General features: G+C 42.6%; 5 protein-coding genes, 5 long non-coding RNA genes, 1 other non-coding gene and 4 pseudogenes across 101 annotated transcripts, besides 14 other annotated features; 7 read left to right on the top strand and 8 right to left on the bottom strand.

Moving 5' to 3' along the window:
* The first annotated feature begins 9,640 nt into the window (after positions 1-9,640).
* Positions 9,641-12,191, top strand: LOC112268423 (uncharacterized). The gene is made up of 2 exons (XR_002959416.2): positions 9,641-10,563; positions 11,247-12,191. It is a non-coding gene; the product is annotated as an uncharacterized LOC112268423 (long non-coding RNA).
* On the bottom strand, positions 12,143-28,269 carry RABL2A (RAB, member of RAS oncogene family like 2A). Of its 62 annotated transcripts, XM_047443047.1 has the most exons (11): positions 28,135-28,269; positions 27,673-27,920; positions 26,822-26,985; positions 22,591-22,620; positions 21,303-21,382; positions 20,405-20,484; positions 14,530-14,641; positions 14,085-14,182; positions 13,671-13,754; positions 13,390-13,504; positions 12,143-12,345 (listed from the first exon to the last, which is right to left on the bottom strand). In XM_047443047.1, exons 3-10 carry the CDS (start codon positions 26,926-26,928, stop codon positions 13,406-13,408), a joined length of 690 nt encoding a protein of 229 aa, XP_047299003.1. In that variant the 5' UTR covers positions 26,929-26,985; positions 27,673-27,920; positions 28,135-28,269; the 3' UTR covers positions 12,143-12,345; positions 13,390-13,405. The 62 variants fall into 62 exon arrangements, 58 of the variants coding, with proteins under 58 accessions (XP_047299003.1, XP_016858694.1, XP_016858704.1 ...); XM_017003205.2 differs by having other exon boundaries at positions 14,055-14,182; positions 26,822-27,920; XM_017003215.2 differs by having other exon boundaries at positions 26,822-27,920.
* Positions 28,200-28,509: a silencer, noted in NCBI's record as "silent region_11885". NCBI's record gives its function as "represses an Ori minimal core promoter by ATAC-STARR-seq in GM12878 lymphoblastoid cells {active_cell/tissue: GM12878}" and the evidence as "EXISTENCE:reporter gene assay evidence [ECO:0000049][PMID:35858748]".
* RPL23AP7 (ribosomal protein L23a pseudogene 7) lies at positions 28,397-44,296 on the top strand (annotated as a pseudogene). Of its 5 annotated transcripts, none has more exons than NR_024528.1 (4): positions 28,397-28,654; positions 28,964-29,057; positions 29,806-29,926; positions 43,288-44,296. The product of NR_024528.1 is annotated as a ribosomal protein L23a pseudogene 7, transcript variant 1 (transcript). The 5 variants fall into 5 exon arrangements; NR_024530.1 differs by lacking the exons at positions 28,964-29,057; positions 43,288-44,296 and adding exons at positions 33,374-33,422; positions 33,519-33,809 and having other exon boundaries at positions 28,397-28,705; NR_000029.3 differs by lacking the exon at positions 28,964-29,057 and having other exon boundaries at positions 28,397-28,497.
* Positions 44,297-44,302: 6 nt separating this feature from the next.
* On the bottom strand, positions 44,303-54,715 carry LOC124907874 (uncharacterized). The gene is made up of 3 exons (XM_047446749.1): positions 54,255-54,715; positions 46,094-46,100; positions 44,303-45,473 (listed from the first exon to the last, which is right to left on the bottom strand). The coding sequence occupies exons 1-3, from the start codon at positions 54,262-54,264 to the stop codon at positions 44,303-44,305; spliced, it is 1,188 nt and encodes a 395-aa protein (XP_047302705.1). The 5' UTR covers positions 54,265-54,715.
* Positions 51,585-51,794: a silencer, noted in NCBI's record as "silent region_11884". NCBI's record gives its function as "represses an Ori minimal core promoter by ATAC-STARR-seq in GM12878 lymphoblastoid cells {active_cell/tissue: GM12878}" and the evidence as "EXISTENCE:reporter gene assay evidence [ECO:0000049][PMID:35858748]".
* Positions 51,818-56,507, top strand: DDX11L2 (DEAD/H-box helicase 11 like 2 (pseudogene); annotated as a pseudogene). Of its 2 annotated transcripts, none has more exons than NR_024004.2 (3): positions 51,818-51,940; positions 54,106-54,323; positions 54,691-56,507. The product of NR_024004.2 is annotated as a DEAD/H-box helicase 11 like 2 (pseudogene), transcript variant 1 (transcript). The 2 variants fall into 2 exon arrangements; NR_024005.3 differs by lacking the exon at positions 51,818-51,940 and having other exon boundaries at positions 53,959-54,323; positions 54,709-54,817; positions 55,321-56,507.
* On the bottom strand, positions 56,498-71,882 carry WASH2P (WASP family homolog 2, pseudogene; annotated as a pseudogene). The gene is made up of 11 exons (NR_024077.2): positions 71,607-71,882; positions 66,832-66,985; positions 60,374-60,472; positions 60,020-60,166; positions 59,706-59,842; positions 59,332-59,467; positions 58,957-59,154; positions 58,706-58,864; positions 57,897-58,049; positions 57,069-57,137; positions 56,498-56,928 (listed from the first exon to the last, which is right to left on the bottom strand). The product of NR_024077.2 is annotated as a WASP family homolog 2, pseudogene (transcript).
* Positions 57,621-58,605: an enhancer, noted in NCBI's record as "H3K4me1 hESC enhancer chr2:114354507-114355491 (GRCh37/hg19 assembly coordinates)". NCBI's record gives its function as "activates a minimal SCP1, AML or CMV promoter by ChIP-STARR-seq in naive H9 embryonic stem cells {active_cell/tissue: H9 hESC(naive)}" and the evidence as "EXISTENCE:reporter gene assay evidence [ECO:0000049][PMID:30033119]".
* Positions 62,604-63,461: an enhancer, noted in NCBI's record as "H3K27ac-H3K4me1 hESC enhancer chr2:114349651-114350508 (GRCh37/hg19 assembly coordinates)". NCBI's record gives its function as "activates a minimal SCP1, AML or CMV promoter by ChIP-STARR-seq in naive H9 embryonic stem cells {active_cell/tissue: H9 hESC(naive)}" and the evidence as "EXISTENCE:reporter gene assay evidence [ECO:0000049][PMID:30033119]".
* Positions 71,307-72,138: an enhancer, noted in NCBI's record as "H3K27ac hESC enhancer chr2:114340974-114341805 (GRCh37/hg19 assembly coordinates)". NCBI's record gives its function as "activates a minimal SCP1, AML or CMV promoter by ChIP-STARR-seq in naive H9 embryonic stem cells {active_cell/tissue: H9 hESC(naive)}" and the evidence as "EXISTENCE:reporter gene assay evidence [ECO:0000049][PMID:30033119]".
* LOC124907875 (uncharacterized) lies at positions 71,489-77,343 on the top strand. Of its 2 annotated transcripts, XR_007087204.1 has the most exons (3): positions 71,505-72,740; positions 73,050-73,167; positions 76,238-77,343. It is a non-coding gene; the product is annotated as an uncharacterized LOC124907875 (long non-coding RNA). The 2 variants fall into 2 exon arrangements; XR_007087203.1 differs by lacking the exon at positions 76,238-77,343 and having other exon boundaries at positions 71,489-72,740; positions 73,050-75,538.
* Positions 71,531-71,715: a silencer, noted in NCBI's record as "fragment chr2:114341397-114341581 (GRCh37/hg19 assembly coordinates)". NCBI's record gives its function as "represses an EF-1alpha promoter that drives an FKBP-Casp9 reporter gene in an ReSE screen in phorbol 12-myristate 13-acetate-treated (for megakaryocytic differentiation) K562 erythroleukemia cells {active_cell/tissue: K562(+PMA)}" and the evidence as "EXISTENCE:reporter gene assay evidence [ECO:0000049][PMID:32094911]".
* Positions 71,726-71,905: a silencer, noted in NCBI's record as "silent region_11883". NCBI's record gives its function as "represses an Ori minimal core promoter by ATAC-STARR-seq in GM12878 lymphoblastoid cells {active_cell/tissue: GM12878}" and the evidence as "EXISTENCE:reporter gene assay evidence [ECO:0000049][PMID:35858748]".
* MIR1302-3 (microRNA 1302-3) lies at positions 72,439-72,576 on the top strand. Its single transcript, NR_031632.1, has one exon. It is a non-coding gene; the product is annotated as a microRNA 1302-3 (primary transcript).
* On the bottom strand, positions 76,683-78,153 carry FAM138B (family with sequence similarity 138 member B). Its single transcript, NR_026821.1, has 3 exons — positions 77,793-78,153; positions 77,349-77,553; positions 76,683-77,246 (listed from the first exon to the last, which is right to left on the bottom strand). It is a non-coding gene; the product is annotated as a family with sequence similarity 138 member B (long non-coding RNA).
* Positions 78,138-78,638: an enhancer, noted in NCBI's record as "H3K4me1 hESC enhancer chr2:114334474-114334974 (GRCh37/hg19 assembly coordinates)". NCBI's record gives its function as "activates a minimal SCP1, AML or CMV promoter by ChIP-STARR-seq in primed H9 embryonic stem cells {active_cell/tissue: H9 hESC(primed)}" and the evidence as "EXISTENCE:reporter gene assay evidence [ECO:0000049][PMID:30033119]".
* Positions 84,471-85,010: an enhancer, noted in NCBI's record as "OCT4-NANOG hESC enhancer chr2:114328102-114328641 (GRCh37/hg19 assembly coordinates)". NCBI's record gives its function as "activates a minimal SCP1, AML or CMV promoter by ChIP-STARR-seq in primed H9 embryonic stem cells {active_cell/tissue: H9 hESC(primed)}" and the evidence as "EXISTENCE:reporter gene assay evidence [ECO:0000049][PMID:30033119]".
* On the bottom strand, positions 86,597-116,021 carry PGM5P4 (phosphoglucomutase 5 pseudogene 4; annotated as a pseudogene). Of its 2 annotated transcripts, none has more exons than NR_146438.1 (4): positions 116,005-116,021; positions 98,955-99,044; positions 92,237-92,399; positions 86,597-86,895 (listed from the first exon to the last, which is right to left on the bottom strand). The product of NR_146438.1 is annotated as a phosphoglucomutase 5 pseudogene 4, transcript variant 2 (transcript). The 2 variants fall into 2 exon arrangements; NR_146439.1 differs by lacking the exon at positions 116,005-116,021 and adding an exon at positions 113,857-114,064.
* Positions 112,845-126,888, top strand: PGM5P4-AS1 (PGM5P4 antisense RNA 1). Of its 3 annotated transcripts, NR_121185.1 has the most exons (4): positions 112,845-112,988; positions 119,536-119,728; positions 120,819-120,975; positions 126,433-126,888. It is a non-coding gene; the product is annotated as a PGM5P4 antisense RNA 1 (long non-coding RNA). The 3 variants fall into 3 exon arrangements; NR_121186.1 differs by lacking the exon at positions 120,819-120,975; NR_121187.1 differs by lacking the exons at positions 119,536-119,728; positions 120,819-120,975; positions 126,433-126,888 and adding an exon at positions 115,066-115,506.
* Positions 113,027-115,506, top strand: LOC124908046 (EZH inhibitory protein-like). The gene is made up of 3 exons (XM_047446881.1): positions 113,027-113,108; positions 113,231-114,385; positions 115,066-115,506. The coding sequence occupies exons 1-2, from the start codon at positions 113,027-113,029 to the stop codon at positions 114,091-114,093; spliced, it is 945 nt and encodes a 314-aa protein (XP_047302837.1). The 3' UTR covers positions 114,094-114,385; positions 115,066-115,506.
* A 13,352-nt stretch (positions 126,889-140,240) lies between the features above and the next one.
* LINC01961 (long intergenic non-protein coding RNA 1961) lies at positions 140,241-143,411 on the bottom strand. Of its 4 annotated transcripts, NR_187134.1 has the most exons (4): positions 142,941-143,411; positions 141,987-142,097; positions 141,720-141,788; positions 140,241-140,551 (listed from the first exon to the last, which is right to left on the bottom strand). It is a non-coding gene; the product is annotated as a long intergenic non-protein coding RNA 1961 (long non-coding RNA). The 4 variants fall into 4 exon arrangements; NR_187131.1 differs by having other exon boundaries at positions 141,987-143,411; NR_187133.1 differs by lacking the exon at positions 141,720-141,788.
* Positions 143,412-154,384: 10,973 nt separating this feature from the next.
* FOXD4L1 (forkhead box D4 like 1) lies at positions 154,385-156,870 on the bottom strand. The gene has a single exon (NM_012184.5). It carries the CDS (start codon positions 156,276-156,278, stop codon positions 155,052-155,054), a length of 1,227 nt encoding a protein of 408 aa, NP_036316.1. The 5' UTR covers positions 156,279-156,870; the 3' UTR covers positions 154,385-155,051.
* Positions 154,584-155,119: an enhancer, noted in NCBI's record as "H3K27ac-H3K4me1 hESC enhancer chr2:114257993-114258528 (GRCh37/hg19 assembly coordinates)". NCBI's record gives its function as "activates a minimal SCP1, AML or CMV promoter by ChIP-STARR-seq in naive H9 embryonic stem cells {active_cell/tissue: H9 hESC(naive)}" and the evidence as "EXISTENCE:reporter gene assay evidence [ECO:0000049][PMID:30033119]".
* Positions 155,120-155,657: an enhancer, noted in NCBI's record as "H3K27ac-H3K4me1 hESC enhancer chr2:114257455-114257992 (GRCh37/hg19 assembly coordinates)". NCBI's record gives its function as "activates a minimal SCP1, AML or CMV promoter by ChIP-STARR-seq in naive H9 embryonic stem cells {active_cell/tissue: H9 hESC(naive)}" and the evidence as "EXISTENCE:reporter gene assay evidence [ECO:0000049][PMID:30033119]".
* A 2,460-nt stretch (positions 156,871-159,330) lies between the features above and the next one.
* On the bottom strand, positions 159,331-217,844 carry ZNG1B (Zn regulated GTPase metalloprotein activator 1B). 14 transcript variants are annotated; one of them, NR_138474.1, is made up of 17 exons: positions 217,513-217,844; positions 216,418-216,515; positions 214,098-214,184; positions 211,672-211,768; positions 210,480-210,571; positions 202,337-202,396; positions 200,757-200,794; positions 194,816-194,862; positions 193,041-193,127; positions 190,362-190,406; positions 188,969-189,052; positions 184,446-184,502; positions 173,307-173,358; positions 161,710-161,778; positions 161,541-161,606; positions 160,286-160,415; positions 159,331-159,898 (listed from the first exon to the last, which is right to left on the bottom strand). NR_138474.1 is itself a non-coding variant. In NM_001330340.1 (17 exons), exons 8-17 carry the CDS (start codon positions 198,347-198,349, stop codon positions 159,792-159,794), a joined length of 684 nt encoding a protein of 227 aa, NP_001317269.1. In that variant the 5' UTR covers positions 198,350-198,470; positions 200,757-200,794; positions 202,337-202,396; positions 210,480-210,571; positions 211,672-211,768; positions 214,098-214,184; positions 216,418-216,515; positions 217,513-217,844; the 3' UTR covers positions 159,331-159,791. The 14 variants fall into 14 exon arrangements, 9 of the variants coding, with proteins under 9 accessions (NP_001317269.1, NP_001317268.1, NP_001317271.1 ...); NM_001330340.1 differs by lacking the exon at positions 188,969-189,052 and adding an exon at positions 198,326-198,470; NR_138473.1 differs by lacking the exon at positions 216,418-216,515.
* Positions 217,748-217,797: an enhancer, noted in NCBI's record as "active region_16421". NCBI's record gives its function as "activates an Ori minimal core promoter by ATAC-STARR-seq in GM12878 lymphoblastoid cells {active_cell/tissue: GM12878}" and the evidence as "EXISTENCE:reporter gene assay evidence [ECO:0000049][PMID:35858748]".
* Positions 217,888-217,937: an enhancer, noted in NCBI's record as "active region_16420". NCBI's record gives its function as "activates an Ori minimal core promoter by ATAC-STARR-seq in GM12878 lymphoblastoid cells {active_cell/tissue: GM12878}" and the evidence as "EXISTENCE:reporter gene assay evidence [ECO:0000049][PMID:35858748]".
* Positions 217,958-218,017: an enhancer, noted in NCBI's record as "active region_16419". NCBI's record gives its function as "activates an Ori minimal core promoter by ATAC-STARR-seq in GM12878 lymphoblastoid cells {active_cell/tissue: GM12878}" and the evidence as "EXISTENCE:reporter gene assay evidence [ECO:0000049][PMID:35858748]".

Genomic DNA, 227,992 nt, shown 5'->3' with positions numbered 1-227,992 from the left:
AGATTTTTGCTTAACCCAAGGTCACAAAAATGTTCTTTTATGTTTTATTCTAGAAATGTTAGAATTTTAGGTTTTTCACTTAGGTTTATGATCCATTTTGAGTTAATTTTTGTATTTCGCATGAACTTGGATTGAATTTTTTTTTTTTTTTTTCCTGAGACATAGTTTCACTCTTGTTGCCCAGGCTGGAGTGCAGTGGCATGATCTCAGCTCACTGCAACCTCTGCCTCCCGGGTTCAAGTGATTCTCCTACCTCAACCTCCTGAGTAGCTGTGATTACAGGCACTCACCACCACGCGTGGCTAATTTTTTTGTATTTTTAGTAGAGATGGGGTTTCACCATGTTGGTCAGGCTGGTCTTGAAATCCTGACCTCAGGTGATCTGCCCATCTCAGCCTCCCAGAGTGCTGGGGATTATAGGCATGAGCCATCGTGCCCGGCTGAAAATTCTTTGGTATATGATGTCCAATTGCTCCAGCACTATATGTTGAAAAGATTTTCCTTTTTCCATTGAAATGCCTTTGTACCTCTGAAGAAAATCAGTCGTTCATATATGTCTGGTTCTGCTTTTGAGCTATTTTGTTCCTTTCATGTATTTGTTTATCTTGACACCAGTACCACACCATCTTACTGCAAATGGGTTTATAATAAGTCTGGAAATCAGGTAGTATACATCTTCCAACATCTGTGTTTTCTTAAAGCTGTTTTGGCGGGTTTAGGTCCTTTATATTTTTCCATATGAGTTTTAGCATCAGTCTGTTGATTTCTACAATAAAAATTCTGGCCGGGCTCGGCGGCTCATGCCAGTAATCCCAGCACTTTGGGAGGCCGAGGTGGGTGGATCATGAGGTCAGGAGATCGAGACCATCCTGGCTAACAAGGTGAAACCCCATCTCTACTAAAAATACAAAAATTAGCCGGACATGGTGGTGCACGCCTGTAATCACAGCTACTCAGGAGGCTGAGGCAGGAGAACGGCGTGAACCCGGGAGGCAGGGCTTGCAGTGAGCCGAGATTGTGCCACTGCACTCCAGCCTGGACAACAGAGCGAGATTCCGTCTCAAAAAAAAAAAAAAAATTCTGCTGAGATTCAGAAATCCCATTACTGGGTATACATCTAAAGGAATATAGATTTCAACAGGAAATCAGTACGTTAAAGAAATATTTGCATTCCTTTGTTCATTGCAGCACTGTTAACAATAGCCAAGATATGGTATCAACCTAAGCATCCATCAACAAGATGAATGGATCAAGAAAATGTGATATATATACACAGAGGAATACTACATAGCCATCAAAAGGAGATTTTATTATTTGTGAAAATGTGGATGAACTGGAGGACATTAGGTGAAATAAGCCAGATACGGAAAGATACATGCTGCATGATGTCACTTATATGTGGAATGTAGTAAAGTCTAAGTCATAGAAACAGAGTAAAATGGTGGTTTCCAGAGGCTGGGGGGTGGGAAGATTGGGAGACTTTGGTCAAAGGACACAAAATTTCAGTTATTCAGGAGCAGTAAGTTCAAGACATGTATTACACATCATGGTGACTATAGTTAATAACAATGTATTGTACACATAAAAATTGCCAAGAGAGTGGATTTTAAGTGTTTTTACTATAAAGAAAATGAAATGATAATTATGTGAGATAATGTTAAATAGCTTGATTTAGCCATTCCACAATGGATACATATATCAAAACATCATGTTGTATATCAGAAATATATACAATTTTTGCTTGCCAATTGAAAGAATTAACTTAAAAGAATCTGCTGATGTTTTCATTGGATTGTGTTGAATTTGCAGGTCAATTTGGGAAGACATGACACCCTAACAATACTGCGTCCTCTGAGTCATGAGCTCAGTGTATCTATTCATTTATTTCGTGTACTGTGTCCTCTGAGTCATGAGCTCAGGGTATCTATTCATTTATTTAGGGTACTGCGTCCTCTGAGTCATGAGCTCAGGGTATCTATTCATTTATTTAGGGTACTGCGTCCTCTGAGTCATGAGCTCAGGGTATCTATTCATTTATTTAGGGTACTGCGTCCTCTGAGTCATGAGCTCAGTGTATCTATTCATTTATTTAGGGTACTGCGTCCTCTGAGTCATGAGCTCAGGGTATCTATTCATTTATTTAGGGTACTGCGTCCTCTGAGTCATGAGCTCAGGGTATCTATTCATTTATTTAGGGTACTGCGTCCTCTGAGTCATGAGCTCAGTGTATCCATTTATTTAGGGTACTGCGTCCTCTGAGTCATGAGCTCAGGGTATCTATTCATTTATTTAGGGTACTGCGTCCTCTGAGTCATGAGCTCAGGGTATCTATTCATTTATTTAGGGTACTGCGTCCTCTGAGTCATGAGCTCAGGGTATCTATTCATTTATTTAGGGTACTGCGTCCTCTGAGTCATGAGCTCAGTGTATCCATTTATTTAGGGTACTGCGTCCTCTGAGTCATGAGCTCAGGGTATCTATTCATTTATTTAGGGTACTGCGTCCTCTGAGTCATGAGCTCAGGGTATCTATTCATTTATTTAGGGTACTGCGTCCTCTGAGTCATGAGCTCAGGGTATCTATTCATTTATTTAGGGTACTGCGTCCTCTGAGTCATGAGCTCAGGGTATCTATTCATTTATTTAGGGTACTATGTCCTCTGAGTCATGAGCTCAGGGTATCTATTCATTTGTTTAGGGTACTGTGTCCTCTGAGTCATGAGCTCAGTGTTTCCATTTATTTAGGTTACTGTGTTCTCTGAGTCATGAGCTCAGTGTGTCTATTCATTTATTTAGGGTACTGCGTCCTCTGAGTCATGAGCTCAGGGTATCTATTCATTTATTTAGGGTACTGTGTCCTCTGAGTCATGAGCTCAGGGTATCTATTCATTTATTTAGGGTACTGTGTCCTCTGAGTCATGAGCTCAGTGTATCCATTTATTTAGGGTACTGTGTCCTCTGAGTCATGAGCTCAGTGTGTCTATTCATTTATTTAGGGTACTGCGTCCTCTGAGTCATGAGCTCAGGGTATCTATTCATTTATTTAGGGTACTGTGTCCTCTGAGTCATGAGCTCAGGGTATCTATTCATTTATTTAGGGTACTGTGTCCTCTGAGTCATGAGCTCAGGGTATCTATTCATTTATTTAGGGTACTGCGTCCTCTGAGTCATGAGCTCAGGGTATCTATTCGTTTATTTAGGGTACTGCGTCCTCTGAATCATGAGCTCAGTGTATCTATTCGTTTATTTAGGGTACTGTGTCCTCTGAGTCATGAGCTCAGGGTATCCATTCATTTATTTAGGGTACTGTGTCCTCTGAGTCATGAGCTCAGGGTATCTATTCATTTATTTAGGGTACTGTGTCCTCTGAGTCATGAGCTCAGTGTATCCATTTATTTAGGTTACTGTGTCCTCTGAGTCATGAGCTCAGTGTGTCTATTCATTTATTTAGGGTACTACGTCCTCTGAGTCATGAGCTCAGGGTATCTATTCATTTATTTAGGGTACTGCGTCCTCTGAGTCATGAGCTCAGTGTATCTATTCATTTATTTAGGGTACTGCGTCCTCTGAGTCATGAGCTCAGGGTATCTATTCATTTATTTAGGGTACTGCGTCCTCTGAGTCATGAGCTCAGGGTATCTATTCATTTATTTAGGGTACTGCGTCCTCTGAGTCATGAGCTCAGGGTATGTATTCATTTATTTAGGGTACTGCGTCCTCTGAGTCATGAGCTCAGGGTATCTATTCATTTATTTAGGGTACTGCGTCCTCTGAGTCATGAGCTCAGGGTATGTATTCATTTATTTAGGGTACTGCGTCCTCTGAGTCATGAGCTCAGGGTATCTATTCATTTATTTAGGGTACTGCGTCCTCTGAGTCATGAGCTCAGGCTATCTATTCGTTTATTTAGGGTACTGCGTCCTCTGAGTCATGAGCTCAGGGTATCTATTCATTTATTTAGGGTACTGTGTCCTCTGAGTCATGAGCTCAGGGTATCTATTCATTTATTTAGGGTACTGTGTCCTCTGAGTCATGAGCTCAGTGTATCCATTTATTTAGGGTACTGTGTCCTCTGAGTCATGAGCTCAGTGTGTCTATTCATTTATTTAGGGTACTGCGTCCTCTGAGTCATGAGCTCAGTGTATCTATTCATTTATTTAGGGTACTGCGTCCTCTGAGTCATGAGCTCAGGGTATCTATTCATTTATTTAGGGTACTGCGTCCTCTGAGTCATGAGCTCAGGGTATCTATTCATTTATTTAGGGTACTGCGTCCTCTGAGTCATGAGCTCAGTGTATCTATTCATTTATTTAGGGTACTGCGTCCTCTGAGTCATGAGCTCAGGGTATCTATTCATTTATTTAGGGTACTGCGTCCTCTGAGTCATGAGCTCAGGGTATCTATTCATTTATTTAGGGTACTGCGTCCTCTGAGTCATGAGCTCAGGGTATCTATTCATTTATTTAGGGTACTGTGTCCTCTGAGTCATGAGCTCAGGGTATCTATTCATTTATTTAGAGTACTGCGTCCTCTGAGTCATGAGCTCAGGGTATCTATTCATTTATTTAGGGTACTGTGTCCTCTGAGTCATGAGCTCAGGGTATCCATTCATTTATTTAGGGTACTGTGTCCTCTGTGCCATGAGCTCAGTGTATCTATTCATTTATTTAGGGTACTGCGTCCTCTGAGTCATGAGCTCAGTGTATCCATTTATTTAGGGTACTGCGTCCTCTGAGTCATGAGCTCAGTGTATCTATTCATTTATTTAGGGTACTGTGTCCTCTGAGTCATGAGCTCAGGGTATCTATTCATTTATTTAGGGTACTGTGTCCTCTGAGTCATGAGCTCAGGGTATCTATTCATTTATTTAGGGTACTGTGTCCTCTGAGTCATGAGCTCAGGGTATCTATTCATTTATTTAGGGCTGCTTCAATTTCTCTCAGCAATGTTTTGTAATTTTGAGTGTGCAGGTTTTTCACATATTTTGTCAGAATTATTTCTCAATATTTCGTATTCTGATATTCAATTGTTGACTGCCAGTATACAGAAATACAATTGATTTTTGTGTGGTTCCCATGTATCTTGAAACCATGCCAAGTTCATTTATTAATTCTGGTGCTCTGTAGCTGCCACTGGATTTCAACATAGACAATCAAGTCTTCTGTGAATAAAGACAGTGTTATTTCTTTCTTTATTTTTGAGATGGAGTCTCGCTCTGTCTTCCAGGCTGGCGTGCAGTGGCACAATCTTGGCTCACTGCAACTTCTGCCTCCCAGGTTCAAGTGATTCTCCTACCTCAGTCTCACGAGTAGTTGGGACTACAGGCATGTGCCAGAACGCCTGGCTAATTTTTGTATTTTTAGTAGAGATTGGGTTTCACCATGTTGGCCAGGCTGGTCTTGAACTCCTGACCTCGGGTGAACCACCCAACTCGGCCTCCCAAAGTGCTGGGGTTACAGGTGTGAGCCTCCACGCCCAACCTTATTTATGTTTTTCTATCTGAAAGCCCTTGTTTTTCTTGCCTTATTTCACAGTACAATGCTGAATGGAAGTGGTGAGAGTGGACATTCTTGTTCCTGAGCTTAAGCATGAAAAGCTTCAGTCTGTTGCCATTAAGTGTGATGTTAACTGTGGGTTTTTCACAAATACCATTTATTAGGCTGAGGATATTTTATTCTCTAAGAAAAATATAGAGGTTTATATTTTTGCTAAGAGGTTTATATTTTTATTTTTTACACAGTAATGAGTGTTGAATTTTGCCAGCTTTTCCTACATTTATTGAGATGATCATGTAATTTTTCTGTTTTTACTTAGTTAATCTGGTGTATTAAATAAACTATTTTAGAACAACTTTAGATTTATAGTAGTCACAGATTGTTACAGATTTAATCCTCTAGTTTGAGACTATTTCTCAGTCTTTCTTTGCTCTTATATGACCTTGACAAATTTGAGGGATAGTTAGGTATTTTGTAGAATATCCCTCCATTTGAATTTGTGTAATATTTTTCTCATGATTATATTGGGATTATGAATTTTGGGAAAAAGTCTCATAGAGACAAATTATCCTCATCACATCCTATCAGGAGTCTACAACATACATATGACAACAGTGATGACATTAACCTTGATCCGTTGGTCAGGGCAGTGTTTTCTGGGTTTCATCACTGTTCGCTTTCTATAAGTGCTTCTTTAGAAGTGAGCCACTCAGTCCAGCCCATTCTCTGTAGTGATGGTGGTTGGGGGTGTTGGCTCCACCCCCTGCAGATGGCAGGAGTTACACATAGTATTTTTAATTTTTCTGTATGAAAGATTTGTCTCTTATTATTCATCTATTCATTATATTAGTGTAGATCCCTAATGTATATTTATTTTATACAGTGGACTATAAACCAATATGACATTATATAATTTGTTGCTCACATTTTTCCAGCTTTGCCCATTGGGAGCCCTTTCATATTGGCTCTTGAGTCCCTTTGACATGCCTTCATCATTTTTTAAATTAAAAAATTATTACTAATTTATTTTTATTTTATGGAGATAGGTTCTTTCTATGTTACAGCCCAGGCTGGTGTGGTCTTGAACTCCCGGCCTCAAGCAATCCTCCTACCTCTGCCTTCCAAAGTGCTGGGATTACAGGTGTGAGCCATTGCACCCGTGGCTTCATTCCCGGCTTCATTTAATTTGTTGAGCACATCCTTCCTTTCTGATATAATAGGTGCTACAGGCTCATTTTGCATTTCCCCTGCTTCAACCCTGGAATCCACCATTTCTCTAAAGTAATCTGGTTTTTTCACTGGAAAGTGTTTTTTTAGAAACTAAGATCTGGACACTGGGTGTGCTTGTCAATACTGAGATGTATTACTTCTAAGCCCTCAAAGCTGGATGAGACAGTTAGGTAATATATGTTGTATACTAACCCATGTACACACATGTATCTATTATTGTTTTTGTATCTATCCATTTTATATATATATAAAGCTAAATGAGAGTTCACGATAATACTTTCACCTCTTATCCAGTACCGCAAGATTTAGTTTATCCTTTTCTTGCTTCCAATACTTTTTTTTTTTTTGAGACAGAATCTTGCACTGTGGCTCAGGCTAGAGTGCAGTGGCGTGTGATCTCAGCTCACTGCAACCTCCCCCTCGTGGGTTCAAGCGATTCTCCTGCTTCAGCCTCCCGAGTAGCTGGGACTATAGGCGCCCACGACCACGCCTGGCTAATTTTTTGTATTTTTAGTAGAGACGGGGTTTCACCATGTTGGCCAGGCTGGTCTCGAACTCCTGACCTCGGGATCCGCCCACCTTGACTTCCCAAAGTGCTGGGATTACAGGCGTGAGCCACCGTGCCCAGGCCCATTAATTTTTTTTTTTTTTTGAGACGGAGTCTCACTCTGTCGCCCGAGCTGGAGTGCAGTGGTGCGATCTCAGCTCACTGCAAGCTCCGCCTCCCGGGTTCATGCCATTCTCCTGTCTCAGCCTCCCGAGTAGCTGGGACTACAGGTGGCCGCCACCATGCCCGGCTAATTTTTTTTGTATTTTTTAGTAGAGATAGGGTTTCACTGTGTTAGCCAGGATGGTCTCGATCTCCTGACCTCGTGATCCGCCCGCCTCGGCCTCCCAAAGTGCTGGGATTACAGGCGTGAGCCACCGCGCCCGGCCCCATTAAATAATTTTTAAATGTTTAACTGACATTGCACTCCTGGGATAAACTCCACTTTAGTCATGTGTATTATCCTTTTAATATGCTGCTGGACTTCTCTTATTTATTTATGTATTTATTTTATTTAGAGGCAGGGTCTCATTCTGTCATCCCAGCTGGAGTGTAGTGGTGCAATCATAGGTCACTGCAGCCTTGAACTCTTGGGCTTAAGCGATCCTTTCATCTCAGCCTCCCTAGTAACTGGGACTACAGTCATGTGCCGCCACACCCAGCTAATTTTAATGTTTTTAGTAAAGACGGGGTTTTGCCATGTCGGCCATGCTGGTCTTGAATTCCTGGCCTCAAGTGATCTGCCCTCCTTGGCCTCCCGAAGTGCTGAGATTACAGGCGTGAGCCACTGCACCCACCCACAATTAATTTTAAAGTATTCTCGTTACTTGAAAATCTGTACCCTTAGCTTCCTGGCCCCCACCAAATTCCTTCCCAACTTCACCGGCAACCCCCCCACCCTAAACAACCACTATCTGTTATTTTTGTCTGTAATCTTTCTGTTCAGTAATCTTTCTGTCTCTGTAGATTTGCCTGTTCTGGACATTTCATATTAATGAAATCGCACAACCTGCGGTGCTTTATACGTGGCGTCTTTCATTCAACATACTTTTTTTTCAGTTTCATCCATGTTGTAGCACATATTAGCACTTCATTTCTTTGTATTTTTGAGTAATATTTCATCGTGTGGATATACCACATTTTATGGATATTTGGATTATTTCCAGCTTTTTGGTTATTATGGATAGTGCTGCTATAACCACTCATATACAAGCTTTTCTGTGAGCACATGTTCTCATTTCTCTTGAGTGTATACCTAGGAGTAGATTTGCAGGATCATATGGTTAACTCGATATTTCACCATTCCAGGACTGCCAAACTGTTTTCCAAAGTGCCTGCACTATTTTACTTCCTCCTCAGCAGTGTATAAGGGTTCCGATTTCTCCACAGCCTCATTAACACTTGCTATTATCTTTTTCATTACCAGTAAGTGGCATCTCATTCTGGTTTTGATTTGCATTTCTCTCATGACTAATGATGTTGAGCATCTTTTCATGTACTTATCGGCCATTTGTATATTTTCTTTGGAGAAATGTGCATTTGCTTCATGTATTTTTAAAAACCATTTTATCGATATACATATTTAAGGTATACCACTTGATGAGTTTGAAATAAGTATATACCCATAAAAACGTCACCACAATGAATGCCATAAACATATTCATCACTTCAAAAAGTTTGCTCCCTCTCTCTTCATTTCTAATTCTCATGTTTTGTGATAAGGACACTTAACATAAGATCTATTTCCAGTAAATCTTTAAGTATGTAATACAGTGTTGTTAACTATAGTCACTATGCTGTACAGGAGGTCTCTAGGACTCATCCCTCCGGCATAGCTGAAGCTTTGCACCCAATGAGCAATGCCTGCTTGTTTCCTCCTCCCCCTAGCCCTTGGCAACCACCATTCTACTCTCTGCTTCTCAGTTTGAATATTTTAGATTCCTTATGTAAGTGAGATCATGTAGTATCTGTCCTACTGTGTCCGGCTTCTTTAACTTAGTATATTTGCTGCAAATGGAAGGATTTCCTTTTTATTTTATTTTATTTTATTTTATTTTGAGACTGAGTCTCGCTCTGTTGCCCAGGCTGGAGTGCAGTGGCGTGATCTAGGCTCACTGCAAGCTCTGCCTTCTGGGTTCACGCCATTCTCCTGCCTCAGCCTCCCAAGTAGCTGGGACTACAGGTGCCCGCCACCATGCCTGGCTAGTTTTTTTTTTTTTTTTTTTTTGTATTTTTAGTAGAGATGGGGTTTCACCGTAGCCAGGATGGTCTCGATCTCCTGACCTTGTGATCCGCTGGCCTCGGCCTCCCAAAGTGCTGGGATTACAGGCGTGAGCCACTGCGCCAGGCCAGGATTTCCTTTTTTAAAAAGGCTGAATGATGTTCCATTGTACGTATATGCCACATTTTCTTTATGTATTCATCCGTGGTTGAAAAAAAAAATTTTTTTAAGCATCTCTTTCAATCTTTGCAGATTGGCTTTGTGCTGGGGCATTCCTTCAACACCTAACCAGGATATTAACAACTCTGTCTTAGCCTTCACTTCTTGATAACCCTGGACCTAGAGATCTTCCAAAGGAAAAAGCTTAGGGTCTTCTCAGATCTTTCCTGAATGCGTGACCTGCCCTGGGTATGTGCATGACATTTGAAATCCCCAATAAACACAAGTATTTTTTGAATGTCCTGATTTCCCAAAGAAACTCTCCCAGATTTTCCTCCCAGGCTTTATGTAATATATTGTATGTCTGAACCACAACTTTTTGTCCCAGGGAGCTGTGGGTTTTTTGGTCATCTCAGAATGTTTTTAAGCAATGCCTGCCACTTTTCTACCTTGAGTGGATTCAGACTTGGGCAAAACAGACAAATGCCTCATTTTAGTCTCTCAGATCGTTTCTGACCGGTTAGAATAGACAAACAAAGTCATTTGTGAATAAGGTCTGCCTTGCTCCCTCTGGAACCTGGGACCTGGGTCCTAAATTGGGAAAATGGACTACTATCTTCAAGATCACCATCAAGCTGATGAAGGGGTGGGGCAAGGGCAAGTGAAAATGCCACACCACTTTTCTGTCACTTTGAAGTTGCCCTTTCCTCATTTCAGGGCTTTCCTGATTGATATAAGTCTTTTACTGTTTTCCAGAGTTCTGGTAAAGTTTCTGCTGCTTTTTCTCCATGTTTCTGTAGAGGGACAGGAGTTTGGAGCTGTCTACTCTGCCATTTTCCTGATGTCACTCCACTTCTGAGTCTTTCCTATCTTTGTGGATAGCAGAGATGTCGATCTCGGATATGATACCCTGTAAGGATGGGGTCCTTCATGATGTGATATACAACTTAATATTCATTATATGGTTTTATGTCCCCAACATGTCTAGTAACCAAGGAGTGGACATAGGAGCGCCCCGCTCGCTAGCACTCTCAGTGACACACTTGGGGAATCTGTGTTTGTGTCTACAGCTTTAGGCTCTGTGAGCTGAAGTCTTGGACTCTGTGAGTGGCAGTGTGGGGAGTGGGGGAGGCATTTCCACCAAGTGATACAGTAAGAGTTTCACTAAACACAAAGCTATGGCTGCTTCCTAGACAGTCCATGCGCTTGTAACTGGCAAGCAGAGTTAGCATTCTGGAAAGAGGTGATTGCCTGTAATCGTCATTAGGAAGAAAGGATGTTGCCAGATAATAATAGGAAGGAGCACTGTATTTGGTACTCAGATGATTCATGCTGTCTCTTGGTACTTGCATGTTTAGATATAACTATGTAAGTGTTAACAACCACCGCCTCATAAAGGCATAGTAAGCAGGGGCTCATACCCCATTAGGCAAGAGGAGCAGGATCAACCCCCCAGGCAAACAACCTAGACCAGCAAAAGTGCTAGCCAGAGAATGAGAGGTGACAAGTATCAGTCTCTGCATGGGGTCCAACTACAATAGCAGGGGCTATGGTTTGTCCTTTCCCATTGACCCTTCTCTTGTACATTCCCCCAGGACTGGTGACCAGTTAGAAACATGGAGCAGCTCTACCTGGATGGAATGAACTTTAAGAAGCAGGTGGATCTGAGCAATGTACACATGGGTGGCTTGTGGATGTTGCTGGCACCCTGCCTAAACATTCATCCTCCAATTGCTTTGAGTTGGAAGCGCACAGTTACCCTTTTCCCCAGAGAACTGACCTTACTGAAACAGAAGGCCCCCTTCCACCTCACACCCTTGGCTGAAGGGCACAAAAGGCCCCTGGTCTTGAGGTAGGACTAACTCTGGAGGGCAATTTGCCCTCCAGAGCTTCCCTGGGACGGGGTGGGGTGGTGAAGCCGGCCTCCAGCTGAGACCACAACCTTGCTGAGCTTCTTGTCTCCTGCCCCCCTCACTCTTCTGAGAATGACCCTAATTAAGTCATTTGAACCACGGCCTTCTCAGGGTCAGCTTCTAAGGAACCTGATACAGAATAGTCCCATAAAACCAACACGATGGTGAACTTTATAGTCTGCAAATTCTATCTCAGTAAGGCTGTTGTATTTTTTTTAAAGTACTTAGTAGTTATTTACAGTAACTACATTTTTTTAAGTTCTACCTCATCAGGGTATACGTTCCTGGGAACCCCTGGTCAGGTCAAACATCTTACGTTGAACATCTAAGTATTGCTGATTTCAAGGGGAAATGTACTTGTTCTTGAGCTCCCAAATTAATAGGTAATTGAATTCTTTTGAAAACACTAAATTCCACTGAAATGGCCTCCAATATAGTGAATTGAGAGTAAACATGGGCTACCCTGCAACAGGTCAAGGCAGCTACCCTTCATTGATAAGGGTGATGATTTGCAGATTCTTTTGTCTTTTTGCTCAGTACACACTTCAGAGCCACAAAGCACATACATTTACTCAATGTTTATGTCATTCAGCCTTTACTGTAAAAAAGGAAACAATAAAAACAAAACCCTATTAATAAACACAATGCAAACAATGCCCGAGATTATCATAAAAACATACTAGCAAGCCACAAGTACCAGAGAGGGGTGAACAGGCATATCTGCTAGCTCTCCTCTTGCAGTCCTCAGCCTCCCACAGGAGGCACAAGGTCCAAACTATTCCTAAAAAAAAAGGACAGCCTCTTTATGCTGAAATAGGAACTTTAAAGGAAGCTCTTCTTGTAGTCCAAATGGACGTACCTTGTGGTATGGCTGTAAGGACTCGATTTTACCGCTTGTGTATTCCTAACTATAGCTAGGCCTGTCACCTGCTGTTCCTGTGATCTCAGCTTTACCTAGAAGAGCTCCTGAAACAGAGTGGGTACACGGAAATCTGGAATGAATAGCTATCTGCTCAAAAACGATTGTTTAAAAACAGATGATTGGGGCCGGGCGCGGTGGCTCATGCCTGTAATCCCAGCACTTTGGGAGGCCGAGGCGGGCGGATCACGAGGTGAGGAGATCGAGACCATCCTGGGCAACATGGTGAAACCCCGTCTCTACTAAAAATACAAAAATTAGCTGGGCGTGGTGATGCCAGCCACTCGGGAGGCTGAGGCAGGAGAATCGTTTGAACCAGGGAGTCAGAGGTTGCAGCGAGCCGAGACTGCGCCACTGCACTCCAGCCTGGCGACAGAGCGAGACTCCGTCTCAGGACGAACAAAGAAACAAACAAACCAGATGACTGGGAGATTGAAGAGGAAAAAAGATGGGAGAAAACGTAGGGAAAGGATGGGGCCTCACAGACTCAGCTGTGGGTGGGGGGGTAATCATTACCTCAGGAGAAGCCCAAGGAATTGTCCCCGAGGTGAGCTTTGGAAAGAAAACAAAAACAAAAACACCAAAAAACACCTAAATTTCCTGTATTAAAGTGACACATAATCATGTTTTCTGATTCTCTTCACTGTCTGCCTGGGGGGAGGGGGTGGGGAAGGTGTTAATGATGCTGATCCCTAATTCTGCTTCAAGGAGATCTGGTGGGGAATTCTTCCACCAGTCCAGAGTTTGCTGGTGCTGACCTCATCCCTGTATCACGGGCCTTGAATGTGGGAGGCTAATAGGATGGGTGGGTTGCAGGAGGTAGAAGAGGGGATGGCCTAGAGAGTTTCTCCATTCAGAGCTGGAGAGTTGTTGAAGGGAAGGGTATTTTAAAAGGGCTCCACCCACCCCTAGCCCCAGCCCCTCAGCTGTGGGGAGAGGCCACCTCCTCTGATGGGGTCTCGATGCTGCTGCTCTGTTCCTGGTCTGGCACGTCCTCCTCTTCCTGCTCCAAGCTGAAGTTCTGTGAACAAGGTCGCAGGTGAGGCCTGGCCCTGCATTTGCTCAACCGCAGCTCTGATACATTTAGTGGGGCAAACTTAGGCAAGAGTCACTCTACTGGGTTGTAGTCCCTATCCCTGAAGAGGAGCCGTTTCTTCCATCCCACCCGAAATGTGGACCTGACCTACCTCGAGCTCCTGAAAAATCTCATCCATGAAGTCCTGGGAGTTCTGTTTGTAAGACACAGCTAATCGAATTGCATCATTGAAGAGCTGGGGGTGAGGTAGAGATGGTGGATGAGAGTGCCTTGGACTCTGCCCAGTCCACCCCACTGGCCCCACTGTGAGACTACACAATACTCCATTCCTAAAATCAGCAACCTTACCCCTCCATTTGCCTCTCCCCGTCACCCTGACCTATGTATGGTCAATGGACTTCTGCCTCATCAAGTCCAGGCCCATCAGCTCCTCCCCTCCCTGCCACCCAGGCCCATGCACTGTCCCAGTTCTCTCCATCACACCTGCAGTAAGCCCTTCTCTTCACAGCTTCCCTTTACCACCTAGCGCCCTGACCTTGCTAGCTACCTCTGCAGTCAACCACACCTTCACAACATTGGTACCATCAGCAGCCGAGACGAAATACAGGGGCAGGGAGAACTTCTTGGCAAAATTGAAGCTTTTTTGGGTCACGTTTATGTCTGCTGTAGAGAGAAGGTAGGACATTGGTCTGTCAAGGGAAGGGAAGAAGGTTTGGAGGGGGGGCCACTGGAGGCCTTCATTCCAGAAAGTGGGATAGGCAGGGATGATTGGGAAACATGTCCTAGAAAGAGCTCAGTTAATAGGGATCTGTGTCTTGGAAAGAGGGCAGGTCGGCTTAGCTGGCTTCTTTATAAGGTGGGAAGAATGCAAGCAACCAACCAAGGGTTGTATCTTATCGTGGGAGGGAGGACCAATCACTGAAGGTTGCCTGCCCGGGGAATGGAGGAGGAAATGTATGAGGGCAGGTCCCCAGTGAATTGCTAACACCCAGGTGCAGGGATGGCCCCACCATCAATTTTATTGGCCACCACGATGCATGGGATCTCTGGCCTGAACTCCCGAAGCTCTGTATACCAGGTGCTCAGGTTCCTATAGGTGACTTTCCTCTGTATATCAAACACCTGCAAAGGGCAGAGGAAGAAAGATAGCTCAGGTATGTCAATGTTTCTGCACCCCATCTCCAGGTGACTCACACACCCAAGCAGGTAAGCATGAGCACATGGTGCTGTTTGTGGGAACGCTCTGAATTGCAGCCTCTCTGACCGCAGAGGCTGCCGTTTCTCAGGGAAGCCCCCTGGAGCCTCCAGATGCGAAAATGTTTTTAAAAATCTTATTCTTGGCCCAGTGCAGTGGCTCACACCTGTAATCCCAGCACTTTGGGAGGTTGAGGCGGGTCAATCACCTGAGGTCAGGAGTTTGAGACCAGCCTGGCCAACATGGTGAAATTCCGTCTCTACTAAAAATGCAAAAAATTAGCTGGGCGTGGTGGCGCATGCCGGTAATCTCAGCTACTTGGGAGGCTGAGGCAGGAGAATTGCTTGAACTAGGGAGACAGAGGTTGCAGTGAGCCCAGATCATGCCATTGCACTCCAGCCTGGGCAACAAGAGCAAAACTCTGTCTGAAATAAACAAATAAATAACGTATTCCTTTTTTGTTATCTTGTCATCTAATCTTATTCACCTATTTTAACAATCATAAATGGAATCAATTTGCCAATTGATGCAGTCTGTTAGAAATTGTAAAAACTTTTGTGTTTTTTAGTCCTCTTGTATTTATTGCTTAAACTGTTTTAAAGTTCCTCTGTAGTAACTGTAAATGTTTCTAGAGTTTTACTTTAGTTACTATTTACTTTTATTTATTTACTTTTTAGAGACAGGGTTTCACTGTCACCCAGGCTAGAATGCAGTGGCTCAATCACAGCTCACTGTAACCTCAAAACTCCTGGGCTCAAGGAATCCTCCTACCTCAGCCTCCCAAGTAGCACGCACGCATTAATTTTTATTTTTTTATTATTTTTTTTTTTGTAGAGGCAGGCTCTCCCTATGTTACCCAGGCTCATCTCAAACTCTTGGCCTGAAGGGATCCTCCCACCTGGGCCTCTAAAGGTGCTGGGGTTACAGGTGTTAGCCATCACAACTGCCCGATTTTTTTTTTTTTTTAGACGGAGTCTCACTCTGTTACCCAGGCTGGAGTGTGGTGGCATAATCTCAGCTCACTGCAACCTTTGCCTTCTGTGTTCAAGTGATTCTCTTGTCTCAGCCTCCTCAGTAGCTGGGACTACAGGTGTGCGCCACCATGCCTGGCTAATTTTTTTATTTTTAGTAGAGACAGGGTTTTGCCGTGTTGGCCAGGCTGGTCTCGAACTCTTGATCTCAAGGGATCTCCATATATGGAGTCTTGCTCTGTTGCCCAGGCTGGAGTGCAGTGGCGCTATCTTGGCTCACTGCCACTGCAACCTCCACTTCCTAGGTTCAAGCGATTCTCTTGTCTCAGCCTCCGGAGTAGCTGGGATTACAGGTGCGCACCACCATGCCTGGCTAATTTTTGTAGTTTTAGTAGAGACAGGGTTTCATCATGTTGGCCAGGCTGGTCTCAAACTCTTGACCTGCAGTAATCTGCCTGCCTAGGCCTCCCAAAGTACTGGGATTACAGGCATGAGCTACTGCACCTGGCTGATTTACTTTTAAGCTTTTGTTTACTTCTTTGTTCTTTCTGCTTTTTGTTTTTTGAGATAGGGTCTTACTCTGTCAGCCAGGCTGGAGTGCAGTGGCAGAATCTTGGCTTACTGCTCCTCCACCCCCTGGGCTCCAGTGATCCTCCTACCTCAGCCTCCTGAGTAGCTGGAACTACAGGCACATGCCACCATGCCTGGCTAATTTTGTTTATTTTTTGTAGAGATGATAAGCTCTCATTATATTAACGAGGCTGGTCTTGGACTCCCGGGCTCAAGTGATCCTCCTGCCTCGGCCTCCCAAATTTCTGGGATTACAGGCATAAGCCACTGTGCCCGGCCTCTTTAAATTTTTTTAAAGTAATTTTTATGTTTTATTATTTGCAGTTCATAATTGTATTACTTTATAATTTGTTTTTACCTATTTTATTTTTATTTATTTATTTATTTTGAGATGGAGTCTTGCTCTGTTGCCCAGGCTAGAGTGCAGTGGCGGTATCTTGGCTCACTGCCACTGCAACCTCCACCTCCTGGGTTCAAACGATTCTCCTGTCTTCAAACGATTCTCCTGTCTCAGCCTCCTGAGTAGCTGGATTACAGGTGCGCGCCACCACGCCTGGCTAATTTTTGTATTTCTAGTAGAGACGGGGTTTCAACATGTTGGTCAGGCTGGTCTCGAACTCCTGACCTCAGGTGATCTGCCCACCTAGGCCTCCCAAAGTACTGGGATTAAAGGCATGAGTCACCGCGCCCAGCCTGTTTCTACCTATTTTAAAATATCAGCAAGAAGGATGAGCACTGCAAACCAGCTCTAAGGGCAGAACTCTGAAAGACAACTGAGCTGCTGCTACAGTGAGCCTTCATGCCCTTCACAGGAGCTCCTCCAAAGTGTCTAGCCCAAACTGCCCTAGTACAACAGTCAGTGGATTAAAGTTACAGACAACCACCACCCTGTAACTGCTGGCACAGCTGACCTCACTTCTAAATCACCCAGCTATTTGTGCAAGCAACATGGTTCAAGCTCAGGGCTAGGGGCTCGCCCTGTGTGGTGGCGGGAGGGTCAGCAACTGTCACATCTCAAGAGGTGGCAGGAAGTCTATGTAGATTCTCTTTCACAGGCAAATTTCAATGAATCACCAGGTTGTCTTGAATTCCCGATGAAGTCTCCTTATAAAGGATGTCTGTAACTAAACTTCTGGAATCTGCCTCACACCAGGCTCAGATGACTTTTGTCCAGATCTGGTTTCCTGAGCATCTGTTCCTTGTTTTGAGAGCTGAGGAGGAACTGGCTAGAATGAGGAGCATCCCCATCTCAAGGTTTCAAGGTGGAGGGTCGAGCCCTGGTTCCGTCTCTGACCCTCAGCTCCCCGTGTGGTCAGAAGGCAAGTGCTTTCTACTTGCCAGGGCCCGTGCAGCAGACTGGGGCTGGTGGCAGGCACCTGCAGACACAGGCATGGTGGCAGGAGAGACACCCCAGGCCTTCAGAAGAGGGTCTGAGGGGAGCCCACGGAGATGCAGCAGATGCAGGAAGCAGTCACTCCAAGAGAAAAAGAGAGGTGAGCTCAAAATACCAAATGCCACTGTAGGCCTGAAACCAAACTGGCTAGGACCAAGCTCCTCTGCTCTTGAGGGTCAGACTTCTGCACTACACTGCCCCCATTTTCCTTGCCCCATTATCCTCTTGTTTAGTACCTTAACAGTTATCAGAGTTAAAGCTTTTGGAATTTTTCAAGGGATTTTGTTCTTAACGGGCAGTCGGGGGAATTAGGTGACGAGTTCCTTCCTTTACCATCTGCAAAGGGTCAGAAGGGAAGAATCCTCACTGTCCTCACCACTGGTATCTGTACTGTGCCTACCAGTCAGTCAGTTCCTGGGGGCAGCACGTGTGTCTTTCCACCTGGGCATTCCCAGCATCCTGCACACGTGCATCACAGACAGTCCATGTTGTGGAAGGGATCAGTGGTGCAGGAGCACACACGGAAGAGCTAAGCTAATGACAAACATCAGAGGAGGCTGCACGGAGGTGGTGGCATTGAAGCAGGGCCTGAAAAATGAGCAGAGTTTCAAATAAAGGGGTGTGAGCTGGGGAGAGGCTGAGGGAAGAGCATGAAGGAAGGTGTGCAGAGGAGCAGGTGACAATGAGCAGAACAGAGCAGCTCCTTCTGCATCCCCTCTGCTATTGCTTCTTACAGATGAGATGACACCTACTCAGCCATGCATCTCTCTCAGTGCCAAGGTAAGGCCGTGCGTATTTACAGACAATCACTAAGTGGGAGGTAGGGCTAGAAAGGTGGGTGTCTAAATGCTATGGGGTGCCATGGCAGACTTTATTTTTTTATTTTTTTATTTTTTTTGAGACAGAGTCTCGCTCTGTTGCCCAGGCTGGAGTGCAGTGGCGCGATCTCGGCTCACTGCAAGCTCCGCCTCCTGGGTTCACGCCATTCTCCTGCCTCAGCCTCCCGAGTAGCTGGGACTACAGGCGCCCGCTACCACGCCCGGCTAATTTTTTTGTATTTTTAGTAGAGACGGGGTTTCACTGTGTTAGCCAGGATGGTCTCGATCTCCTGACCTCGTGATCCGCCCGCCTCGGCCACCCAAAGTGCTGGGATTACAGGCGTGAGCCACCGCACCCGGCCCATGGCAGACTTTATTAATGTATGCCAACAATGGTGGCAACCTGTCCATCCCATGTGTTCTTTTAACCATATGATTCTGGTTCCCCACTGAGAGATGCCATCTGTTTCTTCCCTCTGTGACTATGGACAGAGAGATGCCACATATTCCAGGGCTAGGCCATAAAAGGAAATATAAGTCCCACCGGGTTCTCTTTGGATACTTGATCTTGGGATCTTGGCTGATACTCTGTGAGCAAACCCAAATCAGCCCAACTGACAAACTGTGAAGAAACACGGGGAGTAGAACCTGCTGGTGGTCCAGCCAAGTACCAGTGTGTGTGTGGGGAGATGCCCCAGGCAGTTCCAGCCTGGAACCCAGCCTTGGAGTCTTCTTAGCTGAGACTTCAGACATGGATTCCCGATCCATCAGAAAATGGTTGTTTTGTACCGCCAAGTTTTGGGGTTTTGTGTTAAAGCAAGACCTTGAATGCTATTCCAAGAAGTTTTAGTGACCGAGGTTTTCACTTGGTGACAATTGCTAGGGTTAATAATTCAGAAGACTAGTCTATTACTTTCTGCATTGTTGATGGCTGATATTCATGAAAATGTGGGTTTTTTTTAGATGGAGTTTTGCTCTTGTTGCCCAGGCTGGAGTGCAATGGTGTGATCTCGGCTCACTGCAACCTCTGCCTCCTGGGTTCAAATGATTCTCCTGCCTCAGCCTCCCAAGTAGCTGGGATTACAGGCACCCGCCACCATGCCCGGCTAATTTTTTGTATTTTTAGTAGAGACGGGATTTCACCATGTTGGCCACGCTGGTCTCAAACTGCTGACCTCAGGTGATCCACCCATCTTGGCCTCCCAAAGTGCTGGGATTACAGGCATGAGCCACCGTGCCCAGCCATGAAAATGTTTTTTAAGTGACCCAAAAGAAAAACATGCTCCTTTTCAGCATTTAAAAGTGGTGGCCTGAGAACGCAGCCAGGGAATTCACGGGTAGGAACTTCTATAGGACACAGGTTTACAGAGCTCCTTTCTCCTTTCTCAGCCGTTTCCTCGGCTGCATTTTTCTGTTGGAGCGACTGCTTCACCACACCCGGGTCACCAGGGTGGAGCCGTGAGGACTGCGTCCCGGGCAACACAATGGGAGGCTCGGGGGGAGGCGAGGGGCTGGCCTGAGAGAGAAGGTTCTCTGGGACCCGCAGCATCTACTCAGTCCCAGCATGTGCCCCCTAGGGAAAGGCAGCAGGCAACAGTGGAGGGAGGCCTTGGGAGCTTGTCTGACAGGTTAGGTCCATCAGAGGGACTGTGGCCCTGTTTCAGGCATGTTTGCCTCTTGGATGCTACACCTGATGTTGAAGCCCTGAGCTTGCTGTTCCACCTTTTCTCCACCCATCCCCGCCTACAGAGAGCTCACCTGGCACCTTCTCACTAAGAAGCTCTGGGGAGCAGGTGTGGTTTGAAACATCCCCGGGTGACCCTAAGCCCCCCTCCCACAACACCCAGACTTGGTTACAAGGGCCCAGGGCTGCTAGGCCCCTCACCCCTCAGGCCAGACTTGCCCAGTGCCTTTGTCCACCTCCCCACCGTCTCGTACCATGATGCAGGCATGGGCCTTGTGGTAGTAGGAGGCATGCATGCTCTGGAACCGCTCCTGGCCTGCCGTGTCCCAAAAGTCTGCAATGTGAACACAGACAGACCTACATGCCTGGTGCATTTCTGTGCAAGTCACTAAGATACAACACACATGCGGCACAAACCACAGCACATGTGTGAGTGTACATGGGGAGCACAGGGAGAAACAGAGACTATACAGCCCCACACGTGTGTCTTCAAGACACAGTGCACCTGAGTGTGATGTGAGAGGTGTGTCTTCACCTGTGTGTATGGGAAGACAGTGGGTCAGGGGCCAGGAGGAAGGACAACACACTGGAAGCCCAAGGAGGGAGAAGACAGTTCCCCGTTTCCCACGTGACACGCAGGGTCCTCTAAGTTCCAAACTATTCCAACTTCTCACGTGCGATGACCACAGACGGTAGACAGAGTCAGGCAGGCTGTGTGCCCGGCCAAGGAGAAGATTATGACCCGATGGAAGGTCGCAGCCCGATGTGGGAGATAATGTTCTGACCACATTTATTTTTTCAAACTGGCTGAGTAAGAACCCCTGAAGCTAGGAAAACTACTGCCTCGTCGAAGGCCTCTTATGTTCTTCTTCCCTGAGGTGGGTACAGCCCCCTGACTTCTCCTTTCCTGAACCCTGTCCTGCACAGGTGCTGGCCTGGACGCCAGGTCAGAGGGCTGGGACTTGGCCCCTGCGTGCCCCCTTCCACCCTCCTGGCTCCTGGCTCTCTGGGTTCTCTCTAGCACCCCTTGTCCCTGCCTGGGGTCTCATTTTCTCCCTCTGGACTCTCTCCTTATGAACCTTGCCTCACCTCCCCTCGTCTCCCATTTCCTCTTTCCTGAGGGTCAGCATGTCTTGGCCCTGTGCCACTTACCCACAAGGATGGTCTTGCCATCTACCGTGGCTGTGTGCTTGTACAGGGTCAGGGCGTACGTGGACAGCTGCTGTGGCTGACTGCACTCAGGTTAAGGAGCAAAATCAATAAAAGGGGAGGTAAGGAAGGAGTGGGGAGCAGGGGTGTTTGGTTTGATGAAATGGATCCTCTCCCTCCTCTTCTCTTTGGAGTTATTGAGATTTTAAATCAAATGAATGTTGCAGACAGAGGATCAGCTTCACATACCACTGGTACAAGCTCCATGGAAGGGTGAGGGGTGGGAGGAGATGAGAGTGTGTCCTGGCCATCGAAGTCTGAGGTAAAACACAGAACAGGATTTTACAGACAAGTGTCATAAAAGGCATCATGCAGTTGGAAAATGCAAAAGTGGATACCCCAACTCAATCATGGATGGAGCTTTCGCAGGCTAGAAAGGAAACCCTAACCCTAGGTAGCAACATGACCATTCCAGGGACAGAAGCTCCCACAAGCCATACAGTTGACAAGCTGTCAATCAATTTGGAGTCTGTCTATGTGTGAAACCCTGAGAAAAAGGGTTAAACTCTGGGGATTAACACCTTCCGAGGCTGCAAGAAGCTGGACAGTGTAAAAAGCAGAGCCAAATGACGCAGGTGGGCTGGGTGTGCAGGAGCACTTGGTACAAGGTGGAGTAACACATACTCAGATCTTAAGGCAACTGAGCCTTGGGGTGCCGAGCCTAGGACAGGCAGCAGCAGGCTCCAGGGGCTCCTCTCACCTGTGGTTCTCAGTGGATCCACTTGGGAAGCTGTTTAAAAATCTCCCAGTTGCGGGGAGGAACTCACTCCAAACCTATGTAATATAACAATTCATGGGAGAAAGGTGGGGCTGGCAGCTCCTATTTTACAAAGTTCATTCATATCAGAGATTTTTTTCAATAGTAGGGGGCCCAAGCTTTGAGGTTAGAGAGGTTAAATGACTTGGCCAGTATCAGAAGCTACTGAGGAGGAGGAGGTGGGGTTTGAATCCAGGCATTAGATCCAAACCATTTGCTGTTTGCCATTCTACTGCCCTCTTAATATAAAACAATCCAAATATGAGTAAGGTCCAAAATATACAGCACTGATTGTGCAATGCCATGTGGGTCAATCGGCAAGAAACAAGTGCAGAACAAAACCTGTGCGTTCACTTACCCAATCCTCCTTCCTGTTCCTGGGCTGCTGGTACAAAGGGGTGGGCAGTGGGACACTGATACATGAGCGTGGGAAGACCCACAGGAACAAGGAGTACTTCAAACCTTGAAGGATACAAGCCATCCATGAGAAATCTCTCCATGAGTCTGTAAGCAGAACAGGCAAGGTGGTCAGATGGCGTCTCCATCTCTCCCTTGTCCCAGACTTTTTCACCCTAAGGCTGACAACCTGGAAGCCACCTGTGGCTTCCCTTCCCCCTTTCACTCCACAGCCACACAGCTTCCGGGTCAAGTCTGGAAATTGGGTATCAGCATTACCAACCCGTCATAACAAAACAGCTCATGTCACTATGAGTACACACACCAGCCCACGTGAAGCTCTCAAATCTGTTATTTCCACCAGAGCACAGTTCTGCACATGCAATTACCCTTGTGTTATGCAAAGGGAAACAGAGGCCAGGCCAAAGCTGCGCCTTCCGTTCAAAAGCCATTTCCCGGTCGGGCGCGGTGGCTCACGCCTGTAATCCCAGCACTTTGGGAGGCCGAGAGCAGCCTGGCCAACATGGTGAAGCCCTTGTCTCCACTAAAGATACAAAAAATTAGCCAGGTGTGGCGACACACGCCTGTAATCCCAGCTACTCAGGAGGCTGAGACAGGAGAATCTGCTTAATCTATTGGTTATTGAGAGGACCATCTATTCTGAATGTGGTCAGTTATCCTGTGAAAAAATTAGGCAGACTTGGTCACTCCTCTCTGCAAAACCATCCAGTGGTCCCCCATTTCTTTCAGTTCAAACTCTCCCATTTCTTTTCTCTCCCTCTGTTCTAGCCACTGGCCATTTCCTCCTTTTGTTGTTGAAATGCTCCTGCCAGATATCTGCAAGGCTTACTCCTTGCTTTTTTCAAGTCTTTGACCCAATGTTACCTTTACAACTAGGCCTTCCCTGACCACTCTCTTGACATTGCAACCTTTTTTCCCTCACGTTTTGAAGGGTCACTGCTTGCCTGTCAGTGTAATACACTCTAACCATGATTTTATACTTCTGATATTTAAACTGCAGCTTGAATTGTAAAAGGAGGATAGATTTTATTTATAACTATAAAGAAACAGCACCCTTACTATAAAGAAAACACATCATCTTCTTAGATCACGTAGAAAATTACACAAAGAAATTACCGTGGCCAGAGGTTAAGATGGTCAATGAAAAAGACTCAAGCTCAGAACACTGTCTTGAGAGGGCACATGCTCAGAAAGTGCAGGAGGAAGAGGAGAGATCCATAAACTTGCCTCATCCAAGCAGAAGCAGTGAAAGAATAAAAACACAGGCACAGAGGGATTTTCTTAAGGAAAAGTTGCCTCTGGAAGACAGGATGAAGGAGGGAAAAAGAGGCCCCAGAGACTCATTCCCTCCCAACGTTCTGCAGCTTAGCAGAGAACCAGCTCGGCAGGCCTGAGCTCAAAAACAGAGCAGGCCTACCTCCGGAGGCTCTAGGAAGCTGCCTCTGTCACTGTCACATACACAGATGTTCCCTGTCTTCTTTTCCCAAAAATATTTAGAGTAGGCACTGGTCACTGGTGGCCTAAGCACAACTCCCTCAGGATAATGAGAGCTTGGGACCCAGGGAGTCACATGGTGTGACCTTTCTGCTTGTAAGTTTCCCCCATCACTCTAGTCTGTACTCACACCATGTGGCCTTAGTTTTGGGTGGGGGGGGTGTGCCTTTGCCCTCTTTGCACAACGATGATAGGCAATCATTAACGGTAATGGAAGACCCTAAAGGCCAAGTTAGACAGCTATCAAAGAAAAAAGACAACACATCTGGACCTAACTACTCTTAAAGATGGAATCAGAAAGCCACGTCTTGTTGGCTGGGTGCGGTGGCTCACACCTGTAATCCCAGCGCTTTGGGAGGCCAAGGCAGACAGATCACTTGAGGTTAGGAATTCCAGACCAACCTGGCCAACATGGCAAAACCTCTGCTAAAAATACAAAAAAATTAGCTAGGCATGGTGGCGCATGCCTGTAATCCCAGCTACTCAGGAGGCTGAGGCATGAGAATTGCTTGAACCTGGGAGGCGGAGGTTGCAGTGAGCCGAGATTGCCCCACTGTACTCCAGCCTGGGTGACAGAGCAAGACTCTGTCTCAAAAAAAAACCAAAAAAACAAAAAAACACCATGTCTTGTTATTAAGCAGTATGATCACCTGGGGTCAAAAGAAATCTGGTCGGGTGCAGTGGCTCACACCTGTAATGGCAGCTCAGGAAGGTGGCATGTGCAGGAGCAAAGGAAAAGCCTTCCACAGGAGGCAGTGCCCAGGTCTGAGGTCACCTGTTCACAGGGGGTAGGGGAGCTGTCATCAGAGCCCACCAACAGAGCCCTGAGTGGAATCAAGAAGCATGAACATGCTGCATGAGAAAAAAAAAAAAAGGCACCTTAAAGAAAGCCTGGTGACTGGGGCTGCTACCGTGGTAAATTTCTGAACTCTGCAAGAAGGCCGCACTGCCACAACATTGCTATCTAGAAATGAGGCCGTGTACAACTGACGCCCTTCAGATATGATGAACACAAGTGTTAACTTTTTTTTTTGAGACAGGGTCTTGCTCTGTCACTAGGCTAGAGTGCAGTGGCACAATCATAGCTCACCACAGCCTGATGTGTCAACCTCTTAATGGGTGTTTTAGCCCAACCGAGTTTAGATTCATAGGTTAGAGATACTGAAAATTGGCAGTAGTTCTTGAGTCCAATCAAAACTGAACCACAGTGTTCTCATGCACTCACCTTCCCTCAGATGCACTGTTTCCATCATGGTCTTTGTATCTGGGACAACCTTTTGCCTGAGATACTGCTAGTGGATGAAGACTGGCTTGTTTTCTAATTGTTGTGTCTGTGGAGGCCAATGTTATGGTAATCTTTGACGTCAAGTTAACTACTTGGATTCTTATTTTTTGTTACTGTTTGAAATGAGGCATATAAAGAGACTAGCATTGAACTTGGGAGCTGGGTATACCAAGATACATTCTCCGAAAGCTCTGTTTGTTATTAAAGTGGCAATTTGCTCTACACCTGCCTGCCATTTCTATTCTTTGTTGTTTTAAACTTGAGTGGGGATAAAGGGGGTATTATTTATTGGGTAACCTTCCCAAACTACAACACCTACCCTCACTTTTACTGTACAGGCGTGCTGTTGAGGATGGTCAAAGTAACTATAAAATACTAAACCAGAGGCCGGGCGCGGTGGCTCATGCCTATAATCCCAGCACTTTCGGAGGCTGAGGTGGGCGGATCACGAGGTCAGGAGATCAAGACCATCCTGGCTAACAAGGTGAAGCCCCGTCTCTACTAAAAATACAAAAATAAAATTAGCTGGGTGTGGTGGCGGGCGCCTGTAGTCCTAGCTACTCGCAAGGCTGTGGCAGGAGAATGGTGTGAACCCGGGAGGCGGAGCTTGCAGTGAGCCGAGATCACGTCACTGCACTCCAGCCTGGGGGACAGAGCGAGACTCCGTCTCAAAAAAAAAAAAAAAATTCTAAACCAGAGCTGCAGTGTGTGATTGTGTGGTGGGGAAGAGAGAGAGAGAGAGAGACAGAGAATTCAAATTCATGGAGATGGCCTAAAAACCAGCAAAGCCCCCAGAGAATTATTCACAGCTACCTGAGTCAAAGGACTTGACTATAAAAATGAAGGTAGAAACCAAGGTGGGCCTGGAGTACTTGGGAGATAAACGTGACCACTTCTCTGGGCAGGGGCAAGTGTACCGTCATGCTATGAAGGCGGAAATGGACATGTGCCCTCAGCAGTCCTAGGCGTGAGAACTAGGACGTCTCATGGAGACAAGCTGGCAGCACGGCAGAGCCTCCCTTCACCTCTCCAGGTGGCATGTAGGCACCGAAATTCATTACAAGAAGAAGCCAGTCTTCACAATGATTATAGTCAATCGTCAGTTCTACCCAGTTTTCTCTATTTCAGAGAGTCCCTCCAAGAAAGCATCTTTACCACCTTTACCCAATCTGTCACGGTGGCATAGTCACTTTTGTCTTTCCATTCCCACTCCCCGCCCTTGCCATCCCTCAGCCCACAAACCACATACAATGTCCTCAGTTGCTCCACACGTTCTCTCAGGGCTCAGAGGAAACATTCAAATTCCTCAGTCCTTATGACCTGCCCCCTCCACCCGACACACACAACGGGTCATGTGATTCCCCTCGTTCCCCCATGAACATCTGGGCTCCAGCCAAGACTGCTCCTTCACCAGCCCCAAGAAGCCATGCTCCTCTGCCTCTGGAGGACTTTTTAAATGACCTGGACCCTCTCTGGGGCTGGTATTTATTCCCTAATCTCCCAACATACTTGGATTTGCCCACTGCGCTGTCTCCCAGGCAGATGATCTTCACGTTGTCATCAGCATCATACTTCCCTTGGTCCAACTCACTCGGTTTGGTTTTGTCTTCTGCCATTGGCTCCTAGCTGTAGAGAGGGGTCCAGCCCAAGGGAGGGGAGGGTATTGTCACTGTCTGGGAAGATCAACAAGAGGCTGTTGTCAGAGATAAGTCCCCTCAACCAAATCTCCAGCTGTACCTCCATCCAGACTGCTTCCCTCAGTGCCAGACTGAGATATGGTATGCAATTGGCTACTAGACTTGGAGTAGCAGAGGATGACACACAGGCATCAGTAATATGTTATACACAAATAGTTAAGTCCTGCGCACCCCAAATGCTGCTCCTCACGTTACCCATTTGCACAAGACATTCACCAGGCATCCAGTGCCAAAGGCTGTGTGCAACATTATGTCTAGCTCTGTTTTACTCTCCTCACACCTAAATATGACTTTGCAGACATTCCTGAGAATGTAACCACAGTCCAGACTCTTAGCTAGGGGGGCACATAGAAATGATATGATGATGAGATAGCAGCAATAGGTGAGCCTTACTGGGCATTCACCATGAGCAGACCTTGCACAGGGTTCAGAGGATGGAAGACACAATGATAGCAGAGTCTACTGTGGTGAGAGCTACGACAGAAGTATGCACACGGGTCAGGGGTAGAAAATACCAACAGGGCCCCCGAGTTTTCCTGACTGTGCCACCACACAGCTACTGCTTCTGCACAGCCAGGGACTTCGCCTTGTTTATCCAGGGAGACAATTCCTGGGAAGTGGCAGATGCCTGGAAAGCATGATGAGGGGTCTGCCCCCTTTCACCTGTACCCTGTAGAGAGAGCGACAGAAAGCCAAATCCAGCTTCATGGCTCCATGCTTGAAGACGTTCTTTCTTTTGTTTAGAGATAGGGTCTCACTCTGTCGCCCAGGCTGGAGTGCAGTGGCGCGATCACGGCTCACTGCAGCCTCCAACTCCTGGACTCAAGCGATCCTCCCTCCTCGGCATCCCTGGACTATAGGCGTGAGCCACCGCTTACGGGCGAAGACTTGCTTGTCGATGTCCTCGCCATCTAAGTGGGTATGCTATCTTTCGATAAATGTTTTTGGCCACCAACCATGTCCAGGCATCGCCAGGCTGCCCGTCCCGCCCCCCACAACAGCCTCGCGAAGCCACCTTTCCGTGCTTCCCCCGACCCGGACGCCCTCTCGCCCACACCGCTAGGGAGGCCTCGGAGGGGCTGTCCCCGCGTGCTAAGCCAGCCACCGGGGCGGATTTGCCCTCACGTGCGGTTCCGAGTGAGGGCTGGAGAGACCAGGGACGCTGCGGGTCGGCCCCTCGGGCCCTGCCGCCAGTCTGGACTCTGCGCGCTCTCGAACCACCCCGCCGGCCCAGCTCGCACCGCAGCGCACTCCACTTCCGGCTCGCCCCGCGTCCTCGCAGCTGCTACGCAACCGCGCAAGGACCCCGAGGGAGGCTGCCCGGCCGAAGGCCTGAAGGACCCCGCCGGGGCGCTGGCTGCCCAGCGCGGCGCCTGGCGGGAGGGCCGCAGGGAGTGCGCATGCGGCCGAGTGCGGGACTGGGGCTCCTGGCTGTGGGTGTGGTACTGAGGCTTCAGCGGGTGCCGCCCGCCTAGAGGGAGTGGAGCGGTGAGCACGTCAGGGGTGGGGGGCGCAGGTCAAGCTTTCACCAGTTTTTAATTCTTTGATGGGGTAAATTTGAGCAATTTTCTCGACTTGTCGACATTCGTTATTAACTGAGCAGGAATCAGGAGAGGAACCCGGTCCTCTCCACACAGCCCAGCAGGTACGCCGCCCATGTGCCTGTGGAGAAGAGAGGTTCCTGTGGGGCAGACAGGTGTGGACCAAGTAGCTGTGAAATTTCTTCTGAAGAAAACACACAAGGAGGAAGCGAGTGAGCTCAGTGGAGGAGGGGCGCTACCCCAGGGGACGTCCCCATGCATGGGCTTGTGAACCTCGAATATGTGAGACGGTCTCAGTCAATTTAGAAAGTTTATTTTGCCAAGGTTGAGGACGCACGCCCGTGACACAGCCTCAGGAGGTCTTGACATGTGCCAAAGGTGGTCGGGACACAGCTTGCTTTTATACATTTTAGGGAGACAGGAGACATCAATATATGTAAGATGAACGTTGGTTCCCTCGGGAAAGGCGGGACAACTCGAAGCAGGGAGGGGGCTTCCAGGTCACAGGTAGGTGAGAGACAAACTGTTGTATTCTTTCGGGTTTCTGAATAGCCTCCGCAAAGGAGGCTATCACATATTAACCTATCTCAGTGAGCAGAGGGGTGACTTTGAATAGATGGGGAGGCAGGTTTGCCCTAAGCAGTTCCCAGCTTTTTTCCCTTTAGCTTAGTGATTTTGGGGCCCCCAGATTCATTTTCCTTTCACAGGCTAGACAGCTTTAGGAACTGAAAGGTTCACGAGGCTGTAACGAAGAGTCGAGTTGCTCCAGGTGAGCCTGGGCCACAACAGCAGGCAGGACCTGGGCGCCCACGAGGGGCTCCTGGGAGGGTTCGGGAAAGGGATGTGTGAACCCTATCTGAGATGGTTTCAGGTAATTTAGAAAGACGTGCACCCGTGACACAGCCTCAGGAGGTCTTGACGACATGTGCCCAAGGTGGTCAGGGCACAGCTTGGTTTTAGGGAGACATGAGACATCAATCAATATATGTAAGAAGTACGTTGCTTCCATCCAGAAAGGTGGGGACAACTGGAAGCAGGGAGGGGGCTTCCAAGGTCACAGGTAGGTGAGAGACAAAGGTTGCATTGTTTTGAGTTTCTGATTAGCCTCTCCAAAGCAGGGAATCAGATATGCACCTATCTTAGTGAGGAGATAGGTGACTTGGAATAGAAAGGGAGGCAGGTTTGCCCTGAGCAGTTCCCAGCTTGACTTTTCCTTTAGCTTAGTAATTTTGGGTCCCCAAAATTTTCCTTTCAGAGAGCCTACGACTAGATTTGCATCTTTACGTCCTGCGCGGAGGCTGCTACACACATGCAGAAGTCATGCTGGTGGCCTGGACATTGAAGGGAGAGAAGTGGATTTGGGAGACATTTAGGAGGTAAGATTGCTAGGACCTTGGTGATAGCTTGGACATGGAGGGTGGAGGAGGAGGGGTGTCTAGCATAATGCTCTTAGGTTACCACCTGGGATATTAGGGAGAGTGAGCAGGCTGTTTTTTGTTTGTTAGGCAGAACTTGGTTTTGCGGTGCAGTAGGGTGCCTGGAGCCGAAAGCCTGACTTCCTCACACAGGCCAGACCCCACATGTGACTGCCAGGCCACTTTGAGGCTGAGAGAGATGGTTTTGTCTGGCCTCTGTCCTGCACATGTTTACGGATGACCTCTGTGTTGGCAGATTTGGGGGTCCGCCAGATAGGATCCTGTGAAGAGACCTCAAAGGTCTTTAGTCCAATCTATAAAACATTTTTATGTTGATTATATCATTTCCACAATCAAAGATGAAGAATATATACAGAGGTGTATTTAGTGAATAAGGTTGATGGTGCACCTGCGCTAGGCAGTGTTTTAGTTCGTTGAGACACCAAGGAGTTGAGACAATCCTTTCTTTACCTCAGAGTTTTGTGTGTGTAAGTCCTGCTGTTGAGAGGTGTGTGTGTTAAAATGTCTGATTTGGGCAGGTGAGATCTGGGCCCTCTGTAAGGTTAGGTAACAGGAGGTTGGTGTCCAGCAAATATTCAGTGCCCCATCAACATCCCAGTTCTTGTCCACCAATCTTCCAATTCTAGGACTGATGCGGAGGCCCTCAGAGCGACTTCAGAGGAGAAGTAGTATGCTCTGTGGCTATCTTGTTTTGGAGTGTAATTTGTAAATCCTCTGCAAACAAAACGTTGGAAACAAGTAGTGTTTTGGCTTGAGTTTCCTGTAAACGGCTTACAGTCGTTGGGTTAGGGTTGGGTTAGGGTGATGGTGAGGGTGGGGGGTGAGGGTTAGGGGTTAGGGTTAGGGTAGGGTCAGAGTTAGGGTCAGGGTCAGAGTCATGGTTAGGGGTTAGGGTTAGGGTCAAGGTCAGGGGTTAGGGTTAGGGGTTAGGGTTTAGGGTTAGGGGTTGGGGTTAGGGGTTAGGGGTTAGGGTTAGGGGTTAGGGGTTAGGGTTAGGGTTAGGATTAGGGGTTATGGTTAGGGTTATGGTACTGTAAATAATTTCACATTATTACTAATAATAAATTATTATTTGTATTACACTATTACATAATGTAAAGGCTATTAAGACATGTTTGTCTTCAAAGAATGGCCTTGGTTTCTGTGGGCAGTGTCCTCATGGAAAGGTAATGAGTTCCTGCTAAATCATGGACAAAACGGGCTTCCAGGAGCTACAGGCTGCAGCAGCAGCTTCTCCTCTACGTCCTTCACTGCCTCATACTGTTGTTGACTTTGAAAGCTTTTTTCAGTCTAGTTTTATCAACAGCTAGTATTTTCATGAGGTTCTACTACATACCATGTTCCAGAAAGCTAAATGCCTTTTGTTTGTTATTATTCACTAAATACAAATCACAACTCTCTCCTCATTACTCACACAACAAAATTTAGCTGAGGGAGACTGAGTGACTGTCCCAGGGTCACACAGCTACTAAGAGCAGAGTCGTGTTTAGATTCATGTGGGAATACTGAACACAGACATGAACCAGTGGAAACATCCTACGTTCCAAAAGCCTACTCAAGCCATTTGTTCTTATTTTAAGGAAAATCTTTATGCTAATTTTAAACTCCAAATACTTATGAATGGCAGAGATCTACAGATTTGATTCTGATGTAAGAAATGATGGTCACCAGCTGGTTACTGCTACCACCCCACAACCCCGAGCATACTGGACGAATGTCTAAGCCTTGTGGTTAGTGGGGACAATGCTGGTGGAGTCTGAAGTTGTCATGCAGTGACTCATGCAAGCTTAGGCAGATTTGGTGATATACGACACAGAGATGCAAAGAAATGTTGTAGCTGACACACACCGGCTGGCTCTGGGAGATGCAGAAGGAGCACGTCACCCAAAATAGAGCCAGACAGACATCCTTAAGGAAAGAGCCAAGGGGCTGCATCTTAAAGAATGAAGAAAGGATTTGTCATGAGAGATGGGACAGGAAGTTCTTGAGAGGCAGAGGGAGATTGTGAGAATGTTGGGAAGGGAGGAGAGATTCTCGCACATCTGGGAAGCTGACAATCCATCAGCATGTCCAGAAGGAAAATAAGGAGGAGGAGCAGAAACAGATGAGGCTGGATATAGAAGCAGGGCTGAAGCTGTGTCGATTGTGGTAAAGAGTTGCGATTCTATCCAGAAGGCAATAGGTAGCATTCTAAACAGAGATCTTTTAAAACAAGAGTCAGCAAATATTTTCTGCAAGGGGCTAAGTGTTAAATATTTCAAGTTTTCCAAGCCATATGGTCTCTCTCTCAATGACTCTGCTCTTCCATTATACCGTGAAAGTAGCCAGAGACATTATGTAACACATGTATTGGCTGTGTCCCATTACAACTTTACTTACAAACGCAGACTGTGTCAGACATGGTCCATGCATGGTAGTTTGCCACACTCTGTTTTAGAAAGCTCAGGTTTATGATGTGATGGAGAATGCCCACAAGAGCTCTTGTTTTAAATGGTAGAGTGAACATACACTGGAATTCTATCCTGCTTGACCCAAGCTCTTGATAGCGAAAGGTAGAAAAGATAGATGGTAAACAGATAGATAGATGATAGATAAAGAAAATACATAGCTGTTCCAGAAAACAGAAATGGATAACTTCATGAACCAAAAGCAGAGTAATATACTTTAGAAAGGAAGCAGGCCAGAAAACCCACAGTTGCAAAGCAAATAGAATTTCCAACTGCCTCTTGTAGCCCCTTCCTGGAAGTAGTCACAGCCCAGGGTGTTTGACTTCTTCCTCTGTTTTTTGTTTGTTTGTTGTTTGCTTTTCTCTGGGGTTTTTGTTGTTGTTGTTTGCTTTTTTAAAAAAAAATTCCCTTTCCCTGCTTTTTTGTCACAGCAGCCTTTGTCACTTCAAACACCGCAAGTGTTCTTTAAAAAAAATTATATCAACCTTTCAATTAAAATGCAACATGTCTGAAACTTGGTATCTGGAGAGGTGAGTTGGACAAAGGAGCCCTTGTTACTGCATGTTTTCATTCTTCAAATTTCACCTTGCACGCAGTAACAGACAGTGCACAAAGCCACTTCCTTATGGACGGAAATTCTGAAATCCTTTTATGCCTGGCCTTTCCATCCTTCATCTTCCCCTCTCCCACACTGTGAAGGATCGTATTGGACATTTTTGTTTTAATGTCAGTGACAGGGGAACACAGGTAGCTCTAATATAGCTGTGACCCAGATGCTTCTGTTTCTAGCACGTATTTATTTTGCAGCAAACATTTACATCCATGATGTTTTACTGTTTTTTGAAAATAATTAGGCAATATCTCATCTGAGGTAGGATGTTTCTAGGGGTTGTGTTCTGAGGGAGGAAAACTAATCTGTTCTCTTTCCACTGCATTCTAGGAACAGTAAGAGGACCTTGTGCATGAATAATTTGTTTCCACACTACAGAGTGGGTAATAAGCAGATTAGTAAAAACAATTCTGCTTCACTTCAATAACAGCCTCCTCCAACTCATTTTTTCTCAACAAACTTATTTTTCCAGCAGAAGAATCCCAGTCTTCTTAGAGAACCCAGTGACTTTTTGCACCTTAAATCTGTGAAATCCTCATGTTTTCTTCTGCCGTATCCATAGTTCAAACAAAGATGAGGCAAAGCTAGATGCATTCCTGAAGGAACCCAAGAAATTCCTCTCTTTATTTCTCTGGAATGAAATGAATTCTCTAGACGACCAGTTCTAACCTTCAAAAACCAAACCTGTTTGTGAGATCTCCTTCAAATACTACTGTAGACCCCAGTGTTTATTCATTAAATTTTAAAATATTTGTTTTATTTGGAATCCATGTATTTGTAATTTTAGTGTTTGTATTAATATAAGGGAGAAATGTTTAAATCTGTCTATGCCATATGTGCCTCTGGCTTATTGCCCAATTAATTGTAGCCTCAGGCTAAACTTTGGTTTCTGTCTTTAATTTTTGTCAGAAGAAATATAACTGATCTCAAAACATCTGCTTTTATTGTAGGGGCTCGTGCTGCCATCTCCATTCCTCTCTCTTTTCTTGCAATCTGGGTGGAAGTTCTTTAATATGAACATTTCAACCACCTTCATTCTACCATATCCACTATCAGCACATTCAAACTTATCCAGCCAAGGCTGTCATCTTAGGCCAGGGATTTTTTAGGAATCTATTATGCTGTGATGCGGCTGGCACCCCTTTGACTCACTGTATCACCCCAGGGTTCTTTTCATTTCAGAAGCCCAAGAGGGCAGAAAAAGAAGTAGGTGAGCAATTAAACCCTCTGAGTCAGGAGCGTCTCACCTTGCGTTAAGCAATGTTGTAGAACATTGTGTTTAGCAAGCTCCTAGCAGATGAGCCACGTGGCTGCTGAGCACACACGCCTGCTTGCTGCTGTGAGCTCAGGCACCATCAACATGTCTTTTCCATCTCTGGAGGGAATTGTAAGGGCCACTTAATAACCTGTAAATCACAGAGAGTTAAAGGTGCTTCCCCAAAACACTGATGACAGAATGAAAGGTGAGGAGTGTTAGCCACAGGTCACAAAAGTGCAGGAAAGTCCCTCAGTGTGGGTTGTTGAAGAAATGCAGGTCTTTTTTCTTTTGGAAGTCTCCCTAGAATGGGGTCAAGGACTCTGCCCATTCTAGGATGAAAAATTGGGATATTAGACACTTTCAGATATTTATCCCCAGCTTTCATTTTGGGCTCTTAATTAGTTTGTTCATCCATCACAATCTCAAATGCTAAGCAGGGCATTTGAATCTCTCCACAGTGCAAATCAGCGCCGTCTTTTAAAGTTGAGTTTCTTATTATTCTCACCTGATATACCTTATTTATCCCACACCCACCCCAATAACATATCGTGCTCACTGCTATCTTTGAGGCAACCCTTGAATTTTACTCAGCCTGGAGCGCTCTTCACATGTCTTGTCCAGAGCCAGTTCGGACTCATTCTTCAGCCGTGCATCAGTCAGTGGGGGCTAGCTTAAACTGTGGTGACAAACAACCTCCAAATTTCAGTGGCTCAAAAATCTTCTTCCTCATTTATTTACATCTCATGACTGGTCAGGTGAGAGGTAGCTCTGTGCTGTGTCATCCTAACACAGGAATCCAGAAGGAAGGAGGGACCATCAATAAGATCCCCATTGCTATAGAAAAGAGAAAAAAGCATGCGGAATAGAACGCTGTTTCTTGGAGATTTCTCCTGAAAAAGTCACGTTATTTCTTCTCACCTCCATTGGCAAAAAAAAAAAAAAAAAAAAAAAAAAAAAAAAAAAAAGTCATGTGGCCATGGGAAAATTTAAGTAGGTGGGATGGAACAGTCAGAATGCATTCATAAAAAATGAACTGAAAATATTTGGAGAACAGCACCAATGACTATCATGAATGCCAACATACATCCCTAACAACCCAGTGCTGTTACCCTCCAAACTTTTTATGTCTTGCAAAGTATTAGAACTTCATATCTGAAGCCATACCACTCAGAGGGAATGCAATACATATTGACATCTCCTTTAGGATGTCCATAGAGAATTCAAGAAAAGAAATAATTTAAAAGTGCTTTTGGGTACAGCTATTTAGCACTAGAGGGTAAGAGTAGAGATAGATTGTAAAGATAATAATAGGGTTAGGCATAGGATTAGGATCTGGGTCAGAGTCGGGGCCGGAAGTATGGTTAGAGATGGGGTCATGGTCAGGGTCAAGATCAAAGTCAGGGTTAAAGTAAGGGTCAGAATTAAGGACCAGGGTAGGGATCAGGATTTAGGTTCAGGCTCAAAGTCTTGGGACAGGGTTAGGGTTAGGATTAGAACCAGAGCTTTGTTCTCAGGACCCACCCGCGGATGGGTCACCATGGCTTTGGAGCACCTGGTAGTGTGGCATGTCCACAGTGAAGACCAGAGTTTCGTTGTCCTTAAGACTGACCTGGGAGACGTGGCTGCAGGCCATTGAGGAAGGTGAGGCAAAAGCTTCCTGTCTGCTCCCCGTGTGCTGAGGAGGGAGCTCTGCCATGGGCTTTACTTTCACACGTTATATTCTACAAGTCTTGTTTTACAAAAGCATCCCTTCCTTGAGGCTTCGGCTGCTCATCGCTGCTCATCATCATAGCGTGCCATAACATATAGTAAGATTTGGGTTTGTTTCTGGGAGAGATCTTGGCATAGAGAAAGGAGAAATGCTTAGAGCCACCATCAAGACAGTTGGGATGAAAGCTGGGGATAGGCAGAGGCTGGAGGAAACATGTGCACCCCTTGTAAACACTTATTCATGTTTTAGTTATTCACTTAAAGTGTTAAATTAGTAAAAATAGTATTGAAAAATTGAAAAATAGGCATATTAAAACTTGTAACACTATTTAAGCTTAGATATATTATTTGTACCTCATCAACATTTTTTATTTTGTTGAGAAAGTGTAAGGTTAATTGGCAGCATATTTCTAATAGTAGATAGAATAATGTCTGTTTTATAAACATTGACATCCTACATTACATGTGTGAACCCTGAAAATCTGAGACAGCTCTCAGATTTTTTAGAAAGTTTATTTTGCCAATCTTGAGGATGTGCGCCCGTGACGCCTCCCCAGGAGGTCCTGACAACATGGGCCCAAGGTGGTCGGGGCACAGCTTGGTTTTATACACTTTAGGGAGACATGAGACATCAATCAATACGTGTAAGATGTACATTGGTTCAGTCCAGAAAGGTGAGAAGGCCAGACAGGGGGCTTCCAGGTCATAGGTAGGTAAGAGACAAATGGTTTCATTCTTTTGCATTGCTGATTACCCTCTCCAAATGAGGCAATCAGGTATGCATTTATCTCGGTGAGCAGATGGGTGACTTTGGATACAATGGGAGGCGGGTTTACCCTAAGCAGTTCCCAGCTTGACTTTTCCCTTTAGCTTAGTGATTTTGGGTCCCCAAGATTTATTTTCCCTTCATAAGGTTTTCCTATGAGCATTAATTATTCATTGTGTATTTTATCACACAAATAAGGCACAGATTTTTAAAAAATCATCAACTTCCTGGCTACCTATATAGACATAATTACATAGAAGCTCAACTAAATTTGCAAACATTCCAGAGTTTGGGTTTCCAATAATTCTTTGTGATTCTTTAAAAGGTAAAGTATTTTTTTCCCATAAAACATAGCAACATTTAAAATCACCCGTAGAATGTCCTGCTATTTTTGTTTCTGTAGTTTCCTCATTTTCTGCAAAGCCTCGCTGAGGAAATTGACTTTGAATATCCTTTTACACTCTTCTGTTTTAGAAAGCATTGTGGTAAAACATTGAATCATCATGGTCATAAGTTCTGTTCACATTCTTTCTTGCTTTGAATATTTTTTCCCAGTGGCCAATATTTGATTCTGTTGTATCATGGCTAAAAGGTAGGCATGGCAACAAAATAAAGACAGGAAGTCTTTGGAATAAGTGATCCCATCACAATGAATCAATTTGCCATTGGAACATATTTTTACAAAGTCACTCTTTTGAAAATATTTAGCTATGAATTAAAACAGAGTCTGTATGGTTAATATTTTTCCTGGTCTAAAGTGAACAGCATTTTAGAGAATGAACTCAGGACACAACCACAGCACAAGAAAAACGTGATAATTAAGTTTACACATATGTGTTACTACTGCAACAGAAAACATGTAAAGAACATTTGATTTATGTATCAGTCTGCACTGTTTAATTTTTTGTGTCATAAATACTCTTATTTAAAAAAACAGGACTAGTTAACAGTGTCAATTACTAGTAATTCATGGTATAAATAATTAAACAAGGAAGTGTTCAAAAAAAACAGTGTTTTAAATAAAGTTTTATTTTACATCATCTTTTTTACTTACACAGAAATTGTCAAAAAAAAGCAGAGATTTCCCATGTAGCCGCAACCTAGTTTCCTCTCTTATTAACATCTTCTATCAGTGTGTCTCACATGGCTTATTAATATCTTACATAATTTGTCACAGTTAATGAACCAATACTGATAGACTATTATTAACTGAAGTTCATATTTCATTTGGATTCCCTTAGTTCTATCTTACTCTGACCCAGGATCCCATCCAGGATCCCGCATGACATGTAGACATCACGTGGGCTCTTCCTGGCTGTGACAGTGTGTCAGGCTTTCCATCTCATGATGACCTTCATAGCACTGAGGAGGATTGGTCAGGAATGTTGTAGAATGTCCCCCATTGTCACTTCATGTTCTCAAGGTGAACTGTCACCTTTGATGTTCACTTGGATCATTTGGAAGAGCTAATGTTTGTCAGGTTTCTCCACTGTGAGGTTATTTCTCCTCCTTGTCCATACTGCATGTGTTCTTTTGGAGCAAGTCACTATGCAGAGCCTCACTCCGTAAGGAGTTGGCTCCACCTTCTTGATGGCTGAGTGTCTACATCAATTATTTGGAATTCTTTTGCAAAGGAGATTTCTATGCAACTCCATTTGCTTATTCACCGAGGTATACAAATACAGACACCTAGATAATTACTTTAAGCTTTAGTTATTATTCAACACTACAGTATTATGTTGCACAATTCATTCCTGTGTTGGCCATCAGTAGCTGTTTTTATTGGCTCTTATTTTTCTTTGATATGTTTTAATTTTTTTAGTACTTACTTTCTGATACTTCCAGATTATCCTGGTTCCTATATTTACTGTCCCAGTTCTAGTATCAGACATTTCTTCAAAGAGCCTGATTCCTTTCAGAATGGTAGGAAAACTTACATCTGGCTGCTGAATGAACACATTGTATCTTCTCCCTCATTGGCAATGCTAGGAAGTATATGTGTGTGTCTAACCTACCTATACACACCTAATTATAAAGTTTTCTATGTAGAACTGTGTGTGTCTATATTAAACTAAACATAAGTTTACGTTGATGTCTCCACCTCTGATCTACTATCACATGAATCATTCTAGCCTTCTCGCCTTGCTAATTTGTAACCTCCCACTTCAACAGTAAGAAACCTGGTTCCCACCATCTGCGACTTATGTAAGTCATTGTTTTATTCCAGATACAGACACTGTGGTTTTACAATTGTTCACAATTGCTTCTGTTGGAAAGAACTTTATAAAATGGAATCCAATAATGAAGTATAGTTCATGTGCCTTCAGCCTACAGATTCTATTCATTTTCAAAGTTTTTACCTAGATTTGTGTCTTAGTCCATTTTGTGCTTCTGTAACAGAATACCTGAGGCTGCGTAATTTATAAGTAAAAAAGTTTCATTTGGTTCACAATACTGGTGGCTGGAATGTCTGAGATTGGGCAGTTGCATCTGGCAGGGCCTCAGTCTTTTTCACCTCATGGTGGAAAGTGGAAGGGGAGCAAGGGGTGCACCAGAGATCACATAGCAGAAGTGAAAGCAAGAGGGAAGCCAAGGAAGCCAGACTCTTTTTAATTACCTACTCCTGCAGGAATTATCTATTCCTGTGAGAACAGAACTCACTCACCCCCATGGAGGACATTAATCTATTCATGAGGGATCCGTCCCCATGACCCAAACACCGTCCACTAGGCCCCACCGCCCCACACTGACACAGTGGGAGTCAAATTTCAACATGAGTTTTTGTGGGGACAAACCACATCCAAACCATAGTAATTTGTAGCATAAATTCTTTTTCACATGATGTATTCTGTCCTGGGATACTCCACATCCTGAGTAATTTGATTTAATTTGAATAGAGTTTGCTTTAACCACTTGGCTGTAAAATTCTGCATATTTCGACAAATGCATTGTGACAGATATCCCACTATTAAAGTATCATATGGAATGCCTCAAACCCCCACCCCATGGAGCCAATGGCTTCCCATCTGTGTAGTTTGCCTTCTCCAGTGTCTCATTAAATGAGGTCACACTGTGTGTATCCTCCTCAGACTGTCTTCTTCCACTTAGCAATGTGCATGCAAGATTCACTCATGTCTTTGTGTGTGTTGATATCTTGTTCCTTTCTATGGCTAAATAGTATTCCATTACATGAATGTAGCACAATTTGGTTATGCATTTTGGGGAGCAGAACCTTCCTCTTCTAACTTTGTTCCAGGGTTGGAGACCTTCAAATTAACTGACAATAGATACATTAGTAGGAGAGACAATACTTGGCTTCTTGTTCCCCAAGTATCACTGTGGGACAAAATTCATCAGATGGCAGGATCCAGTTTACAAAGAGGTAAAAATAGCCCAGAAACAAGAAACAAGACTAGAATCTGATAACTCACAATGGCTATAGTTTTCCTTTAAAAAAATTTTTTTTGAGACAGGGTCTGGCTCTGTCGCCCAGGCTGGAGTGCAAAGGTGCAATCTCAGCTCACTGCAACCTCTACCTCCTGGGTGCAAACGATCCTCCCTCCTCAGCCTCCTGATTACCTGGGACTACAGGCACATGCCGTCATGCCCATCTAATTTTTGTATTTTTGGTAGAGACGGGGTTTCACCATGTTGCCCAGGCTGATGTTGAACTCCTGGCCTTCCAAAGGGCTGTAATTATAGGCATGTGCCACCATGCCCGGCTGTGTTATACTTTTCCTTTGAAAGATAAAATTTCTCTCTGTAGTAACCATCATTTTTGATCATAATCAAAGTAAGACTATTCTTGTTTTAAAAATAAGTCTAGTTTTGTTAGATTTTGCTTGATTATTTACGTAAGTGCAGCAAGAACAGGAGATGACCACGTAGGTGCTTTCAGGTTTCTTTGCTGGAAGTTTTCATACAGAATCTCAGATTTGACTTTTAAAGGCCTTATTCAGGCTAAAAGCCAAGCCAAGAACATACTGTCAAATTTCAGCTGCAGTCCTTATAGCTTTGTGTGAATTCCTCTCTTCTTGAGGCCCCAAAATATCCCTAAATTCCTGGGCCTATCAGGAAATGACCTTCCTTACTAACCTATAAGGCTGTGAACCCTGTAATCTAGGTATCAGGCTGGGTTTTCTCAGAGTGCTGTTGGGAATGAAGTTTTTTATGTTCCCCCCTCAAAAAAAAAGAACTAACATGGGAACAAATGATCTCTTAGCAAGGCGAGCTTTATTTTTCTGCACAAAGGGTGCTACTCAATAGCTGTCCAGCTACAAGAGCACACCAAACAAAGGAGACAGAGTTACTTATAACCTGACGTGTTTACCCTACTGCTGTGTCCAGTTTCCATTGGCTGGAATAGGACCTCCCATTTTACACTTTACCCGATTGGCTGTTAGTTTAAAACTTTCTTAATTAGGTAAGGGGAATAGAAGAAAGAAAGAAAAGGAAGTTGCCCAGGGATAGTTAAGGAAGCATCTCCAAATAAGGAATGGCATGCACTATGGGCTGGGGCTTGTCTAGTTCTGTCCAGGCATGCTGGAGCAAGCTAGGACAAGTGATTTGGAACACACACACACACACACACACACACACACACACACATACATATAAAAATAGTGGGTAGTTGTGACTTTATAATCTTTGAGGAAGAACTTTCCTCAAAGTTTTCCACAGTGCTTTGTAAGCATTGTCTCCATAAAAGTCAACCTTACTTCCTTAAAATTGCTGGTCATAACTGATCTTAGGTACACTTCCTAAATATGATATTCCAGTAAAAACCTTGATAATATAACCAAAATTTCCAATTATGTCCTGTTATAAGGTGAATAGATTCTTATTGGACTTTTGCTAACAACTATATCATCGTGGAAATAAGAGTATTCAGTAAGGATTTCAAAATTCTGGAAAAATCAGGCAAGAAAAAAAGATAAACGCTTCATTTCTGTTTACAAAAGTATAATCTACTAAATTGTTGTAAGTTACAGTTAGAGTAAGAGAAAGAGATTTCTTAAATCCAGAAACTAGAATATTAACCAGCAATGCTCCAAAAAGCTATACAATTATAATCAATTTTCATCAGTTCATTCAGTGCCATGTAATCAATTCCAGTCTTGTGGATCTTGAGTTAGCAGTGTCATGAACCCATCAGGTTCCCAACCGGACTTCTGGAGACCTTAACTGAGTCAAGTGTATGGTCTTAAAGTTATTTAAGCAATATCATCAGAAGCCTATAACCAGAGTACCTGTCATAGTCTTTTCTGTGAGTCTCAGAGGGAGTCCTGTCTTGGAGACGAACATTCTGACCTGTAGTTGATTGCAGGAGCTTTCAGGAAAGCATCAGGGGGAAATAATATCTAAATGACAAAAAGTATGAAATGGCTGTGATGAAAGATCTGATGAGAGTTCGTTATACCACAACTGACAAGGATATTCGATTTTTTCTGTGGCAGACAACATTTATTTATTTATTTATTTAGAGACAGAGTCTTGCTCTGTCGCCCAGGCTGGAGTGCAGCGGTGCGATCTCGGCTCACTGCAAGCTCTGTCTCCTGGGTTCACGCCATTCTCCTGCCTCAGCCTCCCGAGTAGCTGGGACTACAGGTGCCTGCCATCACGCCCGGCTAATTTTTTATATTTTTAATAGAGATGGAGATTCACCGGGTTAGCCAGGATGGTCTGGATGTCCTGACCTTGTGATCCACCCGCCTCAGCCTCCTAAAGTGCTGGGATTATAGGCATGAGCCACTGTGCCTGCCACAACATTTAAAGTAATAATTGGAATTATGACTCATTACTCTATAGTGGCACATAGCATGGATAAGGAGGACATTGACAAACTTCCAGGAATTTTATATAATTTCTGAAAACATAACATTTTACCCATACAAATATAACACAGGGAAGGTTAGGTATCTCTTTTTATTTGTATCTTCTGTATGGTTTTCCTTATAAAAAATGCAACCTACTTTACTTGCGAAACATGCCCTACTTTTCTTGCATGCTTTGCATAGAGTTGTTTCTAGTTATTCTATTATTTCTAGTAGTTTTATTTACATATATTGATTATAATTTTAATACTTAGTAATCTTTTATTTTCCAGAGAAAACTAGGAAGTAGACAGTTATAAACTGTCATATATTAGCATTCTATAGTAGGTTAGAAAATGTATGAATATACCATCTCCCAACATCTAGAGGGATGTGTTTCCTCATAATACAATTCCTCAGTGTGGCAGAAAAAAACATGTTTATTAACGGGCCAAAATATCTTTAGTCTCTCTGTAAAAATAGGAAGCCAAAAGTATATAAACTTGAATTATTTATGTTCAGTAATTAATGTTTTAGTATTGTATCTTATTTATAAATGGTCTAGATATTTAATGCAAATCTTTTAATTAAATTAACTTTAAGGTTAAAAATTACCAAAAGTACTTTGGAAACTATTCTTAGGCAGATTTACTGTAAACAAATTATTTTTGAAATAATGTTTTTCGCTTTTCACAAGATGGCACCGAAAGCGAAGGAAGCTCCTGCTCCTCCTAAAGCCGAAGCCAAAGCGAAGGCTTTAAAGGCCAAGAAGGCAGTGTTGAAAGGTGTCCGCAGCCACACGCAAAAAAGAGGATCCGCATGTCACTCACCTTCAGGCGGCCCAAGACACTGTGACTCCGGAGGCAGCCCAGATAGCCTCAGAAGAGCACCCCCAGGAGAAACAAGCTTGGCCACTATGCTATCATCAAGTTTCCGCTGACCACTGAGTCGGCCGTGAAGAAGATAGAAGAAAACAACACGCTTGTGTTCACTGTGGATGTTAAAGCCAACAAGCACCAGATCAGACAGGCTGTGAAGAAGCTCTATGACAGTGATGTGGCCAAGGTCACCACCCTGATTTGTCCTGATAAAGAGAAGAAGGCATATGTTCGACTTGCTCCTGATTATGATGCTTTCGATGTTGTAACAAAATTGGGATCACCTAAACTGAGTCCAGCTGGCTAACTCTAAATATATGTGTATCTTTTCAGCATAAAAAAATAATGTTTTTCATAAGAATGACAACTTAATTAGAATCAAATCTATAAGCTTTAAGATTTTACGTTTCTAGTAAGTATAATATTAGCTTATTTGACTAGAACTCAAGCAGAATAGGAATTTATGCTTGTTTTATATTCAATAATGATAATTTTGAAGATATAGTTGTTTTATTACACCAAAAATACTATATTAATCTTATTTAACTAAGTTTTATCCAAATCATGTTAACTTAAGAAACATTTGATCAGTTCCTATATTTCTAGGAGTTTGGTGAATATTTATTTATAAATGCTTATTTTTTTCCAAGCCAAGTTAGAATAGAGCACTTTTAGAGGATTTCATAAATGAATTTTGCAATGCTCTCTGGAGTTAAGAAAATATCACATATACATAACATACATTATTAGATACACAAACACAAATAGAGATTTCATAGCTTTCATCCTGAAATTTCAGCCATGAATCAGGCATAAATATTCTGATGGTTAATTTCAGACATCTACTTGATCGGATTGAGAGACACACATAGTGGTCAAACACGATTTCAGCCATGAATCAGGCATAAATATTCTGATGGTTAATTTTAGACATCTACTTGACTGGATTAAGAGACACACATAGCTGGTCAAACATGATTTCAGCCATGAATCAGCCATAAATATTCTGATGGTTAATTTTAGACATCTACTTGAGTGGATTAAGAGACACACATAGCTGGTCAAACACAATTTCAGCCATGAATCAGGCATAAATATTTTGACGGTTAATTTTAGACATCTACTTGATCGGATTGAGAGACACACATAGCTGGTCAAACACGATTTCAGCCATGAATCAGGCATAAATATTCTGATGGTTAATTTTAGACATCTACTTGAGTGGATTGAGAGACACACATAGCTGGTCAAACACAATTTCAGCCATGAATCAGGCATAAATATTCTGACGGTTAATTTTAGACATCTACTTGACTGGATTGAGAGACACACATAGCTGGTCAAACACGATTTCAGCCATGAATCAGGCATAAATATTCTGACGGTTAACTTTAGGCATCTACTTGATTGGATTGAGAGACACACATAGCTGGTCAAACACGATTTCAGCCATGAATCAGGCATAAATATTCTGATGGTTAACTTTAGACATCTACTTGACTGGATTGAGAGACACACATAGCTGGTCAAACACGATTTCAGCCATGAATCAGGCATAAATATTCTGACGGTTAACTTTAGGCATCTACTTGATTGGATTGAGAGACACACATAGCTGGTCAAACACGATTTCAGCCATGAATCAGGCATAAATATTCTGATGGTTAATTGTAGACATCTACTTGACTGGATTGAAAGACACACATAGCTGGTCAAACACGATTTCAGCCATGAATCAGGCATAAATATTCTGATGGTTAATTGTAGACATCTACTTGACTGGATTGAAAGACACACATAGCTGGTCAAACACGATTTCAGCCATGAATCAGGCATAAATATTCTGATGGTTAATTGTAGACGTCTACTTGACTGGATTGAGAGACACACATAGCTGGTCAAACACGATTTCAGCCATGAATCAGGCATAAATATTCTGATGGTTAATTGTAGACGTCTACTTGACTGGATTGAGAGACACACACAGCTGGTCAAACACGATTTCTGGGCATATCTATGAGGGCGTTTCTGGAAGACACTGAGATAACCATGACCCAATGTGGATGGGCACTGATATGGTTTGGCTGTGTCCCCACCCAGATCTCATCTTGAATTGTAGTTCCTGTAATACCTACATGTCGTGGGAGGGACCCAATGGGAGGTGACTGAATCGTGGTGGTGGTTACTGCCATGATGTTCTCATGACAGTGAGTGAGTTCTCATGATCTGATGGTTTTATAAGGGGCTTTTCCCCTTTGGCTCAGCACTTCTTGTTGCTGCCATGTGAAGAGGGATAGCTTTGCTTCCCCTTCTGCCATGATTGTGAGGCCCCTGCAGCCATGTGGAACTGTCAGCCCATTAAACCCCTTTGTTCTTTATAAATTGCTCAGACTCAGGTATTTCTTCATAGCTGTATAAAAATGGATGAATACAGGCAGCATCCAATTGGTTGAGAGCCCAGATAGAATAACAAGGAAGAGGAAAGGTGAATTATCTCCTTCTGAAATGGAAACATCCTTCTTCTCCTGCCCTTGACATCAGAACTTCAGGGTCTCAGACCTTTGGCCTCACAATCAGAGTTACACCATTGGCTTCCCTGATTCTGAGTCCTTTGTATCTGGAGTGAGCCATGCTACCAGCTTTCCTGGTTCTCCAACTTGGAGACAGGCTATTGTGGAACTTCTCAGCCTCCATAATTATGTGAACCAGTTCCCCTAATGAATCTTCTCTCATCTGTCTACATATATCCTATTGATTCTGCCTTTCTGGAGACCCCTGACTAATGTGATTACAATAACTACAAAATTCACTAGTTTATATAGAAGACTTGGTTTTTGTCTTTGCCCCATTTTATATTTGTATTATAACTATGTATCTGGAAAATGGAACAAGTTTTTTCTTCTTCATATGAGGGCTAAGGCTTTTTTCTCACCAATATTTTTGGAGATTTTAAAGATTTTCTTTTTTTTGACATAGAATCTTATGGAGGCTGAGAAATAATTTTTTTTCTATTTTATTCTTCAGCCCCAGGTGTTTGCTTTTGCAGATTCTTGAGCACATTGAGAGCCTCCAAGGCATGGAGTGGGGTGCCTGAAGTTTCAGTGATTATAGGGAGTTGAGAGACTCAACTGGGAAAGGAAAGGTCTAAAAGGAGGCAATTTGGAAGATAAAAATTTTCTCAAAGGAGCCATTAAAGTTGTAAATAATTCTTAGTAAAGTCATGCAAACAGGAAAAGAAGTAGAATTAGTTCCATATTGGTGGAACACATAGTCAGCAGAGGTTTGAGAAGGGAGAATTCAGTGAACTGAGAAGTTCCCATGAAAGCAGCAAGATCAAGATCACAGAGACCCCTTGAAACAAAAAGCCAGGAATAACTTCCAACCCAAGAGGAGAACAGAGAGGCCTCAAAACCAAAGCTAGGATAAGAAACTTGTAGCCCAAGAGTTATCTTCCAGACAAAGAAGCCTGAGATTCCAACGCAGCTTCAGAGAGTGCTCACTCAAAATGTTACTGAAACTGTAGGCTTTTTAATGACTTAGCCATGCCTGCAAAAGGCATTCCCTAAGGTGGCACAGAAGACGGAGCCCCCATATCCAAAGATAGCCAAGGAGAAAGAAAGACCCCTGTTGCCATAGCCAGTGGGCAAAGGCAACAGAAAAGGAGACAAGGGTCCTAATGGGATGAGATCCTTTCAGATTTAGGCTTATACAAACTCCTGAGAACTGGCAGGTTGACAGCCATAAATGGGGTACCAAACTTTCTACTCATTGGATTACAAGTTCTCAGGCATCCAGAATGATTAACAAAATGACAATTTCTAGGGCTTCTGTGGGAGAGTATGGAAAGGTCTTTTTGAACCTTTTAATGCTGTCAACGGAAAAATGATGAGGTTCATAAATTTGGAAAGGAGACATTTCTTCATTTCTATGCTTATTTTTATTTTTTTTTGAGACAGAGTTTCACTCTTGTTGCCCAGGCTGGAGTGCAATGGCATGATCTTGGTTCACTGCAACCTCCGCCTCCTGGGTTCAAGCGATTCTCCTGCCTCAGCCTCCTGATTAGCTGGGATTACAGATGCCCACCACCACACCTGGCTAATTTTTTGCAGTTTTGGTAGCGACAGGGTTTCATCATGTTGGCCAGGCTGGTCTGAAACTCCTGACCTCAGGTGATCCACCCACCTCGGCCTCCCAAAGTGCTGGGATTACAGGCATGAGCCACCCACCCAGTGAGAGATTTATTATCTATAAAGGGTTGTAGCCTGCAGGGTTGTCCTTCTGACAGGCTGGGAAGCATAGCCTCCAGCCAGAAGCCAGAAACAGACGCTTCAAGGAGGAGGTAAAGGAAATAGCAATTTATGCTGAGTGGAATGGCCAAATAGATTTATTTAATAAGCTCTAGGAGGAGTCATGAATATTTATGGAAGGAGAAATGCATGCACGCACAATTGAGTTTCTTGCTTCTTCATGGGTCCCATGTACAAAAAATGGCAGTGTTAGCATGATCCCAGGGTGGAGTTTTCAGCCCTCTGACATTAAAAGGTGAAGCAGAGGACATGAAAACTCGCTCTGTGCATCCTCTGTACGCTGGCCAGAACCTCTCCATCGTGGGTGGTCTCTTATCAGGCAAGAAAGGAGAGGTTGATATCAGTGGTGGAGGCTTTGAAAGGGCTGGTTTCTGTTAAATCCTTAGGGAAGAAAGCCTCATCATGGTTAGCAAAGGAGGGGGTATAACGATGTGTATCTTAACCCCATCATCCCATCCTAGCAAAGCTGAGAACTCAGTTTTGAAAGTTACTCTGGGGTCCCCTCAGCCAAGAGTGGGTCTGTTCAGTCAGTTGGGAGCTTAGAATTTCATTTTCATTTATCAATGCTAATGCGAAAGAGTACGCTGTCTTCATGGCAGCTGAATTTGCAAGAAACTCCTTGGATGGGGTTAATGGCAGCTGTATTTTTCTGGGAGCTCTGCTTTAATTGGATAAAGTAAGTTCTGGTAAGATTTCTTCATCTTCAGTATCTCAAATGTTTTCATTTAAATAATCTTTATAACAACTTTTGATGTCTGAGTGGATTCCCACACAGTCATCTATTGTAAGACTTTCTGATTCCTTTTTTTTCCTTTGGTCATTATGAATAGGGCTTCTGTAAATAACTGCATGGTAGCTTTTGATGGGAAATAACATCAAAGTAGTTGTCAAAATACTTAGGAATGTTATTTTTGGATTGTAAGGTGAGACTTGTTTAGCTTTGGAAAAAAATGCACAACTTGTAATAGGGGAGGAAAAATAATTTTCTGTTTTTGGAATTCTTAGATGGAACGCTCTGTAAAAACTGACAGATTAAAATGAGAAAAACAGAAAAGTTTAAAAACATGTATATCTTATGGTTACATGGGAGATACTCAGGGAAAAATGAGTAAATCTCCAACAGGTGGCTTTCAATTCAAGCATAAATACTATCTTCAACTTAAAGAAAGAAGATTTGAGGTGCAGTAGTGGGGAGCTAACCAGCAAAAGCACATTAGACAAGGGTAAGGTGCGTTATACAGACTTAAGTCCACGCATTCTCCATTGATAAGACTCTTCAGTGATTTAGTTATCCTTCTCTTCTTGGCGTCGAGAGAGGTAGCTTTTAAATGGTGATTTCCTTTATAGATGTAAATTTTCCTTACACAAGTAACTTCTCTATTTTCACAACTTCCTTTGTTAGCATTTTTTTTCAAAATAATTAGCTTGGAATAATTCTTAAGCCAAAGGGACATATTTTGGGGTTGCATATTCTGGTTTCCTACCATTATATTTCGGGGTGGCATAGTTTGGTCTTATACACTGTGTTCCACTGGCAATGAAAAGAGTTCTTGGTTTTCCTCCAGCAATTTGTCATTTGTTAAAGAGCTTAGCAGTTCTAAGAGATATAGACCAGCTGTGCTATCTTTTTGTGGTTTTCAGTTCTCTAGTATGTTGAGCATCTTTTTGTAAGTGTACTTGCCATCTGTAGATCTTCTTTGGTGAAGTGTCTGTTCAGATCTGTGTGCATTTTTAATTGGGTTGTTTAACTTATTGTTTAGTTTTAACAATTTTTTATATATTTTGAATACAAATTCTCAGATCTGTATTTTGCAAATATTTTCTTCAACATGTGGCTTGTCTTTTTGTTCTCTTAACAAGGTCTCTTCCAGAGTATAAACTGTAAATATTAAGAAATCCACATTGTCATTTCTTCTGTGTATATCAACCTTCTGTGTCATTTGTTAAAATTCATTACGAAACGCAAAGGCACATAGCTTTTCCTCTATAGTTTCTTCTAGAAATTGTATAGTTTTGCATTTTTAGTGTAAGGATGATTTTGAGTGATTATTTGTGTAAGTTGTAAAGTTTTCATCTACATGCATATCATTTCTTATGGTTTCCAATTAATCATTCCCTCACTATTTTTGGGAAAGACACAGGATAGTGGGCTCTGTTAGAGTAGATAGCTAGCTAGACATGAACAGGAGGGGGAGCTCCTGGAAAAGGGAAAGTCTGTGAAGGCTCACCTGGAGGGACCACCAAAAATGCACATATTAGTAGCATCTCTAGTGCTGGAGTGGATGGGCACTTGTCAATTGTGGTTAGGAGGGAGAAGAGGTACCTACGCAGAAACACCCTAGAACTTCTCTTAAGATGCCCCAATCGGATGGGCGCGGTGGCTCACGCCTGTAATCCCAGCACTGTGGGAGGCCGAGGCGGGTGGATCATGAGGTCAGGAGATCGAGACCATCCTGGCTAACAAGGTGAAACCCCGTCTCTACTAAAAATACAAAAAATTAGCTGGCGCGGTGGCGGGCGCCTGTAGTCCCAGCTACTCGGGAGGCTGAGGCAGGAGAATGGCGTGAACCCGGGAAGCGGAGCTTGCAGTGAGCCGAGATTGCGCCACTGCAGTCCGCAGTCTGGCCTGGGTGACAGAGTGAGACTCCGTCTCAAAAAAAAAAAAAAAAAAGAAGCCCCAATCATCATTCATTCTGCAATAAAAATGTCAGAATATTGCTAGCTACATGCTGATAAGAAGGACAAAGGGGACATTCTTAAGAGAAACCTGGCACCATAAGTACAGATTAAGGCAGAGAAAGACATTCAAAAGAGGCAGCTGCAGTAGATACAAACGTGACCGCTGTCAGCCTGCCTGGTATGGTGGGAAGGAGGCTGGTGCCAGAGTGGATTCGGATTGATCACCACACATGTACCTCAATCAAGTGAGGAGGTCCCACAAGGCTAAGTGGGGCAAGTCGGGGACCTAAGGCAGTAGCAGGAAAACCAAAGAAAACAGGCGGAGACTTGAGACAGAGGTAGGAATGTGAAGAAGTCCAAAATAAAAATCCCTGCACAGGACTCTTAGGCTGTTTTCATGCAGTATCAGCCTACTCCTCCCTATTTTTGTACAATAAGCTCTTTACACTGTATTTCTTTTCAATGAAGTTATCTTCCATCTTTGTACTGCCTCTTGGTGAAAAGCTGTCTTCCAAGTTAATAACTGGGACATCAGCTCTCCGCAGTAATAGCTCCTTTTCAGTTTTAATTTACAGAACTGATGGGGATTAATAACTGGCGCTCTGACTTTAAGTGGTGCAGGAGGTGGCCAATATGGGACGCCAGCCGTCACACCGGGAGCAAGAGGGCCCTGCGTAGTCCCCATGTGCCTGCATGTGGCGTGCAGCCACGACAATGCGAGCAAGAGGGCCCGGCAGTGTGCCCAGCTGCCAGCAGGCGGGTGTGCTGCCACTACAATGTGAGGAAGAGGGCCCTGCAATGTTCCTAGCTGCCAGCAGGCGGCATGCCACCACTATACTGCGAGCAAGAGAGCCCTGCCGTGCCCCGGCGCCAGCAGGGGGCGCTGGACAGCACTGTAAGCAAGAGGGCCCTGTAGTTGTCCTAGTCGCCAGTAGGGGGCGCAATGGCAGAGCACCGTGGGCAAGCTGGTCCTGTAGTGCCCGGCTGCAAGCAGCGGGCGCCCGAAACGGGCTTTTCAGATTACTCAGGTTCCACTCGTCTCTGCGCCGCCGGGTACGTGTGTCTCTGCGCCTGCACCGCGCCACCCCCGCGCTCCCCGCCCGGCGGCGCGCGAATGTACGACTGCAACACTCCCCGCCACCCTCAGCCCAGCGACGTGCGTCTCTGCGCCGGCGCCGCGCCTCACTCCCGCCCGCCCAGCGACCCCTCCCCTCCGGGGAGGCGCCGGCGTACGTCTATGCCCTGCGCCGCGTCTCCCCAAGAGCGCCGCGCCTCTCCGCGCCTGCGCCTCGGCGCGCCTGCGCCTCTCCGCGCCTGCGCCTCGGCGCGCCTGCGCCTCTCCGCGCCTCCGCCGGCGCGCCGCCTTTGCGAGGGCGGAGTTGCGTTCTCTTTAGCACACAGCCGGAGAGCATCGCGAGGGCGGAGCTGCGTTCTCCTCTGCACAGACTTCGGGGCTATTGCGAAGGCGGAGCAGAGTTCTTCTCAGGTCAGACCCGGGCGGGCGGGCTGAGGGCACTGCGACGGCGGAGCTGCGTTCTGTTCAGCACAGACCTGGGGGGCACCTTAAAGGCGGAGCAGCATTCTTCTCAGCACAGACGTTGGGTTAGGGTGAGGGTGAGGGTTAGGGTGAGGGTTAGGGCGAGGGTTAGGGTTAGGGCTAGGGCTAGGGCTAGGGGTTAGGGTAGGGGTTAGGGTTAGGGGTTAGGGTTGGGTTAGGGTTGGGTTTGGGGTTGGGGTAGGGTTAGGGTTAGGGGTTAGGGTTAGGGGTTAGGGTTAAGGGTTAGGGTAGGGTTAGGGTAAGGGTTGGGGCTGGGGTTGGGGTTAGGGGTAGGGTTAGGGTTAGGGGTTAGGGGTTGGGGTTAGGGTAGGGTAGTGTTAGGGTTAGGGTTTAGGGTTAGGGTTTAGGGTTAGGGTTTAGGGTTATGGTTAGGGTTAAGGGTTAAGGGTCAGGGTCAAGGTCAGGGTCACGGTTTTAGGGTGTTAGGGTTAGGGTAGGGTTAGGGTTAGGGTTGGGTTAGGGTTAGGGTAGGGTTAGGGTTTGGGTTAGGGTTAGGGTAAGGGTTAAGGGTTAAGGGTGGGGGTTGGGGTTAGGGGTAGGGGTAGGGGTAGGGTTGGGGTTGGGGTTGGGGTTAGGGGTTAGGGTTAGGTTTAGCTAACCCTAACCCCAACCCCAACCCCAACCCCAACCCCAACCCCAACCCTAACCCCTAACCCTAACCCCAACCCCAACCCTTAACCCTTACCCTAACCCTAAAATCCTAACCCTAAAACCCTAACCCTGACCCTGACCCTGACCCTACCCCTACCCCTACCCCTACCCCTAACCCCAACCCCAACCCCAACCCCACCCCTACCCCAACCCCAACCCCAAACCCAACCCAAACCCTAACCCTCACCCTCACCCTGCAATGCAGCCCCTCGCCTTGCTTTGGGAGAATCTCGCTGCCCAGGATTCAGAGGGGCTTTTTCTTTCCCGTTTTCCGCACTGAACCGCTCTAACTGGTCTCTAACCTTGATTATTCACGGCTGCAACCGGGAAAGATTTTATTCACCGTTGATGCGCCCCGAGTTGTCACAAAGCCAGGCAGTGGCCCCAACCTCTGTGCTTAGGGGAATGCTGCTCCACCTTTACGGTGACCCCCAGGTCTGTGCTGAGCAGAACGCAGCTCCGCCCTCGCGGTATCCTCAGCCCGCCCGCCCGCCCGGGTCTGACCTGAGGAGAACTCTGCTCCGCCTTCGCAGTACCACTGAAATCTGTGCAGAGGACAACGCAGGTCCGCCCTCGCGGTGCTCTCCGGGTCTGTGCTGAGGAGAACGCAACTCCGCCGTCGCAAAGGCACCCCGCGCCGCGCCGGCGCAGAGAGGCGCGCCGCGCCGGCGCCGGCGCAGAGAGGCGCAGGGCTCTCTTGCTTACAGTGGTCGCCAGCGCCCCCTGCTGGCGCCGGGGCACTGCAGGGCCCTCTTGCTTACTGTATAGTGGTGGCACGCCGCCTGCTGGCAGCTAGGGACATTGCAGGGTCCTCTTGCTCAAGGTGTAGTGGCAGCACGCCCGCCTGCTGGCAGCTGGGGACACTGCCGGGCCCTCTTGCTCCAACAGTAGTGGCGGATTATAGGGAAACACCCGGAGCATATGCTGTTTGGTCTCAGTAGACTCCTAAATATGGGATTCCTGGGTTTAAAAGTATAAAATAAATATGTTTAATTTGTTAACTGATTACCATCAGAATTGTACTGTTCTGTATCCCACCGGCAATGTCTAGGAATGCCTGTTTCTCCACAAAGTGTTTACTTTTGGATTTTTGCCAGTCTAACAGGTGAAGCCCTGGAGATTCTTATTAGTGATTTGGGCTGGGGCCTGGCCATGTGTATTTTTTTAAATTTCCACTGATGATTTTGCTGCATGGCCGGTGTTGAGAATGACTGCGCAAATTGCCGGATTTCCTTTGCTGTTCCTGCATGTAGTTTAAACGAGATTGCCAGCACCGGGTATCATTCACCATTTTTCTTTTTGTTAACTTGCCGTCAGCCTTTTCTTTGACCTCTTCTTTCTGTTCATGTGTATTTGCTGTCTCTTAGCCCAGACTTCCCGTGTCCTTTCCACCGGTCCTTTGAGAGGTCACAGGGTCTTGATGCTGTGGTCTTGATCTGCAGGTGTCTGACTTCCAGCAACTGCTGGCCTGTGCCAGGGTGCAAGCTGAGCACTGGAGTGGAGTTTTCCTGTGGAGAGGAGCCATGCCTAGAGTGGGATGGGCCATTGTTCATCTTCTGGCCCCTGTTGTCTGCATGTAACTTAATACCACAACCAGGCATAGGGGAAAGATTGGAGGAAAGATGAGTGAGAGCATCAACTTCTCTGACAACCTAGGCCAGTAAGTAGTGCTTGTGCTCATCTCCTTGGCTGTGATAGGTGGCCGGCCCTCGCTCCAGCAGCTGGACCCCTACCTGCCGTCTGCTGCCATCGGAGCCCAAAGCCGGGCTGTGACTGCTCAGACCAGCCGGCTGGAGGGAGGGGCTCAGCAGGTCTGGCTTTGGCCCTGGGAGAGCAGGTGGAAGATCAGGCAGGCCATCGCTGCCGCAGAACCCAGTGGATTGGCCTAGGTGGGATCTCTGAGCTCAACAAGCCCTCTCTGGGTGGTAGGTGCAGAGAGGGGAGGGGCAGAGCTGCAGGCACAGCCAAGAGGGCTGAAGAAATGGTAGAACGGAGCAGCTGGTGATGTGTGGGCCCACCGGCCCCAGGCTCCTGTCTCCCCCCAGGTGTGTGGTGATGCCAGGCATGCCCTTCCCTAGCATCAGGTCTCCAGAGCTGCAGAAGACGACGGCCGACTTGGATCACACTCTTGTGAGTGTCCCCAGTGTTGCAGAGGTGAGAGGAGAGTAGACAGTGAGTGGGAGTGGCGTCGCCCCTAGGGCTCTACTGGACCAGCGTCTCCTGTCTCCTGGAGAGGCTTCGATGCCCCTCCACACCCTCTTGATCTTCCCTGTGATGTCATCTGGAGCCCTGCTGCTTGCGGTGGCCTTATAAAGCCTCCTGGTCTGGCTCCAAGGCCTGGCAGAGTCTTTCCCAGGGAAAGCTACAAGCAGCAAACAGTCCGCATGGGTCATCCCCTTCACTCCCAGCTCAGAGCCCAGGCCAGGGGCCCCCAAGAAAGGCTCTGGTGGAGAACCTCTGCATGAAGGCTGTCAACCAGTCCATAGGCAAGCCTGGCTGCCTCCAGCTGGGTGGACAGACAGGGGCTGGAGAAGGGGAGAAGAGGAAAGGGGGTTGCCTGCCCTGTCTCCTACCTGAGGCTGAGGAGGGAGAAGGGGATGCACTGTTGGGGAGGCAGCTGTAACTCAAAGCCTTAGCCTCTGTTCCCACGAAGGCAGGGCCATCAGGCACCAAAGGGATTCTGCCAGCATAGTGCTCCTGGACCAGTGATACACCCGGCACCCTGTCCTGGACAAGCTGTTGGCCTGGATCTGAGCCCTCGTGGAGGTCAAAGCCACCTTTGGTTCTGCCATTGCTGCTGTGTGGAAGTTCACTCCTGCCTTTTCCTTTCCCTAGAGCCTCCACCACCCCGAGATCACATTTCTCACTGCCTTTTGTCTGCCCAGTTTCACTAGAAGTAGGCCTCATCCTGACAGGCAGCTGCACCACTGCCTGGCGCTGTGCCCTTCCTTTGCTCTGCCCGCTGGAGACGGTGTTTGTCATGGGCCTGGTCTGCAGGGATCCTGCTACAAAGGTGAAACCCAGGAGAGTGTGGAGTCCAGAGTGTTGCCAGGACCCAGGCACAGGCATTAGTGCCCGTTGGAGAAAACGGGAATCCCAAAGAAATGGTGGGTCCTGGCCATCCGTGAGATCTTCCCAGGGCAGCTCCCCTCTGTGGAACCCAATCTGTCTTCCATCCTGTGTGGCCGAGGGCCAGGCTTCTCACTAGGCCTCTGCAGGAGGCTGCCATTTGTCCTGCCCACCTTCTTAGAAGCGAGACGGAGCAGACCCATCTGCTACTGCCCTTTCTATAATAACTAAAGTTAGCTGCCCTGGACTATTCACCCCCTAGTCTCAATTTAAAAAGATCCCCATGGCCACAGGGCCCCTGCCTGGGGGCTTGTCACCTCCCCCACCTTCTTCCTGAGTCACTCCTGCAGCCTTGCTCCCTAACCTGCCCCACAGCCTTGCCTGGATGTCTATCTCCCTGGCTTGGTGCCAGTTCCTCCAAGTCGATGGCACCTCCCTCCCTCTCAACCACTTGAGCAAACTCCAAGACATCTTCTACCCCAACACCAGCAATTGTGCCAAGGGCCATTAGGCTCTCAGCATGACTATTTTTAGAGACCCCGTGTCTGTCACTGAAACCTTTTTTGTGGGAGACTATTCCTCCCATCTGCAACAGCTGCCCCTGCTAACTGCCCTTCTCTCCTCCCTCTCATCCCAGAGAAACAGGTCAGCTGGGAGCTTCTGCCCCCACTGCCTAGGGACCAACAGGGGCAGGAGGCAGTCACTGACCCCGAGACGTTTGCATCCTGCACAGCTAGAGGTCCTTTATTAAAAGCACACTGTTGGTTTCTGCTCAGTTCTTTATTGATTGGTGTGCCGTTTTCTCTGGAAGCCTCTTAAGAGAAGAACACAGTGGCGCAGGCTGGGTGGAGCCGTCCCCCCATGAAGTACAGGCAGACAGAAGTCCCCGCCCCAGCTGTGTGGCCTCAAGCCAGCCTTCCGCTCCTTGAAGCTGGTCTCCACACAGTGCTGGTTCCGTCACCCCCTCCCAGGGAAGCAGGTCTGAGCAGCTTGTCCTGGCTGTGTCCATGTCAGAGCAACGGCCCAAGTCTGGGTCTGGGGGGGAAGGTGTCATGGAGCCCCCTAGGATTCCCAGTCATCCTCGTCCTCCTCTGCCTGTGGCTGCTGCGGTGGCGGCAGAGGAGGGATGGAGTCTGACACACGGGCAAAGGCTCCTCCGGGCCCCTCACCAGCCCCAGGTCCTTTCCCAGAGATGCCTGGAGGGAAAAGGCTGAGTGAGGGTGGTTGGTGGGAAACCCTGGTTCCCCCAGCCCCCGGAGACTTAAATACAGGAAGAAAAAGGCAGGACAGAATTACAATGTGCCGGCCCAGGGCGGGCAGCGGCCCTGCCTCCTACCCTTGCGCCTCATGACCAGCTTGTTGAAGAGATCCGACATCAAGTGCCCACCTTGGCTCGTGGCTCTCACTGCAACGGGAAAGTCACAGACTGGGGTGAAGAGTTCAGTCACATGCGACCGGTGGCTCCCTGTCCCCACCCCCATGACACTCCCCAGCCCTCCAAGGCCACTGTGTTTCCCAGTTAGCTCAGAGCCTCAGTCGATCCCTGACCCAGCACTGGGCACTGATGAGAAAGCGGCTGTTTGAGGAGCCACCTCCCAGCCACCTCGGGGACAGGGCCAGGGTGTGCAGCACCACTGTACGATGGGGAAACTGGCCCAGAGAGGTGAGGCAGCTTGCCTGGGGTCACAGAGCAAGGCAAAAGCAGCGCTGGGTACAAGCTCAAAACCATAGTGCCCAGGGCACTGCCGCTGCAGGCGCAGGCATCGCATCACACCAGTGTCTGCGTTCACAGCAGGCATCATCAGTAGCCTCCAGAGGCCTCAGGTCCAGTCTCTAAAAATATCTCAGGAGGCTGCAGTGGCTGACCATTGCCTTGGACCGCTCTTGGCAGTCGAAGAAGATTCTCCTGTCACAGTTTGAGCTGGGTGAGCTTAGAGAGGAAAGCTCCACTATGGCTCCCAAACCAGGAAGGAGCCATAGCCCAGGCAGGAGGGCTGAGGACCTCTGGTGGCAGCCCAGGGCTTCCAGCATGTGCCCTAGGGGAAGCAGGGGCCAGCTGGCAAGAGCAGGGGTTGGGCAGAAAGCACCCGGTGGACTCAGGGCTGGAGGGGAGGAGGCGATCTTGCCCAAGGCCCTCCGACCGCAGGCTCCAGGGCCCGCTCACCTTGCTCCTGCTCCTTCTGCTTCTTCTTCTCCAGCTTTCGCTCCTTCATGCTGCGCAGCTTGGCCTTGCCGATGCCCCCAGCTTGGCGGATGGACTCTAGCAGAGTGGCCCGGCCACCGGAGGGGTCGACCACTTCCCTGGGAGCTCCCTGGACTGGAGCCGGGAGGTGGGGAACAGGGCAAGGAGGAAAGGCTGCTCAGGCAGGGCTGGGGAAGCTTACTGTGTCCAAGAGCCTGCTGGGAGGGAAGTCACCTCCCCTCAAACGAGGAGCCCCACGCTGGGGAGGCCAGACCTTTGAAGACTGTGTGGGGCCTGGGCACTGACTTCCGCAACCACCTGAGCGCGGGCATCCTGTGTGCAGATACTCCCTGCTTCCTCTCTAGCCCCCACCCTGCAGAGCTGGACCCCTGAGCTAGCCATGCTCTGACAGTCTCAGTTGCACACATGAGCCAGCAGAGGGGTTTTGTGCCACTTCTGGATGCTAGGGTTACACTGGGAGATACAGCAGTGAAGCTGAAATGAAAAATGTGTTGCTGTAGTTTGTTATTAGACCCCTTCTTTCCATTGGTTTAATTAGGAATGAGGAACCCAGAGCCTCACTTGTTCAGGCTCCCTCTGCCCTAGAAGTGAGAAGTCCAGAGCTCTACAGTTTGAAAGCCACTATTTTATGAACCAAGTAGAACAAGATATTTGAAATGGAAACTATTCAAAAAATTGAGAATTTCTGACCACTTAACAAACCCACAGAAAATCCACCCGAGTGCACTGAGCACGCCAGAAATCAGGTGGCCTCAAAGAGCTGCTCCCACCTGAAGGAGACGCGCTGCTGCTGCTGTCGTCCTGCCTGGCGCCTTGGCCTACAGGGGCCGCGGTTGAGGGTGGGAGTGGGGGTGCACTGGCCAGCACCTCAGGAGCTGGGGGTGGTGGTGGGGGCGGTGGGGGTGGTGTTAGTACCCCATCTTGTAGGTCTGAAACACAAAGTGTGGGGTGTCTAGGGAAGAAGGTGTGTGAGCAGGGAGGTCCCCGGCCCAGCTCCCATCCCAGAACCCAGCTCACCTACCTTGAGAGGCTCGGCTACCTCAGTGTGGAAGGTGGGCAGTTCTGGAATGGTGCCAGGGGCAGAGGGGGCAATGCCGGGGCCCAGGTCGGCAATGTACATGAGGTCGTTGGCAATGCCGGGCAGGTCAGGCAGGTAGGATGGAACATCAATCTCAGGCACCTGGCCCAGGTCTGGCACATAGAAGTAGTTCTCAGGGACCTGCAAGATTAGGCAGGGACATGTGAGAGGTGACAGGGACCTGCAGGGGCAGCCAACAAGACCTTGTGTGCACCTCCCATGGGTGGAATAAGGGGCCCAACAGCCTTGACTGGAGAGGAGCTCTGGCAAGGCCCTGGGCCACTGCACCTGTCTCCACCTCTGTCCCACCCCTCCCACCTGCTGTTCCAGCTGCTCTCTCTTGCTGATGGACAAGGGGGCATCAAACAGCTTCTCCTCTGTCTCTGCCCCCAGCATCACATGGGTCTTTGTTACAGCACCAGCCAGGGGGTCCAGGAAGACATACTTCTTGTACCTACAGAGGTGACATGGGGGTCAGGCAAGCTGACACCCGCTGTCCTGAGCCCATGTTCCTCTCCCACATCATCAGGGGCACAGCGTGCACTTGGGGTCCCAAGCCTCCCGAGCCGAGCCACCCCAGTCACCCCCTGGCTCCTGGCCCATGTGCTGTACCTGTGTCTGATGCCCTGGGTCCCCACTAAGCCAGGCCGGGCCTCCCGCCCACACCCCTCGGCCCTGCCTTCTGGCCATACAGGTTCTAGGTGGTGTTGAAGAGCAGCAAGGAGCTGACAGAGCTGATGTTGCTGGGAAGACCCCCAAGTCCCTCTTCTGCATCGTCCTCGGGCTCCGGCTTGGTGCTCACGCACACAGGAAAGTCCTTCAGCTTCTCCTGGGAGGGCCAGGATGGCCAAGGGATGGTGAATATTTGGTGCTGGGCCTAATCAGCTGCCACCCCATCCCAGTCAGCCTCCTCTGGGGGACAGAACCCTATGGTGGCCCCGGCTCCTCCCCAGCATCCAGTCCTCCTGGTGTGTGACAGGCTAAGTTATGTGCGCAGCCAGCAGACCTGCAGGGCCCGCTCGTCCAGGGGGCGGTGCTTGCTCTGGATCCTGTGGCGGGGGCGTCTCTGCAGGCCAGGGTCCTGGGCGCCCGTGAAGATGGAGCCATATTCCTGCAGGCGCTCTGGAGCAGGGTACTTGGCACTGGAGAACACCTGTGGACACAGGGACAAGTCTGAGGGGGCCCCAAGAGGCTCAGAGGGCTAGGATTGCTTGGCAGGAAGAGGGTGGAGTTGGGAGCCTGGGCGAGAAGAAAGCCCAAGGTACAGGTGGGCAGCAGGGCAGAGACTGGGCAGCCTCAGAGGCACGGGGAAATGGAGGGACTGCCCAGTAGCCTCAGGACACAGGGGCATGGGGACTACCTTGATGGCCTTCTTGCTGCCCTTGATCTTCTCAATCTTGGCCTGGGCCAAGGAGACCTTCTCTCCAATGGCCTGCACCTGGCTCCGGCTCTGCTCTACCTGCTGGGAGATCCTGCCATGGAGAAGATCACAGAGGCTGGGCTGCTCCCCACCCCCTGCACACCTCCTGCTTCTAACAGCAGAGCTGCCAGGCCAGGCCCTCAGGCAAGGGCTCTGAAGTCAGGGTCACCTGCTTGCCAGGGCCGATCTTGGTGCCATCCAGGGGGCCTCTACAAGGATAATCTGACCTGCAGGGTCGAGGAGTTGACGGTGCTGAGTTCCCTGCACTCTCAGTAGGGACAGGCCCTATGCTGCCACCTGTACATGCTATCTGAAGGACAGCCTCCAGGGCACACAGAGGATGGTATTTACACATGCACACATGGCTACTGATGGGGCAAGCACTTCACAGCCCCTCATGATCACGTGCAGCAGACAAAGTGGCCTCTGCAGAGGGGGAACGGAGACCGGAGGCTGAGACTGGCAAGGCTGGACCTGAGTGTCGTCACCTAAATTCAGACGGGGAACTGCCCCTGCACATAGTGAACGGCTCACTGAGCAAACCCTGAGTCCCGACCACCGCCTCAGTGTGGTCTAGCTCCTCACCTGCTTCCATCCTCCCTGGTGCAGGGTGGGCCCAGTGATATCAGCTGCCTGCTGTTCCCCAGATGTGCCAAGTGCATTCTTGTGTGCTTGCATCTCATGGAACGCCATTTCCCCAGACATCCCTGTGGCTGGCTCCTGATGCCCGAGGCCCAAGTGTCTGATGCTTTAAGGCACACATCACCCCACTCATGCTTTTCCATGTTCTTTGGCCGCAGCAAGGCCGCTCTCACTGCAAAGTTAACTCTGATGCGTGTGTAACACGACATCCTCCTCCCAGTCGCCCCTGTAGCTCCCCTACCTCCAAGAGCCCAGCCCTTGCCCACAGGGCCACACTCCATGTGCAGAGCAGCCTCAGCACTCACCGGGCACGAGCGAGCCTGTGTGGTGCGCAGGGATGAGAAGGCAGAGGCGCGACTGGGGTTCATGAGGAAGGGCAGGAGGAGGGTGTGGGATGGTGGAGGGGTTTGAGAAGGCAGAGGCGCGACTGGGGTTCATGAGGAAAGGGAGGGGGAGGATGTGGGATGGTGGAGGGGCTGCAGACTCTGGGCTAGGGAAAGCTGGGATGTCTCTAAAGGTTGGAATGAATGGCCTAGAATCCGACCCAATAAGCCAAAGCCACTTCCACCAACGTTAGAAGGCCTTGGCCCCCAGAGAGCCAATTTCACAATCCAGAAGTCCCCGTGCCCTAATGGGTCTGCCCTGATTACTCCTGGCTCCTTGTGTGCAGGGGGCTCAGGCATGGCAGGGCTGGGAGTACCAGCAGGCACTCAAGCGGCTTAAGTGTTCCATGACAGACTGGTATGAAGGTGGCCACAATTCAGAAAGAAAAAAGAAGAGCACCATCTCCTTTCAGTGAGGAAGCGGGGCCACCACCCAGCGTGTGCTCCATCTTTTCTGGCTGGGGAGAGGCCTTCATCTGCTGTAAAGGGTCCTCCAGCACAAGCTGTTTTAATTTACCCTAGTTCCCAGGACAGCCTCATTCTGCCTTGGGTGCTGACACGACCTTCAGTAGGTGCATAAGCTCTGCATTCGAGGTCCACAGGGGCAATGGGAGGGAACTGAGACTGGGGAGGGACAAAGGCTGCTCTGTCCTGGTGCTCCCACAAAGGAGAAGGGCTGATCACTCAAAGTTGCGAACACCAAGCTCAACAATGAGCCCTGGAAAATTTCTGGAATGGATTATTAAACAGAGTCTGTAAGCACTTAGAAAAGGCCACGGTGAGTCCCAGGGGCCAGCACTGCTCGAAATGTACAGCATTTCTCTTTGTAACAGGATTATTAGCCTGCTGTGCCCGGGGAAAACATGCAGCACAGTGCATCTCGAGTCAGCAGGATTTTGACGGCTTCTAACAAAATCTTGTAGACAAGATGGAGCTATGGGGGTTGGAGGAGAGAACATATAGGAAAAATCAGAGCCAAATGAACCACAGCCCCAAAGGGCACAGTTGAACAATGGACTGATTCCAGCCTTGCACGGAGGGATCTGGCAGTTCATTCAACACCTGGTTAGAAAACTGGGGCCAGCACACAGGGGAAGGGTAAGCTGGTTTCATGATCGAATCAAGGCTCAGACAATTTTTAAAGGCCAGAGGGTAGACTGCAATCACCAAGATGAAATTTACAAGGAATAAATGTGAAGCCCATTTAGGTTTTAAAAATCAAGCGTATAAATACAGAAGGTGGAGGGAACTTGCTTTAGACACAGTTCAGGTGAAGAAAGACCTGGAAACTTCTGTTAACTATAAGCTCAGTAGGGGCTAAAAGCATGTTAATCGGCATAAAAAGGCAATGAGATCTTAGGGCACACAGCTCCCCGCCCCTCTTCTGCCCTTCATCCTTCTTTCAATCAGCAGGGACCGTGCACTCTCTGGGAGCCAACACAGAAAACAGAGGTGCATCCAGCACCACAGAAAACAGAGCCACCACAGAAAACAGAGGGGTGACTGTCATCCCCTCCAGTCTCTGCACACTCCCAGCTGCAGCAGAGCAGGAGGAGAGAGCACAGCCTGCAATGCTAATTTGCCAGGAGCTCACCTGCCTGCGTCACTGGGCACAGACGCCAGTGAGGCCAGAAGCCGGGCTGTGCTGGGGCCTGAGCTGGGTGGTGGGGAGAGAGTCTCTCCCCTGCCCCTGTCTCTTCCGTGCAGGAGGAGCATGTTTAAGGGGAAGGGTTCAAAGCTGGTCACATCCCCACCAAAAAAGCCCATGGACAACGAAAAGCCCACTAACTTGTCCAGTGCCACAGGAGGGGCAAGTGGAGGAGGAGAGGTGGCGGTGCTCCCCACTCCACTGCCAGTCGTCACTGGCTCTCCCTTCCCTTCATCCTCATTCCCTATCTGTCACCATTTCCTGTCGTCGTTTCCTCTGAATGTCTCACCCTGCCCTCCCTGCTTGCAAGTCCCCTGTCTGTAGCCTCACCCCTGTCACATCCTGACTACAATAACAGCTTCTGGGTGTCCCCGGCATCCACTCTCTCTCCCTTCTTATCCCTTCCGTGACGGATGCCTGAGGAACCTTCCCCAAACTCTTCTGTCCCATCCCTGCCCTGCTCAAAATCCAATCACAGCTCCCTAACACTCCTGAATCAACGTGAAGTCCTGTCTTGAGTAATCCGTGGGCCCTAACTCACTCATCCCAACTCTTCACTCACTGCCTTGCCCCACACCCTGCCAGGGAGCCTCCCGTGGCACCGTGGGGACACAAAGGAACCAGGGCAAAGCTCCCTCAGCCCCATTCAAAGAGGCCTGGCCCACAGGCTCACGGAAAGTCAGCCTCTCATGCCCCGAGAGCTGAGTGCAAGGGAGAGGCAGCGCTGTCTGTGCTTCCCATGCAGAAGCACCCCCCTCCCACCCCTGTGCAGGCCGGCCTTCGCGGCAGACCACCATACACCACGTTCCAAGCCACACTGAGGCCTCCCTCCAAGCCTGCGGCCCCCATTTCCAGACCCCACCAGGGCAACCTGCATATCCACCTCCCTACCCTGCCCCCCTCTTCCAGGAGTCTGCCCTGTGTGGAGTAAGCACGTGGTTTTCCTCTTCAGCAACTATTTCCTTTTTACTCAAGCAATGGCCCCATTTCCCTTGGGGAATCCATCTCTCTCGCAGGCTTAGTCCCAGAGCTTCAGGTGGGGCTGCCCACAGAGCTCCTCAGTCTAAGCCAAGTGGTTGTGTCATAGTCCCCTGGCCCCAGTAATGGATTCTGGGATAGACATGAGGACCAAGCCAGGTGGGATGGGTGAGTGTGGCTTCTGGAGGAAGTGGGGACACAGGAGAGCATTCTTTCCTGCTGGACCTGACCCTGTGTCATGTCACCTTGCTACCACGACAGCATGGCCTGTCTGGGAATGCAGCCAGACCCAAAGAAGCAAACTGACATGGAAGGAAAGCAAAACCAGGCCCTGAGGACATCATTTTAGCCCTTACTCCGAAGGCTGCTCTACTGATTGGTTAATTTCTGCTTAGCTTGGTCTGGGGAGTTCTGACAGGCGTGCCACCAATTCTTACCGATTTCTCTCCACTCTAGACCCTGAGAAGCCCACGCGGTTCATGCTAGCAATTAACAATCAATCTCGCCCTATGTGTTCCCATTCCAGCCTCTAGGACACAGTGGCAGCCACATAATTGGTATCTCTTAAGGTCCAGCACGAGGTGGAGCACATGGTGGAGAGACAGATGCAGTGACCTGGAACCCAGGAGTGAGGGAGCCAGGACTCAGGCCCAAGGCTCCTGAGAGGCATCTGGCCCTCCCTGCGCTGTGCCAGCAGCTTGGAGAACCCACACTCAATGAACGCAGCACTCCACTACCCAGGAAATGCCTTCCTGCCCTCTCCTCATCCCATCCCTGGGCAGGGGACATGCAACTGTCTACAAGGTGCCAAGTACCAGGACAGGAAAGGAAAGACGCCAAAAATCCAGCGCTGCCCTCAGAGAAGGGCAACCACGCAGTCCCCATCTTGGCAAGGAAACACAATTTCCGAGGGAATGGTTTTGGCCTCCATTCTAAGTGCTGGACATGGGGTGGCCATAATCTGGAGCTGATGGCTCTTAAAGACCTGCATCCTCTTCCCTAGGCTTCCCTCGGGCACATTTAGCACAAAGATAAGCACAAAAGGTGCATCCAGCACTTTGTTACTATTGGTGGCAGGTTCATGAATGGCAACCAAAGGCAGTGTACGGGTCAAGATTATCAACAGGGAAGAGATAGCATTTCCTGAAGGCTTCCTAGGTGCCAGGCACTGTTCCATTCCTTTGCATGTTTTGATTAATTTAATATTTACAATAATTCTACCAGGAAGCTACCATTATTACCACAACTTCACAAATGAGAACACCGAGGCTTAGAGGGGTTGGGTTGCCCAAGGTTACAGAGGAAGAAAACAGGGGAGCTGGATCTGAGCCAAGGCATCAACTCCAAGGTAACCCCTCAGTCACTTCAGTGTGTGTCCCCTGGTTACTGGGACATTCTTGACAAGCTTGGGGCAAGCCGGTGAGTCCGTGGGGGAGGACTTTCAGGAAGAAGTGGGTTCCCAGTTGGTGACAGAAGAGGAGGCTGCAAAGCGAAGGAGCAGGGGCTCCAGGTCTGGCAACAACCAGGGAAGGGACAGGGCAGGGATGGCTTGGACCACGAGAGGCACCTGAGTCAGGCAGTCACATACTTCCCGCTGGGGTCTACCATGTGAGGCATGGTGTGGAATCCTGGGAAGGAGACCAAGCCTCATTTCAGTTTGCTTATGGCCAAAGACAGGACCTGTGTACCCGACAACCCCTGGGACCTTTGCCAAAAAAACAGCAAACACCATTCACTCACTCATGTTAGATAAACACTGAGTGAAGTCACTGGAGCCCAAGGACTGTGCGAGGTCAGCACTGCCAATACAAGAAGCTGCAGCCCTCCAGCTCGCCTCCCTCAATGGCCACTCCGTGCTCCAGCCATGCTGGCTTCCTTTTAGGTCCTCCACCTCCAGGCTGTAGTTCATGTGCTTCTTTCTGGAATGTTCTTCCCAACCTACCCACTCAACCCTCAGACTTTACCATAAATGTCATTTCCTCACATCTGCCTTCCCTGACCTGAGACCAAGCCAGGCTTCCCATGACGAGCCTCACAGTACCCCATCTCCCCTGAACAGATGCAGTAATAACCTACATAACCCAGGACCATGATCTATGGCTTTGAATCCTGGCTCTGTCACTAGGCCAGGTCTCTCAGCCTTTCTGTGCCTCAGTTTCCTCATCTATAAAATGAGATGACGGCAGTGCCTGCTCATGAAGTGTGAGTTAATGCACTCAAATCAATGGTGGTGCACGGTTTATATGAATATTAGTGATTACAAAATATTATCAATAGACCTTGTCACAACTGTTATTGAAGAACTAATCATCTATTGCTTATTTAGGTCTTTCTCTCCTGCCAGAATGTGCGCTCCAGGTGGAGAGGTATGTTGCCTTATCCGTGGCTGGATATATAGAGATTCCCACACTGCCTTGCACACGAGCACTACTGGGTAAATATTTGTTGGCTGCAGGAAAACGTGAAGGAATAGGCCCTCCAATGGGAGGAAAAGCATGAGTTGTGAGAGCAGAGCCACCACAGGAAACCAGGAGGCTAAGTGGGGTGGAAGGGAGTGAGCTCTCGGACTCCCAGGAGTAAAAGCTTCCAAGTTGGGCTCTCACTTCAGCCCCTCCCACACAGGGAAGCCAGATGGGTTCCCCAGGACCGGGATTCCCCAAGGGGGCTGCTCCCAGAGGGTGTGTTGCTGGGATTGCCCAGGACAGGGATGGCCCTCTCATCAGGTGGGGGTGAGTGGCAGCACCCACCTGCTGAAGATGTCTCCAGAGACCTTCTGCAGGTACTGCAGGGCATCTGCCATCTGCTGGACGGCCTCCTCTCACCGCAGGTCTGGCTGGATGAGGGGCACGGCATAGGTCTGACCTGCCAGGGAGTGCTGCATCCTCACAGGAGTCATGGTGCCTGTGGGTCGGAGCCGGAGCATCAGAGCCACCCACGACCACCGGCACGCCCCCACCACAGGGCAGCGTGGTGTTGAGACAACACAGCCCTCATCCCAACTATGCACATAGCTTCAGCCTGCACAGATAGGGGAGTAGGGGACAGAGCATTTGCTGAGAGGCCAGGAGCGCATAGATGGGACTCTGCTGATGCCTGCTGAGTGAATGAGGGAAAGGGCAGGGCCAGGGACTGGGGAATCTGTAGGGTCAATGGAGGAGTTCAGAGAAGGTGCAACATTTCTGACCCCCTACAAGGTGCTTGCTACCTGCCAGGCACCCTTTCCATACATTGTCTCAGTTCAGCTCCCCACCTTGGATAAACAAGAAACCTTGGTTGCAGAGGAAAGAAGAGGCTGGAAACAAAGGGGTAGAAATGGGGTAGCGGGGGAGATTGCGTGATCAACTGCCAAATGGTACCCAGTTCTGGAAAAGCACAAAAAATGCGCACACACGGGTTCTTCCCACTTTAACCCCTGAGGAATTTGAGGCCTGCTCCTGAAACAGACTGGGCAGTGGCTAGTGACTCTAGGTATAGGAGTATCCAGCCCTGCTCACCCAGGCTAGAGCTTAGGGGGCCAAGAGGAAAGAGGTGCCTGTGGGGGTAGAGGACAGGAAGGAAAAACACTCCTGGAATTGCACAGTGAGGGCAGAGTCTATTTATATTGGGTTTAATTAACTCCTCTCCCTGGTGCCACTAAAGCAGCAATCACACTGCAGACAGCACTGATTTGATTGGCAAGAGATGCACCAGGCAGAATATTAAGGGACCAGGCCCCTATAAATAGGCCTAATCACAGCCCCTCGCTGGAAAATGGTAAGGAAGACATTAATCAGGCCTGGCACTATGCCCTAGACCTGCTCCCCTAGGCACTACAGTGGGGCCCTTGGTTGCAACACAAGTAGGTAGGGATGGATGAGTGTGGCATGAAGGGCCTAGGAGATTTCATTTGGGTTTAAAATGCTGTGACCTTGAGTAAGTTGCCGTCTCTGAATCTGATCCTTTCCATTTCCCATTCTTCAAACTGAGAACTCGCACTGCTGAGACGTGGTTATTCCCAATAATAATTTGTATATTTTACATAACATACCACACCAACATCTTCACCCAGCTGGAGCCTACTCCTTTGCTCCCCCTGCTGGCTTCCCCAGCCCTCCCTTCTGCCCTCCTCAGGCCAGCACTTTTCAGTGAGTTCCTCCTTTGCATACAGGCTTTCCAGATCTGTACTTGCCTATAATACTCATCAGAGCCCAGGAGTTACTCCTCACCTCCCACTTATTTTTCCTCCCATCAAATAACTAAAGCATGGCCAGCTGATGCCCAGCCAACTGAGAAACCTAACCCTCTGAGACCAGCACACCCCTTTCAAGCATGTTCCTCCCTTCCCTTCTTTGTATTTATACTGATGCAAGTTTGCTGGCTGTCCTAACTTATTTCTGTGCCTCAGTTCTCCCATATGTAAGATCACAAAGGGGGTAAAGATGCAAGATATTTCCTGTGCACATCTTCAGATGAATTTCTTGTTAGTGTGTGTGTGTTTGCTCACACATATGCGTGAAAGAAGAGTACATACACAGATCTCCTCAAAAAGGAGGCAGCAAGCCCGTTCAAGAACGGGACTGAATACACCTGATGAGTGGTTTACTTTCTGTCTGCAAACATCTACTGATCATCTGTTAGGTGCAGGCCATGATCACAACAAAGACGAATAAGACACTACACTAGCCAGGGAGAGTCTCAAAAACAACTAAACTCAAATTAAATTCATTCTACTCCAGTCATGAGTACAAAGCTAAGGAGTGACAAATCCCTCTTGGAGTTAGGGGAGTCAGGAAAAAGCTCTTAGCAGAATGTGTGCCTCTCGGCCGGGCGCAGCGGCTCACGCCTGTAATCCCAGCACTTTGGGAGGCGAAGGCAGGCAGATCACCTGAGGTCGGGAGTTCGAGACCAGTCTGACCAACATGGTGAAACTCCATCTCTACTAAAAATACAAAATTAGCCAGGCGTGGTGGTGCATGCCTGTAATCCCGGCTACTCGGGAGGCTGAGGAAGGAGAATCACTTGAACCGGGGAGGTGGAGGTTGCAGTGTGCCAAGATCGCGCCATGGCACTCCAGCCTAGGCAACAAGAGTGAACCAGGTCCAGGAAGAAGGTGCAAAGACAGCATTCCAGGTAAAAGAAACAGCTTGAACAAAAAGTGTGTAGGGAAACCGCAAGCGGTCTTGAGTGCTGAGGGTACAATCATCCTTGGGGAAGTACTAGAAGAAAGAATGATAAACAGAGGCCAGTTTGTTAAAAACACTCAAAATTAAAGCTAGGAGTTTGGACTTGTGGCAGGAATGAAATCCTTAGACCTGTGCTGTCCAATATGGTAGCCACCAGGCACATGCAGCCACTGAGCACTTGAAATGTGGATAGTCTGAATTGAGATGTGCCATAAGTGTAAAATATGCACCAAATTTCAAAGACTAGAAAAAAAGAATGTAAAATATCTTATTATTTTATATTGATTACATGCTAAAATAACCATACTTGGGATATACTGGATTTTAAAAATATATTACTAATTTCATCTGTTTCTTTTTACTTTTAGAAATCACATATGTGACTTAAATATTTCTTTTCTTTTTCTTTCCTCTCACTCAGCGTCCTGTGATTCCAAAGAAATGAGTCTCTGCTGTTTTTGGGCAGCAGATATCCTAGAATGGACTCTGACCTAAGCATCAAAATTAATCATCATAACGTTATCATTTTATGGCCCCTTCTTCCTATATCTGGTAGCTTTTAAATGATGACCATGTAGATAATCTTTATTGTTCCTCTTTCAGCAGACGGTATTTTCTTATGCTACAGTATGACTGCTAATACTTACACGTTAGAACCATTCTGAGTCCTCAAGAATCTCATTTAACTCTTATTATCAGTGAATTTATCATCCCCAATTTTACATAAGGAAATGGGGTTAGAAAGACCAAATAACATTTTTTCAACATCAAAACACTAGCTTGAGATCAAGCCCAGACTTGATCTGTTGTCTGAATTCCAAGCTTTTTGTTATTTATTGATATGTTTTGTTGTTTTCATGCAATAATGCAAATCTTAGCCCATTTTGTTAGTAGTACCAACTGTAAGTCACCTTATCTTCATACTTTGTCTTTATGTAAACCTAAATTAGATCTGTTTTTGATACTGAGGGAAAAACAAGGGAATCTAACACTAACCAGCCCGTAGTGTGTGGTCAACACTTTCGTTACTTTAGTATACATCACCCCAGTTGTTTGTCTTCACCACACACTTTGGAGTTAGGTAGTAGTATCTATTTTTACAAATAAGAAAACCCAGGCACAAAGGGGTTGATTAGCAATTATCTTTTGAAAAGCCTGTAGTTGCTCATCTGAAGAAGTGACGGACCACCTCTTATTTAGTGGACAGACAATAACTAGTGGAGAAGACAGGGGATTTTGTTGGCGGAAAAAAATTTTTATCAAAAGTCGTCTCCTATCAGGGAGTTTTATGAGAAACCCTAGCTCCTCAGTTCCACAGTGGGTAACTGTAATTCACTCTAGGTCTGCGATATTTCCTGCCTATCCATTTTGTTAACTCTTCAATGCATTCCACAAATGCCTAAGTATTCTTTAATAATGGTGGGTTTTTTTTTTTGCATCTATGAAGTTTTTTCAAATTCTTTTTAAGTGACAAAACTTGTACATGTGTATCGCACAAAATTTCTAGTCGACAGCACTGCTTTACAGAATGTAAACCGTGCACTCCCAGGAAAATGCAGACACAGCACGCCTCTTTGGGACCGCGGTTTATACTTTCGAAGTGCTCGGAGCCCTTCCTCCAGACCGTTCTCCCACACCCCGCTCCAGGGTCTCTCCCGGAGTTACAGGCCTCGCTGTAGGCCCCGGGAACCCAACGCGGTGTCAGAGAAGTGGGGTCCCCTACGAGGGACCAGGAGATCCGGGCGGGCAGCAGCTGCGGAAGAGCCGCGCGAGGCTTCCCAGAACCCGGCCGGGGCGGGAAGACGCAGGAGTGGGGAGGCGGAACCGGGACCCCGCAGAGCCCGGGTCCCTGCGCCCCACAAGCCTTGGCTTCCCTGCTAGGGCCGGGCAAGGCCGGGTGCAGGGCGCGGCTCCAGGGAGGAAGCTCCGGGGCGAGCCCAAGACGCCTCCCGGGCGGTCGGGGCCCAGCGGCGGCGTTCGCAGTGGAGCCGGGCACCGGGCAGCGGCCGCGGAACACCAGCTTGGCGCAGGCTTCTCGGTCAGGAACGGTCCCGGGCCTCCCGCCCGCCTCCCTCCAGCCCCTCCGGGTCCCCTACTTCGCCCCGCCAGGCCCCCACGACCCTACTTCCCGCGGCCCCGGACGCCTCCTCACCCGCGAGCCGCCCTCCCGGAAGCTCCCGCCGCCGCTTCCGCTCTGCCGGAGCCGCTGGGTCCTAGCCCCGCCACCTCCGCCCGCGCCTCCGGGTCCTAACGCCGCCGCTCACCCTCCGCTGCGCCCTCCCCGAGCGCGGCTCCAGGACCCCGTCGACCCGGAGCGCTGTCCTGGTGGACCGAGTCGCGGGCCTGGGCACGGAACTCACGCTCACTCCGAGCTCCCGACGTGCACACGGCTCCCATCCGTTGTCTTCCGAGCGTCAGGCCGCCCCTACCCGTGCTTTCTGCTCTGCAGACCCTCTTCCTAGACCTCCGTCCTTTGTCCCATCGCTGCCTTCCCCTCAAGCTCAGGGCCAAGCTGTCCGCCAGCCTCGGCTCCTCCGGGCAGCCCTCGCCCTGGGTGCGCCCCGGGGCAGGACCCCCAGCCCAGGCCCAGGGCCCGCCCCTGCCCTCCAGCCCTACACATTGACCCGCTTTCCTGCGTCTCTCAGCCTATCTGACCTTGTCTTTACCTCTGTGGGCAGCTCCCTTGTGATCTGTTTAGTTCCCACCCCCCTTTAAGAATTAAATAGAGAAGCCAGACGCAAAACTACAGATATCGTATGAGTCCACTTTTGTGAAGTGCCTAGAGTAGTCAGAATTCACAGAGACAGAAGCAGTGGTCGCCAGGAATGGGGAAGCAAGGCGGAGTTGGGCAGCTCGTGTTCAATGGGTAGAGTTTCAGGCTGGGGTGATGGAAAGGTGCTGGAAATGAGTGGTAGTGATGGCGGCACAACGGTGTGAATCTACTTAATCCCACTGAACTGTATGCTGAAAAATGGTTTAGACGGTGAATTTTAGGTTATGTATGTTTTACCCCAATTTTTAAAAAGCTAGTGAAAAGCTGGTAAAAAGAAAGAAAAGAGGCTTTTTTAAAAAGTTAAATATATAAAAAGAGCATCATCAGTCCAAAGTCCAGCAGTTGTCCCTCCTGGAATCCGTTGGCTTCCCTCCGGCATTTTTGGCTCTTGCCTTTTAGGGTTGCCAGATTAAAAGACAGGATGCCCAGCTAGTTTGAATTTTAGATAAACAACGAATAATTTCGTAGCATAAATATTTCCCAAGCTTAGTTTGGGACATACTTATGCTAAAAAACATTATTGGTTGTTTATCTGAGATTCAAAATTAAGCATTTTATATTTTATTTGCTGCCTCTGGCCACCCTACTCTCTTCCTAACACTCTCTCCCTCTCCCAGTTTTGTCCGCCTTCCCTGCCTCCTCTTCTGGGGGAGTTAGATTGAGTTGTAACAAGAACATGCCACTGTCTCACTGGCTGCAGCGTGTGGTCCCCTTACCAGAGGTAAGGAAGAGATGGATCTCCACTCATGTTGTAGACAGAATGTTTATGTCCTCTCCAAATTCTTATGTTGAAACCCTAACCCCTAATGTGATGGTATGTGGAGATGGGCCTTTGGTAGGTAATTACGGTTAGATGAGGTCATGGGGTGGGGCCCTCATTATAGATCTGGTAAGAAAAGAGAGCATTGTCTCTCTGTCTCCCTCTCTCTCTCTCTCTCTCTCTCTCTCTCTCTATCTCTATCTCATTTCTCTCTCTCTCTCTATCTCATTTCTCTCTCTCTCTTTCTCTCCTCTGTCTTTTCCCACCAAGTGAGGATGCGAAGAGAAGGTGGCTGTCTGCAAACCAGGAAGAGAGCCCTCACCAGGAACCCGTCCAGCTGCCACCTTGAACTTGGACTTCCAAGCCTCCAGAACTGTGAGGGATAAATGTATGATTTTAAAGTCGCCCAGTGTGTGGTATTTTGTTTTGACTAATACAACCTGAAAACATTTTCCCCTCACTCCACCTGAGCAATATCTGAGTGGCTTAAGGTACTCAGGACACAACAAAGGAGAAATGTCCCATGCACAAGGTGCACCCATGCCTGGGTAAAGCAGCCTGGCACAGAGGGAAGCACACAGGCTCAGGGCTCTGCTATTCATTCTTTGTGTGACCCTGGGCAAGCCATGAATGGAGCTTCAGTCACCCCATTTGTAATGGGATTTAATTGTGCTTGCCCTGCCTCCTTTTGAGGGCTGTAGAGAAAAGATGTCAAAGTATTTTGTAATCTGGCTGGGCGTGGTGGCTCATGCCTGTAATCCCAGCACTTTGGTAGGCTGACGCGAGAGGACTGCTTGAGCCCAAGAGTTTGAGATCAGCCTGGGCAATATTGTGAGATTCCATCTCTACAAAAATAAAATAAAATAGCCAGTCATGGTGTCACACACCTGTAGTCCCAGCTACATGGGAGGCTGAGGCGGGAGGATCACTTGAGCTTGGGAGATTGAGGCTGCAGTGAGCTATGATTGTACCACTGCACTCCAGGCTGGGCGACAGAGAGAGACCCTGTCTCAGGGAAAAAAAAAAGTACTTTGTAATCTGTAAGGTTTATTTCAACACACACAAAAAAAGTGTATATGCTCCACGATGCCTGTGAATATACACACACACCACATCATATACCAAGCCTGGCTGTGTCTTCTCACAAATGCACTGCTAGGCACCACCCCCAGTTCTAAATCACACCAGCCAGTTCACCCTCCAGATGGTTCACCCTCAACTTCATAAAAGTTCCCTACCTAATCTACTGACAGCCTCATCCCCGACCTAATTTTAAAGATTTCCTAGGAGCTGCAATGGGAATCCTGGACCTCAGCCTGGACAAAGAACAGCTGCAGGTCATTCTCATGTGTGGACACGGAAGCCCTGCCTGCCTTTGCTGGCCAGCTGGGCTGAGTGGGCCTGGGAAATTAAGGCTGCAGGGTTGGTCCCAGGCAGTCTTGCTGAAGCTTGCCACATCCCCCAGCCTCCTCGATTTGCCAGGATCCAAGAGCATGGACTTTAGGAATTCCTGGTGGAGGAGTGAAGAAAATGTGACAGGGTGTCCTAAGCCCCGATCTACAGGAAGAAAACTGGAAATAAGACTGAGGACTTAGTTTAAGATGTTCCTACTCAGCCTCTAGCTTTTGTGCTACAGTTCCGGGAACAGACTCCTCTCTCCTGAAAACCATTTCCCTCTGCAGCATTAAATTTCACCAAGATGTCTTGCTTGTGGGAAAGACTTCCAAGGATGCCTGGAGAGAGGAGGATGGAAATGTCCTGCTCTCTAAACAGATAGACAGATGCAGCCAGACAGAAAATAGTTTATCTTGCTGAGGTTTCTAATGTATTTGAAAGAGGCCTGGGTCTAGAAGTCTACCCAGAGGGCTCTGTGTTGTGCACGCAAAGATAAGAACCTTCCCTGTGGGAGTTCCAGAGCCAGTTTTCATAAACACCCATCGGTGACTGTGTTCAGAGTGAGTTCACACCATCCTGACCTGCCCTGAGTTAGACCTTACATGGTCTTCCTCCTCTAGGAAGCCTCTGCAGCCCAGGAACCTCCCCTTATCTGAAATGAACAGCATTTGAAGCTTCACCAGACAGACCAGACAGCTTAGCCCTCGTGTTGTGCTATGTGGGTTGTTCTCTGAGAGGCAGGAGAGCATAGTGGTTACTAGGAAGGGAAGGACTTTGGGACTAGACTGCCTCGGCTGGAGTCCTCTTTCTGCTTCATAGCCACGTGATCCTAGGCATGTTACCTGTGCCTCAGTTTTCACTCTATCAATATGTAATAACTGAATCTGTCTTTGTGGTGAGGATTCAGTGAGTTAACATATTTGAAGTGCTTAAAAATGAGGCTTGTGTCCATAGATTAATGAGTGAATACACAAATGGTGATATGGACATACAGTGGAGTATTAGTCATAAAAAGGAAGGCAGAGCTGATCCATGGCACCATGTGACTGAACCTCAAAAGCATTAGGTTAAGTGGAAGAAGCCAGACACAGGTCACCTATTGTGTAATTCCATTTATAGGAAATATACAGAATATGTAAATCTGTGGAGAAAGAAAGCCGATTTCCAGGGGCTAAGGGGAGGGGAGAATGGGAAGTGGCTGCTTCATGGGTACAAGGTTTCATTTTGAGCTGATGAAAATGTTTTGGAACTACATAGAGATAGTGTTGGCACAACATGGTGAATGTACTGAATGCCACTGATTGTTCACTTTAAAATGGTCAAACTTATGTGAATTTCACCTCCATTAAAAAAAAAAAAAAGGACCAGATGTGGTTGCTCACATCCATAATCCCAACACTTTGGAAAAAGGTGAAAGTTTTTTTTCTTTTTTTTTTTATATACTTAAGTTCTAGGGTACATGTGCATAATGTGCAGGTTGGATACATAGATATGCGTGTGCCATGTTGGTTTGCTGCACCCATCAACTTGTCATTTACATTAGGTATTTCTTCTAATGCTATCCCTCCCCCAGCCCCCCACCCACTGACAGGCCCCAGTGTATGATGTTCTCTGCCCCATGTCCAAGCGCTCTCATTGTTCAATTCCCACCTGTGAGTGAGAACATGCAGTGTTTGGTTTTCTGTCTTTGTGATAGTTTGCTCAGAATGATGGTTTCCAGCTTCATCCATGTCCCTGCAAAGGACATGAACTCATCCTTTTTAATGGCTGCATAGTATCCCATGGTATATATGTGCCACATTCTCTTAATCCAGTCTGTCATTGATGGACATTTGGGTTGGTTCAAAGTCTTTGCTATTGTGAATACTGCCACAATAAACATACATGTGCATGTGTCTTTATAGTAGCACGATTTATAATCCTTTGGGTATATACCCTAAGACCTGGGACGCATTTAAAGCAGTGTGTAAAGAGACATTTATAGCACTAAATGCCCACAAGAGACCTCTGCCTGAGAACGTGGGTTTCAGCCTAAGAGCTGTAATATGTGTGCCCATTCACAGGTGCTGCATCAGAGTCCCAGGTGGGAAGAAGGCAAGCATACACAAAAATGGTAAAAGGCAGAAAGGAGCCCAGAGTCTCATTCTTTTTAAGAAGTTTTCCTAAGAATCTCCACCCAGCGACTTGCTCTCACATCTTCTTGGCCAGCACTGGACCACACAACTCCTTCTAGATACATAGGAGTCCTAGGATTCTATGAGAAAGAAGGGGAGGGTGGGCAAAGGGCAGCCAGCTGTGCAGCATCTGCTGGAGACACCTAACCCTTGGTGGAGGGGTTGTGGTGCTGGGAGAAGGCTTTCTGGACGGTGTGACAGCAGAGATAAACTTAAAGGCCAAGTAGGAGTTACCCTGGTGAAGCAGGGCAGGGTTACAAGCATTCCAGCAACATGAAGCAGCAGGAGTGTTTTAATTAAAAGAAGGCAGTTGCTGTAACCAACTATAAACAAATAAAGGCTTAAACACAATGGAAGTTTATTTCTCACTAAGGGAACATCCAAATCCATGATACTTTAAGTCAGGGACCCAGGTTCCTCCCATCTATGGTTCTGCCATCACTAATCTGGGTCTTCCACAATTGCCGTGCTCCTTGGAAGTGGGAAGAGCAGGCGGAGGACACGTGGGAGGTTTTAGGGACAAGCCTGGAGGCAGCATGCGTCACTCCCATGCAGAGTCCATTGGCCAATGCTGGCTCCGATGGCCACATCTCACTGCAGGGGCAGCTGGGAAATACAGTCTGGCTGTCTACCCAGGAGGAAGAGCAGCCAGTTTCTGCTGCTGATGATCAGGAGGTGGAGAAAATGTTCAGTCAGGCAGGGAGTGGGAATAGACAAGACCACAAGCAGCTTGGTGCCTCTGAAAGGGAGAGGGGTGGAGGGGAGACTAGAGAGGTGGGTAGGAATACTGGATTCCACTGACCACGTGCTGGATGTCACGCTTAGCCCTCCTGCTCTGTGCCGGGTTAGGCACCTGGTGTTTTACGTACATAATCTCAATTCTGTGAGGGCATCCGACCTGTGGGAAAAGAGCTGTTTGTTTCAAATGCTACTCCTGCTTCCTAACAAGTGTTTAGAGCTTAATCGTGTTCAAAATACATATACAATGTTTAATACTTACAAGAATTTGGAGGGGAAAATATTACCATCTTTCCCTTTTATGATTGGAGAAAAATGAGGCTTTGAAGGGTTTAAGAACTTGCCCAAGGTCGGCCAGGTGCAGTGGCTCATGTCTATAATCCCAACTCTTTGGGAGGCTAAGGTGGGAGGATCGCTTGAGGCCAGGAGTTCAAGACCAGCCTGAGCAACATAGTGAGACTTTGTCTCTATAAAAAATAAATAAATAAATAAAAAGAACTTGTCCAAGGTCAGACAGGCAGCCTCTTAGTAAGCACACATATCCTCTATATTATACTACCTCTCATGGAGGATCTCCTGTGTTCTACAAATAGTCTGGACTTGAGCCAGAATGTGTTATAATCCTGGGATCACGGCCAGTGGGCTTAGAAGAAGCCATCTCTTTCTCATGCCAAGATGAGGCTCCCCCAGATTTGCTCAGACTTACCTATAGTCAGCAGCATCGGGGGTCAGGAAAGACTTCATGAAGCCATAAATGCATCCTTCTCGGGGCAGCACCTGGCTCTCCCAGGTGAGAGAGGACTCCATTTTCACAGGCAGGCGTGGGAGCTTCAGCACCCATCTCTGGGCCCAGAATGACCCACTGGAGACCTTACAGCTCTCCTGTCACCCCCAATTCCTGCCCCCTCTGCAGCCTTGGAGGAGAATGGAGCTGAAGGGCCTGCCCTCTGTAGGGTGAGAAAGGGAGGCTAAAGCCTGGTGCCCACTGCCCTGGCTGCTCCGCATTGCAGGAGCTGCGCCCTTCCTTTCCTGGCACAGGGTCCACAGCCCCGAAACCCCGTTGTGTGGGAGCTGGGCACAGGGCAGCAGGACTAATCCTTGGAACAGCTCAGGGAGGATTATCCCAGCCACTGTCAGCAGCGGTGCAGCTGGCTCATTCCCATATAGGGGGAGGCCAGAGCCGGGGGCCTGCCACAAGTTGGAAGGCTGGGGAAGGGGAGGCCAGCAGAGGTGTCCTGGCTGTGGGTGGCTCTGAGGGGGCTCTCAGGGATGGGGCTAAATCTCAGGGGCAGGATTAGGTAAATCAAACCAATTCTAGCCACAGATTTAAAGTTTGGAAAAAAAAAAAAAACCCAGCCTGGCGGAAAGAATTTAAATTATAAAAACTTAGAAGTATGGAATGTGAAATCATCCTGTAGGTGCTTATTTAACAACGAAATCATCCCGACACAATGAGCCATATGTGAAAAGTCCTCCTTCCCCAACACATCCCCCAACAGGCACTCCTCAAACCTCTACCACCCAAGTGCTGGCATCCTCCCTGTCCTGCTTCACCTGAGACACCCCTTGTCTCATTAGACATGCAACTACGGGAGGGGTGACAGGAAGACAAGACACTATTTCCTCAGGCCCAGTTTGGTGTGGGGAGAAAGCCTCCTGATCCTGAAAGCAAGAATTTGACCAGAGCAGAAGTAATCAGTATGCAGATTGACCTGTGGTACGTTAATGTTTATGCATAGATTATGAGGACCAGGTGAAAAGTGGGCCAGGGGAGACAGATGTGTGTGTGAGTCATGGGTGGCTGAGATGAGGACAGGAGGGAAACTGGTTTGGAGGCTGCTGGCGATGGGATGGGGGTGCCAGGAGGGGTGCCAGGAGGAAGGGAGGCAGTTGTTTGAATGTCTGCATGAAAAAGCGGAGGACAGCGGGGTCTGGGTGAATTCGGGCAACAATTTGGACCGTGGAGAAAACTGCCTGTGTGCGGCTGAGGACCTGAACTATTAATTTGTTTTTTAGCTAATGCAAAGATAAATATAAAAACTGATACTCCATCCAGTTACCAGAAAACATTTAGGTACGTGTGAGACAACTTGGGTATGTGAACCTACCTTTTCAATGTAAATTCAGTGAAATCTAAGTACAGATCCCATATTTCCAATAAAAAGGTAACATCCAAACTCAGATGTCCTATGAGTATAAAATACACAAAGATCTTCTGGACTTAGTATGAAAAGGGATTTTTTTTTGTCAGGTACCTCACTAGTTATTTTTAAAATAGGATTGCATGTTGAAATGATAATCTTTTGGATATATTGGGTTAAGTAAATGTATTATTAAAGTTAATTTCACTTAAAAATGTTTAATGTAGCTACTAGAAATTTTAAAATTAAGCATGTTGCTCACCTTATGTTTCTATTGGACGGCTCTCTCTAGATACAAAGGCTGCCAAGAGGGACCTCACTCTAGCTTCAGGGAGAAGAGAGGAATTAGCAAGGCCAAGCAGAAGCTCCTGAGGGCAGGGCCAAGGGCGGCTTGGTGGGGTGGGGATGGGATGCACAAAGATAACTCCAACCCTTAAGAAGGTGTTTCCTAGAGCAGGCTGTGACCTGTCAGTTTATATACTGAGGCTTAGGAGCCTCTTGGATGCCCCCAGATCTGCACCCCTGAATTGCCCTGTGCCCCTGCCGTCTTTGTTCCTGTGCTGGCATAGTGGTCTCACCTCCGGCAGTATCACCACCACTGGGCACAAGCTTCTCCAGCACAGCAACTGTGTCTTATTTCTCCTTGTACTCCCAGTGTTCACACCATGCTGCACTCACAGAAGACTCTTCGGTGATATTTTGTGGACAGAGAGAATGCCTGTGAGAGTGGGCTGAAGTGTGCGTTGGGCTCCAGAGACCTTAAGGAGGGGAGACCAGGTCCTGAGTAAAGTTGAAGGGGAGGGGCTGAGTCCTGCTAGCCAGGAGTCTCATCCCCTAGGGAAGTTCCAGGGACCCTCAGAAGTGCAAGGGGACGGTGTTAGTGTTAGTCCAGTGACACAGCCCAGAGCCTGCCTTCCACGTGGGTTTGACAGGAGCCTCCTAACTGCTCTTCTGCTTCCATTTTTGCCCCTTCAGTCTATTCTCAACAGGGAAGCCAGAGGCATCCTTAACCATGTCAGATCATGTGGCTCCTCAGCTCAAAGCCTCATCTCAGAGGAAAGCTCTGGTCCCTTAGAAATGGCCCAGGTGGTGACAGACAGACTCTAAGGTGAGCAGACTGTTGCTAGATATCTGGGCTCGGAGGACTCGCCACTGCTCAAAGGCAGTGAGGATTTTCGCACTAGAAGCTGGAGGACAGGGATCCTTGTTAGGTAGGAGCAGAAAGCTTAGAAAAGTGGTCGCCTGCAGTTACGTGGAAAACACATCATGTAAGTGATAAATTGGGTATGCAGTTGAGGAGATTTCCAAGTAAAATGTTGAGGATGCTGCCTGGTTTCTTCTTACTGCTTATAATATAGTGTGAGAGAAGAGAGATAAATTGAGAAAGAGACTGGTTTTTAAACTGTTAAAATTGAATCAGGACTTGATGATTTTGAAAATTGTCAGTCTCCCCACATGGCAAAAGATGCTGAAATTAACAAATGGCTTCTGAGCATGTGGCATAGGGTGTAACTGTACAGTCTTTTGTGATTATGCATAAAGATCAAAGGATGGGAGTAGCAATGAGTCACACAGAGGTCTGTTGCAAGAGATTATAAGGGTGTACCATGCAGAACCTCTCCACCAAACCTTAGGGCCCCTGGGAAGCTTCAGTGAGTTACCCTGGGGGCCATCTTGGCAGGAGCTGAAGGTAGAAAGGTAGAGTTTATCTCTAAAAGATTCATGGGTATGGCTCTTGACAAATCGACTATGAGCCCCACTGAAACCCACGGAGGACAGGCAAAGGGTTTGGGAAAGCTGTTTCACCCACAGTGCTGGCAGATTGGTCTGTAGGGGACAGAGTGCAAAATGAAAGAAGACTGTCAGAGCCCCCAAACTCTGCTGTCAAGAAGAAGGCTGATAAAACTACTTGGCTGCAAACACGTGGATCTTTCGTGAGAAAAGAAGGATGACCCAGAGGCAGAAGCCCAGAAGGCAGAGCCAAGAGACATGGAATCTTCCCACATCTTAAAACCTGTTTAGGGAACACCAGCGTCTGCCCAGCTGGATTTCAGAACCACCATTCCTTCATCCCTCCCCTGCTGCCTCTTTCTCAACAGCAATGTCTCGGGCTTTACCCACCATTGTGTGTTGCATATGTAGGGGGCAGATAGCTTGTATCTTTAGTTTTCCAGATCAGAGGAACATCCAAGGAAATCTGTTCTACACCTAAACCCGATTTAGATGAGATTCGGGACTGTGAGCATGAAGGGATCTCAAGAGGGGTGAATGTGTTTTGCATGCACAAGGGACATGAGTCTTGGGGACAGAGGACAGGCTGTGGTGGCAGATACTAAGGTGACCCCCACAACCCCCACCTCTGCCATTCACACCCTTGAATAATCCCCTTCTCTGGTTGTAAGCAGAACCTGTGGATTGCTTATGAAGGAGGTGGTATATATGTGATTCATGTACTGATCATATTGTATAAGATCACTGGCTAGATGCAGTGGCTCGTGCCTGTAATCCCAACACTTTGGGAGGCTGAGGTGGGTGGATCACCTGAGGTCAGGAGTTCGAGACCAGGCTGGCCAACCTGGCAAAACCCCGCCTCTACTAAAAATACAAAAATTAGCCAGGCATAGTGGTGCACGCCTGTAATCACAGCTACTCAAGAGGCTGAAGCAGGAGAATTGCTTGAACTCAGGAGGTGGAGGTGGCAGTGAGCCAAGATCGTGCCACTGCACTCCAGCCTCAGTGACAGAACGAGACTCTGTCTCAAAAAATAAATAAATAAAATGTTAAGATCATAACCTGTCTTTCTGGGGACTCTCTCTTGACGCCTTTGAAGAAGCAGGCTGCCATGTTGCAAGCTGCCTCATGGAGGGGATCAGCTGCGAGGAGCTAAGAGCCCCCTCCAGTCGATGCTCACCAGGAAGCTGAGGTCTTGTGTCCAGCACCCTGCATGGAACTGAATGCTGCCACGTGAGCTTGGAAGCAGAGCCATCCACACAGCTGAGCCCCAGATGAGAACCCAGTGCTGGCTGACACCCTGATGGCACCTTACAGAGAACCAGTTAGGCTGTGCCAACTCCTGACCTGCAGAAGCTGGGGAACATTGGGTCGTATTTGCAGCTGCTGGATTTGTGGGAATTTGTCACACAGCAATTGGGAGTCACACAGCCTGTGATGCCCCAACAATCCACACCTCCTGCATCTCCCTGCCTTCACTTCCTAGCACACTGCCCTGACTCCCTCTGCCGTAGCCACGCTGGCCCTCTGCTGTTCTTTGAAGCCACCAGGCCTGCATTGGCTCCCAGCCTTTGCTCTCACTGCTTTCTCCTCCTAGAGAGCCCTTCCTGCATGTATATGTTTGACTCACTCCCTTGCCTCCTTCAGACTTGTACTTAAAAATCTCAGTAAGCATTTCCCTGGCTACCCTTTTAAAAATTGCAACCCACTTCCATCCCCATCCCCAACATGCCATATTTCCTTTCTTCTTCTTCCTTCTTCCTTTTTTTTTTTTTTTGACACAGGTTCTCTCTCTGTCACCCAGCCTGGAGTGCGGTGACATGATCTCGGCTCACTGCAACCTCTGCCTCCCCAGGTCAAGAGGTTCTTCTGTCTCAGCCTCCGAGGTAGCTGGGACTACAGGCACACACCACATTGTCTTTTTTTTTTTTTTTTTTTTTTTTTTTTTGTAGATACGGGGTTTCACCACGTTACCCAGACTGGTCTTGAACTCCTGGACTCAAACGATCCACCTACCTCAGCCTCCCAGGCTTTCTTTCTCTCCAATGTGTTTGCCTGTTTTATTTACTGCTGTATCCCCGGGTCATAGGAGGTGCTCACTAAGTACTAGCAGAGAAAATGAGTGAGCAGTGGGGATTCATGGATGGAGGATGGTTATGCTGATGAGCAGGAAGAGACTGGGAGGCTGGAGGCCATTTTCTGGCTGGCGGACCTCCAGAGTCAGAACTCCAACACGCTCTTCCTTGACACATCCTTTACGATAGAATATGTAGTCTTGCAGGAGGGGAATGGACTGTGAGTCTATTCTTATGTTCTATAAAACACCGATGACTATGGATATACATCTGGTTGCTTTAAGTGTGTGCAGTGACCTGCACAATGTCACACCTAGTAACTGGTCGGTAGTAACAGAAGTGCCTCTCCTTTCCTCCTCTTTATACATGAGGATGGCTGGATACAGAGTGGTCCAACTTGAGCAAGGTCACTCTCGTCATTTCATTCCAGACCTAGGAGACAGAAAGGAGTTCTCCTGATGCTAGTCCCCAGCTGGAGAAAGTGGCTTGGTGCAGAAACATCTCCAGGGGCAGCCAGCCTTCTAGGGAATGGAAAGAGAGGCAAGAGCAGTGGGTTCGAAGCCAGCTCCATTGGGAAGTGCAGACAGCCTCAGGACAGACCTCCACCCTGGGGGGGAGCCACCATGGTCACCTGGCTGAATGTGGGTTGAATTTGGATCAGACAGGATGATGAGGGAGCTGCCACTTGCCGGATGCCAGATGCCCCTGGCTGACACACAGAAGGGCAGATGTGGTCCCGGCTCCCAGGGGAGCAGGGTTCTCTGGGCGTTGGCCAGGCAAAGAAGAGCCGGAGAACCAGAGTGGCCCCGCCAGGCCTTCCTCTGTCCAGCTCTCCTGTACACTCCTCCTCTCCCTTCCTTCCCTCTTCTGCCTGACTTCCTCTTCTGGCACTGTCCTTCCTTGTTTCTGTTTCCCCTCTCTCCCTCTTGTCTTTACCTCCTTGGGTTTATTTTATTTTATTTTAAGCTCTAGGATACATGTGCAGAATGTGCAGGCTTGTTACATAGGTAAATGTGTGCCAAGGTGGTTTGCTGCACCTATCAACCTAGTGTAATTATGTCCCATTTGTCAATTTTAGCTTTTGTTGAAATTGCTTTTGGCAATTTCATCATAAAATCTTTGCCCATGCCTATGTTCTGAATGGTATTGCCTAGATTTTCTTCTAGGATTTTTATAGTTTGGGGTTTTACATTTAAGTATTTCATCTATCTGAGTTAACTTTTGTATAAGGTATAAGGAAGCCCCTCTTGTAGCAGTGTGGGGAGTGATTAGGAGTGGGATGGGACGGGAGGCAGAGTAAGCCATCTTGAGGCAGTTGTAACAGTCATAGGGAGAGATCAGATCACAAGATCTGGAGCTGGTCCACAAGCTCAGGGCTGGAAAATGTAGTTGTTCCCAGTTAATACTTCTGGAGTTGGAAAGTATAAAGAGCTATGTCAGTGTCAAGATCCCTGGTAGTTTGGGGCAGGGTACAATTACTCCTCTGGAGTGGATCTCATCGTGGCCCTCTGGGTGTCTGGAGGGCCCAGACAGAATCCCTTACTGTGGACTGGCGTCTTGCTGATATTCCCATTGAGGACTGGTGGGGAGAGCCATCATCACCATGGCAGTCCCCACACCTTGCAACCTAAGTACCTGTGTGATTGGTGATGGGTGAGGAACAGAACATCATTTACATATATAAAGAACAGCATGCTGTTTTCTTCCTTGAAGAGGAGCTGACCCTCCTCCCTGCTTGGCCATCATGCTCAGCCATGGGCCTGGGCTTGGTTGATGGGAGGGAACAAAAAGAATATGGGCCATCTGATCACATGGCTCTGGTTTTGAGCCCCAGCTGTGCTACTTAGTAGCTGTGTGATCTTGGGAAGCCACTTCACTTCTCTGAGCTTCATTTTTCTCCCATGCAAGATGGAGATAACAATTCTCTTGTAACTCAACTCTATCTTTATCCCTTCGTGAATCTTACCTAAATCCACATCTTCAATTTTTTTAATTTTTAATTAAGGTAAGATTTACATGCAGTAAAATTTATATGTTTTAGAGTGTAGTTCTGTGAGTTTTGACAAATGCATACAGTTGTGTAACCACATCACAATTGAGATACAGAGCAGCTCCATCACTCCCCAAAATTCACAACCCTCCCCACACCTCCTTGCAGTCAGCTACCCCCATCTCTGCCCCAGGCAACCTCAGATCTGATTTCATCACTAAGGATTAGTTTTGCCTAGAGTTTCGTATAAATTGCATCATACATATGTACTTTTTTACATCTGACTTCTTTCAATCATCATGTTGTTACATGGACCTGTAGTTTGTTTCTGTTGAAGAGCAATATTCCATTGTATAGATGGACCACCATTTGTCATCTATTCACAATCCATGCACATTGGGTTGTTTCCGTTTGAGGGTTATAATGGCTACAGCCGCAATGAACATTATTTTGCAAATTTTTCAGTAGACAAATGATTTTATATCTGTTGGGTAAATAGGAATGCAATGGCTGAGTTGTATGGTATGTATATATTGAAATTCTGTAGAAACTACCTGTTTTCCAAAGGAGTTGTACAATTTTCCATGTCCCCCATAATATATGAGGGTTTTGGTTGTTCTGCATCCTGGGAATATTTAGCATTGTCAGTCTTTTAATATTTTATTCATTCTAGTGTGAAATGGTATCTCATTGTGGTTTTAACTTGCATTTTTCTAATGGCTAATGATGTTGAGTACTTATGTATTTATTGGTCATTTGGATAATCTATTTTGTGAAGTGCCTGTTCAAGCCTTTTGTGTGTCTGCAATTTTTACTAGCGAGTTTATTTCTTCTTATTTAAACCTCACTCTGGGCTCCGGACAAATATATCAATGGAATTCTTCATACTGCTGCTTGTATGTTTCAAAATGACCTCAGCTGAACATAAAGGTAAACTTACAATTTTCTCTCTCACTCTTCCCCACTCCACTTTCAGACCTTGGCCTCCACCACTGACACATTCTCTCATCATCCACACAGTGGCACAGACCAGAAACCTAGGCAGCTTTCCTGATACCTCTTCTCATCTGTTTCCCTACTCCCACCCAATCCATCGTGTTTCCTCCTGCCTATTTCTTGAACCCAATCAATTCCCCCAAATTCCTCCATCTCCACCATTGCCTAAGCCACCATGGTCTCTCACTTGCATTACTGCAATAGCCTCCTTTCTTTCTTTCTTCTTTCTTTTTTTTTTTTTTTATTTTGGAAAGGAAGTCTCTGTCACCCAGGCTGGAGTGCAGTGGCGCAGTCTGGGCTCACTGCAACCTCAGCCTCCCAGGTTCAAGCAATTGTCCTGCCTCAGCCTCCCAAGCAGCTGGGATTATAGGTGCTCACCACCACAACCTGCTAATTTTTGTATTTTTAGTAGAGACGGGGTTTCACCGTGTTGGCCAGGCTGATCTCGAACTCCTGGCCTCAAGTAATCTGCCCACCTCAGCCTCCCAAAGTGCTGGGATTATAGGCACGAGCCACCACACCCAGTCAATAGCTTCCTTTCTAACAAGTCTTGTTCCCTTCAGGCTGTACTCCATGTACCAATCAGTGTCAGGCCTTTAGAAAACACAGATGTGATTGTAAGACTCTCTTATCCAAATCCTTAATGGCAGCCCATAACTCTTAACATAATTATTTGTTCCTTAATGTGATCTGTAAGACGAGCCATGCCCCAGCCAGATGGTTGTCTTCGAGCCGTGGTTCTAGGCTCCTTGTGTCTCAGGGCCTTTGCACAGACTGACCTGTGTTTGCAACACTCCTTCTCTCTTCTTCACCTCACTAACTCCTGCTCATTCTTCACATCGCAGTTCAAATTTCACTTCCTCCAAGAAGTCTGCCCTGTTCAGAGACAAGATTAGGAATGCTCTACGCTTCTTTCATAGACTTATCTTATAATGATGTATTTCTGGGACTATTCAAATTATGTTTCTCTCACTAGACTAATAAGCTCTGCGGGGAACGAATCTGTTTCGTTTGTGGTGCGTCCGGGTACCTAACACCAGGACCAGCTACGTAACATGAGGCCCAGGGCAAAATGAAAACGCAGCGCTTCTGTTCAAAGAGCAGGAAGAAGCGTCATTGAAGGGGCTCAAAGATACGGCGTTTTCCTTTCTTCTGTGTTCTCTCTCACTTGACTTGTCATGGTATTTTTATTTGCTATCTAATGTCATGCTAAGTTAAAATACAAATTTAAGGCTGGGTGCGATGGCTCACGCATGTAATCCCAGCACTTTGAGAGGCTGAGGTGGGCGGATCATTAGGTCAGGAGTTCGAGACCAGCCTGGACAACATAGTGAAACCCCATCTCTCCTAAAAATACAAAAAATTAGCTGGGCGTGGTGGCGGGTGACTGTCATCCCAGCTACTCGGGAGACTGAGGCAGGAGAATGGCTTGAACGTGGGAGGCAGAGGTTGCAGTGAGACAAGATTATGCCATTGCACTCCAGCCTGGGTGACAGAGCGAGACTCCATCTAAAAAAAATAAGATAAAATAAAATAAAAAATAAATTTAAATTATCGTGACTTTTTACCATTTGTTTTTATATTGTAGGACGCAAGGTATAAATGAAAATATTAGCATTGACCTCATATGTAGAATCAACACAATTACACAATTCACATTCCATAGCTCATCCATGTGTATGTATTTCATTCTTGCTAAACCAGTAGATACGCTGCACAAAACTAGCTCAGCTCTTTCTATCTCACTTCCTGACACCCACACACTCCAGCAACACTCTCTACCTTGGGATCATGGACACTAAGGAAGGACTGAAAGGACAGGAGCTATAGGCTGCTCTCTCTTCCCCTTTCCTTGTTCCATACAAGTACTAATGAGGCCAGGCCCTGCTTAGCTTCTGAGACGAGATTGGGCACCCTCAGGGCACTGTGGCCATAGTGTCCTGCCCTTTCCTTTCATGTCATCTCAACACAGGGGTCGGTTAGCACAGGGAAGTAACTCCAATTAGAGAGGATACAACAGGGCTCCTCAGTCATTTGTGTCTCTTCAAATGTCATTGCCTTCTTTCTGTGTACAAGCGCATTCTGGTTTCAGTGGAAAGTGAGGCCTCTCCAGATGGTTAGTGCCCCGCTCACTCAGTCACTGACTAACAACCCTGCCTCTACTCACAGCATGCTGAGTTTCCTGCACATCCCACAGCATGGCTCCCCAGGGGCATGGAGAAGATTATGTGAATGGGGCGGCAGGGAACGGCAGCCACACACATCACGTGTGGCTCCTCTGCTCCTGTGCATGCCCCCTTGTCCTACAGGACTTCGCTGACGAAACAGAAGTGTAAAGATATCGTTATTAATGTGACAGCAGAGTGTTAAACCGAATGCGGGGCACTTTCAAGTGCAGGACACTATGCAACTGACTTCGCAGGACTCAGAAAGTGGCCCTGCCTAGCACATGGCCACATAGCAGATGCTAATCAATGTGTTAAGTAAAGGAATGAAGGGTTGTCACCTGATAGAAGATAAACAGTTCTTCTGGTTTTGATACAAACTAAAGGCCTCTCTCCTCCATCACCTTGGAGATCCCACATAAATATCAGAGGGGCACCACTGCCTGTGATTGCCTATCTTTCTGGAGTGGAGAGAGAGAGTCTCATCTCATCTCAGCAGGAGGCCCATTCTCTTTGGCAATCCTCTGGCCTCCAGCCCATTTATTATATACTCACATGTCAACATGTACTTCGTACAGCATGTAACACAATTGCACTTTTATATTTTAACAAATTACATTTCCCATATTGAACTGTAAGTCTCCTGAAAGGAGGAATTTTGTTCTTGCTCATCATCAACTTTTTCAACATCCAGTGCACCATTTAGAACTTAGATGTAGTCAATACAGGTTTGTGGAATGAAAGAGGAAAAGAAAGAATTAATATTCCTTTAAATTAGGATGGCAAAGATCGTATATAGAAAATTGGCTAAGTTGTGGTCCATTCATGTTTGCTCCCAATTAAGGAGCACAGTTATGAAAAGGAAGGCTTCAAATTAATAACCAATAGATTTTTTAAAAAAGAAAACTGGCCAGGTACTGTGGCTTATGTCTGTAATATCAGCATGTTGGGAGGCCAAGGCAGGATTACTTGAGCCCAGAAATTCCAGACCAGCCTGAGAATTTGGCAAAACTCTGTCTCTACAAAAAATACAAAAATTAGCCAAGTTTGGTGGCATGTGCCCGTAGTACCAGCTACTTGGGAGGCTGAGGTGGAAGAATAGCTTGAGTCTGGGAGGTCAAGGCTGCAATGAGCTGTGATCGCACCACTGCACTCAAGCCTGGGTGGTAGAGTAAGACCCTGTCTCAAAAAAAAAAAAAAAAAGAAAAATCACTAAGCAAAATAAGACATGTGAAGGATCATGTCAAAGGTAAGAAAAATTAGGGGAACATTAAAAGCTTTCTTCCCAAGCCACTAAATCAACTTGACCAACAAAATTACCACTTGATTTAGCATTAGAAAATTACATTACATATCAAACATAAACCCATTAATCAAATACTACAGAAATTTCTGAGTTAAATGGTATAATGTTAGCTTATGCCAGAGCTGACCTTGAAAGATTGTTCAAATATGGCTCAGTGTGACTGAAAGTTCTGTGTGAATATGTTTTTGGAAAGATCCAACAGCAACACCTTAGTGTATGTTTTTGAAATAAAATGTATCTGAGTAGCAGCAAAGTTATCCATTTCTTCTAGGTCCTCCAATTTGTTGGCATAAAATTGTTCATAATAATCCCTTATGACCATTTTTATTTCTGAGGTATCTATTGCAATGTCTCCACTTTCATTTCTGATTTTATTTATTTGAGTCTGCTTTTTTTAGTGAATCTAGCTAGGAGTTTGTAGATTTTATTTTTTCAAAGAACCAACTTTTGATTTTATTTATATTTTCTATAGTTTTTCTATACTACATTTTATTTGCTTCTGTTCTGATCTTCATTATTTCCTTCCTTTTGCTCACTTTGGGTTTAGTTTGTTCTTTCTTTAGCTCCTTGGGGCATAGTGTTAGTCTACTTATTTAGATCTTTTTCCTTTTTTAATCTAGGCATTTATTGCTATAAACTTCTCTCTTAGAACTGACTTTGCCGCATACTGTAGGTTTTGATACATTGTGTTTCCATTGTCATTAATCTCAAAATATTTTTTAGTTTCCCTCTTGATTTCTTCTTTGACCCATTAGTTCATCATAAGCATGTTGTTTAGTTTCCACATATTTGTAAATTTTCCAAGATTCCTCCCGTTATTGATTTTTAGCTTCACACCATTGTGGTTGGAAACAATACTAGACGTGACTTCAATCTTTTTGAATTTGTTAAGGTTTATTTTGTGGCCTAACATATGGTCTATCCTGGAGAATGTTCTATGTATGCTAGAGAAGAATGTATATTCTGCTGTTGTTGGATGAATGTAGGTCTGGTAGGTCCATTTGGTCTGAAGTATAGTTCAAATTTAGTGTTGTCTTGTTAATTTTTTGTCTGGTTGATCTCTCCATTGTTGCAAGTGGAGTACTGAAGTCCCCTATTAGTGTTATATTGCTGTATATTTCTTCCTTCATGTCCACTAATATTTGCTTTACATATTTAAGTGCTTCAATTTTGGATGCATATATGTTTACAATTGTTATGTCCTCTTGATAAGATGACCTCTTTATCATTAAATCATGACCTTCTTTGTCTCTTGGAACAGCTTTTTACTGGAAGTCTGTTTTATCTGATATAAGTATAGGCATCCCTGCTCTCTTTTGGTAACTGTCTGTTTTCATGGAATATCTCCTTCTATCCATTTACTTTCAGTATATGCCTATTCTTAAAGTTTAAAAATGGGTCTCTTGTAGGCAGCATCTAGTTGGATCTTGTTGTTGATCCACTCAGCCATTCTACATCTTTTGATTGGACAGTTTAACCCATGTACCAGCAAGGTTATTATTGATAGTAAAAGACTTACTCCTGCCATTTTGCTAATTGTTTTCTGGTTACTTTGTAGATAATTTGTTCTCTTCTTCCTCTATTGTTGTCTACCTTTGTGGTTTGGTGGTTTAGTTTTCTGCTTTGTGGTTACAATATTGTTTTTTAAATATTCAACATGAATACACTTTCTTGTTTGGATAACGTGTAAAACGTCTACAAGGAGGGATAGATAATAAGTTTTCCCTTCAGAATGCACTGCTTTGCCTGGGATGAGGAATAATTTATAATGGTAACTGTTGCTGGTTAAAATTTGGCTCCTACCCACATTCATGCAAACTCAGCATTCTAGATTAAAAGAGATTTAAGAGACTTGCCAAGCAAATGCATGGCATCCTTAGATGTATCCTGATTTGAATAAAACAGCTATAAATAATAATATTTTGGGGATTATTGAAAAATTTGACTATAGATTAGTTTTCAGGTGATATTGGAGAATTAATGTTATTATTGTTAGGTATGTTAGCACGGTCATGCAGCAATGTGTCTTTCTTTTTAAGAGATGCATACAAAAATATTTGGGTGTGAAATGTTCTTGTGCTATAATTTGCTTTAAAATTCTTCAGAAAAAAAAAGATAAGCAAAATAGAAAAACAAGATAATGGGTACATGTTATCTATTTCTTATTCTCCCTATTTTTTTGTGTGTTCAATTTTTAAAAGAAATTTACTCCATACATATATCCCACCCCCTCCACTAAGGACCCTCAAACTATAAATTGCTGTGAATATAAGAAAAAGTGAAACAATTCTATGATTTTGAGAGAAAGTCAACACTGTAGGAAAAAGAGAGCCCAGGATTTGGGCTAAAAATCATTAATCTGACCCTGATCAACCCTGTGGCCTTCAGCAGTAACTCAGCCTCTCAGGCCTTTGATTTGTTGATGTGTAAAATGAGGGTCATTGTCATTTAGACAACGACCTTCAGGGTATGTTTTAATGTTAAAATTCAGAGTCCTTCCATATCAGATAAGCATCAACTATTCAATAGTTTATGCTGAAGAGTACAGGGGACCAAGAGACCACCCAAATGGGTTCATGAGCCCATCATGCCACTTCTTTGTTGGATCACTTTGGGCACCTCACTAAATTTTTCTGAGCTAGGTCCTCTGCACCTTGCTTGTCTATCATCAAAGGGTCACTGTGAGACTATAATAATATAAGAGGAAAGAAATCGTGATTATTAAGGCATATACTGAACCACATACCTCCATTGGCAACATTAAACTTCACTCCAAACTCTCCCCCTGGTCCTCCAGGGCAGTGGCTGGCTGTTAGAATGATTCCACCAGCTGCCTTGATCTTCCTGATAATGCAGGAGACCGCAGGTGTCGACAAGATGCCATTCTGTCCAATAATCAGTCGTCCAATCTAAACCATCCAAAAAAAAAAAAAAAAAATCAATCCAGTTGCTTGGGATTAAAGGCATTTCAACAGGAAAGTGCCCCAGGCTCTGTTAACATACAGCCAATCACTTGATAAAAGAAACAGAGTAGGCTTTAGATTAGGGGAGGCAGGGTAGGGGGAGCACTGACATTGTCTCTCCTATCTAATGTCTCTAAGACCATTTGGTGCACCTGCATCTAGTAGCCAATTATTAACCTGTAAATAAGATATGCCTCACTGATCTTCAGTCGTTTGAAACATCTGCTTCTGATAATCGAGGGGTTAGCTTGAATCACACAAGAAGTTCTTAGTTTGCTACTGACTCAGAAACTATGCATGTGAACATGCTAGAGATTACAAGAAAAAAGAAATGGAGTGCTTCTCTGCTTCTTCTGCTTCCTGTAACTTAGAACAAGCTCAGAGAGCAAGGGGACTGATTTACTACAACCTCATCATCTGTAGGCATATTTTAACTGTAATCTTCAGGAATGACTTTTCTCCTGAAAGTAGGAATTCTCTTTCTGCTGTTAAGTGACAGCATGTGCTGGAGACATTGGAGAAATTACCCAGTCATGCTAAGCAGAGATCTGGAGGTCATCCATGGATGCAGCCAGATTCTTTCTAGAGCTACAAAACTGACTTTCTAAAAAGTCAGCAACACAGCGCTGAAGAACATTTATTGCTACACCTTGTTTTAAAATTGGATTCAATATCATCCAATCTAGTAGTTCTCAATATTTCTACAAAATAGAATCACTTATGAAGCTTTTCAAAATCCTAGTACTCAAACTGCATTCTAGACTGATGATATTGCAATCTCTGGGGTTGAGAGCCCAGCATTAGTAGTTTTAAAGCTCCACAGATGATTCCAATGTTCAGCCAAGCTCGGTAATAAAGCCCCCCTGTTACTCAAAGGGCTGGCAGCATGGGCATCACCTGCAAGCTTGATAGAAATGCAGAACTTCAGCTGGGCATGGTGGCTCCACCTGAAATCCCAGCACTTTGGGAGGCTGAGGTGAGCAGATCACTTGAGCTCCAGAGTTCGAGACCAGCCTGGCCAATGTGGTGAAAACCTATTTCTACTAAAAATACAAAAATTAGCTGAGCATGGTGGTGCACGCCTGTAGTCCCAGCTACTCCGGAGGCTGAGGTGGGAGAATTGCTTGAACCTGGGAGGCAGAGATTGCAGTGAGCTAAGATGGCACCACGGCACTCCAGCCTGGGCTACAGAGTGAGACTCTGTCTGAAGGAAGGAAGGAAGGAAGGAAGGAAGGAAGGAAGGAAGGAAGGAAGGGAAGGAAGGAAGGAAGGAAAGAAAGGAAGGAAGGAAAGAAAGAAAGAAAGAAAGGAAGGAAAGAAAGGAAGGAAAGAAAGAAAGAGAGAGAAAGAAAGAAAGAAAGAAAAAAGAAAAAGAAAGAAAGAGAAAGAAAAAAGAAAGAGAAAGAAAGAAATAGAAAGAAAAAGAAAGAAAGAGAAAGAAAGAAATGCAGAACCTCAAGGCCCACCCAAGGCCTACTGAATAAGAACCTGTATTTTAATAAGATCCTCTCCTCTCTTCCCAGATAATTCATTTGATAAGTACTGATATAACCAACAAGCCAAAACAAACCTTAACATACAGTTCAACAACAAAGTTGCCCTGGCACCATCATTGCTAGAGGTCAGTCACTGACCAAATATAACAATCAGCGAGATCAGGGGAAAAAAAATTACAGAAGAGATCAAAACACACACACACACACACACACACACACACACACACACACACACACACAGAGCTCAAAAGCAAAGTGGCCTTGGGATGATTTAGTATGGAAATCCACAAGATCCACAGGCTACATATTTTCAAGTAGAGGAGACAGATTATAAACAAATAAGCAATAATAATAATAGTTACTAGTGAGGTACATATTAGGAAGGAATTAGACTGCTGTAATAGAGAATAAAGGATGTCAATTTTAATAATAATATAATAATAATAGCTAAGGGAGCTTAGATTTTATTCTAAGTACAACCAGAATCCATTGAAAGGTTTTAAACAGTGGAAGTGACCTGATGGCATTTTTAAACATCATGGGCTGAGCAGCCCAAATGTTCCTATTAAAAATTAAGTCACATCAAGTCACTAAAACATTCCAATAGCTTTCCTTGTCCCCCACCAACCCAAAACAAAGCCAAAGTCTTCATTGTAGTCTACAAGGCCCTACATAATCTGACCTCCATCATGTACCATTCTCCATCACCCTCCTGCCCTCCTTCTTCTGTTCCAGCCACAACGGAACAGAACAGCTATTCCTCAAACATACCAAACATGATCCTGCCTCAGGGCCCTCGCATTTTCTTTTTCCTCTGCTTAGAATACTTGCCCAGATATTAACATACCTGCCCTCTACTGTCTTTTGGGTTTCTGTTTCAATGTAAGCTAATCAGAGATAGCACCCTTGACAGCCCTATATAATACTATAGCCAGAAGTCCCTAACTTTTCTATTGTTTCCTATTTCCTTCACCCTGCTATAATTTTCTGGATCACATATGTTGCCTTTAACATTTTCCATATTATTTATTTTCCCACTGTATGTAAAGCCCAAGGACTTTTCACTGCTATATCCCAAGAACCTAAAATAAATCTGGCATGTGGTAAGCGTACAATAAATATTTGTTGAATTAATGAATGGAGAATAATGAATGCATGATGAATGGCTTCTCTGGGAGAAATACCTTGAAGGGGGGCAAGAGCAGAAAGAGGAATATCAGACGGGAGACTCTTCAAGTCAAGTGTTGATAGAGTCTTGGACTAGGCTAGAGCCAACAGAAATGAAAATTAGTCATTTGGTTTGAGATACATTTTTGGAAGGAGGATGAACAGAATATGCAGGTGGGCTGGAATATGGAAGAGAGGGGCTGTGGTAAATAGCCTCCAAAATGGCCCCAATGGTCCTTGTCTTTTGGCATTTGTGCCTTTTTGTGGTCCCCTCCCACACTGAACGATGCAGATCTGGGTAATCAGTATATATTGCAGAAGTGATTGTGTGTGACTTCCATGGTGAGGCCATAAATGGCATGGACACTTCTGCCCTGCTCTCTTGGACAGCTTATTTTGGGAGAGGCCAGCCGCCATGTCATGAAGACACTCAAGAAGCCCTGTGAAGAGGAAGCAAGGCCTGCCAACAACAGCCAGCACCAACTTTCCAGCCAAGGGATTGAGCCATCTCACAGTGGATCCTCCAGCCCCCACCAAGCCTTCATATGACCAAACCAACACCAACATGTAACTGTGACCTCATGTGAGTCCCCAAGCCAGAATACCCATCTCCTGTCTCAGAAATGATGAGAAATAATAAATATATGTGCTCACACATATTACCATCTAATTTTCTACATTATATGTTTATTTCCCCACTGTATATAAGATCCAAGGACTGTTTTTTTTTTCACTGCTATATTCCAAGAACCTAAAACAAATCTGGCATACGGTAAGTATACAATAAATATCTGTTGAATTAATTAATGGGAAAAAATAAATGAATGATGAATGGCTGCTCTGGAAAAAATACCTTGAAGAGTGGCAGGAGCGGAAAGAGGAGGGTCAGATGGGAGGCTAACAGCCAGCACCACCTTGCCAGCCAAGTGACTGAGCCATCTTGCAGTGGATCCTCCAGCCCCCATCAAGCCCCAACTAAGCCACTAAGTTTCATGGTAATTTCTTACACTGCAATAAATAACTAATACGGGACCAGTGAGAAAAGGAGTCAAGAATAATCTCAGCTTTCTACCTTTAATAACTTAATGGATAGTGGTGCTATTAATCAAGTCAGGAAAGAGAAAGGACAATAATTACACCTATAGTATTACCCAAAGTCATGATAAATTATTTTTCATATGCTCTTGCTAAAATTTATGTAGTCATTCAACTCATTTTATTGAGTATCTACCATGAAACCGGCAATATGGAAGAACCTTCTGATATAGAACTGAATATAATTTAGTCACTGCCCTCAAGTAATAAGTCTGGAGAATCAAGAATCTGAAAAATGTTTGTAGCTTTTGTTCAAAATTTTCTCTCAGCCATTTAAAGGGAAAATTATGAAGATTGTATAGTGGTGAGAGACTGGGATAGCAGTCCACAAAAACTTAGGAAGCCCTTCCATAGCAAAGAGTCAATGCTGAGGAACAACTGCCCAGCCAGGTGCTACATTTTCCAACCCACCCTTGCATCTAGGTGTGGCCACATGGTGCATTTGGACAATGGGTGATAAACTAGTATGAGAATAAGAACAGAAGTAATGTGTGTTTCTTCTAGGCTGAGGATATCAGAAAACAGACATATCATCTCTACACTGCTTATTTCTCTTTCTACAGATTCAGTACAGGTAATCATGTGGCTCTAGGCAATGCCAGAGTCACAAGAGGGAAGGAAACTGAGTCCCCATCCCATTTGGTAGACAAGAGTCTTTGCCCACCAGGGACATCCTCATTGGACTATTGTGTGAGTGAGAAATAACATTCTATTGTTTTTAAGGCAATAAAAATTGCCTACATTTCAGGTTTATTTATTACAACCACCCACATTTTCTTAAGCAGTAGCGAAAGAAACATAAACAATAGTTTAATGCCAAATCAAAAATGTCAAATGCAAAATTATTTTATGCTATCACAGTATAAAATTATGTCCACTTTGGGGCAAGGACTTAGAAAAATGCAGAAATAAACATGTAAATGATTATTTCTTTTGAAATTTAATCTTATTAAATTTCAGTTATTTTTGGAAAGGTAATATACATTCTGTTTAAGAAGGTTAAAGTGAGTAATTACACTTGAATAAAGTTTCAACCTGAAATACTTTAGTTATAATTGGAGAATTAACAGAAGATTAAATTCTAGATATCTGGAAATTTTACCTATGTGAGATCTGCTCATTAACCCATCAACACCAGAGAGAAGAGGTATTGCTGGACATGGTCCTATCATCTGGGGGATAAGTACTGGAGGAGATGTGAAAGAGAGGGTGATGGGGCTTCTGAGGTAAGACATGGAAAATTGTGAAGATATTTGTGTCCCTTATGGACACTCACCAAATGGTGACCTAGGCAGAGGAGGATTTTAATAACAGGATGACCAGTTCTGTGGATGTCAATGAGTGGCTTTCCCCCAGCCATTCCTGTCATTGTCCAATGGGCTCATGAGCCAAGTGGCTGTTACGGTTTAGATGTTTGTCTCCTCCAAATCTCCTATTGAAATGTAACCCTCAGTGTTAGCGGTGGGGCCCAGTGAGAGGTGTTTGGGTCATGGGGGCGAGTCCCTCATGAATGGGTTAGCACCACGTCCTCGATGATAAGTGTGTTCTCGCTCTGAGTTCACATGAGATCTGCTTGTTTAAAAGTATGTGGCACCTTCTCTTTTGTTCTCTTGCTCCCACTCTTGCTGTGTGATATGCCTGCTCCCACTTTGTCATCCGCCATGTGTAGAAGCTCCTGAGGCCTCACCAGAAGCCAAGGAGATGCCGGCACCAGGCTTGTACAGCCTTCAGAACCATGAGCTAAGGAAACTTCTTTTCTTTGTAAATTACCCAGCCTCAGGTATTTCTTTATAGCAATGCAAGAGTGCTGTAATACCATGGCCGTGATGGCAGGGATGAAGGCTATGCACGGGCTCAACAACATGGACATTCGCTCACCAAGGCTGACCTGGCTATGGCCACTGCAGAGTGCCTACTCTACCAGCAGCAGGGACCAACACTGAGTCTCCTTATGGTACCATTCCCCAAATGATCAGCCAGCTACCTGGTGGTAGATTGGTTAATTTGGGCCACTTCCATCACGGAAGATGCAGCACTTTGTACTTACTAGAATAGACACAAAGAAGAGGAGATATGAAGACAGATGCAAAGATTGGAGAGATGCAGCCACACCCGGGAAGCCAAGGAATGTATTCTGCTGCCAGAAGCTGGAAGAGGCAGGGAGCAGATTCTCCCTAGAGCATCTACAGAGTGTGGCCACGCTGATACCTTGATTTTGACTTCTGGCCTCCAGAACTGTGAGAGAATAAGTTTCTGTGATTTTAAACCACCAAATATGTGGTAATTTGTTATGGGAGTCCTAGGAAATGAATACAAAGTTTGTAATCTAATACAAAGTTTGTATGAGCTTCACAAGGCTGCTATAACAAATTGCCATAAACTTGGTGGCTAAAAGCAATTAAAATTTATTCCCTTACAGTTCTGGAGGCCAGAGGTTCAAAATCAAGGTGTCAGTGGGGGTCTGCCTCACCAAAAGGCTCTAGGGGAGGATCCTCCCTTGCCTCTTCCAGTTTCTGTTGCCTCCACATATTTCCGAGCTTGTGTTCACTTCACTCCAATCTCTGCCTCTGTTTTCACGTCACTTTCTTCTCTGCGTGTCTATGTCTTCTCTTCTGTTCACCCTCTCTCTACCAATTAGCCCAGGATAAATGCCATCAGAAAAGGTATGGCTTTCAAGATCTAGTCATTGATAAAAAGAAATATAACTTTTGGAAGCCCTTTTGTATAAAGAAAAAGCACTCACCTTGAAGTTAAAAGGCATAGGTATGAGTCTTGACTCTACCCCCTGACATAGGATCAATCGTTTAACTTCTCTGAGGCTCTGCGTCTTTATCTGAAAAGCCAAGGAAGAAGAGGGTTGTTAAAATCCACCGAAGATCAGATTCTATAAACAAAAACTCTTTGTTAAATTAACCATGACACAAATTATTCTATTGTCTTCCCCGAATCCCACAACCCCCTCCAACATTTAAAATTCATCTTTAGATAGCAGATTATCCCTTAAAGTACCATTTTACTCTCTGAAAAAGTCCTAGAAATACTACCCTCTGTCAATGCAGCAGACCGCTACCTTGCAAGGAAAAGATGGTCTACTTACATAATTATCCTTAGTTATGTTTACAGCATTGAAGCAGGCAATATCTGACTTTCATTCCTGAGTGAAATCCAGACCACAGCCCAGGGAGGACCAAGCCATGGCATTCTGTTGCTCCCCGCTGAACGTCCCACACCATAGGGTCTGGCTTTGGCTGGAAGAAGGGCAACCTCACCCAGTCCTCCAGAAGGTGCACATACCCAAGTGGATGCTACTGCCATTAAGGGGCATTTCCTTCAACTCCCACGCAGAAAAGGGGGCAAAGTGGACCCTAGTCCACTGTCACTCACACACATGTACAGATCCCAGGGTCCACACAGATACAGATCCCAGGGTCCACATCTATCACATATATGAACATTATCACACAGACCCCTGCAGACACATCTGTGAGGCATATGCATTCCCAAACACACAGACAGACTCGTGATAAATTTGTTCCTACCCAGCCGTGACTTCTAAATGCTTGGGGAAACCAAGACATAGTAGAAAGGAGTGTGCAATTATCATTTCCCATGATGCCGTTACTTAAGAACTCTTTGTGTCCGTCCTTCTAATGGCACCAATGCCTCCCATCAAGCCTTAAACCTCACCTAAAGTATGTCATTGGGCTTTTTCATCCATAAATGAGCATACCAGGTGCCAAGGGAATCAATATGCCCTTTCACATGCCTTAGACCAGTGTCCAAAGAAAGATAAAATGTTATTCTACAAAAGCTTTCTCCCAGCATTTCTATTCCTTTACATTTTGTACCATATACAACTATGGTTTTTTAATGATCTTATTTCTGACAGCTGTTTTTCTTCAGAACATCAACAGCTTCTTTCCTAAATTAGTTTTAGTGTACGTTCCATTTCTAATTAGCTCAAATTAAAGTCCTAGAGAGCAGCGAGGTAATATTTAAACCCTCAGGCTAAAATTTCGGAGTAGGTGCAGAATGTTGACTCTAAATGAGTTTTTCCTGTGACATAACACGCATTGAAAGCAGGATTTCTTTCATGTGTGAAATGTCTTAAATCAGACTTACCCTTTGTGATTATCTTCTAGCTTTAAATGTCATTTAAGAAAAAAAAAGAAAAGAAAATTAAGCATGACATTCCCCAATATCCTCTGCTCACTGTGTTATAATCCCTGTCACTCCCCAAGTGAATTGGAGAGAGTGAAGACACAATGAACAGAAACTTCCCTGATGCTTCACAGAGGAAGTGTTCTCCGGGACCACACAGCCTCCACCATGTCCATCTACGAAGGGCTGTGGCAAGCCATATACACAAAGATGCCTGTTTCCTGTCTTCTCGGTTAAAAACAAAAACAAAACACTGGAAGGAACCCCAAAGCCAAGCTGCCATGGGTTGCAGATTGCCAGCCCTTAAGTAGTGTTGTCCATGGGTAAACAGGAGACGGATAAGGGCAATTTCAAGAAAATAACAAACTCAAGGCATGAATGTGGTTATCCAAACATCAAGGGACTCCTTCATTTGCATTTGGATAATTGTGCAGTTATATGATTTGTTACATGGAGACCAGATGGAAGTAAGAGAGCTCATCCTCAACGTCCTGTGCCTCTGGAAGTCTTTACACACATGCTGGAGAGACAGATTCTTTACACACATGCCGGAGAGACGGATTCTTTACACACATGCCGGAGAGACGGATTCTTTACACACATGCCGGAGAGACGGATTCTTTACACACATGCCGGAGAGACGGACTCTTTACACACATGCCGGAGAGACGGACTCTTTACACACATGCCGGAGAGACGGACTCTTTACACACATGCCGGAGAGACGGACTCTTTACACACATGCCGGAGAGACGGACTCTTTACACACATGCCGGAGAGACGGACTCTTTACACACATGCCGGAGAGACGGACTCTTTACACACATGCCGGAGAGACGGACTCTTTACACACATGCCGGAGAGACGGATTCTTTACACACATGCCGGAGAGACGGATTCTTTACACACATGCCGGAGAGACGGATTCTTTACACACATGCCGGAGAGACGGATTCTTTACACACATGCTGGAGAGACAGACGAGAGTTCATGAGCATCAAACCACCATGGATTTCATAATCAATTCCTAACATCTGAATAGATGCAGAAAAGTCACAGGCATCTGGAAGTGTGGCCCAAGTTCTGTTCTTCAATCGGCCCACCCATTATCCCTATGTATCTCGATTTTGTTATCTAAAAGATCACATGATGGAGGATGTAAGCAAGTAACACAGCCAAGACCCAGTTTACAGTGTCTAGTACCTAACAGACTCTTGACACGTTTCCCTCACCCTTGAGTCAATCTTTCCATGTCACTGAATATTCTTCCACAACACGATTTTAATGGATATAGTCGTCCATTGTTTAAATGTACCATTATTGACCAATGTAAAAATGTTCTTTTATCTCAAATTTTTATATGTAAAACAAAAACATGTTTGAGGACTAAACCCACACTGTAGTATAAATTAAACTGGATGTAGGCCAGGCATGGTGAGTCACACCTATAGTCCCAGCATTTTGGGAAACCAAGACAGGAGGATGGCTTGAAGCCAGAAGCTCAAGAGCAGCCTGGGCAATACAGCAAGACCTCATCTCTACAAAAAAATAGGAAAAATTAGCTGGCCATGGTGGCGTGCACCTGTAGTCCCAGCTTCTTGGGAGGCTGAGGTGGGAGGATCCACTGAGCCCAGGAGTTTAAGGCTGCAGTGAGCTTGGATAACGACTGCACTCCAGCCTGGATGACAGAACAAGAACCTGTTTCAAAAAAGAAAAAAAGAAAAAAAACCCTAAAAACTAAAAACTGGATGTAGTTTGCTAATAACTAAACAGCAAATTAATTGTAACATGCTTACATATCAACGATGTCTTTCTTCTTTAATCATAAACCTGCTAAGAAGCTGCTGAAGTCCATGGTAGTGACAGGTACATGTCTGCATCCTTGTCCTGACCTGCATCTTCTTTGATTGTCCCCATCTGTGTCTCCGACTGGCACTGCCGAACCGGCTTGCTACCTGATCAATGTTGTACTGAACCGGACTGCTAACTGATCAATGTTGTTGAGCTCACTGCACAAAGCTGTTCTTACAAGGTAGATTTCTGCCTGGAATAGTCATACTTACACTGTTTATATTCCTTACTCCTGACCCATCCAACGCAGCACAAGTTCTATTTATTGCCATAGAAACATAGGTCATTTGGAAACACCTCCTTCATTTCTATGGAATGTTCAAACATTTCTGACATTTTGGACTCTGTTCTAGCCTCTTGTTAAATATATCCAGAAAAGAGACAAAGCTTTATGGGGGGGCTATATGCACACATATGCTATAGAATAAGCTATCTAAATGCTTAAAAATACTTTCCATCTGGCACCGCACCTTAATAGGTAGACAGAAATTAAGACAGAAATTATACGTATCTGTATAGATACGTATAAATATATATCCCCAAAACAAAAACTCATTCTCTTACTTATACATAGGTAGAATATAGGTGAATATACATATACATTTATAGGTAGAACAAAAAAACCCCTCAGCCTCTTTAGGGCCATGTGTTTTCTCTGAGTAATTGTCACAATTAATTAAAATACATGTGTATGCCTTTTTAGATAAATTCCATCAGACCAGTTTCTGTCTGGTTGGAAAATAATAACTGCCTATTTGCTAAGTGCCCCTGCCCCCATACTATGTTCCAGTGAACTAAAGACCTCTGGCAATCATAGATTTACAGCTCAGCAAGATTAAACAATTTATTGTTATTTATGACATCCAAGCTGGATCTTCCGTATTATATTCCACATTAGCATCTATCACTTTACATTTGGGAGATCCTGTCCAAAAAAAGATTATGCCTCCTAACCAAACATTCAGCAGGGCTGCAGGAACAGGCCCCCTGAACAAACATCCTGCCGAAGTACTTTAAAGCACCGTGAGCTCCCACAGCTGTGCATTTTCAGACGACTCAGCAGATTAGCGTGGAGTCTCTTAGCCTCTGCTTGGTCTGTTCCTTTCAGTGATCTCTCACATGGCCCAGTCCATTCGGTTTGAAAATCCTCATGCAATGAGCAGATTAAGATCTGGCTTCAGTAAAGGGCCATGGGGTGGGCATGGAGGGGAGAGGGTTTGCTCTTAACACAGCCTGAGCCTCAGAAAGGTTTCAGATGGAAAAGCAGGGCACTGACTCAGCTCATGCTTAACAGGAAATAATGCACAGACCACACCAAAAAAGCCCTTTATGTTGTGTGAAAGTCTATGCCGGAGCAGCTGCTGCCACCTCATGTACTGTGATAGAGTGTGCATGTGTGTGTTTGTGTGTGCATGAGTGTGAGTACTCACACAAATGTGTGCCGGGAGGGGGAGGAGCTCACACCTTCAACAGTCGCCACCTCAGCCTTAGCTAGCAGCATGGAGAAATGCCAAAAGTCAAGAGGAAGCTGCACCAAAGCAACTGTGATCACCACATCAGGAGGCGCTTTCTGGTTAGTAAAGCTACTGGGACAAAAACACACACGATCTCGTCCTTCTTTTATTTTAATCAGAGCAAAATATTTTTATAATAATTGTGTTATATGAATAAATAATTCATAATGCTGTAACCCATGATCACATTCAATCCTCCCAACAACCCTAGAAGATGTGTAGACAAATATTATTATTTTCCCTATTTTTATAAATGAGGAAATAAACCCCAGGAGGCTAGGCGACTTCCCCACGGTCATATAAGTTGCAAACAGTAGTATCATGATTCAAATCCAAACCTTCTCCTTTTGTCTTTATCATTTTAATTTTGAAGGTAATGCATATGCATGTATGATCTTTTAAATCCAGAGATGTATATGGAATAGATAGGAAAAGGGACTCTCCTTCCCCATTATACACCCCCTCCACCAAAGCTATATCCACTGTTGACTACAGTATGTCCTTTCAATCCTATTTTCTATGCCTACATTATATACAGAAAAGCAGGATTACGTTACACACAATATTCCAGTCATTGCTGTTTTTCACCAATAAGCTATCATTCACATCTTTTTCATACTACATATAAATTTATATCCTTTATTTAGTGGTGTATATTGTGCGGTTGTGTCATAAATTATGTACCTGTTCTCTGTTGAACATATAGATTTTTTCTGAGTTTTTCCTTAGCAAAATGCTGCAGTGAGTACCCTTGTACATAGATGTTTGTACATTTGTTCTAGAAAAATCTACAGTAAAGATTCTTAGATTAAGAGATTCCCAGGTTATTAGAAAACTACTCTATTAATTTAGATATATACTTCCAAATTGCCTGACCAAAAAGTTATGTCAATTTAACTTCTATGAACAGTATACAAACATGACAATTTTCCATCACCTACACCAACTCTGGGTAATTTCATCTTTTTTACAAGTTGATGGATTGTTTTAATTTGTATTTCTCTGGTTATTAATAAGGTTGGCCACCTGTTCATGTGTTATTATTGATGATATTTGTATTGAATTGTTTGAATTTTCTTGATTTGGAAAACCTTTTTACATGTCATAGACATTAAATATTTGTTGTAAAACTCTCCTTCCAGTATTTTGTATGTGTTTGGTCAAGTAGAATAAACTCTTGTCCTCTGATTTCAGATTCCTTTCTCTTTCCGTTAGAAATCCCTAAATGTAAAACTACATATTGATAGCTAAAAACCAGGATGTTTACTAGAGAAAAAGAATACAAAGGCAATAATTAAATATTATATTTATATAAAATACCTACTAGTACAAACTTAAAAAGAGAAAGTAAAAGTCAAATGCTTCTACGACTTCAGACTAAGAAAAAGAACTTTTGAGGTTGAATGTTCCTGAAATTTTTCTTTTCATGCAACTACGGACATGACTTCAAAAGTTGATGTTACTAAAAATGTAAGATATGAAAGATATTTGAAGACTCAGAGAAGGTGGATTTTCATTTTAACAAGTCACATATATATTCTAGATATCCTCTTATTCATAACTAAGAGAGTCAAATCAGATGAAAGAATCTAAAAATTTCCCTTTGACTGTGTTAAGTAGAAGTAGTAGAGGCATATTGGCCAAATCTTGAGTGTTTGCAAATTGACTCTTAAGGCTATAGGCTGGCACAGGTCATTGAAGCCCTAGCTTTTTATCTTTAATTTTAAAATCCCCAAACAATTTATACTAATTTTTCTTGTCCATTATTTCCAAATAATCTTGTTTAAATGTTATTACAGTGCTTGCTCATGTTACTGTTGTCTAACAGAAGGGTATCCGGGGCCTTAAAACTGAGAGGGTTAGGATTAATGATTCCAATACCTATGCTTGGACATCTCCAAAAGTGGGTTCCAACTTCTTGTCCTCAAGTCTGTATAGAAACTAGCAAACTTCCAGAGTTCACAAAAGGCTCAAAGAGAAAGAGAACAGATGTTTTATAGAAAATTCTTAGAGCAAGTTTCACGCATAATGTTGCTGATGTGTGTCTGCCTTTTCAATAAACATCACTATGCTTTATCACAAGATTTAATAAAGCAGCTTAGTTAAAAATGCCATCTGGGTCTCTGGACACATTAAACAAAGCTTAAAATAACCACCCCAGCAACTGGGAGGACCCAGCTGTTCTCATAATCTGTCCCACTCCTTTTACTTCCCCATAAAAAGAGTGAATGAAGACCACAGACTAAAAGCATCCAGAATGAACTGACACAAACAGGGAGATAGATGGAGCCAAGGGCTCCTGTAAGTTTGCTATTGCTCACATAATAGATTTGCTAATTCCACAACCTGGGGATGGTGATTCAGAAAGGGAAGCAGAAAGAGGGAAGAGAGAATCATAGAAGGGCTCATTCAAGTTTTCTAATGTATCACAAACCTGTCCTCCCTAATGTCTGGATCATAGCAGCCCATTCCATTCACCTATTCTGTAGTGAACGCCAGTAGAAAATACAAAGCCATCACCACCCAGTTCTTTCTCCCTTCTAGAGATGAGATATTAGCCACCCAATCCCAGATTCTCAGATCCATTCCAGGAAAGAAGCCCTAGGTATTGAAGCACAGCTTTCCCTCCCTCCCTTCTTTCTTCCACCCCAAGATTTGTTCCCCAGATAGTTCTAGTAAATGCAAAACCAAGTATATTCTCATTCTTTAGAGCAACCAGCTTTTCATGGCCAACTGGAATCAAATACAACCTGCACAAACATCTATCTGGAGGACACTCCCAAGGCTCCTACTGAGCCAGCCTTCTGCATACCACTGCATTTCAGCTTCCTAGTTCACAAGACACTGAGACATTCTTGAATTCTGCAAGGTGCACTGTGTGTTAATATCATTGCTGCTCATCATGTGGCCAATAAAGTGCATGACTAGTCAACAAATAAATTTTCTCTTGGCTAAAACTTGCAACAAAACTGTAAGCTGTTTACCAAGGGGCCCACTACAGGTTATATTCAATATATACAGTCAAATCATAATTATCTGAGATATATTCAGTTGACCATACACCTTTATATTTCAGTAAAAGGTCTTTACATTTCCCAGTGCTATCGATGTTACAAAGTGCTTTCATATGCAGTGCTTCATCTGATTTCCAGGATAATTAAATGATCCTGTCATACCTGATTTTTAGATGAGGAAACAAGTGGTTTCTGGGTATTTCAAGAGGCTAACGCATCTGCCCTCCAACTTGTATGTGAAAACCAAAAACAAAATTCCAAGGCCCCTCAACCATCTGAATGGACTTCGACTCTTTTGGTCAATATATGCCAGAGCTAGGAAAAGAAGGTGAGTCTTCCAGCTGCTGATACAGGGTTTTTTCTGCCATACTCCATTACCTCCAAGGCTAAAGTCAAAAGAGGGTGTGGTTATCACATGAAAAAATCTGGTTTGGATTTCCCAAATGTGTATGTAGTATTTGGTGATTTACCTTAATTTAACCTACAGTTCTTTTGGGTTGTAACAGTCTGACTCCATTTTTGAAAACAAAACAAAATCGATTTTAAATGCTGAATTATAGATCTTTGCTGTCCAGTATGGTAGCTACTAACCACTTATGGTTATTTGCATTTCTATTTTAATTAATTAAAATTAAGTAAAATGCAAAATTCAGTTCTTCAGTTGCTCTAGCCACATTTCAAGTGTTACAGTAGTCACATATGGCTAGTAGCTGGGACAATGCAGATTATAGAACAGTTCCATCATCAAAGAAACTTCTATTGAACAGTGCTATTATATAATGTCATCTCCAGAGAAAGAAGACTTTAGAAAAAGTCAGAAACGGCCGGGCGCAGTGGCTCACACGTGTAATCCCAGCACTTTGGGAGGCCAAGGCAGGCAGATCCCTTGAGGTCAGGAGTTCAAGACCAGCCTGGCCGACATGGTGAAACCCCGTCTCTAGTAAAAATACAAAAAATTAGCTAGGCGTGGTGGTGCATGCCTGTAACCCCAGCTACTCAGGAGGCTGAGTTGGGAGAATCACTGGAACCCAGGAGGCAGAAGTTGTAGTGAGCCAAGATTGTGCCACTGCACTCTAGCCTGGGTGACAGAGCAAGACTCCATCTCAAAAAAAAAGAAAAAAGAAAAAGAAAAAGTCAGAAACATCTTGAGGCAGGCATAGTGCTGTCATCTGTCCAATATTGAAGATGATTTAAGAATAAGAAAGAAGAGAACAAAGAAGAGACAAAGAAGTTGCCTTAGGTGTACCCACCCAGAAAAGGACAAAGGCATTCTTGTAGTCATTGTGTTGTATTTTAGCTCTTAAACTTTTTAAGAGATTAGAATAATTTGACACATAGAAGATCTAAACCACTGAAGAGGCTCTGAAGCAGATAAAAGTAGAAAGAAAATAAAAAACTAATTAGTTACAAACTAAGCTTAACCACAATTCATTTAAACGATACTATTTACTCTTCACATGATTGGTTTTTCTTTTGCTTTATAGTATGACATAGTTTATATCTTTAAAGGGGAATTAAAATATTTCTGGGAATTTTTAAAGGTAAGTTCACATAGCCACATAAAAACTACAGAAACAGATAAAACCTATCTTCTCATTTATTCCCTAATCCATTCAAATTAAATATAAAAATCCAAGCAGCCACAGTGATATTCAAAAAAGCAAAAGTGAGACAAAACAAAATTCATTTGTCACCTGTGGAGGTAGTTAACTCACCTAATCTTCACTCCAAACACCAGTAATTTTTAAAAGACAGAAATAAACATATGTTCTGCCTTCCCGGAAGGAACTATGTTTCAGGGTAGCCAAATAACCCAGTTGTGAAGAAAATGGTCTGCTTATAGAAAAATGCCAGCTAAAACATGTAGATAGAATTAGAGAATTAGAAATTCACCATTTTGAAACCCCTAATGAAATAATCAACTCAAGCAAGGATCATTAATAAATGCTAAAACAATCAAGTAAATATTGATACAGAACATAACTGAATATACACATGGTACAAAGTTCACGTCACAGACTACTGGCTTGACCCAAGGGGGAATATAACAGAGGAGATAGGCAGTGATCGCCCTAACCTTGCGATCCTCTCACCATCACTGATGATGGGATGTGAATACACATTATTGCCTATGAAATAGTCTTTAAAAAAAGAAGTTGAACCTGAATCTAACTAAACCTTGCAATGGGCTGAACGTGTATGTCTTCCCAAAATTAATATGTTGACATCCTAACCCCAAAGGTGCTGGTATTAAAAGGTGGGGCCTTTAGGGGTTCATTAGATCATAAGGACAGAGCACTCATGATTGGAATTAGTGCCCTTATAAAAGAGGCCCCAGAGAGCTAGCTAGTCTCTCCCACTATGTGAGGGCCCAGCAAGAAGGCCAATCTATGAACCAGAAAGTTGGTCCTAACCAGATATGAAAACCGCATGCTCCTTGATCTTAAACTTGCTAGTCTCTAGAACTGTGAGAAATAAATTTCTGTTCTTTATAAGTCATCCAGTTTTTGGTATTTTGTTATACCAGGCCTAAAAGCCTTTAGAACTAACTTCCAGTTAACCAGGAAAAAACAGAGTGAAAAGTTAAATGACACCATAAAAAGCAACCAGAAAATTCCAGAAGGGGAAATATTCTACAGGACCACTGACTAGTTTTTCAACAAGTCAATTTCATTAAATAAATACATAAACAAAGAGTGAGGGTATTTTCCAGGTTAAAAAAGTCTTGAGCTAAATAATCAAATGCAATGTGTGTCCCTTGATTAGAAGAAACTAATTTGAGCAAACCAGCCACAAAAGATATTTCAGGGAGACCAAGCTGGAAGGATCACTTGAGGCCAGGAGTTTGAGACCAGCCTGGGCAATGTAGTAAGACCTCCATCTCTACAAAAACAATAAATTAGCTGGGCATGGTGGTGTGCACCTATAGTCCTAGCTACTCAGGAAGCTGAGGCAGGAAGATCACTTGAGCCCAGGAGTTTGAGGCTGCAATGAGCTATGATTGTTTCACTGCACTTCAGGCTGTGTGAAAGAGCAAGACTTTGTCTCAAAAAATAAAAGGACATTTCATAATAATTGAGGAAATCTGAATGTGGACTGGGTAATAAATGATATAAAAAAACTATTTTTTATTCTGTTTGAAAAGATGATTTTGTAACCATACAGGAAAATGTTCTTATTTTTTAGAAATCTGCACTAAATAATTTAGGGGTAAAATATCATTTTCTTTAATATACTTTCAAACACAAGCAAAAAATAATCATGACACAAATATAGCAAAATGTTTACAATCAATGTTCTATGTTTGCCTATGAGTGCCATTAATCTCATCTCTCTGCTTTTCTGAAAGTTTGAAAATTTCAAAGTTTTATAACAAATTTTTTTACATCCCATAATTTTATAATAAATTTTTTAAAGTTTGAAGCAAATCAACAACTATAGCTTCAAAAATATTCTGACCCACAATAAACATTGAACAGGGTATATTTCTCCCATTTCCTAAAAAAGTTGGCCCAGGAAGGAGTATGAGAGCTGCCATAGCTCTCCCAAGGCTCATTATTCTCCATCACTCCATGGGAAATCCCAAAATAAATTTTTAAAAAAGTTGTTTAAATTTATAATGTTTTTGATTCTATAATAATTTTATAATAAAATAATTTTATAATGTTTTTGATTTTATATTTTTAATTTATAAAAATTTTTATACATGTTTATGTTTGAAATGTCTATTTCAAACTTTATGAGATATTAAAATATAAGTAATATAGTTCATCATTTTAGAAATGCCATGCTTTTCTTCTCCAGCAATTACATAATCAAAGAGTAACTGTAGTTTTTCCTAGAACATTGCTTTGTAGGCTGGGCATGGTGGTTCATGACACTTTAGGAGGCCAAGGCAGGCAGATCTCTTGAGATCAGGAGTTTGAGACTAGACTGGGCAACACAGAGAAACCCTATGAGTAGTAAAAACACAAAAATCAGCTGTGCGTAGTGGCGTGCACCTATAGCCCCAGCTACTCAGGAGGCTGAGGTGGGAAGATCACCTGAATCTGGGGAGGTCAAGGCTACAGTGAGCCAAGACTGTGCCATTGCACTCCAGCCTGGGCACAAAGTGAGACCCTGTCTCAAAAAAAAAAATGAAATTTAATTTAAAAAAAGAAAATTGCTTTGTAAAATTAACTTTTTCAATCAAAACCAAGATTTTTCAGATATAGAGAATGCAGCCCACTGGTCAGATTTGTCAGTTCAAAGAGAATAAATTCTAGTTTCCTATTTTTCTAGCCTGCTTATGATTATCCAATAGGATATCAAAAAAGACCAAAGCCTTTGGGATCCAAGTTCAGTATTCCTGAGTCTAACTCAGGATGCCAAATCAGGAGACAAGCACATTCTCATCAATTTTCAATCATTCGAGACCAATTTTGCTTATAATTATCCAGTTCTTTTCGACCACCTTTCTCCTGAAGCCTTATGGCTATTCACTTCACTTTAGCATAAGCCCCCAAGAAGGTGAACAAAATGAGGAAAAGATTGGTTAAAGTTGGCTGTTTGAAATTCTGAAACATGTCCACCATTCCCTTCACCCATGCCCACCCCTCTTAGAAGTAGTACTTTCAGATTATTTAAGAGTCGATGCTTCTATGTGGATTTTAATTTGTCATCTGTCCTTTATAACAGCTAGTAGGTTTAATTTGACTCTATTTTAAGCATATATTGACCTATGCTAATTATCTGTTAAAATAAATTCCACTCTTAGAGTTAATAAAGTGTGTTTGTCATGGAAGACCCATTGAAGTAAGAAGCTGAGGAGCCCTTATGGTAAAGTGGGACAAGAAATAATAAGACATAATAATTTTCCCATGCAAATCAACAACCGTAGCTTCAAAAATATCCTGACCCACAACAAGTATTGGACAGGCCCTGTTTCTCTCACTCCCTAAAAAATTGGCTCGGGAAGGAGTATGAGAGCTCCCATAGCTTTCCCAAGGCTCATTATTCTCCATCACTCCACAGGAACAGCCTGTCAGAGAAGAGTGAAAGACCATTTGTCAACCTCTCTTCAACTCCCTGATTCTAGCCAAACTTCATCAATCCCAACTGAGGAGCCAGAGAGAAATCAAACCCCATATATGCAGCATCATTGTCTACTGGAGTCAAAAATCACAATTCCACTACCCACCCCAACACCACTGGCCCTGTTTCTCCCAATTGCTTTTTATTGTGTTTTTAAAAAATCCTCTTTCCCCATCCCTGCAACACCGAGAAGGAGGAATTATAGTAGATAAATATGAAGCATGGAGATCCTTTAAAAGTGTTTTTAATAATAAATGAGAAAATGAAAAGGAGAGGGTTGGGAAGGAAGGAGGGAATTCAAATGCCAGAGAATTGTTCAGTTTCGCTTTTAAAGATGTTAACACTCATTTATACATCTGCAAGACACTCCCCTTAAAGAAAAGTTCTATGAGTGTGGGTCTGGTTGCATGAATAAGGATAAAATTACTTTTTTAGACGATGTTTCCCACATATAATTCAGAGACCCCTGAAATTAGGTATCCCTCTTGTAGATGTCCTTGAGATGCTGCTGGACCTGGGAAAGAGGAAACTGGGATATGGGTCTATGCCAAAAGGTGCTTCTAGTTACAGGACAGAGAGGAAAGGGGCAGAGGGAGAAAAACCTGAAGTCTGAGAATCTGGATTGCAGAAGACTACCGAGGTCGTGGGAGAAGGGAGAGAAAACAAGGATGAAAACCGAAAGGGGAAGAGGCATGAAATGTTGCCAGATGTCAAAAGGCATTTGGAGAGAAGTTGGGAATTGCATTAAGAAAACCACTGCAAATCTCATTTCAGACCATTTAGAGATATGCCCCCTGGGAACTGCGAGCTCAGGCTGTTTAGCATCAAACAAATGGATCCACTCCATCCCCACCCTAATTAAATAAATCATTCAGTAATTCCACTGGGTTAAAGAACCAAAATATTAAAAACCTTCAGGGCCTACTCTTGCCAAATATGTCAGGGATCGTGTGTGTGTGTGTGTGTGTGTGTGTTCTGAGACACCACTACTGTTAAATAGGCAGAGCTAAGACTTAGGGGACTGGCAGACTATTGCAAAAAGGGCACGGGGCAGAGGGACTATGTTGTGAGCCTGCGAAAGAAGTTTGTGTGGGGACTGTGGGCAGTGAACGCGTTGGGAACAATATGGAAAACTGGGAGCCGCCTTGGAATCTACAGGGCCGGGTAAGAGAATGTCCGAAAGAAAAATGAGCAGGTGCGGGATGTGCGCAGAGTCGGAGAAGAGTCCAGGGCGCCCGGAGTGGCTCCAGGAACGACGGAAACCCCTCAGGGCTTTTGGGGGCGGTGGGTACTAATAGAACCCAGTGTCCGGGGTGCGCCGGGGAGGCTGCGAGCGCGGCGGGAGTGGGGCGCTGGAGGGTGAGGACGCGGGAGTGAGGGAGCAAAGCCGGGCAGGGGCCTCCCAGCTGGGCCCGGAGGCAGCAGGCGGACAAGGGCCAGGAGAGGGCGCGGCGGCGGCGCGGCGGGAAGCGAGGGGCATCCGGACACTCGCCCCGTTGGCCGCGGCCATCGGCCCCCCGACCTCGACGGCCGTCCTGCCGAAGTACCTGCCGTCGCTGCCCACCCCCGTGGTGCGGCCCTGACGGTCGCGCAGGTCGACGGACGACAGCGCGCTCCGGATGAAGTTGGGCGGGTAGCTGCGCTGGCCCTGGAAGAGGCCGGTGGGTCGCCGGTCCTCGCAGGGCGCGGTGGGCACTGTCCGCACCGGGATGCGACTCCCCTCCGCGGCGCCTCCCGGCCGGTCCTGCTGCGGCTCCCGGGGCCGGAGGGAATCTGCAGCCGGCCGGGGGCCTCCGCCAGCCTGGCTGCGCGCCGGGACTCCGCCTCGCGCCCGGGCCCCTCTCCAGCAGGTCGGCGCCCCGCGCCCTGCACCCGCCCGCCTGGGGACCGCCCGCCCCTCCTCTCCGCGCGGCCGCTCGCTGACTCCCTCGGCAGGGATCGCTTCTGCCTCGCTGCCAAGTTTTCTCCCGCCCACCTTCTCCGCTGCCAGACCGCCCGAGCTGCCCTCAGTTTCTCCCCAAGTTGGACTCACTTTCGGGGTGTCCCACAAGCCCGATCCCAGAGCCTGCTAGCCCGACCCCGGCGACGCCTCCACCCGCGCCTGGCCGCAGCCTCCACCCGCGCTCGCCGCCCTCCGGGGCGCACCCTCCGCCAGAAAACAGCCGGCGGGCGGCGAGACTTCGGGCAGAGTGCGGGCTCCTCTCCGGCGCCAGGCCCGTCCCCTGTCTCCCTGGGAGTGCGCAGCCTACACGCACCAGTTTCTCTTTAGAACAAGGACTGGGAGGGATTTGCGAGGGGGCTGAAACCTTTTGCCATCAGCGAACAGCCTCAGCCAAAAACAACCCTGGAAAGGCGAGCTAAGAATGGTTATCTCCTGCCAGCGCTGAAATCGGAGGCCGGGCGCTGCGTGTGGGGTGTGTGTGTGTGTGTGTGTGTGTCTGTGTACCCTCCCACCCCGACCATTTGTTGAAGGGAATCACCACTGTCAGACTTCAATCCAACAGGACCCACTCGAGCCATCCACACTTGCCCCAGCCTCCTCCAAAACAGCACACTTTCCGGTATGGACAATTCTTTTTTTTTTTTTTTTTTCACTTATTTGTTTGTTGTGGTGGTTGCAACAGCAGCAACACAGACGACACATATTTCCCTATTCTTCTCGCCCTTCTCACCCTCCCTACCCAGCTCCTGCCTTAGAAACAGGCTTGGCCTACACTGTATCTGTCCACACTGTCTGAACTCTTCCCTGAATTAATCGTTTTCAGTAGGAGGGGGCTAAATCCCTTATTAATGCCCTACCAGGAGTGAATGAATAAAGCCAAGTTAAAGGAGAACTGGGTACCAGATACTGTGCTAGGTTTCTTTGCATGTACCCTTTCATTCTGCTGGAGCTAAAGATTTTCTGCCTCCTCTCCATAAAACGCACCCAAACTCCAAAACCAGGAAATTCTCCATAGAAAATAGGAGTGAAGAGAGAAAAGACTAACAGGATAAAACCCAAAGCAGGAAGAAAGTTCTATCTCCCATTTCTCTCAAGGAATTTTTGGACCCACCAAGGCTACTGTCCTGAAATATCCTGCTGCTTCTCCTTCCCCAAATATTGTCCACTTCCTGAGAGTAAGGCTGACTTGCCACAGGCTTATAAAGTGTTTGGTCACAGTAAGACAACTGTGAGTAATAACACACATTGTATACTGTTTTGCAATTGATAAAAGGCTTTGCATCTGTTTTTCCTTTGGAGGCTGAAGAAAAGAAGAATGGTATTCACGCAGTTCCCATTTTACAGATGAAAACAAGAGGACTTTTTCTGTGAAGTCAAGAAAGTGGTTACAATGGTACTTTCAGCCTGTCCGAATTATGTATTGCCCCTCCCCTTTTTATTAATAACATTGAAGTGTGATGGGACAACCACTGAAGCCGTCAGTTGAAACCTGCTGGGACTTTTTAGCCATTCTCTTCAACATAAAGAATGGGTGTTTTTGGAGGGGGTGAGAGGAATGGGGAAATGTTGTCAAAGAGTACAATGTTTTAGTTGAGACAGGAAGAATATATTTTGTTGAGATCTACAGCACAGCATGGTGACTGTAGTTAACAATGAAGTATTGTGTATTTCCAAATTGCTAAGACAATAAATTTCAAATGTTCTCACCACAAAAAAGATAGGTTTTGAGGTGATGAATCTATTAATTCTCTGGATTTAATTATTCCACAATGTATACATATATCATAATATCACATTATACCTCCGTAAATACATACAATTTTAATTTGTCAATTAACATTTTTTAAATAGAATAGTGTGGCCAGTCGGGGAGGTAGTTTTTTTTTTTTTTTTTTTTTCCTCTAGTCTCTACTCAGTCTCCAAGATCCCATTCCCCATAAAGTTCCTGTCACCCAGGTGGAGTGCAGTGGCACAATCATGGCTCACTGCACCCTCTCCCTCTTGGGCTCAAGCGATCCTCCCGCCTACAGGTACATGCCACCACGCCCAGCTAATTTTTGTAGTTTTTGTAGACATGGGGTTTCACCATGTTGCCTAGGCTGGTCTCGAACTCCTCAGCTCAATCAATCTGCCCACTTTAGCCTCCCACAGTGCTGGGATTGCAGGTGTGAGCCACCAAGCCCAACCCATAAAGTTCCTAACTTTTTATCTCCCTGGGAGTGCACAGCCTACACACACCAGTTTCTCTTTAGAACATACTTAAGAGTCTTGGCTTAGCATCCAACAGACAGAACTTTAACACTTCTAGGGATCTGTGCACCTGTCTATGGTGTGGGGTTTTTAAGATCTCTTTCTAATGACACTTCATTTTGCAAAGCAGGACAGTTTCATTCCCAGAAGAGCAGGTATGGTAAATCCTTTGTTCCAGTAACGAAGACAATGATCCAAACCCTAAGCCTCAGAGAAGCCCAGAAACCCTCCAGGCCTCCATCTCTCTGCTCCTAGCACCTGCCTCTCTCTTGACATCAACATCATTCTCCCCTCTCACAGCCCAGCTCCTTCCACAGACCCAGGGATTAGGCACCAGCACCTCAGACTAGATTTTAGAGAATTACTATTCAAGAGGCAATCCTCTTCCCTTGGTTCCAATTTCAAGGTTCTCAAAGACTGGAACAGGGCTAGTTTGAGGCAATGTGCCCCACCGCATAGCCAGAAAGAAACTTACAGTGAAAAGGAAAACAATTCTTCCAAAGTAAGGGGGTGCTGATCCCCAGAGGGAGGACAGATGGGCAACCAAACAGTAACCGGGCCACCACGTGCTTCACACTCACTGATCAAGGATTTCTAAAACCACTTTTCTTTTCTCTGAATTTATATAGGACTTTGTATCACTCATAAAGGAATGTCTTATAGGCTGATAACACCTTTCTATTCATGCTTATACTTAACATTTAGGCTAGGATAATTTCCTAACCTCAGTGTCCTCACTATAAGATGGGAATTATTATAATCCCTACCTCATAAATTGTTGGGAGGATTAAAATACTTAGTAAAGTGCCTGACTAATAGAAAGGCATTCAATAAATGTTAGCTATTCATGGTGTCATCATCATTATATTTACCATTATTACTAATCTCCTGTATTGCAAGAATTACAGTTTATATTTTCGTAGACCATCACTGTAGCTAAAGGGTCTTTGGGCCATAGGTGATATTCCATAAAGGTTGGTTAAATTGATCTGTGGTTTTTGACTATGGAAACTCAGAACTCCCTCAAAATGTACAAAACAGATTTACCTGCTAAATAAATCTCTTCAAAGCTGACCCCAGGTTTAATTGAATTAATTCCAATGAATTTGTCACAATGATGGAGAAAGGAAACTTAGAGGGCCCCACAGTTGTTTGCTGGTAAAATGAGAAGTTTGGATTAGATCAATGTTTCCCAAAATATTTTCCTCAGAATGTTAGTGCCCCTCGAATCCTGCACAAAGCAAGAGTTTCATGACCAAGTAGCTTTTAAAACTCCTGTACACTCTACTCCCATTCTTCACAATGCACACTTTCATATTAAAAGTTCTGAGAGGTCCTCAACAGAAGACATCACTTAACTTTTTTTTTTTTTTTTTAAGACAGATTCTCACTCGGTCACCCAGGCTGGAGTACAGTGGCCACCACTCCTGGCCTAAAAATTTTTTAACCTGGTGCTTCCCAATCTAAACTCACAGGGACCAGTTTTCTTAATGAAAGAGAATCAGACTAGCTTGTAACCATAGCTGGTGACCCTCCCCTGCCCCATTCCTTGTATGTCCTCAGTGGACTAGGTCAGGAATAAATAAATTTTCCTGATTCTCAAGGGCTGGTCACTCCTTTGCACTGAGCTCAAAGCTTCTCTGTAGCATGGGTCACAATGAATGGTAGCCCTGATAGCCTAGAGTAGCCTTTCAGCCTTCTCTGAGCCTCTAAAGACTGAGGATCCTTGGCATGAAATAGGAGCAACTGATATACCCTTGCTTCCCCTGGGGACTCTCTTGCTCTCAAAAAGGCATCAGCCATCATCTCCATCTAGAGAATATACTAGCTGACTCAGCTTGACCAGCCTGTCCCAAAATGAGAATCTGGGTAAAATAAGTATTGAAACACTTCATTCCTTGTAGATTCACAAAACACATTAGCATATTAAAGACTATGAAGTTCTGCAGGAAAAAAAACCTATTTAACTTTAATCCAACATTGCCAAGTTTTATTTGACCATGGAAGATTTTTCCAAAACACTTACAAACAGATCAAGGACATTAATCTTTCATGAAACACTTTAGATCCCCAGGGTCCTCTCCAGCTACATCATTCTGTGATTTTTTTATTTATGATGCATTAAAAGATTAATCTCTATCAGACTTCCATTTAGAAATTCACCAGAATGTGCAAAGGCAGCAGGTAAAATTGCCGAAGGGTATTATAAAAATACCCTCCAGTGATTTTTGAAACTTAAACTGAAATATTTATTTAACTATATATTTCAGTTTGTATATTATATATATATGTATATACACACATATATATGTGTATATATATATTTGTGTATGTATATCTATATCTATGTATATATGGCATTATATCCATTTTACAGATGCAGAAACTGAGCTTTAGAGGGGGTGAGCAATTGGTCCAAAGCCACACAGCACACAGGTAGTCATTGATAAAGGTAAAAACAAGAGTTGAAGCCTGAGGTGTAAGGACACAGAGACAAGTACACAAATGTTTACAAGTTACACATATGACACGTGCCTTTAACATGAATTTCTGGAACATTCATTTAGAGGCCTTACAATGAAGACATCAGAGTGGCAGCAAGTTCTGTTGGAATCAGGGGAGCGTGTTCTTCTATAATCCCCTGGCTGACAGGAAAGCACGCTGATTTGGCCCATGGTAGTTATACACTCCCATTGAGTCAGGGGCCACTTCTATGCACACAGGAGGTGCTAAAAATATGCTGTTGACTCATTGCCTCTAAGAGCAGAAGAAATGCCAAAAGTATAGGACAAGAGGCAGAAAAGCACACGGAAAAATGTCGTAGGGCAGTCCTCTAAGGAAGTGTTAGATCCCTTTGAAATCTGTCCAAACACTTTCTTGTGCTGGGGAAAGTCAATTACATATTTCAAGCAACCCCACATGTCATACGAGTATCTTGTACGTGTTTGCGTACTCGTGTCTGTGAACTTACATCTCAGACTTCAACTTCTCGCTTCCCACCCTTATCAATGACTGCCTGCATGGCCTTGGGCAAGTTGCTTTCCCTCTTCAAAGCTCAGTTTCTGCATCTATAAAATGGACATAATGCTACCTACCTCATGGAGTTAGTGATCACATTTAAGGAGCTAATATGTGGAAATTGCTTAAACAGTACCTGTCACATAATAAGGGTTTAATAAGTGTTTGATGTAATTGTTTTGATTATTACTACTATTACTAAAATAATAATTACTACAATAATAATGATTCTTATTCTCTATATTAGTATTATCTTTGAAAATGGGCACGGATTATGTCTATGTAACACTTTTGGCACAATATCTAGCATTATATCACATACAAATTAGAGAATTCATGTTATTAAGGATGAAAAAATATTTTTACTGACCCTTAAATTCTTCGTAAGTAACTGCAAAAGAAGCCATTATCCCAACACATGAAATAAAAAAAAAATTCAGTTCCTCTGGAGTTTGTTTTTGGAGGTAGCCACAGGATACCTAAATTTTTTTTTCTTTTCAGAGAGACCGAGGGGCTCACTAGGTTGACCAGGCTGGTCTTGAACTCCTGGCCTCAAGCCATCCTCCCACCTCAGCCTCCCAAAGTGCTGGGATTACATGCATGAGCCACCACATCCAGCCTACCTAAAATATTGAATGCTGTTAATAAATCTCCTGAGGCCAGCATAAGAAGGTGATGGGCAAAACTAATGCAGGTATGTTTTTCTGGCTTTTTCATGTATTGGGCCCAACTTTGAAAAGCACTTACTATTAATGGCTAACTTGCAAAATTTGTGATTTATTAAAAGCAGATTTTAATTGTTTTACCTAAAAATAATAGGCCTCTGATCTGCCAAAGATGAAGATTTAATTTCTAGGTGTTCCCCACAATACCTAGAAACATCAGTGTGATCGATTATTAAACACTTTAGAACTATTCTCATCAAAGTTCTTTATTATATAATACAGCAAAAGAAAAGTTTCTTTTCTAAAGGCTTCTCTATACTTTTTTTAATAGTTGAATTTCATTTCTGAAGGCTCCTAAAAAGAATAGAATTTAGATCTTTATTAAAGAGGAAATATATTTTCCATGTTTAATTTAAATTACATTCCATCAGTCATTTGCAATCTTAGCCGACACGGAATTTTTTTTTTTTTGGTAGTTTTTATGTTTGGGCTTTAGGAGGGGATTCCCAATAATCTCTATATAAATATTTTAACATTTCAATGTAAATTAGTTTTTTAAAGCTATTTTATCCATAAAAATAATGAATTTGCATGGCTGAGGGTGAAATAATGTGTTATCAGGACCCCTCAGTTCTGGGGGTTGTGAGTAGATCCCATCTTCATGTTCCTCCAGCCCAGCCCAAGCCTGGCTCAGGTCCTCCTCCCCCATTTGTCAGGAACCACCATCCCCAGGGATTCTATGTGCCCTGCCTGACCAGTGTTCTCCATCAGAGTTTACCAATCTTTTGTTCATTCCCTCAGAGCACAGCTAAGCAAGAGTACACTAATTTGAAAATTAACTCAAGCAAATAGAGGAACAATATCCCCAACACATTGCATTTTAACATAGGGTTTCCTGGACACACTGTTTCAACCCAAGAGTTGGGCTAATAGTAGGAGTTCCATCTGCTAAAATACGGCTGTCAGCTTCAGAGGGAAATTCATGAACGTCTTCATAGTTTGTTTTTACGTTTCACTTGGCACTGTTTCTAAAATTTCCTCTGAAGCCAAAAAATAAGTTATTTCCCAGCACACTGGTCACTTTTCATTTATCATTGGATTGATTTTTCTAACTTGCAGTAGGAGCTGAAATCGACCAGGGGGTTCTTATCCAACAGACAGCAGCAAAACTCTTTGTGTATCTGCGTTCCTTTCAACAAGTGTGACTTCCTCAATGGCATCATTCGTGAGCGTAACACAGAGCTCAGCAATAACGTTTCTTCACTAACCCTACCAGGTATCCAACATAGGATGTTACTTCCTTTCACTGTTTTCCGACTCCTGGCAGATATTAATCATTGGGATTTGGGAACAAGGAAATAGAATTTCTGAGAATGCTTGGGAACTCCCAAATTCATATGATTTTCATAACACTTCACTTACAAGTTTTTGAAAAATAATAAGTGACTATAATAACAAGCAAATAGTCGTTTTTTTCTGTAACAGGATTATATGAAAAGTTTTAGTAGTCTTCTGTTTTAAAAAGATATGATAACAAATGATGATTTATTATTATGAGCCAACATATTGTAACAAGATTATAAAATCCAATAGCATTAATAGAGAAAACATTAAAAAGAAATGAATATTATCACAAAATAAATGCTAAAGAAAAGTCCTTTAAAGATTGAAAGGTAACACCACAAATACTTAATGCTTTAATCATTGTTTACATGACATTGTTAAACAAGGCATCAATCATCCCCTCCAATACCATTTAAATAACATAACATTCTGATCTCCTGGCAAGATGAATAGCACTAGAAAGAAGCAACTGTCAAAATTGCCGATTTAAGGGCATATTTTGTTTCTAAAACTTGGCATTTCTTAGAACACCTCTCATAGGATTTGTAAAACATATACTATGCCTATGAACACATTAATATTTATTTGCAGAAATGGTTCACTGTTAGCAGTGGACAAGGCCATGAACACACACTTATAACACAGCAACAGATACAAGAAAGTCTGACTGAGGCTCCATTACTGCTCCTGTCCTGTTCACCTTAACTTTCATCTCCACATGTCAGCGCTTCCTCATCTTGCCTGACTTGAAGTCAGTGCATTTCTTCAAGCCAGTAAGTTCTCTATACTGACTATTAAGCTGTAATTCTCACAGGAAAATTAGAATGTTCCTTCCCATTTTCCTAATTTCTCAACTGATTTTTCTCAGAATTCAGAATCCATAAATATTGAAATGCCAGGAGAGAATTTCCAAATGGAAATGCTGTTCCCTTCGTCCATTTTCAGAAGAAACCGTAGGATAGTGTTATCCTTCTCTTCTCCAATTTTTTTTTTCCTGCAAACTTATGGTTATCACCTCTTTAAGTGCGTAGCTCACAATTTTGCCTCCCCTGCAAATGGTCCCAATACAGTGAAGTGGGTCCTCTTTAGCTGTGTCTTTACTACATAATCCTGCATTTCTGACCGTAGGCAGGGAGGGTGACCCAGGGAAGGATCCCTGACTCAATGGGATTTCTCTTGCTGTCTCTAGAATTTGAACACCGGAACCCAGACGTACAGAGGCTGGGAGCCATTGTGGTGTGCTATATTGATGACGGCAGCAGTGGGTGGTGTGGGGGCAGTTAATTGACAGCTACCTGTTGCTGACATCTCAGGAACTGCCTGAACCTCCTCTTTCCCAGTCATAAGATATCTAAGATTCTGCAGTATTCTTCATTAAATCCTAGCATGGTTTAAGCTAGCCAGAATTAGGTTCTGTTGCTTTCAATCAACAGAACCTTAGCTAATACATTGTTATTTCCTGGTCCTTGTTCCTTTAATTTTCCAAGAAAATAAGGGAAAATGGCTTACTGGTTTTAAAAAGAGACAAGGGACAACATACCATTTATGCAAAATTTAGAAGCACTCAAAGGAAACTCTGGAAAGCTCCTGAGACATATATAGGTAGGATCAGCATAAAACTTGAACAGTGTATCTAGATCATGGTTGCCATGGTTGCCTTGACACAATGAACATCTGTATCAAGATCATATTTTCTTGGTGGGACAGAGAGAAGCACAAGGCGGGACTCACATTTACAGTAATCCTTGTTTTCCAGGGACCATACAACCCAGTTTGTCTAGAGCTGTTCATCTTAAGTTTGTTATCCCACCATAATTATAAATAGAACCTCCTTTTTCTCTCAAGAATATCCCACTTTGGATGATAATTTCTATGACTACCCATTAAGAATATTTTAAGAATATTTAATAACTATAGAAAACTGCTTCTCTATATTTTTTGTATGTTTGAAACATTTTATAACAAAAATATCTTTTAAGTTATCACCTACACAGAATATAGCTGCCAAATGCTCCTACTCTGCTATTCTAACCATGAATCCCTCTGGGGCCCCTTCCTCCTACGGCGCTTGTGAGGATGAAATGAAATAAGCTCTATGAAGTGCCCAACAGTGACCAACACTGAATAAAATACAGCCACCATAGGTGGCCTTCCCTTATGTTCACCAAACTCCTGATAAGTTATTCAGTGATGTTTTAATCTTAATATTTTATGTAGATTATACATTCATCTGATTCAAAATGCAAAAGGTACAAAAGCGTATACAGTTAAAAGTTTCCCAACCCACTACCATTTATCTCCCTGGAGGCAACTGTTTCCAGATTTTTGAATATCCTTAAAGAATATCATATGTATGGAAAAGAAAGATTATATATTTATATGCATCTGTGTATGCATTTTCCTATGAGAGGCTCACAAAGTCTCCTTGAAGAGATATCATTACTACAAATACCCCTCAATTTACAATGGGGTTATATTCCAATAAACTTATGAAAATATTGTAAGCTGAAAATGCATTTAATACACTTAACCTACTAAACATCATAGCTTAGCTCGGCCTACCTTAAACACTCACATTAACCTACAGTTAGGCAAAATCATCTAACAGAAAGCCCATTTTATAATAAAGTGGGCTTTGAATATCTCATGTAATATAATGAATACTGTACTGAAAGTGGAAAACAGAATGGTTGTATGGGTACTCAAAGTACAGCTTCTGCTGAATGTGTATTGCTTTCAAACTATCTTAAAGTTGAAAAATCATAAGTCAAAATATTGTAAGTCAGGGATTGTTTGTACTTCCACTTTACATGATGAAATTGAGCCTTGAAAAGATTAAGTGACTCGCCCAAGGTCACACTGGCAGTTAAACAGTGAAACTTGGATCCAAATTGTTCAGTCAGTACATGTATTGTCTTGAAATCTGAAAAAGAGGAAGAGGAATTAAACTACTAAATTGAAGGAATATTTTAGGCATAGAAGAAGCAGATGCCTTCATGTCCAAGTGATTGTGAAAAGCCCACTTGCCCCAAAATATGTCTCCTGGTCGTATGAAATTCCACCATTTCAGATTTTTACCTGGGGATTTAGAGTAATCTGCTGTTTTCCTAGAGCTCCCCTAAAATAGAAATTTTGGAAGGCTAAATATATGCTAACATTGGAAAACTCATTTTCTCCCCTTCGTAAGGCAAGGTACTGAAGGAGGGGGCCCTACGGGCTGTGCAGGGACATCCTGGAGGCATGGGGAGAAGAAACTGAAAGGCAAGGTTGTATGGAACAAAGAATACCGATCTCAGGATTCTCTCTTGAACCTGCCCTAACTTTGTTCAAATAGACTTAGCCACTGACCTGCTGTCAAAAGACCGCAGCCAATCTGACTTGTTTTCAACATAATGATGAATATTGATTTGGTCCCTTCATCCAACATTCTCAGCTGGATCTTTTTTTGACCAAGGATATACATTACTAGGCGAGTACAGGCAGTTAATTCTTCCACACGGGACTTTGGAGTTTCTGAGTTAACCAGAATCACCCACCTTAACATCTGCCAGTTTATACCCCAAGTCCTGACCAGTGCCCCCTACCTGCTATGCCTCATGTTTTCAATATAGCATAAAATCTGAAATGAAAGATGAAACATCATAGCCAATATCACAGAAATACAAAGGATCCTAAGAAACTCCTAGGTATAATTACACACTAACCAATTGGATCATCTAGAAGAAATGGATAAATTCCCAGACACGTAAAACCTACCAAGATTGACTCATGAAGAAATTAAAAAATCTGAACAGACTAATAGCAAGCAAGGAGGTTGAATCAGTAAGAAAATGTCTCCCATCAATGAAAAACCCAAAACCAGATGGCTTCCCAGATTAATTCTACCAAATATTTTAAGAAGAACTAATACCAGTCCTTCTCAAACTCTTCCAAAAAGCTGAAGTGGAGGGAATACTTCCAAACTCATCTTACAGGGCCAGCATTACCCTGATTCCAAAGCCAGACAAGAACACTACAAGAAAGGAAAATTACAGGCCAATATCCTTGATCTACATAGATGCAAAAATCCTCAACAAAATCCTAGCAAACCAAATTCAATAGCACATTGAAAGAATCATTCACCACGATCATGTCATGGTTCATAAGCAAATCAATACATATAATATACCATATTAGAAAAATAAAGGATAGAAACTATATGGCCATCTCAATAGATATAGAAAAAGCTTTTGACAAAATTTGAAACCCTTTCATGGTGAAAAAAAAACACCCAACAGATCACGTATTGAGGGACTGTATCCCAACAAAATAAAGGCCATGTATGACAAACCCATAGCTAACACCATAATCAATGGTGAAAAGTTGAAACTTCTCCTCTACCATCAGGAACAAGACAAGGATGCCCACAGACACCACTTCTCAGGGTAATTAGGCAATAGAAAGAAATAAAAGGCATCCTAATAGGAAAGGAAGAAGTGAAATTGTCTCTACTGACAGCATGATCTTGTTATATATAGAAAACCCTACAAACTTCACTAAAAAAAGGTTAGAACTCAACACAAAGAAGGGAACAATAGACACTGGGGGACTCCAAAGGTGGGAGGGAAGGATGGTGGGAGCAAGGGTTGAAAAACTACCTGTCGATTACTATGCTCACTGCTTGGGTGGTGGGATCATTAGAAGCCCAAACCTCAGCACCGTGCAATATACCTGTGTAAGAAACCTGTACATCTACCCTCCTGACTCTAAAATGAAACGTACAATATTTAAAAAACAAAAACAAATAAATAAAATTTGAAAACTGTTAGAACTGAACTGATAGGTGAAATCAGTAAAGTTGTAGGATACAAAATCAACATATAGAGCCTTGAACACAGCAACATCCAGCTGTCTGACATGAAAGTCTCAGGGGCAAGAAAACCTCTATATGAACTCAGAAACAATGAGCTAAGTTGTGTTTATGTCTGAAAGGATGTTAAGAACTTCATTCATGTTACATTAGAGCCAACAGAAAGAACCAACAGGAAACCTGTACCCAACAAACAGAAATGACAAGATGAAGGGAAAGCAGAGGTAAGGGCTTACCTTAGAAAGGGCAAGTGATTAGCTCAATATGCAATACAATATTTGCTCCTGAGACAAAAATTGGTACAATAATTTGGATATTACTTGCACAACCAGAAAAATCAGCCACTCATTAGGAAAATGTGTTTCTGTATAAGTCTTAGGACTCAGCTATCTATAATAACATGAAAAGACAATATTTTCATCCAAAATGAGTATTTTTGTTTGTCTTGGCTTGTTATTCTAATGTCAACAGCCTCTAAATAAACTGTTGAAGTACATGATATAACCACCTCTTTCTCCATCTTTCCCATTGCTCCCATAGGGTTTCAGTTGTGCAATTTCACCATTAGCAAAGCTTTTTGCTGAAATCTGGCTTTTCAAAGGGAGAGTATCCAGAAACAGAAGATGCTGCTCTGAGAGGCTCTTCCTAATAGAACTGCTGCTTCAGTTTAGCTTGAAAAAGCCCACACCGAGTTCCTAATGACAGACATCTGAACACCGGGTCTTCCCACGAGCAAGACCATGCTATGCCTCCTGCTCGCTCTGTTCTATAAGCAACCCACAGATTGCTCCCTGTGAAGAGGAGCCTGCCAGGGGAGCAGCATTCCACCAGACCCTGATTTAGCAAGATATTTCCGTATCATTCCCCCAACCAGCTGGAAGTCCTCCATTGCTCTTGTGTAAAAATCTAACTCATCTCGCTGAATTTCCTGATTTAAAAGTCTAATTCATTTCACCAAAAGTGTGACAGAAGGAAACCAAGTACACCATCTCTCTCTTACCAAACCAAAGCTATTGCATGTGCATTCTGGGGGAAAAAAATGGTCCAAATATGTTATGGAGGGGGTGCCAGCCCAGTGTCATCCTCTTACTATTGCCATAGGATCTTGGCTGATGGCATCAGAGGAAAAACAAGTTTATCGATTACTTTCAACCATTAAGCTCACTCCTCCATGAAAAATAAGTCACAAGTCCAATGTCTCTTATTAAAATAAGCACTGCAAAATATAAAGGAGTCACAGTTTTAAAATGGGACACACATTCTCTAAGCGGTGAACCACGTTAGAGGTGCACTGTTTACATTGTATAAAGTCCCCTGGAGCCAGGGTTAGGAAGCGCATCTGTTCTTTGGTGTTCTGGGATGAAGGAGAAAGGAAAATGTGCTGCCAAAAGTGAGTGGGAAGGAGCCCATGAGATAAAGGAAGTAAATCCATTTGCTGATTGCAATAATAATGGTAATACACGAAGCCATACATACATACATACATACATACATACATGCAAACTTTCACATTTTTTTAAAAAAAGAACTTAAGGCTTCCACACATGTAATCAGCCCTTATGAACTCTCCTGATTAGCTGCAAGGAAAATCTTCCTTTCTCCTTTTTCCTGCACCATCCTGGGCTCCCTTTTGACTTTTTTTTTTTTTTTTTTTTTTTTTTTTATAAACGATCAGCTCATATTCTGAAGTTTGTAGTCCCCTCCCGCCCCCTCTCTCTCTATACCGCTCATTTACATTGGCAGCTGTCGTGCTGCTGGGCATCCTCAAACCCACCAGTTTCCCTTTTATGTTTGAGCAGACAAACATGATCATGCACTAGGCATCACTGTGCCACTCAAAATGCTTTTTTGTTTTTTTTATTGCATCTGAGAGAAATCTCAAGGTTGCAAACCTGGAGTCAGAATTGTCTCCATGTGTCTCAGTGGGAAGAGTATCGTGTGAAGAAATAAGTTGATTCTACTAATCAAAAGGATTTTTTTTTGATATCAGGTCATCCTCCGAATGAATTTATATTACCGAGTGGAGGGTCACATGAAGAAAATGGTCAAACAGCACCACCTACAGCAAGAGCTGAGAAGTGCAGCGGAGCCGGGCTGAGTCAGGAAAGAAAAGCAAGCTGGGGCCTGGCTCAGCGCTCTCCCCTCTGCTCCTGTCTGCACGGAAAGATTAGGATGACAGTGGCAGGACGCCTGTGCACCTAGTATGCATCACTTGAAGGGAACACACAGATTCCAGTAAACAGTTGGAAGGAAATGTTAATACCAGGCTCTGCTAAACAATATGAAATGACTCCTAGATGAGACAAGCGACTTTCATCAAAGTTTCCTGATACCTGAAAAGACAGCCCAGGGGATCCTGCACTACATCTGGTGTATGTAAATTAAGCGGGTTTTTTCCCCCTTTGTAATCAAGGCTCATACACAAACAAAATCACACTTTAGAAACGGCCTATTTCAACTTGTAACTAGCTTGCTTTCAGGGGCTCCAGGTCAAAAAGAAATAGAGCACAAAGACGCTTTCTCCTTAGGGATCATACACAAATTCACTCTGTCCGTTTCTTTCCCACATGGAACAACAAAGCCATCAGACCTCTCCATCCACCCATCGGGTCCTTCCTGATTAAAGTGAGATAAATCACAGCCCTCTCTCTCCAGATGGCAGGCGACAAGAGGGGGATGCTTGCCTCAAGAAGTCCTCCCCATCCCTCTGCATTCATGCAAGCCCGAGCAGAGAGATGCAAGAAATTATGGATGCGTTTTAATTCCCCAGACCCTGCAATTAAAAATGGAAATTTTTTGGCCACGTGTATTGGCTCACGCCTGTAATCCCAGCACTTTCAGAGGCCGAGGTCGGCGGATCACCTGGGGTCAGGAGTTCGAGACCAGCCTGCCCAACATGGTGAAACCCTGTCTCTACTGAAAATACAAAAATTAGCTAGGATTGGTGGTGGGCGCCTGTAGTCCCAGCTACTCGGGAGGATGAGGCAGGAGAATCACTTGAACCCGGGAGGCAAAGTTTGCAGTGAGCCAAGATGGCACCACTGCACTCCACTCTGGGTGACAAAGCAAGACTTCATCTCAAAAAATGTTTTTAAAAAATGGAAGTGTTGTTCTTTCATTTGTAAATGTGTTTTGGTAAAAGAGGGGCAGTTTAAGCAACCCTTTTTATTGTCTACATTGTTAAAATTCATCAGACATGGACTCTTGACTCCGTTTTGCCTGGGCAGAACCAATTCAAGCATTTACAACAGCTATAACCTCCTCAAATCAAAAAGAGGAATCAGCATTATTGCTAAGTTCAAATAAGGTCTTGTTTTATTTCATTTTTATTTTTGAATGCAGCCATTCCTCCAGGTGCTATCATCAGGTAAGACTGTCAGTCCTGATTAGGTAAAGGTATTATTACAAAATGCAATTCTTAAAAATTCAGTGTCTAACTACACTTTTAATAAGCCTTTCCCCCTCCCCTATGTATTCTCCCTTAGACACCCCTTCTCAAATTTAAAATCACAGAAACTAAAATATGATGCCTAAAGAGAGCCTAGCGACTGCCCAGTCCTCTAATTTGATGAGTGGGAGTACTGAAGCCCAGAGGAGGTCAAGTAATTTGTTCCCAATGTCTTAGATAAGAAGAAAATGACCAGCTGGGAAATCCCACTCATGTCAAGGCAGAGGCACAGGGCCACAGACTGTGGTTGAATTGTGCCACACTCCTACATCCTTCTTTAGGAATCACAGAACATTCCTGTGTTGAGTCGGAGTCACTGACTTCCTTTTCAGGCTGATTGAGTTCTGTCCTTACGGGCTGCGACAAGAAGTTTTGGTATTATGCTACACCAAGACCATTTATCTAGTTCAAGAAATGAGCACAGTCCTTAGAGCCCAGCAACTTTCCCCATGTCCAGTAAATGTAGCTTCTCCATTAGAAGCTGTCAGAATGGAGCCTTCTGGCTCATCTTGATTTTGATTTGTGCAAGAATGAATGGTTGTGCTAAGACAGCTTTCCTAGCTGATAGTGAGCAAAACTTTTTTCTCATAATCTATAAAAAAATTAAATTAGAACTTTTATCTCATAATCTGTAAAAAAATATTACATCTGGCTTGTCTTGATTTTGATTTGTGCAAGAATGAATGGTTGTGCTAAGACAGCTTTCCTAGCTGATAGTGAGCAAACCGTTTTTCTCATAATCTATAAAAAAATATTAAATTAGAAGCACAGAGTTTATTTCATGACTTTTATCTTCCTGCAATTTTCTTGTGGGCATAAATGATTTGTTTTTATCCTGCCTGCCCCAATCCCTTTTCCAAGAGACTAAAAGAGTATCTAGTGCAAAGTAGATACTCAAATATTTTTTAATAAACAGTGATCCCAGCCGCCCAGTGCATGTTGCCAAATGCCAACCCCATAAATGATCAAACACATCATCTCATTCAGCCAATCAAAATCAAGTGCTACCTATTTTTTAAGTTTTCATAGCCCTTGGGCATCTGCTTTCTCAGCATTTCCCAAAGTTGAGTCATTCTCATCCTGCCTTCATAATTTTGCTCTGTCAATTACCTCTACTATTATTTATTTCATATATTTTTAAATAGCCCCACTTTTGAAACTTAAATACATGTCTTTTAAAAGGAAGCTTTCTTACTGCTATACATCAAAAGCCATTATTACTTGTTCTAAGTACTCATAACAACATGTTCACAACTATTAAAATTTAGTAATGTGCATCCACATACTCTCTAAATTCATGGAGCATCTGCACACACTTTAAGAAACAATTCTGCATTACTCACTCAATTTTCTTGACATCCTTCTGAGGCAGGACAAACCTTGGGCCCAAAGAATTGAGGTAGGAGTCCAAGCAAGTTGCCAGCCACATAAAGGCAAACCTTGGCTTGGAAGTCAGGACTACCAGCCCCTAGGTTATGGTTCATGCTCTTTCCTCTGCTCTCCAGAACCTCCTATCTCCAAGTGTAGTTAGCAGCCCAGATGCAGCAGCATCCTCTAGAGACTTGTTAAAAATGCAGAAGCTCAGGCTCCACCCCAGGCCTATGCAGACTGAATCTGCATTTTAACAAGGTCCAGGTAATTCACGTGCACATTAAGTTTGAAAAGGCCTGGTCTAGATCAGCAGTTCTCTAACTTAGCAGCACATTAGAACCATCTGTAGAGACTTTAAAAATACCAGTGCCTGGGCTTCACCTCCCAGAGAATCTGATTTAAGTGTCTGGGGTTTGCCCTGAGTCTAGGTATTTTTTAGAACTCCTCAGCTTATACAAAGCTGGCAGGGCCGGGCACAGTGGCTCATGCCTATAATCCCAGCACTTCGTGAGGCCAAAGTGGGCAGATTGCTTGAGTCCAGGAGTTTGAGACTAGCCCGGGCTAAAACCCCATCCCTACAAAAAAAAAATACAAAAAGTAGTTGGGCATGGTGGTGGCACATACCTGTAGTCCCGGCTACTCAGGAGGCTGAGTCCTCGCTTGAACCCAGGAGGTCACGGTCTGGTCAACAGAGCAAGACCCTGTATCAAAACAAACAAACAAACAAACAAAAAATGCTAGCAGCTTACCAGCTAGGGAGGCCTGTACAGCCAAGTTTTCCAAATGGGGCTACATTAGTTGTTCCAGAACTTTAGCTGCATCAAAACCACCTGGATGGCTTGTTCAGCTACAGAGGGTCTGGCCATGCCCCTAGAGTTTCCAGCTGAGGGTCTGGAATGAGGCCCGATGATTTGCATTTCTAACAATCTCCAGGCGATGCTAATGCTGTGGGTCCAGGGACCACATTTTGAGAATCTATGCTAAATGAACCGGACAAGATCGAAGCTCAAACTTATTCCAAGAACTTTTCAAGGCCCACCTGCAAGTTGTAGTGGAAGTAAGCATCTAAGGGTGCAAAAAAGTTTCACTATAGACTAAGGCCTTTTACCTGAGCTCTCAAATGTTCACATTTCTCTTGTCACCCTAAATAACAAACAGAGAGAGGCTCTCCACAAGAAAAAGATATTCGTTTGGAAACAGAGCCTTGCAATAGAAATAGGCAAGCCAGAGTAAACTATATGCATATTCACGGAGGTAAAGGAAGACAAAAGAAAAAATGAGGAAGATTATATGATCATTTGGAAATGATTATCCTTGGCTACAAAGATCAATAACAAAGGTGAGGCCAGGCCCAGGTTGGACAGGCAGTTGTTGGGCAAATATCCTTCAGAAGCATTGTTGTGTGCAAAGTTGCAATGGGCTTTGTGCAAGATTGTGTTTTTTGCAGTCTTCTGTGATAATTTTTTGTTATCAGGCATACAAGCCCAAGAATCCTTTTTTGCATGGCCTTCCCTGGCTCTATTTGTCAGGGTTTTGGTTAGGGGAGGGGTATTTTTAACACTCTCAAGGTAAAAAATGCCATAAGGTAGGTACCCCAATTGCTTGTTTCGTCTTCATAAAATAACTTTTCCACCCGAACAAAGTCTACACATAAATTGTAAAAATACCCTGGCATGCAGTCCCTGGAAAAGTCTGGAGTCATTCTCGGGGTTCCCACCCAGGTGGGCGAGCGGAGCCACCACAGATAAACACAAAGCAGGGGTGCCCGCTGGGGCGTGGCGGCAGGCAGTGGTCCTGGTTCGGATATTTGGCTGAAAACACAGCTCCTCTTTGTCACCCTCAGGAAGCCATCCCAAACCGCTCGAGGAGTCCTTGAAGCCAATGTTACCACTAGGACAGCAAGTTTGCCTGAAAGCTATTTGCCTTTGCAGCAGATTCATTAAGCCAGAACAAAGAGAAGACCAATGACTAAAAGATTTCTCTCCTTTTAAAAATCATGCTCTTTAACTCATAGCACATTTTCATTGTCCATCTGGGCAAAGCCGCTGTCTCATTTTGCTTTTTCCCTCGTCTGTGATGCTCACACTCATCCTCCCTATCCCATCAGCAACCTCTCTAGTATGTTTGACATGTGTCCTTAAACTTTATATCTTGGCCGGGGGCGCGGTGGCTGTAATCTCAGCACTTTGGGAGATGGAGGTGGGTCTATCACTTGAGCCCAGGAGTTTGAGATCAGCCTGGGCAACATAGTAAGATTTCATCTTTACTAAAAATAAAAAACAAAAAAATTTAGCCAGGTATGGTGGCCTGTGCCTGTAATCCTAGCTACTCGGGAGGCTGAGGTAGGAGGATCACTTGGGCCTGGGAGGTCAAGACTGCAGTAAGCTGAGATGGCGCCACTGCACTCCAGGCTGGGCAACAGAGTGAGACCCTGTCACAAGAAAAAAAAAAAAAGAAAAAACAACTATCTCTGTAGAAATAGGCAAGGTTGTTTGATATACAAATGTGGCTTTAAATTACATAATAACATTATATCAGTAAGCCCATTTTTTTCTTATAGTTGCACTCAACATCATGATTTTAAGACCTAGGCATGTTGCTTTATATTTGACTTCATGAGAAGTCACCTTTACACATCTGTTTCTCACACTGAAATCAACATGCTTTTGAGTCAGTATTTAGGACTGAGTGAGGCTGTTCGCTGGAGTTAATCTGACACCAGATGCATTTATCCCTCTTTAGGACTGTAACGAATTCCTTTCCGCTCTGTTCGCCCATGCTCACTAGTTGGCATCACAGGTGTCATCTTTGAAAAAGAAAAACATCTCATCCCTTGGTTTCCTGACAACCACCCCCACCCCCTGCCTTGGCTCTTTTTCATGGAATTTGCACCAAACAGCACAGAGACAAACGTCTCTCTAACGTCTATGATTTATCCTTGCTTACACAAGATCACTCCAGCCTATAAAAAAGTATTTTTAAAAAATATGAAAAGTTACCCCAGTCTTGGATTACAGAGTTTCAGATAAAAATGAAAACATAGTAAAATTGCTTATCAGAGAGTTTCCTGTTCTTATTCGCCCTTACTCCTTTCGCAGATGTGAGTCATAAATCCACAACCAAATCCTCCCTTCTTCGAGGTCAACTCCTACTAACACCCATGAGGAGGGAATTTGGCTCATATAATAACACTTAATTAAAATGTATAATGTCCACATGTACATGAGAAATAAAAAGAATGCTTCTTCGGGTATGTTTCCAGCCCAATCTTTCAAAATACGTGAAGTATTTCTTAATCTACTATACCCTATAAATGATAAATATAAGATACTAAGATTTAAAATACTTTCAATAACACTTTCCTAGGCCTCCAGATGAGCACTACATAAGTTTATAATAAAATATTTAAAATAGCTACCATGTATTATGTGTTTATAATGTGCCAGGCACTGGAGTAATGTGTTTTCACATTTTAATCCTCATAAGCCAAAGACATAGATTTTTTATCTTTGTTTTAAAGTTGAAAGACCTAAGGCTCAGAGATAAATTTTTTAAAAAATCTTTAATCCCTTTATACAAGATTAGCTCATTCTCACAAGCCAAAAATAAAACCCAAAACTCCCATATCTCCCCATATAAAAAAATACTCTTTAACTTCTTTCTCCCTCCACAACCCCTCCTCCCTCTCCTTTCTATCTTCAGCCAACATCTGGAAGGTTCTGTCTACATTCACTCCTCCATGTTAACGCCTCCCTCTTCGCCTCCTTTCCTTGCAACCTGGTTGCCTCTCACAGCAGTGAAACAGAAAGCTGTTTCCTCAGCCCATAACCAACTGTAACTTTGAATCACTGTGCACCCTTGGCCGCGGCCGCCGCCTCCTTCAATTTAACTCCCTGCCTTGATCTGCCATCTCTGGCATGCTCTACTTACATTCACTCCTCCTCTTCATGTGTTTCTGGGCTGCTTTGCCAACTCTTCTTCCTCTGCTGCCCTCATACATCCAGGCAGAGGAGCACAGCTTCTGCCTTGGCCTCCTGCCTTAGTTCTAACTGGTGTCCCCTGAGCATCTCAAGCCCCCAGACTGGAGCCTGTGTCCTGGGGTTAATTCCCTTCCCCACCTATGGAGGCTTAGCTCCTGCCCACCAGTGGGGTTATCACAAGTGCCTTCCTTTTCCTCACACTCTGCCTCTTACAGGGTTTCCGTCGGCTGGCCATTTGTGAGTTGTGTGACCCTGGACCTCAGTGTCCTCCCATAGAAAACAAGGAGCATGAACTAGATTTATCTCTAGTGTCCTTTCTAGGTGTTTCTTTCTTTCTTTATTTTTAAACAAGATCTCACTCTGTCACCCAGGCTGGAGTGCAATGGCACTAACATGGCTCACTGCAGCCTCAACCTCCTGGGCTCAAATGATTCTCCTGCCTCAGCCTCCCAAGTAGCTGGGACCACCACTCCCAGCTAATTTTTTTATTCTTTGTAGAGATGGGGTTGCAATGTTTCCCAGGCTAGTCTCGAACTCCTGGGCTCCTAAGAATTTTAACATTTGAGTTTTCTTCCAACAAAGAGGTGGAGGAAAATATAACTTTATATAAACATGTATAAACCCTGCTTCCCACTTTAATTAAGCCATAAATTCCTGCGGCAGCTAGGGATGTGAAGAGGCAAGTGAGAAGAGGAAATGTGCATAAGACTCTCAGCAGCTTGGAAGTAAACAGGGAGGACTGAAGTGACCCTGTTGCTCCGAAGGTGGCTGTTCATTAGCCTCCTTCTGTCCTTAGACCCAGCTGGAGCATTGCATGCACTGGCTCCCAGGTTGCAGGGGATGTCAGCAGCTCCAGCTCATCCGATTGAAGGAGGCCATGTGGCTTTCCCTGGACTTTCTGCTTGAACAGTGAATCCCTGTAGGGCCTGGATCCATTGCCCTCTTCTCCTCCCACCCCACCCAAGCACTCTTCTTCATGAGTTTGCTTTCTCCTATCTTTTTTTCCTCCACTTTTCCTTCACAAATTGTTGATTAAGCACCTGCTATGGGCCAGACATTTTTCTAGAGGAACACCTCAATGAGCAGACAGGTTCTTGTTCTCATAGATCTTCCATTTTAGAGAGAAAGCTGAATGATAAACAAATAATACAGCAGGTGGTGAGGGGTGCTATAAAGAAGGATGAGCAGGGTAAGTGGGTGAGAAAATGTGCTACTTTGTCCTCTAGAGGCCAGGGAAAGCCTCTCTGTTTAGGTGATATTTGACAGAGATTTGAAGACACTGAAGGAGTGAGCCATTTGGATCTCTAGGGAAAGAGCATTCTTCCCCAGACAGAGAACAGCAAGTGCAAAGGCCATGATGAAGAAGGGAGCTTGGCCAGAGTGAGGGACACAAACGGCAGCCTACGGTGCATGCACGTCTTAAGAGATGAGGTTCCTGGTGCCCTTTGACTGCCTCAGAGATCCCGTGCTCACAACACACAGCCCCAATCATCCTAAAATACATCTATGCTATAGAAACTTGTCCCACAATATCCTTTCATAATGATTTACCTTCTGGTATCCCACCCATGAAAGCAGAAATTTCCTGCTTTCTCCTAATAATTACTAATAATTCTCCTAATAATTACTAATCTGTCTCCTCCCCCAAAATGTAAGGCCAAGAAGAGCAGGGACTTGGCCTATTCATTCACTGCTCTATGTTCGGCTCCTAGTTCAGTGCTAAAAACCAAGTGGGCCCTCAATAAATATTTTTGTGAATTTATTTATTTATTTATTTTATTTTTTGAGGCGGAATCTCTCTCTTCCGCCCAGGCTGGAGTGCAGTGGTGCAGTCTTGGCTCACTGCACCCTCCGTCTCCTGGGTTCAAGGGATTTCTGGCTAATTTTTGTATTTTTAGTAGAAACAGGGTTTCACCATGTTGGCCAGGCTGGTCTCGAACTCCTGACCTCAAATGATCCATCCACCTTGGCCTCCCAAAATGCGGGGATTACAGGCGTGAGCCACTGCACTTGGCCAGCCCTCAATAAATATTTATTTTCTACGTGAAATGGGGAATCTAACTATGCTACATGGTAATGAGGCAGCTGACTTTCTTGGAAGCAGAAGACCTAATTCTAGATGTGGTGACATAAAAGCAATAAAGGAAGGACCTCTATAAATCACTCGTGGAGCTGAGCCTCAGCTCTCAAAGTGTTGGATTAGAACTAGGGATGGCAAAATCCTGTTACAGGCACAACAACTCACCCCCTCCCTTCCATGCCCACTAGACTCTCTAATGAAGCATGGCTGTCTCTCTCTGGAAAAAACTACGGAATTCTTCCCACCCAGTGCTCCTAGCAGCCACAACCAAAGGGTCAGAGGTGACCCTTACAATGAACCCAATTTGCCATCCCTCAATTAGATGTTTAAGATTCCTTTCCACTTTAATATCCTGTGGTGCAAATCTAAGCAACCCTGCTTGTTTGGCCACATGGAGGTACATGTTCCTGCAAAATCAACCCCAAGAAATCCTATTGCTCACAGGTAAGCAGGTAACCCCTGCTTCCATAGCAGAGGCAGTCACTAGTAGTACTTGCTTCAATTGGGACAAATATTTTTCACCCGGAAACTAATTCAAGGCTACCTTTTTCAGACTCCTTCGAAGGCTGCTAGAATTGGTCCCTTGAGTAAGCTGAGTGTTGTGGTGCCCCTCAGTTCCCATGCCATAGAAGCTCGAACCTCATTCATTAATACACTAGCCCTAAGGCTTGAAACCAGTCTGGCCTGGCTTGGAGTCTTTAGATCACTCTCTAGCTTCTGGCCAATAAGAATGAGCTTCTAGGCCAGGCATGGTGGCTCACGCCTGTAATCCCAGCACTTTGGGAGGCCGAGGCAAGTGGATCACTTGCATCCAGGAGTTCAAGACCAGTCTAGGCAACATAGTGAAACCCCATCTCTACAAAAAAATACAAAAAATTAACCAGGCGTGGTGGCACGGGCCTGTAGTCTCAACTATTCAGGAGGCTGAAGTGGGAGGATCGCTTGTGTGGGGAGGTCAAGGCTGCAATAAGCTGTGATGACACCACTGTACTCCAGCCTGCATGACAGACTAAGGCTGGAGTGCAGTCTCCAAAAACAAAACAAAACAAAAGAAAACCAAACCAAAAACCTGCAGCCTGCACCACTCCTACTGGTAGGCTTGCTCTGATATCAGCACTTCAAGCAGGTGATAACACTATGAGGTTTATTTTTAATTGCTAGGTGTGGTGGTTGTATTTCCTCAGAGTAAAAATGCACTTCCTTCCTCCCTTTGAAGTGAGATGTGGACCTGTGATTTGATCTGGCCAAGAAAGTGTGACCGAAAATGACCTGGACACTTCCAATGGGAGCTTTAAAAGCCAGTGCACAATTTATCACTGATCCTTTTTCTGCTTCAGTCATCGTAGAAGCCCAGGTCAGGATGGAACTCCCACCAGCCTGGATTGCTGATTAAGGATGCTCCATGTTAGAGCAAAAATATAAGTTGTTTTAAACCACAGAAATTTGGAGGTGGTTTCTTATTGCAACATAACTAGTCTCTATTGACTGATACTCCATGGTGTAAGATTACTCATGGGATTTTTCTAGCTCAGAGTTTCTCAATTTTGGTAGGATTGACGTTTGGGGTTAGTTATTGCTTTCTTGTGGGGACCATCCTGTGCATTGCAGGATGTTAAGTGGCCTCCCTAGCCTTTACCCACTAGACACCAGCAGCACCCCATCCCAAGTTGTGACCATCAAAAATCCCTCAACAGTATGATTCCACTTATTTGAGGTACCTAGAGTAGTCAAAATCATGGAGACAGAAAGTCAAATGATGGTTGTCAGGGGCTGGGAGAAGAGAGAAATGGCGAGTTAGTGTTTAATGGGTACAGAGTTACAGTTTTGCAAAATGAAAAGAGTTCTATGGATGGATGGTGGTGATGGTTGCACATCAGTGTGAAGGTGCTTAGTGCCACTGAACTATACACATGAAAATGGTTCAGATGGCTAATTTTATGTTATGTGCTTTGCCACAATTTTTGAAAATGGAAAAAAAAATGTCTCCAGACATTGCCAATGTCCCCTGGAAAGCAAAATCGCCCCTGGTTGAGAACTAGTGTTCTAGCGGTAGTGCAACACATTCAATTGTAAAATATGTGTAAAAACGTGGGCTTAGGGCTCAGCCCTGCTTTTTGCCATTGAGGGTTAGAATCTCATCTCTCCTAAAATATTTTTTATCCACTCAGATTGTAGGCCAGGATCAACAGGACAATTGAACGGTTTGATCTAGAAAAAGCCCCGGTCTATGGACCCAAAACTGGTGTGATATGAATACACTCTGTAAAAACTCTTACACTGTTTTAAGCTTTACATCTGATAAACAGAGCACAGTAGAGACTCCACTTGGGATAATTTTTCCTGAAACCTACTTGTTTTTCATGCTGTTTCTGCAGTTAAGGTGCCTGGTCTTAAAATGTGTTGAAGCAAAAGAATGGGAAGAGCCAAGGGACACATCAGGGAGTTTCCAAATGACAGAACTGCAAACCTGCAGGGCAGTCCTCTGCTGCGGAAGAGGGAGCTTGCACTCTGAATGCATCTTGAGGAGTCTTCTCCATACCCGAGGAATAAATTAAGGCTAACAAGAGGGCCTAAATGGTGATTGGCTCTGCTCTTGACCAATTGAACTCCATGCTCGGACTGAGGCAGCAGAGGGCTTCTTACACCCACCTCCACCACCATCACCCTGCCTAAGTCATCTCAGAGAATCCTCTTTCTATCTCAGTATTGGGCCTACATTCTTATGCTTCAGCCCTTTTCCATAATGACCCCTCCAGATTGCCACACTCTAGAACCACTACAGAGGGTGGCGTTACTGCTGTATGGACACTTCATCTGAAAGTGAGGGGCCAGCTCACATGATTTGCAGGGTTCCTTTCTCTGGCCTTCTAAAACATTCTCCAGGTTGAGGCTGAAACTGCTCCCCCAAAGCCCCATAATAGGCATGAACAGATTATCCTCCTCTTCTTGGTTCTCATGGCTAGAATCCTTAACCAATCCTCTCCCCACAAAGTAGGGTTGATTTCACAAGCTGTTATTTCAGCTGCTCGTTCTGCCATCTGCTCTTGAGTTGCTTGGTGAACACCTCCAGCGTGCTTGGAGCTGCACTGTCACGCTTCGCCCCAGTCAGCTTCTGGCCCCCCACACTCAAACACATCTGCATCGGCACACCCCTCCCACGGCCCAGTTCTGCCCACAGTGGATCCATCCATCTGCGCTCCAGGCCCCAGCCCCTTGGGAGCTTGCGCTATCAACTATTTGCACTTAGTTCAGAATCTTTAGCCACTCCATGTCCATGGTTATTTCATTTATTCAATGTAGTAACATGTTTAAACCTCTCCCGTCCTGGAAAAAAAAAAAAGTCCTACATTTAACCCTATCTCCCTCTTTAGCTTAAAGTCATCTGTAATCTTTCTTGCCATTTATTTACTCCATGTCCCAGGTTGAACAGTATCCACACACCCCCAAAACTTCATGTTCTCCCTAGGAATCTTAGAATGTGACTTTATTTGGAAATAGGGTGGTTGCAGATGTAATTAGTTAGGAGTGGACCCTTAATCCACTATGACTGGTGTCGGTGTCCTTAGAAGAAGAATAGAGGGAACGCAGAGGCACCCACAGAGAGGAGGCCATGTGATGATGGGGGCGGAAACTGGGGTGGTGTATCTACAAGCCAAGGAATGTCAGGGCTTGCAGGAAACCCCAGGAGCGAATGGAAAGGCATGGAGCAGATTCTTCCTAGCATCTTCAGAGAGAGCATGGTGCTGCCAACACCTCGTTTTGAACTTCTAGCTTCCAAAACTGTGAGAGAAAAAATGTCTGTTGTTTTAACAAGACACCCAGTTTCTGGTATTTTGTGACAGCAGACCTAGAAACAGAATATACCCTTGAAACCACCACCGTTTTCCTTTTGGTTCCAAGATTCTTTCGTGTATGACCCGCGAGAGCCAAATCCAGTCTTTATTTGGCCTCTCTGGAGCACGTGCAACTCATTTATTCCTTATTGATGCTTCTCCCCGACATCCTTCTCGGCCTCCTTCATTGCTTCCTAATCTCACAGCCAGCTACCGCATACTGGAGTCCCTGGGTTCATCACCACCTTTTCCCACTCTGTTCATGCTCCACTGCAATCTCATCCAAATACCAGCTCTCCTCCCACCCCCATGCTGATGATTCCCCAAGCCCTCTGGCCTAAGCCTCTCTCCTGAGATCTACTTTGAGTTCCCCACTGCCTCCTGGACATTTCCACCTAGAACTTGTACAAGCACTTCAAAAACTACATGGCTAAAATGGAAGTCATGGTCTAGAAGCCTCCTTCCCAAATAAACCTGCTTTTCCTCCTGTAACCTGCATGTCAATGAGAGGCTTCACGTTCACACAGGGGCATAAGCCAGACACCTGGCATCTTCTTGGGCTTCTCCTCTGCACCCTTGGCTGTGGTCACTGAAGCCAAAGGACTCTGCCCATTATGGTTTGGGGAATGTATCCTCTGCATCCCTGCTGCAGCTGCTTCAGCTCAGCCTCTTACCACCTCTTGTGGCTAGCGGAGACCTCCACTACACCAGACTTTCATGCTGCTCTGGGAGCACTTTCTTATACCACCTTGTTTTAAGCCATTCCCCTGCTTCGAATGCTTCAGGGTTTCCTGGTCACCTGCAGGATGATGCCCTTAGCATTCCTCCACTTGGAATAACAACGCCTTGTAGCATCTGGCTTTCAGGAGTTTAGAGTGGAGGGGCTCTGCATTCAACTCCAGGACCTACCACATACTTGGTGCGTGGCCCTGGGCAACATACTTACTCTCTCTGTGCCTCAGATTCCTCACCTGAAAATGGGGATAATCATAGTACCTACCTCATAGGGTTGTTGTAAAGATTAAATGAGCGAATATGTTCAGAGCACCCGGAACTGTGTCCAGCATGTCGTAAGTGGGCACTAAATATTAACTGTTGTTGCTGTTAAGTATTACCTTTCCCCACTCATTTCTGTACAGCTTCCCATGTGCGTTGTTTTCCAGCTGATCAGAACACTCTTCCATCTTAGAAGAAAAAAAAAAAGCCCTACCTGTGTTCCCCTGGCTCTTGGCCTTGACACACACTGTCTGGAATACCTTTCCCACCACCTCTCATCCCATGCTCCCTATGAACATACTTCGACTCATCTTTTCTAACCTAAGCACCCTCCCCTGCAGTCAAGCATGCTCTTCACTGAGCCTTCGTAAGGCCCCTGTGCTCACCTCTATTGCAGCACAGATCACACTGCATTATAAAGGACCATCTCCTGTCTCTCTGTCCATCTTTCAGAGTTTGCTGTATTGATCTTAGTGACGTCAGCACGTGGCACTCAGCTAGACAAAGAAAGCAGGCTCAATAAAGGCTGGTAGAATTAAGTAAAGAATTGTATAAAGGCATTAAATAGAGATGGGGTACAAATATGTCCCAGGCTGCCTGGGATAGTCCTGGTTTAGGCCATGGTCCTGATATAATTACTAACAACACCCTCTTTCACTGTCAAAAATATCTCCTTTGGACAATACATTATAAGGTCACTCTAGGTATTAGAGCTGTGATTCTCACCCTATCAGGCCCAATTTTCTCTTTGCTTAACAGCTATTTTAGAATACCCTATGCACTATCTTTAAATGGGATTGATAGGCAATAGAAACTGCCAATAACAGAATTTCAAAAAAACCAATGTAATACCCTAAATAGAATGCTTAATGGAAAATGAAGCAGATTTTTTTAAAGGTAGCTTAAACTAAAATTATGTGTGCAGTATTTTGATGTGTAAATGCTTAGGTCTTACACTTCTGGCCAAGATGGAGTAACAGAGACCAAAATTACTTTCTGACCTAAAACAACAAAAATACTGGACAAAATATATGAAACTATGGCCCTCAAGCAACAAAGGGAATCAATCACTGGAATCAAGCATCAAAGGGCAGTGATCCTCAAGAGATGAGAAACAAATGAGGCTAGCCCCACAATTGACCTCCCAAACACCTTAGAAAACTTTCCAGGCCACAGCACAGGAAGAAAGAATGCAGATGGAGCTCAGAGATCTTCCTGAGTTGAGAAGACAGAACTGTGAGTCTGGGAAGGCCAATGTGGCTAGAATTCATAGGGCAGAATATTGAGGAGGAGAGGGCTGTACAGAGACAGAGCTCTGGAAATCTGAAGATAATACTTACCCTCCTTGACTGTTTAACAGAGTAGTGATCAGAGTATGCAGGTATGAAAATCGCCGGAGAGGCTGGACCCGGTGGCTCCCACCTGCAATCCCAGCACTTTGGGAGGCTGAGGTGGGTGGATCACAAGGTCAGGAGATAGAGACCATCCTGGCAAACATGGTGAAACCCCATCTCTACTAAAAATACAAAACTTAGCTGGGTGTGGTGACACACGCCTCTAGTCCCAGCTACTCAGGAGGCTGAGGCAGGAGAATCTCTTGAACCTGGGAGGCAGTGGTTGCAGTCACCCGAGATCCAGCAAAGCATGGGCAACAGAGCAAGACTCAGCCTCCAAAAAAAAAAAAAGAAAGAAAAAAGAAAACTGCCTGAGAATGGAAAAAGAATCATCCACAAAGAGAGCCAGCCCCTCTTCCCCCCTGGCTCTTGGGACCCCGATCGCAAGGTGGGGAGGTACCTCGCGAGGCGGAGACTGAGAGCCAGCCCCTCTCCCCTCCCTGGGTCTTGGGACCCCCATCGGAAGGGGTGGAGGCACCCCCCGCGATATGGGGAGTAAGAGCCACCTCCTCTCCCCCGCGAGTGATTACGATCCACGGTGGACTCACAGCCTGTTTACTATATTGGGGGTAATATCTCCCCCTCTGGAAATTATGTGCTGTTTGACAGATGGGTGTACACCCTCGGTGTGCAGAGGTTGTACACCCGTCTGTATTGGGAGTAATATCATCCTCTTCCACCCTGAATATTAAGAACCGTATCACAGGTGTGTTTCTACTCCCTGCGATATTGGGTGTCATATCCTCCTCTCCCACACTGAAATTAGAAACAGTATCAGTGGGGGCGTGTACACCTTCTGTCATATTTAAACTAATATCATCCTCTTCCCTCCAGGATCATGAGAACAATATCCCTGGGGGGGTACACTTTCTGCGATATTGGGAGTAATATCTCCCCCTCCGCCTTGGAATATTATTAAGGACCATCTCACACGGGGGTGTACACTTCCTGCCATATTGAGAGTAATATCGACCTCTCGGCCTCTGAATATTAGGAACAATATCACAGGGTGGGTGTACACCTCCTGCGCTGTTATGGGGAGTAATATCTATCTATTACGGGGAGTAATATCATCCTCTCCCTTTCAGGATGTTAATAACAATATCACAGGGTGGGTGATCACAGCCTGCGATACTGGAATTATTATCATCCTCTCCCCCTCGGGATACCAGGAACAATATCACAGAAGAGGTGTACACTCCCTGCGATTTTGGAAGTAATATCCTACGCTTCTTCCGTGAATATTAGGAGCAATATCACCGGGTGGCTGTACATTCATTGCTATGTTGGGAGTCATGTCATACTCTACTCCCTGGATATTAGGATCAGTGTCACAGGGTGAGTGTACACCTACTGAGATATTAAAACTAATATCATGCTCTCCATCCCTGGATATTAGGAACAATATCACAGGTAGGTGTACACCCCCTACGGTATTAGGAGAAATAATATGATTAATTATTAAGCATCAGTCTTAATAATATTACTAATTATTAAACATCAGTCTTAATAATTATCAATGGTAATATTAATAGTATAACTTTACTAATCATTAATGATTTTTAAATATGATTATGCATGATTAAAATTAATTATTAGTATTGTCATTTTTCAATATTAGTTATTAATCTTAATTATTGTTTTATTACCAACATCACGTATTGATTTAATTAAGTAACATTAATTACCGATATTGTTATAATTAATAGTGAGGTTGCTATTATTAATAGTAACCATTAATATTTTTAATCCGTATTAACTTTTACTATCTTTATAGTAATTATTTATATCGATGATTTCTATTAATTGTTATTATATTTATGAATATTAATACTTAATATAATTGTTCCCGATATCCGAGGGGTAGAGGATGTTACTCCCAATATCACAGAAAGTGTACACCCCTCTATGATGTTATTCGTAATTGCCAGGGAGTAGAGGATGACATTATGAAAAATATCGCAGTGGGTATACACCCCTTCGGTCATCTTTTTTCCTAATATCCTGGGTGGGAGCGGATGATATGACTCCCAATGTCGCAGGGGGCGTAGACCTCCCCCGTGATACTGTCCCTAACGTCCAAAGGTGGAGAGGATGATATTTCTTCCAGTTTCGCAGGGGATGTACACCACCCCTGAGATATTGATCCTAATATCCAGGGGGCGAGAGGATGATGTTAGTCTCACTATTGCAGGAGGTGTACACTCCCTAGGGATATTGTTCCTAATATCCAGGGACGGAGAGGAAGATCTCACTCCCAATATAGCAGGGAGTGGACACCCCTTCTGTGACACTGTCCCTAATAGCCAGCGGGGGAGGGGAAGATATTACCCCCAATATCGCAGGGGGTGTACACCAATTCTGTTTTATTGTTCTTAATATCCAGGGAGGGAGAGGATGATATTACTGTCACTATCGCAAGGGGTAGACACTCCTTCTTTGATATGGTTCCTAATATCCAGGGGGGAGAGTATGATATTAATCCCAAAATCGCTGTGGGTATACACCCCTTTTTGATATTGTTCCTAATACGCCGGGGGAGAGTCTATGATATTACTGCCCATATCACAGGGTGTGTACACCAGAACTGCTATGTTGTTTCTTATTTCCAGCAATGAAGAAGTTGCTATTACTCCCAAAATGGAATGGGCTGTAAACCCCCCATAAGATATTGTTCCTAATATCCAGGGGGAAAAGGATGATATTACTTTCAATGTTGCGGCAGGTGTATAATCTGCCTGTTATATTGTTCCTAACATCTGGGGTGGGGGCGGCGGGGTGAGAACGATATTACTCGCAATGTCTCAGAGGGTGTACACTGCCCCTGTGATATTGTTCTAAATATCCACTGGGGTAGAAAATCATATTACTCCCAATATCGCAGGTGGTGTAAACGCCCCCCGATATTTTTTCTAATATCCAGGTGAGGTAGGATGATATTACTCCCAATATCACAAGCGGTGTACACACCTTCTTTGATATTTTTCCTACTATTTACTTGTGGAGAGGATGATATTACTCCCAGTATCAAAAGAAGTGTACAAGCCCCCTGTGATATTGTTCCTAATATCCAGTTTAAAAGAGGATGATATTACCCCCAATATCGCAGGGGGTTGGCTGTACACTCCGCCTGTGATATTATTTCTAATATCCAGGGGAAGAGAGAATAATATTACTCCCAATATCGCAGGGGCTGTACACACCTTGTGATATCGTTCCTAATATCAATGAGGGGAGGAGATGATATTACCACAAATATCAGAAGAGGTGTACACCTTTCTTGTGATATTGTTCCTAATCTCCCTTTTGGGAGAGGATGATATTACTCACAATATCGCAGGGGTTATACACTTCCCCTGTGATATTGTTCCTAATATCCAAGTTGGGAGAGGATGATCTTACTCCCAATATCGCTGGGGGTATACACCCCTTCTGTGATATTGTTCCTAACATCCACAGGGGAAGGGATTAATATTACTCCCAATATCCCAGGGGGTGCACGTCCCCACTGTTATATTGTACCTAATATCAGGGGGTGGAGAAAATGATATTACTCCCAATAGCGCCGTGTGTATACACCCCTCCTGTGATATTGTCCCTAGTATCCAGGGGCTAAAGATGGATATTACTCCCAATATCCAGGGGATAGAGGTTGATATTAAACCAAATATCACAGTGGGTGTACACAACTCCTGTCATATTGTTCCAAATATCCAGGCAGAGAGAGGATAATATTACTCAAAGCATTCCTGGGGGTGTACACAGCCCTCTGTGATATTGTTTCTAATATACAGAAAGGGAGAGGATGATATTACTCTCAATAAACAGAAGGGTACAATTCCCATGTGATGTTGTTCTGAATATCTAGGGTGAGAGAGGATGATATTACTCCCAACATTGCAAAAGTTGTAAACACCTTCTGTGATATTGTTCCTAATATCCGGGGGAAAGAGGATGATGTTACTCCCAGGATCGCAGGGGGGTGTACACCCCCCTGTGATATTGTTTCTAACATCCAGAGGGGGAGAAGTTGATATTACTTCAAACATCGCCGGGGGTGTACGCCCCACCTGTGATATTGTACTTAATATTTAGCGGGAGAGAGGGGGGTGATATTACCAACAACGTAGGGGAAAGTCAGCCCCCTCTCCCCCGCTGGATATTACGAGCCATGTGACAGGGAGGTGTCCACCCCCCACCATATGGAGAGTAACATCACCCTGCTCTCCCCCCACCTCCAGCTTCTTTCTGCTAAGGTCCCCTTGCCCCTCCAGGTGGCTTTCTTGGGCAGGGCATAAAAGAAATTACGTGGTTTTCTTGCTCAGATTTGTTCGCAAGTCCACGAGAAATACTCAGGGAGTCTTGCAAAAATCCGGTGTTACAGCAGCTAAGTCAGCCAGCTAGCCGTGCCCTACAGTTGAGGTGGCATGTCATGATTCCCCTCTCTTTCACCTGCTGACTCCTCCTCAGCCTTCCGGACTCTGCTTAGGTGCCTCTTCCTCCAGGTTGTCCGCTCCCGTCCCCACCCTCCCTTACCTGCTCTCCTAATACCATGGGCTGATCCAGCGCAGCATTTGTCACACATCTTACAGCTGCCTGCCTCCAGTCTGTATCCGGACTCCACGACCTGAAGGTAAGGGCTGCATCTGCCTTGATCATCATTGTATCCCTTGCTCCTACAACAGCGCCTAACACAGAGTAATTCCTCAGTCAACATTTTCTGGATGGGTGAACAAAAAATAAATCTACACATCAAGTGAAAATTAGGCTGAGCAGAAATGAAGCAAGTGATAAAGTACAAGAGAAGGTTATACCTGTTATTCTAGGCGTGCTAATTCTAATTTTAGAATTGCTGTGGTTATTTCATGTTACTCTGCCAGGCTTCAGTGTTAGGCAAGGGCAATTCTCTGTGTAAGCAGGGATAGCTTTCCTGAAAGGTCCTGTTGGTCCTGGGAAGTGATGGTACATGTGACTCATCCCTCAAACCAGAAGGCTAAGCTAAACTAGCAGGAGAGCTGCAGCAGGAACCTTCTGGCAGGGAAGAAACAGCACGCTCTGTGTACCACCCGTGTGTGACCGGAAATAAAGGATGCCCACCATGTGAAGACTGACCAGGACGCAGAGAGAAGGACGTCAGGCAAGATCCCACCCGTGCTTAGGGACATAACATGTTTATTAGCATCATTAAGTACTAGCTGACATGCATAGAGCATTGAGTATGTGCCAGGCACTGTACTAAGCACTTCACATACACTATTTCATGTGATCCCCACCATGGCCCTATAAGGTGAAACTTATAAATATCACCATTATATAGATGGGGAAATTGAGGCTTGGAGAGGTTAAGTTGTTTGCCTGAGGTCACAAAGCTGGTAAGCAGCAGAGCTGGAATCCAAACCAACAGAAATTCCATCTAGATACCCAACTCCTCACTGCCGTCTATCCTTGGAAACTAGACTAGTCTCCAAGGAAACATGAATCTACATTTTCTTTCAACTAATAAGAGCTCTTTCCTTACAGTAATTATTTAAATAGTTTTAATAAAAATTTAAAATCTATTTCAAGATTAAAGTTTCAAAGCCATCAAACATCAAATATATATGAAAATACATTTGTATACATTATAAACAGATATATGACGTGACATGAAGTGCTGGATCCAGTGCATCAGAAAATACACGCAAATATAAAATACCCGACAGCATTATATAAAACATCAGCTGCTTGCCAAATCGGCATTAAATACTTAAGCACTGTGACCTGTTGCTTAAAGTATTACAAATCCAGCCTTATCTAAAAATCTCTATTTGTCCTAGGAAACTAATGCTTTTTAAAAACAATAATTTGGTAATTTTAATAATATTTAGATCTATCTAAACTTAAAGCCTATATATTTACCACCCTTTTACATGCTTACCAGTATTACAGACACAATAAATTTTATCAGGTATTTTTGATAATGTGCTAGGAATTGTTTGAAATATAAAGAAGAATAAGATTTCGTTTTCACCATCTCAGAGATTCCAGATAGTGGTGGACACAGAGACCCGTGAAAATAACTGCAGGATGAAATAGACGAAATTATAGAAGCCCTATGTACCTTGGAAAAATGGACATGGACATGGAAATTTTATTTCATATGCATACTCGTTAAAGAAAAAGAAGCCTACAAAAGTTAGCTACCTTTGGTTTTTATTACTTATGTCTTACACTCAAGTGAACTTTTTTCTGTCTAATCTAATATCATTCAAATCCTGAGTCCTTTTAATTAAGTTATCCTAAAATGAATTTTCATGAACACAGAATTTGTGCTATTACTCTCTCTGCACCTCATGGATATTACCACATTTTAGATTTTATGTTTTAAAACACAAAACAATATAAAACCTAAAGTTTTAACATAAAATGTCTTTGGATCTTCAACTAAAATACTAAAGATATAAAAAACTTTATTCTCCTCAAGATAAAACTAGATTTAAAATTGTCAATGAAATAGTTGATTGATCATTTATATTTCTATAAATATATGGAAAATAATCTATTTTTTAATTGTAAGACATTACAATTTTAGATTGTATTTGCACTTAGGAAAATTTCACATAATCTTTACCAGATCCATGCTTACTCTGATAAAAATTTGTTTTTTCAATAGTTGATTCTTCAAAATATCTTGACTAATCCTTCTCCCTCTACAAACAATATTATTATTTGCCAATATTCAAAAGTCTGAATAAACGACCTTATCCCTGGGAATATCTTGCCAAAAAACTATTACCTGCAGCTACAAAGTCCAGAATGTCAGCTTCTTCAGAACAAACAGTTCAGTTTCTCCCATAAAAAATGCAAGGGAAACAAAAAAAGAGGATTGAGGAAATCTAAAAGAGATATAATAGCCCATATCAACCAAACACAATACGTAACCCTTATTAGCATTCTAATTCAAACCGACCAACTAAACAAAAAGTTTTTAGACAATTGAAGATATTTAAATATTGCCTGGATAAACCGATGCTATTAATGGATTATTTAGGTGTGATAATGGTATTGTGGTTACGTTGATGGGAATATTCTTTTTTATAAATGGGGTCTTGCTATGTTGCTCAGGGTGGTCTTGAACTCCTGGCCTAAAGTGATCCTCCAACCTCTGCCTCCCAAAGAGCTGGGATTACAGGGAGGAGCCACTGCACCCAGTCTCATTGATGGAATTATTATCTATTAGAGAAATATTCAAAAATACAATACAATGATAGACTATCTGGGATTTGATTCAAAATAATTCAGTGGGGAGGGGACTGTCAGCAGACAAAGAAGACACAAGGTTGGCCCAGAGGAGAAGTACATACAGGTTAATTATACTAATCTCTTTATAAACATTGTTTGAAATATGACATAATGTATCCTATACAACTGATACCTTGAGTAACACAATAATAGTCCCCTTAATTTTAGGAACTACTGGTCATAAATATGCCCTTACATATAGACATCTCCTCTATACATAGCAAAATCACATTATTTGACAAAAAGGAAATCTCTTAGGCTACGTTTAATCTTATTGTTCTCTTTGCCTGGATTTGGGAATAGAAACTGCTTCACTGGCTAAGTAAATCATAACTGTCCCAAAATATTCTTAATTACTGATTTCAATAAACATATCCCTTCGTTCTAAGAACAATTAAGAAAATGAAGTTTATGTTCAGGTAAACCTGACAATGTTAAGGTAGTTGAGTAACAGGGAAGTAATGATTAACTGAATTTCATACTGGATTCTCAAATCCTTTTTCTTTTTCTACTCTAATGTTTCCTTTGGATGGGGCGAATTCTAGTATTGTTAGCGATCACCTATGTAACTTTTTTGCAGGTGGTGTATATGGAATCAATGAATGCTTAAAACCAATTAAAAATAATTTCAGTGATTACATGAAAACACAGCTAGAAAAACTAAAGTATTTTTGTAGAGATTACGAGAAGGTTACATTAACGATCAGAATAAGGTTACTATGTAGACTGTAATCAGGTGTCAATGTGGAAGGAAATTTCCGAGCATTTTTCCGGAAGGCTGGGGAGGAGTGGGAATCCTGACTCCCCACACTTCCCACACAACGTGGTGAAGGACTGGTGCCAACTCAGAAGCCGCCGTTTGCTCAATGTCCCCGCCAGCCTTGTCAGTCCTTACCGCCGTTTGACTCCACTGTTTTTCTCGTGGTTTCTGCTGCTTCTCTAAATTGTCCAACGACCGTTATTAAGTAAAAATGAATGAAACGGGGCCGTGTGATCTAGGCAGCCTGGAGATGAGATTTTGGAATCATAAGCTACATTCCAACGTATAAACCGATTTTACTCATTTTGGATACTCGATGTACGCGGAATGGGCGCTGTAGAATGCGGCTGCCCCGCCAGAGGCATCTGCTTGGGACTTGCTGGCAGCCGCCGGTCCCCTCTGCTTGCGACCCTCGGCCCAGCCGCCGGGACCCTGGTGCACCTGTTCCTGGGCGTCCTCTCTACTCCCCAGTGGCCGCCAGCTCCACTCCCAGCCTGTGGCCCCGGACCCGCCGGCCCGAGCGTTCGCAGAGGGCCGGTCGTTGCCACAGCCCCGCGTCCCGGCCCCCGCGCCCCTTGGACCTTCGCCCCAGGCCGGCGCAGCCCAGCTTCCCGGGCAGGCTCCACGCTACCGGGGTCCAGTGCGCGGCGACGAAGCGGAGAGCTGTATCCAGACTCCGGAGAGAAACTCCGGCTCTGCGGGGCGGCGCGGGGCCCGGAGCTGCCCAACTCCGCCGCCTCGGGAAGGCGGCTTCGGGCCCGCAGGGAGTCCCGGGGAGTCGAGGGGTGCCTGGGCTCCTGGGGACCGCGAGAGGAAAAAGAATGGAAATCGCACCGGGGAGGAAGGACGCGCAGAACGCCCCCGTGAAGCGGGGTGCTCCGGTCAGGCGTGCGCGGGAGCGCGGTCCCGGGGAGTCCGGCGGCGCCGTTGCGCGCACTCGGCAGAGGCTTTGCGGGAGAACGCGCAGCCCGGGGCGTGGGGCGGGGAACTGCCCGCGCGAGGCTTTCAGCGCGTCTGGGTCTCGGCGAGAGCAAAGCGCGTCCTGCACCGGGGGCGGTGGCGCAGAGGCCGGGAGGAAGAAATCCGGGCCCTGGCCCAGGTCGGGCTTCCACCCCTGCGACCCGCGAGAGGCCCAGGCGGGAAAGGCGGCGAGTGCAGTCAGCGGTTCCGAAAGCAAACCTGGCCCGGTGCTACTGCGCGAGGGTCGCCGGGCGAGTTTCCTAATTCCCCCGAGTCTGGAAAACGGAGAGTTCCGTAGCGTCTTCTTCAGTGCGTGCTGCGAGTGCTGAAGGAGGACCCGGTGCCTGGCCGACCCGGAGCAGGGGAAGCACTCGGCCGACGCTGTCACTGTCATCGGCGTCATTGGCGGGCAGGACAGTGGGGCGGGTAAGGGGCCTCCCCGCGCCTCCCAGCCCTCCGCGCTCGGCGCCAGCTCTTTGGCTTCCTTCCCTGGGCAGCTCTAGGCTTAGCTCTCAGCCATTTCTCAAGAAGACGATCCCGAGGGTCGAAGACCGCCCTTGACCCTTGACCACGGACTCTTCGTGTAACTCGGAAGAGCCGTGATTTTAAAACCCGGCCTCGGGGTTACAGAAGCCCGAGATCTGGGAGGCGTCCGGGACCTCCCTCCCAGAACCGCAGGGACCCGGCCTGGGATCCAGGGTGTGGCCTCTCGCTCTGCGCGGTCGGGAAGGCGGCCGGGTCCGGGCACCGCGCCAAGCACTGCGCACCCCTGGGACGCGTCGTTGCGGGGGGCTGCGGGGCTGGGGCGCCTCCACGACGCCTGGTCTGCCCGGCCAGTGCTTGGTGTCGTTGGTGGGTTCGTAGCTGCGACGGGTAAACGTCCGTTCCGCGAGCCGGGCAAGGCAACCCCTGCGGGTCGCGCCCGAAGGCCGGACCCCTCCAAGCCGCCTGGGTGCTTCCAAACAGGTGGACCCGAAGCTCCTGTTTGATCGGAGAACAACGTTCAATTTACTCCGCCACGGAACTGATGGTTTAAGTATTCATCTTTGGATATGTTTCACATTAGGCAAAAATTAGGAGCTTGGAGGCGGTTCCGGGAAGGGGCCTGACCCTCAGTCACCCACGTTCGTAGCCGGGTGGTCTGCCCTCGGGCAAGAGAAGGAAGATGATTGGGAGGGTGCCAAGAAAGCCTAGAGAAAGTCCCTTCTGGGTTCAGCGGCTGTAGCCGCTCTCCCAGGACGTTTGTTGGCAATAAATGAAGGAAGGTCGGCCTGGAGACGTTTTCGCACAACGGACAGAGGGGAGTTGGAGCGTAAACCAGCGAGAAGCTGGCATGACATAGGACCCCTCTATTCTCAGTTTGTTTCCAAACTCTTAGACTGCCCCAGCCCTGCCGGATTTGCTAAAAGTGGTCTCTTCTGGACGCTGGTGGGGCTGTGGGGCGGACGGCTGCCTGTGCAAAGAAGAGGGAAGAATTGGAAGCTGGGGTCTGGGCAGCTACCAAAGGTGGGGCTTGGGAACTTTTCAGAACGTCCTCAGAACCGCAGGAGCCAAGAGGAAATCTCCCGTAGGGGATCTCAGGTAGGGCATGCCAAGAAATTCCAAGAGACGGGATGGAGAAGAGAAGCCGGAGAAAAATCGGCCAATTAGACTCCTGTAAAAATGTGTGTCTCCATGTTTGTCCTCCCTCCTGAAATAAGAAATTCATAGCTGGGGGTGGGGAGTAGATGGGGGCTGGGGGAAAAACTTTCTCACATTCACAGAGCAGCTTCCCTCAAAGCGGCACGGAATCGGGAACCCCACTCGGGACAGGGGAAAACGGCCAAGTTCCTAGAAATATGTTTTCTTTGTGGGGAGCAATTCATGATGGGCGTTCTTGTCTGGTTTCCCCCCACTCCGTCCCCTGACGCCGAGTAACACTTAAACCTTTCTAGTTGCAAAGTCTTTTCAGAGTTTTTTTTTTTTTAAGAAATAAGTTTTGAAAATTCTAGTGCTTAAAAAATGTATATATATATATATATATATATGTACATTTATAGCCTTTTATTTTCCCTGAGTACATGTTGGCCACTACATTCCAAATTGATCTCAAACGGTTTTCCAGCTTGTTGGGGGGTGAGGAAAAATAAATGGAGAATATATTTACATGCCCTCCTATTCTTTTCTTTTAGAAGTCTCATAAATAGTAAATTTCCTATTTTAAAAGCCAGGACATTTTCAACCTCAAATATTTGGAATTTTTAAAGGCCATATTAAAATGGATTACTTCTGCTATCTATAATAAATATGAATTGTGAAAATAAATTGTTTGAGGGAAAATAATGTAGGTTTTAAAAAGTTCCATTTAGAAAGGGAAGAATGAGACGTAATAGAAAATAACGATGTAGTGTAGTGACTTAGCATTTTATTTCGTCTATATAACTAGGCTTAATTTTAACACCTTAATTTTAACATTAAAGATGGCACGTCAGACACACAGATAAGAAATCAATGTTCTGAAATTAATATCCTACTTACATTAAACATCCCTATCAGGAAGACACAGAGAGTAGAAGCATTTTGCACTAGACTTAGGAATAACACTTCCAGTTCCAAGGAAGTGAAGAAGGGGGAACATGTTTGGCATCGGAGGCTGTGTTTTTGTTTGCTTGCTTGTTTTTCTTCTAATGCCAGAACAAAATACCCCACTCACGTTCATAGTACCCCAGGAAATGTGCAAATCCGGAAAGCCACAGAAGCCACAGCCGAAGGCAAGAAAAGATGACTTGACGCCCTGCGAAGGTTACGTTCAGGTGGTTTTTAGAGGAACGTAATCCAGCTGTTTCTTTCTAACCATTTTGCAGGGAACAGAAGTTCGTGTTTGCTCTCCAGCAGGATTCAGATGCACACGCCCAGTATGGGCCGCGCAAGGTGGAGTGAGCAGCTGCGGATCGCTCCCCACTCCCACCTGGCTCTAGGAGGGCCCTGCGGACTTGGCCAGGGAACTGGGCGTGGGCGATACTAAAAAAACTGGTGAGGTCCCCTCTCCGCCCAAAGGGGCAGCCAGCGATGTCAGCCTAGAGCCCTCTGCCACCGCCTGATACCGCAGCAGCGCCGACGCGGCCGACAGGTGCCCGCCCAGCACCGCGCCCTTGGTGGGAGCGCAGCCGTTGGCGCAGTCCTCCTCCTGATGCTGCTGCTGTTGCTGCAAAATTGTCCGACAGGCTTGACGGTCGCTGGAGCAGGGGGCAGTAGCTCCACGCGGTCGGGGACAAACTCTGCGCAGCCCCTGTACCCGCTCCCCTGACCCCTTGCATGATACTCTCAATGCTGAAAGAGATGCATCCGCCTCCCGGTGGCGACGCCAGACCCTTGCCCTCCTCCCAAGGCTGAGGACCAAGTGAGGGCTGCAGCACGGGAAGGGTGCCGGGGGTCGCCAGGTCCGCGCCTTCTGCTTTCTTCGGTGCCCCGGCATAGGCGGGGGCCGAGAGCAGTAGGTAGCGAGGAGGATGCGGGTGCAGCAGAGCGTAAGGGCGTCTCCCGGGGGCGGTGTTGGGGTAGGCCCCCGGGACTGGCTGCGGCAGGGCAGGGGCCCCAAGCAGAGGGCCTGGGCGGGGGTTGTGCAGGGCGGCGTGTGCAGCAGGTAGAGGGAAGGGGTGGGGCAGGTGGGCTCCCGGGGTCAGTTGGTGGCGCTTGAAACGCTTCCTACGCCGGAGAAAGCTGCCATTGTCGAACATGTCCTGGGAGGCGGGGTCCAGGCTCCAGTAGGTGCCCTTGCCTGGGTGGCCCGGCTCGCGGGGGATCTTGACGAAGCAGTCGTTCAGCGAGAGGTTGTGGCGGATGCTGTTCTGCCAGGCGGGGAACTTGCGGCGGTAGTAGGGGAAGCGGCCACTAATGAAGGCGCAGATGCCGCTGAGCGTGAGGCGCTTGTGCGGGCTTTGCAGGATGGCCATGGTGATGAGCGCGATGTACGAGTAGGGGGGCTTTGCCGGCTGCCGGGCATCTTCAGAGGCCGCCGCAGACCTTGGCGGTGCCCTGAACTCGGTGCCAAACTCTGAGGGGTCGCTCGGGCCGCCGCCCTCGATGTGCTCTCGGGGAAGCGCAACCCCGCCCCACCGGGCCACCTGCAGCCCCGGCTGGAGCGACTGCTCTAGGAACTTCTGGCTCGCCTCCTCCTCCTCGTCTTCCACCTCGTCTTCATCTTCCTCCTCTCCCAGGACATCGATTTTACCGTCTTCCCCATCGGAGTCCCGGAGGCTGCGCTGCGGTGTGGAGCGAGGGCGCTCAGCTCTTGGCAGGTTCATGGCGGAGCAGGTGCTTCAGTCGCAGGGGATGTGGCGGCCGATCACCTGGCCCGGGGCGGGCTGAGCTGGAAGCCTGGGATGAATGTTGCAAGAAGCAGGAACGCTAGTGGTTACCCTTTGGGATGTTTTCCTCTGCTTGTTTCTACTCCTTTGCAACAACGTCCGGCAAAGATGCCTTTGCCTTTTATAAAAGCTTCTTCAAGACCATGTGTGGTGGACTCCCCCCTTTATAACCCTTCTTCCCCTACCTCGGAGCGGTGCCACTTCCTCCTAACGTAGTCCAGGGATGATGGTCTTCTGGGCAAACACCGTCCGGAGAAAAGCCCAGCCCCCTCCTCCTCGCACCCACCTGCCACCAAGGAAGATGCTCTACTCATCCGGTGCAGCCAGACAAGTAGGCAAGCCTTTGCACGGGTTCTGTTAAGGCGCATTTAAACCCGCGCAAATAAAAGCGAGGTAGGAAAGTAGGATACTCAACATTCTACGACCATCTCGACATGCAGCCTTCCCTCCTGGAGAAAAGAAATGGTGGGGCAGGAGGCTGAAATGTACACGGTTGTTTGTAAAGGAATGTGTAACCGTAAAAGTATGTTTTTGTGTTTCACAGCTGGTAATCACCCATTTTCATTGGTAGAGTCTGTCCTTACCCAGAATGGTGAGCTGAATTATATTTAAGGTTCTGACAATATTCCCAGGCTTCAGGGGGGTGTTGCTTTGCTCCTTCTACCTTCCTTCCCACCTCCCCAAGATGCTCTCCCCTGACTCAAATTTTCAGAAAAGGTTCAAATGTCCCAGCACTAAATTGTGTAAGTTTATTCAGGGAAGGCAGGAGAGCTCACACGGAGTCCTCTGTCCCCTTGTAGCAATGGTTCTCCAATTTCTTTGAATATTTAACCACAGAAATACATTTTATATCACAATCTTACACATACAGACATAATACATAACTAAGATGGCTTTCACGAAACAATATACTTACACTATAGTGATCACTGATATTTCCTTTTAAAAAAAAATGGCCATAACCAACTAAATTGATTTCACACATACCAGTATGGGCCCAGTTTGAAAAATCCTGTTCTTACAAAGTGGCCCCACATACAAGAAATGCACCCACTCTATAAGGGCTTCTCTCTCTCCCTTTCCTCCTTCCTTTCTTCATCCTTTATAACCAATTCATTTTTAGAGACAGGGTCTATGTTGCACAGGCTGGCTTTGAATTCCTGGGCTCAAGTGATCCTCCCGCCTCAGCCTCCTGAGTAGGTGGGACTACAGGCGTGCCACTATGCCTGGCTCTGGCTCTTCATTCTTTTTTTCCTTTTTTTTTTTTTTTTTTTTTTTGAGACGTTGTCGCTCTGTCGCCCAGGCTGGAGTGCAGTGACACAATCTCGGACCACTGCAAGCTCCGCCTCCCGGGTTCACGCCATTCTCCCGCCTCAGCCTCCCGAGTAGCTGGGACCACAGGCGCCCGCCACTACGCCCGGCTAATTTTTTTGTATTTTTAGTAGAGACGGGGTTTCACCGTGTTAGCCAGGATGGTCTCGATGTCCTGACCTCATGATCCGCTTGCCTCAGCCTCCCAAAGTGCTGGGATTACAGGCGTGAGCCACCGCGCCCGGCCTCTTCATTCTTTCAGAAATGTCAACATTAAGTGCTTTTACTGTAATAAAACTTGGGACTTCAATGAGGCAAGAAGGGGCTGCAGTGTTGCCTTTAAATCAGTGGGTCCTCATTCACTGTCTGCACTGGGGAGGGGCAATATGACAGCACAACTGTTCATCTCACTCGCTCCACATCCTTAGAAGTAACACGATTTTTAGATTGGCTTCATGAAAATTAGCTCAGAGACTAAAGTAGCACTACAGAGGAATAAAAAAAATATTTGTTATATAAATAAGGATCTTATTAAAATACTAAGTAAGATACTATGCCACGGTATATATTCATAATTTAAAACCCACCTACTTGGGAAAACTTTGAGGTGCCATCTAATAAAAATGCAGCATGAAAGAATATTATGCCCTTGATAGTCACATAGTGTCTATAATTATGACAACGAATGTTCAGTGAGAAATCAAACGCCAACTGCAAGGGCAAAATATAATAAAAAATAGCTTAAAGTAGCTAGTGCCTTCAGGATAAAATCTGGAAAAGAGCTTTCTTGCTGATCTTTTTTTGAAACTTTGCTGCTCCTGAAGTTTTTACCCTTTAAGGCTCCTCAGTTTATATGAAGCTTGGAGGACAAATAACAGACAGGTTTGAGCCTAACAGATTTGTTTGAATCCCAAATTTACCAATGACTGCTTGTGTGACCTACTAAACTAAGCTCCAGGAGGGCCAGGCCAGGTGTCTTATTCAACCACAAAATCCCAGACGCCTCCTCCCCAGCGCCCCCGGCATGTGAGGCACATTTCCTCCATCAGCATAGGAATCGGATGACCTGGGAAAGGGAGTATTGTTAGTTTTCCCAGCGCCAGCTTCAATAGGGATCGGGGTTATTTAAAAATGCAGGAGAAAAATAAGGAGGCACTCAAAAACAAAACACAAAACCCACATTGAGGGGGCATGTCAAAGGCGGGAACAGGAGATAACGGAAACCCACATTGATGGGGGCATGTCAAAGGCGGGAACAGGAGATAACGGAAACCCACATTGATGGGGGCATGTCAAAGGCGGGAACAGGAGATAACGGAAACCCACATTGATGGGGGCATGTCAAAGGCGGGAACAGGAGATAACGGAAAGAGTTCCCAATGGTCAAAGCTGGGCTAATTTGAGCAACAAAATAAAGCAGTATTAAATTGTAACCCAAAGTATAAAATATTCATGTGTCCACACTGATAAACATAAATGATCGAACTAATAAAGCGAAAGGGACAACTGTCCTTTGCAGAAGAATTTCAATTAATTATGTAGACCACTCCCAAAAAAGTACACTACAACTCCCCATTCCTTTAGTGTGGGCTGTGCATAGTGATTTCCTTCCAAAGAGCACAGTATGAAATGGGGGAAAAGAGTAACTTTACAATGGAGAAACCTGACAAACACTCCTTCAGCCAGGTGATCAGGTCGTCAACATCAACATCAATAACAGTCATAACCTTTTATTTCATGTCATAAAATGGTGACACTTACTTGTGTTAAAAAAATTTAATAACAATGTAATCATTATATCTCTGCAATCAGCTGAAGTTCTAAGAAAAAATGACAATGTTGAAAGTTGTATCATCATTATTATAAACTTTCATGTTCAGTATATGTAAACTCCAAAGCCAATTTCAAAAGACATTTTTGTGAAATACCATTCTTTAAAAAAAAGGATATTATATATAACTGTATGAATGTTAAATGTTTTACAGTACCGATTTGCTACATTTTATGTATGCTGTAAAACAAATACCATTTTAAAGTATATTGGAATTCGTAACTAAAGTAATAAATAAATGCTTGAAATATACCCAGTAGAAACTTATTTTTATTATCCAATCCTTTTGATAAGAAATGCCTCTAGTGTTATGTACAAACTTGATCTTCTTTGAAATGTGTTGTCCACTGCTTTTCTGTTTCTGTCACAGTAGCTATAAACAGCTGTTTAAGGATATCCTTATCTAAATTTCTGCCTGCAAACAAAACAAAATATGACGTGATTACATTATGCTTATTAAAATGACACAGTTCACCTATCAATTCCAGTTCATTAAATGCTTTATGGTGTTTAGAAATTTACAAAAAGAATAGTAATTGAGTGATTCCATCTTTAACTTTCCAGGTCAGTACATCAAAGTCACATTGGTCCTTGGATTAACCACTTTTCTAAAACTGAAGAAGAACAAAAGTCCTAACAAGCTTTTACGAACGTTGTAACGTGATAAAGATGAAACATTGACCACAAGCTTATTTAGTTTTAAAAGAGGACCTGAATGGTTAATCTGTTTGAGTGGCACATGATATCCCTTTCAAATATATTTTTCACTTTGTTTTAAAACTGTGAATCCTTTCAGACTTACCAAGGAGGACCAATCGATTTGTTCTCTCAGTGTCATCCTTCCAGCTCACTGGAGTCTCCTCCAGATCATAGAGCTCATGGACACCCTGGACAATCACTTGTTGTGATTTGTCTTTGATTGACACCAATCCCTGCTCAAAGGAGAATTGACTGAACATTAATCAGCCTCAGTTCAAACTTAAAAGCAGAAATAGAGCATCAATGTTAATGGATTAATTACTGATATTCACTTAAAAAATACAAACTCTTAAGCTGAGAAAATTACTTAATTCCAATTATTTGTGAATTACAAGAAGTTTCTTAATGTTTTTAATTTTCAAAAAAGGTTTCTGTGTATTGATTTTTTTTTGAACAATCCCCTTTTCTAATGATAAAGTTAATACATATATTAGGATGGTTTTTCAGTGTTATTTATCACAACCAAAACCTGAAACAAAATGATGAAATATGTATCATATCCTATTGATTAAAGATTTTATATAATGTTTCACAGTTTTAGTGGGAAAAGTTGAGAAGTTAAAGGAGTTTGATTATATTAAATAATTTGTTTTAGAAATGGGTTGCAATCAATGAACAATGATGAAATAAAGAAAAACTATTATATTTATCTGAATATGAGCTCATTGTGTATTGATTTGCAGAAATGAAAAATGAATTATCTGATAAACTGGCTCCTATGGGGATGAAATTAATTTATTTGAAATAATATTCTTAATTTACCAAAAACTTTGTGCACACTTGTGAACACACAAGAGTAGACACTCAACTGACTGGTTAAGCATACACTTTAGAATCACTGCTTCCTAGAAGAAATACCTTTCATGACTTAAATACCCAAATATCAAGTAACGTGAGTGGGTTTCTAAATACAGAACAAGAATTCTTCTAGTCCTTTGTAACTTTGTTTAGAGTATGACAAATGTTTAGTGTCTGCTAAATGCATCAGGAAGCATAATGTTCAGCAGAAGTGAGATTTGCAACATTATTTCTCTGTACTTGGGAACAGAGAGCAGAAGGTAACATTTCAAAGCACACAGGTTTGTTCTAGCTGCAACCCTAAAGAAAGTTGTGCAAATAAATCAAGCCTTATGCAGTGATTTCCAAAGCTCCTTTTCAGTCATGAAAATAATAAAGAAAAATGAAAGTAGACAAAGATGATTTGTACTAAAACCAGTGTTTCTGTTTAAAACCAAATATAGTTTTTATAACAGCCAAGAAAAGGACTTTGTCCGAAAGTCTGCAACAGTAAACTGTACCTTCAGCCTTATGACCTCCATGCAGTGATTGTCCTTGTTTCTCACATTCTTTTCCCACAGGAGATTCTGTATCAAGTGACATATTTTAATAAGACCAACCATCGCTAATAGCAACAACTATGTAACAAAACCATTGATAAATCATTTATCAGTTAAAAATTGCATTCACCTGAATAAACATATTAAGATGTTCTTCCTTTGCATTTCCTGGTACTTCAAATGTGATTGTAACAATACTCTGTAAATCAAGGGAAATAACAATAATTCTTTATAGTAATATCAATGTTTTTTAAATCACAAATTTTAAGATGAAAAGGAACATATTCATGGAATTTTACATTGCTTAAACCATATATATTAGGTATTATACTTTCCTCAGCATATGTGCTGTTTTTTTGGAATTAGCAACTCCATTTCCTACATTCTGCACAGGTACCAATGGATTTAGTATTTACACAAACTACTACCTTGTATTTTAAAAAACTCACTCAAAAACCCTGATGAAAGGGTCCTCATTATTTAATTCATTCTTTCGTGGATTCTCAGCAATAAGAATATATGTAACACATACAATGTACTCACTACACAGGGCCAGGTACTTTTGCCTGAGTCACCTCATTTTATCTTTTGACTTACTCTTCACAACAATCCTGGGGAGTGAAGATAACTATTTCATTTTATAAATTGGGGAAAATAAGGGTCAAAAAAATAAGCTACCCAGGGCCAGGAATAAAACTCAAAACCAAAGTAAATTTGTTCTCTTAAAAAAAAAATACAAAAGAAAGGCTTGGCTTATCTTTAACTGAATAAGCATGTGCCAAGAGGAGAAGAGTTCTTAGCGATGAGAATGATAGGATAATGCCCTCTTTGGCTTTAGTAAGGGTGACATCATCATGTATTGAATATTAACTCTAGGATTTATTTTTCTTCTTTATCTTGATAAATCTCTCACTGTCTACCCTAAAGAAACAGAAGCTTAACATTTCCTCTAACAGGTCACCTAATTAAAACCCAAACCTCCCTTTGCCAATATAACCCCAAATTTCAAACTCAGAGATGAAAATACACAAGGGCTAAGCATAACATTATAAAAACATACACCCCACCTTGGAAAACAGAGGCTCAAAAGCCAAGCTCAAAATGAATTTAAAAAGGTAGAAAATAATATACTAAAGCACATCTTTGCATAACTTCCTAGAACTGCATATCTGGCCTAGCAATTTTACTCACCATTACATAATCATACAGGCTTACAGCAGAAAATACAAAAAGACCAAAACTATTTTATAATCCAAACTCAAGAGAATCGCTAAAGTATTAAAGACCAATTTAGGCAGAAACATATGAGACATTTCTTTCTTTCCATAGGTTACTGGGGAACAGGTGGTGTTGGTTAACTTCTTTAGTGGTGATTTGTGAGATTTTGGTACACCCATCACCTGAGCAGTATACACTGCACCCAATTTTTGTCTTTTATTCCTCATCCCCTTCCCACCCTTTCTCCCTGAGTCCCCAAAGTTCATTGTGTCATTCTTATGCCTTTGCATCCTCATAGCTTAGCTCCCACTTATGAGTGAGAACATAGCGATGTTTGGTTTTCCATTCCTGAGTTCTTTCACTTAGAATAATAGTCTCCAATCTTATCCAGGTCACTGCGAATGCCATTAATTCACTCCTTTTTATGGCTGAGGAGTATTCCATTGTATGTATATATATATCACAGTTACTTTATCCACGCATTGATTGATGGGCATTTGGGTTGCTTCCACGTTTTTGCAATTGCGAATTGTGCTGCTATAAACATGCGTGTGCACGTATCTTTTTCGTATAATGACTTCTTTTCCTCTGGGTGGATACCTAGTAGTGGGATTGCTGGACCAAATGATAGTTCTACTTTTAGTTCTTTAAGGAATCTCCACACTGTTTTCCATAGTGGTTGTACTAGTTTACATTCCCACCAGCAGTGTAGAAGTGTTCCGTGTTCACCACATCCATGCCAACATCTACTATTTTTTTGATTTTTTTATTATGGCCATTCTTGCAGAAGTAAGGTGGTATCGCACTGTGGTTTTGATTTGCATTTCCCTGATCATTAGTGATGTTGAGCATTTTTCCATATGTTTATTGGCCATTTGTATATCTTCTTTTAAGAATTGTCTATTCATGTCCTTAGCCCACTTTTTGATGGGACTGCTTTTCTTGCTGATTTGTTGGAGTTCATTGTAGATTCTGGATATTTGTTCTTTTTCAGATGTATATATTATGAAAGATTTTCTCCTTCTCTGTAGGTTGTCTGTTTACTCTGCTGACTGTTCCTTTTGCTGTGCAAAAGTTCTTTAGTTTAATTAAGTCCCAGCTATTTATCTTTGTTTTTATTGCATTTGCTTTTGGGTTCATGAAATCCTTGCCTAAGCCAATGTCTAGAATGATTTTTCCAATGGTATCTTTTAGAATTTTTATAGTTTCAGGTCTTAGATTTAAGTCTTTAATTTATCTTGGGTTGATTTTTGTATACAGTGAGAGAGGAGGATCCAGTTTCATTCTCCTACATGTGGCTAGCCAATTATCCCAGCACCATTTGTTGAAAAGGGTATCCTTTTTCCACTTTACGTTTTTGTTTGCTTTGTTGAAGATCAGTTGGCTGTAAGTATTTGGGTTTATTTCTGGGTTCTCTATTCTGTTCCATTGGTCCATGTGCCTATTTTTATAACCGTACCATGCTGTTTTGGTGACTATGGCCTTATAGTATAAGTTTGAAATCAGGTAATGTGATGCCTTCAGATTTGTTCTTTTTGCTTAGTCTTGCTTTGGCTACGCGCATGTGTATGTTAAACCATCCCTGCATCCCTGGTATGAAACCCCTTGATCATGGTGGATTATCTTTTTGATATGTTGTTGGAATCAGTTAGCTAGAATTTTCTTAAGGATTTTAGCATCTATGTTCAAGGATATTGGTCTGTAGTTTTCTTCTTTGGTTATGTCCTTTCCTGGTTTTGGTATTAGGGTGATACTGGCTTCATAGAATGATTTAGGGAGGATTCCTTCTTTCTCTCTCTTGTGGAATAGTGTCTTTAAGACTGGTACCAAGTCTTCTTTGAATATCTGGTGGAATTCTGTTGTGAATCCGTCTAGTCCTGGACATTTTTTTGTTGGTAATTTTTTAATTACCATTTCAATCTCCCTGCTTGTTACTGGTCTGTTCAGGGTAATTCTTCCTGATTTAAGCTAGGAGGGTTGTATCTTTCCAGGAATTTCTCCATCTATTTTAGGTTTTCTAGTTTATGCATGTAAAGGTGTTCATAGTAGCCTTGAATATCTTTTGTATTTCTGTGGTGTCAGTTGTAATATCTCCCGTTTCATTTCTTATTGAGCTTATTTGGATTTTCTCTCTTTTCTTGGCTGATCTTGCTAACAGTCTATCAATTTTATTTATCTTTTCAAAGAACCAGCTTTTTGTTTCATTTATCTTTTGGATTTTTTTTGTTGTTTTGTTTCAATTTCATTTAATTCCGCTCTGGTCTTCTTTCTTCTGCTGGGTTTGTTCTTGTTTCTCTAGTTCTTTGAGATGTGACCGTAGATTGTGCTCTTTCCGACTTTTTGATGGAGGCATTGAGGGCCATGAACTTTCCTCTTAGCACCACCTTTGCTGTATCCCAGAGGTTGATAGGTTGTGTCACTATTGTCATTCAGTTTGAGGAATTTTTACATTTCCATCTTGATTTCATCTTTGACCCAGTGATCATTCAGGAGCAGGTTATTCCACGTATCGGCATGGTTTTGAAGGTTCCTTTTGGAGTTGATTTCCAGTTTTATTCCACTGTGGTCTGAGAGAGTGCTTGATATAATTTTAATTTTCTTAAAATTTATTGAGGCTCATTTTGTTGGCTATCATATGGTCTATCTTACAGAAAGTTCATGTGCTGTTGAACAGAACGTATATTCTGTGGTTGTTGGATGGAATATTCTGTATATATCTTTTAACTCCATTTGTTCCAAGGTATAGTTTAAATCCACTGTTTCTTTGTTGACTTTCTGTCTTGATGACCTGTCCAGTGCTGTCAGTGGAGTATTAAAATCCCTCACTATTATTGTGTTGCTGTCTGTCTAATTTTTTAGGTCTATTAGTAATTCTTTTATAAATTTGGGAGCTCCAGTGTTAGGTGCATATGTTTAGGATTGTGATACTTTCCTGTTGGACAAGGCCTTTTTTCATTATATAATGTCCCTCTTTGTCTTTTTAAACTGCTGGTTCTTTAAAGTTTGTTTTGTCTAATATAAGAATGGCTACTCCTGCTCACACTTGGTGTCCGTTTGCATGAAATGTCTTGGTCCATCCCTTTACCTTAAGTTTATGTGAGTCCTTATGTGTTAGGTGAGACTCTTGAAGGCAACAGATGGTTGGTGAATTCTTACCTATTCTGCAATTCTGTATCTTTTAAGTGGAGCATTTAGGCCATTTATATTCAATGTTAGTATTGAGATGTGAGGTACCACTCTATTCATCATGCTATTTGTTGCCTGTATACCTTGTTTTTCTGGTTTTTGTTGTTTTTCTAATTGTATTTTTGTTTTATAGGTCCTGTGATATTTATGCTTTAAAGAGGTTCTGTTTTGCTATGTTTCCAGGATTTGTTTCAAGATTTAGAGTTCCTTTTAGCATTCTTGCACTGTTGGCTTGGTAGTGGTGAATTCTCTGTTTGTCTGAAAAAGCTGTATCTTGCCTTCATATATGAAGCTTAGTTTTGCTGAATACAAAATTCTCGGCTGATAATTGTTTTGTTTGAGGAGGCTGAAGATAGGGTTCCAATCCCTTCTGGCTTGCAGGGTTTCTGCTGAGAAATGTGCTGTTAATCTGGTAAGTTTTCCTTTATAGGTTACCTGGTGCTTTTGTTTCACAGCTCTTTCTTTCATCTTAACTTTAGATAACCTGACGACAATGTGCCTAGATGATGATCTTTTTGCGATGAATTTCCCAGATGTTCTTTGTGCTTCTTGTATTTGCATCTAGGTCTCTAGCAAAGCTGGGGAAGTTTTCCTCAATTATTCCCCCAAATATGTTTAACAAACGTTTAGATTTCTCTTCTTCCTCAGGAATGCCGGTTATTCTTAGGTTTGGTCATTTAACATAATTCCAGATTTCTTGAAGGCTTTCTTCATATTTTCTTATTCTTTTTTCTTTGTCTTTATTGGATTCGGTTAATTAGAAGACCTTGTCTTCAGGCTCTGAATTTCCTTCTTCTACTTGTTCAATTCTATTGCTAAGACTTTCCAGAGCATTTTATATTTCTATAAGTATGTCCATTATTTCCTAAAGTTTTGATTGTTTTTTATTTATGCTATCTAGTTCATTGAATATTTCTCCCTTTACTTCTTGTATCTTTTTTTTTTTTTATATCTTTACATTGGGCTTCACCTTTCTCTGGTGCCTTAGCTTAATAACCAACCTAGTGAATTCTTTTTCAAGTAAGTCAGGGATTTCTTCTTAGTTTGGATCCATTGCTGGTGAGCTAGTGTGATTTTTTGGGGGGTGTTAAAGAACCTTCTTTTGTCATACTACCAGGGTCGGTTTTCTGGTTCCTTCTCATTTGGGTAGGCTCTGTCAGAGAGAATGTCTAGGGCTGAAGGTTGTTGTTCAGATTCTTTCGTCCTACGGGGTGTTCCCTTGATGTAGTACTCTCTCCCTTTTCCTATGGATGTGGCTTCCTGAGAGCTGAGCTGTAGTGATTGCTATCTCTCTTCTGGATCCAGCCACCCAGCAAGTCTACCAGGCTCCAGGCTGGTACTGGGGGGTAGTCTGCACAGAGTCGGGAGATGTGAACCATCTGTGGGTCTCTCAGCTGTGGATACCAGCACCTGTTCCAGTGGAGGCGGTAGGAGGGTGAAATGTACTCTTTGAGGGTTCTTAGCTTTGCTGGTTTAATGTACTATTTTTGTGCTGGTTGGCCTGCTGCAGGGAGGTGGCACTTTCCAGAGAGTGTCAGTTGTGGTAGTATGGAAAGGAACAGGTGATGTGTTGGGCTCTAGAACGCCCAAAAACATGAGATATTTAATCTCCACTGTTACTAGTAATACAAAAAGCAGAAAAGTGCTTTCTTGCTTGATAAGAGAAGTACAAGCAGACTAAAAAAAGGTTCAAATTGAACTTGCAAATGTGAGACTTTTAAAAGTACTTATTTTGTCACAGCAGTCAAGACACTAACAACCACCTAAATGTCCAGGACAGTTGAATGGATAAAATAAATGTGGTAATATACATACAACCAAATATTATGTATCCTTAAAAAAAATCCCGTCATATACTACAACATGGATGAATCTTGAGGACATTACACTAAGTGAAATAAGCCAGTCACAGAAGGACAAATATTGCATGAATCCACTAATATCAGGTGTCTAAAACAGTAAAACTCATCAAATCAGAAAGTAAAATGGTGGTTACCAGGGGTTAGAGGGAGACGAAAATTGGGAGGGGCTGTTCAATGGGTATAATTTTAGTCATGCAAGATGAAAAGTTCTAGAGGTCTGCTATATAACAATGTACATACAGTTAACAATACTATATTGTACCCTTAAAAATTTGTGGAAGAAGGTAGGTCTCATGTTAAGTGTTTTTTACCACAATAAAAAATATACAGTCATGGATACATAAAGAGAAATGAGCTGTTGGGCAATTTTGTTGTTATACAAACATGATAGTGTACTTACACAAACCTAGATGGTATAACCTACTACACACCTAAGCTATGCTGTATAGCCTGTTGCTCCTAGGCTACAAACCTGTACAGCATATATGTTACTGTACTGACCAGTGTATGGAAATGATAACACAATGGTAAGTATTTGTGTGACAGTAATTTTTCAGCTCCATCGTAATCTTATGCAGTCTGACTAAAACGCTGTTATGCGGTGCATGACTATACTTATTTTTAAATCTTAATAAACATATTCTATTTTAAAACTATTTTTATAGCATAAGGTAATAATAATATGCACTTTTTAAATGACAATTATTTTATTTCTTCATTAAAGGAATCACTACAATACCTAAAAGTCCACATAAAAATATACAGCAAAAGGTTGTCAAATGAAACATAACTGTCAGTTAAAAAAAAATAAATTTAGTCTTCAAAAATGTTTAAAATGTATTTTAATGCAAGTTGGAAAACTATATTGAGAATGTCGCAAAATACGACTCCAAATTGCTTTATTGTTAAAGATTTTAACTTAATAAATTTTTTTGAGATGGGGTCTCACTCTGTTGCCCAGGCTGGAGTAGAGTGGCACAATCATGGCTTACTGCAGCTTTGAACTCCCAAGCTAAAGCAATCCTCCCACTTCAGCCTCTCGAGTAGCTGGGATTACAGGTACATGCCACCATGCCTGGCTAATTTTTTGTATTTTTTGCAGAAATGGGGTTTCACCATGTTGCCCAGGCTGGTCTACAACTCCTGGGTTTTAAGCAATCCACCCACCTTGGCCTGTCAAAGCGTGAGGATTACAAGCATAAGCCACCACACCCAGCCTAAAGATTTTTATAATGATTTTTGCTTTTATCAGGTTAAATATGTGACTTAATATTTTTAAGGGGTACAATAAACTCCAGTATGAGACAAAAAAGGCTTTAAAAATTAAGATAACGCATCATGGGGCTCAATAAGGATGATCTATATTTTGGAACCAGATGTTTTCCTACACCAATAAACTCTTTTCACGTTAGAAAAACCCTGAAAAAAATCTGTAATTCCCAGTGCAGAAGATAAGGGTCACAACTCATAGTTGGTTCTAATAATAAACTAAACATTATTTGTCACTTGGGTTTTCTCATCTACCTTCCCACTCTCCAAACCCAGGTGTTCCTTATGGGGAATAAACAAAGAATCCATGAAAAATAGATAACTGCATTAAAAATTCAGGGATAGAGCCTTAATAACACATATATACTAGGTCCTAGGTATTACCCATTTCAGACTTTTTTTTTCCAGTTTTTGTTTTGAATCTAAAATTAACTCCTTCTTCCATGTATGCTGACACAGAAAGAAACAGAAAAGTGAGGCAATAATTGAGAAAACTAAAGCAAAATGAGGAATTGTCTCTAAAATAAAATTTAGGAACAACTTACTCAGGTTTGTTTATTTAGTCTGTTTCTTCTTTAACCCACTGGGTTATTTCTCCATTTTCTACTTTTTTGCAAACAATACCTAACATACAATAACTTTTATAGGTTTTCTTCATCCAGAACACTAAGCCCCCTAATGTGCTTAAACTCAAAATCTGTACCTTCACACTCTATCCCTCTGTTCTTCTTTGCCTGTATAATATCTATACTATAATATCTGGCCACCAGGGACAACTGAATATATGGCATTATCATTCAAATCACTTTGCCTTCCCGATTTTTCTATTTCTAGGTTTCTCTAGTCAATCTAGGCTCGTTTCCCATCACCCCTTCTTTTCTTTCTGATCCATACTCAGTCAGACAGGATATTCAGGCAAGTCTACTGGTGAAACAGCTCTGGATTTATCCCATTTCTAGTCTCACTGTAACCAACATGTTTCAGGCCCTTATCACACAGTATCTTCCCGCATGGTCTCCTGACTCTAAAGTCCAATCTAGCTTACATAACACTCCTAGACAGCACTGCTTGAGTTCTCTTTGTTTAGCAAATTAAAACCTAATACCTTAGACCAGGATTCCAGTACCAACTCTCCACTAAGACTTCTGTACCAGAGACCTACTCATCTATAAGATTCTCACCTTCTCATTTTTAAACATCCGTATTGCTCTTTTCCTTACTTCTTCCGGTCAAAAAAAATCCTACCGTCAAAAAAATCCTACCAGTTCAAGGTTATTTTTTGTTAAGTAAGTCAGAATAGCACTTACCCCTTCTTTGACTAGGAAGGGGCAAAAAGGAACTCTTTACAATTTTGGATATCTTTTGTATCTTGACCTGAGTGGGAGTTAGAAGGATATGTGTTTGAATGTGCATATAGACAGATATATAGGTACAAATATATGTAAAAATACATTGAGGCCGGGCACAGTGGCTCATGCCTGTAATCCCAGCACTTTGGGAGGCCGAAGCAGGTGAAGTCAGGAGTTTGAGACCAGCTTGGCCAACATGGTGAAACCCCATCTCTACTAAAAAAAAAAAAAAAATACAAAAATTAGCTAGGCATGGTGGTACATGCCTGTAATCCCAGCTACTCAGGAGGCTGAGGCATGAGAATCACTTGAATCTAGAAGGAGGAAGTTGCAGTGAGCCAAGGTCACACCACTGCACTCCAGCCTGGGTGAGACTCCAGCCGGAGCGAGACTCCGTCTCAAAAAAAACCAAAAAAACAAAAACAAAAACAAAACCCAAACATCGAATTGTACACTAAAATTACACATTTGCATGCTTTACTGTATGCAAATAAATAAACCAAAACCAAAACAAACAAACAAAAAACTATCCTCATGAAGCATTTGATGGGGTTCAGGACATGCTATCCCAAAATATGGCAACTCAATATTTGAGAAAATGGCAGAATCAGGAAGGTCACTCTCACCTTCTCTCCTGAAGCAGGTCATAAAACCTAGGAAAGATTTTCTGACCTTCCGCTGATGCAGGTCATAAGACCCTCATTTAAGAGGTGCCCTCTCTATACACAGAGGAAAAGAACATCCTTAAGTCTGAATATGAAGGGTCACAGAGAAAAATCTGAGCAAACAGGCCTTGCTAAGTTCTTCCCAGTTTATTATTAGATCATACTGTTTTATCTAATTATGCTTCTCCATTACTATCCTCTTCCATATCATAACTAACAGAAAACATACACAGGTATGTTTTATGAAGGCTCCTGTGTCAAGTAAAACTTACTAAATAAATTTCTATGTTGAAATTTCTCTTGATAGTTGGTCTTCTGTTAGAGAGACCTCAGCCATGAATCTAGTGATAGGCGAGGAAAAGATAAATTTCCTCCCTTACACCCCAGATCCACTAAACCAAATGAAATTGTTCATGCCTCTGAATCCCATAGCCCTTTGGCTGTGATACTATTTTCCCCTATGTTTATATTATCTAAAGCAGGACAGTGCATCAGAATCTCCTACAGAGGCTACAAAAATATAGATATGCCCTATTTAGTAGTAAAGTGACATAGTGTCTGGAATTTGCTTTAATACACTACACCAAGGGCAATAGGTACATACAGGCTCATTATGCCATTCTACTCTTACGCACGTTTGAAATTTCCTATTAAAATACATTTGTTTTTTTTAAATACTCCAGGCAAAAGAAATGTTGGGAGGATAGGTGAAATAAAATCAGCTAAATGTTGATGCCATTTAAACTGGGTGATGCATACAAGGGGTTCACTTTACTATTCTGTTTATTCTTTTATATCTTTGAAATCTTCCATAATAAAATGTTAAAAATATACATTAATATACACATACCCAAGTCCCAATCCTGGAGACTGAGGGTGAGAACTACTGAGTTATCGAATTTTTTTTAAAAAGGCTCCACATGCGATTCTGATTTATGCCCCATTTGAGAAACGCAGCTTTTCATTCTTGTAACAAATACTCACTGAGTACCCACCAAGCCCTGTACTAAGCAATACAGATTTTATACGTAAGGAATGTATAGACTCTTGCCAGGCAAAAGCATTTCAAGCAAACTGCAAGGCATCGTAACCGCCACAATAGAGGTTCATTCGAGGCTCTATGGATGGAGACACTGGCCGCCCCAAACGCTCATGGAAAGTGAGCGCTGCGTTTGCTTCATCTTTTCATCCCTATGATTCTTGGCATCACGTTCTTTACCCAGAAGCTCAAATGTGCTTCATGTTCAGCTATATGACAGATACCGACTATCATGAAGAACTGGGTTTTTTGTTTTTTTACCATAAATTCTATCTCCAAGGACTTGTATTTCTCTCATTTATTCATTTTAAAGATAAGTGAAGAGGAATATCCTATTAACAAAAGTTTCACAGGGAAAGGTGCCACAAACATAGTGGCAAACCTGCTCATAAATGTGAACCAAAATGAATACAAATGCAAGTAGCTGTTATCTCGGCCCTATTACAACCAATAGCAATTCAAAAACTGAGTGATCACTTGAGAGAGAGGAAGGAAGATTAGGCACACTGCTCACTTACACATCCCCCACTCCACCCCTCAGGGTTTTAAGAGGAACAAAGAAGTTATCCTAAAGCTCTACGATCTATGATCTGCTTAACAGAAACGCAGGTACAGTAAAATTATATTTAAATTGTTCCTAGCATCTTAGATATTTACCTTAGGGATTAGAATTTTAGAGCATGAAAAACATCTTAAGGAGTTCAAATTTATAGTGCTACCTGAAGGTGAAACTCCAAGTCAATTTTTATTTAAATAAGCCATGCTTATATCAGACCTTTCCTTAAACAATTCAACATACTTAAAAACAGACTGCCTATAGAACCCCCAGGCTGCTTTTAAGGAGTAATCCCTATCAGAACTAACCAATATGCTAAGCAATCTACAGAATGGAAAGGCTAGAAAGCATGATTTCCTCAGATTCTAAAACAAATCTGGTTTGATGAATTCCTATTATGTGTTAAGAAATAGAATTAGACTATGTCAAAAGCATTTAAGATTCCAAAAATTATCAATACAGTTCAAAAATACCATTTTAGAAAAAGTTTATAATAAAATAGTCCTAAACATAGCCTATCTAGTTAAAGAGGTCCTTTAAAAACATTGATTAGGAATTTTGGATTTAGATTTTTTTTCTTTACCTGATCAAGGTGAGGTTGTGTTCCTGGCACATGCTGAAGTTTTTTCTGCAAACTAAAAACAACTGATTAGAAATTCAGAGATGAATACACTTCTGATTTAACTTTATACGTTATTTAGTGACACAAGGATAATGAAGTGACTTTCCATAACTGACTATTCTAATATTCTGTAATTCCAATTTTACAAGTTGTTCGCAAATTCCAATAGAGAAAAGCTGGCAGATTAAGTTTTTTTAAAATTTCTTAAAAAAAACCCACACATTCATATATATACATATGCACAGAATAAAGAGAAAAACTAGTCTTTTAGCAACACTATTTTGTATGGTTAAATATGTCAGTAAATTTCTTTACCATTCCAACAGGTTTAATACAAACTTAAATATATATAACCATTCTAGTATTGCTCAGAGTTCCTTAACTTTCTCCTGCTTCCTAATATGAAAATAATGCTGGCACCTAAAGAAAGTTGAAAGGATAAATTTTCCTTTATCAATGTTTTCCCTTGAACTTATTAAAAAAGAAATAGTATCCATAAATATAAATTTTCTATATAGTCAGTTACCAATTGAGAGAAAAAGAAAGTCAGAATGTTAAAAATGCATTGTTCTGATATGAAAAGCACAAGAAGATCAACATGGCATAACAAATTACAACCATAATAACTGTAGCATACATTTCAACACTGATGGGGACAGGACGGGAGGGGGAAAGGACTGAAAACCTTGCAGATGCTTTGCCTTGAAGAAGAGTGAGGGGTAAATTAGTAACAGCAAGTTTAGGAAAGAGAAAGAACTTGTAGGAACTATTGGAGGGAATGAGTCTCTTTGGGGGGTCCTAGTAGGGAGAATGTCAAATTAAATCCTTCCCAGCTGGTTGCTCAGGAAAAGATTCTCCTGTTTAGCAGTTAAGCACACACAAAAAAGTCATGCAACGGCCTTCCCTATAGTGGTGAGATCACATTAAATAGCTACTTCAAGTGTCACTAAAGCATTATAACTGCTCTTAAGTGTATGTAGAATGAGATTACTTTAGAAAAACATTTCGAAAAATCATATGCTTTTCCCATATGTTCAGTATTTAATGTTGTTGGACAATGACTGCCTAGAACTTCATACGCAGCAAAAAAAAAAAAAAAAAAAATCTAACAACGAACATTTAAGTTTAGTTCCCATAAGTCTCAGAATTTCATGGCCTCGATTTTTTCCCTATCATACACATTTTTAAAAGACTAATCTAGTGGATAAGGATATGCTATCAAAACCTGAAACTCATGAATCGGAAATCATCTTGCACATTAACTTGTAATCTTATAACAATTTTTGTCTCTGCACACATAAAATGTAAATTCTGCACGCATAAAATGTAAAAAATCTCAAACAGTTTAGTGTTTTGTATATTTAAATCATTATGTTCTATAACAAACAATAATTTAGGTATTGTCAGTAAGATGGAATTAGCAACATTTCTATTTCTCCCAAGTAAAAATATAGAATGATATAAAGAACTGGATGCCTTGATGAAAGTACCTGTATTACAGCAAATTATAGCAAAAGACAGAAGTAGAAAGGAAAAACAAAAATTGATATACTGAATATAGAGGTGGGAAATGATTGCATACTATAATTCTTATTAGTGAAATAAAGCACTAAAGGATACAACATGTAAAGGGAAAAAATAAAATTTCAACTAAAAAATATTCTAGTGTTTAACATATTAAATGACAACCAACTTGTAAGCTCTTGGACCCAACAGAGATAAATTAGTTTAAGAAAGGCAAATTTTGCTGGGTTCAGTGGCTCAGGCTTATAATCCCAGCACTTTGAGAGGCCAAGTAGGAGAATCACTTGAGGCCAGGAGTTCAAGACGAGCCTGAGCAACGTAGCGAGAGCCTGTCACTACAAAAAAGTAACAATAAAAAAATTAGCCAGGCATGGGTGCAAGCCTGTAGTCCCAGCTACTCAGGAGGCTGAGATGGGAGGATCACTTGAGTCCAGGAGTTCACGACTGCAGAGAGCCATGATAGCCACTGCATTCCAGCCCAGGTGTCAGAGTGAGACTCTGTCTCAATAAAATAAAATAATTAAATAAATATAAAAAAAAGAAAAGGCCAAGTGTGGTGGCTCACGCCTATAATCCCATTACTTTGGGAGGCTGAGGTGGGCAGATCACTTAAGCCCAGGAGTTTAAGATCAGCTTCGGCAACATGGCAAAACCTCATCTTCTACCAAAATAAAAAATTAGCCAGGCATGGTAGTGTGTGCCTATAGTCCCAGCTACTCATGAGTCTGAGGTGGGAAGACGGCTTAAGCCCAGGACACAGAGGCTATAGGGAGCTGACATCGCACCACTGCACTCTAGCCTGGGCAATAGACCCAGACCCTGTCTCCAAGGGGAAAAAAAAAAAAAAAGAAAGGCAAATTTCATGCAGCATTGTTTCATTTGTTCCCCTTGTAAACACATTTAAATGTATCACAGGATCTGTAACTATCAAAACTGCCCACAGCATCAAATTAAAAATACAGTTCTAATCCAGACACGGTGGATGAAAGGGATCATGGCTAACTAGTGAAACAGCACTGATAGTCAAATGAAGGGCTGGAACCTTGAAGTAAAAAGAAGAAAAGGATCATCGAGAGAAAAGTTAGGATGGGCTAGACTTCTGGTTATTTCAGAAATGGGTAGCAAAAGACAAAGGGTCTTAACCTCCCAGAATTAGGTGACAACCTCAGCCAATCTATCTCCCTAGTAAAGCCAGAACTAAGATGGGAAAAAAAGACCATTTTTAAATGAACAAACCAAATTTATGCTTAGGGCTGTATTCGCTTAATGGAGGAACAGTCATTTCAAAATTAGTAAAACAAAAGCTTTATATGAAAAAACATAGTATAATTCTGAATGATTTTCATACAATCATTATCAAGCATAAGTGATACTGGATACCTGAAGCTGACATGAGGGAAAAAGCCTCAGGGAGATTTCACAACTTTGTACAGCAGTGGCTTGAAAGGATATAACTATATTTACCATAAAACAAGAAGTAGTCATTTTTACCTTACACAATTTATAAGAATTTTTAGAAAAATAGAAATAACTCACATGTAATTCAGGTATACCAAACTTTCCTGTCTTCCTACTAAATGGAACTAGAAAAGCAAAATGCTGATTTTTTCCAGGTACTCCGAAAATACCCTTATAATTTTAACCGTAATTTGTTTAGTCTAAAAAGGTACTGTTCCAATACCAGAAGCTACAGGTGAAAAACGTATCTCTCAACTGAAGACAACTTCTTGAATAACTGTATCACTGACAAGTTTACTCTCTGAGCTTCAGTTTCCAAACTGAGAAGGAGGAATAACTGCCCTGCCTGTCCCACACTTCTGGCTGCTGAAATAATCTCAATCAATTTCTTTTTTCTTTCTTTCTTTATTTTTTTTTTACAAACTACATGCAAATTTAATTTTTCCAATTCATAAAGTAAAAGGGGTCCAATAAAACACTATCATGTCCTACCTCACAGGTTACTGTAGGTATTGTTTTCAAAATGTGAACAATACTACAGACTGAAGGTGGAAAAAAAAAAACTAGTTGAAAGTAGAATTAGTTTTTAAGGGCATGGCTAAGGCAAAATTAGAAATATATATATAAGGCTGGGTGTGGTGGCCTACACATGTAATCCCAGCACTTTGGGAGGCTGAGGCATGAGGATCACTTGAGCCCAGGAGTTTGAGACCAGCCTAGGCAACATAGCAAGACCCCATGCTTACAGAAAATTAAAAAAAAAAATTAGTCAGGCATGGTGACACATGCCTGTGGTCCCAGCTTCTTGGGAGGCTGAGATGGGAGGATCACTTGAGCCCAGGAGGTTGAGGCTGCAGTAAGCCATGTTTGTGCCACTGCACTCCAGCCTGAGTGACAGAGAGCCCCATCTCAAAAAAATAAATAAATAAAAAGAAAAGAAATATATATAGGAATGGGAATTAGAACTCTCAAATGTAGAGCCACCCACTATGCCTACCCTTAAGCAAAATTGTCCCACCAATTCAAAATACCCAGAGACATGTCCATTTTCATGATCTTCTATGGACATATACGAGACTTATGAGATATTCATTGCAGCATTATTTGCAATAGCCAAGCTGTGAGAACAAGTTAAATGTCCACTAACAGAAAAAGGGATAAAGTAAATGTGGTATATGTAGAAAATGGAATATTATTCAGACTTAAAAAGGAAAACTTGCCATATGCAAAAACATGGATGAACCTTGGTGACTTTATGCTACGTGAAATAAACCAGTCACAGAAAGACAAATAATGCATGATTCCACTTGCGTCAGGTAATTAAAATAGTCAACCCCACAGAAAGAGTGTAGAATGGTGGATGCCAGGGGCTATGAAGACAGGGAAATGGGAAGCTGCTATTCAAGGGGTATAAAGCTTCAGTTATAAAGAGTGAAACGTTCCAGAGATCTGCTGCACATCCTCATGCCTATAGTTAGCAATACTGTATTGTACACTTAAAAAATTGTTAAGAGGGTAGATCTCATGTTAGATGTTCTTACTACAATAAAAAAAGAAAAAGATACTGATGCACAAGAATAACTAATCTTTCTTCCCTCCCTTACCAAAAAGATTCCCCACAGGAGAAGGCAGAAAACTAATCCATTATTAAAGTGAAGAGAGGAGAGAGGAGCCAAGATGGCCAAATAGGAACAGCTCCGGTCTACAGCTCCCAGCGTGAGAGACGCAGAAGACAGGCGATTTCTCCATTTCCATCTGAGGTACCGGGTTCATCTCACTAGGGAGTGCCAGACAGTGGGCGCAGGTCAGTGGGTGCGTGCACCATCCGCGAGCCGAAGCAGGGCGAGGCATTGCCTCACTTGGGAAGCGCAGGGGGTCAGGGAGTTCCCTTTCCTAGTCAAAGAAAGGGGTGACAGACGGCACCTGGAAGATCGGGTCACTCCCACCCGAATACTGCGCTTTTCCGACGGGCTTAAAAAAAGGCGCACCACGAGATTATATCCCGCACCTGGCTCGGAGGGTCCCACGCCCACGGAGTCTCGCTGATTGCTAGCACAGCAGTCTGAGATCAAACTACAAGGCGGCAGCGAGGCTGGGGGAGGGGCGCCCGCCATTGCCCAGGCTTGCTTAGGTAAACAAAGCAGCCAGGAAGCTCCAACTGGGTGGAGCCCACCACAGCTCAAGGAAGCCTGCCTGCCTCTGTAGGCTCCACCTCTGGGGGCAGGGCACAGACACACAAAAAGACAGCAGTAACCTCTGCAGACTTAAGTGTCCCTGTCTGACAGCTTTGAAAAGAGCAGTGGTTCCCCCAGCACGCAGCTGGAGATCTGAGAACTGGCAGACTGCCTCCTCAAGTGGGACCCTGACCCCTGACCCCCGAGCAGCCTAACTGGGAGGCACTCCCTAGCAGAGGCAGACTGACACCTCACACGGCCGGGTACTCCAACAGACCTGCAGCTGAAGGTCCTGTCTGTTAGAAGGAAAACTAACAAACAGAAAGGACATCCACACCAAAAACCGATCTGTACATCACCATCATCAAAGACCAAAAGTAGATAAAAACCACAAAGATGGGGAAAAAACAGAGCAGAAAAACTGGAAACTCTAAAAAGCAGAGCGCCTCTCCTCCTCCAAAGGAACGCAGCGCCTCTCCTCCTCCGAAGGAACGCAGCTCCTCACCAGCAACGGAACAAAGCTGGAGGGAGAATGACTTTGACGAGCTGAGAGAAGAAGGCTTCAGACGATCAAACTACTCCGAGCTATGGGAGGACATTCAAACCAAAGGCAAAGAAGTTGAAAACTTTGAAAAAAATTTAGAAGAATGTATAACTAGAATAACCAATACAGAGAAGTGCTTAAAGGAGCTGATGGAGCTGAAAACCAAGGCTCAAGAACTACGTGAAGAATGCAGAAGCCTCAGGAGCCGATGCGATCAACTGGAAGAAAGGGTATCAGCGATGAAATATGAAATGAATGAAATGAAGCAAGAAGGGAAGTTTAGAGAAAAAAGAATAAAAAGAAACAAACAAAGCCTCCAAGAAATATGGGACTATGTGAAAAGACCAAATCTATGTCTGATTGGTGTACCTGAAAGTGACGGGGAGAATGGAACCAAGTTGGAAAACACTCTGCAGGATATTATCCAGGAGAACTTCCCCAATCTAGCAAGGCAGGCCAACGTTCAGATTCAGGAAATACAGAGAATGCCACAAAGATTCTCCTCGAGAAGAGCAATTCCAAGACACATAATTGTCAGATTCACCAAAGTTGAAATGAAGGAAAAAATGTTAAGGGCAGCCAGAGAGAAAGGTCGGGTTACCCTCAAAGGGAAGCCCATCAGACTAACAGCGGATCTCTTGGCAGAAACTCTACAAGCCAGAAGAGAGTGGGGGCCAATATTCAACATTCTTAAAGAAAAGAATTTTCGACCCAGAATTTCATATCCAGCCAAACTAAGCTTCATAAGTGAAGGAGAAATAAAATACTTTACAGACAAGCAAATGCTGAGAGATTTTGTCACCACCAGGCCTGCCCTAAAAGAGCTCCTGAAGGAAGCACTAAACGTGGAAAGGAACAACCGGTACCAGCCACTGCAGAATCATGCCAAAATGTAAAGACCATCCAAGCTAGGAAGAAACTGCATCAACTAACGAGCAAAATAACCAGCTAACATCATAATGACAGGATCAAATTCACACGTAACGATATTAACTTTAAATGTAAATGGACTAAATGCTCCAATTAAAAGACACAGACTGGCAAATTGGATAAAGAGTCAAGACCCATCAGTGTGCTGTATTCAGGAAACCCATCTCACGTGCAGAGACACACATAGGCTCAAAATAAAGGGATGGAGGAAAATCTACTAAGCAAATGGAAAACAAAACAAGGCAGGGGTTGCAATCCTAGTCTCTGATAAAACAGACTTTCAACCAACAAAGATCAAAAGAGACAAAGAAGGCCATTACATAATGGTAAAGGGATCAATTCAACAAGAAGAGCTAACTATCCTAAATATATATGCACCCAATACAGGAGCACCCAGATTCATAAAGCAAGTCCTGAGTGACCTACAAAGAGACTTAGACTCCCACACAATAATAATGGGAGACTTTAACACCCCACTGTCAACATTAGACAGATCAATGAGACAGAAAGTCAACAAGGATACCCAGGAATTGAACTCAGCTCTGCACCAAGCAGACCTAATAGACATCTACAGAACTCTCCACCCCAAATCAACAGAATATACATTCTTTTCAGCACCACACCACACCTATTCCAAAATTGACCACATACTTGGAAGTAAAGCTCTCCTCAGCAAATGTAAAAGAACAGAAATTATAACAAACTATCTCTCAGACCACAGTACAATCAAACTAGAACTCAGGATTAAGAATCTCACTCAAAACCACTCAACTACATGGAAACCGAACAACCTGCTCCTGAATGACTACTGGGTACATAACAAAATGAAGGCAGAAATAAAGATGTTCTTTGAAACCAACGAGAACAAAGACACAACATACCAGAATCTCTGGGACGCATTCAAAGCAGTGTATAGAGGGAAATTTATAGCACTAAATGCCCACAACAGAAAGCAGGAAAGATCCAAAATTGACAACCTAACATCACAATTAAAAGAACTAGAAAAGCAAGAGCAAACACATTCAAAAGCTAGCAGAAGGCAAGAAATAACTAAAATCAGAGCAGAACTGAAGGAAATAGAGACACAAAAAACCCTTCAAAAAAATTAATGAATCCAGGAGCTGGTTTTTTGAAAGGATCAACAAAATTGATAGACCGCTAGCAAGACTAATAAAGAAAAAAAGAGAGAAGAATCAAATAGACGCAATAAAAAATGATAAAGGGGATATCACCACCGATCCCACAGAAATACAAACTACCATCAGAGAATACTACAAACACCTCTACGCAAATAAACTAGAAAATCTAGAAGAAATGGATAAATTCCTTGACACATACACCCTCCAAAGACTAAACAAGGAAGAAGTTGAATCTCTGAATAGACCAATAACAGGATCTGAAATTGTGGCAATAATCAATAGCTTACCAACCAAAAAGAGTCCAGGACCAGATAGATTCACAGCCGAATTCTACCAGAGGTACAAGGAGGAACTGGTACGATTCCTTCTGAAACTATTCCAATCAATAGAAAAAGAGGGAATCCTCCCTAACTCATTTTATGAGGCCAGCATCATCCTGATACCAAAGCCGGGCAGAGACACAACCAAAAAAGAGAATTTTAGACCAATATCCTTGATGAACATTGATGCAAAAATCCTCAGTAAAATACTGGCAAACCGAATCCAGCAGCACATCAAAAAGCTTATCCACCATGATCAAGTGGGCTTCATCCCTGGGACGCAAGGCTGGTTCAATATATGCAAATCAATACATGTAATCCAGCATATAAACAGAACCAAAGACAAAAACCACATGATTATCTCAATAGATGCAGAAAAGGCCTTTGACAAAATTCAACAACCCATCATGCTAAAAACTCTCAATAAATTAGGTATTGATGGGACGTATTTCAAAATAATAAGAGCTATCTATGACAAACCCACAGCCAATATCATACTGAATGGGCAAAAACTGGAAGCATTCCCTTTGAAAATGGGCACAAGACAGGGATGCCCTCTCTCACCACTCCTATTCAACATAGTGTTGGAAGTTCTGGCCAGGGCAATTAGGCAGGAGAAGGAAATAAAGGGTATTCAATTAGGAAAAGAGGAAGTCAAATTGTCCCTGTTTGCAGATGACATGATTATATATCTAGAAAACCCCATCATCTCAGCCCAAAATCTCCTTAAGCTGATAAGCAACTTCAGCAAAGTCTCAGGATACAAAATCAATGTACAAAAATCACAAGCATTCTTATACACCAACAACAGACAAACAGAGAGCCAAATCATGAGTGAACTCCCATTCACAATTGCTTCAAAGAGAATAAAATACCTAGGAATCTGACTTACAAGGGATGTGAAGGACCTCTTCAAGGAGAACTACAAACCACTGCTCAAGGAAATAAAAGAGGATACAAACAAATGGAAGAACATTCCATGCTCATGGGTAGGAAGAATCAATATCGTGAAAATGGCCATACTGCCCAAGGTAATTTACAGATTCAATGCCATCCCCATCAAGCTACCAGTGACTTTCTTCACAGAATTGGAAAAAACTACTTTAAAGTTCATATGGAACCAAAAAAGAGCCCGCATCGCCAAGTCAATCCTAAGCCAAAAGAACAAAGCTGGAGGCATCACACTACCTGACTTCAAACTATACTACAAGGCTACAGTAACCAAAACAGCATGGTACTGGTACCAAAACAGAGATATAGATTCATGGAACAGAACAGAGCCCTCAGAAATAACGCCGCATATCTACAACTATCTGATCTTTGACAAACCTGAGAAAAACAAGCAGTGGGGAAAGGATTCCCTATTTAATAAATGGTGCTGGGAAAACTGGCTAGCCATATGTAGAAAGCTGAAACCGGATCCCTTCCTTACACCTTATACAAAAATCAATTCAACATGGATTAAAGACTTAAACGTTCAACCTAAAACCATAAAAACCCTAGAAGAAGACCTAGGCATTACCATTCAGGACATAGGCATGGGCAAGGACTTCATGTCTAAAACACCAAAAGCAATGGCAACAAAAGCCAAAATTGACAGATGGGATCTAATTAAACTAAACAGCTTCTGCACAGCAAAAGAAACTACCATCAGAGTGAACAGGCAACCTACAAAATGGGAGAAAATTTTCGCAACCTACTCATCTGACAAAGGGCTAATATCCAGAATCTACAATGAACTCAAACAAATTTACAAGAAAAAAAACAAACAACCCCATCAAAAAGTGGGTGAAGGACATGAACAGACACTTCTCAAAAGAAGACATTTATGCAGCCAAAGAACACATGAAAAAATGCTCACCATCACTGGCCATCAGAGAAATGCAAATCAAAACCACAATGAGATACTATCTCACACCAGTTAGAATGGCAATCATTAAGAAGTCAGGAAACAACAGGTGCTGGAGAGGATGTGGAGAAATAGGAACACTTTTACACTGTTGGCGGAACTGTAAACTAGTTCAACCATTGTGGAAGTCAGTGTGGCGATTCCTCAGGGATCTACAACTAGAAATACCATTTGACCCAGCCATCCCATTACTGGGTATATACCCTAAAGGACTATAAATCATGCTGCTATAAAGACATATGCACACATATGTTTATTGCGGCATTATTCACAATAGCAAAGACTTGGAACCAACCCAAATGTCCAACAATGATAGACTGGATTAAGAAAATGTGGCACATATACACCATGGAATACTATGCAGCCATAAAAAAGGATGGGTTCATGTCCTTTGTAGGGACATGGATGAAATTGGAAATCATCATTCTCCATAAACTATCGCAAGAACAAAAAACCAAACACCGCATATTCTCACTCATAGGTGGGAATTGAACAATGAGAACACATGGACACAGGAAGGGGAACATCACATTCTGGGGACTGTTGTGGGTTGGGGGGAGGGGGGAGGGATAGCATTGGGAGATATAACTAATGCTAGATGACGAGTCAGTGGGTGCAGCGCACCAGCATGGCACATGTATACATATGTAACTAACCTGCACATTGTGCACATGTACCCTAAAACTTAAGGTATAATAATAATAAATAAATAAATTAAAAAAAAACTCAAGAAAAAATAAAAAATAAAAAAATAAAGTGAAGAGAGTTATTTGTGTGAAAACGCTAAGCTAAAATTTTCTATGTATTTCATGCATTTTCTCATAGAAAGAGTACTAGATATAGTGTTTGGTGTAGAAGTGTTAACGATTAGCCTCTAAAGTTAACTATCATTTACACTATAATTTCTACAGGAAAATGCAATATGATTTCCAAACAACCAGTTAGTAAAACTTCCAAGAATATACCTCATTAAGTATGGTCTTGTATGCCAAAGGAATGGCAGGAAGCTTAAATCATGGATGCAATTGTGCAAATCATTCCTGTTAACTATGGGGAAAAAAGGTACATAACAATAAAAGTAACCAAATTATACAAAACATACCTTATTCCAGAGAGACTATCAAAGGCATGAAGATCTAATACATTAGAGAGATCAACTCTAAAAGGAAGAAAACTAACGTGAGCAGTTGGAAATTCTGTGAAATACATCCAATTAATCAAGAAAAAAAACTCTGACTCTTAAAAAATTTTATACATAAAATTCATAGAAGTGGGCAAATGGTGTAAGATTTGAATCACAGTTGAATCAAGATTGAAAATTATTTGGTTATTACTTCAATGAATTAGGTTTTTTTAAAACTTTCAATTATCTTTTCAATCCTGAAATTTATGAGCTTTTCAAATACATTTTTATAGCTAAAAAATCAGCTAAAGAACAGAAACTTTTCCAAGCAGCTTATTACTCAAAAGATGAAACAAAAGAAATGACAAATAGAATTAACAAATAGGTACATTCCAGATACCTCTGCAATTTTTGTATTTCTTTTATGCCCCCTCCCTTGATATAACATGTAATATAAAAATGAGGAGTCAAATAACCAATGTACAAAATATTAAGTTACTCTAGGACCCTGATCTTCACGTGATTTGATTTCATTCATTCAGAATGGGGCTGCATGTAGAAAGAAAATTCCCACCATCCGAATAGACATTATTTCTCTTAGAATTATTTAATGATAATTAAACTCATTTAATTGAATCCAATGATTCAAATCAGGTGAGAATAAATAACATATCACAATTAGCATTAGGTTTGGTTTAAATATAAAAAAGCAAATTTATAAAGACTGGTGATTGAGTTATAATTTTAACATAAGCCCAGAAAACCACAGAGGACAGGCCGGGCACGGTGGCTCACGCCTGCAATCCCAGCACTTTGGGAGGCCGAGGCGGGCGGATCACAAGGTCAAGATCAAGACCATCCTGGCCATGGACAACGTGGTGAAACCCTGTCTCTACCAAAAATACAAAAATTAGCTGGGTGTGGTGGCACGCACCTGTAGTCCCAGCTACTCGGGAGGCTGCGGCAGGAGAATCATTTGAACCCAGGAAATGGAGGTTGCAGTGAGCCAAGATTGCACCACTGCACTCCAGCCTGGCACAGAGTGAGACTCCGCCTCAAAAGAAAAAAAAAAAAAAAGAACAGCAGAGGACAGTGATTTCTCATAATCAAAGCTGAGGTGAAGAAATATTTAAAGAAAATGACAAATGTATAATTTCAAATTTAGATTCCAGAAGCTTGCCAAACATTTGTTAAATTTTCTTACAAGGAAAAAAAACATCATTGGTCAGATTCAAGATTTTTTTTTCTTTAATGCACAAACATATAAGAAAAACATCTCCTTTATCTTAGGACTGACCAACTGTGCCTGCTTTCTTTATTCTCAACAGTCTATCACATACTCGTACTCGTGGCAACAATACTGTGTTAGATTACGAATGCTTGTCTTGGCAAAAGAGAGACAAATTCCCATCTTATTACTCCAAAGTTCTATGTTAGTAGACTATAACAGCAACTCAAATTCTGGGCATTTTAGATGTACAGAATTAGAAAAATGATCAAGCAAAGAAGCAAATGTTCTATGAAGAAATTTTTGAATATCAGTTTACACTAAAAGGCCAAAGTCTTAATATTAAACATATTTCCTTTTTCACCCCCCACCCCTCCCCCCATTACTGAGCATATTTATATTGACAGGTCACAAACAAGGGGCACGGGGGCTCCACTTTGGGAGGCCAAGGTGGGCGGATCACTTTGAGGCCAGGAGTTTGACACCAACCTGGCCAATGTGGCGAAACCGTCTCTACTAAAAATACAAAAATTAGCTGGGTGTGGTGGTGCACACCTGTAATCCCAGCTACCCGGAGGGTGAAGCAGGAGAATCGCTTGAACCCAGGAGGCAGAGGTTTCAGTGAGCCGAGATCGCACCACCGCACTCCAACTTGGGGGACAGAGTGAGATTCTGTCTCAAAAAGATAAAAATAAATAAAAATAAAAATAAAAATAAACCAAATGAATGAAGTTTCCCTCCAAGTTTGTCATCTTCATCTTAGGAAATAGCTTAAAGTTTAATAAAGTTTACACATGCCAATTTTGTGAATATCAAATTCAACACTTTGGAAACACAAGCTTCTAAATAAACTGTTTCACTGTGACAGTGTCCTTGAGAATACATGCCATCCAGAGGTAATTCTGCTTTATACTCAGATTCTTTCCATACTTCCAAAAAAGGATCAATATTAGACCTGTACAACAAATTACACTCTTTTACAGAAAATAATAAAATATCCAAGTCTCTCACCAAATTTTCAAAAAAGAGGAAAAGTGTAAGCTTCCAGATGAAAGTTTCTATAGCTTTCCCCAAATTTAGTACCACCATGAAAAAGAAATTCTTCACTCATTCAAGGCATACGACTAGAAAACTAATTTCCATGGCATCAAATTAATTTCCTCCTTTGGAGATAAAACCATGAGATCTTTTCCAAAGCATTAAAATCACCAAGAAAAAAAAAAAAGAAAAAAAAGACCATTACCAGCATTTTAAAACTGAGTAAGAGAATGAAGTAAACAAAAAAGGGAAAGAAAAAGCTTCAAAAGTTCATTTTTCTCCTAATTTCTTGAACTCTCTATTCCAGAAGTACCTAATGCTTTTCTTAAAAGAGAGGCTTTCAATTTTTCCCTATGTCTAAAGGCTGCTTTAAGTAGCCTAAGACCAAGGACAGGAGAGTGAAAACGAAGAGGGTTTTGGCTCTCCAAGGTGGGGGTGGAATTGCAGCTACTGCTTAGGGATATTTTCCAGTGGTCATCTCTTCAAACTCCAGTGAGTCTCACAAACAGGGTGCACCAGCCAATCCAAGTATCCAGTATCTACAATGCAAACTGTAGATACTATCCAAATTGACAGTAGATAGCTCAGTAAATAGCTGAGCAAACTGCAATGATAGCTCAGTCTTGAACTCTGGAAATAAATTTCCAAAAGCCTTCCCCAGTGGCACTTCAAACTCAAAAACGTTTACAAAACTAATCACATTTTCCAAACCTGCTTCCACCACTACCCGACCTGTTGCTCCTCCTTCCTGTATTTCCTATACCTCGGAGATTAGCCTCACATTGAATCTACCTCCCAAGAGTCATGTTGCTTTTAAAATCCTTCACTAACTCCTTGCTCCCTACAGAAGAAAATCCAAACTATGTATCATGGCATTCAAGACCCTTTGTGGTAAGTTCTCTATCTCTTCAGTCATACTACTTTTTCTGTGCTACATAATACCAAGTTTTCTAGCCATTCTAAAATATTCAAAGGTCCCTGGAATACAAAATCTTCCTTATACCTGGAAAGTTATCCCTACCCTACTCCATCTGTAAAAACCTTATTCATTCTTTAAGACTCAGGTCAATGACTGCCTTCTCGGTCAATATTTTCCTGACTCTTTTTCAAGAAAAGTTGAGCAAGCATTCCCTCTATTTTCCTATTATTATAGAACTCTGTGCTTTTAAAATTCTTGTATTAATATTAATATCTATTATGTTGCCTTTTTGTTTGTTTGCTTCTGTTTCCCCCCAATGACTGATCTCCTTAAAGGCAGAGTTTTTGCCTTATCCATTGCTTATATAGTCCTTAAAATGCTATGAAATGCATAGCAGGCAGTTTGTCAAATTAATTTAACTTATTATTGACCAGCTGTGTTTTGGTTTTCCTCTGTTCAGTCCACTTACATTTCTAAAAATTAAGAAAAAGTCTAGAGAAGATTAAAATGACACATCTTCTAACCTTTTACTCCTACTTCTGAAATCTATGTGGTTCACTAGTACTTCCATTTGCTACTAAATCAACTTAAGTCTTACCACTAAGACGATGCTACACACTATTCCTTTTCCTTACTCTTAACTACTCAAGGTGAGCCTTTTTCTACACATGCTTATAGCAGTTTATTGTCAGTACTTGTCAGCTACAAAATGGTAAAAAAATTTTAAAAAACAAAAAATAAAACAAAACTTCTGTAAGAGTGACTTTGACTATTTTGTTAACCAAATCTCCGGTTTTTTTGTTTGTTTTTTTTTTTTTTTGAGACAGAGTCTCGCTCTGTCACCCAGGCTGGAGTGCAGTGGTGCGATCTCAGCTCACTGCAAGCTCCGCCTCCCGGGTTCACGCCATTCTCCTGCCTCAGCCTCCTGAGTAGCTGGGACTACAGGCGCCCACCACCAGGCTCAGCTAATTTTTTGTATTTTTAGTAGAGACGGGGTTTCACAGTGTTAGCCAGGATGGTCTCCATCTCCTGATCTCGTGATCCGCCCACCTTGGCCTCCCAAAGTGCTGGGATTACAGGCGTGAGCCACCGCGCCCAGCCCAAATCTCCAGTTTCTAAACTGGTAAGCTCAAGTTGCTATGCCTCAAGGAATTTGAGAGAATATTTAATGTAAGATTCAGGACCCAATAGTAAGAATTCTACTCAGGACATCTGATCTTCATTGAAAAGGATTCTAATCCAACTTCAGTCCTCATAGCAAGGAAGTACTATTTCAGAAAGTCCCTAGATTCTCAGATGCACTGGCAAGCACCATACACTGAAGAATTCACGGAAGATTTTAGTCACTTGCTCACTCATCCACTTGAAGTAAGAAAAATCAATCACTGCATGTTTATTGTTCTATAATAAAGCAAATGTTAGAAATAAAAGTTAGAAATGTCAAACACACTAAATTGTTACATAATAAACTAATCAAGACACAACTTTTATTCAGGACATGGATATTTCTGAAATGAAAACAAAAGAAGAGAATTGACTTAAAATGTTTATAAATACGAATATTATGACAGAACCAAAGCTATTTATGAGCATTATTTTTAAAAGCTTGTTTAAGTATTATGCACTTGTCTGTGTGACATTTTGTAAAGCGGAGAAAAATTAAGGAGAAAGGAATTGTAGAACACTAACAGGAAGAGGACAGATACTGAGGAATGGCTCATGGTATAAGTGAGATTATCAGAGACTTTCTACAATGGAATTTGAAATGCAGGGAGCACATTTGGTGTATGGTTGTAGAGGATTTACACTAAGGGCATTCTTCTGCTACCTCTGCCAGCAGATGAGTGGCTCCTGAGAATGCATACCAAATTAATTCCCCAGCTGTTCACATGCATATAAGCAGCTGCTGCTGTTACTGCCTAATACTTATGGCAGTCTGGCAGCACCTCTAATCTCTGCCATAGCAGACAAGCCATTCACCTAAGGCCTCTGCTGTACTTCCAAAGAAAGAATTTCTCAAGTAGAGACTGAGTGGAACTAGACTGCCAGCTGTGAGCCTCAGAGCTCCTGGCTGCCTGTTGCTGAGTCTATCAGCTGCTGAGCCTTTCTCACCAAAAAAAAAAAAAAAAAAAAAAAAAATGAGCTTAATAAAATAACCCTGCACAGAAATTTTCTGAAATTAAGATAACATTCAATGGAAAACAGAATTTAATCTACAGAAATACACTTCACAGATGTTGTAGGAACAGAACCTAGAGAAAATGAAAGTCAAAATTTAATAAAAGAATTTGTCAGGAACTTCAAGGTAAAGACTCCATGTATTTTTTGGCAACTATAAAACACTAAGAAGGCTTTTTAAATATTAAAAAGCCATTTAAACACTTCAAATTAAGATTCCTCAATATACTTCAGATTTCTGTACTGAGTTACCCTCTCGAGTGTTTGGAAGTCTTTTCTTCCTCAGTAAGCAAACACTTACACAGTGTTATCATGGCTTTGTAATCTTAGTTTTGAAGACAGGCAAATGTACTAGCCAAATATGCCAAACTAACTTATTAAGAGCATTCCAAACAACATTTTGGATCCAATTCTTTTTAAATGCACTTAGATCTTTCTTATATTAGAATCAAGCATATTTGTCAATTATTTAATGTTTATTATTAATAACTAAAATGATTTGTTATTAATAGGAATAGCTTTTTTAAAGTACCTTGATCTTTGTGTTTCTAAGATTTGTCCTAGTCCATTTATGGATCTGAAATAAATAATAAATGAGGAAGACAAAGTTTAAAAGTAAAAATTAACTTTTTAAAAAAGTATACAAAGTATATTGTTTCTAAAACAGGAAATAAGCATACCCAAATACATCTGGAACCAGAAAAAAATTAAAAACAGAAAAACAAAACTTGCTTTAAAAAATAATTGTGATTTTCCTTCAAACAATAAATCACATATATTCCACTCATACAGCAATAAAACGTATATGCAAAAATTCGCACAACTGTCAGATTAAGGGCTACTTTGTGGTTAATAAAAAGACGCTTCACTTTAGAAAAAATCATTCATAAATAGTCAGTTATCCTAGTGTTCTTAAAAATGAGTAGATACTCAAAATTTTTACGGTGGTCACTTTTTTCCTCAGGCATACATGGTAGAAATGGCTATATACACACTAAAAATAAAAACCTAGTTGTAAGTTGCTTTGCCCCCAGCCTGTCCTTAGTATTCACAGTAATTCTAAGTCACACATCCCAGGTTCCTTTATAGAATAACCTCGTCAGTTCCCTAATTAGGCTCTCTACCCATTATGCCTGTTCTCCCTCTTTTGATACTATAGAATATGGCTTTGTATGGCACCAAAAAGTACCTGTTAAATTCTTTTCAACACACTGTACACCTCATCTATTTATCTTTTCCATTGCCTATCATCAATCATCAATTCTCTATCATGAATTCAATTGTCTTTAGGGTTACTTACCCAAGATTCTTGCTACTTGTTCAAGTTTGTTCTCATGGGTAAGGCTTCCCACATATAATGATTCTGAGGCAAGTCTCTCCACTATTTTACAAAATTCTTAAATCTTCTTTTTTGAATACACTCTAGTCTGATGGCTAATTCCTCTCAAACATGTTTACCTTTTTTCACCTCCCCAAATATCATTCTGAGTCAGTCACAAGTCTGATATAAAGGGAGGGTAAAAGCCAAAAGGGTGTGTAATTTATCAAATTGCTTCTTCCAAATTCATTTCTAGTACTGTTAACAAGCTGGCTAATAGTCAATATTGTCAGTGTCAGAGATTTAGCTTAGGTCTCTATAAGGATATAAAAGTCAAGTAATAATTATCATTCCTTTTATGCCAAAAACGTTTGCTAAATAGATTGTGTTCTTCTTAGCAATCACAATGGTACACAAGATTTATGAAGAGAAACAAGATTAGGAGACCAGTGTCAAAAAATGTAAAAGCAATCTTCATTCATCACTTTCTCCTTTTCAAAATCAGCCATCTTTTTCTTTCTTCCCTTTTTTACTATACCTTGAACTTACTATGTAAGCTAAGAAAAAAATTACATAATAATAGCTAACAGAGCACTTACTATGTGTCAGCACTGTGCAAAGTTTACCAACATTGTCTCATGTAATACTCAAAGCAAACTTATGATAGGCATTATGCCTTTTACAGAGGAGGCTTTAAAAGGGTAAATAAGCTCCCTAAGAAGACAATGAGAAACAGACCAAGGATTAGAACCCAAGCAGATTCCAAGGTCTGTGATCTTTAACACTACGCAACAATACCTACCTTCCACATGGAGACATTATATTTTTTTATAGTAAAGTTTAAGGACATTACTATTAAAATAAGATGAAATATGTGGAAAAAATATGAATTTCTTTCTTCCACAATCATTAATCATGGCAAATAATCTCCTAATGAGCCTTAGCTTTATTGATTCAATTTATAATATATACTATATGAACTGAGATGACAGATTCAAAATCTAATGTCAGTAGAACTTATAAATACTAAGAATAGTAATTTTGAGCCATCACGCTCAAAGCATTGTACACATTAAAGATAACCAATAATAATAGCTACCGAATGTCTCTCTGTATAGGGCTTTTATTAGTTCAGGTCTTACAAAATAATTCAAAACAAAGCCCCTGAACTATAACCTCATTTGAAAAGTCCATCTTTGTTTTCAAAAGGAATGGGAGTCTCCAGAACAGTCAGCAAAATGACTGTTAGCACATATTTGAGCATCATTCATATTGTCCTGATTGTCCTATGCTGATCAGCCTTGGCTATGGACAAAGAAGATATTAAAGCAAGCTGGAAGACAAGGCATGGTTGACAGTTAAGGAAGATGAAGTCAACAAGAGTTCAGGGAAAACTGAGACCACTTGAGTCAGGGAAGACTTCACATAGGAAGGGGGGAGAGACAGAATAGGCTGTATAGAATAAATTAAAAAAAAAAAAAAAAAACAGAACAAGAAAGAACTCAGGGATTGGCAGAGTGAGAATACATTATGAGTAAAGACAGGAACTGACAGGATGCATCCATGGGAAAGTGAATTAACCATCCTGGGTAAAGTTAGGGAAGATTGACATTAGGAAAGAGTCAAAGAGAAGACAGGAAAAGAAAGATGGAGTGCGAAGACCCTGAATATCAGTCTATTAACTGTGAACTATATTCTGCAAGCACTGGGGACTAATTTTATGTATTACCATTTATATAACAATTAGCCATCAACAATATATGTGATTCCCTAACGTTCTTGAAGCAGCTCAACCTTATACCTTAAGTTTCTACAGGGCAACAATCAGAGTAAAAAATATTCTGTGTATACAACATGGATCTGTAGGCACTTAACACACTTATCATTTCGTACCTAATTGTCGCTCTTAATTTCTTTACATCTTCTTCTGGAACCAAGTCTGTTTTATTAATGAGAATGGCATCTGCCAAAGCAACTTGCCTAAAATAGCAAACAGAGAAATGTTAAGAAACTTTAAATAATATACACGCATGCAGATTAATACATCAAAAGAGGAATGCTAACAAATTAAAAATAAATAAAAACGCCTCATGTAGATCAATATATCAGTTAAGAATTATACAGTGCTCTATAGGAGTGACTCAGTTTACTCCTAATCCGCTAATTGTTCAATGTGGATGAATTGTGTTCATTACTATGCAAGTTCAGATTTCACATTACCCATTCGCAAAGTATTTACTAAGTTCTGTTACTTGCTACTCTTGTGCTACAAAGATAAGTCTCAAAAAGTTTACAATCAAAAGGATGATTTTAAACTCATAATTTTCTTTGTGAAGAAAAGAATAAAATTCAGATATCCAATATGGTAAAAAGAAGAAGAGTTTACCTACTAAAATACTGTAATATTTACCAAAATTTTCAAAGAAATAGAATAACTTCACTTAATACTAAAAACTGTATTAAACAGGTTTTTTAAAACTATACTTCAGAGCTGGGCATGGTAGAGCACACCTGTAGTCCTGGCTACTTAGGAGGCTGAGGAGGGAGGATCCCTTAAGCCCAGGAGTTCAAGTCCAACCTGGGCAACATAGCAAGACTCCATTTCTTAAAAAAAATAAGCTATACTTCAGAAGATATATCAGGATATTGCCCAAATGTCTTCTTTATCACTATAAATATACTGTATATTATCTCTGTAAAGAATCCAGTTGACTGAATGCTAGATAACAAAGTAGATGATAATAATCAGAAGCTCTATTTTCTATTAACAGGATAGTAAAACTGGAAATTCTTTCAATTTTCCTCAATTATTCAGGGTCTTATGCTTTATCTCAAAGAATACAACTAAATTCTCAAAACTGAATTCACTTTAGTTCACTGAAAGAGCAGGTTTCAACAGTATGTACATCACAAATCCAATCTGGCTATTTTCTATTTGGCTTATTTATATTTTCTATAATAACCATATTTTCATAAGGAAAAAAGTTACAAAAATACTTAAGTTCAGCCAGGCACAGTGGATTCATGCCTGTAATCCCAGCACTTTGGGAGGCCGAGGCGGGTGGATCACCTGAGGTCAGGAGCTCGAGACCAGCCTGGCCAACATGGTGAAACCCCATCTCTACTAAAAAAAATAAAAATAAAAATAAAAAAATTTAAAAAAAAATGCAAAAATTAGCTGGGCATGGTGGCGGGTGCCTGTAATCCCAGCTACTTGGGAGGCTGAGGCAGGAGAATCGCTTGAACCTGGGAGGCGGAGGTTGCAGTGAGCCTGCACTTCAGCCTGGGTGACAGAGTGAGATTCTGTCTCAAAAAATAATAATAATAATTATTATTATTATACATATATATATATATATAAAATCTTCAATCCCAAAGAAATTGTATAACAAGAAAATATTTTTAAATGTTAATATTTCCCGAGTTCCTCAAAATTACAGAATCCTGTGTTCAGCATTCACTTTATGCTACGACAAAAATGACTTTAAGTAAAAGTTTAGTTATCAGATCATTATAAATAGATAGCAATAATTCAACTAAGGGAAAAAAAGAAAATAAATTTTCGTTGACTATGTTTTAAAATTTCTTAGTTTGTTTTTGGTTTTCATCTTAGTGATTTTTCTCTTTACAATTAGCCAGCAATCAATATATACTTTAAATATGAATACCTAGTAGCTTCATTGATAAGGCCATCAGGTTTCTCTTCTGCTAAATGCTAAACAAAAAAAAGTTTGAATAAAGTTACTATAATACAATAAAAAATCTAATGTCAACACAAAGGATTTTACTTTAGAGACATTTTCTTGCATCTAATAAAAACTTCAACATGTTCTGTTACTGAATACACAAATCCAAAACTAACTTTTCTAGCTAAAAGCATTTTTCTTCCCCATTTGCAATTTTTTTCTACAAGTGAACCTGTGGGGTTTTATAGGGGGAGGAAGAGGGCTTAGGATTTCATACTCCTGACCTTTTCTTTTACTTAAAAGGAAAACCCCTTTGATTCACATAACGTCATAAAAACATAGAAGATTACAGTTCAGATTTTAGGTATTTTCCTTCTTACAAAACTGTTCTGGTTCTAAATATTCATTATTACTTATTTTTAAAAAAGGATAACCACTGAAATATAGTTTCTTAGAATCTAATATACTTCCCTTCACACCAAACCCCCATATTAGAATCTAAAATACTTCCCTACACCCCAGCCCACAATCATGCACCACGTGAACTCAGTACTAGGCCTTTCAAACACCCTAGAAACAAATAAGTGGTGGGAAGGCTGATTCAGCCCTGATTCTAGCCTAAAAGCAGTTTATCATTTAGAAACCCATACTTGCTAATCTGGCCTCTCAGTGCAACTGTTTATTTTACTGACCTCTCCAGAGTCAGGCTAACTCCAAAAAATATTTTGACACTGACTTAGAGCCCAAGTGGTAGTTTTCATCTCTCTGGAGGCAAGCTTTGTTGTCTGTTTTTTTTTTCCCCCTCATAATCCTGTTTACATCCCTAACGTCATCAACATCACAAGCTTCTTCTCTGGGAAATTACACTTTTACCCTCATTACCTCAAACCTCAATAGAGGTTCCCTGTCACAATAAAAAGCTGGCTACTGAGGTTTAGAGGCAACTAGATTATAGTAATACTCTCTATTTGAAGCCAACTTTACAAATGAATTAAATCCTTGAATCTAACTTTATAAATTATATACATTTTTCTCATTTAGCTTTCATAATAATTATGGGAGATGGCTATTTTCATTTATAAAGGAAGAAACTAAATCTAACACCCTCATCATCACAGGATACTATATTTTATATACAATCACAGGGACTTTTTTTTTTAATTGAACACACACCCATCAAGTAAAATGACATAATTTTAAAGTCTTTGTGAAATCTTTTATGCCACATAAAATCAGTCTGTGTACAATGCTACACAAATGTCAATAATCATATATCAGAGCCAAACCAGTTTCATAATACATGGGGAGATGATCATTAGGGGTATCTGAATAGTTTGGAACCTCAGAGCAAGCAGGTAATAATTTTATTTAACAAGCTTGATTAGGTCTATAGAAGAAACATTTTTTCCTTCTAAAAGTTCAGCAAATTCTATTTTGAGGAAAACAAAACTGAAATAAAATCATGGCAATGATACTTCTACTTCAGGCAAAATCTTGTTCAATTCAACTGCAGACCCACTCTGCAATTATGGAAGTCACAGAACTTGACAAGTATTGTATCAAAAATCATTCCATGCCAAAAGACCAAGTTTAATATTTTTTTCATAATTCATCTTGGCCTGAGGCTACAACAAGTCCTATTGTTATATACTCTGCCTCTAGAGAATGAGGCTGCTAACAGACCTTGGAATGGTGCCTGGCACACAGGCTCAAGAAATATTTGTTGAATGAATTGTAATTAACACCTCCTGTTGTGGGGATACATAAAAGATGTTACATGAAAAATGCCATCTAACATGCAGCAACAAATCTCTTCCCATTAAGCAGTAAATCTACTTAACAATGATATATTTTTGGCAAGGCATCTGCCTCTGAATGATCCTATAGTACTGAAAATTCTTTTTAAACTGAAATATTTTTCAAGATATTATATTATTGACCTTATGAAAGCTTTTTTAACATATGAAATTGGGGTTATTTGGCTATGAGTTTGTGAGGCATAAAAATGATATGACAGAAGAATTACAGATTTGTTTTTGCATTTCCATGCCTAAATGTAACTAATACAATGTTAGTTTCACAAGGTAATGTGCAATGTTTTAAATGCATTTACCTCTCCAAAATATTAGAATTCTTCACTCAAAGCTAACAGTGGTAGACTAACGTTTTACTACTTCCAGGCAGTCAGAAAGTATCAAATATAAAAATAAATGAAAATCACCCCAAATGAGAGCCTGCCAATATTTACAGCTGTATTAAAATTATATGTAATCATATACCATTATAGCAGAAGAGATAAATGTCCTCTTCTATGCCCATAGGAAAGCCATACAAACATTTAAAAAATAAGTGCATCTTAACATTTATTTTCTCTAGACATCAGCCCTGCACTTCCCTCATGTGACTTCCTACCTTCCCAAGTCAAACTCTGCAAAAAGTACAAAATCAATGTCTTCTATTCAAAAGAACATTCTCCAATAATACATTATATACCATTTGGTCATTAAGTCAGATGACTTTCATTTATAAAATAAAACAAAATGGAAATTTTGGCATTCTATTCCACCTGTATAAGTAAATGAAGAAAAAATTTTTGCAAAATATTTTTTAAATATTTTATATTACATAGATGTCCAAAGTATTCCTTATCTCTGCTTAACAACTATGGCTTTTGCTTATATATCAAAAAAGACAAAAATAATTTTGATACTAATTAATCCAACATATTCAAAAGGCTAAGGATCAAAACCCCAATTTAACTTACCACAAGAAACAAAGGAAATTAAAGGGGAGCGGTGTGAGATGTTGGTCAAAGCATACAAAGTTTGTTATACAAGATGCATAAGTCATGGAGAGCTAATTACAGCATGATGACTGTAGTTAATTCTATTGTATACTTGAATCTGCTAAAACATAGATCTTAACTGTTCTTACCACCCCCCTCAAAAAAATAGCAATGTGAGGTGATGGATAGGTTAACTAGCTCAATTGTTTTATAATGTAATTCACACATTGTATACCTTAAATATATATAATTTTTACTTGTCAATTGTACCTCAATAAAGCTGGGGGGGTTAGGGAGAGAAACAAAGGAACTCTCTGAAATAACACCACTGTAGACCTAACTTCATGAAGGGCTATAGGGTGTCCTTTTCTGCAGAAATAAAGAAAGAAGCCGGACCGAAAAAAGAGAAAGAAAGAAAAGAAAAAACTATCTTAAAACCCACTGGCTATGAAAGAACACTGCTGTTGACCAGAGTGGAAATAAATCTAGTGTCAAAGATGTCTGGTGTCATTTTTAAAAAGCAGCAGCAGGAACTATTTCTTTCAAATGGATTGGTTACAGATGTAACACTATTTTAGTTTTTAAAAAATTATTGCATAATGTCAGTCTATTTATTGTTCTGGCCTTTTCCAAGCTAACTGTTTTCTGACTGAATTGTTTCAACAGATTGTGCAATATAACAGAGGAACCAAGAAGAAACCTCTCACTTGACCTTCTCTGGGTAACTTCATTCATTGCTTCTATTGCATTAAATGCTGTCACATTTGTAGAACCGAAAAGAACAATGTCAGTAGCCTGGGTGTCAAGTCCTCAGAATAGAGAGCTGTCATTTTAAGTTGTCCAATTCTTTGCCTATGATTAAAAAATGAATATTTCAGATCAATGGGTGACAATCCCATTAGCATGATACCCCATGATATCAATTACCACTTCAGTTTCAATTTGGCTGGCTGGCCACAGGGTACCATTTCTCAGCTTTACTTGTGATGGGCTGGCTCTGTGAAGCATGACATTCTTAAATTGCTGCCCATTATCCAAGTGTCATTACTTGTACTGCCTCAGAATTCTCTGAATCACAAGCAGCTACTGAGGTCAAGCTTTGCAACCAGAGGAATTGGACAAGTTGGAAAATTCTTTATATCAAAGCAAAGTTATTTATCTGGCATCCGACTTAGAAAATCTAAAGTTTCCATTATCCTGACAGTGTGTCAGTTTTGTGTAGGTATATTGATTTAATAATTTAAGAGGTTTTATCAAGGTAGCAGGAGGTTAAACGTTTACTGTGTTTGCATTATTCAGAATGTTGCTTTGTTTTTTTGGCCTCCATCATGCTGATAATAGATTCTATTTAACTCTTCTCCATACTCAACTATACATATAAAATTATTCCTATAATCATAAAATACATAAACAGTTTGACTTTTAGCATGGCATTTTCAGTCTATCAAAATAAAAAAAAAAACAAAATGTCTTAGCAGTTATCTGTCACATAGGTATATCAAATTTTGTAATAAATTTATGGAAGAGGTAGATTCAAACATGCCTATAATAAACATTCAAAATGAATAATTTGGGGCTTTTTTGCTACCTCCATAAGCATTTTGCAAGAAATATGATTTTCAACAGTCATTGGAATTTTTCTGCGTGAAACTGTAATACTGTATTTGGGATCATTCTTGGATTCTTAAATTATATTCATAAATTCATAAATTGAGATTTTAAACTCTAAAAAAGGAGTTTTCTTCCAAACTTTTCAAATTAGGGCACTCTATCAACGAGGGAGAGAAGGCCCAGTGAAGAGGTATTGGTAGCTATTTGACAAACCTGACATATCCCCTTAGAGCACAATTTCAGCAAAGATTTGGGAAAAAAAAGCAAACTTAAACATTAACAAGTTCAGGCCGGGCGTGGTGGCTCATGCCTGTAATCCCAGCACTTTGGGAGGCCGAGGCGGGTGGATCACTTGAGGTCAGGAGTTCATGACCAGGCTGGTCAACATGGTAAAATCCTGTCTCTACTAAAAATACAAAATTAGCTGGGCATGGTGGTGTGCACCTGTAATCCGATACTCAGGAGGCTGAGACAAGGGAATCGCTTGAACCTGGGAGGTGGAGGTTGCAGTGAGCCAAGATGGTGCCACTGCACTCCAGCCTGGGCAACAGAGTGAGACTCTGTCTCAAAAAAAAAAAAAAAATTAACACGTTCAGATATGAGGTTGGATACAAAACAGACACTAATTTTTAAACACTGAATTTAAACTTCTAAGAAATTACTGCTTTGGGCCCTATCCATATGCTCAGATTGGGAACGGGTCAGTGGGTGGGATGATTTCATTCTCTTCTGCCTTTAGTGGTATTTCACTTGGGAAGCTGAGAAACATCATTTTACTGTATGTAACAACATACTTTTAAAGATCTTACTAAATGCATTTTATAAATTAAACCTCATTTAAATGCATTCTAGGACCTTAGAAGTTAACAAAAACATTCATAGCAGGATGTCTTTTACACTTGATCTTAGCCAAAAGACCAAGAAGCGATGCAAGATGCCTTTTAATGGAGAGAGTCTTCTTACTAATCCTATGTGTATATCCTGATTTTCTTCAATATGTACTTTTTAAATTTTAAGTTCCAGGGTACATGCTCAGGATGTGCAGGTTTGTTACATAGGTAAACGGGTGCCATGGTGGTTTCCTGCACCTATTAACCCATCACCTAGGTCTTCAATATTTTTTAAAAACTCATTTCCAGTGTGTGTTTAATAGTAATTTAACAAGAAAAATAAGATCTCAGATGCTTTATCAAGCTCAGCTTCTTCTATGGAACAGAAAAACTTACCAATATTGGGGTTGAATCCTTGTGAAGAGTTATACATACCAAACTCTATCCTAACCCCATATGCTTATTACAAATTATAATTCCAAATTTTATCACCAAATCAAACTCAGAGTAATAGAAAAGAAATATTTAACACAAACTAATAATTAAAACACAAATTTCACCTATTGTTCAGGATATCTTTTTGAGAAAGGTTTTTGTTAAAGAAAATTTCAGATACAAACATAAAGAAAATTAAACAATCAATCCCCATATTCCCAGCTCTCAATAATGAGCCACTCATAGCAATCTTTCAACTTACTTTTAATCCATATTTTGAATCCACTATAGTTATGATACCTACAAAGGAAAAAACATTTTAATCACTTTTTAAAAAGAATGTTTATTAATATTTGTGCAACCATACTTCAGAATGAAAATTAAAACTAACCTATTTCAGTTCACAAATACTACTCAATAAAACAATGTACTGTTTTTTTCTCTTGCCAGTGCTGCCATTTAATTAAATTCCAGTAATAAGTCAATGCATTTCCTGAGTGGCTAGCACTATTTTAAGGCACTAGAGAAGATATAAAACAAATAAAAATTTTAAATTAAATAAATAAGAAAATAAGATTTCCTTGGCACTGAAAAAGCTTACAATCCAAAATATAAGTCAAATTTCATAACATAGTCAAATGTGATAAGTACATAAGACAGGTTATTTCTAGTTTATTTTCACATAATCAAAATCAAGACTTTTCTTAAGATTTAAATTATTGCCGAAAGAATGAGACATCTTAAGGTATCATTCCTAACATCTCTCATCAAATCCAAATCCAACTCATAAATGTTTTACATAACATATGCTTAAGTTTCCAAACTACCAATTCATTTTGCAATCTCTGAATATATGCTGATAACAAAAGAATGAGTTTAATTATGCCTAAGGAATTCAACCAGTTACCCACCACATATATTAGAGCTCAATGATGGGGCCCAGCTTAATAATTCTTAAATTTCTTAATGATTATTACTTTTGAAAAAGTAAGAAAATTTCGACTGGTTTTTAAAAAGGTGAAAAAGGGAAAGAGAAAGGGAGAAAACATAGTCGCTTAACTAAGAAAGTTTCTAATGTATTTTAAATGAAGGCATATCACTGCCCAAAAGTGTTCAGGTAAATAAAGTAAGGGAGGAGTGTTTAATTCTTATCTTCAAGAGAAAATAAAAGCAAAAATATGATCCTCATATTGCCTGGAGGATTAAAATAAAAGGCTCTAACATTATATTAAGGGCATAAATCAAACAACAGAGGATACAGAAAACCTACAAAGCATTTTTTTTTTAAAGAAAACCTTAGTGGAAGCACTAAATTGGAAGTTGAGTGACATCGAGTTCCACCACTGTCTGGGGTTTTTTAATCTATATGAACAAAGATTTCATCATTAAACTAAAGTGTGAAAAGAACAACAATGCAAGGAATTAAAGTTATAATATGAATGAACAACAATAAGCTTAACCATAAAGATTTTACTAAAAAACAAAAGAGGCAGGGTGTGGTGGCTCACGCCTGTAATCCCAGCACTTTGGGAGGCCGAGGCTGGCGGATCACCTGAAGTCAGGGGTTCAAGACCAGTCAGGCCAACATGGCGAAACCCCGTCTCTACTAAAAATCCAAAAATTAGCCAGGTACGATGGTGCACGCCTGTAGTCCCAGCTACTCGGGAGGCTGAGGCACGAGAATCACTTGAACCCAGGAGGTAAAGGTTGCAGTGAGCCGAGATCATGCCACTGCACTCCATGCACTCCAGTCTGGGCAACAAAGTGAGACTCCGTCTCAGAAAAAAATAAAAAAAAAAACAAAAAACAAGAAAGATAAAAGAAAACTGTTTTTTAACTTACCATCAAGGTAAATATCACTCCCTAATTCAGCATCAACCCAAAACATAGAAGCCACTGCACCTGAAAATATATAATATTCATCAAATAAAAATATTTCTTCACACTGAGAAACATGATTCTATCCATGTTTTAATTTGCCCTGATAAAATTAACAGGTAAACACATATATCTTCTTATGGAAATTATAGTGATAGAAGCTTTCACTATTTATAGCAAAAGGGAGTTACAGTGATAGAACCTTTTACTATTTATACCCATTCCATTTCCATCTCTCTTGTTATTTCCTTTAAAAAAGACCAATTCTAACCACATATAAACAAAACATCATTCTTCTACCGATGCCATAATAATTTAATTAACAGATATTATCAAACAATTTGAGCAGTATGGCTTTGTGCACATCAGACTGATTTTTATTTTCTCACCTCTTTAATATGATAATCATTCAATCATAAATAGTGAATTATCACTCTAAAGGAAAAGGAAAACAAAACATAGATAATTCCAAAATCACTTGCCCAAAAAAAATTTACTTGTAATCTGTGTAGAACTAGAAGTAAAATTATATACTCTATGGCATTACTAATTATTCCTCACACTATTTATTTAGTACTGTATAAAACCTGGGTCTTAGGAAAAATTTTTCCTAAATAATAAATTAAAACTTGCTTTTGACAGAAATTGGTTCAGTACCAAACCACATACCCTGATTAGTATGCCACAACGCAAGAAAAAGAAAACTGACAGCAAGGAAAGTATTTGATTTTTGAAAGCATCACAGGCCCAGTTAGTGACAGGGCTGTCTAAAAGAATGAGTGTAGGAGAAAAACAAGGATAATCAAACTCATTCCAACGTCTAAAGCTGTCCACCTACTCTGCCAAGATGTGGTCCCCCAAGCATCACTCGGTGTCAACAATGAAATACCTGTCAGCTGTTTACAGTGATTACTCATGCAAGATATAGCAAGGGCCACAAGATCTAATGGTTTCCTGATACCTATTGATTTTTTTCCCAAAAGCTTAATAGTTTTCCAATTTGACTCAAATAGGATTTGTGAGTAACAGGGGCTGAATCAATGTCCGTTCTTTTCAGGGAAATTACTTTACCATGACAATTATTTAACTTAGAACTGGAGAGTGTCAGTCTCCAAAACGGGAAACAACTGAATTGCCAATAAGAATTTTGTTCACTTTCTTGGCTAAAACATGATTTTAATTAATGAGGGGGAAAATTAAATCTACTGTATCACTACTCCAAACAATAAGTCATTTAAAAAAGCATGAATTTTTTCACTCAGTAAAATATCTAACATACATAAATCATTTTGTAATTTTTAAAAATTCATTGATTTTTATTCCAATAAATAGTTTACAAATCCTACTGTTAATATTTGCCTCTTAAGTTGAAATGTAAGAGTATATTAATGCTTTATTCTAAAACTGGTATTTATCTTTGATATAATACTTGCCAGACTACATGAGAAAGATCTATTTAAAATTTGGATGTAGGTATTTAGGAGGAGTAAAGATGAATGAACAACATTGATCAGTGGCTCTCAAACCAGGGTGCTTTTCTCCCCAGGGAATATTTGGCAATGTCTGAAGATGTTTTTGGTTGTCTTAACTAGGGGAATGCTACTGGCATCTAGTGGGTAGAAGCCAGGGATGTTGTTAAATATCCTACTCTGCACAGGGCAACCCCCTCACAACAAATAATTATCCAACCCAAAATGTTATTTGTGCTGACACTGAGAAAACCTGAACTACATTTTAGAATCTCCCTTCTTCAAAATCTAATAAAACAAAAAATAAAAATAAAAAATAAAACAAAAAGGCCAACATTTTATTAGCAGCAACCAAATATAAAAGGGCCTGCCATAAATTTTGAAGACTGATAGTCAAAATAAGAAACAAAGTTATATGTGATTGATGGTCATTCCCAACTCTACCCCTACCTCCAATAAGAGGTTGTAGGGAAATAGTTTACAAAATCCTAAACACTTACCAGAAATACACTCCAAAATGGCAAAAAGTAGAGCCGAGGAATGAATAAGCAACACAAGGAAAAGTCAACAAAAAAATTTCAAGAGTGAGTTTTAACCATCTCCTTGCTTTGGGAAGGAGAAGGTCAGGTCACATTCTAGGGCTCAGAACAAAGAGAAATGAGAGGTCTGAGGTCGAATGATGTCCCCATACAAGGCAAAGGAATTTTATTCATAAGCAGTTGGGCAGACCCAAGAGTGAAATACTTGGTACTTCAAGAGAGCAGAGCCTAAAAGCCACATTGCCCCATTTGGCTCTCTGAATCACCACTTTTCCCTTCTCTTTCCCTCCACTCCAACAATATACAGCTTTCAAACTAGGGCTCAGGAGAAAAACAAACTTGGGTAAGGAGAGTGGAGTATTAAAAATATTTCCCATCAGCACCACATAGAAGTTCTCCCACATCAAGAAGAAACATGTATGCATATGTATTACAGCCTGACAAAAAGAAACACACACATACAGGGAACAAAAAGCAAGAAAGAACACAAAATGAAGAAATGAATAGGGCACACAAGTGGCAAAGAACCCATTCTGGAAGGATACATAACCCAATAAAAACTAAAGAAAATTCCCAACAACTTCATCATAATGAAGAACTTGAAAACAATACAACCTTATAATAAACAAGCTCAAAAGCAAGAAGAAGCAGAATAAGATGAAAATGCGTTTGTAGTGCTAAAGAAACTTAGAGCCTATATAACACAATGACTTAACCAATTAATTCATTTAAAATATCAAAAACAGGACAGACACTGGAGAAAACAGAATTATTGACAAAAAGAAAGGCTTCAGATGATCACAGTAAATGCAAAGGTAAAAGACAAATCAAAGCAATTAGAATACATACGAACAACAAAAGAAAATTCAGTATTAAAAAAACTGGCGTCATGAAGTAGAGGATCTAATAATTTGACCAAAAAAAAGTATTCATGGTAATAAACAAGGAAAATGTTCTTAGAAGAACTAAGGGCATATTATAATTTAGGGAAAAATGATTATAAGTGACACTTAGATATACCTTGTTTATATTACTGAATTTCAAAAATAAAGAAGAAAACTCTCAGGCATTTTAGATTTGAAAAAAAAAAAGTGCCTTCAAGGAGGTAGGGAGAAAAATCAGACTTTTCTACAGTAACACTAGATGTCCCAAAATAATAAAACAGTGACCACAAAGTTCTAATGAAAGTGTTCCCAAACAAGTTATTTTTCAGGAACGAAAGCAATAGACAGACATTCTCAAGCATTAAAGAAAACAGCAAGCATTGAAACTCAGAGACTATAATACTCACAAATTCTTCCTAATAAAAAGAGAAAACATTGGACAAAGAAATCCAGCCAATCAAACACTAGGAGATTATGGAACAACATTTACAAAGTTGAGGGGGAAAAAAGTGTGACTGATAAATTTTATACCTAGCCAAGTAATCCTTCAAGTAATATAAAAACAAAAGACAAATATTTTGAATCAATGAAGTGTATAAGAACCCAAAGAATGCATGCAGTACCTGTAACTTGAAAAGACTGCCTGACAATGAAATTCAATCAGGAGATGGACTAACTCGGGAATGGAGAAGCAACAGTACTGGTAATGAGCACCAAAACTATTAAAACATAGAACTAAAAGAATTATGACAGAACCATGACAACATAAAGAATATGATCAACATGAAACTAGGCCAATTAATATCCTACAATGGCCTCTAAGTGTTCAAGTGAAAGGAACAGTCACCTGTTTCTCACTTTAAATCAAGAGCTAGAAATGATTATGCTTGGTGAGGAAGTTATGTTGAAAGCCAAGATACGCCAAAAGCTAGGTCTCTTGAGCCAGTTAGCTAAGTTGTGAATGCAAAGGAAAAGTTCTTGAAGGAAATTAAAAGTGCTACTCCAGTAAACACACAAATGATAATGAAACAGCCTTATTGCTGATATGAAGTGGTCTGGATAGATGATCAAACAAGCCACAATGTTCCCTTAAGCCAAAGCCTAATTCAGAGCAACCCTAACTCTCTTCAGTTCTATGAAGGCTGAGAGAGGTGAGGAAGCTAGAGAAGAAAAGTTGGAAGGTAGCAGAGGTTGGTTCACAAGATTTAAAGAAAGAAGCCATCTCCATAACACAAAAGTGCAAGGGAAAGCAGCAAATGCTGATATAGAAGCTGTAGTAAACTACCTAGAAGATGTAGCTAACATCATTCATGAAAGTAGCTACACTAAGCAACAGACTTATTTTTTATTTATTTATTTATTTATTTTGAGATGGAGTCTCGCTCTGTCACCCAGGCTGGAGTGCAATGTGCAATCTCAGCTTACAGCCACCTCCGTCTCCCGGGTTCAAGCCATTCTCCCGCCTCAGCCTCCCAAGTAACTGGGATTACAGGCTCCCACCACCAAGCCAGGCTAATTTTTGGTATTTTTAGCCGAGATGGGGTTTCACTATGTTGGCCAGGCTGGTCTTGAACTCCTGAACTCGTTATCTGCCCACCTCGGCCTCCCAAAGTGCTGAGATTACAGGCATGAGCCACCGAGCCCGGCCAGCAACAGATTTTTAATGGAGATGAAATGGCCTCCTTTTGGAAGAAGATGCCATTTAGGACTTTCATAGCTATAGAGAAGTCAATGCCTGGCTTCAAAGATTCAAAGGACAGGCTGACTCTCTTGTTAGAGGCTAAAGCAGCTGGTGACTTCAAGTTGAAGCCAATAATCATTTACCATCCTGAAAATTCTAGGGCCATTAAGAATTATGCTAAATCTCCTCTGCCTGTTTTCTATAAATAATAAAGCCTAGATGACAGCACATCTGTTTACAGCATGGTTTATTTTAAGCCCACCATTGAGATCTACTGCTTAGAAAAGAAAAGATTCCTTCAAAATATTATTGCTCATTGACAACGCACCTGATCACCCAAGAGCTGTGATGGAGATGTACAAGGAGATTAATGTTGTTTTCATGCCTGCTAACACAACATCCATTCTGCAGCCCACTGATCAAGGAGTAACTTTGACTTTTAAGTCTTATTTAAGAAATATATTTCATAAGGCTATAGCTACCATAGACAGTGATTCCTCTGATGGATCTGGGCAAACTAAATTGAAAACCTTCTGGAAAGGATTCATCATTCTAGATGCCATTAAGAACATTTGTGATTCATGGGAGATCAAAGTATCAACATGAATAGAGTATCAACATGAATAGGAGTTTGAAAGATGATTCCAGCCCTCACAGATGACTTTGAGGGATTCCAGACTTCAATGGAGGAAATAACTGCAGATGTGGTGGAAACAGTAAGAGAACTAGAATTAGAAGGGGAGTCTGAAGATGTGACTCAATTCCTGCAATCTCATAAGAAAACTTTAACTAATGAGAAGTTGTTTCTTATGGACGGGAAAAGAACGTGGTTTCTTGAGATGGAATCTACTCCTGGTGAAGATGCTATGAACACTGTCAAAATGACAACAAAGGATTTAAAATATGACAGAAGCTTAATTGATAAAGCAGGGTTTGAGAGGACTGACTCCAATTTTGAAAGAAGTCATACTGTGGGTAAAATGCTATCAAATAGCATCATGTGCTATAGAGACATCTTTTATGAAAGGGAGAGTCAACTAATGCAGCAAACTTCATTATTATCTTATGAAATTGCGATAGCCACCCCAACCTTCAGTAACTACTACCCTGATTGGTCAGCACCCATCAACATTGTGGCAAGACCCTCTACCAGCAAAAAGATTATGACTTGCTGAAAGCTGAGATGATTGTTAGCATTTTTTAGCAATAAATATTTTTAATTAAGGTATGTATGTTTTTTAGACAATTCTATTACACATTTTATAGACTACAGTATAGTATAAACACAGCTTTTTTTTTTTTTTTTAAGAAATGGGGTCTCATGCTGTCATCCAGGCTGGAGTGCAGTGGTGCAATCATGACTCACTGCAGCCTCAAACTCCTGAGCTCAAGTGATCCTCCCAAGTAGCTGGGACTACAGGCCTGTGACATCACACCCGGCCAAAACGCATAACTTTTATATGCAATGGGAAACAAAAAAATGTGTGTGACTCACTCTATTGTGATATTCAGTTTACTGCAGTGATATGGAACTAAGCCCACAATATCCCTGCGGTATGGCTGTACAGTATAAGAATCACCTGAAGGGCTTATTAAAAACAGCTTGCTTGACCCCCTCCCTTAGAGATTCCGATTCAGTAGATCTGGGTTGGTCAAGAATTTGCCTTTCTAACAAGCTCCCAGATGAGGCTGAGGCTGCCATTCAACATACTACCAAGTAGCACTGGCATAGAGAGATCCCTGGAATAAAATTTACCTACTTGTGTGTGTGTGTATGAATGTGTGTGTGTGTATGAATGTGTGTGTGTGTGTGTGTGCGTGTGCATGTGCGTGTGTGTGTGTGTGTATACAGTCTTGCTCTGTTGCCTGGGCTGGAGTGCAGTGGCGTGATCTCGGCTCACCGCAACCTCCGCCTCCCAGCTTTGAAGTGATTCTCATGCCTTAGCCTCCTGAGTAGCTGGGATTATGGGGTGCGCCACAACGCCTGGCTAGTTTTTGAATTTTCAGTAGAGACTGGATTTCACCATGTTGGCTAGGCTGGTCTTGAACTCCTGGCCTCAAGGGATCCACCTGCCTCAGCCTTCCAAAGTGCTGGGATTACAGGCATGAGCCACCATGCCCAGCCCCTACTTGTATATCACAATAGTGAGATGATTACTTTTCAACTTTCTTCTTTGTATTTTTTAGGTATTTAAATTTTTTTACAATGAATGTTCCATCTTTACCCAAACAATAAAATCTTTATTGTAAAGAAAGTTAGAAGCAAGAAACATTAAGATTTTTTATAACTACAATTTGTATAAAAGCTTTCTCTGTGATCTTTAGTTTTTCTTTCTTCCTCTGAAAAGCTGAATCGTGTTTAATTAAACTCTCAAAAGTATCAAGTTTTTGTCTATAAAATGGCAAAACTGGCTATGATGAAATAAACTGATATTTGCTATTTCTAATAAAAGCATACAATATATTTTTCTTTCTTACCAGATTCAAATATTTAACACCAACATATTAGTCCAAGTCCTATCATCAGTCAGATTTATCAGAAAGGTATGAAAACCCATGCCTACTATAAGGACCAAAATAGCCTAATTCAATACTACTTTGAAAACATGGGGATGATGTTATTATGTAATTGTTTTAATTACAATAACCACGGATCACATTTGAACTCTCAGGATACTTCAATATTTCTTTTGGACAACTATGACCTGTTTAGTAAATTACCCCCAAATACTTTAATATAGTTTTACAAATCGCCCCAATGCCAGAGACCCAGATCAAAAAAAAAAAAAAAAATAATGGTATGGGTCAGATTCACAGATTCACAGAATAAGCACTAACTTTTATGCAAACTGAAAATAAAGATTTTATCTAAAAGTTATTTGGGGAAAATAAGCAGACTTTATCAAGAATTAGAGCTTGGTAAGAAGGTAACAGAAACCCATTGTTAGAAACAGGTTGACTCTGTGTAGCTTTCCATAGTAGAGTTCAGAGTTCCCTGTCATGATTCCCTTATCAATGCAGTGTAATAACTACTTACACAGCACTTACATTGTATTAGGTATTATAAGTAATCTACAGATGATTTAAAGTATATGGGAGGATGTGCATAGGTTATAGGCAAATACTACACCATTTTATGTAAGGGACTTGAACATTAATAGATTTTGGTATCCTCAGAGGTTCCGGAACTAATACCCCATGGATGCCAAGGGACAACTGTACTTAGAGGTAGAACGTCTCTGCTCTTCCTACATGTCCTTATTTTTAACAACTTCTGTTCTTACAAATAATCCTAAGTCAATCAATAAAACTTCAAATTCTATTAACAGCTTAAAAGTACCAAGAAATACTCCGTTCATTCATTCAACTGCCAAAGAAAATGACAACCGAGTACTTTTCCTCTTTTAAACCAAAAAAAGTTTTTGGTTTAATACTAACAAAAGCTTTAATCCTCATGTTAGATATTCCTCTAATACATCTATTTACAGTATATCACAGAACTATATTCTGGTTATTAACAACCTCACTTCTTACCTGGGTCTGCCAATCCAGTGGTCTCTAACAGTATGTAATCAAATTTCCCCTTCTTTTGCATCAAATTCTCAATAGCTCTAAGGCCATTGTCCCTGGAGAATACCAAAACATCATTTACAGTTAATTACCTAAATATTTTGAAGTGATTATTATAAACACTTTAAAATATATTCAACAACCCAAGACAAAAGTACCCTTAGGAATGTGAAAATTTAACTCACTTCTAACCTTCTAACAAAATGTCCGTCCCATATTTACCAGTGAGAAAACAATAGATGCATATATATAATAGGTAAAAAGAAATCATATACATAATAATACTTTATTAAAATTAAAAGCAGAGGAAACTTTATCTGACCAAGTATCTTTTTATAGCTTTATGAAATTTTTAAAAACCAACATACAAAATAATGATAAAATTTATTAACTATAGTAGTTTAATATAATAGCTAAAGGGACACTGATATTAAACACCATATAATTCTATTTTACATTAGGATGCAAGGTTTTAATTTCCTTTTTTCTTATTTTATCAAAAGTGAAGGAAAATCCTTAATAGATTATATTTTGGTTGTTCAAGAAAGTCTGTTATAATTTTATCCTTGCCAAAACATTTGACACAAAGTCAAATACCTAAGGGAGTAAATGATGCCGAAGAGATTTAATTCACTAGAATACACAAAATTAACAGTACAAGTAGTCATTTTTATAATTCATTCAACAAATATTTGAGTGCTACTATGTGTTGGGTAACTCTTCTAGGGTCTATGGTAGACTAGTGAACACTGTCCTTGAAAACTTAACTAGTAGAACATAATGTAAGGTTTTTCTCTTTTTTGATAGTCATTTATTTTTTTTATAAGGTTGAACACTTAGAAATATGACCAATGACAGATTAAATTCAGAATAATCATTTTTTACATATGAGACTTTCATGCACTAGAGATTAAATAAGCCCTGACATCAAAAGCAATAAAAACTCAATAAAAGGACCAAAACATTAGAGCAGATAGAAAAGACAGCAAGAAACACTTTAAGAAAATGCTTCCTAATAAGTTTATTTTCTATTTGTTTGAAAATACAATGAAGCAAACTGTGTAAATTCAGTTAAATTACTCAAGAAAATTAAAGCTGGAAATATAATCAATAAACATTTCTAGTAAACCATGTACACAGTAAACACATTCCTCACTTCACTGAACAGCAGAGGCAACCGTTTCTAAGTTCCAGCCACTCTTCATAGAGCTCTCCACCTTGGCTGACAGCTAAGGATTTCTCCAGCGCACTTCCTAGAATAATTAACAAACAGCACTCTTTAGCTTATGTCCATTAGCCAACAAAAAACAAAGATGAGGATAACTCAATAATGGAGATCTTAAAGCAGAAACTGCATTTTATAACTTATATTCTTTCATTTTATTCATGCAGCCTCGATATCTAAATTACAGTACACTACATTATGTTAGCTTTTATTTAAGATGACTTAAGCCCTGAAAAAGACACATCCTAAACTGATAAACATACCTACTTCCTCCTTAGGCCTCTTACTTGGCCACCCCCATTTCTTAATAAAGTAGCTATCTTGAAGGCATTTTTTTCTTGTCCAGGGTAAACTTTCTAAATAGACTAGTATGTTTTATATACTGGATTTTGTATGCCCTTCAACCTCTTAAGAGACTGCCTTATCTATCTTTTTCTTTTCATTCTTCTTCTAAATTGTTTCTGTTAGACAAACTGCTGAATATTCCCAATGAGTAAAAACCCTAGTTCATCTTGAGGAAGGTTTTTGGCCAGTGTACCATGTGCTCATTTAAAAATTAAACTTACAGGGAGGCCAAGGCGGGCGGATCACGAGGTCAGGAGATCGAGACCATCCTCGCTAACACAATGAAACCTCATCTCTACTAAAATTACAAAAAATTAGCCAGGTGTGGTAGCGGGCGCCTGTAGTCCCAGCTACTCAGGCGGCTGAGGCAGGAGAATGGCGTGAACCCGGGAGGCGGAGGTTGCAGTGACCCGAGACTGTGCCACTGCACTCCAGCCTGGGCAACACAGCGAGACTCCATCTCAAAAAAAAAAAAAACCTAAACTTTTAGTCAAATTCACATATTTTCCTAGCAATACTTACTTAAGAAAGAATAAACTATATTTGAAATGCTTGTTATCTATAAGAATTATTTTAAATGTTTTACTTTTCCTCTAATAAAGAAATATACCAAACGGTGAAGTTCTAAAAGCCCACTAAGCAAATGAGCTCCCATAAAATCGAGTAGTTTTACACTTACGTATTTTTTATATTTCAGCTAGGTATTAATAAAGAGCTTCTAAAGAGGTTGCTACAGAATTCGGACTATATACAGAACATTAAGGAAACATGAAGAAAAGTATTGAGAATGCTGTGAAAAATAAAATTGCGAAAATGATCCAGGAAAAAATAAAGAAAATAGTAAGAATAAATGTAATCAGTGTGCAATAGGTTATTTAATAAGATGATAAAAAAACAGTCTGTTATTAGAAATCTCAGGATTTTTGCCTAAAAAGCACTTTTCTCTTTAGTTTATTAAAACCAGAAATCGAATATAACTGGCTTCCCATCCTGTTCATAAAACCTAGCTCTTTTACTTTTTACAACTGAAAAAAAATAGTACATTTTAAAAGAAATCATTTAATAGATATTGTTTTTTGGCTAGAAGTGAGCTTTGATTACAATTCATACTTATGAAGAAAAACTTCTATAAAGATAACAGAAGTATTGTGTCTAGAGCTATTTTTTTGACTACAGTTTAATATTTCAGTTGAGAAGTTAAGCACACTTATTTTCACAGATAACTTAAAATACATGAGGATAAAGACCATATGTTTACCTTTATTTTTAAAATATTGAGTTTTAACTGCATTGCAGATAATAAACATTAAACAAAGTTAACTAATAACAGAAGCATTTTCAAGTATTTTTCATGAGTTGCAATAGAGTCCATACAAAAGTGCCTTCCTAATTCCTAAAAAAAACATTTTTTGGCCAGGCATGGTGCCTCATGCCTGTAATCCCAGCAACTTTGGGAGGCCGAGGCAGGTGGATCACAAGGCCAGGAGCTCAAGACCATCCTGGCCAACATGGTGAAACCCTGTCTCTACTAAAAATACAAAAATTATCTGGGCATGGTGGCGCACGCCTGTAGTCCCAGCTACTCGGGAGGCTGAGGCAGGAGAATCACTTTAACCCAGGAGACAGAGGTGGCAGTGAGCTGAGATTGCACCACTGCACTCCAGCCTGGCGACAGAGAGAGACTCCATCTCAAAAAAAATAAAATAAAATAAAAAATAAACGTTTTTTCATATGTCTAGATTTTTACTTCTGGAGTCATTTATTTCATGTAAAAATGTAGTTTAATTCTGTTAATAAGAATTCCAAAGTTATACAAAATAAAATTTTATTAAAACTAATTTCAGTATCTCAACCCATATAAATCTTAACAGAAATTAATCCAACTTTTCTAAAGCTATCCACATCAATACAATACCTTGCATTTTCATTTTTAAATATGGAATAGCAATTCACCAGAGGAATAAACAGTCACACAAAATCTTGCAACATGACATTTATTGAACTTTACTTACCTTCCCCAAATTCATTTAAAATGACCGCTACTCTTTTACTATGTTGCTCTGTCAAAATATAGTTCAGAAGTGTTGTCTTCCCAGCACCTATAAAACATATTTTTTGTAAATAAAAAAATTCAAAATAATTTTAAAGATACAAAAAACATATAAAGAATCCTAACGTTTTTGAGAATTTGCGTGCTATTTTTCATATATTATTTTAGTATAGAATATCCTAGAGGATAAGATTAAAGCATCCTTTGAAACCTGTTGCAAAATACTTTATGTAGACATAAAATTTTATAAATATTTACAAACACTCCTACAAGTTGAAACAGTTTCTTCAACCTAGCCTAACCTTCCCTAAAATTTACACACAATCTTTTATTTATAATGACCTTTTATTTCAACATTAACAAGACGCAACTTCAGGCTGACTATATGGCTACTTATAGTATGCTTTAAACAATCTATAAAAGTTTTTATGAAATGGGGAATAGAGCCAGGTAGTGTCAACAATGGACAGAATGTTCAGTAAGATAAATTCATAAAGCTATACCAACTTTATCCAGCAGGTGGCATATAAAACCCAATATGTCAATCTCCAGTAGAAAAAAAATAGTCTTGTGAACCGTACACACTAAAATTCATAGAGGAAAAAAAGAAAATCCTAACTGCATAGTATTGTAGTTCAATTGTATGACTATATCATTTCTTTATCTTTTTTTTTTGTTGGACATTTGGTTTGTTTCCAGTGTTTTACTATTACAGTGCTGCTAAAAACTTTTACATGTAGGCTATACATGTCTTCTGAAATACATTAAGTTTTCTAGTATATAACTAGGAAGATTTTACAGAGTATTAGGGTATTAATATCTTTTAGGTCATATTCCTTTCAAAGCTTTTTAAGAGATGAAGGCTTATATTTAGAGTACTTTAGGAAGCTCAACATCACAAAAATATGAAGTATAGAATGGGAGAGACTTAGGGCAATGAGGAAAATCTTAAAACCAGTCCAAGCCTGAGACAGAGGCCCTGAACATGAGTGTTTCACAGGGCAGTGATGTGAAAACTGAAAGGAAAGGGTGAATGTAAGAAATCTTCTAAGAGAAGATTTACTAGGGCTTTTTAACCATATTATGAAAAAAAAAACACTTTAAGACATAGCTCATTCATTCGAAGGTTTCTAATACGTTACAGATTTATGCTGAGCCTTGGTGAAAAAGTGAACAAGATAGTCTCTGCCTTCATAGAGCTTAGAAATATTAAGGGGGCCGGGCGCGGTGGCTCACGCCTGTAATCCCAGCACTTTGGGAGGCCGAGGCGGGCGGATCACGAGGTCAGGAGATCGAGACCATCCCGGCTAAAACGGTGAAACCCCGTCTCTACTAAAAATACAAAAAATTAGCCGGGCGTAGTGGCGGGCGCCTGTAGTCCCAGCTACTTGGGAGGCTGAGGCAGGAGAATGGCGTGAACCCGGCAGGCGGAGCTTGCAGTGAGCCGAGATCCCGCCACTGCACTCCAGCCTGGGCGACAGAGCGAGACTCCGTCTCAAAAAAAAAAAAAAAAAAAAAAAAAAAATTAAGGGAAGGGGGGAATGGAGGGGAATTCAGTGAATAAGGAGGCAATTATGTCACAGGGTGACATATTCAATAGGAGATGCACAAAATGCTATGGAGAACCTAAGAGGGACATCTAGCCAGAGGAGTCACAGTAAAAAAGTACCTATTCCAAGGGGCTAAAACACTTGGCACCTTTGAAGTAACATTAGTTCATTGTGCGGGGCCAATTTGGCAGGCTGGAAAGGTTGGCAAGATCCAGATGCTACAGGTCCTTGTAATTCATGTTAAGGAATTTGGATTTTAACCCATAGGGATGCCACTGAAAGGTGTGACGCAGTCGGATTGACATTTATAAAGATCATTAAGGCTAACATGCAACGAATAAATTAAAGGGCAGCAAGACTCCAGATTAGTCAGGAGGCTTTTAGAGTATTACAAATGGTTGGGATCACAGAAGCAGGATTTGGGGGGATGGTAACAGACGAAGTTTCAGACATGTTAAGTTTTAAGTTGTAGGACATCAAAATAGAAATTACACAGGTGTGTAGCTAAAGATGGACAAAGGGGGAAGGAGGAGGGAGCCTTAAAAAGAAGCCAGAGAAGCAGGTGGAAAAATCAGAAGAAAAATGTAATAGAAGCCAAAAGAACAGTGTTTCAGAAAGGGAAAATGGTCAGGGATAGGAGTGAAACTATCCCTAGATTCAGCAACAAGGTTGCTGGTATTAATTCTCACTCCTGAGCTTCAGATCATTTTCTCCAGTGATCTACTGACCTACCAGTGAGCAATACGGGAAAGGCCCGAGCGGCACGTTTGAAATACATTGTTTTGGACAAGAAATTTGTTCATCTTCTCAGCAGAGCAGCCTCTGAATAACTGTGGGGAAACGCCAAAAATAAATTCCTTTATAAAATTACTTCCGAGCAAAAAACGGGAATAAACTTACAGTCTACAAAGTTTTTTAAAAAACAAAAGCAGTTATTTCTTATTTTTACATAAAAGGTCACGAAGTGGCCCAAGTCTGTACCTGTCTCTAGCAACAACTAGGAATATTATTTCCCGGAAACAGTATCATTTTATTTACATTTCTTAACTTTTTCCAAACTTCTAATACAGTCATATATTTGTTCTAGCCCTTCTATTTAACTGTAAGGTTTAAAAATATATTTCTCAAACTTTTCCAGTAAGAAACTTCTAGTGTAAGTGCATAAACCGCCCTTCACGAAACTACCAAGTTCACAAACTTGTGGTTTCGAGTATCCCTGTACACTCTAAACGTTCTTAGTTTGAGAAATAGTCTTGGAGGACAGAGATTTTATTCTTACTTCCTACGCAGTGGTTTACAAACAGACCTCAAAAAAAAAGTGTTTAAGATAGGAGCGCTCCCTGCCAACTGGCTGGAGGACTTTGGCTCGTGGGGAAGGGGAATCTACTGACGAAAGCCCCACGTGTCGGGCATTTTACAGACGGGACATCCTTTAATGGCAACAGGTAGGTGGTTCCGGCCCTGTTTCACAGGTGACAGGTATTTCTCCATTTTCAGGTGAGGTAGATGAGCGTCAGGAAGGTAAGATAACTTGGTAGGAGGTCACAGAGACAATCAGGGGGGCGTGTCTTAGCGTCAAAGCCTTGTTTCAAAGGCTAACTTTCCATCTCACTTGAGAAATGGGAATCTAACGCAGAGGGGGCCGGGCATCATTAACTCCCAAGATGAGAGGCAACCCATACGAGAAGCAAGTGACCCAGCCCCTACCTCGAAGACATTTGCTCTTGATCATGAGGCCCCAATGCCTCAGGAGAAGAGGCACCGGCAGCCCGCAAAATCCCATGACACCAGAGGTCACGCCATTTTGTGACTGGGATGGTTAGTTACCTAAATACCCGGTGATAATTGTGACTGGGATCTTGGCGCCGAGGCCAGACTTTTCCTCCTCCTCGCTTTGCGTCGTCTCCATGGGAACCAATTCAGGACAATCCTCCTCCGCAGGATCCTCCTCCTCATCCGCAGATCCAACAGCCGGTAACATTCCGGCCTACAGCACGTCCCTACCTCAGCTGAACCGCTGGGACCAACACGCCGTACCGCAGCCGCGCACGCCCAGCACGCCACTCCCGGCCTGCCCGGGGCCTGACGTCATCACATCGCGACGCTCGCTGATCCCGCCCGGATTACCTGGGCTCTGGACGAGAAGCGCCTCGTCCCTTAGCCACACCCCCCGGGGAGGTGGGCTCTCCCCGACGACAGCTGGACACGCCCCTGGGCGTGTTCTGTGAACCTGAGCGACGCTGCGGAGAGTCCTTAGGGCGCACTAACCACCTGTCTGAAGGTGTCACTGGCGCCTAGAGCCTTAATAAGCTACTGGCTGTAGGTAGAGCTGAGGCCAGCCTGCTGGAAATCTGGAGTGGGTAGCCTGACCTAACCAGTTCCCACAGGGCATAGATTTTATCAACTTGATTTTTTAGTCTCGTTAAAAGAAAAAGTTTTAATTCATAGGGGAAAGAATGGAAGGTTATAACATTACAATTTTAATTGTAATTTTTATACCTGAAGGATAACCAGTGACAATTTTTTCTTTTTTTATTATTACATATTATATATGTAATTCCAAATTTTTAGTATTCATGCATCACTTTTATTTACTTTTTTCTCATTATTTATTTGGACCTCAGGTAACCTAAGTTCATTAATCGTATTTGCTGGTGCATGACACTCTCATCACTAATCCATAGATAGCCCTTCTTTCTAATATAAATTTATAGTGAACTCCTTTGACCTCATTCCTAACCTAAAAGCATTACCAGTAAGTTACACGTACCTATGTGCACCGCCCCTGCTTCCAATCCACAGCCTGCCCCATAAGATAGTAACAACAGTCATGAATTGGTTCTGGATTGCTGATCATTCCCTTTTAGTTTTATCACATATCCCACGTATGTACTTACAGAATATGTTGTTTAATTTTGGGTGTTTTTGAGCTTCATAAAATTATCCATATAATATATAAACTCCTGAGGCTTGCTATATTTTTCAGCATCACTGCTGTCTTGTATTCTATTGTGTGGCTACACGGCAATTTATTCATTTCCTCTCAATTGTTCCAGGTTTTGCTCTTATGAACAGGGCTGCTATGAACATTTTTCCTGACATATGTGTGTGCAACTTCCTCTTGAGTGTCTGTGTAAGAGCTGAATTGCTGGGTCCTAGATTATTCAAATGTTTTACTTCACAAGAAAATGCACAATTATTTTTCAAAATGTTTGTACAAATTGATACATTTTCCCAGCAAATTATAAGAGATCTCATTGGTCTGTTATGTCAATATTATCAGGCATGCATTTTTCACCAATCAATTGAGTACAAAAGAAGACTTCATTGTGATCTTCATTTGCATTTCCTTGATTACTAACAAGGTTGAGAATCTTTTCATGTGTTTTGGCAATATTTAATTCTTAGAATGACCCTGTAGAGTGTTATCCCTCTTTCAAACATGAGGCACCAAGAGTTAAGTTACTTGTCCAGGTTAGGTCATAAAAATCTATCTGATGCACAAGTAGAATGTTTTACTACTATCCTGATGCCAAATAAAAGGTTGACTTTTCCTTCCTTCTCTGAAATTCCCCATATAATATACTGTGTGTATTCCATTAGTTCTACTGATAAGGACATATAACTTGAAAGTATTTATCACGCCTTTTGCAGAACACAGTTAAGACAGAGGGTTTATATTTGTGCAAATGAGTATATTATATTCACACATACACTCGGTCTGAGAAATCAGGTCTTGAATGCTTTGCCAGCTTTGACAATGTAACCATGAACCAGCTGAGGAAGAAATAAGGCAAATACCTTAGGCATGGTGGTTCAGTTCACTTTATTCTACCAAAGGAGAGAAGCTGTGATGGGTAGCCCAAAATAGATAGCTTACGCCCTAAACACAATGGTTCATAAGCTTTTTCGTTTCAGGAATGCTATGAAGTATTGATTTTTTTGGCAACCTAAGGGAAGGAGTAACATTGCACCCACAGGCATCACACTATTTGCTTGATGTCCCTTCAGCACTGCATTACTGCCTGAATAGCAGCTATTACAGCCCTCACCACGTTCTTTGACATATTTTTTAAAGTACATTCTTGTGGGTTCCCAATATGGCACTGGCTGAATGTTATACTAAAATCCCTCTTTCTGTGTTTTGAGACAGGGTCTCACTCTGTCGCCCAGCATGGATTGCATTGGCACGATCACAGCTCACTGCAGTCCTAAACTCCTGGGCTCAGGTGATCCTCCCATCTCAGCCTCCCAAGTAGCTGGGACTCCAGTCATATGCCATTATATCTGGCTAATTTTTCTTTTTCTTTTTGGTAGAGACAGGGTCTCACTATGTTGTCCAGTCTGGTCTAAAGTCTCATCTCTAACAATGAGCAACCTGTAACTTATGAGGCCAGCTCAGTCAAGTTGACCAAATAGCATTGTTGTAACAGTATGTAGCCTCAGTGAGAGCAAAATAAGTTTTACACATTGGCCAAAAATTAAATGCACCACAAATATCTATCAACTGATAGACAACCAAAATGTGACAAATGGATAAACAAAATATGATCTATCCGTACAATGGAAAATTATTTGGCAATAAACAGGAAAAAGGACTGATACCTGCTACAACATGAACCAATCTTGAAAACATTATGGTAAGTGAAAAAAGCTATTCACAAAAGACCACACGTTGTATGATCCCATTTACATAAAATATCCAAAATAGGCAAATCTATAGAAACAGAAAGTACATTAATGGTTCCCAGGAGTGGAGGGCTGGGGAGAGACTACAGTGGTTTTTGGGCGGTGATGAAAATGTTCTAAAATTGATTATGGTGATGGTAGTACAACTCTGATTATACTGAAAACCATTGACTTGTACACTTTAAATTGGTGAATTGTATCATATGTGAAATTTATCTCAATAAAGCTGCTATTCTTAAAAGAAATAAACACCTATCTGTGCATCAAAATGGGGTGCCTGTGTACATTTGTAGAGAAACACTGTCTTCAGCAGTTTCAAGTTCTGGCCTCAGGCACAAGTATAAAGATTACAGCTTGATAAAATTTTTCCTTTAGTCTGTTCCATATTCCTCTTCAGTTAAATTTTTATCTATGGATTCTGTGGAGTCCTGTCATTTTATTTTCTCAGATAGAGTTGTAATTTCAGTTCTCCCAAAATAGCTGGTCATGACTTTTTATTTTTATTTCTTTTTTCTTTTTGAGATGGAGTCTTGATCTGTTGCTGAGGCTGGAGTGCAGTGGCACGATCTTGGCTCACTGAAACCTCTGCCTCCGGGTTCAAGCGATTCTCCTGCCTCAGCCTCCTGAGTAGCTGGGATTACAGGTATGCACCACCACGCCCAGCTAATTTTTGTATTTTTAGTAGAGACGAGGTTTCACCACGTTAGCCAGGCTGGTCTTGAACTCCTGACCTCCTGATCCATCCACCTCAGCCTCCTAAAGAGCTGGGATTACAGGCGTGAGCCACTGTGCCGGGCTTTTTTTTTTTTTTTTTTTAACTTATAAGAGGGTTAAATTGTTAAATTGTTAAATTGAAAATGCCTTTTTAAATAAGTATGAAATTTCTTAATTATAATATTTTAGAATCTATTACAGTTTCTGATGTAACTTAAAAATTCCTCCTCATTTAGCTTTGCTATTTTGTCTCATTTACTTTAGGGTAAAACAACAACAACAACAATAGTAATGTTTTGAGCCCCTAAGCATCTGATAGGCAACTGTGTTAAGCACATTAAATGCATTATCCCATTTAACTCTCCAAGGTAAATACTATTTGTGTGCCCATTTTATAGATGAGGAAATTGAGGCTTAGAAAAGATAAATACCTTGCTCAAAGTCATACAATCAGTAAATGGCAGCCCTTGGGCTCAATCCAAACCTGCCTGACACTAAATCTCCTGCTCTTTTAAACCAGAAGATCTGCAAACTTTTCTGTAAAACTAGATGATAAATATCTTAGTCTTTACAGATCAAAAAGCAAATTTGAGGACATTGTGTAGGTACTTATATAATATAAGAGAGAGAGCAAATGTCTACAAGTTTGAAATTTGAATTTCATGTATTAAACAAAATTATGAGAGGTCATTGTTTTGGACTGAGCTCCTGCACTAATCCCAAGCAGACCAGACCAAACCAAAATGGAGTCACTCATGCTAAGCACCACAAAATCAAACTAAAACTTTAAAAAACAGGTCCCAAAATAGATGAGTTTTTTTTTTTCTTCTCCTGAAGACAGAAGATTCCAGTATAATAAGGAAGTCCCCTCTGCTCTATCCTTTACAGAAAAGTAACCCAAAGTAACAACAGATTACTTACAAGAAAGCAATCTCAGCCAGACACAGTGGCTCATGCCTGTAATCCCAGCACTTTGGAAAGCCAGGGCGGGTGGATCACCTGAGGTCAGGAGCTTGAGATCAGCTTGGCCAACGTGGCAAAACCCCATCTATACTAAAAATACAAAAATTAGCTGGGTGTGGTGGCACATGCCTGTAGTCCCAGCTACTCGGGAGGTTGAGGCAGAAGAATTGCTTGAACCCGAAAGGTGAGGTTGCAGTGAGCCAAGATTGTGCCACTGCACTCCATCCTGGGTGACAAAAAAATAAAAAAGTAATCTGATGTTAACCAATCAGTTTTTTTTTTCTATACTGTTTCCTTGTTCCCACCTTACAAAATCCAGTGTTCTGCTATTTTCCAATGGCATTAGAGACCAAATAACTCTATTTATGATGATAAAAAGTGATGTCAATGCCTAAAGTTTTGGGCAACCTCAAAATTAATCATCCTCTCAAAATTGACAGGTTGACCAAAAGGAGGAATTGTTAAATTCATTGTGGCCTAAAGCTGCCTCCTTACATATTTTAAGTTTACCCTAAAGGTTTCCCAGTACATAAAAAACTATATTTCAACTTGATATGTAAAACTTGATATGTAACCTACTCTTGTAACAAGTAGTGAGTCTCAGCCAATCACAGCAGCTGAACTTCAGCCAACCACAGGCAGCCAACTCTTCAAACCAGGTTCAAATAAGGCAAATGCTCAGCTGTAACCAAACCTACTCTGGTTCTGGGGGCTGCCTAATTCACAGATCATTCTTTACTCAATTAAACTCTAAAGTTTTCCTTTCAACATGTATAATTTTCACATCACGAAATAATAATCTTCTTTAATTTTTTTTCCAATGTATTAAAAATGTAAAAACCATTTGCAGGCTACACAATAAATGGTAGCAGGCTATGGATTCCCAACTCCTGATCTAAGCTAATATAATATACTGTTTTCTTAAGCAGAGTTAATGAAATTTTGCAAAATTGGATCCTCCTTGCTCTTTTAAACTCAGTTTTTAAATCACTCACCATTAAAACAATCCTGGACCCTCAAAGGGTTAGGTACCACTGTGCCAATTACCACAGTGCTAATATTCAGAGGAAGATCTGAAGCTGAGAAGCGTAAACTTTTTTCCCAAGGTCACTAATACTTGGCCTGGGAAAGACCTAATTAAGGTGAAACTTGAGTCTTTGCATTGTAGTAGGAGTCCTCCTAGGTGGGAGCAGAGCAGAGCAGATAAGCTCTTAAACTGTCTGGATTTCAGCAGCTCAGCTTTCTGACAATAACCTTGCCATATGTCCTTTGGCACAATTCCCTACTAATTCCCTACTACTCCCCTTTGCTTGGTTCTTCTCTCTTGAATAGTTATGTTAATCACCATAAGAAAAAGAACTGTAGCTATATCCAAATAAGAAGAAAGCTAAAAATAATACCAACTTGGTTTTGTTTTTCGTTTTTTTCTTTCTCATTTTTGCAACTTCCTGCAAAGGAAACAACATACTAGTGGCCAGCAATAGCTACTGGTTTAGAGAAAAGGAAACTGAGAGTTTCAAAACTAACCCAGTTCCTCTTATCTAGCTGTGGCAAGTAAATAAATAAAATATTTTTAAATGTTTAAAGTTTATCAGTTTATTTAACATTTTTCATGGGGTACACATGAACTTGTTGGGAACATATCTAAAAGGCCAGAGGCCAATGGCTTGTATTCTTGTGACTGCTTTGGTTAAGGTTGAATATCAATATTCAAGTGTCATATAGTCCTCTTTTAAGATATACAACCACTGTAAGGACAGGAAAGAATATTTCCTCTCCAGAATACTGAAGATGACTAGCAGGTGAAAAATGTACATTTCAATGTTTTTAGGGGCTGTGACATTAAAGGCTGTAAGTAACATTGTTTGAATTCATTATCTTTGGTGGTTAAACCATGCTATTAATAAGTCTTAGCTTACAGTTGAGTCACTTGTAAGTCAGCTTGCCATGAAATTAAAAAAAAAAAAAAAGAAAACACCATTCAAAGCCCTCAAGCTGACAAGTTGAGTGGTGCACCAATCTCTCTAAAAGAAACTATATTTTAGATACTATAGGAGTGGTGGAATGACAGGAGTGGAGGTTGGGCAAAATGAAAAAAAATGTTTTGCAATGATGTATGGTGTAATAGTTTAGGAGAGAGTCTAAATAATTTCTTCCATTGTCATTAGAAATTTTAAACTGACATTTGTGCCTATAAGTTTCACTTTCTAATTTTTATAGTGTTATAGAAGCATATTCCAAAATCCATAGGCACCTGCTCATAATTCCTTACACGTAAGTAAAAGGCATGAAACAAATGATCCATCTCCATTCTTCCTTCCCCTTTCTATTCCCTCGAAGAGTGTTTAATCATACTTAATTGAAATACCATGCTACTGGCAAAGCCAGGTCTTTCTGGCTTCAAGACCAGGGTCTTTTGAGTCCTATAGCTCTGTCCTTCAGTCATTGTCTTAGACCTTTTCTGCTGCTATAACAAAATATCCAATACAGGGTAATTTATAAATAATAAAAATTTATTTCTCACAGTTCTAGAGGCTATGAAGTCCAAAATCAAGGTGCCAGGAAGTTTGTGTCTAGTGAGGTCTGGTCTCTGCTTCCAAGATGGTACCTCAAAAGCTGTGTCCTCCTGAGGGGATGAACACTGTGTGTTCACCTGGCAGAAGGAGACAGAAATAAGCTTTCACATTGTTTAAGTTTCTGTTTATGCCACTGAAACTAATCCTAACCAACTTATTTGATTAATTGTTTTTTAAATAATATAAGTAGGCTGTGCACAGTGGCTCATGCCTGTAATACAAGCACTTTGGGAGGCTGAGGGGAAAGGATCTCTTGAGGCCAGGAGTTCAAGGTCAACCTGGGCAACATAGCAAGACCCTGTTTCTACAAAAATTTTAAAACTTAGCTGGGCATGGTGGCATGCACCAGTAGTCCCAGCTACTCAGGAGGCTGAGGTGGGAGGATCACGCAAGCCTAGGAGTTTGAGGTTACAGTGAGCTATGATCACTGCACTGCACTCCAGCCTGGGTGAGAGAGAAAGACCTTGTTTCTTATTAAAATATATATATACACACATATATATATGTGTGTGTATGGATGTATATATAGTATTTATATATAAATTATGTATTATACCTGAATGTATTATAACTATAAAAAATTCAAACAGTAGAAAAGTATTAGGGTAAAACGTGGAGTCTCTTTCACTAACCTCAATTTTACTTCCCTTCACCGATATTATATAAACACTGTGAGCAATTTAATAGACATAGGTCCAGATTTTTTTGGTCCAATATTATCTTTGCCCCTGCCATGTTAGGTATTTTTCTGTAGGAGAAGCAAGATTCCCTCCTGAAAGAATATTCCTGTTTAGACTAAGTCTTATGTATATGAATATATGTATTTGCATACATCTGCATTCATAAAATTATAACAGAAAGATAGAGTACATTTGTATACATATGCGGCTTTTGTTTTTAATAAATAGGAACATACATAGGCTTTGTTCTGGAGTTTGCTTTCTTCACTTGACAATATGCACTGATACTCTTTCCTTCTCACTAGAATTAGAAATACATCATTCATCATTTTTTTTTTTGAGACGAAGTTTTGCTCATGGTGTCCAGGCTGGAGTACAATGGTGCAGTCTTGGCTCACTGCAACCTCTGCCTCCAAGGTTCAGGCAATTCTCTTGCCTCAGCCTCCCAAGTAGCTGGGATTACAGGCACCCGCCACAACGCCTGGCTAATTTTCGTATTTTTAGTACAGATGGGGTTTCACCACATTGGCCAGGCTGGTCTTGAACTCCTGACATCAGATAATCCACCTGCCTCGGCCTCCCAAAGTGCTGGGATTACAGGTGTGAGCCACCGTGCCAGACCATACATCATTCATTTTTTAAACCACTTCATGTTATTCCATAATAGAGATGTAACTATTTCATCATATCTTCAAAAGGGACATAAAGATTGACTAACTACCTCTTCAAAACATGCTCAAAAGTAAATTCAACATATTATCAAGAAATATAAGAAAGTATGTTGATTAGCCATAGCTTGTATGTTTAATAATAAACTTTATTCTTATTCTCCTTTGATATTTTAGACTTGTTAGGTTCGCTTATTAAATTAGTTTACTTCAGTTATGGAAATATCAAATTCAATATATTTTAATATTAATTTCTTATTAACAGTTCTGGTTACTTATAATTAATATGATTCTACCCATATACTTTATTTTTATAGCAAACTCATATTTTGGATTGTGTATTGCTATCCATAAATTTACACATGTACTTTCATAATTTAATTGTGGTTAATGAGTTTTTGGCAGCAGTATACAATACACAGATTAAAATTAATTCTGAACTGATGCTAGAAGAAAGATGAGTTCACATATTGCATCTTGATAATAGTGCTGGTTTGTGCCTAAAGTATAGCTTAGCTATTCATATCCCTGGGTAATACCACTGGTAGGCTGGGTACAGTGGCTCACATCTGTAATCCCAGCACTTTGGGAGACCAAGACAGGTGGATCACCTGAGGTCAGGAGTTTGAGAACAGCCTGACCAACATGGTGAAACCGTGTCCCTACTAATAATACAAAAATCTGCCGAGTGTGATAGCACACTCCTGTAATCCCAGCTACTCGGGAGGCTGAGGCAGGAGAATCGCTTGAACCTAGGAGATGGAGGTTGCAGTGAGCCAAGATCATGCCATTGCATTCCAGCCTGGGCGATAACAGAGAAAATCCATCTCCAAAGGAAAAAAAAAGAAAAAAGAAACTGTTAGTAAGCAGAATATTATTAATCTATATGCTTTTACATCATAATGGTTCCTTTTACTTCATGTATTTTTGTTCATGAAATTCTGTAAATCATACAAGCTACAGATGGTGAGAGCAGTAGAAATATAAACTTTAGCACACTTGTGTATGCATTAATATGTTCAAAATATATAAAGAAATGGTATTTATATAAATAAATACATATAATTATTTGATCATAATCAGAGGTTAACATGGGTTACCTTTTGGGGAGAGGAAACAGCAGAGGTGATATGGTTGGCAGACAAAGAGGGTATGGAGAAGTAATCTCCCACTGTATTAGTCTGTTTTCACATTGCTGGGCAATTTGCAAAAGAAAGAGGTTTATTGGACTTACAGTTCCACATGGCTGGAGAGGCCTCACAATCATGGCGGAAGGTGAAAGTCATGTCTTACCTGGAAGCAGACAAGAGAAGAGAGCTTGTGCAGGGAAACTCCCCTTTTCAAAACCATCAGATCTCATGAGACTTATTCACTATCACAAAAATAGCATGAGAAAGGCCTGCCCCCATGATTCAATTACCTCCCACCGGGTCCCTCCCACAATACATGGGAATCCAAGATGAGATTTGGGTGGGGACACAACCAAACCATACCATTCCACCCCAGCCCCTCCCAAATCTCATGTTCTCACATTTTAAAATGAGTCATGGCTTCCCAACCGTCTCCCAAAGTCTTAATTCATTTCAGTATTAATTCATTTCAGTGTTAACTCAAAAGTCCACAGTCCAAAGTCCAAAGTCTCATCCGAGACAAGGCAAGTCCCTTCCACCTACGGGCCTGTAAAATCAAAAGCGAGTTAGTTACTTCCTAGATATAATGGGGGTACAGCATTTGGTAAATACAGCCATCCCAAATGGGAGAAACTGGCCAAAACAAAGGGGATACAGGCCCCATGAAAGTCTGAAATCCAGTGGGACAGTCAAATCTTAAAGCTCCAAAATGATCTCCTTTGCCTCCATGTCTCACATCCAGGTCATGCTGATGCAAGGGGTTGGTTCCTATGGTCTTGGGCAGCTCTGCCCCTGAGGTTTTGCAGGGTACAGCCTCTCTCCAGGTTGCTTTCACAGGCTGGCATTGAGTGTCTGTGGCTTTTCTAGGTGCACAGTGCAAGCCGTCC

The sequence above is a fragment of the Homo sapiens genome, chromosome 2 (genome assembly GCF_000001405.40).
Source record: "Homo sapiens chromosome 2, GRCh38.p14 Primary Assembly".
NCBI lineage: Eukaryota > Metazoa > Chordata > Mammalia > Primates > Hominidae > Homo > Homo sapiens.
Note: the sequence above shows the minus strand (reverse complement) of the source record. Positions and strands in the feature narration are given on the sequence as shown.

Coding starts and splice junctions, on each gene's coding strand:
- RABL2A (XM_017003207.2), bottom strand. CDS start 26,928: ATGGCAGAAGACAAAACCAAACCGAGTGAGTTGGACCAAGGGAAGTAT. Junction 21,383..22,590: donor AGATTTCTCATGGATGGCTT/GTATCCTTCAAG, acceptor ACCTGAGTGCAG/TCAGCCACAGCAGCTGTCCA. Junction 13,755..14,054: donor CTGCAGAGGTAGCTAGCAAG/GTCAGGGCGCTA, acceptor CCTCACCCCCAG/CTCTTCAATGATGCAATTCG.
- LOC124908046 (XM_047446881.1), top strand. CDS start 113,027: ATGTGCGCAGAGTCGGAGAAGAGTCCAGGGCGCCCGGAGTGGCTCCAG. Junction 113,109..113,230: donor CCTCAGGGCTTTTGGGGGCG/GTGGGTACTAAT, acceptor GGGGCCTCCCAG/CTGGGCCCGGAGGCAGCAGG.
- FOXD4L1 (NM_012184.5), bottom strand. CDS start 156,278: ATGAACCTGCCAAGAGCTGAGCGCCCTCGCTCCACACCGCAGCGCAGC.
- ZNG1B (NM_172003.3), bottom strand. CDS start 217,666: ATGTTACCGGCTGTTGGATCTGCGGATGAGGAGGAGGATCCTGCGGAG. Junction 194,863..200,756: donor ATTCAAAATATGGATTAAAA/GTAAGTTGAAAG, acceptor TTTTTTGTTTAG/CATTTAGCAGAAGAGAAACC. Junction 161,779..173,306: donor CACAACCTCACCTTGATCAG/GTAAAGAAAAAA, acceptor CTTGATTTACAG/AGTATTGTTACAATCACATT.